The sequence below is a fragment of the Globicephala melas genome, chromosome 11 (assembly GCF_963455315.2).
Source record: "Globicephala melas chromosome 11, mGloMel1.2, whole genome shotgun sequence".
In the NCBI taxonomy this organism is placed as follows: domain Eukaryota; kingdom Metazoa; phylum Chordata; class Mammalia; order Artiodactyla; family Delphinidae; genus Globicephala; species Globicephala melas.
In genome coordinates this window covers 40011180-40276317 of record NC_083324.2, presented here as the reverse complement: position 1 = coordinate 40276317, position 265138 = coordinate 40011180, and the positions used below count along the sequence as shown (strand labels likewise).

Sequence of the window (265138 nt, the reverse complement as noted above, 5' to 3'; positions counted from 1 at the left end):
ATGATTATCCTCTCTACCCAAAATGTTACTCCCTTTCTGGTCCAGTACATGTTTTCCTCAAGACTGAGGAGTAGCAGAGAACAGGGGGCATTGAAACCGAGCAGGACCCTGTGGGGCCCTCCTATAAGCAGATAAGTTAGGGGGTCCCCGGAGAAAGAGAACCAGGAATGGCTTTCATGATATTTTGTGATGTAAGCCTGGCCACAATGCTTGCCCTTGAACAGGTCTCAGTAATTAATGATCTAAGGGATGAAAGGGATGCAGGAACAGAGAAAAGGCAGTCAAACAATAGTGCAGTGTTACAGCAGAGTTCTAGTTCCTCCTCAAGGGATACACACACAGTGTATCTTTGAGTTCTGCAAGAACCAAGGCCCCCATCCAGGTGGAGGACAGAATGATGCTGTTGACCCTCCTGACTTCAATCAACTAAAGCTTGGACTCTGTCGACCTTTGCCCCAATTCTATGTTGAATTCTCTTCTGCTTAAAGCCCCTTCTTGAATATGCATATACCCTTAGCTTAAAACTTCCCCAATTTTGCTGTTCAGGGAGACGCTGCTTTGGGAAAGATCCCTGGTGTTCTCCTTACTGGCTCCGAGTAATAATCATTCCTTCTCCCAATCTCTGGCTTGGTTGTATCTATTGGCTTGATACCCACCAAGAGGTGAGCCCAGTTTTCACGTAACACTCCCAGGTAGCAAAGCCTTTCCGTGTCCCCGTTTCTTGTTTGTAGGAAAAAGGCTTCAGCTTCCTTGACCTTCCCTGAGTTCCAAAGGGCAGATTCAAACAGTTACTAATCAAGGAAGTGAGGGAATGCAGAAACAAGTGAAAACAATCCCAGTTCCTCCTCGAGGAATTTACATAACAATATATCACTTTGAGTTCTTCTTCTGGAACTAAGGCCCCCACCCAGGTGGAGGATAATAACTTCAGGTTGAGCACAAGATTCCTGGAACACCACCCTGCAGCCCTCACCCCAAATTTTGCCTATACAAACTCTTCCCTGAAAACCATCAGGGAGTTCAGGTCTTTCGAGCACGAGCTGCCCATTCTCGCGTGGCCCTTGGAATAAACCTTTCTCTGCTCCAAACGCCTACGTTTCCATTTGTTTGGCCTCACTGTGTGCCCAGCACATGAACTTGGGTTGGACAACATGCTGAGCTGAGCACTTTGCACATGTCCTCATCTGACCTTCCTGAAAACCCCAAGATAGGTCTCGTTACCTGGTCTCACAAGAGAAGGGGAGGCTTTGCCCAAGATGAGGGTGCAGGTCCCAGCGGGCCCAGCTCTGGCCCATCCTGGGACGCTGCCCGTGGTGATTGCCTGTGGGCCAGCCCATGGGTACCTTGATCACACCACCCCACGTACTCGTGAACACAGGTCTCAAGTGTCAGGGGGCAGCCTCACCCCACCCTGCTGCCCTGGGCATGCTCCCCTCAGCTTACCCGCACCCACCCTGGTGCTATCTGGATGTGGCAGATAGATCCTGTTCCTGCCCTTGAGAGTGGCAGCGCTAGGGTTGTAAAAAGGGCAGATATAACCACAATGCAAGGCTAAAATCAGAGGTGGCCCTTCAGGCAGCTCCAGCCACCTCACCCCTCACAGGCCTTCTTCACAGCCCCTTCCCATCAACCCTGTTCCAAATTCTCCAAAGTCTTGCCTTCCTCCTTGCCCACCACAGTACTATCATGGTAAAATTAAACAATAATGGTGTTGGGCTGTACCCCACAGGCCTACAAGCCCTGTGCTTGCCCAGCTTCAAAACGGAAGAAAGCCCAGAGTCAGCAACAGAGACGTAAGTGGTGTAATGGATGGGGGAGCTTACACGTCTGAAGCAAGGTCCTGGAGCGACACCCGACTGTGTGCGGTGGACGGCGGAGAGGACATGGCGGCAGTCTTCACTCCCAAGTGGAAGGAGAGGTTACCAGTTATAGAGGAATTGATGTCAGGTGGGCTCATTAGGTACCAGGGAAACCAGCAGAAGGGCACGCCCCTCACTGCCCCTTTGATAAGAATAATCACCAGCTGGGGTGGGGGCAGGAGCGTAGGAAGGTCAGTCAGGTGCATAAGATATAGGTGAAGCAGGCACTGGTTGGGCAGGGGAATGTACAGAGAGCAAGAGAGCAGCCATCTTGAGTAGCCTGACCATACAAGTGGGGACAATTGACCTTGGCCCAGAGTGACCTTTAAAATTTTGCCCTGTATTCAGAGTTGGCTTTTGGCTTTAGATGAGAATGTTTATAAAGGAAGAACTCTTTTTGTTATTTTTAAATTAGAGAGGCAACAACAGAGAGCAGTGTGGGGAGCCTTACCTACACCCGTTATCTCACATCACTCCACGTCTGATCCCTTGCAGTGCCATCATCCGGCCCCTCAGAAAACTTGGGCAAAAAGAACCTCAGATCTCTGTCACCAGTTTTTCCTTCTCTCTCCACTGCCTCGTTCCTTTTGGCAAATATAAATTCTACCCAATTTTTTTAGTTTTCTGAGTGAATGTCACCGTGCAGACAAAGTCCCAGTTTCTTCCCTTTACTGTCAAGTTCCTACAAAGAATGCAGTTCCAAGCTTGCCTCACAGCAGAGTCACTTGGGGGAATGTTTAAAGTGAAGTCGGAGTCACCCTGAGCACCACCCCAGGCCCACTGGACCAAAGTCTTCTCTCCAGAGATTGCTGGAGACCTGTCTTTTCACAACCCCTACCACAGGGACTTAGCTAGTCTGTCTTTTGGGTAGTCCTGTCACCCTCCCTACTCCCCGTCCCCTCCCCACCCAACCGTTTCACCCGTGTTTACGGGGGAATGACGCTCAACAAACTCTGGATACCTTCCCCCAAAAACAAGAGCCTCCAAACCTGACAAGCACTTAGTTAAGTGTCTCTGGGCCTTGCAGCACTGTCAAGAGTCCCCCGCTACACAAGAACCACTGGGGACCCTCTGAGGAACCTAAGGCTCATGGGCCCAAGGTGAATCCACTACTGAATGTCCCCCGCGAGCTGAAATGAAGAGGCCATGATTTTAGGGCTTTTCCAACAATTTATTATGAAAACATAGGAAAAGCTGAAAGAACCATACAGTTAACAACTATATATTCTAGATTCTACAACTATTAATGTTTTGCTTAGTATCACGTTTTTCTTAAAAAGAAAAAAAACCAAAAAACCTTTATCCACCTATCAATCCATCTTATTTGTTATGCATATCCAGGTAAGTTGCAGATACCTGATTTTAGTTTTTATAACTCAACACACAACCTAAAAGTTGACTGAAAAACAACACAAAACCTAAAAGTTGAAAATGGTGTATTACTTGAGGACATTATTGAGGACTATAGCCTGGAAACAGCCTCTCAGATAGCTCTGAGGAACTGTTTCAAAGAGGTAAGGGAGGAGCCAGGATATATAGCAGTTTTTGCTGGCGGCGGTGGGGGGTGGTGGTGGAAAGCAGTCAAATATCCAAAAAACTACTGCTAATCACAAAAACAGATATCTCAAGTATGGGAAGACGCAAGAGTCTGGGCTCATTGAAATCATTCCTTTGATACGCATCTTAACTATGAGGGGCATCCCTCCTGAATGCCCCTCGGGGTGCACAGTTGTTGGGAGGCAGGCAGCTGCAGTGGCTGATGCCTTGATGGTGGGCAACGTGTGTTGTTTACTGAAGAGGTCGGCAATATTTTTTTGTCTACAAGCTCCATTTTGCTCTAAGTAGCCAAAGCTCAACCTTACTTCAGATTGCTCCCCACGGTAAATTCAAAATTTAAAAAAAACTCAGTGGAGCTTAGAGATCATCCAGAAGTGATAACAATTCCCAGTTCTTGGGATTCCATGCTGGGCCAAACCTCAGGACAACCTTGAAAAATAGGGGCTGGGTCTATTTCACAGATGAAGAAAACTTCCTTGAGAGGTGAAGAGATTTGCCCAAGGTCACTCTGATAACTGAACAAGCAGGCCACCACAGGACTCTGGGTTCCAGCCCACTGCCCAGCCACCTCAGCCTGTCATGGACACAGAGAAGGGTGTTTCACAATGATAGGGCTCTGTCCTTGCAATCACTTGCACTAACACTCATGCTCACCCTGAATTAAGCATTAGTGATAGCAGCTGGCAATGTGATAAAGTGGAAAGGGCTGCTTCAGGACTGGATTCCTTGGGTTTGAATTAAGGTTCTGACACAGCAGCAGCTGCTCTGCAGCCAGGAAAATTAACTCAACCTCAGGGAACCTGCACTTAGGAGTCAGGTTCCAAGATGCAACCAAGAAAACTGACCTCTGTGGCTTTCAAAAAACATCGCTATGAACACATGTAAAACACTGAGATTCCGATAACCAGTAGCCATTTTAATAACCATGATACAGTCATTAAAAATATTCAAAATCTCCAAGTTGTATTAGTCGTCATTCAATGCCTTTATTACCTGTCAAGTTCCTACTATGTGTCAGAGGCCAGGGATATAAGTTCTCTGCACTAGAGAAGCTGTCCTAGTGCATACCTTTAAACAAAACCTTACAGGCAATAGGATAAAGAATATTACTAAGGTTATAATAGCTGCCGAGAATAACGACAAACTATTGATTGTTGGCTCCTTGCCAGAGGTGGGCTTCACAATATATTACCTTGTAAAATCCTCATGATGGACTTTAGAGGCAGGTAAGATACACCTCATTTTAAGGATGCAAAAAGTAAAGGGCCTAGAGCTTTAACAACTTGTTGGAGGTCATGGAGAGGCAGCATCAAATGTCAATCTGCACAACCCCAAAGCCCCTGAAATTCTGTCCCTGAATTTCCAAGTGCTGTGGATGGAAGGGAGTTGGTTAGCAAGAAACCAAAGAGCAGGGATCACCAAGGGGATACTCTATGAGCAGGGCCTTGTAAGGTAAGGCTTTGCAGCAATAGCTAATGCTTAAACTACATGCCAGGGCTACCTTAAACGTCATCACTTATTTCACCCCGACAACCCTTTAAACCCATGAAACAGGCTTATTATCTCCCCACTTTGTAGATGATGAAACTGAGGCCTGGAGAGGTTAAGTCACTTGAGCAAGGTGATTATAGTCGATTACTTCATTGTTCCCTTCTCTGTAAGCAGATCATACACACAGCCCTGCCCACTGTCAAGTGACTGTGGTGCCTCCCTGCAGGGTGAGTGACTTCACTGTCAGCCTTGGCCATGTGTCTTGCTTTGACCAATGGAGTGTAAATGAACGTGATCTGCACAGGTCTAGAAGAAGCTTTAAGAGCCATTGTTCGTGTGGATGAGCTTCCTGTTCTTTCCCTTGGCCAGGAAAACAGCAGTCCCAAATTGGGACTGCTCCTTCCACCTGGGTCCCAGACCAAGAGGCCATGGAGCTGAACTGTAGCAATGACCCACAGTCCCTGGACATGTAATGTGAGTGAAGAATATGTTTGTCAATGTAAGTCACTAGGATTTGGGGACTGTTTGTTACTAAAGCAGAGCTCTAAGTGAGGGAGTCAGGATCCTAACCTCAGCAGCTATAGTTTCAATGCCATAAAATTTACCTCTTTTAACTGTACAATGATTTTTAGTATAGCAAAGTGCAACTATCACCATAATCTACCTTTAGAACATTCTCATAATCCCCAAAAGAAACCTAGTGCATTGTTTCCCTTTCTCACCCCCAGTCCCACAGAATTGTGCAATACATAATCTGTGTGTCTGGCATGGAGTTTTTGAAGTTCACCTATGTTATAGCATGTATCAGTACTTCACTTCTAATTATGCCAAACAGCGTTTCATTGTATGGATATATCACATTTTGTTTATCCATTCATTAGATGACCAGTGGGTTGTTTCCACTTTTTGGCAATTATGAATAATACTGCTATGAACATCAACATGAGTGTTTAGGATAGCCTCATCCACCAGAGGGCAGACAGCAGAAGCAAGAAGAACTACAATTCTGCAGCCTGTGGAAGGAAAACCACATTCACAGAGAGACAGACAAAATGAAAAGGCAGAGGACTTTGTACCAGATGAAGGAACAAGATAAAACCCCAGAAACACAACTAAATGAAGTGGAGATAGGCAACCATCCAGAAAAAGAATTCAGAATAATGATAGTGAAGATGATCCAGGACCTCGGAAAAAGAATAGAGGCAAACATCGAGAAGATGCAAGAAATGTTTAACGAAGACCTAGAAGAATTAAAGACCAAACAAACAGAGATGAACAATACAATAACTGAACAGAGGAATCAACAGCAGAATAACTGAGGCAGAGGAACAGATAAGTGACCTAGAAGACAGAATGGTGGAATTCACTGCTGTGGAACAGAATAAAGAAAAAAGAATGAAAAGAAATGAAGACAGCCTAAGAGACCTCTGGGACAACATTAAATGCAACAACATTCGCATTATAGGGGTCCCAGAAGGAGAAGAGAGAAAGGACCTGATAAAATATTTGAAGAGATTACAGTCGAAAACTTCCCTAACATGGGAAAGAAATAGGCATCCAAGTCCAGGAAGCGCAGAGAGACCTAGGCAGCATAAAAACCCAAGGAGAAACACGCCGAGACACATAGTAATCAAACTGACAAAAATTAAAGACAAAGAAAAATTGTTGAAAGCAACAAGGGAATAACAACAAATAACATACAAGGGAACTCCCATAAGGTTAACAGCTGATTTCTCAGCAGAAACTCTACAAGCCAGGAGGGAGTGGCACGATATATTTAAAATAATGAAAGGGAAGAACCTACAACCAAGATTACTCTACCCGGCAAGGATCCCATTCAGATTCAACGAAGAAATCAAAAGCTTTACAGAGAAGCAAAAGCTAAGAGAATTCAGCACCACCAAACCAGCTCTACAACAAATGCTAAAGGAACTTCTCTAAGTGGGAAACAAAAGAGAAGAAAAGGACCTACAAAAACAAACCCATAACAATTAAGAAAACGGTAATAGGAACATACATATCAATCATTACCTTAAACGTGAATGGATTAAATGCTCCAACCAAAAGACACAGGCTCGCTGAATGGATACAAAAACAAGATCCATATATATGCAGTCTACAAGACACCCACTTCAGACCTAGGGACACATACAGACTGAAAGTGAGGGGATGGAAAAAGATATCCATGCAAAAGGAAATCAAAAGGAAGCTGGAGTAGCAATACTCATATCAGATAAAATAGATTTTAAAATAAAGAATGTTACAAGAGACAAGGAGCACACTACATAATGATCAAGGGATCAGTCCAAGAAGAAGATATAACAATTATAAATATATATGCACCAAACATAGGAACACCTCAATACATAAGGCAACTGCTAACAGCTATAAAAGAGGAAATCAACAGTAACACAGTAATAGTGGGGGACTTTTAACACCTCACCTACACCAATGGACAGACCATCCAGACAGAAAATTAATAAGGAAACACAAGCTTTAAATTACACAATAGACCAGATAGATTTAATTGATATTTATAGGACATTCCATCCAAAAACAACAGATTACACTTTCTTCTCCAGTGCACACGGAACATTCTCCAGGATAGATCACATCTTGGGTCACAAATCAAGCCTTGGTAAATTTAAGAAAATTGAAATTATATCAAGCATCTTTTCCAACCACAACACTATGAGATTAGAAATCAATTACAGGGAAAAAAACATAAAAAGCACAAACACATGGAGGCTAAACAATACGTTACTAAATAACCAAGAGATCACTGAAGAAATCAAAAAATACCTAGAGACAAATGACAACGAAAACATGACGATCCAAAACTTATGGGATGCAGCAAAAGCAGTTCTAAGAGGGAAGTTTATAGCAATACAAGCCTACATCAAGAAACAAGAGAGGGCTTCCCTGGTGGCACAGTGGTTGAGAGTCTGCCTGCCAACGCAGGGGACACGGGTTTGTGCCCCGGTCCGGGAAGATCCCACATGCCGCGGAGTGGCTAGGCCCGTGAGCCATGGCCGCTGAGCCTGCGCGTCTGGAGCCTGTGCTCCGCGACAGGAGAGGCCACAACAGTGAGAGGCCCGCATACTGCAAAAAAAAAAAAAAAAAAAAAGAAATGAGAAATCTCAAATAAACAGCCGAAACTTATACCTAAAAGAATTAGAGAAAGAAGAGAAAACAAAACCCAAAGTTAGTAGAAGGAAAGAAATCATAAAGATCAGAGCAGAAATAAATGAAATAGAAACAAAGAAAACAATAGCAAAGATCAATAAAACTAAAAGCTGGTTGTTTGAGAAGATAAACAAAATTGATAAACCTTTAGCCAGACTCACCAAGAAAAAGAGGGAGAGGACTCAAATCAGTAAAATTAGAAATGAAAAAGGAGAAGTTACAACGGACACCGCAGAAATACAAAGCATCCTAAGAGACTACTACAAGCAACTCTATGCCAATAAAATGGACAACCTGGAAGAAATGAACAAATTCTTAGAAAGGCATAACCTTCCAAGACCGAACCAGGAAGAAATAGAAAATATGAACAGAACAATCACAAATAATGAAATGGAAACTGTGATTAAAAATCTTCCAACAAACAAAAGTCCAGGACCAGATGGCTTCACAGGTGAATTCTATCAAACGTTTAGAGAAGAGCTAACACTCATCCTTCTCAAATTCTTCCAAAAAATTGCAGAGGAAGGAACACTCCCAAACTCATTCTATGAGGCCACCATCACCCTGATACCAAAACCAGAGAAAAATACTACAAAAAAAGAAAATTACAGACCAATATCACTGATGAATATAGATGCAAAAATCCTCAACAAAATACTAGCAAACAGAATCCAACAACACATTAAAAGGATCATACACCATGATCAAGTGGGATTTATCCCAGGGATGCAAGGATTCTTCAATATACGCAAATCAATCAATATGATACACCACATTAACAAACTGAAGAATAAAAACCATATGATCATCTTAATAGATGCAGAGAAAGCTTTTGACAAAATTCAACACCCATTTATGATAAAAACTCTCCAGAAAATGGGCATAGAGGGAACCTTCTTCAACATAATAAAGGCCATATACGACAAAGCCACAGCAAACATCATTCTCAATGGTGAAAAACTGAAAGCATTTCCTCTAAGATCAGGAACAAGACAAGGATGTCACTCTCGCCACTAATATTCAACATAATTTTGGAAGTCCTAGCCATGGCAATCAGAGAAGAAAAAGAAATAGAAGGAATACAAATTTGAAAAGAAGAACTAAAACTGTCACTGCTTGCAGATGACATGATACTGTACATACAGAATCCTAAAGATGTCACCAGAAAACTACTAGAGCTGATCAATGAATTCGGTAAAGTTGCAGGATACAAAATTAATGCACAGAAATCTCTTGCGTCCCTATACACTAACAACAAAAGATCAGAAAGAGAAATTAAGGAAACAATCCTATTCACCATTGCACAAAAAGAATAAAATACCTAGGAATAAACCTACCTAAGGAGTTAAAAGACCTGTACTCAGAAAACTATAAGACACTGATAAAAGAAATCAAAGATGATACAAACTGGGCTTCCCTGGTGGCGCAGTGGTTGACAGTCCACCTGCCAGTGCAGGGGATGCAGGTTCGTGCCCCAGTCCGGGAAGATCCCACACGCCGTGGAGCGGCTGGGCCCGTGAGCCATGGCCGCTAAGCCTGTGCGTCCGGAGCCTGTGCTCCGCAATGGGAGAGGCCACAACAGTGAGAGGCCCATGTACCCGGCACCAAAAAAAAAAAAAAAAGATGATACCAACTGATGGAGAGATATACCATGTTCTTGGATTGGAAGAATCAATATTGTGAAAATGACTTTACTACCCAAAGCAATTGCAGATTCAATGCAATCCCTATCAAATTACCAGTGGCATTTTGTACAGAACTAGAACAAAAATCTTAAAATTTGTATGGAGACACAAAAGACCCCAGATAGCCAAAGCAATCTGGATGGAAAAAAACGGACCTGGAGGAATCAGACTCCCTGACTTCACACTATACTAGAAAGCTACAGTAATCAAGACAGTATGGTACTGACACAAAACAGAAATATAGGTCAATGGAACACGATAGAAAGCCCAGAGATAAACCCACGCACCTATGGTCAACTAATCTATGACAAAGGAGGTAAGGATATACAATGGAGAAAAAAACAGCCTCTTCAATAACTGGTGCTAGGAAAACTGGACAGCTACATGTAAAAGAATGCAATTAGAACACTCCCTAACACCATAACAAATTCAAAATGGATTAGAGACCTAAATATAAGACCAGACACTATAAAACTCTTAGAGGAAAACATAGGAAGAACACTCTTTGACATAAATCACAGCAAGATTTTTTTTGATCCACGTCCTAGAGTAATGGAAATAAAGATAAAAGTAAACAAATGGGACCTAATGAAGCTTAAAAGCTTTTGCACAGCAAAGGAAACCACAAACCAGTTGAAAAGACAACATTGAGAATGGGAGAAAATATTGCAAACGAATCAATGGACAAAGGATTAATCTCCAAAATATATAAACAGCTTATGCAGCTCAATATTAAAAAAAAAAAATCCAATCCAAAAATGGGCAGAATACCTAAATAGACATTTCTCCAAAGAAGACATACAGGTGGCCAAGAAGCACATGGAAAGCTGCTCAACATCACTAATTATTAGAGAAATGCAAATAAAAACTATAATGAGGTATCACTTCACACCAGTTAGAATGGGCATCATCAGAAAATCTACAAACAACAAATGCTGGAGAGAGTATGGAGAAAAGGGAACCCTCTTGCACTGTTGGTGGAAATGTAAGTTGATATAGCCACTATGGAGAACAGTATGGAGGTTCCTTAAAAGACTAAAAATAGAATTACCATATGACCCAGCAATCCCACTACTGGGCATATACCCAGAGAATACCATAATTCAAAAAGACACATGTAGGGACTTCCCTGGTGGTGCAGTGGTTGAGAATCCGCCTGCCAATGGAGGGGACATGGGTTCAAGCCCTGGTCCGAGAAGATCCCACATGCTGCGGAGCAACTAAGCCCGTGCGCCATAACTACTGAGCCTGCGCTCTAGAGCCCGAGAGCCACAACTACTGAGCCTGTGTGCCGCAACTACTGAAGCCCACGTGCCTAGAGACCATGCTCCGTAACAAAGAGAAGCCACCACAATGAGAAGCCCACGTACCGCAGCGAAGAGTAGCCCCCGCTCGTCGCAACTAGGGAAAGCCTCCGTGCAGCAACGAAGACCCAACACAGCCAAAAAGTAATTAAAAAAAAAAGAAAAAAAATAAAATAAAACAGAATATTTCAAAGAATAAAAAATAAGGTTGACACCAGATTTTAACTGATAAATAATTAAGGGTGAGGAATGGACTCTATACATATGGGAAAACAGAGAAAATCATATCCTAGTCATTAACTCAATGTTGGTGGAAGAAACTTATAGAGCACTGATAACTGGCGCCATCATCCTGAAGAACAACTTGATGATATGGGAGGGTCAGTCCATGCTTTCATTCAGAAATTCCACTTCAGGGAGTAGGCTCTAAAAATGTTATCATTCCTCACCGTTGTAGGCCTCCTCCCTGCTTTATTTAGAGCACTTATCATGGTCTAACTCTATGTCTCTTAATTCTCAATTCTGTTGACTGTCTCTGTCTCCTCTACTAGAACATCAGCTCTTCAAGGGCAGGGACCTATTTTGTCACTGTCATACCCTCAGAAGGTGCTCAGTATTTGTTGAATGAATGAATGTTCTAAAGAAACAAATACTTACCCCCATCCCCAAACAGGTATAGATGTAAAATTCATAACAGCACAATTTATAATTATAAAAATCAGAACCCGACATGCCCAGAGAATACCTCAGCAAATTAGAATATAATGACACCAAAAAATGCCAAGTAGCCATTAAACATTAAAAATTTAATGAAAACATTTATAAATCAAGTGAAGAAATATAATAGCATATCATGCAAAAAATGTTTTGTGGTGCCTTACCCATTCAGAACTGCAGCTCATGGGAAGCTGTATAAATACCAACGTATTAATAAAAGAATCACTGGATTCTTTCATGACTACTTTCTTTTAAGTTACACTCAATTTTAAAATATTCTAGCAAGTCTGCAGTATTTTGAGAAGAAAAGCAGCTACTGTTTCAATGGGAAAACTAACACAATAGTTAGTATGACTTGAGGAGCGGGGTGATAAATTGTTCCCTTTTGCAAAGACTAAAAAATGTTTAAAAAAAGTTAAAATTCAACAATGGATATGAAACTTCCTTAGTCCCTGCAAAGCAGTGTTATTTTCCCATTTTATTTATTTTTAAAATCAGATTCTTTGTGGTATAATGTACATACAATAAAATGTACCCATTCTAAGAGAATACTCAGAGGTGACCTTGACTGAAGGGCTGAGTGTGGCAAGTGGCATCTACAGGATGCTGGGGAAGAGCTCACCTCCTTCAGTCTTCACAGGTGAGGGAGGCACTGGCTCTTCCCCAAGGTCCTAGCCTACCTGGCAGCAAGAACATTCCTTCCCCCCCTCACCAAGGCCATGCACACCTGTGCCCTACATGGGGCCTTGTGTGGCCAAGGCCAGGGTGCCGGGCCCGCGATGGCTTGGTCTCCTTAGCATATGGGCCAGGTGCTCAGCTACAACAGAAACAAGGAGAGCCAACTTGTGAGCTGGGCAGGAGCCTGCCTCTGGTTTCCATGAGGGTCAGTCAGCAAGCGTGGACTTCAGTCAGGCCTCCGTTACTAGCGGCAGGCTCTACAGCTTTGAGCATGCTTCCAAACCTCTCGAAGCCTATTTCCTGACTGGACTGAAGAAGAAAATACTTTTTCAGGATGAAGGTGAAAATTAAATGAGACAATCCACAGGAAGCCATGAGGTGGGAACTCACTTTGTGCCGGCCACGAATATCCTGGTTGTCACTTTGGACACCTGCCATCCAGGACTGCCTCCACACCCATCCTGGCTCTGAAAGGCACCACAACCAAAAATGGGCAGTAGGGGCTAAAGCGTGTTTACGAGGAAGGCTCCAGAGGACCCATTTCACCCAGTTCAACATGCAGCATCTCAGCTGAGGCAGGGCTGCAGCTTCTTCATGTGTTTTCTAAACAGGGCCCAGGGGAACAAAGGCAAACCATCACAGCACCATTCCACCATCCCTGGGTCACAGTGGAACTGCCAGTCCACAACAAAGGTGTAAAGATCCATTTCTGCTCAGTTGCTTTATCTTTCACAACTAAAAATAGTCCAAGGTAGCTTCAGCTGCCCCTAAATCAGGTCACAGAACAGCAGGAGACATTCCTTTGGCAAAAAAGGACACATTCTTGTCCTGTATCTTGTACTGGTAAGTGAGGCTCCGATCTCGCTGGGCTGTGGGCTCTGATGGTCTCCTCCACAGGATCCTCAGCTAAGTGACAAAGAGAAGAGTGAAAGAGGAAAGGCATCCCCAAATACCTGCTCCATTGTGAACCCTTCCTGCCTCATCGGTGACCTTCAATTGAGGTCATGCACCATGCAGTAATGGGACCGACTTCCAAAACAAAGCTTATTACCAGACACCTAAAAATAAATGTTTCCCCTCCATTACAATAGTAATATTTGCTCATTACAGAAAACATGAGAGACAAAGAAAAGTAAAAGTAGAAAAAAAAAACATCCAGAGAGGAACCATTAAAATATTTTTCTGCATTTCCCTTTGGTCTTTTCTGTGTGCACGGTTTTGTACTTTTTGGCTAGATGAATTTTGAAAATCAACACAACAGAATGTGTACACTCAATTCCGAGGCTCAGGAAGACTGGACATTTGTCTCTAGTGACTAGAAAGCTCTGGGGGGCTGACTGGCTTCAGAGCCATAAGCTGCCGGCAGAAGCTTCTCCTCAGGCTATGCCTGGGGCGCACCACCAGCACAGCATCTCTGGGCCTGTGCTTTGTTTTCGACACCGACTCTGAACGACTCTGGGCCAAAACGCCCACCCACCCTTAAAGGGTCAAAAGTGGTCAACATGAAGTTAACCTGGAAGAGGTGGTAAAGGCTTTGGGGTGATCCCAAAAGAGAAGTTTCAGAAGGCAGAGAACCACGGCAGCCCCTGGGCATGGGGAGAACCTGACCTCCCTCCCAGGGCAGGACTCAGCTTCCACCTAAGTACTCCAAACATCCCAGGCAGAGGCAGCAGTGGGGGCAGCAACGCCAGCCAGGGGAATGGCCTCCCCAAGTTTCTATTTTATTATATTTTTATTAAAAAAATTTTTTTTTGGCTGCGTTGGGTCTTCATTGTTGCACGCAGGCTTTCTCTAGTTGCAGCGAGCAGGGCTACTCTAGTTGCGGTGCGTGGGCTTCTCATTGCGGTGGCTTCTCTTATTGCGGAGCACAGGCTCTAGGTGCGCAGGCTTCAGTAGTTCTGGCACATGGGCTCAGTAGTTGTGGCTCGCGGGCTCTATAGAGCGCAGGCTCAGTAGTTGTGGCACACGGGCTTAGTTGCTCCGCGGCCTGTGGGATCTTCCCGGACCAGGGCTCAAACCCATGTCCCCTGCATTGGCAGGGAGATTCTTAACCACTGCGCCACCAGGGAAGTCCCAAGTCTCTATTTTAAAAGGAACGGTGTTGGCCTGAATATACAAAGCCTGCTGTGGTCCTGCAGAGGAATTCCGCTGTTTACGGCCTTCCCCTGTAGACAGCCATCTTCTCTTCAGGAGCTCCCCTTTGGCTGCAAATGGACTACCATGGAAAACCTGCCTTGGTGCACGGGGCCTTGGTGCACGGGGCCAAACTGGGGCGGACTCTGACACACTTCTGAGGCTTCCCTTCCACCTGAGGGCAAGACCCAACCAGACCACCCCACAGCCGGACACTATCCCACAGGCAGCCTAGACTCGGGAAGTGAGCAGCTCCCAGTGAGCCCCAGTCCCTGCGCACCTGCCCATGCACGTCCTTGCAGAAGCCGGTGGCCAGGCCTTCAGCCCGCAGTATCAGGTGGCTCTGGTGACCAAGGCCATTCAGCAGGATGTCATTCTCCTCGTCCTCGGCATCTCCACTGTCGTGCACAAGGGCCACTACATTTCCCTGCAACAGAGACCATGATGGAGACCGATGGGAAGGGACACCAGGACCAGGGTGTGCTGGGCTCTCAGAGCCTCCACTGCCCTGCATCCCTCTCACAGATCAGCCTCCCAGCTGTAGCATCCGCTTTGTGGGAAGCACCCGTGCCTGGACTCCAGGACCATAACTGCAATCATCTGCTGGATAGTCTCACCAGCACATCCAACCTGTACTTCCAGCTCAATGCATCCACAAGCGAGGAATAGTGTCCAATTGTTAAAAAGAATAAAGCAGATCTGTGTGTTCTGTTTTGAGGCAATGGAGAGCAAAACGTACTGTGTGTTAGTAAAGGAAAAGAAGTACCAAACCGTGCGAATGGTAGGTTACCAATAATGTGAAGAAAAATGCAGGGAAACAAGTGTACATACAAACGTGTTCATGACTGCATAGACCCTCTGGAAGGATATACAACGGAGGAAAAGAGACAGTTACTTTTGGCTAAAATAGCCTTTATACTGTTTATATCTTCTATTTTTCTTTACTGAACTATTTCCAAGTTTTACGTTTTCAACTAAAAGAAGTATTTTTACAAAAAGAGGTTGGTAGTGGGCCACAGAGCAGGCTGAGCTGCAGCAGCTGACTCTGACTGCTTCACTCTCTCCACAAGCCCCAGTGAACTGCGTCCTCCAAGCCCCATACATTTCCTCCTCCTTCCCTTCTCTCCCCATCACCCTGGCACCTGGCCCTGTGACTGTAGCCAGGACGGCCTCAGAAGGTCCCCTGACCCCAGCTTGCAGGCAGGACCTTACAGGCAGGAGGTGAGCAACGTGCACTGCTGGATCCACACACCCCTGGCCAACCCATTTACCCCCTCCCCACTGCTCTGCACCCAGCCTGGCCCTGTGGGCCACACGCTGAGCTGCCGTGCTACAAGCTTCCCCTCACTTAACTCCTGAAGTCTGGTTCCTGGGAGATGGGCACCACAGCTGTTCCTATTTTGTTAAAATCTCTAGTATGGCAGAATTTCTATTTTTGCCTCACCACTTGACAATGAAGGTTACACCCTATCCCTGTATTGCACCTCACAATTTTCATATTCCTTTTTTGGGGTTTTTTATGGCTGCACCTCGCAGCATGCAGGATCTTAGTTCCCCGACCAGGGATCGAACCCGTGCCCCTGCAGTGGAAGCACAGAGTTTTAACCGCTGGACCGCCAGGGAGGTCCCTTCACCTCACAATTTTTTTTTTTTCACCTCACAATTTTTAAAGCAGTTTTACACCCATTATCTCAGCCAACCTTCAAAACACACTCAGAGCGATATGACAGCGCGTGGCAGAGCGGGGACAGCCTCAGTACCGCAAATGACCAGCCCCGTTAAAGACAGTGCCGGGCACCCTTTTAGTTTTCAGGGCCTTATTTTTCATCAATGGCAGGTAGTGGAGAGCAAGGTGCGTTGACTGAAAGGTTCCTGGGCCTGCCAGGGTAAAGCCAAAGCCCCAGGTAATTAAACAGAAAAGATCACTGCACGCAAGTGAGGCCTGGGCCTGTTGGCCCGTACGGGTCACAGGCAGGAGCACAGGGAGCAGGCCCGTGATTACCTTCCATTCCCGGCACACGGTGGCTCTGCAGTAGTGGATGAAGTCCAGCACCGCCACTGCCCCCACGCCCAGGCTTAGCAGCACACTGAGGTCGTCCACCAGCAGCACCGGGCACCTCCAGGCAGCCTCCCCACTGTCCACGGGCTTCAGGGCCTCCTGTACAAACTCATACAGCGGCTGCAGATTCCCAGAGTTGGCCTCCCTGGGACACAGGGCAAAAGTTACCAGAGAGCTCACGTGCTCTACAAGTGTTTATGAGACTGCGCAGCACCGCAGGAAAGGGTTAGGGGGAGGGAAGGAACTGGATTCCAGTGCTTGGCACCAAGGGGCTCACGATCTGGCTGGAAAGAAAAGGCACGCATGCACACGTGAGTACATTTACTTCAGTTCAAATATTCCCTGAGGCCTACTAGGTACAAAGCACTGTGCTAAAAACTGGCGGACACAGAAATAAACAGCCCCCGAGGCTCATACAGTCTCTCAATCCAAGAGCATAAGGCATCTGAAAGACTCATTGAGACTGGGCAGGAGAGGCCTTCCCGGGAGGTCACAATTGGGTATGAAAGTTAAGCAACGGTGCAGGTGTCCTGGGGGTTTAGGGCAGCAGTCTAAGGGCTACCGGTGTGCTCGTGTGCGTACCAGGTCCAACCTGTTTCTGACACACATGGCCCTGCTACCTCCATCTCCCCAGTGACTACAGCAGTTGTCTCCCAGCAATAGCTCGGGGCCCGGGGCCCAGGCACTAGCCCCACTGCCCCACACTCCAGGGCTGAGCCCCACTGACAGCAGGGACAACAGTGCCCTACAACCTGGGCTCAGGTGTAAACCAGGCCCACGCATTCAGACAAAGACACCCGGGTTCAGAGATGCGAAGGGCTGTGCCCCAGGCCACACACACAGAGTCAGGACACGTGGCCTTCTGACTCCACACTGAGCCCGGCCACTATGGAAGGCTGAGTCTGAGGGAGAGCAGAGCGGGGAGAGGTCCCGTACAGACTCCCTGGGGTGGAGGAAGCGCAGCAGCCAGGTGAGGCATCTGCTACATCTGGGACTGATGCTCATGAAAGACAAGAAGCAGGAACACCAACCTGCAGGCAACAAACTTTTTCTTAAAGGGCCAACAGTAAATATTTTAGGCTTGTGGGTCATACGGTCCCTGTCTCAACTCTCACCTCTGATGCTGTAGTGCCAGACAGCCAGGGACAATACGTGAACAAACAAGTGTGGCTATTCCAACAAAACTTTATTTACCAAACCAGGTAGCTGGCCCACGTCCCGTAGTTTGCTGACCCCGTATCAAGCCAAGAACAGAACAGAGGTGTGTGCTAGGGCTCTGAGCCAGGGTTGGAAAAACCAGCAAAGCACACTGTTCTGCCACATGTCCAGCAAATAAGGCTTTCTATCGCTTCAGGGACAGCCACACACCCTCTGGCCCACGGTCAGAGCCAAGGACCTTCTGATAATGCTGTGACACCAGGGAGGTATCTGACTCCTGAAGCCAGCTCTGCCCTCCCATACACTGAGGAGAAGGAATCACACAGCAACCCTGGGCTGGGCCTACCTGCCAGGTGTGCTCTGGGCTGGGTCGTGGGCTGACTGACCTGAGGAACTGCAGGGGGTGTGGCTCCTCCTGAGGCCGAAAGAAGACGTCCACTGCAGACTTGAGACCCTCGAGGAACACGAGCTGCCCGCATTCCTGCGCTGTGGTCAGGCTGACACCCTACACCCGACGGAGAGGCGAGTGAGTTCCTGCACCTTGCGCGGGACCCATCAGAGAGGCTAGACTCCAGCTCACGAGAGGGCTCCAGACACGTTCTGAACCCTGCAGACGTGTGCCTGTCCACCCTCCGGAGGAGCCCATGTCTTGCATCCCCTGGGTGTTCCCAACACACAATCCCCGTTCTGCTTTCAGATGTGCATTTACATTTACCTGTCACATTTTTTTTAAAATTTACTTTCTTTTGTTTATATATTTATTTTTATGATTAGCCAGTACTGGTTTTTAATTTATAATAGTAATATAAAGTTTCTTTTTTAAGGGCACGTAGTTACAAAATTTTAAAAACAGTAAGTGGGGGGGGTGGTGGTGGGATGAATTGGAAGATTGGGATTGACATGTATACACTAATATGTATAAAATAGATAACTTGGGCTTCCCTGGTGGCGCAGTGGTTGGGAGTCCACCTGCCGATGCAGGGGACACGGGTTCGTGCCCCGGTCCGGGAGGATCCCACATGCCACAGAGCGGCCGGGCCCGTGAGCCATGGCCGCTGAGCCTGCGCGTCCGGAGCCTGTGCTCCTCAATGGGAGAGGCCACAACAGTGAGAGGCCCGTGTACCGCTTAAAAAAAAAAAAAAAAAAGATAACTAATAAGAACCTGCTGTATAAAAAAAATAATAAAATTCAAATATTAAAAAAAAAAATACAGTAAGTAAATAATAACAGTAAAGACGGTGGGAGGATGACATTCTCTGCCCCAACTACTCAACTCTGCTACCGTAGAGCAAGAGCAGCCATAGACCATTTACGAACAAATGGGGCTGGCTGTGTTCTAATAAAACTTTATCTACAAAAAACAGGGGGGCTTCCCTGGTGGCGCAGTGGTTGAGAGTCCGCCTGCCGATGCAGGGGACACGGGTTCGTGCCCCGGTCTGGGAGGATCCCACATGCCGCGGAGCGGCTGGGCCTGTGAGCCATGGCCGCTGAGCCTGCGTGTCCGGGGCCTGTGCTCCGCAGTGTGAGAGGCCAAAACAGTGAGAGGCCCACGTACCACAAAAAAAAAAAAAAAAAAAAAAACAAAAAAACAGGGGGTGCAGGCTGTGGTTGGTCAACCCCTGCTCTAGACCAGCACTTCTTAAATATAGGTCTTCATGAAACACGCAATTAAGAATCTCTTGAGATACCTGATTAAAATGCAGACCCCTGAGCCCCACTCCAGATCTCCAGAACCAGAAGCCTTGGGGGCAGGGCCCAAGAATGTGCATTTCAACAAACACCCAGAGATGGTGACACCATCTAAATGTGCAACCCACCGTTCTGTCTGTGCAGAAACAGGTAACATGGAACTCCTCAGACTCCTCATGCCCCTAGACCAGGCCTCAATCACTCATTCATACACCAGAGTTCACTATATGTAACACCATTAGCAACAGTAGCCACCCTGGCAGAGAGAAGGATTCCTGATCATCACCTTTGCTCTCACTCATTACCATTCGCCTGATGTAAGAACAATAATACACCAAGAGGATTGAAGCTCACGCTCTAGTACTTTGCACACCCAGTGCTGTGCATGTCATTCCTACCGTGTTGATGATTCCAAGGTAACAGAAAAAGCAGCCAAAGTGGATATGAGAATACACAACTTTCTCATCTATAAAAACTGATGTTAGGGCCACAGACATGCCTCACAGACCTGGAATGCAATACATGTTCGTGACATGACAGTGCTCCCTGAGCTCATGATCTGACCTCTGACACAGGAACTTCTCCCTTCCCTGCAAAGGATGAGAAAGAGCTTACCCTTCTCTCACTCTCTCATTGTTTTCTCCCCATCAGAGAAGAGGCAGTGATGTGGCCCAATAGTATGACGGGCACTTCAAAGATCACTGCTGATGGGTGGCCTGGTTCTCTCCCTCTCTGAGGCTGACCTAATCAAAACAAACAGCAAAAACACACTACAAGGGACTTCCCTGGTGGTGCAGTGGTTAAGAATCTGCCTGCCAATGCAGGGGACACAGGTTCGAGCCCTGGTCCGGGAAGATCCCACGTGCCGCAGAGCAACTAAGCCCGTGCACCACAACTACTGAGCCTGCGTGCCACAACTACTGAAACCCGCACACCTAGAGCCCATGCTCTGCAACAAAAAGAAGCCACCGCAATGAGAAGCCCGCGCACTGCAACGAAGAGTAGCACTTGCTCGCCGCAACTAGAGAAAGCCCGCGCACAGCAACAAAAACCCAACGCAGCCAAAAAATAAATTAAATTAAAAAAAAAATCCTAGCAGGACTTTAAAAAAACAAAAAAACAAAATAACACACTACAATAACAACCCAGTAAATTCACCAGGTCACAGGTCACAAGTAATGGGCCAAGCCAGGCCAGGAGGTTCATCAGCCTCTGGGCCATCTTATTCTTGCTTGGCTGCATTTAATGAGATGAGGGGCAAACCAAGATGAGGTAAGGGGCACATGATAAAAGCGCCTGCCTCTCCCCACATTTGGGTCCTAAGCCCTAGACTTAGGGAGACACAGTGGGAGGCACTCAACTTGGCAGCAGACCACGCTGTGATCTCTCTCACTCACTAGGAACAAGATTAAAGCTAACACCGAGAAGGAGAAAACCTTAACTGGTCCAGACTCAACAAAGAAGGGTTTGATTAATTAACAACAGATCTGGGACTTGCCTCGTGGGGCAGTGGATAAAACTCCGTGCTCCCAATGCAGGGGGCCCGGGTTCGATCCCTGGTCAGGGAACTAGATCCCACATGCTTGCCGCAACTAAGAGTTCACATGCCGCAACTAAAGAGCCCGCCTGCCGAAACTAAGACCCAGTGCAACCAAATAAATAAATAAATATTTTAAAAAAACACACCCAGATCTGGTTCTACAAACTTTATAAATTAACAAAACACGTAGAGATGCTGCCTTAGCCCTTCAGAGAAGGGGTTCAGGATTCCATGATTTCCTTAGTCCCTCCCTTGCTAAATTCTCCACAACCCAAACAGGGAAGCCCAGCCTCCACAACCCAAACAGGGAAGCCCAGCACACTCACACATGCCTGGCACACACACTGGCTCAGGGATCCCATCATGGAGTTCTAAAATATTTACCAGCTTCTGTCCCACGATATTGTAGTGACTGAAGGACTGGATGAGTGCCACAAAGCAGACTTTACAATTAGCTGGAAAATAAAATAAAATAAACTGATTTTTAATAAAGTCTCTACTTACAATCAGTCTCGTATACGTCATACCTCTGGAAACAAAAGCAGTGAGGCAGATCTAGAGAACCGAGGCCTTGCAACCTGACATACCCAATTTGATTCTAAGATGTACTTTTTTTCGTATTTAATAATTATACCTTATTTCATTGATTCTGAGATGTACTTCCTCTGTGAGAGGTATTACTAGGAATCTTAATTTGTTCCACTGAAAATAAATAGTGGTTTTTAAAAAATTATATTTTTCTAATTGCTTGTTGGTGTACAGAAATACAATGGATTTTTTAAACTAGTCTTATACCCAAGAGGAGACAAGGGGAGCACAAAGAAGCTCTAGCTACCTTATGAACATAATTAATTCTAATAATTTATCTGTAGATCCTCTTGGTCTTTATAAGCTGACAATAACATCATCTGGAAAGGAAGATAACTTTCAAAGCTGTAAATTATTACAATTAAGAGTGCCAAAGGTCTACCGTGTTTCCTGGCCTGGCTCAGCGGGGACTCAAGGAGAATCAATAAGTCTTTTTTTCATTTGGCTGTTTTCTTCTTCTAATCAATTTCTGTGTGTGAATTGCAGTGGCCATGCTGTTTTCTTCCCTGTGTTCTTTAGGAAGCATCTACTGCCAGGGCAAAGTGTTAATGGGTCAAGTGCCTAGAGACTTCAAAATAGACAAGGACCAAGGAGCAACTAAATGAGAAGACCACACAAGGACCTCAGGGAGGCAGTGCCTATGCAGGATGTGGAGAAGTGGAAGGCGGGACTGCATACAAGGAGCACATGCTACTCTCTGGCAGAGTAGGAGATGGAACCAGATGGTCCAGTAATCAGTTACCTGATAAACAGACATCTGGCTGCCTGAACACCAAAGCCCTGGCTAGTTAATACGATTCCTATTGCTTCCTGAATCAGCCTTTTTTTTTTTTTTGCCTTGGGTTTTCTTTTTCTACAGTCCATACCTTTGAGATAGAAGGAGAGAAAGTGGTGCACAAGGAAACTGCCATCTGTCTTGGCATCACAGAGTAGAGTCAGTTTCCCCTAAAAGTTAAGAAGAACACAAAAAGATGAATTAGACTCCCAGGAAAGAGGTCAGCTGAGTGTCAAAATCTAGTCGGTTGTATCCACCCCTAAATTTCTACACCTGGAGACTCTGCGCGCACGCGCGCGCGTGCGTGCGTGCGTGCGTGTGTATTTAACCACAAAAAGAAGAAAATAAGTCAAAATTATGGAAAAACCAATAATGAAAATGATTGGTATTAAGTCACTCATTATGGGCAAGCATATCTCAACCTCATAATTCCCAAGGCAATAAAGAACAGAATCCCTTCTCTTCCTCAACAGTCTTGGAGAGAATTAAATCCTGAACAAAGGAAGCTTTTATCATGGAATCCAACAAAAATCACTGACTGCCAAGATTTTAAGGGGTCTTCTAAATAGTCATCTGATCCAGCTTCCTCCCTATTTCTAATCCTGCTTCCAATTCTGTCCCCTAAGTAGGGGAGAGTGAAGAAGTAGTTGTTGACAGAGACTTCCAGTATCAAAGTCCTCCTCCCAAAGGCCCTGGAAACTGCTTCAGGCAGAGCTCTGATCATGGAAAGCCCTGGAAAGACCTCTAACAATGGTCTCTGCAGGGCCTGGCTGCCCTGCTCCAGCCACCCCTAGTTCCTTCTCAGTGACAGGGAAGGTCGTCTCTGCGCTGTTGTGATTTTTTTCACTTATAAACTATGAAAGATCACACTAGCAGAACTTGAGGGTTAACCCTAGCGCCGTCTGTCATTTCCTGGCGCCCACTTCTATCCTCCATTCCCTGCGGCCCTGGGCTTGGACTTTGGAGGTGCTAGTAGTAACTGGCAAGGTAACCAGCGCCATCCGGAGGCTTGGGCAGAGAAGAACTGCTGGGCAATTAAGATGCACAAGTATCCATTGAATACTATTTGCCAGGCATTAGGGAGTCATAAAAAGGCTTTACACACTTGGTGCCTTGTCCTTCTGGAAGAGCTTACCATTTCATCAGAAAGACAACAGCTATGAAATAAGTCAGGTATATTCCTAGGGGAGGTAACCCTTGGGCGAAAGCGTGGAAATTTTCGAAATGCCCTAGAGTGTGAGAAGGAGGGAGAAGAAAACAAAGAGTAGCGAGCCTGTGGTGCCAAAGGTGGACTCCTACAATCCAACGTTGGCTGAGGGCAGCTTCAAAAAGCGCTATTCGAGAACACGAGGAGGAAGAGGAGCAGCAGCATTCACTGCGACCTGCCGAGCGCTCCCGAGCCAGAGGGAGGTTCAGGGTGGTTAAGAAGCTGGTCCCACGTGATGGGTGGAGAGTCGAACTCTCCTCTCCTCTCCTCTCAGGCAGCCTCTTTTGGGGCGCCGTAACTCCCACCACACTGAACACGCAAAGGGCTCGCCCAGTACACGTCTGTGAACTTAAGCCAATCCAAACGTTGGCCATGCTTCCTATGGACTTTCAAGGGCACGCACGACCTTTGAGAAGGCGCCAGATGCCCACGTCCCACAAGCCCGAATGTCCAGGCCAGCCCCGGGCGGGCCCTCTTTGGACTACAACTCCCAGGCGCCCCGGGGTCCCCGGACGTCGCGTTATTTCTCACGGGTCCGCGTGCGCTTCCCGTACGGTCTTCCGCCACGCTCCCAGGACGCGCCCCCTTCCCGACCGTGCAATCTCTTACCTGCTCCGCCTGGTCAGGCGTGGTGTTGAGAAGGTTATTGAGTTCCGGGAACATTCCGAGCAACGGGAACGAGCACCCTAGACGGGAAGATGGGGCTGCCGCGGAGACAGCGGAAGCTGAAGATCAAAACCCATGCCACAAAACCGCGCGGAAGGAGCGCGCATGCGCAACGCCGCTTCTAGGCGCCGGCCGCAGCCAATCGGGCGGGCGCCTTGACCCGGGCCGCACCCGGCGCACGCGCGGGGATGCGCTTCCGGCCGGGGGACCGGGGCGCTGGGAGGTGTGGCTCCTTACCTGCGGGTCCCCAGCAGGGGCTTCCCCCCACCGAGGCCCCAGGAGACCGGTTTCTTCCTCCTTACCTTGACCGCTCTCTCTCCCCGGCCCGGGGCCTCCGGACAGTACGGCCTGTCGAGCTCCTGCGGCGTGCCCAACACTGCTAGAAGCTCGAGCTGCATCGGCGACCCAGACTGGCGAAGATGCCCTCCCTCGCGCAGAGCAGAAAACAAACATAATGAACACGGAATGATCTATTGAAACGTTCTGTGGAAAAATGAAAAAGCAGGATAAGGGAGTAACGATGGAGTGGGGGTAGGTTTCGGAATTAAAGAGGTTGTCAACGTAGGGTCACTGACTAAGTGTGGTTGAAACACGCTGTGCAAGCTCCTCCTCGGGGCTTTTGCACTGTTTCCCCTTCCTCTACTGCTCTTTTCCTAGATACTCAACCGTTCAAAAAATCCCCCACTTCTTTCAGATCTTTGCTCAGATGTCACTTTATCACCGAGGAGTTTCGTAAGCATCCTATTTAAATCGCAACAGCCCCTTCCCCAGCACCTCTTATCCTTTCCCCCGCTTTTATTTTTTTTCCATACCATTTATATCTAGTACACCATGTATAGTTTTCTTCTAGCCCAATCAACCTCACATCCCCAAGGATAAACGTGTAATTCGAAGAAGTCAAGTTTATTTGATCATTACAGTGAGGGAGATAGCAAACAAGTGGAGCCCACGGGCCTATCAACAAGCACAGGAGAAAGTTGTGTGAGGATCTGGGTTCAGGGGAAATTTAAATGAAGCAGTGTTTTGATGGGTTCGCATCAGAGCACAGCTGTCTAAAGAAAAAGTCAAAATGTGGCCTGTACTGCAAAGTAGTCCAGGGTTTCCATGGAAATGAGAAGATTAAGGTAGATGTGGGGCTTCCCTGGTGGCGCAGTGGTTGAGAATCCGCCTTCCAATGCAGGGGACACGGGTTCGAGCCCTGGTCCAGGAAGGTCCCACATGCCTCGGAGCAACTAAGCCCGTGCACCACAACTACTGAGCCTGCGCTTTAGGGCCTGCGAGCCACAACTACTGAAGCCCGTGCGCCTAGAGCCCGTGCTCCGCAAGAAGAGAAACCACTGCAATGAGAAGCCCGTGCATGGCAACGAAGACCCAACGCAGCCAAAAATAAAATATAAATAAATAAATTTATTTTTTAAAAAAAGATGTGGAATGTAGTCACTTATCTGAAGCTCTGCATCTAGGTTGGAAATGGAGGCTCCTGTCTCTATGTGTCAAAATCACTTAGATCCTCCAGCCAAGAGTGGATGTTTCATGATTACTGCTATGTGAGAAAGAGGAAAGCAGGCAGGGGCATCCAGGGGCTGCCCTGACACTCAAAGCTAGGTCTCCATGTTTTCCTGTCGAGTGTGAACAGTTTCACAAAACAACAACATCAGCCTCATTGTGATGGATAAAGACAAAACTACACAACTCCATCATAATGTTGACCACAGAACATGAACATTGTCTAAGACAAAACCGAAATATCCCCTTTCCCAGAAAATGAGTGCCGCTTCATACCAATAATATAGCCACACGTGAGTTAGACCACCCTATATATACTAAGACATATTAACATGGCGAACCATAGAATTTAATCCTATTGCTCAGCCATAAAAAGAATGAAATAATGCCATTGGTAGGAACATAGACAAACATAGAGATGACCATACAAAGTAAAATCAGAAAAAGAAAAATATCATATGATATCACTTATAGGTAGAAGGGAAAAATTGATGCAAATGAACTAATTTATAAAACAGAAGCAGAATCACACAAGGAGAAAAACTTAGGGTTACCAAACGGAAAAAGCGCAGTGAGAGGATTAAATAAGGAGGTTAGGATTAACATACACACTAATACATACAAAACAGATAAGCAAAAATGACCTACTGTACACCAGAGGGAGCTCTACTCAACACTCAGTAATAACCTACGTAAAAAGAGAATCCGAAAAATAACAGATACATGAATAAATACAACTGAATCACATTGCCATAGACCTACAACAACATGACAATTGTAAATAAACTATATGTCAACAGAAAATAAAAATTATTTAAAAAAAAAGAAAGAAATGCCTATTCTATTCCAATCAGAGCTCGGTGACTGGGGCTGGTGTCACATCCCTAAAGCTTGAACAGACTTGGGTCAAAAGGCTGGACTGTCCTGGGGCTGAGGGAGCTGGGAAGGATGTGGTAGCAAAGCAGCCCCCGTTGGACTTGTAGTGACAGGTCCCCTCTGGATGGACCACAGTCTCTGGATTCTGGTGGGCCCTCCTACACCTCAACCAAGCCTAGTGCACCCAAAGAATGATGGACCTCTGGGCTGGAAGAACTTTGAAATGTCACCCGGTCTGCACGTCTCCTGGTGGTGGGGTTCCCACGTGCAGCCTCTTTCTTTAGAGGCGCCCCACCTATATACGACAGCACCCTCAGCATAGAGGTTTGACAGAGGTTGGGATTTGTCTGGGGAGGGGGTGGGAGGGTAAGGGGGAATGAGAAAAGGAACACAAGTTCTTGGGTGTTTCTTCTGGCACATTCCACTCTAATTCACAACCCAGGAACAGGACTAGCCCTAAGGCCCCCGTAGCTTAGTAACCAGAGTTGGGCAGGAGGAAATGCTGCTGCCTTGTGGCGGTTTCCCATAACAACAACTTTAACCCCGCTGCTTATGGGCACTTAATATTCACAAAGCCTGCAGGGCTGTAAATGACACCTGCCCCCAAGAAAGATCCTCGGGGAGGTAATCAAAAGAATTCAAGACAGGGCGGACCTTCAAGCAGTCAATTTCAACAGGGAAACTGTACTCACACCGTTTAAAACAAAACCGCATGCGGGCTTCCCTGGTGGTGCAGTGGTTGAGAGTCCGCCTGCCGGTGCAGGGGGCACGGGTTCGTGCCCCCCTCCGGGAGGATCCCACATGCCGCGGAGCGGCTGGGCCCGTGAGCCATGGCCGCTGAGCCTGCGTGTCCGCAGCCTGTGCTCCGCAACGGGAGAGGCCACAACAGTGAGAGGCCTGCGTATCTCACACACACACACACACACACACACAAACATTACGCCAAGTGGGAGGTAGCCGACATACTCAATATGTCCCAGTCAAGCGCTGAAAATCATGTGCACCAGCTTGGTTATGTTCATCACTTTGATGTTTTGGTTCCACATAAGTCAAGTGAAAAAAACCTTCTTGACCGTATTTCCACATGTGATTCTCTGCTTAAAGGTAATAAAAACGTTCCATTTTTAAAACAAATTGTGATGGGTGATGAAAAGTGGATACTGTACAATCGTGTGGAATGGAAGAGATCGTGGGGCAAGCAAAATGAACCACCACCAAGTACACCAAAGGTCGGTCTTTATCCAAAGAAGGTGATGCTGTGTATGTGGTGGGATGGAAGGGAGTCCTCTATTATGAGCTCCTTCCAGAAAACCAAACGATTAATTCCAACAAGCACTGCTCCCAGTTAGACCAACTGAAAGCCGCACTCGATGAAAAGCATCCGGAATTAGTCAACAGAAAACGCATAATCTTCCATCAGGATAACACAAGACCGCATGTTTCTCTGATGACCAGGCAGAAACTGTCACAGCTTGGCTGGGAAGTTCTGATTCATCTGCCGTATTCACCAGACATTGCACCTTTGGGTTTCCATTTATTTCTGTCTTTACAAAATTCTCTTAATAGAAAAAATTTTAATTCCCTGGAAGACTGTAAAAGGCACCTGGAACAGTCCTTTGCTTAAAAAGATAAAAAGTTTTGGGAAGATGAATTATGAAGTTGCCTGAAAAATGGCAGAAGGTAGTGGAACAAAACGTTGTTCAATAAAGTTCTTGGTGAAAATGAAAAATGTCTTTTATTTTTACTTAAAAACGGAAGTAACTTTTTGGCCAACCCAATAGTTTTGACGAGGTCCAATTTATTTACTGTTTTGTTTGTTTGCTTGTGCTTTTGGTGTCATTTCTAAGAATCCATTGCCAAATCCAAGGTCATAAAGATTTGCCCTTATGTTGTCTTCTAAGAATTCTGTAGTTTTAGCTCTTACAGTTAAGTCATTGATCCATTTTGAGTTAATTTTTGTATATGATGTGAGGTAAGAATCCCTGTCACCTGGGATTCTGATAGAGATTATACTGAATCTGTAGATGAATGTGAAGAGTACTTCCATCTTAACAATGTTAAGTTTTTCAATTCATGAACATTGGATATTTTTACATTTATTTAGATCTTCTTTCATTTCCTTCAACAATGTGTTGCAGATTTCAGAGTATAAGGTTTGCACTTTTGTTTAATTTATTCCTACGTATTTTATTCTTTTTTATGCAATTGCAAATAGAAACTTTTTCTTAATTTTATTTTTCAGGTTGTTCCTTGCAAGTGTATAAAAATACAGTTTATTGTGTATATTCATCTTGTATTCTGAAACCTTGCTGAACTTATATGTTCTGGTAGTTTTTTAGTAGATTCCTTAGGATTGTCTACATATAAGATCTTGTCATCTGCAAATAGAGATAATTTTACTTCTTTCTGTCCAATCTGCATGCCTCATATTTATTTTATTGCCAAATTGCCCTAAGTAGAGCTTCCAATTCAATGTGGAATAGGAGTGGCGAGGGCAGACATCCTTGTTTTGTTCCTGCTCTTAGTGGAAAAGCATCCAATCTTTCACCACTGAGTTTGATGCCAATTGTGGGTTTATCATTGATGCCCTTGTTTGGATTGAGGAAGTTCCCTTCTATTCCTAGTTTGTGCAGTCCTCTTATTCTTTTTGATGCTTCTTTCCCCAGCCCTGGTAGTTTCCTCACATGCTGAATACTGAAGGATGACCCTCTGCAGATCTCTAGGTTCTCTCTCTGTGAAACTCTCTCCTCTCTGGTACTCTTCTGATGTCTATGAACTCTGGCAGCCTTGGTCTCTCCAGACCCTCCGCTCCATCTTTTCAGCTCCGGGATAATTACACCTCAGTTCCTCCTCCCTGTGTGGAAACTCAAGGCAGTGGGCTTGGACAATCAGAGGGCTCATCTTGTTATTTTCCCTTTTCCCATGGATCACTGTCCTTTGTTACCTGATGTCCAATGTCTTTAAAGTTGTTGTTTCATATATTTGTATATTTCATCTTTTTGGTGGGGGGGTCGTTGTTTTAAGCAAGAAGGTAAATCTAGTCTTTTTTACTCTAACTTGGATGGAAATGGAAGTCTGTGGATTATCTTTTGATGACCCAAAATTTAGCAAAATTGTCTTTTATTGTATGAGCTCTTTAAGAAAGTGTTCCTTACCCCAAAGGTCATAAGGATATAGAAGATTTTCTCTAAAAGTTGTGAAGTTTTTCTTTTCACATTTAAGCCTTTAATCCATCTTTAATTGATTTTTGTGTTTGTGGTGAAGTAAGGGACACAGATCACCTATTTTTCTTCATTTCATTTCATTTAGTTTTGGCTGTGCAGCTTGCAGGGATCTTAGTTCCCCAATCAGGGATCGAACCAGGAACGCTGGCAGTGGAAGCTCAGAGTCCTAACCACTGGACCGCCAGGAAATTCCCCAGATCACTTTTAGAAGTAGCATGTTTCGTTTAACCTTGCTGTAATTTGATCCATATTGTATTGAATCTTTAGATCGAGTTTGAGGAGAATCGGTATCATTTTAATGTAAAATATTAGCTCTTCATGTATTTATCCATTTTCCTATCAATAGTGACGGGTTAGTTACAGCTTTTTCTATTACAATGAAGACCCTTGTGAACATACTCAACCATGTCTCTTGGTACACATGTGCAAGTTTACCTAGGGTATGTTGGGGATGTACAGTGAATTTACCATAAAGCTAATAAGCTCATTTTTCATTCATAATGTTGTATTCTTTTTCTTTCTTTTTTTTTTTAGGGGTTTGCAAATTGGTGATATTCTTTTTTTTTTTTTAATATTTATTTATTTATTTTTGGCTGTGTCAGGTCCTAGTTGCGGCACGTGGGATCTTTCGTTGCGGCACACGGGCTTCTCTCTAGTTGTGGCGCGTGGGCTCGCAGGCTCAGTAGCTGTGATGCACGGGCTTAGCTGCCCCGTGGCATGTGGGATCTTAGTTCCCTGACCAGGGCTCGAACCCACGTCACCTGCATTGGAAGGTGGATTCTTAACAACTGGACCACCAGGGAAGTCCCTGTATTCCTTTTCTTAAAGAGAATTACTTTCCTCCATTGAATAAGCCTCAGGTCCTCAAATACCTGGATTTGCCCTTAGTCATAGTGTATGCACGTGTTGGACAGAGCAATGCAAATATAGAAAATTCTGAGACAGAAGGATCTGTTGCAGGAAATTGGGTCAAAGGGTGTTGGAAGGAACTGGAGGAACAAAAGGAAGAAGGGGGTTTTACATAGCAGTTAAGAAGCTGGTACTGCCCCTGGGCTGCAGCGCCCTCCTCTATATGGAAGGGGCTGGAAGCCTGAAAACTACATCCTCCAGACTGTTTTGCCAACTGGAAGAAGCCATTTTTTCCTGCTGCTGGTGACTCTTATGACAGCAGCAGCAGCAGGTGACTGTGGGCTGCGGCGGTGGTAAAGAGTTGCAGCAGCAGCTGGAGTGCAGGCCCCTGGGTTCCAACATCAGTGCTTCCAGTGGCTCCATGGCTCACGCCACTCCCTCTTTGTCCAGTCTTCTCACACCCTCACTCCACCAGATCTCCAGATCCGTTTTGACCTACGGGTCTTCAACGTGTCCATTTTCTTTCCATTAGCTGGGCCTTCCCAGCGGCATTCCCTTCCCTCCCCATCAGGGACTGTGCCCTGGACTTCAGAGCTCTCTGTCAATCACCCTCAGTGTCTTCACCTTGCTCTTCTCTCTACAGCACCTGCTGTACAGCTCCTCGACCCGGGTGCATCCTCCAGCCCCACCTCCCTGCTTCTGGTTGCCGCTGACCATTGCTGCTAGAGAACACCACATGGCCCTGCCCCAGCCCTGCTCCAGCCACTGCTGCATCTACATCACAGCTTCCCCTTGCCGTCCTGTCTCTAAGCTGATGAACTGTTTCCTCCAAGTGCCTGACACCTCCACCGTCTGTGACAAAACAGTTTTTATATCCCCAAGCTGTAGGTGAACCTGCAAAACCCACAGACTGCAGGCGAAAGTAGAGAAGCAAAGCTGAAAGCAGGCTTGGGTAATCCCAAGCATGTCCACTAGAGGGCAGCAGACACCGGCTAAAGCTGCCGGGCTAACAAACCCCGAGCGTTCCTTGCACAGTTGATTCGCAGGCCTTTTGACCTGGGCCCCGGATCACTGGCGTCCTTACCTCCCCAATCCGGAAGCCCAGCAGTGGACTTTTCATGGGCTCTCCTGTTCCTCAGTAGTGTCCCCACCGCCCTGACCCCTCACCCCCCCATGGCTCACTCCCGCTCAAAGGCCGGAGTCCTCACCTGGCCTCCCAGGGCTGGCCCGCTCCTGCTCTGGACTCCTTGCCCGCTGCTCACGCGCTCCAGGCCCACCGGCCTCCGTGCTGCTTCTCGAGACCTCAGACGCAACCACACTCAAGAGCCTCGCGCTTCTGTTCCCTCTGCCTGTAAGACTCTTCCTCCACGGGTCTGCGGGGCTCCTTCCCCGAACTCCTTCAAGGCTTTGCTCCCTGAGGCCTTCCCTGAGCACGTTCCATGTAGTAGATATGGAGTCACACCACGCAGACCCCCTTTCCAGAAGGATCTGCAGGCAGGAGCCATGGCCATACAACCTACAGCTGCCAGTTCTGCCAGAGTCCACCTCGGCTTCACAGAGCGCCCTTGTCTGCTGACCGAGGGAAGCGCGGGGCCTGAGGCCTGAGGCCTGGTGGTTTCCGCCCCAGTGTTGGGGAGCCGCGCTCCCGCAGAGGATACTTGCTCCAGAACGCCCTAGCGGGGTCTTGTTGGACTTGTGTCACTGTTCAGGTTCTCCCTCTTCCCAGTCCTGTTTCCTCCCCCTTCCTTTCACAGGCATTGACCCCGAAATCCACCTGAGCATGTGCTTCAGCTAGTGTGACCCCTAGCACTCCCCACCTCCCACCCTGCATTATTTTTCTCTGTAGAACTTATCGTCTAACTCACAATTCAGTTTGCTACCCAGTGCCTCTCCTCACTAGAATGTAAGCTGGGTGAGGGCAGGGATTCTGTCTCTTTATTAACGAAGCACCTAAAAGAGGGCCTGTGACACAGTAGGTGCTAAATAAGTGTGATGAATGAATGAATGAAGGGGACATGGACCTGTGGTTGTTCTGGTGAAGTGGGAGGATGTGTGCTTTTGAGAAGGTTGCAGAAGATGAGAGAGGAGAGTTCTTAGCCTGGCTTCCCCAAAAGGCTGAGCTGAGATGACGTCACTTACTGGGAAGGGAACCCCAGAGCAGAGAGGGAGACAGAAGTTGGAGAGGCCTGGGTGGAGGTGTGTTGTCAAGCTGGGGTCTGGGAAGAGCATGCAGAGAGCCCCCCAGAACGGTGCCCCTGCAGGACAGGTGACTGGAACACTTACTTTTCTTTCAGCTTCCTCCCTGCTGATCGAGGGTCTGCCCAGGAGTTTGGGTTGCCAGTGCCCTAAGTGGTCTGCTGAGCCTGCCCTTCTTGTGGGAGGAGCTTCAGGGCACATGAGACTGTGCATGGGGTGAGAGGGAGAGCACACAGGGGGAGTCAGAGCTGATGTCAGCAGAGAGTCTGTGAGGGGCTGCAACCACGGAGGGAGGAAGGCGGGGCGTTGGTGCCATGCTGACGAGGAGGTGGGAGCTTAGACAGGGCACGGAAGCCACAGCACCGGCTGCATTAGGAGGGGTGGGGCAGGAGGCCAGGAGGGGCTGAACCGGGCCTAGCTGTGTGGTGGGGAGGGGAGAAATCTTAAAAACCGGTGCAGGGGACTTCCCTGGTGGCGCAGTGGTTGGGATTCTGCCTGCCAATGCAGGGGACATGGGTTCGAGCCCTGGGCCGGGAAGATCCCATATGCCGCCGAGCAACTAAGCCCGTGCTCCACAACTACTGAGCCTGCACTCTACAGCCATGAGCCGCAGCTACTGAGCCCATGCATCTAGAGCCCGTGCTCTGCAATAAGAGAAGCCACTGCAAGGAGAAGCCCGCGTCCCACAATGAAGAGTAGCCCCCGCTCACCACAACTGGAGAAAGCTTGCGTGCAGCAACAAAGACCCAATGCAGCCAAAAATAAATAAATTAATTAAAACAAAACAAAACAAAACCTGTTCAGGCTGGAGAAGTGAGAAGACCCTGGGGCAGGGGGTGAAGGGCTAAGAGGGGGAGGGAGGCACCACTGGCAACACAAGAGGAGGAGGAGGGGGTCAGGATGAGTTTAAACCAGAGGTGTTCGGGGCCCCAGTTCCTGTGCTCTTTCAGCCAGACCATCTTCATATGCCCATCAACATTTTTTCCTTCTCAAAGTCTAGTTGCTCTCAGATGAGATGCTTGAGGGGGACACCTGGCCACATGCGCTCACCAGTCTTGGGCCCTGCATTCTACCTGCTGCTGCTCCATTGTCTTACACAGTGCACTGTGTGCCAAGATGGACGAGAAGACCAAAAAAATGGGTGAAGGGCTTCCCTGGTGGCGCAGTGGTTGAGAGTCCACCTGCCGATGCAGGGGACACGGGTTCGTGCCCCGGTCCGGGAAGATCCCACATGCCACGGAGCGGCTGGGCCTGTGAGCCATGGCCACTGAGCCTGCGCGTGCGGAGCTTGTGCTCCGCAACGGGAGAGGCCACAACAGTGAGAGGCCCACGTACCGCAAAAAAAAAAAAAAAAAAAAGGGTGAAAACGGGGGCGGGGGATTGTCTTACGCGTTCTGTTCTGCATACCCTCAAAGTCTTTTTACAGGAAAGAACTACAGAGATGCAGAAAATATAAATGTTACTTCATTGCCTATGACAGTCACCTGGTGATTTGACATCTTGCAATATCCAAACCAAAATCCTGGTACTCTTAATTGTCCATCGGTTTTCCACCTCTGGCATAACGGTGTGAGAAGCCCTGCATTCCCACTCCCCAGTCAAACTGGTGACAATTATAAAAAGAAACCCAGCCATTTAAAGTCCCTGGAAATTGTTCTAAGGGCATTCAGCAAATGAAGAAACATTTATTCAAAATATCTACTGGGTAAGAAAAATGAAAGCTATGGCATTTGAACCAGTCCCATTCCCACCCCCTCCCGTCCTAGTTCAGCAAGACGGAAACTCCACTCCAGACTGTGTAGCCAAGAACACTAGGGCTTCCTCTCCCCCCAGCTCCCAGTTGGAGAACCATCTTCACCCAAGGGACAGGATGCCAGCATTTTTCATCCTGTTACCTGTTGCTGAGGCTAAGTTCTGGGTGAGTGCGACTCAGGTGGTGGTTCCCTTAGCCCACCCAGGTTCCACTGGTGAGACGCAGGCTCTAGCTTGGGTGCAGTGCCACTGAGAATACCAGGGTCCTGATTGTCCTCAACCTGGCTCATAAGGTGAAGATAAGCCAAGAAGAATTGAAGTTACTTCCCCACCTCCACAGAGTGACCAGCTCCTGGAGATGTGCCTTGTCCCAGCCATTGTCCAGAGCCACAGCTCAGAGATTTTGCCCCGGGTGAGGAGAAGGCAGGGAGTCCCAAAATTCTTCCCAAAAGGATTGACTTCATTTGCAACAGAAGTTCAAGCCTAGAGGTGCTTTCAAAAACAATGGAGGTTGTAAGTGAAAAGCAATTAAGGGATTGGTATATTCACTAGAGATATAAGCAAAACTGTAGGTAGGTTGGTTGGTTTACCAGAAAGAACCAGGGAAAGATATAGCTAAGAAGAGCTACCTTGGGGTCGGAACAAATCTCAAACACTGACCTTAAGAGATATCCCTTCAAAGGAGCCCGAATTTAGTTGGATTAGACTGTGGAACAATTTATACCCCAGGGGAGTATTGAAAATAGTGGAGCAATCAGCTTGCAATTAGTGGAGCTTAACAGCCAGGTGTGGTCAGGGAAAGAGATAGTGAAAGAGAATCCTGCCAAAACTACTGATATCCCAGAATGACTGTGGGTGTACCTCAGGCAGACCTGGCTGAGGGGGTGCGCCACAACTACCGAAGCCCGCGCACGTAGAGCCCATGCTCCGCAACAAGGGAAGCCACCGCAATGAGAAGCCCGCGCACCACAATGAAGAGTAGCCCCCGTTCACCACAACTAGAGAAAGCCCTGCGCACAGCAACAAAGACTCAACGCAGCCAAAAGTAAATTAAAAGAAAAAAAAAGTCTGGCTGCCTTGGAGTTGCTCTGCTGGAGAGTACAAGTGGAAAGACCACAGAGAGACAGAGGGAGATGCCCAGGGAGCCCCAGCTGGGCTAGCCTCCAGGTTTTTGGTCTTCACCCAGGCCAGACACCAGACATGTGAGTGAAGGAGGCTTTGAGGTGGTGATCCCAGCCCATCCCCCCCGACTGCAACCTCATGAGACACCCCGAGTCAGAACCACCCAGCTGAGATGCTCCCAAATTCCTGACCCACAGAAACCATGGGAGGTAATGAATGATTCTTGTGTTGAAGCCACTTGTTTTGAATTATTTCTTACGCAGCCATAGAAACTGGAACACTTTCTCAGTGAGGCCTTCTCTGACTACCCTATTTAAAATTTCAAGCCACTCCCCCACCTTATCATTCCTTGTCTCCCTTTTCTGCTTTATTTTTCTCCTCAGCATATACCACTGCATGACACAGTATAGATTTAATTATTTAATATCACCATATTAGTATGTCATCCCTCCAAGAACAGGGATTTTTTCCTATCAGGTTCATTGCTGTACCCCCAGTGCCTAGACCAGTGCTTTGCACATAGGAGATGCTCAGTATTTGTTGAATGGAATGAGTGACTCTACCCAGTAAAACTGCCAACTGCATACATGAGAATAATAAACACTGGAGTCTGAATGGGGTTATCTCTGGGGAGGGAGGAAGAGGAAGCATATATCAGAGGCTTTAACTATATGTGTTTTCTTCTTAAAAGAAAAAAACGAATATGGCAAGATGTTTATACTTGATTAAAGAGTGTGTTTGCTACATTATTCTCTATACTCCGCATAAAAAATTTTATGATACTCCCCATCATAAAATTTTTTTGATAAAAATACGATTTGTGCATGAATGTTCATAACAGCTTCCTTTGTAATAGACAAAAAAGTGGGAATAAATCAAATGTCCGTCAGTTGGTGAATAGATAAGCTGTGGAATATATTCAGCAATAAAAAGGAACAAAGTACTGATCCATTTGACATCCAAAACCATTATACTGAGAGAAAGAAGTCTTATCCAAAGGAGTACGTACTTTATGATTATGTTTTTAAGAAATTCTAAAGCAGGCAAACCCAACCAATGGTGGAAAGAAATCAGCCTCAGTGCGGTCCTGGAGGACCAGGCCTGGCTCCCAGGCCGGCCCAACAGCCCCTGTCCTTCACATTCCTCCCTCCAGGCCCAGCCCAGGCCCTCCCTCGATGAGTGACCCTGGGCAAGTCATGGCCTCTCTGTGGGGCTCAGTTTCCCCCACGGGAATTTCAACGGCGGAGGTTGGAACATGTGGCTGTACGCTTCCTTCCATCCTGACACTCCAGGATCCTGGGATTCCTGTGCAGCCCGCAGGTGGCTCAGGCCTCTGCAGCAGGGGAGGATGTGTCCACAGGCCCTGGAGATCCGACCTCAGGCAGACCTGGACTGGGCTGGGTGTCAACCATCCCACTTGTGGGGCTGGGGCTCCCAGTGCTCCCCTAAAGCACAGGGCTTGGAGGGTGAGAGATCTGGCAGTCCCTCTTCAACTTTTTTTCCTGTTTCTAAGGCTTTGCAAGCCAATGAAAATGTAGTGCTGAGAATAAGAGCCCCTTGTCCTGAGTTCTGAGCCCTAATCCTCTTATGCATCGTATCGCCAGCGGAAAGCCGGAGCTGGTGGCAGAGGGCTGCTCTGATTTCCCTGCCAGCCGTCCCTCTCCCCACACGGTTGTGCCAGCCCAGTCCCATCACAAAGGGCCGGCGCCCCGGCCAACTCACTGCACAGCTGAATGTAACCGCCACTTGGGCCTCTGATGATGAAGGGATCAGACTTGATGAAGGGATCTATCGGGGCTGGACGGCCCAGGAAAGTCTGAACACCTGCCTGCCCAAGATCTACAGGCCAGTTCAGAGACCCAGGTCTGCCCAGTGTGAACTGGCGCAGGGGTCTGCCTCCCTCCCCTGGGAGCCCAGACTTTTCCTCAAGCAATAAGGGGGGCCTCGACTGGGTAGTCACGGGGTCTCTCTGGGCTCACCCATTCCTTCAGGAAGCATAGACGGAGCCCAGCTCTCAGCTGAGGCTGACAGGGCCCTGAAGAGGTGGGCGATGGGACACCCACCCGGGGTCTCCGAGGAGTGAAGGGACAGACACTTCCCATGAAGCCAGAAGCACCACAGCACCAGTGTGGCCATGGGAGGGTGCACCCAACCTGCCCGACCCCCAGGGAGGCTGGGCAAGGCTGTGCGGACTTTGATGAGCAAACAGGAGCTGGGCAGGTGGCTGGAATCGGGCTGGGAGAAGAGGAGAAGACAGCCCCTCTCAGGAGGAAGGAGCCGCAGCCCTGAGAATGGCTTTCCAAGGGTTTGGAGAGAACAGCTGGCCATGGTCGCACAAGACACTGCAAAATGTCTGTGCTGGAGACCCATGGGGCCCAAAACATGGGGCCTCACAGCCTCCATACAAAGAGCCCCAGGCAATGGGCTCCCGGCACACTGTGGGCTGCCTCTCCTCCCACTCCCTCCTGAGCCTGCTCTAATCACGCTTCCAACCTCACCAACCCCGTGGACCTGCTCGTTCAAGGTCACCAGCGACCTCCACGTTGCTGACACACCATCAGGTCCCACTGCCATCATCTCAGTTCAGCAGCAGCAACACATCACACAGACCATCACTCCTCGACACGGTTCTTTGGCTCACTCGCCTGGTGATCCTCCTACCTCCCTGACTGCTCCTTTTCCACTCCCTGTGCGGGTTCCTCCTCTTTCCCCAGACCTCCTCACCATGGTGGACCCCAGGGCACAGGCTTGGAGCCCGCAGTGGCTTCTGCTTTTAAAATAATTACAGCCAGTGTGGAGCGCTCTCTGTTTGGCATCAGAGAAAGAACAGCGTCCCCTCCTTCCTCCTACCCTCACAGCCCTGATGCGCTGCTGGGACCCTGCTCAACACACATCCTGTGCTCCAAACACAGCTGCCACGTGGTGTACCTGGGTCTTACACAGTAACCACGGTGTGGCTTACAGCAGAAAGGTTAAAATAGCTCTCCAAAGATTTCTCACTGTACTTGAAACTCATCTCACACCATCACAGCACTTCACACCCCTGTTGATCCAACCATTCATTCATTCATCGTCACTCATTCGACCCACATGGATTTACTTCTCCCGAGCCCCATGGGAAATGCACCGAGGAAGACTTCACTGAGAAACCAGAAAATAAGCACTGTGCCCAAAGGATAGATTTTTTTAAAAAGAAATTTCAAAATATTTTTCCCTAAAGGATTAATAAAAGCATAAAGATTCTGCCTGGGTAAAGATATTTGAACAAACAGATAGGAAGGTTAAGAGATAAGAAATACCAGTCTGGGGCTTCCCTGGTGGCGCAGTGGTTGAGAGTCCGCCTGCCAATGCAGGGGACACGGGTTCGTGCCCCGGTCCGGGAAGACCCCACATGACGTGGAGCGGCTGGGCCTGTGAGCCATGGCCGCTGAGCCTGTGCATCCGGAGCCTGTGCTCCGCAACGGGAGAGGCCACAACAGTGAGAGGCCCGCGTACCGCAAAAAAAAAAAAAAAAAAAAGAAATACCAGTCTGGGGGGAGAAAAAACCCTATAGAAATACCCTACTAAATATCATAGGTCCCTCTCTCTGTACACTTTGTTAAAAAAAGTAAAATAAATAAGAAAATCATATAGGGATATGTGACATTATTGTAACTGTGTACTTGGGAATAACGTGACTAAGTTCATGGTTTTTTCTTAAGAAAAAATGTACAGTTTGTGTAAACCTAATAAACATCCAAAGCAGTGGAAAATATGAAATGCTGGTCTGACGTGTGACATCTTGAGTGAAATAGTCACTTCCCAGCAGTGCACCCTCGATTAATTTCACTGACCTTCAGGTTCCTACTCAGCATAAAAAAGAAGGAAATCCTGGGACTTCCCTGGCAGTCCAGTGATTAAGATTTCGAGCTTCCACTCTAGGGGGCACGGGTTCAATCCCTGGTCAGGGAACTGGGATCCTGCATGCCGTGCGGAGCGGCCAAAAAAAAAAATAAATTAAATTAAATTAAAAAAAGAAGGAAATCCTGCCATTTGTTACAACGTGGATGGACCTAGAGGGTATTATGCTAAAGTGAAATAAGTCAGATAGAGAAAGACAAATACCATATATCTTACTTATATATAGAATCTAAAAAACAAAACAGATTCATAGATACAGAGAAGAAACTGGTGGTTTTAAGAGGAGAGGGGGATGGGGAAATAGGTGAGGGAATAAATAAGTCACAGGGATGTAATGTACAGTGTAAAGAATGTAGTCAATAATACTGTAATAACTTTGTATGGTGACAGATGGTTACTAGACTTTATCGTGGTGAGGATTTTGTAATGTATCTGAACATCAAATCATTACGTGGCACACCTGAAACTAACATAATATTGTATATCAACTAAAATTTAAAAAAACCAAACTAACAGAAAAAGCAATGCCTACATACATCTGAGGGTTGTGATGAGAATGAAATGAAATTATGCTGTGGAGTATGCTGCATGATACCTGGTAGCTATTATGAAGTTTACCAATCACAGTTCAATAAAGCTTGAATAACTGAGGGTTTCTGTGAAGGAATATGCTGGTCATCCAAGGGCTAGGCAGAAACCTTTCAAGTTTTGTCATCAAGCTGCTGTCACTGACACACTCCTGTCTGCAAATATGCGAGAGAAGTCAAGATATGATGCAGGCCAGCGGCGGCCTCGGCCGACCACACAGGGAGGTCTGGAGCCAAAATGGGCCATCAGGGTTGTCTGGCATTGGGTCAAGATGGCCAGCTTTTTACCCCCACTTGGATCGGTCATTGGATGTGGGCCATCCTGGGAAGGGGGTGACCTCAGGAAAGGTGGCTCTGTGCAGCTGGGACAGTGCCCAAGGGACTGGCTTGCTGACCACACTCTTGGGGGGATCTGGGTGGGCACATAGCAGAGATGGGCTGGAGGGACAGAACCAGGCCATGTGGAGGGGAGGGCAGAGATGACAGGAACTGGGTCGTGGGGGATGACTGACAGGGAAACTTGGCCTGGGGCTGGACCCTGGGGGTCTGGAGCAGTGCATGGGAGGTGGGGCCTGTGAGCCATCACAGCCTGAAGTGCCGCGTTGGGCAGTCTGCCACCTAGAGCCCAGCTGATGGGCCCAGAAAGTCAACTAGCCACCCAGGAAGCAGCCGCACAGCAGGAGCTTTACAGTTTACACAGAGCTGCTCACCCTCCCCTGCATCATGAGCTGGCTTTCAGCATCACTAAGCCTGCATCCTGGGACCAGCGTAGCCAGAGGCGAAGGGACACCAGGTGAAAGAGCCAGGTTTGGGGCTGGGTGATGACTTATGATGGGCTTGGCTGGGGTGTGAATGGCACATCCCGCAAATGTACAGATGGCAGAGACACGAGTAGTTAGCTCCTCTGTGGTTCCTGGAGGACAGAACTGGGGCTTGAAACAGTCCTAACAGGTTAGAAATAGGAAATTCAGTTTTCATAAGGCCCCATCCAGCACATGGGCCCCCAAACCCAGTTGAACAAATAGAGTCATCCCCTCCCTCAGGAAAATGACATCAGCGATGGTATGGGTATCAGCTCAGAATGACTCAACAGAGGGATGTGTGATGCTCGTTGTGGGAACAGGGCCAGTCAGTGAGGCCCTCAAACCCAGGTAAGGAGGGCCCTGACTGTCCTCATGGGGCAAGGGGTCAACAGGGCCAAGGGACATGCCTGCTCAGGGCACATACTCTCCCCTCCAGACCACACTTGTTACCTGGGACCCCAGAATCTCTTGCCCAAATGGCTCCAAGCCTACTTTCCTGGCCCTCTTCCCTAGGATGGTGTCTGAGAGGCCAAGTGGTGTGAACAAAGATGGGACATGTTAACTGAGGTGTCCCCATGTGTGTTCCTGAAATATCTCACGTGGAATGTGGAGCCAGGGGTAAGAGGGAAGGGGACCAGGCTGGGGACAGCAGGGCTGCTCTCACCGCCCCACCACATTCTGGGGCAGAACTCCTGAGTCCGAGAACCCTAAGTTCAAGCTTAGCCTTCCAAGTCATTGGGAAGTATGAAGGTCAAAGCTGAGGTTTGCTCATTGAAGGGTTAGCTTGAATCATAACTTGGGAATTTTCAGACACGGATCTGCCCTAGCCCTGTGAATGTCTGGGTGGACCTGGGGCAAGTGGCGCCTCTGGGTTCACACCTGGGGTACAGAGACCCCTTTTGGACCCACCGGGATGCTCTGAGAAGAGCACCCGGGCGTCAGCCAATAGAGCTGTCGCATGAAGATGGCTGAAGGGACTGAAGACCTTCAGCCAGGAGGAGAGAGGGTTCAGGCACAGCATTCTGGTTGTCTTGGTCCTGAAAAGATTATCAAAGGAAAAAAGAGACTGATGCATTCTAAGTGCACCCAGAGTAGAACTAGGAGCTGGCGGTGACTCAGAGGAGAAAAATGGCCCGTTTAACAAGAAGGCAGGGAAGGTGGCAGAAGGAAAAAAAAGAAAAAGAAGAATGGACAATGGTGGGAGGAAGTGAGCACCTTCTTGCTGGAGGAAGGCTAGCTGTGCTGGCTCAGGATCTTTGGGGATTTCCTAGAGTTGATTTAAGCCACAGCTAGAGGACCAGGACCAGCTGATAATTAAGCTCTTCCCTACCTGAGAGGCTCTGTGAGTGTGACTAGTGTAAGTCATGTTGCAAGGCTCTCACAGACAAGGTCCCCCCGGTCCTGCCATCACGCATCTGAAAACTCTTTCCGGTTTCCAGGAAGGGTAAACGGAGGCACAGAGCAGAGAAGTCACAGGAGTGCCTGCCTGCCCAGCTTCCCCCGTGATGCTTCAGAGGGGATCTGCCCTCTATTTTTTTTTTTTTTTTTTTTTTTCGGTACGTGGGCCTCTCACTGTTGTGGCCTCTCCCGTTGCGGAGCACAGGTTCCGGATGCGCAGGCTCAGCGGCCATGGCTCACGGGCCCAGCCGCTCCGCGGCATGTAGGATCTTCCCGGACCGGGGCACAAACCCGTGTCCCCTGCATCGGCAGGCAGACTCTCAACCACTGCGCCGCCAGGGAAGCCCTGCCCTCTACTTTTATTGGCCATGTTCTCGTCTGCCTTTTTGTGGGTTTGGCAGGGTCTCTGGGGGTGTGTGACAATTCTCACATGGACACATCTTCATGAATGCCAGAAGCCAGAGTCCTGTGCCTGGTACTTGGCAGTACCCAGGTGGCCATAGGAGCCAAAAGGAGGTCTTTTTTCCTGTGGGAACTCATTCCAGTTGCCAGCAGAGTGAGGAACAGAGCCATGTCACTTGGCTTTCTAGTGGTTACTCCTGGCAACCTTGCCTGGCCTTGCTGTGGCCTGGGGCAGGGACCCAGTCTACCCCAGGGTTTCTGTTTCTCCATCTGTAAAACAAGGGTGAACTCCTGCCCTGGCTGGCCACAGAGCCGGCCGGATCAGGAAGCATGCTGTCCTCCTTGAGAGGGCAAAGCAGCAGCCAGAGGAAAGACAAGTGAGAAGTAGGGCCTGCCGCCTCCCAAGAGAGGCCCAATTAGGCCAATGAGCAGTTCCCACCAGAGGCTCTGGCCAGCCCTCAAAGCCGGCCGCGTGGGCAGGCAGTAGCAGGCAGTGGGATTAACGGTGGCAGCCCCGGCCCACTGAAGTGCCCTCAGGAACTTCAAATGAGCACATTAGCGCCAAGGGGGAAGCAGGCCAGCTCCCTTTCTTCTGCAGGGAAGGGGTGAAAGGGAGCCAGTGTGAGAGCACCCAGCTACAAGAGGGCAAAGCCAAGCAAAGGGCCACTCTTTTGAGGCCTCCTGGGACCTCTGCACAGGCCTCCCCTGGGGGCCCCAAAGATGGGTATCATGTGGATCCAGAGATGGGTTCACTCCACAGGCCCCAGTCAGTACCCCCTGAGGAAAGCTCAGCCCTATTCTAGCCCTGGGGACCATGGATGCAAGCAAGAAACTGCCCTGTTCTCAAGGAACCAGAGTCTACCGTTCATTCATTCATTCATTCATCCATTCAACAAAACTGCTGCCTACCTACCGAACCCTGGGGCCATGGTGGTGAACAAGACAGTCAGGATCTCTGCTCTCAATAAGCGATATGGAAGTCAGACAGAAAACAATAACCCAGTAATGAAAAACCAGAGAGGCAACAGAGTGGTTGTGAACACTGACTCTGGAGTCAGAAGGCCTGGGTTCAAATCCCAGCTCCAACTCTAGCTTCTGACCAGGAGGAAGCTACTTCACCTCTGTGCCTCAGCTTCCTTCTCTGGAAAGTGGGGATAATAAAAGTATCCATTGCACAGGGTAGTTATAAAGATGAAATGAGTTAATAATTGTAAAGTACTTCAAACTGTGTCTGGCATATAGTAAATACCAGTAAATATTTGTCAAATAAAAAATAAAAAGTGTCAGGTAACAATAAATATTATGAGGACCCTACTGGGGAAGATGTGTGTGTTGGGTGTGGGGGAGCACATTAGAGAAGGGGAAAGTTGAAATGCTTTTGGTTTCAAGTAACAAGAAACCTGGAGGCTGGGCAGCTCCAGAACTAGCCAGTTCTGGTGCTAAATGTCTTTGAAGAACCAGTCACTTTTTATCTCTCTGTTTTGCTCTCCTTAGCCTTGCCCTCAGGCTAGCGCCCCTCAGAGTCTCAAGACGGCTGCTGAAGTGCCAGGCATTGCATTCATGCATGACATATTCACTGAAGAGATTGGCTCTTTCTGGTGATAGGAAAATTTCCCCAGAATTCCTCTAGCAAACTTTCCTTCCCACCTCATGTACCAGAGCAGCATCACATGCTCAAGATTAAAACCAATCACTGGCAAGGTAGCAGGGATCACCTTGACTGGGTTACCAATCAGGATCTAATTTGAACATGGGGTCTTTCAGAGGAGGCATAATAATGAAACAAGAACAAGGTTCTTAGGACTGGGACACCATATGGTAGTGGTGTAGGCAATTAACAAATTCTGCAGCAGAGTGTAAGGCAAGGTCTCATTAAGGATATCCATTTGACCAGGGATGAGAAGGAGCCATCCATACAACTATGAGCTTGCTTTTCAAGGAACAGAAGGAAGTCCAAAGTGGCTGTAAAATGGACTGAACAAGGGGGAGGTGGTGTAAAATGATAACATAAATGATAAATGGTGTAAAATCAATCATCTAAGTTTCTACCTTAGGAAACTAGAAAAAGAAATGCAAATTAAATCCAAAATAAGCAGAAGAAAAGAAATAGGAATTAGAGCAGAAATAATTGAAATTGGAAACAGGAAAACAATAGAGAAAATCAATGAAACCAAAAGCTGTTTTTTTAAAAAAGATCAATAAAACCAATAAGCCTCTAGTCAGGCTAACTATGACAAAAAGAAGATAAATTACTAATATCAGAAATTAAAGTGAGGACATCACTACAGATCCCATGGAAATTAAATAGATAATAAAGAAATACTATAAACAAAAGAACAGATAAATAAATCAATGGAACAGAACAGAAAACCAGAAATAGACCCATATAAATATAGTCAACTGATCTTTGACAAAGGTGCAAAGACAATACAAGAGAGCAAAGATAATCTCTCTAACAAATGGTGCTGGAACAACTGGACATCCACATGCAAAAAAATGAATCTAGATATGGATCTTACATGCTTCACAAAATTTAACTCAAAATGAATCATAGATGTAAATGTAAAACGCAAAACTATAAAACTCCTAGAGGAGAACATAAGTGAAAACTTAGATGGCCTTGGCTATGGTGATGCCCTTTTAGACACAATACTAAAAACATTATCTATGAAAGAAATAATTGATAAGCTGGGCTTCACTACAATGAAAACTTTTGCTCTACAGTAGACAATAGCAAGAGAATTAGGAGACAAGCCACAGACCTGGAGAAATTATTTGCAAAAGACACATCTGATAAAGGACTATTATCCAAAATATACAAGGAACTCTTAAAAACTCAACAATTAAAAAAACCAACCTGATTAAAAAATAAGCCAAAAACCTTAACAGAGACCTCACCAAAGACAAATAAGCATATGAAAAGACGGTCCATAACACGTCATCAGGGAAATGCAAATTAAAACAGCAATGAGATACCACTACACATCTGTTAGAATGGCCAAAATCCAGAGCACTGACAACCTCACATGCTGACAAGGATGTGGAGCAACAAGAACTCTGACACATTGCTGGTGGGATGGTGGGAATGTAAAATAGCACAGTCACTTTGAAGATAGTTTGACGGTTTCTTACCAGACTAAACATACTCTTACCATATGACCCAGCAATCATGCTCCTTGATATTTACCCAAAGGAGTCGAAGACTATACGCACACAAAAATCTGCACAAGGATGTTCATAGCAGCTTTATTCATAATTGCCAAAACTTGGAAGCGACCAAGATGTTTTTCAACAGGTGAATCAATAAATAAGCTGTCCATCCAGACAATGGAAAATTGTTCAACACTAAAAAGAAATGAGCTACCAAGCCATAGAAAAGACATGGAGGGACTTCCCTGGTGGTGCAGTGGTTAAGAATCTGCCTGCCGATGCAGGAGACACGGGTTTGAGCCCTGGTCCGGGAAGCGTGCAACGAAAAGACCCAGCGCAGCCATAAATAAATAAACAAATAGATAAATAAATAAATAAATAAATAAGAAAAGACATGGAGGAAACTTAACTGCATGTTACTCACTGAGAAGAAACCAACTTGAAAAGGCTACATACTGAAAAGGCTGCAACTATGTGACATTCTGGAAAAAGCAAAATCTTGGAGACAATAAAAAGATCAGTGGTTTTTTTGGAGGGGAGAGATAAATAGGCAGAACACAGGATTTTTAGGGCAGTGAAACTACTCTGTATGATATTATAATGGTCATTATATATTTGTCCAAACCCATAGACTGTACAATACCAAGAGTGAGCCCTAATGTAAATTATAGACTTTGGGTGATTCTGATGTGTCAGTGTAGGTTACCAACGTGTCCTGGTAAAGAAATGTACCATTCTGGTGAGCGATGCTGATGATTAGGGAGGCTGTGTATGTGTCGGGGCAGTGGGTATATGTGAAATCTCCGTACCTTCCTCTAAATTTTGTTGTAAACCTAAAACTTCTCTTTAAAAAATAGTCTTAAAAAAAAAGACTACTGAGTAAAGCAAAACTTAGGGTAAAATTCATAGTCTTAATATGGGTATACTAGAAGAGGGACTGAAAAATAATGAGCCAAGCATCCATAAAGAGGTTAGAAAAAGAACAGCAAAATAAACTCAAAGAAAGTTAAAGAATGGCAATAATGAAAATAAAATCAGGAAATACAGAAATAGAAAACAAATGTACAACAGAGATGAACAACAAAAACCCAAGAAGTTGGTTTTTTGAAAGGACACAACTGATAAGCCTCCTGTGTCTAATCAAGAAAGAGAGAAGGCACAAATAACCAATATCTGGAATATAGATGGGACACAACTACAGATCCTGCAGACATTAAAATTACAAGAGGAGGGGGCTTCCCTGGTGGCACAGTGGTTGAGAGTCCGCCTGCCGATGCAGGGGACATGGGTTCGTGCCCCGGTCCGGGAAAATCCCACATGCCGCGGAGCGGCTGGGCCTGTGAGCCATGGTCGCTGAGCCTGTGCGTCCGGAGCCTGTGCTCCGCAACGGAAGAGGCCACAACAGTGAGAGGCCCGCGTACAGAGAAAAAAAAAAAAAAATTACAAGAGGATATTATGCTAAAAAATTTTGACATTCTAGATGAAATGGACAAATTTCTAGAAAAATATGTCATCAAATGTGCACAAGGGACTTCCCTCGTTCTCCAGCGGTTAAGACTCCGCACTACCAACGCAGGGGGTCCGGGTTCGATCCCTCCCTGGTCAGGGAACTAGATCCCACATGCATGCCGCAACTAAGAGCCCGCATGTCGCAACTAAAAAAAAGATCCCACATCCCGCAACGAAGATCTCGCACATGGCAGCCAAGATCCTGCACGCCTCAACTAAGACCCGGCGCAGCCAAATAAATAAGTAAATAAACAAATATATTTTTTTAAAGCGACACAAAAGTAGAAAATTTTAACAATCTTGTAACTGTTTAGGAAGTCAAATCCACTGCTAAGAAAACATTCCACAAAGAAAACTCCAGGCCCAGATGGCTTCACCGGAAGAAATGGTGCCAATATTAGGCTCTCTTCCAGAGAGTATAAAAAAAAAAGTATACTACCCAATACATTTTATAAGGTTATCATAACCTTGATACCAAACACCTAACAAGAAAGGAAAGTTACAGGCCAACCTCACTCAGGAATGTCTATGCAAAGTTTCTAAAAATACATGCTATCTAATTTAGCATAGCAATAAAGTGAAAGGTTAATGCATCCAACCAAGTTACATTTATTCCAAAATTGCAAGATTGGTTTAACATTTGAAAAATCAATGTAATTTTATGTATTAAGAGGATAAAAGAGGAAAATTACGTGATTATCTCAATAGATGCAAAAAAGCTTTTGATAGAATTTAACATCTATTCAAAGTAAAAACATTTAGCAAACTATGAATAGAAGGAAACTAATTTGATGAATGGTATCTGCAAAAAAACCTACAGCAAACATTATTTTTAATGATAAAAGTTTGAAGGCATTCCTTTTGAGACTGGCAATGACACAAGGATGCCTGCTCTCACCCTATCTATTCGTAATGTACTGACATGTCCTAGCTAGTGCAATAAACCAAAAAAGAGAATTAAAATGTGTAAGAATTGTAAAGGAAGAATCAGAACTATTTTTCTTTGCAGATTATATGATTATACACATACATAGAAAATCTAAAAGAATCTACATAGAAATTCTTATAAGAGTGTTTATCAAGGTTGCTGAATATCAAATCAATGTTAAAAATAATTGTTTCTGTATAAAATATAATAGAAACCAGAAAATGAAAAACTCTGAAAAGACATCACTTACAATACCACAAAAAAAAAAAAAAGTACCTAGAAAGAAATCCAGCAGACATGTTTCATGCAGAAAACCATAGAACAATCTTTAGAGAAATTCTAGAAGACCCAAATAAATGGAGAGATATACCATGTTCATTGATTGGACAACAATATTGTAAAGATCCATTCTCTCCAGATTGGCCTATAGATTCTATCCAGTTCCAATTAAAATGTCAAAGATTTTTATCTATGTTTTTGTTTGTTTTGGTGGAAACTGACAAGCTGGTACTAAAATGTATATAGAAATGCAAAGGACTCAACATTGCCAAGACATGTTGAAAAAGAAAGTGGGAGGACTTGGACTACTGGATATCAAGGCTTACTATGAACCTAGAAACACAGTGTGATTGTGGTGCAGAGGTAGATAAGTAGACCAAAGGAATAAAGTAAAGAACTCAGAGACAGACCTATTCATATGCACACATTTGAATAACGCAAAAGTGGCACTTCAGAGAAGTGGGAAAATGAGAAATGGTAGGCTTTTCAATAAATGATGCTGGGCCAACAGGATATCTACTTGCAAAAGAAAAAAAAGAAAGACAGAAATGGGATCCCTACCTAATATCATTTATAAAAATCAGTTGCAGGTGGATTACAGACAGCAGTGTGCTGATGAATGTTTAACCACTAATTCCCCAAAGGAAACAATCCCTGACTTTCAGTGTTTACTGAGTTCCACATTATAAATACTCCTACCATGGCTTATTCCAAGTAACCAGCGTAAGGTCATAGAAAACAGAGTAGGGGAAAAAATCCACAGAAGCACTACATAGATGGCATTTTCAACATACACATTCAACTGGCATGAAGAGAAGGAAGTGATGAATTTTGACTATTTATTACCTTTGGGTTTGTTTGTTTGTTTGTTTGTTTTTGTTTGTGCCCCGCTGCTTGTGGGATCCTAGTTCCCTGACCAGGGATACAACCCATGCCCCCTGCAGTGGAAGCGCAGAGTCCTAACCCCTGGACCACTAGGGAATTCCCTTACCTTTGTTTTTTTGTTGTTGTTGTTTTGTTTTTTAATATTTATTTATTGGCTGCGCCTGGTCTTAGCTGCAGCACGCGGGATCTAGTTCCCTGACCAGGGATCAAAGCCGAGCTCCCTGCTTTGGGAGTGTGGAGTCTTACCCACTGGACCACCACGTAAGTCTCCCCTTACCTTTGTTTTTAATATTTTTGTTTATTGTAAGTTTATACAGGTTAATTTTTAATAATTGCTATGTTTAACAACTGGCTCACAAAACGCATGAAAAGTTAACAACTTTCTCATGAGCCAGTATGAGTCACCTCTAATGCACCACTGATTTTAGACCTGAATGTGAAAGGCAAACAAATTTTTTTTTTTAATATGGAATCATTCTTCAATTTTTGAAAGTTTATTATGAAAAAAAGATTATTTAGGAAAATACTTTCATGATTTCAAGATAGGGAACCATTTCCTTCCTTTTATGCGTAGGTTTCTTGAGGTATATGGAGAAAAGACTTAACATAGCAGGCCTGAGCATTCTGTCCTTAGAAAGACCTGCTTACAAGATTGGCCCTTGGCTAGCATCTGGGAACTTAAGATTTTGGAAGGGTTCTCACTGTTCCCTAAGTGGTAAGAGTTTAGACACTGTGCCTAAACTGTTCTGCAAACAATGCAGTTTATGCTGAACACTCGCCTTCTTTCTGGGAGACTGGAATTTTGGTACATGCTAAGCAGTGGGTGCCTACATAACCACTCGCCAGTAAAAACTCTGAGTCTCCTACGAGCTTCCCTGATAGAGACCATTTCAAATGTGTTGTCACAATTCATTGCTGGAGGAATTAAGCGTATGCTGTGTTGAGTCTGCCGGAAGCTCCTGGTTTTCTCTGGACTTTTCCCTGTGTGCCTTTTAGATTTGCTGATTTTGCTTTGTATCCTTTCACTATAATAAATCTTAGCTGTGAGTCTGGCCACATGCCCAGTTGTATAAATCCTACTAGTGAATCATTAAAGCTGGGAATGATCTTGGGGAGTCCTGACACAAGGTATAAAATTCATCTTTTTGGGCTTCCCTGGTGGCGCAGTGGTTGAGAATCTGCCTGCCAATGCAGGAGATACGGGTTCGAGCCCTGGTCTGGGAGGATCCCACATGCCGCGGAGCAACTAGAACCTGTGCGCCACAACTACTGAGCCTGAGCGTCTGGAGCCTGTGCTCCGTAACAAGAGAGGCCGCGATAGTGAGAGGCCCGCGCACCGCGATGAAGAGTGGCCCCCGCTCGCCACAACTAGAGAAAGGCCACGCACAGAAACGAAGACCCAACACAGCCAAAAATAAATAAATTAATTCATTAATTAAAAAAAAAAGAATGGGCAACCTCTATTTAAAAAAATAAAATAAAATAAAATTCATCTTTTTAAAGTGTACAGTTTCATGAATTTTGACAAATATGTATATTTGTGTAGCCATCATCGCAAGCAAGTTATAGAACATTTCCATCACTACAAGTTTCCTTATGCATCTTTGCAATCAATTCTCTCCATCCACCTTCAGACCCTGGCAACCACTGATCTATTCTCTGTCACTATAGTGTTGCCTTTCCCAGGATGCAAAATAAATGGATTCATACAGGATGAAGCTTTGTGATTCTGGCTTCTTTCACTCAGCCTCATGGTTTTTTTTTGTTTTTTTTTTTTGCGGTACGTGGGCCTCTCACTGTTGTGGCCTCTCCCGTTGCGGAGCACAGGCTCCGGACGCGCAGGCTCAGCGGCCATGGCTCACGGGCCTAGCCGCTCCGCAGCATGTGGGATCTTCCTGGACCGGGGCACGAACCCGTGTCCCCTGCATCGGCAGGCGGACTCTCAACCACTGCGCCACCAGGGAAGCCCCAGCCTCATGTTTTTGACATTCATCCATGTTGCTTTGTGTATGAGTAATTCATTCCGTTTTGTTGCTGAATAGTATTCCATCATACAGCTGTACCATGGTTTATTTATCCATTCACAGTTTATGTACATTTGGGTTGTTTTCTTTTTTTGGTGATTATGAATAAAGCTGCTATATACATACATATACAGATCTTTGTATAAACACATAGTTTACTTCTGAGTAAATATCTAGGAGTGTGATTACTGTGTTGGTGTATGTTTATCCTTATAAGAAAATACCAAAGTATTTTCCAGAGTGGCTATACCAATTTGCTTTCCCAGAAAAAATGTTTGAGAGTTCCAGTGGCTCCACATCCTCACCAGCACTTGGTATTGTCAGTCTTTTTAATTTTAGCAATTCTACTAGGTATGTAATGGTATCTTATTATAGTTCTAATTTGCTTTTCCCTAAAGACTAAACAATGTTGTATATCTTTCCATGATATACATGTATCTTTGGTAGCTTATTTGCTACCCACATCTTTTATGTTGACATGTCTGTGCAAATCCTTGCTCACTTAAAATATTGAGTTGTCTTCTTATAAGTGAACTGTAAGAATTCTTTATATATTTTGAGTACAAGTCCTTTATCAGATATGTGTTTTGCAAATATTTTCTCCCCTCTCTGGCTCATCTTCTTTTTCTTTTCATTTCATTTTCTTAACAATGTTTTAAGGACAGAAATTCTCAATTTTTATCAAAATTAAAAATGCTATAAAAATTTTATCAAGTTCAATTTAACTACAAATTACTTTAATAAATATAGGGTTATTATCGCTATGTATTTTTTTTTGATTGAGCTTTAGTACTATTTGTCTTTGAAGGAATTTGTCTCTCTCTTTTTTTTTTTTACATCTTTATTGGAGTATAATTGCTTTACAATGGTGTGCTAGTTTCTGCTTTATAACAAAGTGAATCAGCCATATATACACACATGTTCCCATATCTCTTGGAATTTGTCTCTTTAATTGAGATTAACAAAGGTATTGGCAATTAAATTGTTCACAGAGTTCCTTCGTTATTATTTTAATGTTTGTAGGACTTGTAGTGCTGCATGACCCTTTCTTCATTCTTTTTTTTTTTTTCCATTCTTCATTCTTGATTATTATGTACTTGGTGTCTTCTCTCTTTGTTTTTCTTGATCAGTCTTGGCTAGAGATCATAAATTTTATTGTTTCAAAGATTTAGTTTTTGTTTCATTTATGTTCTCTGTTGTTTTCTGGTTTTCTGTATCATTGATGTCAGCACTGATCTTTATTATTTCCTTCATTCTGCTTGCTTTGGGTTCATTCTTTTCTACTTTATTAAGGTGGAATCTTAAATCATTAATTTGAAATCTTCTTTTCTAATAAGAGCATTTAATGCTATAAATCGCTATCCAAGCACTGCTCTAGCTGTATTCCCCAAATTTTGATGTGCTTTCATTTTCAGTCAGATCAAAATATTTTCTTATTTCTCTTGTGATTTAGTCTTTGAACCATGGGTCAAAAATGTGTTGTTTAATTGCCAAATGCTTGGAGGTGGGGGTTTCTAGATATCTTTGTTATTGATTTCTAATTTAATTATATTGTAATTGGAGAACATGCTTTGTATGATTTCAATACATTTAAAATTTTGAGATTTATTTTATGGTCCAGAATATCATCTATCTTGACAAAAGTTCTATGTGCACTTGAAAATAGTTTGTATTTTGCTGTTGTAGGGAGGAATGTTCTAGAAAGGTCAATTAGATTATGTTGGATGATGGTGTTATTCATGTCTTTCATATCTTTAATGGTTTTTGGTTTCCATATACGGAGGAAGGAGTGTTGAAAACACCAACTATAAGTGTAGTTTAGGTATTTATCCTTTTATTTCAATAAAAGGATATAATTTTCAATATATATATTTTGAAGCTGTCATTAGGTATATACCTTTTTAGAATTATCATGTATTCTTGATGAACTTGTTTATCATTATGTAATAATCCTCTTTATCCCTGTAATATTCCTTGTTTTGAAGTCTTTTGTATGTTATTACTGTAGTTGAAAGATTTTTTAATTTCCCATTTTGTGTTGATCTTTTTGGTGTTATTTCTAGCATTTTCATTACTTTTCTTGTAATTTCTATGTTTCTACTCAAATTCCCCATCTGTTTATGCATGCTGTTATTTTTTCTACTAGATCCTTTAACATACTGATCAGTCTCTGTCTGATAGGTTCATTATCTGGGTCATCTCTGGGTCTGGTTGTTTTGACCATTTTATCATTTGACAGTGGTTTGTTTTTCTTTTCTTTTTTGTTTGTCTCTGAGTTTTTCATGAATGCTAAATGTTGTGTGTAAAAGAACAGTAGAGACAGGTAAACAGTATTTATGTCCAGAGTTGGGCATGCCTCTTTTTCTGTTAGGTTCTCAGTATAGAGATTGAGTCAGTCAAGTTGATAGTAGGGTTGAGTGTGAGTTTTTTGTTGCTGAAGTTCCTCCAATGGTGGGTTACTGCTGCCTTTGGATTAATGGGAGGCCTGGGACGCTGAAGTGTTTTTCTGTTTCTGCATTCCAGTTTCAGCAGGCCCAGTATTCTTGAACCTCAGAGAAGGAAATTTCTTCATGCTTTTTCCACTCCCCAGCAGTAAACTGTTGTTGCTTGTTAATCAGGGTGAGGTCTGTGGTGAGGGCAGCTTTTATCAGCTTTCCTGGTCTAGCTTCAGTCTGAGGTAGGCCTTGTGCACCTGAGCCTCAAGGTGGCGTTTTTTAACTTTCTTGCCCTTCCCTTCCTTGTCAGCCAAACAGATTTGTATCTGAGAGCAGTCTTAGGTGGGAGCAAGATTTCAGATCCTCCTGCAGTGGTAGCAGACCTTTGCATCAGTGCAGGGTCTGGCCCCACCTCTCCCCCAGGGTTGTATGGGTTTACTTTTACCCTCCCCCATACTTTTGCTTGGAACTGATGGCAGAAGGATTCTTGCTCTCCCCCACACCCAAGAGTTTAAAATTTCTTAAAAATTTTATTTATTTATTGGCTGCGTTAGGTCTTAGTTGCAGCACATGGGATCATCGTTGAGGCATGCGGGATCTTTTGTTGCAGTGCGCAGGCTCCAGGGCGCATGGGCTCTGTAGTTTGCAGCACGCAGGCTCTTTAGTTGAGGCGCGTGAGCTCAGTAGTTGTGGCACACGGGTTTAGTTGCCCTGCAGCATGTGGGATCTTAGTTCCCTGACCGGGGATCAAACCCGCATCCCCTGCATTGGAAGGTGATTCTTTACCACCAGGCCACCAGGGAAGTCCTGCGGAGAGTTTTTGAAGCAAGGCTTATAGTGGGGAGAGAGGCTTCCTGTCCCTTCTCAGAGGCAGACAGCTTTGTTTTTACCCCTTTCATTTTTCCTGGTCATGGGAACATGAAGATTTCTAGCAGCTTAAGGCTTTTGCTTTGATTGATAGACGTCTAGGAATCGGGTGGTGTTTTGTTCCTGTGCACCAGTAACTAGGGTGCTCTCAGGTCTTCTGCCACTTCCCTCCTGTTTTTCTTGTGAGCACCCAATTGAGGTTTGTGGAAAAGAGCTTGTGAATGGCTGTAGACAACCCTTATGTCTGGAGCTCTGGAGCTGGGATTCTGAACTGTCAGGCTAGCTCACACTCTGCCTTTATGAATTCATTGACATTTTAGCTGTCTTCTTTCCTACTTTTGTGGTACTACCTCTTCCTCCTGGGCTCTGCCATGGATGAAGTACATGTGCTCTGTGTCTCTTTGAAGGGGTTTATCACCCTTTGTAATTCAAACTATCTAGCTGCTTTGTGACCTTAGCTCTCTGATTAGGCTCACGAAGTTGTGACTGTAGGTTATCTGACTTTTTCTTGCTGTTAGGGTGTGAGTGATGTTCTCATGTGACTTTCAGTATCCTAGGTGGAAGCAACTCTTTATGAATGATTTTGTAACCAGAAAGGATGATTGGTAAATTTGACTTCATAAAAATTAACTTTAAGGGAATTGCCTGGTGGTCCGATGGTTAGGACTCTGCACTTCCACTGCAGGGGGCATGGGTTCAATCCCTGGTTGGGGAACTAAGATCCTGCCAGCCATGCAGCGTGGCCAAAAAAAAAAAAAAAAAAAAATTAACTTTAATATTAACTTAGTTAACATGAAGAGTATGAAACTGCAAGACACAGAGTGGGAAAAGATATTTGCAACACATAGGACAAATAAAAAGCTCATAAATGGGATATATAAAGAATGCCTGTCAAACTGTTATATATAGAATGGATATAAGGTCCTACTGTATAGAACAGGGAACTGTATTCAATATCATGTGACAAACCATAATGGAAAAGAATATGAAGAAGAATATATATGTATAACTGAGTCATGTTGCTGTACAGAAGAAATTAACACAACATTGTAAATCATCTATACTTCAATAAAATTAAGAAAAAAGAATACCCGGGAATCAGTAAGGAAAAGATAATCTAATAGATAAACTGGCTAAAGAGTTAAACAGGTGCTTCACAAAAGCAGAAATATAGATGATGAATAAACATATGAAAAGGGGTGCCATTTCATTAATAATTAGGGAATGCAAATTAAAATCACAATTACACACCATGAGGGAGCCTATAAAAGTGGCTAAAGTTGAAAATGTGTGACAATATCAAGTTTTGGCAAGGATATGGAGCAAAGCAACTCTCCTCCACTGCTGGTGGGAGTTATTAGTTGATAACAAGCACTTTCGACATTATCTTGTAAAGGTAAAGACAGGCTAAATTCCATTCTAGCAATTCTGCTCCTAGGTATACACCTCAGAATTGCAGGACACATGTACCAGGAGGCTAAGCCCTTTGATGGACACATTCTTCCTTGGCTTTGATAAACCTTCGGCCAGAGTACTGCAGAGTCTGGCTGGCCATCTGATCTTTTCGTGTACCTATGCATATCTTTGCTCCCATGTACTTTGCAGAATCTCATTGTAACACACTCAGGAGACAAAATTACTTCCAAGTTTGCTTTAGCGGAGCCCCACATTCTTCCCCCAAGCCTCTCCGGTACCTGTGCTGAGGGAAGAGCCTCTGCTGCAGTTCTCAGCAGTGGCGGTACTTACACATCTCAGTAAAGCCGCGTTCATCCCCCTGCAGGAACTCACCCTTTCCCTTGGGCCTGAAGGTGGTTTTGTATAGCCCCTTCTGTGTCTCAGAATCCCTCCACGTACTTTACCTCGTATGACCCCGTGACATGGGAAGTAATCTCCACCAGGCGGGGCTTTTTGTCCGTTTTGGTCATTGCTCTATCCCTGATGCGCAGGTAGTCCTGTTAAAAGATAGGAATTTTACAGGTGAAGAACCTGAGGCTCAGAGAGGTCACTTGACTCCTAAATGGAGAGACCTTCTAGCCCTGAGTTTGGTGTGTAGTGTTGCTTTTTGGAGTACAGGATAACTTTTTTATTTCTATAAATGATATGAGAAAGGACAAGGAACTGTAAATATAGTGTCTACAGTGTGATGTCATACAGAGGAAAGGACACTGAAAAAGTTCAAGGTCTGGTGTCTAATACTGTCACTGCTGCTTTCCGGTCCTAAGGCCTGGTCTCCAGGCTCTGGTGAGGATGTGATGAGAACATGAATCTGAAAGTGTTCTGTACATAGTAAGGTGTATTTGTGGGTTGAACTGTGTCCCCCGCAAAAAGGTATGTTGAAGGTCTAACTCCCAGTACCTGTGAGTGTAACCTTATTTGGAAATAGGGAATCTGCAGTTGTAATCAAGTTAAGACAAGGTCATACTGGATTAGGGTGGGCCTTAAATCTAATGACTTGTGTCCTTATAAGAAGGCCTTGTGAAGACACAGAGACAAGGACACACACAGAGGGAAGACAACCATGTGAAGGCAGAGGCAGAAACTGGAGTAACTACAGGCCAAAGAATGCCAAGGATTACTGGCAACCACCAGAAGCTAGGAAGAGGCAACGAAGGATTCTTCCCTGGAGCTGAGGGAGCACAGTCCTGCTGACACCTTGATTTCAGACTTCTAGCCTTCAGAACAGTGAGAGAATAATACGTTTCTGCTGTTTGAAGCCATGCAGTTTGTGGTAATTTGTTATGGCAGCCCCAGGAAACTAACACAGGTGTGCCATGTGTGTAAAGGATACGCCTTGTATCAACGGATGGTTCAGCATCGCACGTACACTTCTCCCAAGTGAAACGACCCATCGGTGCTGAAATGCTCCCCAGACTAATGATTTTCCTTCCTTGCTGCCTAAGTTACCCACATTTTCAGTTTGTCCTTTCTTTAGCGAGAAGGACACAGGACAAGCTGTGCAGTGGGGTGGAAAAAGCACAAAGAAGGTCTCCAGGGACTATCCTCTTAAAAAAAAAGCACCAAGGGGGATGCTGAAGGGGGATGTCTCAGTGCTAGGCAATTACTGTGGGCGCAGATGAAGGAGGGAACAGCAGAGATGGAGGTCCCCAGAGAGGATGCTGGCCAGCCCCATGGAGCGTAAGCACCGAGAAGCACAAGCACAAGGCAGGAAAGAGGGTCGGCGCAGATACACATCAATATATCCTATTCCAACATGTCAGCCCCTCCTTTGGGTCAAAGACTCTTGGCAACACGAGGTAAGTCTATTCATTAGGCCTGCACTATCTCCTGTTGCCTTCTGATCTGGGTTTTCCTATCCCTCTTGCATGTGCTATGAAGGTAGGATAGGGCCGGGGCTTTCGTCTGCATTTCATAATATTCTTGTGGGAAAAACAAAACAAACACAATACCAATAAACCTTTGTGTCTGGATGGGATTTAGAATTTACAAAGTGCTTTCACATACAATCCCTCTTGATTGGGCCTCCTTGTGAACGATCCAGAGGTGCTTATCCATGAAACACAGGTCTGTCCCCTAAATCAGAGATTACAGGAAGTCCTAAGCAGAACCATGCCAACCTCCCAAAGTGGATACGGGTCAGGTTAGGAAACCATAATACACACAGGCCAACAATCCCAATATGCGGCCTTATCCAATAGCAAGGAGCAGACTGAGCTCATGGCACCAGTGGAATGCCATCTGGGCAAGAGTCCCAAGATGAAAACAGAGGACTTCTGTTGTCAATAAATGGGAGACTAGGTGAATTGGACCAACCCTTCCACTAAGGACAATCAAAAGGCTGTACAAACATCTTAAAAGCATCAACAAGCAAACAAGATTCTAAAGAATTGTTAGGCTGACATCCCAGAGAGGACAGGAATCCAGACAGGTAGGCCCAGCATTCAGGGCCACTTTTCCCTGGAGGCACTTGCCCATTTGGAAGAGGTGACTAAGAGAATGAGCTGTGTGTTTCTGGAAGTCTTGCAAGGTTGGGGGTCAGGGGGTGTTGGAGTTCAGGGTCCACCAAAGGTGGGACACTGATAAACCACTGCCTGTTTTGGGCTGAGACCCCAGATGGTTGTGCCCTAAGGGGTAAGGATGAACCGAAAGCAAACCAGCCCTTGCACAATCTGATAGGTCCGCAGTCTGCCTTCAGTGGCCAGGAAATCTCCAACTTTGAATCTGGAATAATGTGATCTCAGAATTCTAGTGCCCCGGCCATGTGACAGAAGCAAACAAAAACCCCCTCTAAAGGAAGAGTCATCCTAGATCTGAAAATCTCAATAAACAATTTTTCAAATACAATGTCCAGCACAAAATAAAAAATAATGAGGCACAAGAGGAGACAAATCAGGGGGAATCAGCAGAAATTAGGCAAAAGAAACATACTCATGGGGATTCCAGTTATTGGAATTATCACAGATTGAACACAGGCAAAGTTCTAGAAAACTCTCACCACCAGTAGTAATTCTGGATATTTGAACTCTTAACACTCTCTCTAATCCATCCTCATTTGTTGCCTGGATTGCTACAATCCCCATTCTCTCTGCCTTTACCATTGTCTACCTTGGCAATCTGTCCTAAATTGCCCTTTCCAACCTCATCACATAGGACCTCTCTGTCTCACAATCTAAAGTCACATAGCACAACTTTCCTGTGAGTATTCTCCCTCTGCCTTGAATGTCTTCTCCTGCATCTTCCTGAAAAATGCCCCCTCAACCTTCAAAGTCCAATTTAAACCTCTCTCCTTGAAGCCTTTCTGAATTCATAACTCCAGCTCTCACAGCTCTGTATATACATCTATTAAGTATTGACACATTGTATTATAATTATTTGTTTATAAGACTGTTTCTCAAGTACACCGTTAACTTCTTGAGGTTAGGATCTATCTTATTCATCTAGAGTTCCTGGCATCTAGCATAACGCCTGGCTGAGTATGTGCTGAATAAATATTTATGAAAGAAGGAAAGATAGGGCTTCCCTGGTGGCGCAGTGGTTAAGAATCCACCTGCCAATGCAGGGTTCACGGGTTCGAGCCCTGGTCCAGGAAGATTCCACATGCCGCGGGGCAGCTAAGCCCATGCACCACAACTACTGAGCCTGCGCTCTAGAGCCCACAAGCCACAACTACTGAGCCTGCGTGCCACAATTACTGAAGCCCGCGTGCCTAGAACTCGTGCTCCGCAACAAAAGAAGCCACCAGTGAGAAGCCTGCGCACCACAACGAAGAGTAGCCCGCACTCACTGCAACTAGAGAAAGCCTGTGCACAGCAATGAAGACCAACGCAGCCAAAAATAAAATAAATAAATAATTTTTTAAAAAATTAAAAATAAAAAAAAGAGTATTCTTAACAGGTGCTACAGACTGTTATGGATCGAATTGTGTCCCCCCAAATATCACATGTTGAAGTCCTAACCCCTAATGTGACTGTATTTGGAGATAAGGTAATTAAGGTTAAATGAGGTCATCAGAGTAGGGCCCTAATCCAATAGGACTGGTGTCCTTATAAAAAGAGGAACAGACACCAGAGAGCTCTCTCTCTCTCCATATGCACACAGAGAAAAGGCCATGTGTGGACACAGCAAGAAGGTGGCTGTCTGCAAGCCAGAAAGAGAGGCCTCACCAGAAACCAACTCTGTTGGCACTTTGATCTTGGACTTCCAGTCTCCAGAACTCTCAGAAAATAAATGTCTGTTGTTTAAGACTCCCAGTCTGTAGTATTTTGTTATGGCGGCTCAAGCAGACTAATACATAGACCATTTCTGGGATTTCAAACATGTATAAATACACATGAATACACAATGAAGGGAAGAATTCAACTCAAACTGACAAGAAAGCGTAGGGAGTAGAAAAAATTACATCAGGAAAATGGCTTTTTAAAAAGTTTTATTTCAAGAACTTTGTTTTTTACTGGTATTTCAAAAAAAGGTGGGTCAAAGTACAAAAAAAAAGTCAGTTGAATAACAGCATAGGTTTAGAAATCACAGCAGCAGAAGCAATGTACAGACAGCACAGACAAAACAATCCAATGTATGCAATTCTCTTTAGGTTCTTTGCATATTTTGTGTTTTTTCCCTCCTGTACAAAATACACCAAAGCATGCCATGAGATCAGAAAAAAGAAAGGAGTTTAACAAATGGTTACAAGAAATACTCTGTACAAGAGGAGATGATTCTTCTCCCCTCCCCACCCCCCCACCCCCATTTCCTCTCTTTTTGCTCTGCTTTAGGTTAAGTTGTTCTGAAGACAATTCACCTCCAAGTCGGCCTGGTCACCTTTGCCACCCTCGAGTTTGGGCGACATGGAGTTCTGAATGTTAAATGGCTCCTCCTCTTTCAGGCAGGACTTGAGAGCTTCCTGGATTTTATGGGGAGCACTAGAATCATCCTGAAAGAGGAAAAAAAAGGTGAGGGAGGGGTGGGAAGGAGACAGTGGGTAGAGGGATCAAATAACATCTCAGACTTTTCAATTTGGCTGAAAGAATCATAACTGAAAAAAGGAAGAAAGCTCTGAGACGTGACTGAACCAAAGAGACTCATTAGCAGCTACTTTTTAGGAACATCATCCTCAAAAACACTGGCCAGATATAGATGAAAACTTGCCAGGTAATTGCATTACAAATACCTTTAACTTAGGCCAGTGTGAGGTTTTCTCTTTGGCAGAGACTGGGGAGAAACAGTCCCTTTTAATACTTGGCCTGACCCCTCTAAAGCCTCACCTGTTGGTGAGCTCTGCCTGGCCCCTCTTCACACGGCCCTCCATCTTGTTGAGTTCTGCTCTCACAAAAAGGTCTTGCTCAGGAACATGACTTGTCGGTGTATTCAGTGGGGCACAAACTGGACTGTGGTCAGGTGCAGAGCTGTTCCTGGCAAAATTAGGGCCTCTCTCCCCACAGCAAATATATGTTCTCTGACTAGAGGCTGGAGATGTGTGAGCCTCTGCCTATCAGAATTTATCTACCAAAAGATGCTAACTTACAAGGTGTTTCCTCAATCCAAGCCCTGTGCTGCTGGTTCATGACCCATCTCTGACTGGTACTCGTGCCCTCCTGCCTATCCACGTGTGCTGCCTGCAGCCCTGTGACAAGCTCCTGAACCTGAACTGAATTTGTTAAAGGTTTTCAGGAAACCCACACTGCACTCAGAGAACTCTTACAGCAATGCCTGCCTTCCCACTACTCTTTTCCTTTAGGACCGCCTGAGGGGATTTTACCCTGTGCAACTCAATGGGCCTCAGTTCTTTCTCAAGTGCTTGGAACTGTGCTGATCAAAGAGGTCGTGTAGCTACCCAGGCAGGTTCATGGATGGCAAGAAGGGTAACGTCCCTATCTGATCAGCTAGCTCAGACCTTTCTTGCTTTAACCAAAATTCAAGGTACTCATCATGCTTAAGGACCAAGGCATTCTCCACAAAACTGTGAGCTTGGGTCTCCCTGGTGGCGCAGTGGTTAAGAATCCGCCTGCCAATGCAGGGTACACGGGTTCGAGCCCTGGTCTGGGAAGATCCCACATGCCGCGGAGCAACTAAGCCCGTGCGCCACAACTACTGAGCCTGCGCTCTAGAGCCCATGAGTTACAACTACTGAGCCTGTGCACCCAGAGCCCGGGCTCTGCAACAAGAGAAGCCACCACAATGAGAAGCCCGTGCACCGCAACAAAGACAAGCCCCTGCTCACCGCAACCAGAGAAAGCCCGCGCACAGCAAAGAAGACCCAACGCAGCCAAAAATAAACAAATAAATAAATTAAAAAAAACACAAAAAACTGAGCTCTTGTCCATGCTCCCTGCTACTGAATTTGACCCATAATGGCACTAGGTCAGGCAAGTGACTAGTTGGAAAGTAGGGAAAGGCTCCAGGCCTACATCGGTTGCTACGGGTGTTTAAACGTACTGTGCATGTAGAAATCACTGTTACCTGCCCCTTGCTCCAGCCTCACTTAGCACTTTCCCAGAAGACCAGCTTGAACAGAACAATTTGATAGAGTTTCAAAGACCTCAGGAGTAATTTACAGACCACAGCGGAACACATGTTCCCCATTTCCAGTGAGACAAGCACAAGAGGAAATGAACTTCATTCTGTGCTGAGGCAGGTTTCAGGCAAGGCAGCTGCGCACAGCACGCATAGGCACTTGATATTTTCTACCACTGCTTGCAGAGGTTTAGAAAAAACTGTTCAATGGCATAAATGTATATGTGCTGAGATGGAAAGATTGCCCTGATATATTAAGTGTATTTTGTGCACGCACACACACACACACACACACACACACACACACACACACAGGTTTTTTATAGAGAGGGAAGCAGAATGAGGCAGAACTTCTGTATTGTGTGGGGGAAGACGTTGGGCATGATCGCTTGAGACCCTGAGTAGAATGGACTTTGGATCACAGCAAAACTAAAAGCAAAACAAGATGGCCTGTACTCGCCTCTCCTCTTACAAGTGTGGAAATCACTTTCATGTTTTTCAAGATAACTGCCCCCACTCCCACCCCATCACACACACCTTGGGGGGATGCAGGGGCACAGGGATATTCTCATAATGTGAAAAAAGTGGATTTGGTGAGTCTTATAGACCTGGGCATCAAAACTGTGATGCCATGAGGGTGGGGACCCAAATTAAAACTGGCACCGTGAGGGCTTATGGGATTTGGACAGATGAGAAAGCTGCCTTCTGGGTCAATAGGAGGAAATAGTAGATCCTAAAAATAAGGAACACACGTATCCAGACAATGCTATGAGATGAGCTAAGTACCTTCAACATGTAGAACGGGTGAGGGTGTGTCTGGACCAAGATGGAGCTATCCCAGTCCAAGTGTTTCCCTCAGAGCTCCATCCTCTTAAGCCTAGGGTTGCTGAATCCCTCAGCAGAAGGATTATGCGCCTTTGATTTGGTGGAAGTCCCTCATCAAGAGGGAACTGGACTTCCCTCTGGTCTAAGTCCTGGGAACTGTTTCTGGCATTCTGCCCCAGCGGCATGGGCATCCTTCAGCCAGGGGTTCAGGCCTGGACGCCTGCTTGTCCAGACACAAGCCTCTATCAGAATGGGGTGGGCAGTCAGTGTTTTACCAAATACATGGAAGAAACAGAGACTGGGAAGTAAGAAAGGTTTAAATTGGGGGGTGGGATGGCGGTGGGAAACACTAAGGGACATCTTGGAAGGTCTGTCAAATCGCAGGAGGACCAAGTTACAGCCATGCATTGCTCTAACAGCACAGCTGTGAGAACCAACAGGGTGGCTCTCAGCGCTTGGGCAGTTCGCCCATGGAGTTCAGGTGACTTCACTCATGCTGTGCAGCCGGAGAGCGCCCGGCTTCCTACACACTCGCCATTCCTCCTGGAAAACGGCAAACCTCCACAGCAGGGGCTGAGGAGCTTTGGGCTTTTCCTTTTCCTCCGAAGTTCCTTTCCTAGGCTGGCTGCTCAGCTCCAGAAGACTCACACGCACTCGGCCGCTGGCTCACCAGCCACAGGGCCCCAGGTCAGTCCAGAGGGCCCAGGCGAGGAGCAGCACAGAGCGATGCGTGTAGCAAAGGAAAGGGACGTGCCCTCTACACAGACACCAGCCACGGACCCTTCCCCCACCAGACCCAAAGCAGCATGGTTTTTTTTGTTTGTTTGAAATCTTTTCAGAGTGTGGCTTACAGAGATCACTGAAACTGGGTAGGAAAATGACCCATTCAATCTCCTTGACTTATGTAAAAGAAAGAACCCCTCTACTAAGATAAATAAAACTCTCCAAAATTTTAGGAGATGCCAAAACCAACAAGGAAATTTGAGGGGTGAAGGGAGAGGGATGGGGAGACTAAATGAGCAGGCTTGACTCAGGTGCCCTCGTTTCAGCTCCTAGCTCACCTGGAGGTTTTCTCACTTTCATCCTGCTGCTAGCATCGCTTGTAAGCAATCACTGTGGTGGCTGAAGCAAGGGCTAGGGCTCCACTTCATCATAAAGCGGCAACTGTCTTAACTGTCAATGCCCACAAGATCTTGACTATGACCGAGTCTGACTTCTGGGCTGGGTGGAGGGAATTAGAGATGAAGTTTGTAGAAAATCCACCTGCTGGACAGGAGAGTCACCCCCTCACATGCTCAGAGTTTTGGCAGAAAGGACAGGATGTGTCCTGGGGCACAAGCTGAGGGAAGGATGCCAGGTGGAAATGGCCCTCAAGATCCAAGAGGAGCTAGAGAGCACGACTTCGCTGAGGGATGCCCCGAGTGCTGCCCAGACAACCCCATGGCCCTTCTCAGGCAGAGTCTACCATGGCTGACCACCCTGCTCCATTCCATTTTTGTTTTGACATATTCTTTTTTTTAAAAATTTATTCATTTATCTATTTATTTTTGGCTGCATTGGGTCTTCGTACGTGCTTTTTTCTCTAGTTGCGGTGTGTGGGGGCTACTCTTTGTTGCGGTGCGTGGGCTTCTCATTGTGGTGGATTCTTTTGTTGGGAGCACGGGCTCTAGGCGGGCTGGCTTCAGTAGCTGTGGCACACGGGCTAGTAGCTGTGGCTCGCGGGCTCTAGAGCGCAGGCTCAGTAGTTGTGGCGCATGGGCTTAGTTGCTTCGTGGCATGGGGGATCTTCCCGGATCAGGGCTCAAACCCGTGTCTCCTGCGTTGTTGGCAGGCTGGTTCTTAACCACTGCGCCACCAGGAAAGCCCCTCTGTTTTGCCATATTCTGAACTCAAGGTCAGTGGCAGCTTTCATGGACAAATGCCTTGCTTTCACAAAGTTGGCTCAGGCCAAGAAGAACTGGAAACCTTTGTATTGGCTCATGCAACCAAGGCCTCCAAGAGGAGCTATTTCTTTCCCCTCCATCTTGGTGAAGAGGAAAGGTGGACATAACAAGGGTGCCCGAAATGCATGAGTCGGAAACTTTGCTAAGGACCCTCGCACTCCATGGACAATAAACACCCTGACTGCAGGCACCACTGTATGGGTCAGGCCTGCTGTCCCACATGTACGAGATGGCAGATCAGACAGTGGACCTGAGAGACCCCATGGCAGGCCATCATTCACTAGTAGTCCATAAATGACAACTAAATGCACATCACTGCAAGAGGCCTGGTAAGGTAGGGATAGGGTGTCCCAAGATAAGGCTCATCCTATATCCTTGTGGGTTGATTAAAGTGGTTACCAATCTCAGCGATGACAGGACATGTTGTTCTCTTGGTTATTATGTCCATCTTGAACTTATTAATATCTTGGTGCATAACAAGTATGTTCTTTCTCTACCCTTTATATCAAAGACTTTAAAAAAATTATCCTAAATTGGCCTCTTTCGTTTCTTATTTTAAATAGACCCCTTTGCTCCTCCTCCACCAGGCCAAGCTTTTCTTTTCTGGGATCTGGTGATCAAGGTCTCATGTACTATTATTCTCTCTTTCTCCTTCTGGGGCTACACTTTCCCCACCTATAAAAAGAAGACAATGGTCTAGATCTGTGCTGTCCAATATGGTGGTACTAGCCACATTCCGAGAGTTCTGAAGCCACAGGTAGCTGATGGCTGCTGTAGTGGACAGTACAGACACACAACTTTTCTATCTCACAGAAGTCCCTCTGGACAGCACTGGCCTAGACTGTGAAGGCCCCTGTGAGCTCTTATACTCTATGGCCCATTATTTCAAAGAACTTCTTCAAAATTTCCTCTTAAACTCCACTGTTTCCATCTGAAAAGTCTTAGTTTCACTCCGTTATCTGCGTAATGATGCATTTACCTGGAGGTATGGAGCCTGTGTCATGTGCAGAATTCTTGCGTTTGGATCTGATATGATTTGGGGTTTGGGTGGTTTCTGTTTTATTTCTGAAATTCTGACAGTACCCAGTATTTGACTGGTTAGTCTGGTCCAGATAACACACTGGGCCAGTGTCTTTAGAAAATGGTCTATTGGGACCTTTTATTGGGTTTCAACTTGTATTTATGAGCCTATACTCCTAAGGACAGATTCACCCCTAGACTTAAGCTTCCACCCTACCATAAGTGTTTTGTGCTTACCTCAGCCGTAACCAATGTATATAAGCCTGCTCATTTTTAGGGTCCTCAAAACAGTGTCAAAGACACTGTTTTTCCAGCCATCCCAGAGGTTTTCCCACTCATCCTAAAGAGCAACCACCATTTGCTTCAATGACCAGCAGGAAATTCCCTAGCAATGAAAGCGGAGCCTTTCTCCTTGATATAGAAAATAGAAAGACAAAAATCAGACTTCTAAAGCCTAGGTGAAGCTAAAAATCATGTGTCATCCTAGAAACAGATCTTCTGTACTTTGTATAACTTTGTTTGTCCGGGAAGTGGTACACCATCACGCCCTTATTCTCACTTTCACGGCCCCAACTGCCTGCCCTATCCTGATCCTCAGAGCTCTGAAGAGTGGCTCCACACTCTGAAGTGGACCAGAGATGTGGCCAGGGGCTGGAGCCTACACAAGGACAGATGTGAAGAAGACAAGTTACCTGACAGATAACATTATCATAGAGAGCCAAGGCACAGGCATGGGGGGGAGCAGGTATGGGGAGCGTTGCAAAGTTTCCTTACGTTTGGGTGAGAGCCCTCAGCAATGGTGGAGAGGGAGAAGTTATCATTGTGGAGCTCAGATGGGGTCCGGAATTTGCTGGTTAGGACAGAAGAGAGAAGGGAAAAATGTAAGTGAAACGATCACAGCAAAATCTGATAGAAGCTTCATGGGTCAGGGACTGTATTTCATCAAATGCCACAGATGCACCACTATTTGATGTACCACTAAGAAAAATCTTCTACCATTTAAACCATGATCCAATGCTTTCTTATCACCTAGAGTTTTTATTACACACTTTAAGGAGCTCATTTAGACTTTAGATAAAGAACTGACAATGATATGAACAGCTATGACCACGTTTGTGCATGCCAGACAATTACAACTACATCATGACTGCCATCAGTCCAACAGTGGTTATAAGACGCCAGCGACTGTAAGACACAAGCCAGTTTCAGAGATGTTAATATGTGAAAAAAAACGTGTATCTTAGAATCAATAAGCTGCAGCAGTATCTGTAGTGCACTGGGTACATGCAGCATTTTCAGAGCAGTAACCAGGCTTGGGAAAGAAAGAAGGTATGCAGAAGGAAAAAAGGGAGGCGGCATCTGAGCTGAAGGGCTGCGGAAGCCATGTTTTGCACAAAACACATAACCAACTACAGGAGGACGACCTAGGAGGCCCTTCCCTGGGCCTCAGCTCTTGCTTCTCCACTCGCCTGGCAGCTGCTTCTTCTCTCCTATCTGCAGCAGCCCTGATCGGTGGTCCCGTCCCCACCCTGACCCTCCCCGCCACTCCAACCCTCTGGTGTCAGCGTGAGGAGCCAAGGGTCTTGGCTTGTGATCACAGGCACAGATGCAGCCCGCCTCAATGCACAGGCACAATGCAGAGGCCCTTGCAGGCCCACAACGGTTAGCTGAAAGGCTGCAGAGAGCTGCTGGCATCTGCACATCTCACGAGTTCACCCAGCAAAGGAGCAACAGATGGCGTTTTGTCCTTTTCCCAGGACCCGGGGCAAGTCCTTTGGTCACGTTCTCTGGAGGGAGTCTCGGGTCAGGGGGAGGGGATTACTTGGACAACAGGTTGAAATGGGGGGTGGGCGGCAGGTCTGCATAAATTGTCTCTTGGGTCCCGAGGAAGCTGAACTCCAGTCTCCTCCTTCTGTGACTCCTGTGACATTTCAGAAGGTTCTTTACTTTGCTTAGTGACCACAGTGATTCTCTCATAGTGTGTAAGGTCACATTCGAGTGTTCAAGCATGGACTTAAAGGGTAAATGCATGCTGATTCTCACATGTGCACAGTAGTCACTCCTCTTCTAAGAGCTGAAATGAGACTCCATATCCCCACACGGCCCTTAGAATCCACAGTGGAGAAAGTGAGGGCCGGGGTCTCACCACCCCCCACATTCTACTTAGGAGGGCTTCCTTGAGTCCTCTGCCCTTCTGCCTGGACCAAGGATTGACAAGTTTGGAAAGCAACGCACTGCAGTGCTAGACCCTCTCACTGAGGAGGAGCTGGTATTGAGTGACAGCAGATCTGAGGGAGCTGGAGTCACTTCATGCTGATTTGTGAGCAAAATCCTCACGCTGGCCACTGGCTGTCAGAGACCCAGGAAGCAGGTGCAGTCAGGTGGGGGTGGGGGACCGAGCACAGTAACGTACTTGACCAGAGTTGGGAGCTGCTATACTCAGGTTACCTTTTCTAAGCACCTTCTATACGGCGGGGTGTGTGTGTGTGTGTGTGTGTGTGTGTGTGTGTGTGTGTGTGTGTGTGTGTGTGTGTGTGAGGAATGGTGCTGGGCAGCTGCAGTGTGCCACAGGGGCTTAACCTCGGCTGCAATTCCAGCACATTCTGTGTAGGAATGGTTACGCTTGGGTGAATTTTTGGTATGAAAAACACAACCAGGGATGGAGAGCAGGTGCCAGAAACCCTCAGGACTACATCCCTGGGTCAGATGGGGTGGGGTTGGCTGTCACAGACTCACTTGGTCCTGCGCAGCTTGGTGTTCTCTGTCTTGAGCAGATAGAGCTTCTTGGCGAAGAACACCGTCATCATGAAGAGCAGGAGCAGCACAAGGGCGGCCGAGCCTACGGCCACACACATCACCTGGAAGTCAGTGATGATGGACTCGCAGCGCATCCCCTTGTGCCAGATGTAGTCCTGTGTGTTGCACCTGCAGCGGTGACAGGGTGAGACTGAGGCGATGGGCTGGCAGCCGTGGCCGCATTGAGGGCCTGGCCCCTGACCCCAGGACTTCCCTCAACCGCCTGCTCCTAGTGGGACTTTGGGGCCCCCATCTGTGCAGACCTTATGGTTGCTATTGTTGCCTTGTCCTTACAACCATTCCATGAAGAGGTTCATGACACAAATGAGGTAACCGGGGAGCTGAGAAACTGAGCAAACTCAGTTTCCAGGAGGGAAGGGAACCCTCGTTTTCCACCTCCGTGAGAATAATCACAGGATTCTCCCAGATCCCCCCAGACCGCCCCAACCCCCCTGGGCTCTGGTGAAAAAAAAAAAAGATGGAAAACAAGACTAACAGGAGCTACAGCTACAAAGTAGTAGGATCCACCCTACACAACGTGAAAAACCTATCTTGTGGCATTGCAGTCCCATCTAGTTCACGTGGCTAACCAGACACTGAAAAATAAGGAAGCGACAGACAAGAACAAACACAAAGACAGATGTATACTCTCCCTTATCTCTGCAGCCCCCAAAGTGCTGCCCCTAAAGCTTCCAGTCCTATTACCATGAGAACTGTCATGAAAGCAGAGTGAGAATCAACCCTCTGGGTGGGTTTCAGTCCTTTCGTTGAGTGACTTTCTCTTGCCCTTGGGACATTCCCAGGCTCCAACTCTTCCAGTGACATTGCTGTTTCCATGGGAACCAGGCTGCTTCAAAGAGGAAAAATGTGGAAGGATACAGAGGCAGGCAAAGGAGGGAGGACATGAACCTCAGGGTGAATGACAGACAAGAGAAAGGGGTCCAGAAACGGGGAAATTTTGCATGGAAGAATTAGGTACTCCACACCTAGAATAGGGCAGGGATACGAGGCTAGAAGGGAATTTTCTCTTTTCCAACTGCCGCTTTGCAGTCGTGGGGGGCTGTTGGAGGATGGCAGGGAAAGAAGATCCCTCTAACCGACCATTCTAGAGAAGTTCAGCCACAGCTCTGCTCATTTCTCTGCAGTGGTCGGTGTGACAGAGACAAAGGCATGCTGCAGTATGCAACCAAGGGCTCAGCAGCCTCCTGTGAGTGGAATGCAAAACAGTTTCCAAGCCAGGGCTGGGCCTGGGTGTACCCACCAGAGGAGGAATCTCTGCTCTGGTAGGGAGGCCCAGTGTGATCCTGGGATGGAAGCTGTGCAAGGGGAGCTGGAGTGGACTTGTGTGAAGCCCTTCTGAGGCAGGAGCCACTGGAGGATCCATGGTCAGTACAGGCATGCTGCTCAGTGAGGACATGCTTACTCTTCCATTTGGGAGTCCTCTGATAGCTCCAGGAGGTTCTGGGAACTGTCTAGCTCTCCAGAGGCAGCAAGGGCTCCAAATTTCATACTCTGATGGGGAGCTTACTTTGAAGGTGAAAACTCAGGCCCCCAATAGGTTGAAAGATTACAATTTTGCAGATTCCATAGTTCCCAGGCTATAATCATTACTGTAGTCCCCCCAACTAGAGGCTGAGGAGCAAAATCACAGGGTTTCCTCATTTCTGGTAGCCCTTAACCAACCAGCAAGGTCTCGTTGCCATAATTTCTTGATCACAGTCCCTCTTTTTGGCAATGGCTGGACAACTCCAATCAGAACTGTGTGGACACATCCGATATGAGTGACGCTAACGTCATGATCATTTACAGGGAAGAAGAACTTCATGGGAAGGAACTGGAACTTAAGCTTTAATGACAAAGGCGCCAAAGGCGCAGCATTCATGCATTCTGTATGTTATTCTTCTACCAGAACATTAAGACCTACAGAAATTTGAATTCTTCACATACCTCCAAAGAGACCAAGAAAAAGAAACATCAGGAATGACACTTTAAAAAGAGACACCCAGATTTGCTCCTCCTAGGACCAGTGGAAACAAGTCCCAGGAAGAATCTGAGGCCTCCATGCCACTTCTAGAGCCTGTAAAGGATGGAGACAAGCAAACCACCCAGGTCACCCCGGACTTGTGCTTCTTCCAGAATAAGCCAGTGAGCTCTCCAGCAGGTTAACTACCTTGCTGTGACGGCAGGTGTATGGGGTAATTACTGATGAGGCATGGGATGGTGGTTGCAGACAATATCCTTACTCTGACGCTAAACTCTCTGGGTCTTTAAAATATGCTGGATTGGGTATCCCCAGGAAGACAACAATCAAGGTAGGAGGGACAAAGCCACGACCCAAAGTCAAGAAACCCCACCACAACTGCTATGCCAGGAAAGACACTCTGCTTGACTTGACCTGTTCGAATGGCTGCTCTCTGGGTCTGCTCCCAACGAGAAGGTCTTCACTGTGACTTTATGTGCCACCCCAGGCATGTGCCCCACAGGGTCACAGGGCCTTCCTCCTGCCACACACATGGCTCAGAGGAAGTGGTCAGCAGTTCTCTCTCCTCTAAGTACATTTATGGGCCTACTCCTTCTACTAGTTTAGTCAGAACTCGCCAACAAGAACTTGCCCTCAAGCCAGCAAAGGCCTTTTCCAAAATCTTTAGCCGAGTCCCTTCGTTTTGCCTCTATAGTTTACTGGTTTGGTAAAGGACACAACACTTAGAGGAAATACACAATCTTATTTCTGAGGAAACTCTCCTAGTGATGAGATCACAGGAAGTGCACATAAGATGTAATTCTATAGAATATTTGCTGTGACTATCCCTTGACCTGGGACTTCTGTGAATGCACAACCTCTGGGAAGCTGTGCCTGTCACATTCCCCTCTCTGCTGAGACAGCCTCCCATGCCCTCTCCAGGAGTTCTCTGACAAGCCCCCGGGAACCTGCCTGCCACACCCTTACCTGCAGAAGGCCCCTATGTTCTCCACCAGGTAGCACTGGCCGCCATTGTGACAGTAACTTGGGAAGAGGTCGCACACTGACCGGCAGGAGCCGTTATGTCGCACAAAGCCACTGCGGCACTCAGTGACATTCTCGCTTGGGGCCAGGTCCCTGCCTGGCTCTCTTGGGCGGGGCCTGAGGGCGATGCTGCTGCCGGGGACCATCCCCAGAGTATGCTGTGGAGGGACAGCATGCCACCGACCGGTGGGCTGGCCTGTCCCGGGCCCCAGACCAGGTTTCTCAGTGGGCACTAGAAGGTCATTTTCATTTTCATCTTCCAGGTCTCTGCCTCCTGCTGCGTCCTTGTCATCCTCCTCTTCCTCCTCTTCTTCATCCAAGTCATCATAGAAGGATGTGGTAGGGTAGAAATCAGATTCATCAAAGGGGGTGAAGTCATCGTATAAATCAAGCAGGCTCCAGGAAGGGGTCTCTTCCCCAGGATCAGGGTGGTGCTCTGAGGTACCTGGAGACCCAGGGAAGCTCCCCAGGTCGGCGCCACGGCCCTCACCATCCAATCCTTCGAAGTAGTCGATGTCAATTATATCTGACGCCGTGTGGGGCTCTAGTGTGCCCTGAAAGGGGTACGTGGGCTCTGGCCCATGAGGGTCAGGTGTGCTGCCTCCCAGGTTCAGCCAAACCTCCAAGGGGCTCTCCTTGGGGAGTTCAGGGTCTGGGCTCAGCTTGTCGCCAGGAGTGGGGGAGAGTGGCCCGTTGGCCTCTGTAGCCTCGGGGGTGGCGGGGGGCGTCGATGACTGCCCGAGGGCCTCGTCGGGAGCCGGGAGCGTGGCTGGAAGGGCCTGGGTGTCGCCGCTGCCCGCCTCTGCCGTCACTCCGCCCAGGCCTGGGTTGTCCGCCTCCAGCCAGGTTGTGTCTGTCACTGCCGCCGATGCCTCCAGAGCCTCCTCTGGCCCGACCCCAGGGCCCACCACCGCATGCTCGCCGCCGGGCGCAGTCCGAGAGGTCTCATCTTCCCCAGCTGCTGGTGGGCCGGCCTTCTCCCGCGTGTCGTTAGCACGCGGCTCCCATGCCAGGACTCTCTTCACCTGCCTGTCTGCCTCGACGGCTCTGCCCGCCTCACGCACTGTGGGAGGGAGGGAGAGGGGCCTGGCGTCAGGGCAGCGGCCGTGGTAGGGCCTTGGGCTGCGCCCCGCCCCGCCGCGGCTGCTCTCCCAGACCCCCGCCAGCCCTAAGCCTCAGCTTCAAGATTTCCCAAGGCCACGCCCCATCGTTAAGTCCCGCCCCGAGCCCGCCCCATAAGCCAGGGAACACACCCAGCCAAACGTTTCCTCGCTCAGGCCCCGCCCCCAAGTGTAAGGCCCCGCCCCCTACACCACCCGCAGTCTAACCAGGGAGGCCCCCGACTCCAGCTCCTGGCATAAATCTTACCCTCGGGGCTCCATTCCACCTCTAGGCCCCGCCCAGGAGTCGCACCCTTAGGGCCCCGCCCCGAACTCTCATCCTCTCGCCCCCCCATCACCTCCAGGTCCCGCCCCGAAGTCTCACCCTCAGGCTCCGCCCACCAGACCCCTTCCCCAGCCAACACCTGGGTCCGCACACCAGAGTAGGGGCCGCCACCCACCACTCGGCCTCCCCCAAGTCTCCCATCTCGTCGTGCGCCCCTTCCCCCGCCCGGGCTGCAGGCAAGGCGCTGCCCCGCCCCCTTGCCACAGCTCGCGGACTCCGCCTGTACCCGAAGCCAGTGGGACCCTGACTCAGGGTGGGGCGCGAGAGCTGCTGGGGTCCCGGTCGCCGTCGGTACCTACCCGGTGCGGCCCCAGTGGCGAGGACCAGCGTGGCCCCCAGAAGCAGCAGCAGCGGCGGCGGCCCCCGACCCGGGACCCCGCCCTCGGCTCGACCCATGGCGCGGCGTCCCGACCGCTGTCCGCGGTCTGCCCGGCTGGCTGCGCCCTCGGCTCGCCGGCCGCCGCGCCTCCCGCCGGTGCTGCGGGCGTATCAGCCCACGATGGGCAACGGGAGAAGCCGCATGCCGCCGCCGCCGTCCGCCGCTGTCCCCGGCGCGCCGCGCCTCCCCGCCTCCCTCGCCGCGGCCGCCGCGCTCTGCGCCGCCCCCACCCCGCCCGCCCCGCCGCACGTAGCTCTGACGCTTGCCCTGCTCAGTCCGCCTGCCAGGGGGACAGACAGACCCCCGGCTCCGGATGCGGAGACAAACGGACGTTGGGTAGCGCGGGTGCAGGCGCACAGCGCCGCGGGTGGCGTTAGCTGCCAGGTGCACTGGCGGGAGACCTGCGGGGCGGGGCCACCAGTGGAGGGCTGGCACGGGGCCCCCACCCGCGAGGAACCCACCCGCCAAGCGACAGGCAAGGAGGCGGGGACGCAGACACCCGCAGGCTCCGGGCGGGGCTCGGAAGGGCTGCAGGGGGCGGAAGCCCGAGCCCGCAGTGTGGCAGTGAGCCAAACCCGGGGGGCACGGAGCCTCTCGGATTTCTGCGCCAACCCTGTGTTCGGGGCGGAGAAGGGTCTCCGGGAGGTCTCCGAGTCCCCACGAGGGAGGGACGGTCGCTGACAGCGCCAGGCAAGGGGGCGAAGTGGACCTCCCAGGTCCTAATCGGATCAGACCTAATCCGTCTGCAGCCAAAGCCCCCGACCTTGCACAGCCAGGCTGGCCGGAACGCATCCCGGGGGCAGGGGGCAAGACCTTCCTGGAACTGTGGCTACAATGCCTTCCCTCTCGCCTCCGCAGGGCAGCCTGGGGAGCGGCCTTTAATGCCGGTTCCTTCCTCCCTCTCCAGGATACATCCCCCCCCACCCCGCCCATGTGTCCCGGGCCACCAAAGCTCAGGTTGGTGGGTAGTCGCTAGCGGCTTAGATCACAGCCTGGGGACACGCGGACGCCAGGCCACCGTCTGTGTGCCCTGTCCAAAGCTCACTCTGCCGTCCAAAACCACTCATCTCTGGATCCCTGCTTGCTGGGGAGTCACGGCCTAGTCACCTAATTTGTCCACCAAACCGACTGTCTGCCTCTTGATCTAGTAACCCAAATGATATCTGGGGTTACTGCTCGAGATGTGGCAACCCTGGTATTTGAGAAACTCTCATTTCTCTCACTAGGGAATCACTTAAGTGACCAAGATAGAGATTCTCCTAATCTCTTTCTAGTACATGTCTCTGGATGGGGTTGCCTTGATTCAAAGTTCGTTTCTCTCACTGGAACTAGATCTGCTGCAGTCTACTTGCTTGTCCTGGTTGTTCCCTCCTCTCCAGGTCTGCTGGGCAAACTCAACCCAGAAAGCTCAGTTCCTATCACCTTTCCATCATCCCTGACGCCTTCTTAGCCTGACCCAAGTAGTTAGACACGTTGGCCCTGATGTCATTGTCTACAGCAATTCTCTATTGGACCACAAGACACTTGAGTGTACAGCTCCTCGTGCAGAGGGAGGCTCCCTAAGGTGGGGAGGAGGCATAAATGAATGAATGGCAACCATCGTACTCCCACCCCAGAACCGTGGGTCTGGAGCTTCCTGCAAAGTGGCTGACTTGCTGAGGCTCTTTCCATGGCTTCATGTTGCCACTGGGAGAGTAAATACCAGTTTGAAATACAACCTTTTCTAAGCAGAGGGCCAGGCAGGACTTTGCACTTGCCTGTTGCCAGAGGCACTAATGCACCCTCCAACACCATCTCTGCTTTCCTGTAGCTTTTTTTCTTTTGGCCTTATGTACAATTCTCTGTGTTGCTCTTCTCTGTGTCTCCTTGACTCTTGGGTGATGGCTGTGAGAGTGGAGGATCTTGGTGTACATGCCTACCTCCTCCTTCCTGAGGCCAGTCTTTGTGGGAAGGAAGCCTCACAGATGGGTCCTTTGGTGCCTAGAGCATGACAACCACTCCTGTGTTTTTCACAAGAAAGGTCTGGATGGGGGCCCTTTTCCCATCCCTCTGTTAAAGCTCTACTTACCCCAGTTTATTAGCTCATTTTAATATACTTTGTGAAATATTTAAGTATATCCTTTTAAATTCAATTTTTGAATTAAGTAAAACAAGCACATGGTATAAAATAAAGTTAAAATATGAACTATCTCCTTCCTCAATGACCATCTTCCCTTCCCTGGAGACAGATTCTGTTACTACTTTCTTCATTTGGGGATTTTAAACTCAACTGTTGCCATTCAGTTTCATTCTGATCCTCCCTAGCAGATCTCACCAGCAGTTTCAGAACCGAGCACAGCACACCTGGTTAGGTGACACCTCCACAAGACAGACAGCAGAAGCTCATCAAGGAAGTGGAGTGTGACTGCAACAGCAGGATTTGGCATCAGATCTGTGTGACGTTGGGAGAGTCAGTATCCTGTCTCATGTGTGAAAGTGGTAATAACCATACAGTGTCAAATGAATGTGATATATATATTTTTTTCTGAGCACAAGGGCTACTAGGGTAGACATAGAAACTGGAGTGAAAGGGAAATTGACCTCTCTCTAGAGCTTACACCCATGTCCCCACATTCAAGTCTCATGCATTTGGGCATCAGGGATGCTTTGAGGCAATGGCTTCTGCATGCCTCTGAAGTTCCCACTGGGTTTGGCAGTACCAAGGCAGGCACAAGGCCCATTGCCATGGCTACAGCCTGCCGCCCTGTGCATAGAAAGCCACCAACTTTGCCAGGGGGCTGCTGTCCAGGGCATAGCTGCTCCTGTTGCCATCGCTGGGGGCATACTTCAGTCTGAACAGGAAGTAGCACAGTTCCTGGCTTTAAGTCCTCAGTAGTAACCACTACCATTTTCCTGTTTTCTTTTTTTTGGGGGGTATGCGAGCCTCACTGTTGTGGCCTCTCCCATTGCGGACGCACTGGCTCAGCAGCCATGGCTCACGGGCCCAGCCGCTCCACGGCACGTGGGATCTTCCCGGACCGGGGCATGAACCCATGTCCCCTGCATCGGCAAGCAGACTCTCAACCACTGCGCCACCAGGGAAGCCCCATTTGCCTGAGTTTTTAGTTTTCTTAGTGCTCTAATTTGTCTTATTCTGCACAACCATACTATTAATGTTTTACTGGTCATTTTACACACTTGCAAATGGACGCTGAGATCATGCTAATGAAGTGGTAAGGCTAGAATTTGAACTAAGATCTTAATTTCAAATCTTTTCATTTTAATATGGAGGCTTTTCATTCTTGCTTCTTGATTTCAGAAGAGGAATCAGGATGCAGAGGTAGGGCCTCACTTGGCTGAATGGAAGCCCAGCCTCTCGCCCTGCCCACCACTTCCACCTGGGTGTTTAAAAGTTAATGCTGTGTTCTCTTAACAGAGTACAACACAGCAGTCCAGACTTACATTCTGTATCAGTCAGAAAGGGACATCTAGCATGGCTTCTCTCCTGCCAGTGTGCTGCATAGACACCTGGTTCTGGGCTGCAGGGCAGTCAGCTCTGCGACATTTTTGGTGATGGGCTGCTGGGAATGGTCCTTCTTGCACCTTTACCAGAAGAAGGGAAGAGCCAAGGGGTGGGGGCCTGAGTTCTTTGTGCTGACCACCACCTCCTCTCTCTGCAAGTTCTGGATTCTCAACTTGCACAAGTGCTCTCATCTTAGAAAAAGACATTACAACCTGGAGGCGGTCATCTTGTTTGGGGAGTGGGTCTGCTACAAAATTGGCAAGTCCCCTGAACTTCATTACCCCAAAGCCAAGTCAGCTGGGAGAAAGCCACACAGCCTCAGACATGGAGCAACCAGGCTTGTCTTCTTGCAGAAAAGTCCTGCTGCCTCAGCAGGCAACCTAAGTGCTTCTCGGGAACCCCACAGTTAACACAGAATAGGCAGACTGGAACAAGGAATGCCACAGTCAATTTGGATGGCCGTGGGAAATCCATTAGTGTCAGGGCCAAACCAGCCAAAGAAATCAAGAGCCCCGCCCACTTCCTAAACCCTTCAGGACCACTTGATAGTGAGGGAAGACAGCCGCAGAACCAGAGTGGGAGGTGTTTTCCTTCGTGTCACAGCTGTTTGACAGTAGTGGTGACTGTACTGTATTCAGGCATGGTGATTTTGCTGAGGCCTGCAAAGGCTGTACCCTAGGGGTAGGTGGTGGTGTAAGGTGGCTGCCAGAAATCAGTCACCTGGTTGCTCCCTATGCATTTGGAGGGGCCTGGAAAGGCCTCTGGGGGCAGTAAGGAGTAAAGATGGCTCCAGTTCTACAGGGCACGCCAGGAGCAAGACAGGGGACAAGACAAGGCTCTCTTCTGCTGGGGTCCCATGAGAGCTGGAATAGGGATGGGTGGTCCAAGAGAGAAGTAGCTATAATTAATTTTGGAAACTTTGTCTAGGTTGATTTATAGAACTCTCTCCTTCTACCCTTTTAGTCACCCTTTGGGTATGGCAGTCCTGTCTCAGCTCTGTATTAAGGAGTTCAGGATCAAAGATGCTTCCTAATGACAAGAGTAGTGGCAGGGCTAAAGCGAGCCACAGGGAAATGAAGTTCAGGGGAGCTGTTCACAAGGAGGTCCAACGTCAAGCGTCCTGGGCTTGAAGGCAGGCAGCATTTCCTTCAAGAATGTATCTTTCCATCTCCTTCTGAAAGATGACTTCAGTGGAGATAATCCATTAACAGGGGATCAAGGTGCTTTCACGTTATTCCCAGGAAGAAGTCCCCCTTCAACAATAGTGGCGCAACTGAATAACAGCTATGCTCTTGGAACTGTAGAAAGCAGGAGCTTTATAATAAAAATCACAGGCAGAGGTTTGCAGAAAGAACAGGGGTTAGTTGGCATTGGATACATTGGGTATCCAGATGAAAGAGTTCTCTGATTATTCAGATGGAGGTTTTCAGGAATGAAAGTCAACCCTCAGGTTACCAAACCTTGCAGGACAGAAATCATGGAAGAACATCCAATTCACAGACTAATATACACTGTCCCCCAGAAAACAACTGATTAGGCTGTTCCTTTTACTTCATGAACACTTGGCACTATCTAAACTATTTATGGTCTGGTATCCTCCAGACCATACACCTTATCCCCCATTTTTCTACAAAAATGTAAGCGGTCTGGAGTACAGGGGCCTTGCCTTACCTTATTCATAATAATGACTGCATCCAAGTTTTAGTGCCTGCCACACAGTAGGCTCTCAAATGTTTACTAGACTAACGGGCTCACAGAATGACTGTCAGGAACTGCAGAGAGCTTGCTCTACCATACAATCTTCTTAACCAGTAGTTCTCAAAGAGTGGTCCCATGACTAGCTGCATCAGGATCTCCTGGGCATCTGTTAAAAAGGCAGAATTTCAGAACATACCCCAAACCTGCTGAATCAGAAGCTTTGAGGATAGGGCCCAGAAGCTGTATGTTAAACGCGCAGGTGATCCTGACCTGCACTGAAGTTGGAAAACTGCTGTTCTTAATCGCATTTGGGGGAATCATTCCACAGGAAGGATCTGAGGAACCTGTGGAAACCTGGTTAATTGTACACGTCTTGGTTTGCTCTAAAAAGAATTCACACTCAGGTTTATAAACCAGTCTTCAGACTGAATCAAGGATTAACTTTCCTCAACCCTGAGGGAAATGTAGGAGTCCTGTGAGACCCAGCTGGCTCTAGCACTCTCTTCTAGAGGGAAGAGTCGAACAGGTCAGAAAGCACAGCACAATCGGGTGACACACTTCCGTGCAGAGCCAAGTGTTCACCTCCTGGTAGACACAGAATCCGCTTCTTTTGCTCCACTGGGTTCACAAGCATCTTGAAAGCACTGGTTTCCGTTTTCTGCACAGGGCGTGCACCTGTGGGTGCTCAAAGGCTGTCCATGAGAGCGTATCAAAGTTCACAGAATCATCTGCCCTCAATGCCGGCCTCCAACTTGAGGCTGTCTAAACTGCAACCTGACAAACATTCTCTACTGCACCAAGCAGAACTACTCCTCTCTTGGAGGTGCCAGGATGTTGGCCACCCTTCCTGGATAACTTCTACTCATCTTTCTCCACTTAGACCATGGAAATAAAAAGTGGGCAAGGCACATCAACCATATGTTCCTTAAGCCTCATGAAGGTGAGAAGGTGGTCAGTCGGTCAGGAAACCCGCACCACTGAACATTAATTGATGACCAAGACCAGGTGAGGCTGAGTATTTAGACTCTTCTTGGGACACATGAAGAAACTGGTACATGAACGCAGAGAATGGGACTAGAATCCAGAAATGATGTTCCATTTATTCACTGAAAAAGAGGGAGATTAAGCCTTCTTGATGAACTTCTTCCAATCTCCCAAAACTCCCTCTCTTCACTTTTCCAAAATAACACATTGAGAAACATGTTTGTACAAAAACCACATATTATTCCCCCCTCACAAAATCGGGTGGCTGTATTACAGGAATGAAACCAGATCAGACATAAAAAGTCACCACTTATACTGAAACATAACAGTGTAAGAATTCAGGTATTCTGTAGATTACCAGCATAGTAAAAATACTTCCACCTGGATCTTTTAAATTTGAAAGTGATCACATTAAAGACCTGAGGTTACAAGAGACCACAGTATGAACCAGAATTCCATTTTCTTTCTAAGACCTCAGTGGAAAAGGTAAGTATTTGGAATGAATTTCCTTTGGGAAAGACTGGTGTGAAAATAAAACCCTGGCCATTGTCAAAAGGCACGGGGGTCTTTCTGAAGTCAAAAGCAATGGAATTAAACTCCAGTAGGAACAAGCTCATTTCCACTCCAAGAGTCCAGAATAAACTCAAAAAAGGAACAAGGTCTCCTTGGTTCCAGTACTCTGATGGTGACCAGGGCCACCTGGTTAGAGGTAACACCTGAGGGTTTGAAAGGCAAATCTTAACTGTGGTTTAATTTTTTCCTTTTTTTTTTTTGCTTTCTGACATTAAGGAAGAAAGTTCTAGGGTGTTTTATAAACACCTTCCCACACCCTCACATATGTAAAGCTTTATAGAATATATAGAAAAGGTATCCAAAAGATGTTCCACTTTGCATTCTAAATGAAACTGCCACTTGAAACTGTGAAGAAGCCAGGTGCTTTGGAAATCAACCTCTACTCAAAACACCCTTTCCCCACCCATGGAAAGACAGAGGGGAGGGAAGAAGGACAAGAAGAGAACACCAAGAACTCTTTAAGTCACTCATCAGCAGGGGTAGAAATGGGCTCATATTAAGGCATTTTTGTGGCTCTTCCTCTGGAATGGTATTCCACTCTCCTAGCCCGAGAACCTCACCCTCAAAGCATGATGCTCTGATTGCCAAGTGAGCTCCTTGGTACCCACAGCATCTCCTTGACAACCCTGTGATAGATGGAATGTGAGATCTCAGACAGGGAAGGGAGAAGGGATGAGAGGCTGTTGATCCTGCCCCACTTCTCCAATCCCACCCCAAACCTAAAGTACCGCTTCACTAAATCCTTCACCCTGGCTACTGCAAGAGGTAGTTTGGGGACTTGTACCCCCAGCCAACCTAATCAAGTTCCATGAGCTAAAATGTTTATCAGCACTATCTACTTACTCTTTTTTTTTTTAAGGTTTTTTTTTTATAAAGAGGGAGACAAAAAGAATGCATACAAAGCAGTGAATAGTGGGCTACATTCATTGGGTGGCCGTTGCCCTAGACGCCCAAAACTTTCCTGGCTAGTCTAGGAAACTAAGGAATGCCTCCCAAATGCAGCCCTCAAAGCTCACACTGCCCTCAGAAGAACAAGCCCCCCACCCCGCCCCCGGAATCTAACAAACTATCTGCATAGAAAACCAGAACCAGTGGGCCTGGGGAAGAAGTGGATCTGTTCTAATGCTTGTGCTCTCCCCTACCAGGGACTAAAGGGGGATGTTCTGCCAGGCAGGCTGGAGGTTCTCACAGTCCTCACTAGGGATGAAAGTCAGTGGGATCCCTTTGCCCATCTCTTTTAATTCTGGTGCGTCCATGTGTGGCAAAAGTCTCATGAACCTTCACCATCAGCACCATTCTTAGCTCAGATAAGCAGAAATAAGGTCACTTATAATGCCTTAAGGTTTATCCCTTCTGGCTATCCCCTCTGCCCATCATTATTTTTTGGTTCCTATTAACTTAGGATGCTCTCCTTTAAAGCAATAATGACCCATCCCCCCCAAAGAAAGAAAAAGATAATGATTATAAAGCATTATCCATAAAAGCATAAGACAAAGCAAAAAAACTGCAGGAGAGCAAAAATGACAGACATAGAAACACTACTGTTGATAGGACCTGCAGATAAACTGTCAGCATACCCCATACCAGGACAGGGAGACACTGGGTATTTTTAGGATGACCAGGGCACACTGTCACCACAGGCTTCCCCCTGAGTGTTGGAGGAGGACCTAACACAAGACGTGTCAGAGCACGGACAGGGGTGGCAAGAGAAATGGGGAAATAAGGGATGTGTGCTTGGGGCTGCAAGAATAAAAATCCTGAAAGAAACCCAAGGAAGCTGAGTAACACAAGTCCTGTCATCCCCACTCCAGCTGGTGGCGCTGGGCGTGGACGTCCCCTGCATCTTCTAGGCTAGGGCGCAGCCGAGGCTGGTGGGCCTGGAGCGGGAGGCGGAGGGACTCCATCTGTAGGTGGTGGAGGAGGTGGCTGCTGCTGCGGCGGAGGGGGATCTGCAAACACATCCAGAAGTTAACTCATCATTGCTGGAAACACAGGGGCTCAGGGAAGAGCCCATTTAGAGAAAAATGACTTAAGAAGGTTTCTTTATCACCTGTGAGGCACTGCTGCCGCTGCGATCTACGTGGCGCAGGTCCATCTGGACCTCCAGGTCACTGCTCATGTTGCCTCCCCTGACCCATGAGGTTGGGGGAGTGGGGAGGTGTCTGAACCTGCCCCAATCTCCTTCAAGGCCCACCCCTTCCAAGAATCACTCCAGACCTTTTCAAAACTTAATTATATTTTGATTTTATTGTATTTTAATGGTTCTCACTGCTAATTTTATTTCTTCAGTTAAATGATAAGCTCCTTCCTGGGCAAGTTCTGTGTCTTCTTTTCTTTCTCATAGTGCCTAGGCTAGCTGGGCACAAAATAGATTATCAGAAACTTCTTGCTGATATTAACTATCTCCAGCAGGGCCAGACAGCTTCACTTGAGACAGCTGCTGACAAGTTGGACAGTCCTGGGAGGCCCCACAGCTCCTGAACTGCAGTCCTTGGATTTTTGGCCAAAACTAGGTCAGGTCCTGAAGGGAACAATTAGTATGAGTGTCTGGGGCTCTTTCCTGTTTCAATTTTAGCTGCTTTTCAAAGGAACCCCGGATATAATTTAATCCAGGGATTTTTTAAACTAGATTTTGCCGGAAATGAAAACATATGAAACAAATAATTAAACTGCAGCCTTCCTTACCAGTCAATTCACCCAACTTTCCCCCTAGGAGATTTCCACCAAACTGCTAAGGCTCTTCAAAGCATTTTGAAGCCCACTGATCTAATCCCTTGTGTCATCTTGCAGTGGAGGAAACCAGGGCCTGGAGACGGGAAGCGACTCGCCTGATGAGGCCTGCCCAGTGCCCTGGAGCCAAGTCAGCGGTTCAGAATCCCTGAAATTCACTTGTGGCAGGAAGTGATCGGGAGCAAACCTTCCACATTCTCAAGGTGCTCCACTGAGGGCCCTTTAGGATGGAATCCTGTACACAAATCGCGGGTTACCAGCAGGACATGACCGTGGTAAAGACCAATGACATTATCTCTGCAAAGGGGATGGGCAAACTGGTCAAACCTCCTTATCAGCCAGCACATTTGTATACTGCCTGTAAGGCGGCAAGGCAAGGATTTTCTTGCCAAGGAAAAGAGGTACCCACTAGACTACAGCCTCTGATCACTGACTCAGAGATACCTTTTTCTATTGTTGTGATCCTATACTGACCCAGCTCAATTGCTGTCTTTCTTCTGTGCAGCTACTTTGTCCTTGGACCCTGTGGGTCCAATGAGAAAGGAGATGTACCTCTGTCGATAGTCCCTGCCTCCTGGCCCTAGGAAGTCTCCCAGAGAACTACAGTGAACTCAAGTCACTTCACAGCCTCGCGTAACTTATGGTAAACCCTATACTACTATCCACTTGTTCATTTCGTATTTTCCCAACTAAAGCTCCTGGAGGCCAGGAATTCCTATACATCCTAGCTCTGTATTGTGAACAGAAGCTAACTCCTCCTCACATACGTGACTTCTAAATGGACCTGGGATCACAGATGTGGCTGGGAACATGGCCACTATCGGCTGCATTTTGGGATCATTACTCCTGCTCTACAGGAGTAAAGAGCAGGCCAAGCTCTGATGCAGTCCTCTGGAGGCCAGGGTTGGAGTAGAACAAGGGCCCCATGGCAGAAATGAGCTAGCTGGCTTTGCACATACCACCAGGCAGACATCGTTCAGCAGCATCTGTGCCTTCTCCATGGAGCCTGCTAAGACCTCAAATTCCTTCTCAACACAGCCCTGAATACTCCTTCCTTAGTCTAAGCAGCCACTACAAATATATCAAAATGGCTACAAGAAACTTACTTGTTATTCCTGCCCTAAACCAGATCCTATTCTTTTTTTTTTTTTTTTTTTTGCGGTACGTGGGCCTCTCACTGTTGTGGCCTCTCCCGTTGTGGAGCACAGGCTCAGCGGCCATGGCTCACGGGCCCAGCCGCTCCGCGGCATGTGGGATCTTCCCAGACCGGGGCACGAACCCATGTCCCCTGCACCGGCAGGCGGACTCTCAACCACTGTGCCACCAGGGAAGCCCCTATTCTTTTCTTTACACCTGCCACTTTTAAACCCTGAATCCATAAAAGGCTCCTATAGGGAAAACAACTACCAGTAGCTCTGTATGTCTTCCAAGATTCAAATTACATAGGCTTAATCAGGAGTGGGCAAGGCATGCCCCTGGCCTCCTAACAGACCCTGGAGTCACGAGTGCATGTCACGAAGGCTATGTATGGCATAAGAGCCCGACTAACTGGGAGCACTTTGCACTCATCACCTGGGTACCTGTCCACCAGGGGTACTGAAGAGGAATGACTAAAAAAACAGTCTTTTGGAAACCACTCTCACAGGTCATACTGTCCATGGACCTGTCAAACCCCAGAGAGAACAAAAAGCCTGCCTCCCTGTGTATAGCCTTCCCTAAAAGACCCGGGGGTAATACATCTCCCACCTTGCTACTTACACATGCCGTTAGGTGCCGTGAGGGGTACCCGGGGTCCTAAGATGTTTCCTGGGATTGGAGGCATACCAGGAGGGGTAGGGCCACTCCCAGGGGGGTGGATGTTGGCTGCAACGGTGGACATCATGCGGCCTGGCATGGGCTGTCCAGACATCATGGAACCTGGACCTGGTATCTGACCTGTGGAGGGAGATTTAAAGTACTGAGGTAAATGTACTAGGAAAAAAAGGAATCAACTCACTGCCCAAGACTGCTAAATACAGACAAATACCTAACCCTCCAAAACAATTAGAAAGATCAACAGAGCAATAATCTGTAATAATCTCTCTGTCCAGCTTTTAATTTGGGGTGGGGTGGGGGGACAGAGGGATAATGGGGCAGATCTGTGAAGTGAATGATTACCCCAAACCCTGCTATAGGTAGACAGTAGCTGTAAGAAACAGTTACCAAACATCCTTAAAAGAAAGCATTAATTCTGGTTAGTTTGGGTGAACAATGGATTGTCCAATATCTTCCTGAGGACACAAAATGCCAAGCAAAGACCACAGGGAGTGGAAAGAAGGACTTTAACAGCAAGTCAGCGCACAGTCCAAGGACTGAAGCTCAGTCCAGATTGAGCTTCATGCACAGGCTATGTGGGAATGTGTATGCCTGAAAGGGTATTGATCAATACTGTGAAATCACAATTAAAAAGGGATTCTAATTGGAATCCTCAAGTCCTGTTCACAAAAAAATCTCTCCCTCTCTCCCCAACCAGGAAGCACTGGCTCTGGAGAACCATGGTGGGGGAGACATACGGGAAACAGGCAACTCCTTCACCTCTTCCTCTTGCTTTGATGTGCACAATGGGAGACGCTAGACATAAGGACCATGAAACACCTCCTGCATTCAGTTTCACACTGAGTCTTTAGAACTTTCAGCAAACTTTTTCTGTAGAGCCAGACAGTAAGTATTTGGACTTGGCAGGCCATATGGCCTCTGTCACAACTATTTAACTTTGCTACTGTAGTATGAAGGCAGTCAGACAATGTGTAACAAATAGGTTACCGAAACATCTTTGTTTATGGACTCTGAAATGTGAATTTCACATAATTTTCATGTGACATAAACATTCTTTCAAGTTTTCCCCAACCACTTAAACTGTAAAAACCATTCTTAGCCTATGGCCCCTACAAAAACAGGAGATAGGCCAGATTTGGTTGCAGTTAGCCAAACCTCCCTTAGATATGGTGGTGGATATGTATTAATTCTTCAACTCAGCGGTCTGGCTCCTGGGCTTGGCTTTAAAGAGCCACAAACAAAGGAGAATTGTTTAATGGGCACAAACCAAGGCTGAAGCTATATATAAGGACAAATCATAATCTCTACAGAATAAGGAAAGAGAATCTATTGTAGTTTTTTCTTTCTTTCGTTTTTTAATCTAGGGACATTAGCACACCTATGTAAGGTCAACTATATGAAACTGAACACAGGCTTCTAGGCATAGTCCTGAGACAGCTGGAAATAAGAACGCTTGAGGTTCAAGCTTGGAAGATGGGACTACCAGACAGCTAACTGGCAACTAAAATATATAGAGCAGTACTGGAGATAACTCAAGTGAAGAATTCTCTGTCAGTGCTTAGAAAAAGGCCTGTCTTAAGACAGACACACAAAGCTTCAAGCCTCACACCATCCATTTCCAGTGTCTGTTCCATGAGCCAGGACTCAAAGAGCAGAGCTTTTCACTACAGGGTGTCAATGAAGAGAACCCCAGTGAGATACAAGATTCAGGAAGAGAAGTGGTCCACTGTCTTTGGGGGACTATTTTTTAAAAGCATAGGGAGGCATCAACCTTATGCCTCAGAATGAAAAGAACAGCAAATTTTGGGTCCTCTGGCCCACCTTCCTGTGCTCTATAATGCAATCATGCAAAAGTACAGCAGAGGAGCCCCAGAGGCCCATCTGCTGGAGGACAACTTGATCAAATCACCTCAGAGAAAGCAAGAGCAGGTGCTGGGCTGAGACTACCACTACTACTACACCACTGAACTTCAGTAATTAAAGCTGGGTGCCTGTGCCACAGTGCTAGGACAGATTTAGGCTGTGCTGAAGAGTCTATCCACGTAGGGAATGACACAAGAGATAAAAAAACAAATGCCAAGTATATTACAAGCCATACAAAGGATGAGTACACATGAAGGTGTGGCAGGCAAATCAAGGGAAAACTATGGAAGAAGCAAGTAAAAGAAAATAATACCTTCTGGTTAACCAAGAGCAACTTGTGAATGACTTGAGACTTTGGATAATGTGTATATAAAGTGAAGGAGGGGAATTAGGAACAGGATAACAGCAGACTATCCTAAGCACAAGGCCTAGCCTGAGTTACACAATCAGAACATAATATGAATATTGTTCCATTTATACGTAGCATCTTCATACTCGCCATCCCCTCTGAGGTAACTGCATCACCTTATTATCTATCACTTGCATTTCACCGAGGAGTAACAAGCTCAAAAGGTTATTAAAAAAAGTGCCCAGGCTACAGAGCCAAGTTGTCCACGGTTGGTTTGTCTGACATGAATCAAAGCAAAGGGGACCGGATGAGTCACACACACAGAATGGGGTGAGGGACTTCGCCCGGTAAGGCTACAGGGGACTGGGTGAAAGGTTCTGGAGAAATGAGGAACATGGGCCTGATTTTCTGTGTGATGGAAAGCTTTAAGAAGGGATGCAGAGGAGTCTGAGCCTAGAGCAGAGGAAGAGAGCTTTTGCAGAGAAGTAGGGGCTGCATGAGGGCAGGATAAGTAGATAAGAGTTGAGAACAGCACCCTACAGGCTTCCTGGGGATGGGTAAGAGAATGAGGAGGAGGGGTGAGTATGAAGCTGAGGAGAAAGAATTCGGGTTTGGCACCTAACTGGCATGTGGAGTGTAGAGAATGGGGAAGGAATTTTGCTTTGGGAACAGGAGGTGTGGAATTGGCTGTCATTCCAGTGGAACACAGAGATGGGGTGAAGGGAAGATACAGAACTCTCAAAAGTTTCCAATGGGCAATAAGTAGCACACACAGAGCCTTATTATTCTAAGAATCAGGGTCTGTCCTCTGTAACTCTCCCAGTTTCCTTCCTACCAAACACCTGTGAGGCCATTACTAAACACAATGCTTTTTTTCCCCCACTCTCTGAGTCTCTACTAATGATTTTTTGATGGTATTCCAGGTGGTGAGACAGGGCAAGAGGAGATACTTTTGCTGTTGTTGGGGACAGGAGGCCTAGTATGAAGTCCAGACCTACAGAATCCCAACCTGGAGATGAAAGAACACTTTCAATGGACTTGCTGTGATGAATGGAAGCCATTCACTAGAACAGATAATACGGCCCGTGTTTATCAATGGGTGCAGATTCCCTCCTTCTACCCAGTTCAACCTGGACAAGAGGCCTTGAGCAAGTCAGGAAGAACATTTTGCCAGCCCGTCTCAGGTCTCTCTCTCCAGAAAACCAACAGCAGAACACTGAAGAATGCCTTTACAAAAAGGCCAGAAAGAGTACTGAGTAAGGGAGAAAGAAAGAAAGAAGGAAGAGCATAGACCAGGTGTGTGCTAAGTAATAAGACACGCAACTGTTCAGTCCTAACCAATGTCGTCCACAACAGTCTGACAGTTTTTATACTTTGATGTCTAGAGCAAGGTGTGGGTTGTCCAAACTCCTGGCTGACCAGTGAGCATCCCAGTCAGAAAGCCACCCAATACCATTCTCGACAGGGAAAGTGAAGATGAACGTGCCTGGAAGCTGAACAGTGCGATCTCACTTCTACTTCACGCCAACCCAGATGAGTGGTCTTGGACAAGTCATTTAGGATGCCCGGAGCCTCAGTTTCCTGAGATTATTATAAAGAGTGATGCTAAATATCTGCTGTACTCTCTCTGTATGATCAGGGAAACTGTTTATTTCTTATGGTGCCTTATTATGTCACTGGCTCTGCCTTATGAGAGGCAGGGCAAATATTCTCATTTTATAGACAGTAAACAGAAGCTCAGAAAAGTTAAGAGACTTCTTTACGGTCACAGAACTTGTAAGAGGAATGAGATCCAAGTCTTCCGATTCTAAATCCAATTCTCTTTCTACCACACTATTCTGTGCTCAAATGAAACAGTTCCTGTGAAAGGACTTAATATAACAGTCAGCATTTAAAAAAAAAATCTGAGATGTAAACTTTAATTCCAAACACCATGTTTTCTTCTTCACTATATCAACAATAAGGAAACTGCTCTGCTTCCTGCAATACATAATTTTATCAAATATACTTTCCAGCACCTTGCAGTGGGTTGGATGGTGGCCCCCAAACAGATAATGCACACGTTCTAATACCTGGAACCTGCAAATGTAACCATATTTGGAAAAAGCATCTTTGCAGATTTAAGTTAAGGACCTTAAGATCATCCTAGATTATTCTGGTGGGCCCTAAATCCAATGACAAGTGTTCTTATATGGGACACATGGAGGAAAAGACACAGAGGAGAAAGAAGGTAAAGATGGAGTAAAGAGAGATGTGGCCACAAGCCAAGGAATGCTACCAGACACCAGAAGCTGGAAGATGCAATGAACAGACTCTCCCCTAGAGCCCCTGGAGGGAACATGACCTTGCTCTAGCAGCTCCCAGAATTGTGAGACCTACATTTCTGTTGTTGTAAGTTACCACGTTTATGAAAGGGGAAAACAAAGACTGAGTAGCTCACCCAATGTCATAAAGTGTATAAATAAGGGAGCCCAGCTCTGACCTGGGTACTCTGGCTTCAGATCTGGTGTTTGCAATACAGTGCACTCTGAGGATGAAGGTCTGGAGGAAGGGGGCCCATCTGTCTTCCAGCAGACTATGTGATACAAACCCTGCTGCCAATAAAGTGATGGGTCAGGTATTCAACCCACACCTAGCTCCAGAAACAATCCGGCCAAGAGGAATCACTGGCACATGGACACAAGGTGATAACTACCAAAACACACTGGGATAAGCCTTGCAGGCTCGGCTGTCAGGCCCATCAGTGCTGTTTCCAAAGCTACCTGCTCAGCGGCAGTGGCCCATTTACCTATTTCCCTATATCTTGATGGCAACAAGCTGGGATAGAATAGCTTTAGGGTTTTCCAAGGCTATTTGCCCAACAGCTGGAAAAAACCTTTCCTTTCTCTTGCTGTAAATCCTGAAGCTTTCTGTAAAACAAAGTTCTTCTATCCTCCTGTCACAAACAGAGCCATAAAGCCACTGGGGTATGGGTATTTAAGGTATGAGAGGACAATGGCTCCTTGGGAAAGGTGGCAGCAAAAAGGAAGAACTAGAAGAAAAACCATTTACTTCCACTGTGGGACTTTGCACAGACAAACATTTCTCAGGAAAGCAAGAAGCACCAAGAGTGAGGCAATGCCCCTGTGCCATCCAAAGGTGCTGGTGTGCCTATAGCAGTGGATTTAGAGGACAAGGAGGGGACAGAATGTTGCTCTGAGTTGGGGCCTGTCACTTCCCAGGCAAAGACAGTTGTCTCATGGAATCCTTCAGGTTGTTAGGAAGGCTGAAGTAAGGGCCCAGTTTCAAGATAAGGAAACAAAATCTTAGAGAGGCTATGGAATTTGTTTGAAAGTCACAAGGAACAAGAGACTGAGCTGTCTGATCCTGAGGCTCATTCTCCTTTCCTTTACACCACCCTGCCTTAAAAGGGTATTTCTTTCCGTGGGAAAGCCGATTTCTCTTTTTTTAAAAAATAAATTTATTTATTTTGTTTTTGACTGTGTTGGGTCTTCGTTGCTGTGCATGGGCTTCCTCTAGTTGTGGCGAGCGGGGGCTACTCTTTGTTTGGTGCTTGGGCTTCTCATTGTGGTGGTTTCTCTTGTTGCTGTGCACGGGCTCAGTAGTTGTGGCTCGCGGGCTCTAGAGCGCAGGCTCAGCAGTTGTGGTGCATGGGCTCAGTTGCTCCACGGCATGTGGGATCTTCCTGGACCAGGGCTCGAACCCGTGTCCCCTGCACTGGCAGGTGGATTCTTAACCACTGCGCCACCAGGGAAACCCAACCCCTGTCCTTTTGAAATCTAAATGTCCTTGGGTTTTCTGGTTTCTGATATAGGTCTCACCACTTTTTTTTTTATTTTTGGCTGTGTTGGGTCTTTGTTGCTGCACGCAGGCTTCCTCTAGTTGTGGCAAGCGGGGGCTACTCTTCATTGCGGTGCGCGGGCTTCTCATTGGGGTGGCTTCTCTTGTTGAGGAGCACGGGCTCTAGGTGCGCGGGCTTCAACAGTTGTGGCACGTGGGCTCAGTAGTTGTGGCGCACGTGCTTAGTTGCTCCGTGGCATGTGGGATCTTCCTGGACCAGGGCTTGAACCCATGTCCCTTGCATTGGCAGGCAGATTCTTAACCACTGTACCACCAGGGAAGCCCCTCACCACTTTTAAATGGATGACAATGTCTGAAGGCATTTCCATTAACTCTTAATAAACATGAAGAAGTCTGACCTACAGATACCTAAAATGAAGCGGAGCAGGCCTTACCAAACAAAATAAAGGGTGTGTATATGTAGTTTCCATTAAAAAAAAATTCAGGTGTTTCCTTTTCCAGTAGAGAGGAAGGTGAGAGATAAGAGAGATGTGGCTTCAGAACAGCAGTATCAAAGCATATACTGGTGGGAGTCTGACCTACATACAAGCTTTTTTTTTTTTTTTTAAAACAGCAGGCATCTGAAGCCTGAAAAATGGAAAGGTTTGCTAAAATTAGGCTTTGCCTAGTGGAAAAATCCCTCACACTCTCAGGTTTATTAGATCTTATACTAAAGCGTTAACGGCCACCATGCCTAAAAGAATATTAAGGATTTTATTTTTATTCTTTGGGATGGGAGAGGCAGGTGGGTAAGGAACACAAAACTAGGAGAGGGAACCTATGAATTTCCAAGCTTAAGCATACTTCATTGCTGTTTCTAACCATCCATGACACACTCTCTGGCTGAGTATCCCAGAGAACAGAAATAACAATCGGGGCCAAGCGAGGGGGAAGCCCAGGCTCCTCGGAGATTGCTCCTCCCGCAGCAGCTTCCGGGGGGCACAGACACTCTTTGTTGAAGACTGTGCCCTCACTGTTCTCTCTGTAAGGATAACCTGCTACTCCGGAAAGTGGCACAGCAGCCTTGTTATCACATCATGCAAGCAGGACCAAAGGCACCGCAGATAATAAAGACTTGGCTGATGTGACGAGCTAGTCCTTTTCCCTCTTCAGTGTGGGGCTCCGAGTTGGGTGGAGAGGGGAGGCTGGGAAGTGATGAGTAGTTGTAATCCTTTCCTAAGTAGTATTTCCCACGGGGAGGGTTCTGTAAGTGGGTCTAACTTGGGGGCTTAAAAGTCAAGTGCCTAATGCCTTGCTTGAAATTTCCTTGAACAACCAATATTTTACTAACTGATGCAAAATATTCTAGTTTTATTATTAAAACGTCTAACATCCCTGAGTTCTCATCAAACCAGATCAATTCCTACTCTGATTTTTCTTAGGCACTTCTAAAAATTCTTATGTTATTAATGAGGAAACCATAAAGATATTTAAACCAACATGTTCTTTTCTCTCTGCTTTTCACACACAGAGACACATAACAAAGGCTTCCCCAATGCAGGTGGCTCACTCCAGATCCATGAAGCACTAATACTCAAGAGTGCCTCATTTACTATTTATTTTTAATGGAACTTTATTGGAGTATAATTGCTTCACAATACTGTGTTAGTTTCTGTTGTACAACAAAGCGAATCAGCCATATGCATACACGTGTCCCCATACCCCCTCCCTCTTGAGCCTCCCTCAACCACCGCTCTAGGTCATCGCAAAGCACCAAGCTGATCTCACTGTGCTACACTGTTGCTTCCCACCAGACAACTATTGTACATTCGGTAGTGTATATATGTCGATGCTACTCTCACTTCGCCCCAGCTTCGCCCTTCCACCCCACGTCATCAAGTCCATTCTCTTTATCTACCTCTTTATTCCTGCCCTGCAACTAGGTTCAAAAGCCCAAGGGGAGGGCAGAGCTTACACTGCACTTACATACTAGATTTTTAGGTAATCTTCCTGTAAATACACCTGGCCCTCTGTTCCTCCGTATCCATGGGATCTGCATCCATGGATATAGAGGGATGACTGAATTCACTGTACAGTGCCATTTTATATAAGAGACTTGAGAATCCATGGATACTCATGCATCCCCCATTGGGGCTGCTGGAACCAATCCCTGGTGGATACTGAGAGATGACTGTAGGTGCCAAGGCCCCTGGAGGGTACCCCCTGCAGTCAGAAGTGTCCTCCTTGCTCACAATCAAGAACATCTCAGGACACAGCAGCCACTACCCAGGCCACTCTCCTTGGTTCCCCATGTGCTGTCATGAATACAATGGTCCAGGGTGTGGGCAAGGGATACCATGCATGTGCTCAAGAACTGATGGCTGTATGACTATTCACCTTGTGCCATTTAGAATGGCGGTCTTACAGGAAGAACCAGTAAGCCTTTAATTTAGGAACCACTTCATGAAATCACTGTTTTTCAATTTAAATGAAAAGACGACATGTAGTGCTGTGTATTTTATGAAGAGCAACAAAACCTAAGGGTGGTATAAGGATGGCTATGGCCACCTCCAGTTTCCATTTGCCAACTTTATACTATAGATTCTTCCTTTGACTATCTGTTTGGTGGAAACAAATCAACTTGGGACACTTTATCACAGATAAGAACAAAACCTACAAAAAGCTGGAGCTCCCAGGTGAGTTAGGAGTAGGACCAAATAATAAAAGCCAAGGAGGAGAGACAGCAGCATACAGATGGTACTCTCTATACAAAAATTCTAAGCATTTGAATGAATTAAAGGGGTGGAGGGGAGGACTGCAGAGGTACAAACTAAATGGAATATGTACAGGTGTCAGTTTATACTAGCCCTGCTGGTGCCTGGGACCATACGTGTTTGACAGTCTGGCAGATTCACAACAATGAGCCATATTTTAATGGGCTCTACCACTAACTGATGGCCAGTTAAGTGGAGAAAGATTACATGTGATTTATCTACAAAATTATTTAAATTCTAAGAAGTCAGAGAGCTGGACAAATTCACCACTCAGTAATATATTTGTCTTGACTTTCTTCTCACCACTTCCCCAACCTTGCTGGCTTTCAGAGGCTGATTTTTCTCCTTCCTTCACACACCATAAATTCCGACCAAACACCAAAACCTAGCAAACTGACCTGGATAATTACCCTCAGCTCCTAACATAAACGTTGTGGCCCGCTAACTTTTCTAGAACCTAGGAAATATTAGTTGGAAGGACCATGCTCCCATTTATTAACTTACACCTGTGGCAAATAAGAGACTAAAGCTCTTCTCCACCTAAAACACTACAGACTCCCTCACTTGCTTTGATATATAAGGCCTCTTTAGCCAATTTCTAGAATATGGTGTACGAGACTCAGCTGTTACAATACAATCAGCCTTTTCTGAACTGTCAATATTAAGAAAGCTTTTAATTATTGGGTTCAATTTATTTTTCTTCATTTTACTTTCCAACACACCTGATTTTTACATTCAAACTCCAAAACAATCTCACAAAAGGGGCAACTATGAAAAATGATTACCTTGAGCTGCTGGAATTCTCATACACTGCTAGAGAGAACGTAAACTGGCATTATCATTTTGGCAAAATTTTGGCAGCATCAACTAATGTGAATACGTGGATATCCTAAGACCCACTCTAGGGACATAACAAATTCCACCACTTAGGGGCGCACATAACAGAAATGTATACCTATGTCTCCAAAAGACATGTGCACATGCATGTTCACAGCAGGAGTTACTATTCGTAATAACTAAAATGGAAATGAATCAAATGTCCATCAACAGGAGAATGGATTAATAAATCATGGTAGAGCCCCACAGTAGACACGTACAACAAGAAGAAAGAACAGCAAGAGCGAAAGACACGTACAGCAAGAGTGAAAGAAGGCAAACAAACAAAAATCAGTACGTGATTCCATCCAGATAACATTCAAAACCAGCCCAGGGACTTCCCTGGTGGTGCAGTGGTTAAGAATCTGCCTGCCAATGCAGGGGACACGGGTTCGATCCCTGGTCCAGGAAGATCCCACATGCTGAGGAGCAACTAAGCCCGTGCACCACAACTACTGAGCCTGCACTCTAGACCCTGCGTGCCACAACTACTGAAGCCCTCACGCCCTACAGCCCGCGCGCCACAACTACTGAGCCCACAAGCCACGACTACTGAAGCCCACGCACCTAGAGCGTGTGCTCTGCAACAAGGGAAGCCACTGCAATGAGAAGCCCGCGCACTGCAATGAAGAGTAGTTCCCACTTGCCGCAACTAGAGAAAGCCCACACGCAGCAACGAAGACCCAATGCAGCCCCCCGCCAGAAACCCCCCAAAAAACCCAGCCCAACTAGTCTATGATGTTAGACCTCGGGACAGTTGTTACCCAAGGGCAGGGAGGAGACTGAGATGGGTATGAGGGGGCTTCTGGGTACCGGTTACACAGGTATATTCTCTTTGTTAAAAATCATCAAGCAAAATATTTATGGCTTGTGTATTTTTCCATATGTACACTACATTTCAATAAAAAATGTTTAAGAAAAGAGGGACTTCTCTGGAGGTCCAGTGATTAAGACTCCACGCTTCCACTGCAGGGGCGCGGGTTCGATCCCTGGTTGGGGGGACTAAAATCCCACACACAGCATGGCGTGGCCAAAAAAAAAGGGAGGGAGGGAAGGAGGAAGGGAGGGAGGGAGGGAGGAAGGAAGAATAGTTTTTTAAAATAGATTTTAAAAAACACTCTCATCATACACACAATGATCATTTTCTTTAAAATTCACTTAAGAAAAGCCTATTTCTGTGAGAAAGTAAAAAGAGAAACATAACCTATTTTTATTCTAAAGGCTATTTTATGAACCCTAGTTTTTTACCACTGTCTCCCTAAAAGAAGAGATGTATCTGAGTCTGCTCTAAACCCTCTTGGTTCTCCATCATGGAAGGTGGCATTGTGACATCATTTTGGAATAGAAGGAGCCCAGTATGAATCCTGGCTCCACCATGCAGCAAGGTGACATGGCCTTGGCATGCACCAGCTCTTCAACTGTAAAGGCAGGACAATGAGAAGTAAGCAAAAATACTGGGGGTGAAGGGCCTGCCATACAAACATCTGTTCTCACCAGGATGTAATTTAGAAAAAAAAGGGAGAAGGGTATCTTTTCTAAATGCAGATGGTGGAGCTCCTGAGAAGTTCTCTGTGAACAGTTACTGTGGATGATGATGCTTTAGCACCATTAAGAACCAAATACCAAGGAGCCACAGCGAACCCCCTCCTAAACATTTATCCCAAGAGTTTTAGGAATTAAAAATTTAAAATAACTGTTTCTGAAAAATCACTTTGTGATCATCACTCTGTTATGCATTCATAGCTTTTAACTTGGAAGAAAATTAGATCTCACAAGGAGGTTTTAAAATCCACTCAAGCAGACAGACAGGAAAACTGAGAAATAAAGTATCCTGTGTCATGAGCCTGGCAGACTTCTAAAACCATCTCCACAAATGTCATTTAGATCAAGTGGCAAGTGGGACGATGGTAGCAAATTCCACAACTGCAATTTAATAGTGTGTGTGAGTGTGTGTGTGTGTGCATGCATGCGTATGAAAATGAATGATTCCCAAAGTGAACCTAGCGCCATTTTTGGGTCAAGGCAATAAGAACTAATATCTAAACATGTTTGGGGTTGTAAATTAAAAATTCATGTTGGTAACACAAGTTGTCAGATCATAGTTTTTTCCGTCATGGCTTCCTCAGGCAAACATGCCTGGTTATTTCCATGAGATTTAGAAATTCTGTCATTTGAGGAAGTCAGGGCAACTGACATTAGTCATGTCGGGAATCTTCTCAGGGCTCCAAGGGTCTATTTTTTATTTTTTTTAATTTTTATTTATTTATTTATTTTTTGCGTGGGCCTCTCACTGCTGTGGCCTCTCCCGCTGTGGAGCACAGGCTCCGGACGCGCAGGCTCAGCAGCCATGGCTCACGGGCCCAGCCACTCCGTGACATGTGGGATCCTCCCGGACCGGGGCACGAACCCACGTCCCCTGCATCGGCAGGCGGACTCTCAACCACTGCGCCACCAGGGAAGCCCGGGTCTTTCTATTTTTATTTCAGCTCACCTCTACACGCCTGGCCAGAGAACATGCATACCTCCCCAGAAAGCACAAATTTTGGCTCTGGCAAGCACTTGACACATGGTTATAAAGTACCTATAAAAATCTTACAGGGGGCTTCCCTGGTGGCGCAGTGGTTGAGAGTCCGCCTGCCGATGCAGGGGGACACACGTTCGTGCCTCGGTCCGGGAAGATCCCACACACCGCGGAGCAGCTGGGCCTGTGAGCCATGGCCGCTGAGCCTGTGCGTCTGGAGCCTGTGCTCCGCAATGGGAGAGGCCACAACAGTGAGAGGCCCGCGTACCGGAAAAAAAAAAAAAAAAAAAAAAAAATCTTACACGAAGACTGTTACTAAAGCAATACAATACACAGCACACAGCCATACATATTACCCTCTAGGAAGGGAAGGAATATTGCGGGGGGTGGGAGGAATGCTGAAATTAAAGGTATATTTTAGGTTTAATGATGTCAGTAGTTAAGTTTGAAAGAATCGTGAGCTTGACTTTCAAGGTTGTTAAAATGTGGTGAATAGTTGCCAACCTGAAGGGGAACCCGAGAGCTAAAAGATGGGACAATTTGAGCATGAAAATGGGTAAGATCCATAATAGACTGAAACACATAAAAATATAAATTCAGGGCTTCCCTGGTGGCGCAGTGGTTGAGAGTCCGCCTGCTGATGCAGGGGACACGGGTTTGTGCCCCGGTCTGGGTAGATCCCACATGCCGCGGAGCAGCTGGGCCCGTGAGCCTTGGCCGCTGAGCCTGCGCGTCCGGAGCCTGTGCTCCGCAACGGGAGAGGCCACAACAGTGAGAGGCCCGCGTACCGCAAAAAAAAAAAATAAATAAATAAATAAAAAAATAAATTCACAATACTAAACACATACACACACAACAGAAAAAAAACCCTTATTGGTAACCTTTGGAGACTGTGTGTGTGTGTGGGTGACTTGGCAGAGGGGTTGAACTCATTATTAAATAATAAATAAATAAAGGGAAATAAATAAAGGGAATTTATTTATCCCTGATACATAAAGGGAAAGGATGAAGCATTTATCCAGCCTTTCCTGTAAGGATTGATTTTCAGGGTAACTAAATGATTGGTGAAGAAAAGCTTTTTAAATAAAAGAATCACTGCTAATAAATGTAAATATATTTATAAATATATAATAAATACATTTATTTACATAAATAAATAATAAATGCACATTTACATAAATAAATGCATAAATAAATAAATGCAGACAGAATAATAAATTTAGAAATCTTACCATTTTGTAACACTTGGTAAAATAAATGATCTAGGAAGCAACTCTCAATGGCAGGTAAAATCTTAAGTGAGTCTAATGGGGAACTCTGGAACACCAGAACCACTGACCAATCTGAACGCCACCAAGAAAGAACCAACATTACAGGAAAAATGCCTGCACCGCCAAAGTGAACTTGAACCTACTAAAATATCCAGCACCATCCTGTGGTTTATTTATGGGAGACGTGTGGGAGGGAGGAAAGGAGGGGGAAGGATATGTGAAATGACACCATGCACTTTGAGTGCATGATCGGGTACAGCCAAACACATGAATGGCATTTTAAAAAAGAAGAAAAAAAGGGAGGGTGAATTGTTAAAACGTTAAAATAGATTTAAGAGAACTATTAGCGAATTCAAACAAATGAAGCATTCAAAGACATTTAATTAATGTTATTAAGAATTATGGTTACTTTTGTTGGGTGTAATATAGTAGGTTATGTTAAAGAATAAGATTTCCATTGGTTAGAGATACGTTTTGAAGTCTCCCACACCAAAGCGAGGAGGAAGAGATAAAATGTTGATAATTCTGAAGCTGTGCAATAGGTATTTGGGGGATTATTATGCTATTCTCTCTACTACTGTCTATAGTAGAAGATTTCTATAACAAAAAGTTAAGAATGCCAGAAAGGTGATGATCGTTATCATAAGAGTTCATTGTGCTATTCTTTTTGTGTGTGTCTATCTTCGAGAATGTCTATAAATTAAAAAAAAAAATGTAGACAATCCAAGGATGAATTTTTAAGGATCTCTGGGATATATTGTCGACCCACCCAAGAAAAAGGCATAATGCCAAGAGGACCCTGGAAAGAGAACATGGCAGGCATTATGTGGTGATGGCTATAAAAGCAGATTCACTTGTGTGTAATATCCTAGATGACAATGGACATTCTGAACAGTTTTAGTCAGAAATCACCAACAGTGTGGTTTGCCCCCTCTGATGCTCTGTGCCACAGGGATGACCCCAGACTGAGTGGTGAGCAGAGCATTCCTCTCACCTGGCTGAGGTGGATGAGGTGGCGGCATCTGGTGGTGCATCAGAGGGTAGGGAGGGGGCTGCTGATGAGGCATCATGCCAGGGTGCCCTGCTGCTCCCAGTGGTGCCAGGCCAGGTCCCCCTGAGTGCTGGTGTGCCTGTTGAGGGTTCTGCCCATGCTGCTGCTGTTCCATTTGCTGTCGGGCTCGCAACTCAGCGTATTTCAGCTGTTCCATGTGGAAGTTCTGGCGTTCAGTAAGCAACTGCTGCCTCTGTTGTTCTAACTATTAAGAAAAGGAAGGGGAAGAGAAATGAAATCCGGAGAGTCTTTCACGATTGGATGCCAACACAGGATATCTACATGATGCCTAAGTTCCACATAGCTCATCACAGTTACATAGTCACCTCCTCTCCTGAAACAACCACAGTGAGAGAAAAGGCATTATTTCCTGAGTAGAATGAAGTCAAGTTCTTCTCTATGTTAAGTATAAGGCCTGCCTTTCCTTGGAACCTTCACCCAGTGGGGGGCTATTATACTCAGGACACTTGTAATTCCCTCTGTTTGGCGGGCCTTCAGATATTTAAAAAACTGTTTCCATGACTGCCTTACTCTTCCCCAGGTGAAACAAGCCTCTCCTGTCCTCTTAATAGTTCCTTAGATACTAGTATTTCAAGTCAAACCAACATTTCCAGGTGCCCTCTTCTGCATGTGATCCTTTTGGTTACTATTTTAGAATGTGACACCAGAGTTAAATCCTCTGGATGAGTGGACGTGGCCTTAGCTGCAAAGATACACATTTTCTATATGGAACTTTGGCAGTACCATTGTAAATCTTAGCTTCCAAGTACCCAAAATTATACTGGGTGACACTTTCACAGCATATTTTAGAAGCTTAAATAAAAATTTACATGAATCGTGGTTTGAAGAATATAAGCATTTCAATACTCAAGATAATCTTTCTGGGGGCTTCCCTGGTGGCGCAGTGGTTAAGAAAACGCCTGCCGATGAAGGAGACACGGGTTCTATCCCTGGCCTGGGAAGATCCCACATGCCACGGAGCAGCTAAGCCTGTGTGCCACAACTACTGAGCCTGTGCTCTAGAGCCTGCGAGCCACAACTACTGAGCCCGTGTGCCACATCTACTGAGCCTGCACTCTAGAGCCCGCGAGCCACAACTACTGAGCCCAAGTGCCACAACTACTGAAGTCCGCGTGCCTAGAGCCCGTGCTCCACAACAAGAGAAGCCACTGCAATGAGAAGCCCGTGCGCTGCAACTAGAGAAAGCCTGTGTGCAGCAACGAAGACCCAACAGAGCCAAAAAATAAATAAATAAAAACAAATAAATTTATTTTAAAAAAAAGATAATCTTTCTGGGACCCAAATTAAAATACAGAGAAGTTAGGAAATTCAGAAGCCATATGCCTGACACTAGTGCAGAAAACGGAGCCCACCTTAAAAGCTATGAAAACTAACTTAACCCAGGGTTGACAGAGAAAATCACCTTTAACAGGAATGGAAATAAAAATCCAGATTTCTAGTAGTATAAAGATCATACGGAGGGTTAATAGCACTACTGCTTTTCTATAATGTTCTATCTCACCATTTTTGACAGCAAGATTTTATTCACTGGGAGGCATTTCTACAGCAGCCACAACAGCTCTTGGGCACTTGAGATGTGGCTAATCTGAAATGAGATGTACTATAAATGTAAAATAGTCACTGAATTTTGAAGACTCAGAATGAAAAAAATAAAATTTTCATATTGATTACATGTTAAAATACCATTATATACATATACTGGATTAAATAAAACATCATTATAGGGACTTCCTTGGTGGTGCAGTGGTTGAGAAACCACCTGCCAATGCAGGAGTTACAGGTTCGAGCCCTGGTCTGGGAAGATCCCATATGCCGCAGAGCAACTAGGCCCGTGCACCACAACTACTGAGCCTGCGCTCTGGAGCTCGCGAACCACCGCTACTGAGCCCGAGTGACACAACTACTGAAGCCCCCACACCTAGAGCCCGTGCTCTGCAACAAGAAAAGCCACTTCAATGAGAAGCCTGTGCAGCGCAGCGAAGAGTAGCCCCCGCTCGATACAACTAGAGAAAGCCCGCGCACAGCAACGAAGACCCAATGCAGCCAAAAACAAAACAAAACAAAACAAAAATTATAATTTTTTTTTTAACGTGGCTACTAGAAAATTTTTAATTACATATATGGCTCATGTATTTCTGTTGGAGAGCACTACTCCAAGGCATTTGATAAGTTAAGGAAATGTAACATTTTAGCTTTCAGGAATAGTCAGTTTTATAGATAAATACTACATACTATCATTAGCAAAATCTAAGTGGAATACCCATGAGAATTAGCTTATGAATCTGGGCTCTTAGCAGAGAGCAGCTTGGGGAGAAGTCCCCGTGGAACCTAGTGAGAAGCCTCACTGGCTATCAGGAGTAGCAAGCAGGGAATGTCCATAGACAGATGGGGTGCTGGAAGACAGGCCGTGGACACAGCATGAAGACAAGCGGCATGGCCAGATGAGGAGAAGAAAAGGAAAGAACAGATGGTAACGCTTATATCCCCGGTGTTGGTTCGCTGGCTTGCAGAGTCTCCCTTGGGAGAAGATCTGAAACGAACGATTTTGTGAGTGGTTGAGGGTTATCACAGGAGGGAGGAAACATGGTGTTACCATGGTCTAACAGGCTGGTGCGGGCTCTTCATTTTCTAAGGGTGACCCGAAGAGGCTAAACCCTGGCTCAGTTTGACATATCCTTCTTTTCGTAATCAGAAGGGAGTTGCAAGGTGTAAACAGCAAGAGAATCCTCTGGAAGTCCAGCTCTGCAAGATGACTAATCAGTGAGATAATGTAAGTAAAAGGCAGACTGAAAAAACAGAATTTAAAGATTCTGACCATAAGTGCTATGGTCAGAAAGGTTTTGCTTTCTTCTAACCATTCTTTCCAGGAAATTTAGCACTTTGCTGAGGTTAGACTTAAGAGGTTGTCAGAAAAGGACCTCAACCTATGTTTTTGTTCAGCCACTATTGGTCTGGACAGGTCAGCTGAAGTCCAGCAGTTACATAAGAACTCCAGAATATAGGTCAAGATCTGCTTTATAAAAACCTGAACTGTTACTGGAGGAAGACTTTGTGTCTCTGAAGGGAAATTTTAGTCTCTGCCTTACCTATCTCAGTGTTTGTTTTTTTTTTTAACTGAACCAGCCTTTCTTTGGGAACTGACCTTAGTGTCGAAGTATTAATCTTGGAAAGAAAAATTTGCCCAATCTTCCTAGTTTACAAATGAATTAACGTCAATTATACGATTTTTTCCTGAGCTTCATCTGTCATTTCAAAACATAGAAGGTAATTAGAAGAATTAAAAAGGACGTGATTAAACACACACATCCCTGAAAAGAACCCAGTTTAAGCTTTAGATCCAATGTGGAATGAATAGGCCCTCTGAAGTGAGAGCAACGTCCAGACAGCAGGCTACCAGTTGGCTCCAGAGGGCCACCTCTGTTCTAGGGCACATGCAACAGAGCTTATGGACACATACTGGCCCCACCATCCAGAAGAAATACCTCTCTTGTTATAGATATCTTACTGTTACTGAATCCAACTGAAGACTGCATTCACTTCTGTGGCAATGAAATGTGGGAATCTTTGAGGAGAGTTTGACAGTACTGAGCAAATTTTAAATTCACATAACCAATGACCCAGTGATTCCACATCTGGAAATCTGTCCTAGAAAACTGTATGTATATTTGTATAAGGCTAGTCATTAAAGTACTATTTTTGATGTACATTTATGTCTGAGATGCACTGAGTAAAAAAAAAGCAAGTTGCAACAATATTTATGTCTATTATATTTAAAAAAAAAAAAACCTTTGTGCCCATGTATAAACATTACATATACATTGAAAATGTTCTGAAGACACTAAACTATTAACAGTGATTATTCCTAGGAATGAAACTGAGGGTAGAAGACACTTTTTAATTTATCCATTTCTTTATTATTTGAAAAATTTTCATCACACCTATTTTTGTAATTACAAAACAAAATACTAAAATTACCCAAGTTATATGCTTCAGATAACTCGATTTTCTTCTCTCCCTTTTCTATTTCCAAGGACTATAGATAAAGCCCCAACAGATAAACCAGATAGTGTAAATTACTCACGTAAATAGGGCGCTAATGAATCTGTCCACTTTCTTTCAAGACTCTGATCTGGCTCTAGGGAACCCAGTTTCATACAAAGATGCCTGTGGCCCTGATCTGAAGACATCCCCACCCCCACTGCATTCAAACCCTGCCTTCCTCTCCCCCTTCATTCCTACACTGTGTATGTATAAAGCAGCCGAATCCAAGTGGAACCGGAACATAACAGAGCACTTTTCTACACCAAGACCCCAAACACACACACAGCTGCAAGTGCAGCTGAAGTTCACACAGAGCTCTTCTCCCAACTTCATTTGCATAGAACAGGGAGGCGGGGTGGGAAAGAGTAAAAGAAGGTGGGGGCCTCAAAAATCCATCTACACTGCTAAGGGTCGAAATACCAGCCAAGACTTGAAGCCTCTGACTACTCGGCCTCAGAACTGAAGTAAACACACCTTCCTTTGAAAGGTTTGGTATCAGTAACCGGACATCCACTTAAGAGAAAAACCAGACATACTCATTCCTTCTTACACCTCTGGCAAAACAAAACAACACAACTGCATCTTTCTGCTCCACTGGAGGCAGAAATCCAAAGGGGGACACAGCACCACTGTTGTGACTGTTATTCTGTCCTTGTAAAGTGCTTGCTGCCTGAGGCCCTACGTCTTTTTTTGAATCAGAAGTAAACCTGCTCAGTCCTAAGTACAGCTTTCTTAATCTCAAATAAAACTATCCATAATGTCACGGTGTATGTCTAATAACAGTTTCAATTATATGACAGGCAGTACAGAGATGAATTACTACAAATATGCAGAAAACAAAGTTAAATACAATTCTCCTGGGGCAGTATAAAATTAACTTTTTGTTCTTTTTTCCTTAATTTGTCACAGAGTACCACAAACTTTTCTAACCCTACACCCTGTGTGTGAGGACGTCCCATTAGTAATAACTTTAAATCCATCCAGAACTTGACCGTTTCTCCTCACTTCCACGGCCCATCACCACCTCACGTGGACTTCCCAACAGCCTCCTCACCAGTCTCCCCTTTTCTAAACTTGTCACTTTATATTCTCTAGACAGTGGAGAGACTGATCGCCACTTAACTGTAAGGAAGATGATGCCAGTTTTCTGCATGTATTCCACATTTTTATGGAATAAATAAAATAGGCCCTGCAATTATTCCACATTTTAATCACAGTAAAATGAAAGGCCTCTGGATGGTTTACAGGGACTTCTGTGATTAGGGCACCATCATCTCTGCCTTCACCATCTTACCTCTCCCTACTCACTCATGTCCCAGCCCACCCCACCTACTCCTTAGTTCCCAAACATGTCAGTCACGCTCTTGCCTCAGAGTCTCTCTCTAATGCTGGCTGTTTCTAGGGCTTAGAGACATTCGCCCAACTGTCAGTTTCTCAACAGGGCTTACACCGATGACACCACTTAGAACTGAAATCTTTCCCTTGCCCCGCCCAATCTCACTTACACAGCCTGAAACATACAGGTATGTATACATACACAGTATATATGCATGCATATACATACAAAGCACATAACATCTAACATCCTTCATTAATTATTTAAGTTCTACCAAGGCAAAGAGTTTTGTTGGGTTCTATTCACCAGTGTTATCTCCAGTACTTAATACACCTAGAACAAAGTAGGTGCTCAATAAACATTTGCCAAATGAAAAAATGAACTTAATCCATCATCTATGATGTGAAAGCCATCAGCTCTGGGCAAGCTGACTCTTCAGTCTCCTCAGCAATCATACCCTTCTCTTCACAGTTTTGGATTTGGACCTTTTCTACAACTCACATCAGTCCTTCCTCTACCAGGAAGCTTTCCTTGATAATCTGAGCCAATCACGGCCTCCTCTCCTCTGACTTTCCATAGCCTCACTACCTCATGGTATCTTTGTGTCAGTTTCTCATCTACCCTCTCACCTCCTTAAGGACAGGGTCCAGGTTTCTCACAGCTTTGAGTTTCCTACAATGTCTCTCTTTTCAAAGGTATACAATTTCTATACCTAGTCAAACGAGAGCATTAAGTACAGAAGCTATAAATGAGATCAACACAGAGATTCTCACTGGTCTCAAAGTATTTTTTTTTCCCCCTTTAATCCAAATAAAAATGCTTTAGGTAGGACCCAGGCCCTCCAGTTCTCTTCAGTCCCCAACACAGCCCATGTCTGACACCTGTTCTCTTGAGTGATGTCTGCTATCTGCTTGGCATGGAAGGCTGCACACTTGGGCAGACCCTCTCAGTTTCGAACCCAGGGCCAGCTCAGCATCCTCACCTCAACTGGGGTCAGTAGTCTTCGTTGGGCTTCCCTGGTGGCACAGTGCTTAAGAATCTGCCTGCCAACGCAGGGAACATGGGTTTGAGCCCTGGTCCGGGAAGATCCCACATGCCGCGGAGCAACTAAGTCTGTGTGCCACAATTACTGAGCCTGCACTCTAGAGCCCGCAAGCCACAACTACTGAACCCACGTGCTACAACTACTGAAGCCCGCACGCCTAGAGCCCGTGCTCCACAACAAGAGAAGCCACCCCAATGAGAAGCCCGCGCACCACAACAAAGAGCAGCCCCCGCTCACCGCAACTAGAGAAAGCCTGAGCACAGCAACAAAGACCCAAGGCAGCCAAAAATAAATAAATAAATTAAAAAAAAAAGTCTTTATCATGTCAATTCCTGGACAGACTCTGTATACTCCATAACTGACGTCCTCCAATATTAGTACTTTATGAGAGGACTGTAACAAAAGCTACTGAGCTCTAATTATAGCTGTATACATAATATCTATAAAAGATATTAAATTGTTATATCCTTATTCTTAATTTCTAAATAATTAAGACTCAAGAGAACATCTGATTTTACGTCATTAGAGAGAGAAAGAAACTTCATATCTGATTCTGAAAGTATATGAAAAGATTCTTGAAATCTGTTGCTATATAAACAAAACCAAATGTTTAATTCAAAAAAGCATGTCCTGAAGCTACTGGTTCCTAGGTGAAGATGAGCAGGACCTCACCTACAGTGAACTGAGGAGTGTGGTAGGCAGAGCACTAGGCAGTGGGTTAGAACGCGCCGCTCCTGGCTGACCTGACCCCTTTCCACAATTTCAACTTTCATGAGTCATATAACAAAGGGTATCAAAACCCTGCATATCTCAGAGTCTCTAGGTTAAAATGCGGTAAGAATGGCTCATTTCTTTATAAATTTTGAAGTACTAGATAAAAACGCAGAGGTGAACAAACACAGGTTTGAGACCCAGCTCTGTTATTTATGAACTGTGTGATCTGAAATACATGAAGTATACCTTGTTTAAGCTCTAGACTCTTCATCTACGAGAATGGTTAACAAAGAAATGGCCTCATGTTCCCACCCAGCATCACTGCTGGATTCTAAATGTTCATAAAGCCAACAAAGACTTATAAATATTAAGAATTTAATGTATAATTGTTGATTATTGGTTTGCATAAAGGGAGGCATAGAAATATTTACTGAACACTTACTCTGTGTTCTAGGCAGTGTGCCAGGCACATGCCATAGTTCTCTCATTTAATCCCCACAACAGTCCTGTGAGGAGAGGAAATCATCAGTAGGAAAATAGCCACGGCTTTGCTCGCTCACAGGGAAGGACAGGATAACTAGTGCTGGGAAGGAGAAAAATAGATTATGTCTTACTGTGCATGAAATGAATGGAAGCCATTTTAAAGTTTGTAAGATTTTTTGGTTCTTGTGATAGTGAGCCTCCAAGGTTGCCCCCAGTGATCCCGCCTCCTAACATTTAGGCCTTCTCCACTGAGCCCTGCCAGCCCACAGCCCCACCCAAACCCAGAATCAAGGTTGGGCTGTGGGACTGAGAGAATATAGCAGGAGTGCAGGAATGTGCCTGCCAAATTTAGGTTATAAAAGATACTGTGGCTTCCACTTTGGGTGCTCTTTCACGTTCTTGCTCTTTTCAGTCACTTGCTCTGGGGGAAGCCACTTCATGAGGAGTACTATGGAAAGGCCCACGTGGCAAGGAACTGAAGACTCCTGCCAACAGCCACATGAATAAGCTTCGAGGGGTATCCTCCAGCCCCAGCTGAACCTTATGAAGACTGCATCCTAACCAGAGACCCTGAGCCTGATCCACTCAGGAAAGCTGCTCTCAGATTCCTAATCCTCAGGAAATGTGTGAGATACTGTTTTCAGTCACTACTTTGGGTTAATTTTTTACATAGCAATAACTAATACAGGTATGGTACTGACATTCAGTGGCTAGGGCTAGGGACTGTCTTATATAATGAATTTTACTGCCCCAAATGCTGATTAAGAAAAAACAGGCCGACCACCAAAGGACTTGAGAATATCAACCTTGTGTGGTGAAAAAGATTCAGTAGAATGTTTTCCCACATTTTTGGTTGTGCTGTTTTATTCAGAGACCATTCTGTAAAATGTTTTATGTGCTCAATTAGAATTTAAGATAAAAAAAATAGATTCAAGTAAGAAAAACCCAGTGGACTCAGATTAATTTGAGATAAATAACTATGAGAAATCCAGAGCACAAGGATGTCTGAGAATCAGTGGAGAGAACTGGGAAGGGCCTGAGTACTCTGCTATTCCAGGGGACAGTTCCACTAGGGGGGTTTGAAAGAGTGAGGAATCCACAAGTTCACCCTCCGAAGATAAAGCAATTTAGAGCTGAGGAAAGAGCCCCTTGACAATCTAGACATAGTTGCATTAAGTGCCCAATCTTCCAGGCTAACAACATCAGTTCTGCTTCATGAATGACAGCAAGGCGTCTGGTTGCCAGTGGGAACTACGCAATGATCACTTGAATTCTGCATGTGCCAATAATCCATTATGTAGCCCCTGTTATCCCGAGTAGCCCAAAAAATGCTATCAAATGACAAAAGGGCAGCTTATTAGGGTAAGATAAACACAAACACTCACTCTTCAAAGCTCCAGCTCACCTCTAGGAAGTTTTCTCTAATACCCTCTCCTTCTCCGCATCTTCCATGTATGTTCCCTTAAGAACTGAACACACGATACTGTCATTTGTCTTCTTGACTGTCTTCCCTGTTAAACTAAAGTAAGGTCCCCTAGCGTAAACTTTCCTTTCCACTTTCCCAGCTTCTGACACTGATGCTGGCATACATCCATTCAACAGACACGTAAACAAGGGCCTATGATGTGCCAGCTGTGTGTGAACAAAGACACTTAACAAACTTTGCCCTCAAAGAGAATACACTCTGGTATGGGAGGTGGACGCATGAACTAGCATTTACAATATAGTAAGTGCTCTGTTAGGCTGCTACAAAAGCAAATGGGGAGGGCATGTCACTCACAGGTTCAGGGCTGAGGGATGCAGGAGGTTGGCAAAGAGTAGGAAAAAAGGCCTTGCTGGTGGAAGAGCAGGATGCACTCAGGTGGCAGAGAACACACACGGCCATGAGGGAAGCCTGCATGTGGCGTGCTATGACATGACTGGTGCACAGAGAGCAATGGAGATGAGACTGGGGTGGCCTGTTGCTCCTGGGACAGGAGAGGGCTGGTGATGTGAGAGATACTTACAGGATTAGGGAAGTGGGGATGAGGTAGCATAGGGTGTGGGTAGGATAGTTACTGAAGCAGCCTCTTCCTCATGGGGCCAGAATGTAAGTGGAAGAACAGGTCTTAGGACAAAATGAAAACGGGCTATTGTGATAGTTACTAAGCTACTCATCATGAAGAATCTGCCAGAGGACTTGCTTGGATTAACCACTAAGAAAGAGTTTAACAAATGCAAATGGATCCTTAAAATTAAAACTCTTCTGGAATGGTTAAACTTAAGGTTCTCCCATTTAGAGATACCAGTATCTGGTATGCTGATAAAAAAGTCAAAACAATCAGAAAATCAGAAAAAGTCCTAACTAAATCCTCAAATTTAGCCCACTGTTTAGAAAGGCATTAATTCCTTTCCTGGTCAACTCATTAAAAAACAAACTTCTCAAAACAAACAAACAAACCCAAAAAATTTCTCCAGAGAACTTCATCTCTGTCTCTCCAAAAAATCCCCTGAAATAACCAAATGTTCCCCTGATTGTATATTTCTTACTTTTTGTGGCTTCCTTTCTCATTCTTGGCCTTTTTCATAATTCTTTTTGTCCTGTTTGGGCCACGTCCTTATATCAAGTGTATGCCAGAGAAAATGCTGCTTACCAGTACTCTGCTAGGTCTGGTTCCACCTGCCCTTCCCTATACAGGAGAGGGAAGGTAACAAATCAGTAATAAAGTAAGTCTAAGATCCGACTATTATAGAAGGGAGAATTTGATACCATCATGTATCTGGAAAGCCAAGAGGTATAAGAAGCTGAGGTTTAGATAATTATTTTCAGAGTTCCTTTTATTTATCATCACTGGCTGATAATCCTTTTGAAAGGGCAAAAGGTTAGAAAAAAGGTTAGACGATAGCCACGGAGACCAACAAATTACGTTACTGTATTTTCTCTATTTCTATTTCTCATATTTCATGAAAGGTGGTCAGAGTTTAATTGTGAAAAAGCCACTATAAAATTCCCCTTACTTACAGCTTCTTTCTCTCTGTCCATGATGGTTTCCAGTTCCTCAAAATGTCTAAGTTTGATCTCCAGTTTCTTCATTTGTGTCTCAACCAGGAGAGCTACCAGAGACTTGATCTTTCTCTCTTCCACGGCAGCCAAGTGCTAAGGGCAAAAAAATCATTCAAAGTATTTAGGTAAATGTTTGCTTAATAAACAGTAAGAAAATGCTGAAATTACTATTATAAGTGGGAATTATGGAATTAAGAATGGCGCCCTGGATGCCCCCTTTGCATGTTTCTACTATTTATTTCAACTTAAAATAACAGGGACTTCCCTGGTGGCACAGCGTTTAAGAATCCACCTGCCAATGCAGGGACAAGGGTTCGATCCCTAGTCCGGGAAGATCCCACGTGCTATGGAGCAACTAAGCCCATGTGCCATAACTACTGAGCCTGCATGCCACAACTACAGAAGCCCTTGCACCCAGAGCCCGTGCTCTGCAACAAAGACGAGCCCCGCAATGAGAAGCCCGCATACTGCAACAAAGAGTAGCCCCCGCTCACCGCAACTAGAGAAAGCCCATGCACAGCAACGAAGACCCGACGCAGCCAAAAATAAACAAATAAATTAATTAATTAAAAAAAAATAAAACAAAAAATAAAACAACTATCCATGCCTGAATTTCTGGTACTTACAAATATAAATCTATATATAGATATGAATCTATAAATACCAGAAATTAAGGATTAAAAGGAAACTTCTTCCATGCTAATCTACTCTCTTCAAAGAGCCCACTAAGGAGAAAAGGTTGAATCAGGGCATTGAAAGGCAAAGGAGGACCCCATGGCCTGGAAGGCACTTCCCCATCTACCACCCACTTACCTCCCACCCTCACTCTGTAACTCTGTTTTTCCCTCCTTATGAACTGTCCAGGAGCAGGCAAGCAGTGCTCTCCCTCAGCAATCAACCCTCAGATGCAAAGCCCCTATTGAGTGTCTACTATGAATAGAGAGGAGGGGGTGAACAATATTCCACCCCTAGTTTGGGGATAGGGTATAAGACAGGAGGTTATTCTGGAAGAATGTACCACTCACTCCCCTGTACAGGACTGATGAGTCCCACTCATGCTTCCTGTCAAATCAGCAGCACACAGAGGAAGATGCCACATTACTCAGAGAGGATGAGGATCCCACATTTGGCCAACGTCCTGACTACGTGCAAAGGATGAATACCACCTTCTCCAGACACCATCCAAGAGCTTATACCAACAAACTCCCAACACTATTTTGCACTATTACATCTACTGAATTTATGTGCTTATCTTGCTTCTACACAAGGTTTTGAGAAGTAACACGGAGTGGCTGACTTATTGATCTGTGTTTCTTATAGAATCTAGAAGGAGTGAACATACAGAAGGAGTTTAATATAGGCTTTTGGGAACTAAACTGGTAGAGAACACTTAAATAAGAGCTTTATTTTTCACTCTTTTACAGTTGATAAAGAAAAATATAGTTTTATACCTATAGAGACCCATCTGCAGGAAGATTCAGAAGTGTAAGCAAAAGATTTTATGAAAGAATCTACAGCTATTAATGGTCATGTTTGCCTCCCTAACTACATTAAGCTGCATCAATAACACCAAAAGTTTAAATAAAGATTACATGATTCTAAGCCTGTTATCACTGATCGTGTTATGCAATTTTATATTTCTAATGAGATATAAAAAAACAGGTTACAAAAAAAAATTCAGACTGTCACAGACTTCTCAAAAGCAAAAACTAGGTTTTTGAAAACAAAGGTAAAAATGCCTTCCAAATTGTGAGGGCTAATAAATTTCAGTCTAGAACTTCAAGTACAACAACTTAAACCAATTAGGTGCAGAATAAAGACAAATTTCCAAAATCAAGGACTCAAAATCCTACACATGCTTTTGAAGGACGTGCTCCAGTTAACTTCGTGTAAACTGAGAAAAAGATAAAAGACATGAGATCCGGACATCACAGACTCAACCTAAGAAAGAAGTCCTAAGTTAACAGGGTGGCACAAACAGGCCAAAAGCAAATAGGGACAAATGAAAGAAGACTGGCAATATAATGATAACCAAAGCTGGGTGAGGGGTACAGAGTCATTACACTATTTTGTCTACTTCTGTATATATTCCAATAGTTGCATAATAAATTTTTAAAAAGGGCAGAAGGTGGGTCAACAGACGGTGCTGGGACAACTGGATATCCAGAAACAAAATGATAAATTTGGACCCCTACCTCACATAATACACAAAAATTAACTCAGTAGATCATAGATCTATATGTAAGAGCTAACACTAAAACATTCTTAGAAGAGGTGGTGCAGTGGTTAAGAATCCAGCTGCCAATGCAGGGGACATGGGTTCGAGCTCTGGTCCAGGAAGATCCCACATGCCATGGAGCAACTAAGCCAGTGTGCCACAGCTACTGAGCCTGCGCTCTAGAGCCCGCGCTCCACTAAAAGAGAAGCCACCACAATGAGAAGCCTGCACACCACAATGACGAGTAGCCCCTGCTCGCCACAACTAGAGAAAGCCCGCACGCAGCAACAAAGACCCAACGCAGCCAAAAACAAATAAATAAATTTATATTAAAAAAAAAAAGAAATTCTAGAGAGTTCTTTGAACAGAAGGAAAAAACCTCTTCCATTAAAAGAAAAAATTGAAATGGAGATAGGAACTGAGAAGCACCGGACAGGGAAAACTGAACTTAGGTTCTAGCATTACTGAAGAAGTTATAAAAATAATTTGGATTAAATTGCAATAACTCAAGAATGAATTGTGTAATCATTAGAAAAAACACTAAAAGAACAAAAGTGTATGTAATGAACAAGGTCACTGGAAAAAAAATACTAGAATAAAAATTATTGAATTAAAAATAAGATGTTACAATCAGAGGAAACTGATGAACAGCACACAAAATTGCTCTAAAATATTTTTGCAACTTCTATGAATCTAAAAAGTGAAAAGGAAAAAAAAAAAAAAGGCCTGTCTAAGGCTACATAACTATCATGTGGGGGGAAAGGGGTTAAAATCCTGGTTTGAAGACTATAAAACATGATATATAAGGTGTGATGTAGAAGAGATATTGAATAAGTAGCTGTCTAGGCAAATGATAATTTTACTGCCTCATGCATTAAGGGTGGTTTGATTATGCTGAGAATTTAAACTGGACCAGCTTTAGCCTGCCTGCCTTCCTCCCTCCCTCCCTCCCTTCATTTGGCTGTGTGGGGCTTTGTTGTCGCCGCGTGTGAGATCTTTAGTTGCGGCATGTGGGATCTAGTTCCCTGACCAGGGATCAAACCTGGGCCCCATGCATTGGGAGCGTGAAGTGCCAACCACTGTACTGCCAGGGAAGTCCCCAGATGTTTTTAAATGTTCTTTGCTTTATATGTACTCACCTTGTCTCCTTTTATGCTAAGAGTTTCTTGCCATTCTGGTCCATGAATTATAATACATTTAATTCATGGATGGATGTACTTAGAACAGTGCCTGGAACATGGTAGGCGCCTGATACCTGCGAGCTGTACCCTAAAAGCCCATTTTGTTGGAAGACCCTCCTCTGCCTGCACTGGACCGCTTCTAACATGTCTTTTAAGACTTGGCCTTAGGCATCACTTCCTCTGGGTAGCTCCCTTACATCACAGCTCCCACAGCCTCCATGACGATTCTTACTACACTGTATTTTATCTATTCACTTGACTTTTACTCCCCAGGGTCAAGGCCCGAGGAAGCCCCATATTGATGACTGCTTCGCAATTTTAAAGATGCAAGAAATAAGGAGATGAGGTGGGGAGTAGAGAGGACACGGAGAAGAGGCAGCCTTTATCCAAAGCCTAGAATTCACCTGTGACTAAGGTTAAAAAACCACTAGAAATCTCTAGAAGTAAACCTGGGCACTTTGAATGCAGGATGAGAATATAACCAGCAAAGCATGGCCTTCAATCTAAAGAAACAAATTTGAGTAAAAAACTCAAGAAAAGAAAAAAACAAATCAAAACTTGAACCTGTAAACTCTATGGCAGTTGCATTACTAAAGACTTATAGGATTATTCAGTCTGATTTCTAGTTTAAAAAAATTTTTTAGGGCTTCCCTGGTGGCGTGGTGGTTGGGAGTCTGCCTGCCGATGCAGGGGACACGGGTTTGTGCCCCGGTCCGGGAAGATCCCACATGCCGTGGAGTGGCTGGGCCCGTGAGCCATGGCTGCGGAGCCTGCGCGTCCAGAGTCTGTGCTCCGCAACGGGAGAGGCCACAACAGTGAGAGGCCCGCGTACCGCAAAAAATAAATAAATAAATAAAAATTTTTAATATGTATCAAAATTAACCCACCTCAAATTTAAGAACTATTCATCGGCGTGGTTAATCACATCTGGGTTTTGAGTGAAAACAGAAGAACTAATGTTGCACACTAAATTTGGCGTTTTCATATTTCAAGCCTTAATAACATTTATTTAAATATTAATATAGGGCTTCCCTGGTGGCACAGTGGATAAGAATCTGCCTGCCAATGCAGAGGACACGGGTTCGATCCCTGGTCTGGGAAGATCCCACATGCCACAGAGCAACTAAGCCCACGTGCCACAACTACTTGAGCCTGTGCTCTAGAGCCCGTAAGCCACAACTACTTAAGTCCACGCGCCTAGAGCCCATGCTCCACAACAAGTGAAGCCACTGCAATGAGAAGCTCACTGGCCGCAACTAGAGAAAGCCCGTGTGCAGCAACAAAGACCCAACGCAGCCAAAAAATAAAAATTAATATAAACCCTGATTTTCTGTATAGAATTATTTAAAACAGATCACTGCATCTTCTCAACTTCTTCCATCTTGCAACCCCTATTTGTAAGAGGAGAGATACAACAGATTTCTCTGAAAGAACTGGCCTGTTCCTATGTAATCTCACTATCTGAATTTTACTGACTGAACCCTAATGAACTTACTAACGTGCCATTTCTCTATCTCCTACATTTCTAGATCGCCTACATTACTAGATTCTTTTTGTTGATTTAACCTCCATGACTATTCATATTTTTACTGGTAAGAGATTCTGATCTGGAAGAAGACAAGAAATTTCCTTCATGAAACAGCATGCTTCCTGCTATTAAAGATTCTAAGAAATTCTGCTAATTTATGGATTTGGTGATATATATGTACCATCCAAGAAGTCAGCAGAAGTCAGAAAGGCTTAAGAAGTAGATTCTGAAGGGAATTAAAAAGACTTCACAGGGGCTTGAAGTGATTAGACAAATGTTACTAAGCACTGGACCAAAGCTGCTAACGGATCGGATCCAAATACCACTTCTGTCTGCTTTAAGAAGAAAAAAAGATGGTAAAAGTGAGAGTTAACTGTTGGAATGCATTATGGGAATAGGGTGAAATATATCATACTACACACCCTGGTAGGTATTTTCACACTACTTCTAATAATAACCTACCAAGAAACATGTTATCTCCATTTTATATAGAATGAAACTGAAGCTTAGAGAAGTTAAATATCTTGCCAAAGGTTGCAGTTAAATCCACTGGGAATTGAATTCAGTTCTGATGAGAGCCTAGAAGCAAAGCGGGGCAGTAAGAAAGGTGACACAGAGAGACAGGGAGGAACTAACAGTACTGTATAAATGTTTCCATCTTTCCCTGTTTTTTTGGGGGTGGAGTCCCTAAAAATTAGAACTCAAATCATAATTAGTATAGCAGAGGTGCTAAACAAAGAAAAAAAAGATGGACACTTTTTTAAGCTAGCTGTTGGGTTTTTAATTGTAAAATGTTTGAAAACATTTTCCTTGGAATGAAGAATTTTTATCAGATTACGTTTCTGGGTTGGTTGGGATCACAAGACTCTAAGTCTGGAGATCTGGGTTTTGGTACTAGTTCGGTCCATAACTAGTTACACTAGTTACATAATTTTAGGCCCATCATTCACTTAAAAAAAATTATTTATTTTATTTATTTATTTTTGGCTGCATTGGGTCTTCGTTGCTGCACGCAGGCTTTCTCTAGCTGTGGCAAGCAGGGGCTACTCTTCATTGCGGTGCGCAGGCTTCTCATTGCGGTGGCTTGTCTTGTTGTGGAGCACGGGCTCTATGAGCACGGGCTTCAGTAGTTGTGGTGCACAGGCTTAGCTGCTCCACGGCATGTGGGATCTTCCCGGACCAGGGCTTGAACCTGTGTCCCCAGCGTTGGCAAGCGGATTCCTAACCACTGTGCCACCAGGGAAGCCCCTATCATTCATTTCTATGGATCTGTTTCTACATCAATGAGATGAAAAAGTTCAATAAATTCTAAAATCATTGTGTGATAACACACATGAAACATTCGTTGTTAGGGCTTATAAGTATCTATCAGACAGTAATCCATTTATAAACAAGACCTGTGTGAAAATCACTGTGCAAAAGTAGAATAAATTTATGTGTTGTGTCTATGTGTGAGAGAGGAAAAGAGTTTCATTCCAAGAAATTTTGAATAGTATATAATCCCTAATTAGATTTCACCTAATAGAGTCACTCCTCAAGGTTACATTTCCAACATTTTATTCTTCAGTTTTTTTCTTATCCTTCACACTAAAATGTCTAGTCTAATGTCTCCACTCAAATGACTGTGAAGTTCAAGGTTAATGACTGATTTTAAGTTCCTAAGAGGCAGGGACTATTCGTATCTATTTTAGGCATCAAAATAAACCTAGTATTGTAGTACAGTGTTTGGCACATAATGGGCACTCAAATACTGAATAATCAAAGTATGGCACTTTCCATCTTACAGAATGCTTTTTTTGGGGAGCCACGCCAGTGCCATATGGCTCGTAGCAGGATCTTAGTTCCCTGAACAGGGATCGAACCCGGGCCCCCTGCAGTGGAAGTGCAGAGTCCTAACCATTGGACCGCCAGGGAATTCCCCAGAATGCTTTTTTATACATAAATTTGACTGATTCTCATCGATAATCTGGTCAGAAAGGCAGATCAGAAGGGACTTCTGATTTAAAAAAAAAGATGTAGGTTCAGAAAAGTTATGTTAGCTGCCCAAGAGATTAGTAAACTGCAAAGCTCGAACTAAAATTTAAAATTCTAAATCCGAAGGATTTTAGTTATCACCCAATGTCTATTATTAACAATTAACAATTGATATTTTAGTGGCTACTTTCCTGCAGAATTCTTAGAAGGGACTTGTGGTAGGTTAAAGACGGCCATAAACTCATCGGCCTTTCTTCCACTGGAGAGAGAGGGACTACGACCCCTCCTCTCTAACTGCCTTGCCCTACAGAAAACAGTGGTGATATTTTCTGGGTCCCAGCTTGGGAACTCCCATGTCTTGTCTCTTGCAATGTTCTTTCTGGGAGTCCCAAGCTTCCATGTGAGAAGTATATGATCATTCTGTTGAAGCGACTATAGGGAGAGACCTAGAGACTACACAGAGAGGAAATTGGACCCAGCTACCCCTGCCAAGGACTAGGACTTAAGGAAGCTACCTTGGACCTTTCCAGATGAACATACCTGTAAGGTGAATACCACTAAATGACTCAACAGATAAAGCATGGAACAGAATCACCCAGCTGTTCAGTGCTCAAATTTCACAAAATCATGAGATATAATAAAATGGCCTGCCTTTTAAACCACTAAGTTTTGCTATTGGAAAAAAAATGTGGTACCTGGAAATAGGGCGCTATTTGAACAAAAACCTAAAGTGTGACTTTGGCTGTGGGATCATGTGGTGAGTGCATTCTCAAGAAAACCACTGGTGAGAGCTTAAAAGAGAGGGAAATATTACTGTAGATTGGACAGAAGTAGATCTTTGCTATACAGAAGCACAAAGTTTGGAAACATTGTCACACTAGTGATGTGGAAAATAGGGTAATTAATAAATTTGTGGATCTGGCTGGAGTGATTTCCAGGCAAAATGTAAACATTCTTTTTGTATTTTATATAAGAAAAGAGAGGAACCAAAGAAGGAAGAATTCAGTTTTCAGGTACAATTTAGACGAAACAGAGCAGGGTTTGAAAATAAAACTGCTTCTCATCACTGGTTACTCCCAGCAAGAATTTGAAACTTAGAAATGGCTTTAGGACAAAGATCAAATCCAGAGCACTACAGTAAAATTTGAACTCAGAGTAAATACCTCCAGGTGTGCCTGGCTGTTAGACCTTTTGAAGGGAGTGCATAGCAGGGTTTCTAAGAATCCTAAGGGTATGCCTCTGCTAGAGAGGAGGGCCTCTAAGTATCTTTAACAGCAGGTCTCCTATATTTTTTCATTGAGCTTCTTGGATCTATAAGTTAATGACTTCCATCAAATTTGACAAGTTTTCAATCAGCCACAATTTCTTTTCTTTCTTTTTTTTTAAATTTCCCTGCATCTTTTTCATTTCCTTCTGGGACTCTCGTTACATGTATGTTGGAACACCTAACTTTTTCTGCAATTTCTGAGCTGAAGCTCTACCACTTCTCAAGAACAACTGATTCTCCTTTTGTTGTCTGCCTGGTTGATACCAGTGTCCTGAAATGTTTGTTGTAAACTTGTTTTCTATGTTGGCCTCTATATCCCCTCATCACCCTGAATGTGGACAGAATGTCTGACCGGTAGACCTAGGTAGAAGTTACACAGTGTCAGGTATGGGCCCAAGCCACAAGACATTGGCAGGTTTCCCTTCTTATCATCTGGGACACTTTTCTCTTAAAGTTTCAAGCTGCCACATAAAAAAGTCCAACACATTGATACCACCCTAGTATGAAGAAGCCCAGGATAAGTTCTTAGGGAGGCTGTGTGTAGACAGTGATGCCAGCCAGCCTCCAGGTGGTACAGTCACCCCAGCCTAGGCATCAGGCGTGTGAGTGAAGCCATCTCAGGCTCTCCATAATAGCCCAGGCATGAGATGAATACCCAGTAAACTAGCCAACGCCACACAGAGCAGAATTTTTCTAGCTGAGTCTACCAGAATTTCTCACTCATAAAAATCATGTGAAATCATAAAATGATTATGATTTTAAGCCACTAAGCTTCATGGTAGTTACACAGCAATGGATAACTGGAGCAGGAATACTGCTAATGCTCATGCTATGGATTCTTAACAGATCTGGCAACAGTGATGACCAAGGCCTTCCAAAAACAGGGCTACAGAGAGAGCCCCAACTTTTCTCATAATGGCTTTATAGAACCTAAGAAGAATAAGATGGTCTGGGAGTGTGACACAGATGACGTATGGAATGTGGGAGAAACAACCTAAAAAACGATTAATGGTAAAAAGTAACTCGATCGGGACAGCTATGTGAACTTTACATAAAAAATCACGGCTTCTAGCCGGTAGAACAGAAGTAGTTTCTATTTAGTCATGTAAGGATGGAAGTGAACAGGGCTAACTGTAGGCAAAATGATTAAATAGGTCAATTTTTCCTTCTGTCTCCTCTCCACAGTATCATCAAATAAAGAGAGATGGCATCAATGATCAATGCGTATAATGCAAATCAATTCAATCAATGTTTATCTGGTAAACCATTGTGACTAAAATGTACAATGAAAATTCTCCTATCTCAAGAAAGAAGTTTAGGCATAAGGGAGCAAGTTATGGGGTATTTCTGAGAGTTAAGAAAAAAATCTTCCTGTTGCTCCAGAACTAACACCCAGTTACCATAAAGACAAACCTCGTTTTTAAAGTATGTGGGCATGGGGTGGTAGTAGAAAAAATCTGAAGGAGATGTCTGTGTGTTCTTAAAAAAATGTGATTTCTGCTATTTTAAAAGAATTGAATCCTACTGCTGCTGATAAAAGAGGATCTACTCTACTTTCTGGAGTTTCTAAGTTTATTCCAGCAGTAGTTCTGTATTCTTACTTCCAGCTAAACCTAGATGGAAGGGATGGAGAGCACCCAGCCAACAGTGCTCCTTTTCACACCCACATACCACTCTTCAGGTGGGTTAGTCCATAGCTTGTCAGTAGCTGGAATGAAAAAGTGGATGTGATACCCAAGAGCTCCTCATATGGCAAGGGTGGGGAAAGCCAGAAAGCATGCCCACCCTATCTGTTTTGGAGCTAGATCTAGAACCTCTAATTACTACTCCATGTCAGAGTGTGACAAACAATTAAAATGTATCAAGGAAAACTCTTAATAACAAAGCTGTTTATAGACTGAGAAGAACAAAAAGAGAATAAGAGATAACTTGGATAGGCTAGATAAGTTGTACTAATTACAGTAATTTTAGTGAATTCCTTACCCCTTAATTACCATGTAGTACAAAAATGATTATGTGTGCTGTGAAATGTATCAGATACAGCTCTAAGTGGCACTGAACAATTCATGTGTGCCAAGTCATGTAGCATGAGCATGTGAACACTTTCACAAATCAGTGGAAGACATAGGTGTTCTGAGAACGAAGACCCAAGTTCCCAGTTATTAGAAGTAAGAGTGAGTGATGATGAGGGAGTATAAATTCAGTGACCTGAAGAGAAAATGTTCTTTGGACACTCTTCTAAACCTTGTATGGACTATCCAAGGGCCAGGGCAATTGAGCCATAAAAGCAGTTTCTCTGCAGTGAAGGAGTCAAACAGCTGTGGCAAAGTGGTCAGTGGTACACAGTATACAAACTTTTGTGCCCAAAGCTGCACATATTAACAGCTATGAAAACATCATGAAGCATTCGTAAAACTTTTTACGGTAATCTACCATTTTAGTTCCTTCTTTGGCAACTTACAGTGAAGCACACATAGTGATATAGAGAGGAGAAATAATGGGAAGCAACAGTGAGAGAGGCGTGCTCTGTGAGAGGGGAGGGTATCCAAAAAAGCCCAGCTGGAGATGGGAGAAGGGGGCAGTTTGTCTGGTAGAACTGCAAGAAACAGTTCAGGACAGACAGGCAAGAAATGACACTTGAGAAGTGAGAAGGGTCCCGATCATGAAAAACTCCCAAATTCCCTAAGGAGTTCGAGCCTGAGAGAGACAGGGAGGTTATTTAAGAAGGTATCATGCTCATATTTGTTTGTTTAAAGATTCTTCTGCATATGATTCCTTTCATATGAAGTCATGGTGTTAGGAGACAGGCTAGCATCTACTCCTGAAGGGAATCACAGTAACTGGAAGGGACGTGAGGAAGCTTCTGGTGAGCTGGTAAGGTTATGTTGCTTGATATGGGCAGTAGCTGTTTGTGAGTCTATAGGTGGGTTCAGCCTGTGAAAACATTCACTAGTTTTAGACATATATATCTACTTATTTGTATATAAGTTATACTTCAATGAACAACTGAATAACAAAAAAAGATTACTCTGGCTGATGGACAGAGAATGGGATGAAGGAAACAGGCAATATATGATGGGGGGTGGGGTGGGAGGGCCTGGGCATTATCGGATGAACTAGAGCACCAGGAAGCATCTGGTAGCTGAACAGCTATGGAAAATGAAAGAATAAGAGGAGTCAAAAGTGACTTGAGTGAAGACTGGGTGGATGGCTGTGCTATGCCCTGATAAAAGGCATACAGGAAGGAGGCCCTCCTGGCTTCCAGCTCCTCATTTATAAAATGAGAAAACATACCCAAGACAATCCTTAAGGTCTCTGAGATCCTTGATGACAGTATGAACAGTAAGAACCTGGAGAGCTTAGAGACAATGAGATAGCCAGGAGTCCAACCTGGCAGAAGACAGAGACTAAAAAAAATGCTTCCAACAAAGGAAGAACAAAACCAAACAAATGTGAAACAACAGTCAAACTGGTGTCTACATCAGTATTCATTTAAACAAGAGTACATCTCATAAATTCCTAGAGGTTGGGGGTGGTAGAAGATACAGAATACCTAAAATTGTACTTAAGAACCATGAAGATCAGGAGGCATCTTTGGAAAAGACTGGCTAGCATGAATATGCAGAACCTCGATCTACTGTGAAGTAACATTCAGCTGGGGTATCTGTCTGAACTGACTCAGCAAGACTGTGACCTGTAAACATCCTCCCCCACACCGTCTGCACCTACGTCAGACGGGTAGGCTCTCAAAACAGTAGTCTTATGGTTTGAACTGGGTCATCTATGGATCTGTTATAAATCATGCTACACAGATTAAACTCCTGGAGAAGTAGTTCACAGCGGCTAAACAGTCTAGGGGAATTAAAGACCATGAGAAACATCTTTACCAATGGATCAAGAACAGCTCAAGATAAAACGATTAGCTATATTCTAGTAACCACTGCTTGAAATGTGGTGACCTATAATGACAGGAAACTACTTTTGAGGGTAAAATAGAAAAGGGGTAAATAGATTTTTTAAAACTTGACATATTCATGCCTGGAATGCTTTGAAGTGCTAAATTAAAACAAAGCAGGGAAAATGACATTCTCTTTTCTTCTTAAATATGTTGGGAAGCCAATACTATGTTATAAATAGAGAAAACCACCCCCAGGAAAGCTGGCAAATTCAAGAAGAAAAAGAGCTATTTAGGTTCCCTCTCTTTCTGTCTGTAAGAGGAGGGTAAAGTATTTATACAGGGAAACAGATTTTTGTCTTAAAAATTACAAATACTTCAATCTGGTAGAAATTATTGGAACTATAGTCCAAGACACATTCTGCAGGCACATTGGAGGGGCTTTAAATTCTGCCTTCAATCACTGCGGTCTTCACAAGACTGAAGGACACAATGAATAAATTGAAGGCAGCCACCTTTTAGGATCAAGTCTGCTATTTCCATCATTCTCCTGCCTGTGGAATTCCTAACCGAGAAATGTCACTCAAGCAAATAGTCATCTCCTATGGGGTGCAAGGCTCTTTATACTAAATGTTCCCAAGAACCTCAAAACAATACAGCCATTCACGGCTTAAGAGAGCACTAGGAAAAGAGCTGTCAGGGGCAAACCTTGGCTTTGGTTGCAGCTGAGGCAAGAGCAGCTGCTGCGGCTGTGGCTACATTTCCTTCAGAAATTTCATGTTCTACTTTCTTCTTCCCAATATCACTTTCTCTTTCTTTACAAGTATCAGTGAGTTCCTTGTTCTCTTCAGTCTCCTTTTCTTCTGGGGGAAAAAAAAACAAACCAGAAAGCTTTATTACCAGTGTGCCCAGTCTCAATAGGCCATCTTACTTCTCACCTCTGCCACATGATGAACTAAGACTGATGCTACAAAGAGATCTCAGTGCCTTTTGCTTCTTAAGATTTCTACTAAACCATTCCATGCATGTAAGTCTGCTTCTATTTGAGATGGATGTTCTAAATAGTATACTTTGTCTTCTCTTTATTTCTCTAAGCTCTCTGTGTAGTTCCCTTGAATATAAAGGAAAATTCAGGGGAACTAAGTCCTAAGACCATATGTTTGCTCATCAGTCAATGAAATGCTCTGGGAAACCCGAGCGTCTGGAGAAAATCAGAAGCTGAGACCAGAGTACTTCTGCAAGTCTTTCAAGTCAGGCAGGATGGGACACACCAGCAACGGACTGGAAATAAAATGGCAGGTGTGTGTGGTGATTTCAGTCACAGCTGAACAACTTGTTTGTCTATATATCACTGAAAACAATGTAGCCACTAGCATCAGCACTGGTACCTAAGTGCAAAATAAAACTCAAATGCATATTTACTGTTATGTTAAGAAACACATAATAAATGAGGGAATATTTCTACACAATTTAACTGCCTACATTTCTCCAGTGCTTTTACTGGTTTACATAATAAAGTCCAAAGAGTTTCCTCAAATTACCTGATTTGGTATCTTCACTAACTTCACTATCCTGTTCTTTCTCACTATTTTTTTCATTTTCTCCATCTTGAGCTTTATCACCTTCATCCATTTCATTCTCCCCTTTGTTTTCTGCCTGAAAGGGTTACAAAAGAAGAGGACAGAGAATGAGAAAAAAAATTATCCTTTTACAAGTGATATTATCTTAGAATAACAAAAGGTGCCACTATTTTTGGTAAGAAATGGACTAGGTTCAGAAAGGTCTTGGAGAGAAAAACTGGAAAAGAAATAAATAAATTCAGAGAAATACCTTTCACTACTCTCAACTCCTGAGTGCTCACGAGACTTTAAGTCTCCAAAGCACAAATTCCCCACCCTCTCTGCTATAAGGCTAGGGATACAGTGTCCAAAGGAATGTCAGTGGGACTCATTTTCATTATTTACTGGTTAAATACTAGATAACTAAACAAACAAATAAATAAATGGTTAGCTGGCTAGAAGGACTAAGAGCATTTAAAATGCACAGTACTGTTTAAACAAGGTCCTACTGTATAGCACAGAGAACTATATTCAGCAAAGAACTACAGAAACTATAGAAAACTATATAGAACTATACAAAACTATATAGAAACTATAGAACTATAGAAACTATATTCAGCAAAGAACAAAGAACTATATTCAGCAAAAACTTAAACCAGCAAAGCCCAAATGGCTGATAGAATCACTTATAGTCCTCTGAGAAGGACCCAAAAGATCAAAATAAACCCAAACTGTTATGCTGAGAAAGGTAGTGCTCTCTGGCTTGCCTGTTGTGAGAGAATTCAGACAGACTGATTTTTTACCTTTTCAGGCTGCTGACCATCAGTATCTGTTTCCATTTTTTCCTCTTCAGCTCCTTCTACAAGCAAAGCAATAAAAACAAGTAGTAGTACAATGTGGGGGAAAAGTAAAAGCTATTATAAAGCTGTGAAAGTGTCTGAAATACCACTACACACAGTAATACGGACAAATCTCACAACCATAAGGTTGACATAAAATAACACATACTTTATGATTGTACTAATTTAAAGTTCAAAAATAGATGAATGTAATCCGCAGTGTTAGAAATCAGGACAGCGGTTAACCAGGAAAGGGGTGGGTTCAAGAGTGGCTTTGGGTGCTGGTAATGATCTGTTTCTTGATCTTGGGGCTGCCTACATGACTGTGTTTAATTTGTGAAAATGCACTGAACTGCCCACTGAGGTTTTCATTTTTCTGTATGCATAAAAATTAAAGTTCAAAAACACCTTTTAAGTAAAAAAAGGCAAAAATAAAAATAATTTATTTTTAAAGATACTTAACAAGTTATATATTTTGAGTCAGTCAGATACTAGAGAAACAGTGCAGAGCTAGAGATTCACTGAACCTCAAGAGCATCACACTCTGGCTGGGGAGGACATAAGCCAACAAGCCCACTGTGTTTGCGTACAGATGAGACGCTGTGGGAAGCACAGAGGGTATGGCTATCTCAGTCAGGGAAGGATAATTGCGTGAGAATTTTTGAGGCAGACATGGCTGGGGGGTGGGGGGCGGGGGCAGTGGTAGTACTTGTATAGAGAAGGACATTTCAAGGAAAGGAGGCAAAAAACTCAAGGGAGTAGGGGAAATTTAAGTTGTGGTGAGACTAGAAAAGAGACAGAGATCAAAAAGAGGGAGATAATGCCGACAGGGGCTGTATAATGAAGAGAACTGAATGTTGTGCTAAGGAGGCCTTAAATACATCCTGTAGATAAAAAGTTAACAAAGACTTAAAAACAAAAACATGATACAATCAGATAAATACTTCTGGTTTTAGAACTTTATACATAAACAAATGTTTCAAACATAATGAGGGTTTGCTGTGGTTTTAAATAAAAACATTCAAATATCCTATAGCTTAAATTTTTATATTGTCCTCATAAATTATAAGGCTAATAGCATTTATACTCAATGAGAATATTTAAACATATTAAACAATGATGTTTAAAACTAACAGTGTTAAAGTTACTAAATAGAAAAATCTCTATTTTTCCAATTCTTAAGAATATAATAGGATCTTCTTGCTTCCAGAATTACGGCTGAATAGGAGCTCCAAAGGACATGATATTTTAAGACATCATGAATCTCATATCAGGTAGAAGAGCTTTTAAAGATCACCACCTTCCCCAAAATGCCCAAGGCCTACAGAACCAGAAGTGGGACCAGAGTGTGGAAGTAGTGGGACCAGGTTCTGATTATTTGGGAATTTGAAAGGGAATGGTTGCCTAGACATATTTGCTTCTAATACCTCACCATCAGGAAGTTGAGCCCATGGACTAGCCAGCTGCAGGGCAGGAAAGGAAGACTAGGATTCCTGCACAGAGAGCCAGCCACAAGGATGGCCAATGTGATCTCAAGCCAGTGGCAACCCCTGGCTACCTGAAAAAGCAGCAGAAGCATCCTCTGCAGACAGTTTTTCCAATTCCAATTTTAGCCAAAAAGACATCAGAGTAATAATCTCAACAAAGAGCAAACATCAAGAAAGAAAGCCACTAAGACTGAACAGAAACATTAATCAACAGATTCAGAACCTGAGGACCGCCAATATGAGATCTGTCAGACTCTCAATCTAGTGTAGCCATGGATGTAATATGTAGAGAATCATAAAGATCTCCCATCAACATGAGAGTATTACAGATGATCAGAAATTTAAAAAAACAAAACCCCAAAAGATAAAAATATTTCCTAGAAATGAAGTCAGGGTAAACAGATTAAACCAGGTGAAGAGAGAATTACAAAACTGTAAAACATATCTAAAGAAATGATCCATATATAGAACGGGACAATGGGGAATATGGAAACATGGAAAAAGATATGCCAGGCAAAACCGAATCCAAGGAATGGCGGTAGCCTTTTTGTGGTACTGTAAGTCAATAAAGGCATTAAGAATAGAGTATTATTAGAAGTAGACGGTAAAACATAATGATGAAAAAGGTTTAATTCACCAAAAAATTGTTAATTTTTTATACTTTTAGGAACCTAATAAGAGTGTCAAACTATATAAAGCAAAAACTGACCGAATGGCAAAATGAAAATGTACATCATAGTAGGGAATGTGAACAGACTTGTCTCAATTTAAGACATACAGTGGATGGTTCTAACATATACATGTAGAATTCTACACCTAACAATTAGAGAATATATACACATTAATTTCAAGCTTACATGGAACATTAAAAAATACTGATCACATCTTCCAGCGCGCGCGCACACACACACACACACACACAAATCAATAAAAAGTTTAATCCATTCTAAAACAAAGAAAACTGATCACATATTAAGCCATAAAGCTAGTTTTCACAAATTTCAAAAAGTCAATGGTATACAAACTAAGTTCTCTCACCACAATGCAATGAAATTAGAAGTTTAAAATATAAATTTCTCGGGCTTCCCTGGTGGCGCAGTGGTTGAGAGTCCGCCTGCCGATGCAGGGGACGCGGGTTCGCGCCCCGGTCTGGGAAGATCCCACATGCCGCGGAGCGGCTGGGCCCATGAGCCACGGCCGCTGGGCCTGCGCGTCCGGAGCCTGTGCTCCGCAACGGGAGAGGCCACAGCAGTGAGAGGCCCGCGTACCGAAAAAAAAAAAAAAAAAAAAAAAATTTCTCTGTGCTTGGAAATGTAATTTTGAGAATCAGTAAAAATAGCACTTAGGAGGAAATGTAAATGTGAAATAAGCCTTCTTATTTTTACATTAGAAAAGAAATAAAGGTTCAAAGTCTACAAGCTGTACATCTTTTTTAAGAAAATAGAAAAGAAAAACAGAATATAGGAGGTAGGGAGAAAAAAATTACAAGAGTAAAAAAAAAAATTAAAGAAATTTTAAAAATAGAGTTTAAATATATAACAGAATCCTATATCTCTTCCGTGACAGATCAAGAAAAGAGATGAGAGGCACAAATTAATAATATTAGGAATGGAAGAAAGGCCATAACTATTGATAAAAAAGCAAACGTCTGGGCTTCCCTGGTGGCGCAGTGGTTGAGAGTCCGCCTGCTGATGTAGGGGACACGGGTTCGTGCCCCAGTCCGGGAGGATCCCGCGTGCCGCGGAGCGGCTGGGCCCGTGAGCCATGGTCGCTGAGCCTGCGCGTCCGGAGCGAGAGGCCGCAGCGGTGAGAGGCCCGCGTACCGCAAAAAAAAAAAAAAAAAAAAAAAAAAAGCAAAGGTCAAAAAGGAAGTTGACAACAACCTACTGAAGAGGCAAAAATATTTGCAAATTATATAAACAGCTCATACTACTCAATATAAAAAAAAATCCAATTAGAAAATGGGCAGAAAACCTGAATAAACATTTCCCAAAGAAGACACACAGATGTCCAATAGGCACACGAAAAGATGCTCAAAGTTGCTAATCATCAGAGAAATGCAAATCAAAACCCTAATGAGGTATCACCTCACACCTTTCAAAATGGCTCTCGACAAAAAGACCACAAACAACACATGCTGGCAAGGATGTGGAGAAAAGAGAACCGTAGTACACAGTTGGCGGGAATGTAAATCAGTGCAGCCATTATGGAAAAACAGTATGGAGGTTCCTCAAAAAACTAAAAATAAAACTTCCATATGATCTAGCAGTTCCACTCCTGGGTATATATTCAAAGAAATGAAGACACTAATTCAAAAAGATATAAACAACCCAATGTTTGTAGCAGCAGTTACTTAACAGTGGCCAAGATATGGACACAACCTAAGTATACACCAAAGGATGAATGGATAAAGAAGATGTGGAATACACACACACACACACACACACACACACACACACACACACACACACAGAGGAATATTACTCAGCCATAAAAAACAATGAAATTTTGCCACGTGCAACAACATGGATGGACTTGGAGGGTACTATGCTTAGTGAAATAAATCAGACAAAGAAAGACAACTACTCTATGTTATCACTTATATGAGGAATATAAAAAATAAAACAAACTAACAAAACAGAAAGACTCACAGATATAGAGAATAAATTAGTGGTTACCAGTGAGGAGAGGGAAGGGGAGAGCGGCAAGACAAGGGTAGGGGATTAAGAGGTACAAACTATTAGGTATAAAATAAATAAGCAACAAGGACATATTTTATAGTACAGGGAATACAGCCAATATTTTATAATAAATGTAGTGTAAGCTATAAAAATATTGAATCACTATGTTGTACATCTGAAACTAATATAATATTGTAAATCAACTATATTTAATAAAAAAGTGTAAGTGACAAACTTCTGAAAAACTTTAGGCCAAATAAAATAGAAAAATTAGATTAAATGAACAAATTATTAGAAAATTTATTTACTAAACAGATTTGGGAAGAAAAAGAAGTATACTAACAGAAAAACTGAAATAGTTTTAAAAAAACAAAAACACCACAGGTTCAGATGTTTTTACTGGGGAATTCTATTTTTTTAAAAAATAAATTTAGTTATTTATTTTTGGCTGCATTGGGTCTTCGTTGCTGCGCGCAGCTTTCTCTAGTTACAGTGAGCAGGGGCTACTCTTCGTTGCTGTGCACGGGCTCTAGGCGTGCGGGCTTCAGCAGTTGTGGCTCACAGGCTCTAGAGCACAGGCTCAGTAGTTGTGGCTCACGGGCTTAGTTACTCCGCGGCATGTGGGATCTTCCTGGACCAGGGCTCAAACCCATGTTCCCTGCGTTGGCAGGCAGGTTCTTAACCACTGTGCCACCAGGGAAGCCCTCTACCAAACTTTTAGGGAAAAGATGATTATAATCTTCATAAACTTTTCCAGAGAACAGAGAAAAGGGAATACCTTCTAACTCATTCTATGAGGTCAGTATAACCTTGATTCACAAATCAGATACGGACAACAGATAAGGAATATTAGAGGACACTAGACTAAATCTCATTCATAATCACAAATGAAAAACTCCTAAACAAAATATCTAAAGACAGAAAACAGTAGTATATAAAAAAGGCAATACATTATGACAAAATAATATGACAGTAACAGAAGAGTGATATAACATTAATATGTCTATCAACTTATTTGCTCACACACATAAAAAGTAATAAAACTCAGTATCTTTCATGACAAGCTAGCTTTCATTACAAGGGCTAAAAGGAAAGTTCCTGTGCCCTCCAAAGATTGTTACTGATAATCCTACAATAAATGTCATTCTTCATGGAGAGATGCCTGTAGTATCCCCTTTAAAATCAAGAGCAAGACATGGATACCAGTATTACTACTTTCCTTTGATACTGCCACAGAAGTCTTGGTCTAGGTAGTCAATAAAGAAAAAGAAATTAAAAGAGGACTGGAAAGGAAAGAAGAAAATACTTATGATTTGCAGAGAATAAAACTATATACCTAGAAGAATCTGCAGAAAAGTTATTAGAAATAATGACAGCGTTACAAGGCAGTTACCTATAAAATTAACATGCAAAATCAACTGCGTTTCGATATGCTAACAAAAATCAATTCTAGATAAAGACACATTAAAAAAAAACTTGAATCATCTCCTAATCACAACACAAAAAGTGCCAACCATAAAACAGAAGACAAAACTCTATTAAAATCAAGGACGACTTTTCATTGAGATGACAAAAAGAACAAGTAATAAGAGAAAACACATGCAGCACAGCAACTAGAAGACTAGTACATCAGATTTATAAAGAAAAAAAATAAATACTATAGAAAAGTAAGTAAAAGACAAGAACAGTTATTTTACAGAATGACATATGACCAGTAAATTTAAGATACTCAAATTAGTTGTAAGAGAAATGTAATTTAAAACTATAAAAGAACATCATTTTACACCTGCTACATCAGCAGAGTCTAACACTAGGAAGGTGTTGGATCAAGTGTTACTGGTCAACTTTGGGAAAAAACTTGGAGTTTCCTAAAACAGTGCTGCTCATGTTCAAGGTTCAACGTTCCAAAGTGTTCAATGCTCTTTTCTCCTTTCCTTTATTAATAAATTTACTTCATGAAAAATTGACAACCGAATTAAAGAGAGCTTAGTGATGCATATTTCTTAACTCAGTGTGGCAACTGGTCCACACTTCAAGTAGCACTGCATCTAAGCAAAACCCTATATGTGTACACTGTGAGGCATGTACAAGATTGTATGTACATGCATGTTTGAAACAGAAAAACAGGAAACAACCCAAACTGTCTGTTCAACAATAAGAGAAGGGATAATTAAAATGAGTTATAATCACATACCAGAATATCTTACAGCAGTGGAAATAAATTAACTATGGTTACATGGATAATGCAACTTCACGAAAAAATACTGAAAATATAATACTGAGTTAAAAATAAAAGTTTTAGAAGTATAAATCTATCATACTTTCTAAAGCTTAAAAACAAACAAAATTATAACCAACATATATTAAGTACATCTTTGTGATTAAAAATTGCTTATGGGCTTCCCTGGTGGCACAGTGGTTAAGAATCCACCTGCCAATGCAGGGGACACGGGTTCGAGCCCTGGTCCAGGAAGATCCCACATGCCGCAGAGCAACTAAGCCCGCGCACCACAGCTACTTAGCCTGCGTTCTAAAGCCTGCGAGCCACAACTACTGAGCCCACGAACCACAACTACTGAGCCCGTGAGCCACAACTACTGAGCCCACATGCCACAACTACTGAGTCCACGTGCCACAACTACTGAGCTCATGTGCCTAGAGCCCATGCTCCGCAACAAGAGAAGCCACCGCAATGAGAAGCCCGCGCACTGCAACGAAGAGTAGCCCCTGCTCGCAGCAACTAGAGAAAGCCCGCACGCAGCAACAAAGACCCAACACAGCCAAAAAATAAATAAATAAAATAAATATTTTTTAAAAATTGCTTAAAACATAGTTGAACAATATTAAAAAATTCAGGATTCTTAGGGCTGGGAGTGGGAAGGTACAAAGATGAGGTAAGAGGGAAACAGAGAGAAATTACTGGTAATATTCTAATTAGTTCAGATGAAATATGTAACATGCCTTAAGACACATTAAAATATAACAATAAAATGACTTGAACAAAAAACCCAAATGCAGATGGAGTTTTTTTAAGCCCCCAAACCTCACAAGTTATTCTTTTTTTTTGAGAATCATACAGCAATCATAAATCATTGCTTTACAATGGTGTGTTAGTTTCTGCTTTATAACAAAGTGAATCAGCTATACATATACATATATCCCCATATCTCCTCCCTCCCACCCTCCCTATCCCACCCCTCTAAGTGGTCACAAAGCACTGAGCTGATCTCCCCTCACAAGTTACTCTTAATTGAATGTGCATTAGGCCACCTTTGCTGAGTCAACAATTACACACTGAGTAAGTATTATGTGGGAGAAATGCAGTATTTTTTTTAATAAAAATAATCTACATTTGAAATAACTAACCACAATCTACAGCTCTGCATTCTAAAAAGATAACACTCTCTATTGTAAGGCAAGCCAAATTTGATATCAACTCTTTAATTAGCTATGATTCCAAGATGAAGAGTTACATAATATTAATATCTATTCATATAATGATGGTGCAGTTAGAGACAGACCCTCTGTAAGGGGGAAAATCTCAGACTTTTAAGGAGATGTCTATTAACAGTTTAATTATGAGTTGTGTATTTCTCAAGATGCTACATGGAAGAGTATGTAAAGTGTCTTCTATCAACATTTTTTTAAAGCTGCTATCAGACATATTCTTGGGGAGAGACAGAGAGAGAAAGAGAGGGAGGGAAGGAGAGAGGGCGTGCGCACGCGTGATTGTCTTTGGTGTGAATTCTGATTAGAACTGTAAACCCTGAAGAGGTTGCAGCCGCTCACATATCCCTTAATGTCATATTTTTTTAATATTTATTTATTATTTATATGGTTGCACCGGGTCTTAGTTGCGGCAGGTGGGCTCCTTAACTGTGGCATACGGCATCTAGTTCCCTGACCATGGATCGAACCCGGGACCCCTGCAATGGGAGCGTGGAGTCTTAACCACTGTGCCACCAGGGAAGTCCCCTCCCTTAATGTCACCTTGTTGGTGCCAATAAATGAAATTCACAACTTAAATAAGAAACACATAACATAAACTAGTGAGCCACATGCCAAAGACAAAAAGAAAGAGAAAGCAAAACAAAAAGAAATCCTCTTACCAGGTAATTAATGCCTTGTCAGCCAGGGGAAAATACCAACATCACAGTTTACAATTAGCTCTTTAGGCTGTAGAACGGGTTGGTAAACATTTTCTGTAAAGGGTGAGATAGTAACTCTTTTCAGCTTTGCAGGCCCCACAGTCCTAGTTGCATCTACTCAACTCTGCCATAGTAGCACAAAATCAGCCACAAAAGCCGCTTGGAAATGAATGGGTGTGGCTGTGTTCCAATAAAACTTCATGAAAAAAAAAAAAAACTTCATGGACACTGAAATCTAAATGTTATATATTTTTGCATTTCACAAAATACTATTCTTTTGGTTTTATCCAAACATTTAAAAATGTAAAATCCATTCTCATATATTGTGGGCTAAATAAAAATAGTCGGCAACTTGGATTTGGCCCAAGAACCAAAATTTGCTAACCCCTGCTCTAGAAAAATAGGATGAGTTCGGGATACAGACTAAGTACGAATCCTGTCCCCACAATTTACCAGCTCAAGTGACCCTGGGCAAGCTCCTTAGTTGACAGCGGCTTCAGTTTGCTTATGTACAAAAGGAGAATAATTATTATTTCCTTCACAAGGGTAGTGCTAAGGATTAAATTAATTATTTCATGTAAAATGCAATAACTGTCTGGCTCATAGTGAGTGCTCAATGACAATTATTAATATTATCAGAAAGTTCAGTTGGCTGGACCCAGGCCCTATCTCTCTATTAACATGAGCGCTTTTCGTGGCCTTTGGCACTGCTTCAGGGAAAACAAAGGGCTCTCATTCTTCCCTGGACTGTCAAAGATCCTTCCCAATCCGGTTTGTTATCTGATTTACCCTCCCTATGTGATCTTTTCTGTAAAGGACCAGTTAGTTTTATAAAATGACCTGCCCATGTCCCATTCTCTTAAAATGTTACTAATGGGTCAGCGATACCTGATCGACAAGGGGTCAGCAAACGATGGCTGCTTTTGTAAATAAAATTTTATCACAACACAGCCGAGCTCATTTATTTAAGTATTGTCTATGGATGCTTTTGCACCACAAAGGCAGAACTGAGTAGCTGTGACAGAGGCCGTGTGGTCTGCAAAAGCCTAAAGTTTTTACCATTTGGCCCTTTATAGAAATAGTTTGCTAACCTCTGTGATAGAAAATTCATGCTAATATGATAGTCCTGCTTATGAACAAAGATACTCTGGAGATACTGTCGGACTCTCAAGGTCTCAACTTTAATGTTGGAAATTGAGGGACACTGGTGGTGAGACACGAAGGTGGCCTCATACGATCCCTGCCTCAAGGTTTTCATGTCCTTGTATGAACCCCTTCTCTTGAGTGTGAGTAGCATCTGTGATTTGTTTCTAGCCACAACAGAATACAGCAAAGGTGACAGGATGTTAGTTTATATAAGACCCTGTGCTGTTACTTGCTCTGGAGACTCTCCTTGCTGGCTTGATGAAGTAAGCTGCCATGCTGGGGGAGCCTAAATGGCAAAGAACCCTGGGTGGCCCTAGGAGCTGAGGGAAACTTCCAGCTGACAGCCAGCAAGAAATTGAGGCTTTCCGTTCTACAACTGGAAGTAAATGAATTCTGAGAACAGGAGTGACCTTGGAGGTGGATTCTTCAACAGATGAGAATGTAGTCCAGCCACCTTGATTGTAGCCTTTTGAGATCCTAAGCAGAGGACAAGTTAGCCTGTGCATAGACTGCTGACTCACAGAAACTATGAGATAATAAATATATCTTGTTTTAAGCCACTAATTTTGTGGTAATTTGTTATGCAGCAATAGATAACTACTATACCTCCTAAACTTTTGAATGAACCTCAACCAAGGGTGAGAAGCAAATTATCTAGCATCCATGATAACAATGTCTTCAGAGACTACAAATAGAAAATGGTCTCATCCACCAGACTGGTTGGTTTCTAGTCACCACCCCTTTCTCCTAGCTTCTGCAATGCAGTGTGCTTTTCAGTCTAGTAATAATATGGTTACCAAAACCAAAATGAGGAGCGAGAGAGAGAAACCATTCCCTAAAGAGTTGAGGGAACTGGAAAAGTTAGCTTTGAGGAGAGAATTAAATGCTTGCAAAATACCTGCCTTTAATAAAGTATGTTATGAATAAGTAATGACGCTTTTTAGAAAGAATTATGATTATTTGGTGAGAATACTCTCCATTTCCTACACATCATCTGTAAACTGCCAGCAGTTACTTCCTAAAACAGACAGAACCACGTTACTTCTACTCTCTGGAATCTTCTCAAAGTCTACAAGGTAAAAGCCCTTCAAAATCAGCTGCAAACCTACAAAGCTGCCCTTGGCCACAGTACCTGCTCCCCACAGACTTCTTTGTACTATTTTCAGAATATGCCACCTATGTTCATTCCTTCTTCCTTTTTCATTATTGTTTAAAAGGTCATGTCCTTGGTGCAGCCTTCCCTAACTGACCCAAGCATAAATAATCGTGTTTCCTCCACATATGCCTCTACCTATAGCTGTATTTCTTTTTTATAATGATATCCCCTCCCCCACCATAAATATTCTTCAAGGACAGGGTGATTATTTAATTCAGTGATTCACAAAGTGTGGTCTAGGTACCCTGAGGGTTCCCAAGGTCAAAACTATTTTCATAGCAACACAAAGATACTTGCCTTTTCACTCTCATCTCGCACAAGTGTGGCGTATGGCTTTCCAGAGGCTGCATGATGAAGTCAGCTATAGAAACGTGCACCTATGTATTATTTTTTAAAAGTTTCCCAGTACCAATTTTTTAACTTTTTAAAAAATTATTTGTTTGGTTTTTTTATATTTGGCTGTGTTAGGTCTTCATTGCTGTGCACACAGGCTTTCCCTAGTTGCAGTGAGCGGGGGCTACTCTTCGTTGCAGTGCGCATGCTTCTCACTGCGGTGGCTTCTCCTGTTGCGGAGCACGGGTTCTAGGCGCGTGGGCTTCAGTAGCTGTGGCTCACAGGCTCTAGAGCGCAGCCTCAGTAGTTGTGGCACACAGGCTTGGCTCCTTCGCGGCATGTGGGATCTTCCCGGGCCAGGGATGGAACCCATGTGCCCTGCACTGGCAGGCAGATTCTTAACCAGTGTGCCACCTGGGAAGCCCGCCCACTATCAATTTTTAATATAGTAAATGTCAACAGATATAATCCAAATAAACTGAAGAAGCATTTTGGGTTCCTTAATATTTTTAAAAAGTCAAAGAAGTCCTGAGACCAAAACATTTTAGAAATGTGAGTCCAATAATTTTTGTCTTCCTAGGGAAGGAGGGAATGATAGGAACTCATTCAACACTTCTGGGAGACTAATCATGTCATTCACTGTATTAAAGTTCAAACGTTCCATAAAGCTGGCAATATACAGTCTAACCAGGCTCGTGAGCCTTGTATCAAACTCTCTATAACCTAGCTCCAACCTACCTCTGTAAGCTGCTCTCTTTCTACATCCTTATTTGAACTATGTATTGTGGCCAACCTGGTTAACTTCCTGCCATTTAAACAACCTTCCATTTCCATCTCTGTGCCTTTGTTCACATCGTTCTACAGAATTGGATACTGTACTTGTTCCAATCAGTGACATTCTAAACCTCTTTTTTTAACATTCAGCTCAAATCCTACTTTCTTTGTGAAGTCTTCTTTAGCCTAAAATTACAAGTCCCATTGTGTTCATTCTTACAGCACTTCCTATCTACAGTCCTCCTTGAACAATTAATACTATATACTTCATTCTATCTCCAATCCTCCAACACTGAATTATTTTTCCATGTATATGTAACTCATCACAAAAAATAGCCCCAATTATTAGAGGGTATTTCGTGTGTCTTACATAACTGCCCCACAGCAAGAGAGCTACATCAAATAACTGATATAGTTATACCTGATTTGACCAAAAAAAAAAAAAAAAAAAAAAAGTCACCAAAGGTAGACAATTGTATTACATAAGGGAAGTCAATTTCTTCCTAAAAATTCTTATCCTACCATCTAATAAATATGATTCATTAGGCAAGTCACTTCAATCCTAGCTAGTCCTTAGAGGTTAAATGTCCTATTGTGAGCTGCTCAGAAGTCTGAATTTCTATTTCAATGCTTCTTGAAATAGATCTGAAAGAGCCCTTCAAATAAAACAGTGACAAAGAGAAGAGAGAAGCCCACTCCACATGACGTAGTCAAAGATCAAATACTGATCCACTTTTTCCTGAGGTTCACTAGCCTAGCATGTTTTCACACACTGGTGTTTTAGAACTGCCAGATTTTAAAGATGTCACGGGAATCCTCAGGGTGAGAAGAATGAGGCTATTTATATGCTGTGAATAGTATCTGAGGCAAGAATTGTAACAGTCACTTCTGGGCTTTATGTTCCTAGAAAGTGACCTTTTCAACATTATTATTATCAGGATGCTCTTCTTAATCTCCTGATGGACTCCAGACTAGTTCTTAACCTTCTTGAAAACTAGGAGTAATGAGTTGGGTTCTTCTACACAGAGCTGTGACAAATTATTCAAGATACACTCCTTGGAGTCCTGTATTCGATAAGGTGTTAATCCACTCACTGATATAGAAGAATCTTCTCTGAACGTTCTATTTGTGATTCAATTTCCCTAAAAGCATAGTCAATTATAAGGAAAAAGCATCAATGAACTTAATCTTTCAAATTCCTCTAAACCAGAATTAAGATACAGACAGTAAATCTACTCAGTAGCAAAAATAAATAAATAAAATAAAACCAATAATTGAGGCTAGGAAATACAAATGGAGGGTACAATAATAAGTATCTGACAGACTCTTGACAGGTTCTTAAATATACATATACATTCCAACTCTCTGGGGGAAGGGCTGATGACCTAAAAGGGGCTGAGAGTCATTCTGTTATGATTTTTATTTAGGAAAATGTTCTTATTCTTAGGAGACACATGCTGAATTATTTAGGGGGTACAAAGAATCATGATGTCTACAACTTACTTTGAAATAATTCACCAAAATCATAATAAAATAAAAATTATTTATTAGATTCCTAGATAGGTAAAAATGGCAAAATTGAACCTAACTGGTAGGCATACAAGATTTCACTGTGCTATCCTATCAACATTTCAGTATGTTTGGCTACAAGTAAACAGGTTATCAGAAAGGCTATTTTGTTTCGTCTCCAGGTCAAATTAAAAAAAAAAATTAATGAAGCTCTTTAATAAAAGGCTTAGTGATAAAATTTTTAAAAATCTTTAATATTCAAATATATTACGTACGTTATTTGAAAAATAAATCAAATTTAACAATTCCTAGATGGGGTCTATTCTCAACCTAGTAGAATGAAACTTAAAAACATAGGTCAGACCCTGACACTCTTCTGCTCAAACCCCTCATTTGGCTCCACCTCAGAGTAAACATTAAAATGTTACAATGGCCCACAAGGCCCCTCATAATCTCCCTTGACCTCCTCTACCCTGCAATTCAGCTACCTGCCCATGATTCTCCTTGCTATTCCTCAACTATGCCAGGCAGCTCCTGTCCAGCGGCCTGTATACTGGCTGCTCCCAATGCTTGGAACCCTCTGACCTTAGATGTCTACACAGTTCCCCCTTCCTTGCCTTCCACTTACATCTTTGCTCAAATGCCACTTTCTTGGTGAGACATGCATTCCCTGACCATTTAAAACTGCAATTCCCCACACTTCACTCTTATTGACAGGTCCCTGCTCTATTTTCACCATGCCACTTACCAGCCAACACACTCTTTCTACATATTTACATTTAATTTATACATTCTAAGTTTTACATATTAGACGCCTGTCCATCTTCCACCTATAAAATATAAAGTCCACAAGGGCAGGAATTTTGGTTGGCTTTGTTTACCAGTACCCTAGCACCTAGAACACAATGAGACGCCATGATAACACAATATATTTACAGTCTTATTTATCTCTCAGTTAAAAGGGGAAAAAAAGTTTAGCTTAAAACTGATATCCCATGGGTTCGTGCCCCGGTCCGGGAAGATCCCACATGCCGACATGCCGTGGAGAGGCTGGGCCCATGAGCCATGGCCGCTGAGCCTGTGCGTCCGGAGCCTGTGCTCCGCAATGGGAGAGGCCACAACAGTGAGAGGCCCGCGTACCGCAAAAAAAACACAAAAAACAAAAAACAACTGATATCCTGTCTAAGAATGGTTATGTGGTATGGGCTCATACACTGAATTTTGCTGTGAGTTTCTCAGCACTTAATCTTGTATAGATGAAACAGCCACAGTCACTCTTGCCTGTCTCTTTACGCAGAGCCTAGGTTTTCAGGGGGGCCGGGTCTTTTCCTATTGCATTTGTCATAGTATATAACGTAATACATACAATGGAGCTATTAGACCTTTAATGATCCTTGTTCAATGAATGAAAAATACACAAACATTCCTACATATTTTACTTCTGTCAGCATGCTACAGGGAAGAGAGGTTGAGCTTTGGGGTCAGAGACATTTAGGTTCAAATTTTACCCCATTCTTAACAAGCATGCCAATGTAACCTGCCAACACCTTAGTTTCCTTGCTTCTACTGAATAACAATGCCACTTTCTCCAAAGGGTTGTCCTGAAAAGAACCTTAAATGACGAAACAGAAAACCCCTATATAATGTGTGACAAACATGGGGATTGAGAAAGAAATGTTGGTTTCCGATGACTTCTAAGCAATGTTTAAAACTTCTCTTCATTTCTTTGGTCTTAACTTCTCTCACCTTCCCCTATAACTGAAAGCAAATAAAATCTCATAATATTTTTAGGTTAAACAAAAAAGGTCTCAAATAGCAGTATTATTTTTTCGATTCCTAGAATGGTCTCTGGTCAAACAAAAAACAATACAAACTTAGAGAAATCAGTAGATACTAATCAATGATTACAGTGTTAAAAGACGCTTAAACTAAAGAAACTCCTGGGACTTCCCTGGTGGTGCAGTGGTTAAGAATCTGCCTGCCAATGCAGGGGACATGGGTTCGAGCCCTTGTCCGGGAAGATCCCACATGCCGTGGAGCAACTAAGCTGAGCACCATTAACTATGGAGCCTGCACTCTAGAGCCTGTGAGCCACAACTACTGAGCCCACATGTTGCAACTACTGAAGCCCGCGCACCTAGAGCCCATGCTCCACAACAAGAGAAGCCACTGCAATGAGAAGCCCGCACACCGCAACAAAGAGTAGCCCCTGCTTGCCGCAACTAGAGAAAGCCCATGCACAGCAATGAAGACCCAATGCGGCCAAAGATTTAAAAAAAAAAAAAAGCAGCACCAGCATTAGAAAACAATTCATTAAAAAAAAAAGAAACTCCTTTTGATAACACTTACTTCCCTAAATAATTCCCATGAGAAGTCTCCTAATAAATGAAAAATAAGGTGTTTCAGACCTAGTGTTCACCTATCTTAACTAACTTTTATTTCACCAAATACTTCCCCCCAAATCCACAATAAAAAGTTAGATAGGCTAACGAGAGAAATCCAGTCTTGTATTTCGTAAGGAAACTTATTTATTTTTTCCCATATTATCATTTTACCATCATTAATACATAAAAGTTACTAGTGTAACCGTAAATTAAGTATCACAATAAAAAGTATGATTAATCTACCACCCAGGCAGAATATTACCTTGATAAGGAAACCTACATCATTCTATCTCAAATCTGTGTGCTATGTAATAAGGCACTATTTTGTTATATAAAGTGTAAGTTTAAATGTAAATTTGATACTTCCTTTCTTTGAACTCTGAACTTGTAATGTGGTTCAGAAAGATAGGAGATATACTATTGACTCCCCACTACAACTTTGCTGAGCCAGTTCTACAGGGAGCACCATTTGTTGTTTCCTAATTTATTCTATTAGTCACAGCCCAATATAAATCACTTTAACTGTAATAGGCCAGCATTAGTTATAGAATTCTGTCTACAACTCATTTAGAAATATTCATATTAGCCTGGTATTTTCCTTAACCCTTATTAAATGGTAAAAGGACCCAAATTCTATTGCTGTAACTAGTGAGTATACACTGCACTTCAGAAAGGTTTACCTGATAGGCCACCTCCAGGTCCTACGAATGAAGTTTACTGTTCATGCCATTCAAAGAATCACCCTTTGTAGTCTCCAGTGCTTCCTGCAGCAGTCTGATCCAAGCTTTACAAATCATACATTCACTAATGAATCAGGAAAATCTAGCCCCACAGGACTAAGGTTGTTAGATTTTTTTTTTTTTTTGGTCCTCTTTTAAATCCCACTCAACTAGAAATGGCCAACTTCTCAACCTGTTTCTTAACCACTAATACTTTATGGTATCATCTACCAAAATTTTTAAAACAGATTTACATGTAAAACCATGTCCCGGATTTTGCAGAGTACAGAAACTTCTTTGAATGAAATAAGAAGGCTTTGCCAACCCTTTTCAATTCCATGACCACAGGGAACCAAAAGACCCTACAAATGAACCAAAAACACACAAAAAAAGTTGAGGAAAGTAAGACCTTTCCCAGGCATTCAATAGACCCAGGTTTTCCTGGCGTGAGCTGGGCACTGCCTCATGGTGCAGAATCAACAAAGAGCAACAGAAATGTGGCTTGGTTTGCTAATTTCAGTCTCCATCTAAAGAAAGGAAAATAAGTGAGTTTTCAAACTAAGAAATACTGTGGATACTGTAAATTACTTTTTAACTCAAAGCCTTGGTACTCTGGATTAGTAACCAATATCAAGAACAGTTAGGTCAATAATTTGTTCTGAAGACTAGAGTGAGAACTTTGATTAATCTGAAAATGTTTCCATTATCTGCAAAATGAAACTGCTAGATTGACACTTTCAAGAAAGTAGAGAAAACAACAGGGGTAGGCCCTATGCAAACTCATGGAAACTCTAACATTTTAGGCTAGAACAGACCTTACTGGTACCTACTCAAACCACCTAGAATAGAGCACCAGGAGTTCAGATGGTATCATCTGTGGCATACTGGCTGACAATTTAAATTTTTACTTCATATTATCTTTATCCTATAAGAATAAATGAAAAAGACAAAATCACTGCAGCTGAAGCATAGGTTGTATAAATTTCATACAACTGATACAAAGTCATAACTATTAGGCAAGATGACAGCAATAAATCTTTAGCTTGAATTATTTTTCAGAAATTGTTTCATGATGAATGAAAAAAATTAATGAACAACGTAAGAAACGTTGGAAATACACTACTGATAATTATATATAAAACAGTATTTTTACTGTATTTTAGTGTGAAAATTACCCTCTTATATACGAACACTTCCTGTTTGAGAAGTCAAGTACTGTTTATGAAGCTACTTTATTAAAATTCTACTCCTCTTCAAGATCAATCAAACAAAAACAGATAGAAGTCCTTATTAGCAAAAATATCATTTGTCCAATATCACAGACTGGCATAGCTAAATGACACATTATAGAGAGTATCTAACCATCTCTTATTACAGATGAGAAAACTCAGAGGTAATGAACTCAGAGCTTTTCCATGAAAACACAGCAACCAAAAGACAGCTGGAGTGGTATGTTGACATCAGATAAAACAAACTTTTAAACAAAAAATGTTACAAGAGAAAAAGGTATTATATAATGATGAAAGGGTCAACCCATTAAAAAGATATAACAATTATAAACATACATGCAACGAACAACACAGTCTCAAAATATATGAAGCAAAACCAGACAGAATTGAAGAAAGGAACACAGTCCACCCACAATAGTTGGAGATTCCAAGACATTTCAAAAAGGATGGAACAACTAGGAAAAAAGATAAAGAAGCAGACAACTTGAACAACACTATAGACCAGCCACACCAAACATACACAGAAGACACCATTCAATGATAGCAAAATACAACATGAATATTTTCACCAGGACAGACAATATGTTAAGCAACAAAACAAGTCTTAATAAAATTTAAAAAATAGAAATCACACAAATTATCTTCTGTGAATAAAGTGGAATAAAACTAGAAATTAATAACAGAAGGAAATCTTAAAAATTCACAAATTGGTACAAGTAAACAACATGCTGTTTTATTTTTTTAAGAAACTATTTTCTATCAACCTCTCCATTTTAAGAGTTTGTGTTAGAATAGCTTAAGACCACTGAGTGGTTTAAAAAACATACTCTTAAACAACCAATGGGTCAAAGAAGAAATCACCAGGGAAACTGCAAAATATTTTGAGAAGAACGAAAACAAAAACAAAACATATGAAGACTTACGGAATGCAGCAAAAAGAGGGATATTTATATAGCTATGAAAGTCTACGTTATCTACATTAATAAGGACGAAAGATCTCAAATCAATATCCCAATTTCCAACTTAAGGCACTATTAAAAGAAGAGCAAACTTAACCAAAAGCAAGAGAAGGAAGGAAATAATAAAGATCAGAGTGATGATAAATTAAGAGAATAGAAAAACAATACAGAGAACCACTGAAATCAAAAGTGGGTTCTCTGAAAAGATTAAATTGACAAGCCTTTTTCTAGACTGATGAAGGAAAAAAAAAACTGGACCAAATTACTATTATCAGGAATGAAAATGGAAACACTACCAACCTCACAGAAATAAAAAGGAATATAGGGCCTTCCCTGGTAGCGCAGTGATTAAGAATCCACCCGCCAATGCAGGGGACACTGGTTCGAGCCCTGGTTCAGGAAGATCCCACATGCCGCAGAGCAACTAAGCCTGTGCGCCACAACTACTGACCCTGTGCTCTAGAGCCTGCGAGCCACAACTACTGAGCCCGCACACCACAACTACTGAAGCCTGCATGCCTAGAGCTCGTGCTCTGTAGCAAGAGAAGCCACCGCAATGAGAAGCCCGTGCACTGCAACGAAAAGTAGTCCCCGCTCACCACAACTAGAGAAAGCCCACGTGCTGCAACGAAAACCCAACACAACCAAAAATAAATAATTTTTTTAAAGGAATATAAAAGAACATTATGAACTTTTAAAAAAACAGCTTTACCAAGATATAATTCACCATATGATCAACCCATCAAAATGAGTACAATTCAATGAATTTTAGTATCTTTCCAGATATGTACAACAATCACCACAGTAAATTTCAGAACATTTTCATCACCTCAAAGGGAAACCTATACCCTTTAGCTATCATCCCCCTTTACCCCTGTTCCTCCCAACCCTAAGCAATCATTAATATACTTTCTGTCTCTATAGATTTACCTATTCAGGACATTTGATATAATTGGAATTACATACTATATTGTCCTTTTTACTGGCTTCTTTCACCTATCATAATGTTTACAAGGTTGCTCCATGATGTGGCATATGTTAACACTTCATTCCATTTTATGGTCAAATAATATTCCATTGTATACCACATTTTGCTTATCCATACAGTTGATGGATACCTGAGTTGTTTCTACTTAGGGTTTTATGATTTATTCTTGTGTGTGCGGTGAACAAATTTGATAATCTACAAATTCCTAGAAAAACACAAACTACCAAAACTGTTTCAAGAAGAAAAAGAATAGGGCTTCCCTGGTGGCGCAGTGGTTGAGAGTCCGCCTGCCGATGCAGGGGACACGGGTTCGTGCCCCGGTCTGGGAGGATCCCACATGCCACGGAGTGGCTAGGCCCGTGAGCCATGGCCGCTGAGCCTGTGGTCCGCAACGGGAGAGGCCACAGCAGTGATAGGCCCACGTACCGCAAAAAAAAAAAAAAAAAAAAGAAAAATAGACTTTCTATAGCAAGTAAACAGATTTTCTATCAGTAGTCAAAAAACATTTTAAATACAGCCACTAAACAGTATGGCGGTTCCTCAGAAAACTAAAAACAGAATTACCATATGATCCAGCAATCTCACTCCTGGGCATATATCCAGAGAAAACCGTAATTCGAAAAGACACGTGCACCCCAACGTTCATTGCATCACTATTTACAATAGCCAAGACATGAAAACAACTTAAATGTCCACTGACAGCTGAGTGGATAAAGAAGATGTGATACATATATACAATGAAATACTGCTCAGCTGTAAAAAAAAAAAAGAAGTAATGCCGTTTGCAACAACATGGATGGACCTAGAGATTATCACACTAAGTGAAGTAAGTCAGAAAAAGACAAATACCATATGATATCACTTATAATGTGGAATCTAAAATATGAACAAATGAACTTTATCTATGAAACCAACAGATTCATGGACACAGGGAACACACCTGTGGTTGCCAAGGGGGAGGGAATTGGGGGAGGGATGGAGTGGGAGGTTGGGGTTAGCAGGTGTAAGTTATTATATACAGAATGGATAAACAACAGGGTCCTACTGTATGGCACAGAGAACTACGTTCCATATCCTGTGATACACCATAATGGAAAATAATATTAAAAAAATAATACATGTATAATGGAATCACTTTGCTGTACAGCAGAAAATAACACAACATTGTAAATCAACTATACTTCAATTAAAAAAAACATTAAAAAAGAGCACAGGACTTGAAGGATTCACATACAAGTTCTATCAAACATTTAAAGAACAAACACCAATACTTCTTTAACTCTTCCAAAAGTTAGAACAATTTCTAAAGCATTCTTAGAAGTTAGTATTACCCTGATACCAAAACCAGACAAAGATATCACAAGAAATAAAAAGTACTAACCAATATCCCTTATGACTATAGATGCAAAAATCTTTAATATAATACTAGCAAACCTAATCTAATAGAATATTAAATGGATTAGTCACATTGATCAAGTGGGATTTATCGCAGAAATGCAAAGGTGGTTTAACAGGTGAGACTCAATTAATATGAAACACATAAATATTTACTTATGGAATAAAGTAAAAATACCACACAATCATCTCAACTGATACATTAAAAGCTGCTGATGAGAACTTCCCTGGTGGTTCACTGGTTAAGACTCTGCGCTTCCACTGCAAGGGGCACGGGTTCCATCCCTGGTCAGGGAACTAAGATTCCGCATACCGTGTGTGCAGCAAAAACAAAACAAAACAAAACAAACAAAAAAAACCCAGCAGCTGATGAAATCCAACATCCTTTCATGATAAAAACACTCAACAAGGGGCTTCCCTGGTAGCGCAGTGGTTGAGAGTCCACCTGCCGATGCAGGGGACACGGGTTCGTGCCCTGGTCCGGGAAGAGCCCACATGCCACGGAGCGGCTAGGCCCGTGAGCCATGGCCGCTGAGCCTGCACGTCCGGAGCCTGTGCTCCGCAACGGGAGAGGCCACAACAGTGAGAGGCCCGCGTACCGCAAAAAAAAAAACCAAAAAAACACACTCAACAAAATAGAAACAGAAGGGAACTTTCGAAAGTTGATAAAAGGCGTCTATGAAAATCGAACATATAACATCATACTAACGATAAAATGCTAAAAGCTTTCTCCCTAAGATCAGAAAAACAATTTCATTTACAACATTCAAAAGAATAAAATACAAAGGAAAAGATTTAACAAAGGAAATACAAGACTAAAAACTTCAAAACATTGCTTAAAGAAATTAAAGGCCTAAAATAAATGGAATGACATCTGATGTTCATTGCTTGAAAGACTTAACACTGTTGAGATAGCAATACTCCCCAAACTGAATGCAAATAAAAAATCACAATAAGATACCACTTCACACACACACAGGCTGGGTATTTTTTTTAAAAAGGGAAGGGGAAAACAAGTGTTGGCAAGGATGTGGAGAAATCGGAACCTTCATACATTCCTAGTGGAAACAAAATGGTAAAACCACTGTGAAAACAGCTGGATAGTTCCTCAAAAAGTTAAATAAAGAATTACCACATGATCCAGTAGTTCCACTGCTACATACCCAAGAAGCAGAAAATCACCAAGTAACCTGTACATGAATGTTCATAACAGCATTATTCAAAAGTATGAAAAAGTGGAAACAATACAAATATCCATAAACTGATTAATAGATTAGTAAAATGTGGTATATCCACCCAAGTATATTATTCAGCATAGTACTGAATTACACTATACCATGGATGAACTTTGAAAACACTATGCTACCTGAAAGAAGTCAGACACAAAAGGCCACACATAGTATGATTTTCATTTATAGGAAATATCCAGAATAGGCAAATCCATAGAGACAGAAAGCGGAGTAATGGTCAACAGAGCTAAGGAGAGAAAAAATGGGAAGTGACTGCTTAATTGGTATGGGGTTTTTCTTTTGGGGTGACAAAAATGTTCTGGAATTAGATAGTGGTAATGAATGAACAATACTGTGAATTTACTAGAAGCCACTGGATTATATACATTTAAGTGATTAAAATGAAGCATTTTATATGAATTTTATTTCAATTTAAAAATCACCCAAAACAACAATAAACTTAAATCTACTCAGCAACATATAAATTAAAATAACCACAAAAGTCCTCTTTCTGAATTCGTATGTCTATACGCTCAAAACCTAGATCTAAAAACAGGCATCAGATACCTCACAACTGTGATATTATTAACAGTTATGAGGGGACTTCCCTGGTGGCACAGTGGTTAAGAATCCGTCTGCCAATGCAGGGGACGTGGGTTCGATCCCTGGTTCGGGAAAAGGTCACATGTCGTGGAGCAACTAAGCCCGTGCACCACAACTACTGAGCCTGCATTCTAGAGCCCGCAAGGCACAACTACTGAGCCCACACACAACTACTGAAGCCCGCATGCTCTAGGGCCCGCGTGCTGCAACTACTGAAGCCTGCGCACCTAGAGCCCACGCTCCGCAACAAGAGAAGCCACCGCAATGAGAAGCCCGCATGCCACAATGAAGAGTAGCCTCCACTCGCCACAACGAGAGAAAGCCTGCACGCAGCAACGAAGACCCAACACAGCCAAACATAAAACGAAAACAAAAACGGTTATCAGACAATTTTAAAAATTCTATCATAAAAGGAAGAGATAAAAAAAAATACATTAATTTTTTACGATGCAAGTTTCTTTTGATCATTGTACTCACTCTTAAGTGCAAGCAGACCCAATTATTCTAGCAAGCTGATAGGAAAATACAACACCTATTATCCCTGTTCTTGGGGGCAGCAGTGACTCACCAAGCTTCTCTGGCTCATCTGGCCCTGTGCCTGCAATGCAGCTGCTCTCCAAACCATAGGAGGGATCCACTTTCCCAGAGGCTCGTGCTGCTTCTTGTACTTTTTTGACGTGAGCTTCCACCAATTCCAGTGGTACCTCCTCCCGGACTCGAGAAAACTCTTCTGTTTAAGAAGAAAAATGGAACAGTGATCTGGCTTTGCATAAATATTTGCTTCAATGTAAACTAGATAATATGACACATTAGTGTATCGTGTGTAACCTAGTGACCTTTCTGGAGACTCGATCTGATCTACCCCAGCAAATCAAGAGGGCCAAAGGAGATAAACATGTACAGTAACGAAATTCTGTGACTCTATGTTTTACCTTACATGTCACAGCATCTTACTATATAAACAGGAGATCTTTAAATTTCTATTAGTAACAATCAAAACTGCTATCCAGGGACTTCCCTGGTGGTCCAGTGGTTAAGACTCCACGCTTCCACTGCAGGGGGCCTTGGTTCGATCCCTGGTCGAGGAACTAAGATCCCGCATGCCACAAGGTGCGGCCAAAACTAAATATATTTAAAAAAAAATAAAAAATTGCTGCCCAAATTTCATCTAACTCTGCTGGCTAGATTTTAATCAAGATAACAATAAGGATAAAACAACCAGAAAATCAAGAAAGAGTTCTATGGTATGAGAAAATTCTAATAAGAATTATTGTAATCCAAGAATGTTAAATGACTCCTTTTTGCCAATTATATAAAATTCTGAATGAATCACAAAACATACCATTAAAAACCTGTTTTGTCCCTCTAAATTCTTTTTTTTTTTTTTAGAAGATGTTGGGGGTAGGAGTTTATTAATTAATTAATTTATTTTTGCTGTGTTGGGTCTTTGTTTCTGTGTGAGGGCTTTCTCTAGTTGCGGCAAGCGGGGGCCACTCTTCATCACAGTGCGTGGGCCTCTCACTATCGCGGCCTCTCTTGTTGCGGAGCACAGGCTCCAGACGCGCAGGCTCAGTAGTTGTGGCTCACGGGCCTAGTTGCTCCGTGGCATGTGGGATCCTCCCAGACCAGGGCTCGAATCCGTGTCCCCTGCATTAGCAGGCAGATTCTCAATCACTGCGCCACCAGGGAACCCCTGAATTCTTAATAAATGCTCTTAGTTTGAAAATTATTATATTTTAAGTGTTTTAGTTTAAAATGTTATAATACTTCAAATACAACATGGTATCTTCAAGGGGTAATATCCGATTTTTTTTTTGTTATTTACATAACTGAAATGAATATAACAGCCGATAACACTTAAATCTGAGATAAAATTAGCATGAAAGGAAGTATTAAACCATTATCTGAAATTGTTACTCTGGTGAGATGGCTTAAGAAAGTTCATACCCAAAGCTGCTCTGGCTGCAGCAGATGCCACACGAGGATCCACCACAGATGCCAAAAAAGCAACAGTGCTCATGACTGGGTTTCCTGACTGACTGAAGGGGACAGGCTGGTAGGCCAGGGGCCCCAGGGAAGCATCAGAATTCTCAAGGTATGGGTCCTCAATGGGAAGCCTCAAAAAGTGGAGGATGCATTCATCCTGTGTGCGACTTCCAACGTGTTCCGACACTTTGTTCCAGTCATCCTTATACATCTCCAGAGCCTATAATGGAAAAAAACAGGAGCTTTAATATCCGGTAACAAGGAAGTATTTAATGACATCAGAAGCCTGTGACTGTTCTTTAGACAGACTTTAAAAACAGTAATGAAAATGGTTATACTGTTCATAAGAAAATAGGTAGCTATGATTGCTTTCATTATTATATTAAATTCTCAATCAGTCAAGAAAAATAAATAAAAGGCATGCATATTACAAAGGAAGAACAACTGGTTTTTATTAATACACACATGATTGCTTATATAGGAAATCCTACAGAATCTACAAAAAAAGGTATTAAACTAAAAAGTTTAGCAAGGTCATCAGTTAAAAGGATAACAGAAAAACTCAATTATATTTCCATATATACTAGCAATGAAAATTTTTTAATTGGAAAAAAGTATTTAAAATAGCACAAAAATGAAATACTTAGGAAAAAATATAATGAAGAATGTGTAAGACCAATATGCTGGAAAAAATAAAACATGCTGAGAAATCAAAGACCTAAATAAATGAAGAGATATGCTGTGTTCATTCATTAGAAGTCTCAATATTGTTAAGATGTCAATTCTCTCCAAATTGAACTACAGATTCAATGCAATCCCATTCAAACTTTTTTGTTAAAAATTACGAAACTGATGCTAAAATTCATAGAGCACACACATTTCTAGTTTAAAAATTTTTAACTTTTCAGAGAAAATGCTGAAAAACTCCAACAAAAACAAGAAAAGCAGTCTCCAAGGGGGAGGGAGATAGAACAGTATGAAGGAAGCCACAAATAGGTGGTGCTGAGAAATTCAAGGAATGAATTGGGTAAAAGAATCTCTTGGGGAGCTACTGTAGCTACCAAAGTTACTACTCTCACATGGTTCTATCTACAGCCATGACTCTCCACCAGGGGCAACTGTGTCTCCTTAGGGACAATTGGCAGTGGCTGGAGACATTCTGGGTTGACACAATTGGAGAGGTGCTACTGGCACCTAGTGGGTAGAGGCCGTGGATGCTGTTAAAAATTCTACAATGCACATAAGAGACCCCACAACAAAAAAGCTATCTGGTCCAAAATGTTAATAGTAGCGTGGCTAAAAACCCTACTGTAGAGCCTGATTTGCTAATACTGTGTTAAGATGAGTTCACCATGATGATGGTTCTCTCCGTGTTTATTGCCTCAGTGAATTCTTTTTTAATTTTTTACTTTAATTTTATTTTTTGGCCATGCCATGAGGCATGCGGGATCTTGGTTCCTTGAACAGGGATCGAATCCACACCCCCTGCACTGGAAGTATGGAGTCTTAACAACTGGACTGCCAGGGAAGTCCCACCTCAGTGAATTCTTAAATCTGGACTCCAACTGCTGCTCCAGGCTTTCTTTCTCACTGGAGTGGTACAGGACTCCTCAAAAACCCAAGCCAACAAATCACCTTACTCATTAAATCCCTTGAAAAACAAGGCTAATTCTGGGTATCCTCTGGACAGTCTGTGGCTTTGGGTAGTTCTAAAAGGAATTACTTTAGAAAAAAGAGGCAGATTGTAACAAAAAACAAATATCAATCTAGCTCATGAGGGTCCCTGGGGCCCGAAACATACAACTGAGACTGGTAAGTTTCTGATTCTGGGTAGAGATTTTCTTGACATGTTCTAGCATAACCTTTTCAAACAAACTTATTTTTAAAAGTTTCTTTCTTTATTCATTTTCCTTCAGCCAGAGAAAAAAAGAAAGTTCAGGAAGGTTTTTTCCCAGAATAAAGCTAAGGAACTGTCATGCAAAATTCAAGCCAGAGCACAAGGCTGAGCAACAGTCAAGTTCTGAGCCTGGGCACTGGCATTACATAAGAGGGGCAGACTGAAGAGATGTTTTCAAAACGACATGGTGACCAACTGGCCAGGAAGGAGAAGGGTGACATATAGAGAAAAGTTATTAGGAGACATTTTACACTACAAAACACTTTCATTCCTCCTGTCATCACTGGGGTCTTCACCACTGCTTACCTGGATTCTTAGAATTGCCTGTCTCTCTACCCTTAAATTCATCCTTCTTCCTGTTGCTAGAGCGAAGTATGTTTGACACAGGACACCATCTCTCTCCTGCCTGAAACTATTTCAGTGTTCATCATTATCTTACGGAATTAAGGCCAAACATGACCAGGTATCAGCTACTTCTTCCCCCTCACCTCCGTACTCTTTAATGCTCCAAAAATACCCAGATCTCACAACACTGTTCTTAAGTACTGTGCCTATGTACAGTTTGTTCTGCACTGGAAATATCATGTACTAGAACCAACACCAGCACCCCACTCCAGGAAGCTGTCCATTATACCTCATCCACCCAGCCCAGATGCGCAGCCACTCCTCTGTACCTCTCATGCTCCAGTCATCTCTCTAATTGTGTTTTAATCGGTTTCTGTCACAGACTAGACTACGAATTCCTTAACTCTAGAGACTATGGCCTAGCCATCTCAATTTACAGCATCTGCCACAGTGCCTGAAACATAGTACCCAATAAAATGTGCTCAATTTAACCACAAGTAACTGGACTAAAGAAGGAAAGGAATCTGACTTTTGCATGGCTCCAAGCATCAAAAAAAACAACCTGGGGAATTCCCTGGCGGTCCAGTGGTTAGGACTCTTCACTTCCACTGCCAGGGACCCAGGTTCAATCCCTGATCAGGGAACTAAGATCCTGCAAGCCAAGCGGCGAGGCCAAAAAACCAACCAACCAAACAATCAACCAACCAAACAAAACCCCCCTGTATTTTAAAAAAAAGGCTTTCTTCAAGACAATTTTTTTTTTTTTTACTGGAAGACATACTCAACTAAAGTGTAATTCAAAATTACACAGGAAGATAAGCAACAAAGATTTACTGTATAGAATAGGGAACTACATTTAATGTCTTGTAATAAAAATAATCTGAAAAATTATATATGTAACTGAATCACTTTGCTGTATACCTGAAACTAACACAATATTGTAAATAAGCTGTATTTCAATAAAAAATAAATAAAATTACACAGGAAAAAATATTTCCTGGGTTGCATATCAAGGCAAAGTAGGTCAAGTGCATGCACACTGTGAGAAAAATCTTTGAGGCTGCTTACTGAATACCTTCTAATGCTATTGTTTCTATAATCTGGCCAGTATAAAATGAGAAACCCATCTACGGATAAACAAATATTAATACATATCATGGATTTTCTTTGTAGGTGCAAGATTTTATGGCCATTAATTATTTAATACAAAGCATGAGAAAGCAAAGCAGGCATGAGAAAGACAAGTTAACCAGGTAGAACCAACAAGCTCACAGATTCAAGTTTTCTCAATTTCAAAGCCAGGGACAATGATAAATGACCAGGAAGAATACTGTAATCAGTTGTGGACTTAAAAGAAATCGTGAAAGTCTCTTTTTAAAAATCCCCTTAGTCACTATGGAATAGAATGGTGCTATTTCTTCTTTCTGGCACCCTGATTCTATCAATGCCATTTCAAACTGCTGTAAGGACTTCTTATACTGATGATGCATTTTGTGGCTTCTTATACTGATGATGCATTTTCAGGTGAAATACCTGAAATTCCTCACACATTTTACAAATGAAATCTTACTCAAACATGACTCCATCTTCTTGATCTTATGCATGTCTACCAATTAAAGATCTTTTTCAAACTGCATTCATTTGTCCAATGAATAGATTGCACTTTAGTTATTTGCAAAATTGAAATTATGCCCCCAATATTTGTAGGAACACAATAAACTGAACACAACCAAAAACAATAACCTGCAGCATTCCATACAATAACTGTGCTTTGATAAGAAACCATATCAAATAAAGTATTTTTAAATAAAAGTGAACTGTTGTACTGTTGGTGGGAATGTAAATTGATACAGCCACTATGGAGAACAGTATGGAAGTTCCTTAAAAAACTAAAAATAGAACTACCATACGACCCAACAATCCCACTACTGGGCATATACCCTGAGAAAACCATAATTCAAAGAGTCATGTACTATAATGTTCACTGCAGCTCTATTTACAATAGCCAGGACATGGAAGCAACCTAAGTGTCCATCAACAGATGAAAGGATAAAGAAGATGTGGCACATATATACAATGGAATATTACTCAGCCATAAAAAGAAAGGTGTGGCACAAATACACAATGGAATATTCCATACAATGGAATATTACTCAGCCATAAAAAGAAACGAAATTGAGTTATTTGTAGTGAGATGGATGGACCTAGAGTCTGTCATACAGAGTGAAGTAAGTCAGAAAGAGAAAAACAAATATCGTATGCTAACACATATATATGGAATCTAAAAAAAAAAAAAAAAGGTCATGAAGAACCTAGGGGCAAGATGGGAATAAAGACACAGACCTACTAGAGAATGGACTTGAGGATATGGGGAGGGGAAGGGTAAGCTGGGACAAAGTGAGAGAGTGGCATGGACATATATACACTACCAAACGTAAAATAGATAGCTAGTGGGAAGTAGCCGCATAGCACAGGGAGATCAGCTCGGTGCTTTGTGTCCACCTAGAGGGGTGGGATAGGGAGGGTGGGAGGGAGGGAGACACAAGAGGGAAGAGATATGGGGACATACGTATATGTATAACTGATTCACTTTGTTATAAAGCAGAAACTAACACACCATTGTAAAGCAATTATACTCCAAAAAAGAAGTTAAAAAAAAAAAAAAGCGAAGCATGGGATAGGTTAAAAATAAAAAAAAGTGGTGGTCTCAAGAATAATCCTAAATATTTGGGAAGCTGCCTGTGTGATATACTTGTCCGATAAAATGGTATGATTTTGGCAAGGGTAGGGGTAGGCAGACAACAATAAACCCTAATGAATCTTCCAGATTTATCAGGGAGAAATTGACCATGTTTTTGGTTATAAATCGATTAAAAATTTTTCTTCTGACTTCATAGTCTTAAGCTATTAATTACCAATAAACTATAAAAACAGAAGGTGTTAATGGTAAACAATGCTGTTGGGAAGCCTTTTATTTCTCTTTGTGTAAGCACAGACAACACCTGTTGATTCAACAGCATGTTTAAAAGAAAAATCAACCACTGCACAGGTTCCACCTGCAGGAGAGAAAATGCACTATTGTGTGGGGATACTGTGGTTTTCTTGAATATGCTCAGGTTAAACAGTAGCTTCACCATTCTGACCTCACTCTGTATTTACTATCCATGAATCTTAATGTAGCGGAGGAGAAAATTTTGACTATCAATATGCAGCAAGGAAAAGAGCTGACTGACAGGAGCCTGTTGTTTCAGGTAGTGTTGCACAATTTAATTTCTCCCTAGAGCCCACAGATTCTAAACAAGCAATACAAATGCATATCCCATACATTCCCCCACAAATACTGAGAACTTTAAAATTAACATCCATAGCACATATGGCTAGAGAAGACAGCGTTGAAATAAATAAAAAGGAGCTCAGAAAATAAGCTCTTTGCATATCACTGATACTCAATGGACAGACAAGAATAAATTAAAATAGTGGTAAAAACTCAGAAAGAGGGCTTCCCTGGTGGTGCAGTGGTTGAGTCCGCCTGCCGATGCAGGGGATGTGGGTTCGTGCCCCGGTCTGGGAAGATCCCACATGCCGCAGAGCGTCTGGGCCCGTGAGCCATGGCCACTGGGCCTGCGCATCCAGAGCCTGTGCTCCACAATGGGAGAGGCCACAACAGTGAGAGGCCTGCGTACCACAAAAAAAAAAAAAAAAAACAAACCTCAAAAAGAACAAATATTTTTGAATTGATCCAGAGAGACACAGAGAGAGAGAGACTAAGAGAATAAGGAAAAGTAGAAGAGGGGTGTAAAAAAGAAAAGGAAAGAGTTAATACACCACTAAAACTTCTTAATGAACCACAACTGTTGGAACAACTCAAAATCAAATTAAAGCAATGCAGAAACGTGAGCCATCACCAGGCCCAAAGTATCCTAATGTGTAGTCTGGATACTCATGGAGCACCAGACCCTTTCACAGGAACTGAAAGATCAAAATCATTTTCAGAATAATACTAGGACCTTACTGTCTGTTCATTAGGTTGACATTTGCTCAATGGTGCAAAAGCAATTAGTATGACCCCTTAGTATGAATCAAGGCAGTGGCACCATACTGTCCTGTCATTTTATTCTTCAGTGCTGCACACTTGCAGAAGCAAAATAAGCCAACTTTACTTAAACTTTTCCTTCATGAAACAGTAAAAATTAATTTTATTGAATCTAAATATCTTAGCCCATGTGTTTTTAATCTTCAGTATTATGAAATGGGAGGTACACAAGAAGACTAAATATCAACTTTCAAAGCATGACGGCTGTCTAAAAGAAAAGCACTTGTGATTGAGTTTCAAGTTCAAGTAGCCACTCTTTTCACTGAACATCATCACTAGAATGAATTGCTACCACACCACGGTTTTACAGACACAGATATCTGGCAGACATTTTCTCAAAAATAAACAATGATTCTCAAAAATGTCACTCCAGGGACTTCCCTTCCCTGGCAGTCCAGTTGTTAAGACTTTGCCTTCCAATGCAGGGGGCATGGGTTTGATCCCTGGTCGGGGAGCTAAGATCCCACATGCCTCGCAGCCAAAAAACCAAAACATAAAACAAAGGCAGTGTTGTAACGAATTCAATAAAGACTTAAAAAAAAAAAAAAAGTCACTCCAAGGAAAACTGATGGTGTTTGTTGCCAATGATTAAGTGAAAATTACAATTGTGAAAAATACTTATCTGCCATGAAAGCGTGTTCTTTTTTTTTTTATTTTTTTATTTATGACTGCGTTGGGTCTTCATTGCTGCACGCGGGCTTTTCTCTGGTTGTGGCGAGCGGGGGCTACTCTTCGTTGTGGTGCGCAGCTTCTCATTGCGGTGGCTTCTCTTGTTGTGGAGCACAGGCTCTAGGCATGCAGGCTTCAGCAGTTGTGCCTCATGGGCTCTAGAGCACAGGCTCAGTAGTTGTGGCGCACGGACTTAGTTGCTCCGTGGCATTGTGGGATCTTCCCAGACCAGGGCTCGAACCCATATCTCCTGCATTGGCAGGCAGATTCTTAACCACTGCGCCACTAGGGAAGTCCCGCTTGTTCTACTTTTTAAAAGACTTTTCTAATGAGATTGGTCACAGTATTATCAAATTAGATTTTTTTCATATTGTATCATGAACTGCATCAACATTTGGAAGATCTGCATAATTCAGTAAACCAATATTTTCCAATTTATCAATGAAAGACATTATGCAATCATACATGGATAAAAGATCCATTACTAGGGCAAGAGAGACCAATGGATTCCATGCTGCAACTAAGCTTTAAGAAACTATCAGTGGTCAAGTTTTAATGTAACACAAGCATACCTCAGAGATACTGCGGGTTCAGTTCTGGACCACTGAGATAAAGCGAATACTGCAATAAAGCAAGTCACATGGATATTTTGGTTTTCCAGCACATATAAAAGTTATGTTTACACTATACTGTTGTCTACTAAGTGTGCAATAGTATTATATATCTTAAAAAGAACACTGGGGGCTTCCCTGGTGGCACAGTGGTTGAGAGTACGCCTGCCGATGCAGGGGACACGGGTTCGTGCCCCGGTCCGGGAGGATGCCACATGCCGCAGAGCGGCTGGGCCCGTGAGCCATGGCTGCTGAGCCTGCGCGTCCGGAGCCTGTGCTCCGCAACGGGAGAGGCCACAACAGTGAGAGGCCCGCGTACCGCAAACGAGAAAAAAAAAAAGAACACTGTACCTTAATTTTAAAATACTTTGTTGCTAAAAAATGCTAACCATCACCTGAGCCTTCAGTGTGTAATCTTTTTGCAAGAGTAACATTCAAGACCACTGATCACAGATCACTGTAACAAATATAATAACAATAAGAAAGTTTGAAATATTGTGAGGATTACCAAAATGTGACACAGAGACACAAGGTGAGCAAATACTGTTGGAAAAATGGCACCAACCAACTTGCTTAATGCAGGGTTTCCACAAACCTTCAATTTGTTTTTTTTTAAAAAAAAAGGAGGGACATGTCTGTATCACAGAAGAATATTCATAATTACCTGAAAAGGCCATTAAGATACTTCTCCTGCTTCCAACTACATATCCAGGTGATACCAGACTTTCCTAATATACTTAAACTAAAACAACATACCTGGTAGAAAAGCAAATATGAAAATCCAGCTGTATTCTAGTAAGCCAAACATTACAGATTTGCTAAAATATATAAATGCTACACTTCTCACTAATATCTTTTTTCAAAAGATATTTTTCATAAAAATGTTAATTATGTTAACTCAAAAGGGGTTCACTGTTATTTTAAGTGAATTAAATATTCTTCTCAGTTTTAATTTTTAGTTTAAAAAATACTGATTAAAAATATATATATACTGATAAAGTCACATAAATTAAAACTCTCTGGAGTCCTCAATAAAAATTTTGAGAGTACAAGTGCTTCTTGAGCCCAGAAAGTTTGAGAACTGCTGCCCTAGCCTAATCTTTTATTTGATACTTGATTTCTGAATTGCATATTTTATACGATATACAAGTTTCGATCAGATGCAGTACTCCAGTGAAAGGGAGTGCTCTTCCTCCATAAATTCACTGTTCTAATGTTACAGTTATAATTGGTGTAGATGCTGCCAGTAATTACCAGGAGCAATCATCAACTTCTTCCAGGTTGAACCCACTATTGAAACTAGAAAGCCATGTATTTGTTTTCCCAGGATCACACGCAGTACTAGGTGTTTATGAGACCCATTTGATCAGTGAGATAGAAAGGAAACACTGATGAGGGGCTTCTGGGAAAGCTTTTCCTCACAAGAGCCCAAGAAGAGAAGTCCCCAGGTACCTTTTCCAATTCTCTTTCTGTTTTAAATAGGGATGAGAAGTCTGGAACTACCAGTCTTCCTGTGACCAGAACACAAAGAGACAGAATGTGGACAGCTACGGAAGGCAGAACAAAACAACAGAAAAACTAGGGACCTGATGATATAATTGAACAGTGGAAAGAATCTTGGAATTACCAATCTGAAGAAATCTAGTTGAACAAAAAACCAAAGTTCTTTTGGTTTAATGTATTGCTCGTCAGATTTTCTGTTCCATGTAGGCAAAAGCATTCCTAACATATTTAACAATAAACTTCCTCATTTGGTCCTAATTCAGCTCCCACACATACTATCCACAAATACTAAGTAGTGTCATGAAGTCTCCATTTTACCCCAACAATTGTTGTTCTACAACTAAAGACAAATAGTCCTTCTTCGGAACTGGTTGATAAATATGAAACCAAATACTCTCTTTTTCCTACCCTTCAGAGTAGAAATAATTCTGAGATCTAGTTCTGTAAGAATTTGCAAGAATCTCTAAAGACAACGAAATTAAAAAAGCATTCAACATGCTGACTGACAGAGACACGATGCATAATCATGGGCTTATCACAGTCTTCTGCTTTCATAATCAAGACAATTTTTTCAATGGCAGGTATCTTCATCCACTTTTCAGAAATCCTTTTGGAAAATACGGAGGTTGTACACTCAATTGCATACAAGCACTAGGGAACTAATCTACAATGACTGAGGAGGGCTAAGTTAAGAAAATTTGGACTATGAAGAAATGCCCCATTTCAAAGGAACATCTGCTACCCAAGGCCAGCCAGCTAATTATTGCTATCTGAGAATAAGGGCCCGGAGTTGCCAGATCTTCTAATTTTGGAGGAAGAGTTAGATGTCTAGATTGCTTTGGAAAATCTGCAATATTTAACTGTTGGCAACAGATTTAAAACAAAAAGAACCCAACCTGAGCCAAAATAATACATATCCAGGCTTGATCTCCCCTACTGACAGCTAGCACATCAACTCCAGTGTGATATTTAAACTGCAACAGCCCAAGAAAATGCTATTAAAACTCATTACATGGATTGAAAATTTTCAGGATAAATTCCAAAGGTATATTTAAAATGCTAGTCACAGAAAGTTAGCACCCATCTCATATGAATAAAGGGGCTTCATCACTAATCTGCTTACCTCCAGCAGTAGAAGTGTCTCCTGTTCAGTCCATTCTCTTCCAGCACTAGCACCTTTACTCTAAAGATAAAAATTCAGAAATTATTTACTCATTCCTAAAGGTTGAATGGAGCTCATCAGGATTCCCTTCTAAGTTCTGCAGACCGTTTTCTGCAATCCACCAAAGTAAGTCCCTGAGTAACAAGAATAAAACACATAAGGAACCAAAACTCCCAACAGAAAGGCTGGCTTATTTCAAAGATTTCTTGCTATCTACCAAGGAGTCATGGACTACTTAGACATTAGACATGGATTACTTAGACCACTTATTTCTATTATTTATAAGAAAACCAAGTCTGTGTTGTGTAAAACCAAATCAACTGACTCATACTTCTTGATTTGCAGATTCTACTCCATTCATGAAGAGGACTGGCTGTGTAGTATACTTGATATTATTCTTTAGCCGCATATGTTACTAATTCAAAATACACATTCTAACATATTATCCCTTCTCTGAAAATTCTACTTTGGGAGATTACAATTTAAGAAATGAAAACTTCTATAGTCCATGATTCCTTTGTGTCAATAAAGTTTCTCAGTTCATTTGACTCAACCTTTCTGCACGACTGTGCTATACACTGCAGGTAAAAATTATGATTTATTAGGTCTCCATAATATTCAATCCATATCATTATGAAATATTTGTTCATTTGCAAAAAATGTACTAAAAATAACTAGTCTTGGGCTTCCCTGGTGGCGCAGTGGTTGAGAGTCCGCCTGCCGATGCAGGGGACACAGGTTCGTGCCCTGGTCCGGGAAGATCCCACATGCCGCAGAGCGACTGGGCCCATAAGCCATGGCCGCTGAGCCTGTGCGTCCAAAGCCTGTGCTCCGCAACAGGAGAGGCCACAACAGTGAGAGGCCCGCGTACCGCAAAATAAATAAATAAATAAATAAATAAAAATAACTAGTCTTTAAATACAGAATAAGAAGAGGAATCTAAGAATTGCAGGATTAAAAGTCTAAAGTATGCCTTTGTGAGGAAGAAAAGATGTATGTAGCTTTAACTCCCAATACACTGCTCAGACTCCTTGAGGATTACTTTAAGAGAACCAAAGGCTACTCTTTTTTATTTTGTTTTTGGCAGCATGTGGGATCTTAGTTCCCTGACCAGGAACCCAGGCCCTTGGCAGTGAGAGCTAACCACTGGACCGCCAGGGAATTCCCCCAAAGGCTACTCTTAATGAACAAACATCAGAAGTGACCATCAATCAGATATGGAGCCCTGAGTGGAACAACATTCATCAATATTTCATCTAATTTCTGAAAAAGAAGACCCAAATATAGGGCAGATCTGTATAACCTAGACATGAATGGCATTTACTGGGTAGGTCCACAGCAACCATTTCCCCACTTCTCATCCACAAAGCATAGAAAGGATTTTCCCCATTCCTACTGGCTTAAGTCAGTTAATGTTTCTCCTCTTGATTACAACTTGAGTAACTTCATCAGGGCCAGGGTTTCTACATGATTTTAGAATTTCTTTCTTTTGTATTTATTGAGGTAAAATATATGTGTAACAAAATACACAAATCTTATGTGTACAGTGTGACTACAATTCTACTTATAATACCCATGTAACAACACTCAAATCAATACTGAAAAGCACCCCTCCTTAACCTCCAGTTGTTAACAAACCACAAAAGTATTGATACACACTATTCTGAATTCTACAATCGTAGGCTAGTTTCTGTGGATCTGAATTTTATAATAACAAAACCATTCAGTATGTAGTTTATGGGTCTGGTTTCTTGTCCAATATTATGGTAAGCAGATTCAACCTCACTGTTATATGAAGAAGTGAAACATTTCATCTCTGTATACCATTACATTGTTTGAATAAACCACAATTTATCCATTATATTATTTACAGTTTTTGACTATCCTGGATAAGGCTGCTATGGATGTTCTCGCACATTCTTTTATAAACCCATTTATCTGGTCTATATAGTCAGAAGTTGGATAATTGGGTACATACATGTTTAGCTATAATCGTGTTCTCTACACTTTTACTTTCTGGAAGAACTTATGTAGATTGGTATTATTTCTTCCTTATGTGCCTGGTACAAATTCATCAGCAGAATCATCTGGGCATAGAGTTTTGTTTTTAGGAAGACGTTTAACTACATATAGATATTGTATAACAGTGTATAAATTATACATTTGAATAAGGTGGTTCAAGTATATAATTTCTAGTGGCTGCTCTAAAAAATTATCACAAACTTGGTGGCTTAAAATAACAAAAATTTATCCTCTCACAGCTCAGGAGGATAGAAGTTCAAAATCATTATGACTGAACCAAAATCAAGGTGTTAGCAAGGCAATGCTCCCTCTGGAAGCTCTAGGGGAGAATAAATTCTTTGTCTTTCCTTCTTCTGGTGGCTGCCCCAGAATTCTTTGGTTTGTAGCCACCTCATTCCAGTATCTGCATCCAAGATCACATAGATTTTACAGCCTCCTCCTGTATGTAAAATCTCTATACTTTTCTCTTATAAGGACAAACGTGATGGTACTCAGAGCCCACCAGAATAATACGGGATTATCTCATCTTAAAAATCTTTAACTTAATCACATCTGCAAAGGATCTTTTTCCATATAAGGTAATATTTACAAGTTACAGATATGAGGACCTGATTTCTTTGGAGGACATTATTTTTAACCTAATATGTCAAGTTATCTCTATCCTGGGAAGACTTTTATATCTTTGTTTTTCAAAAAAATATATTTATTTATTTGGTTACACTGGGTCTTAGTTGTGGCAGGTGGGCTCCTTAGTAGTGGCTTGCAGGCTCCTAAGTTGCAGCACGCAGCCTCCTTAGTTGTGGCATGCGAACTCTTGGCTGCAGCATGCATGTGTGATCTAGTTCCCTGACCAGGGATTGAAGGTGGGCCCCCTGCATTGGGAACACAGAGTCTTAACCACCAGGGAAGTCCCAACTTTTATATTTTGTTGCTTTCAAGGGATTTGCCCATTTCATCAAAGTGTCAAATATATTACCACGAAGTTGTTAAGCATATTTTTTATTGCCTTTATATATAAGTAGAATCAACAGTGATGTACTCTTTCATTCCTGATCAGGGATTTGTGTTTTCTCTTTTCTTCTTGATCACTCTTGGCTAGAGGTTTATCAAATTTATCGATCTCTTCAAATAACCATCTTCTTATTTTATTAATCTTCTCTATTGTTTTCCTATTTTTGGTTTCTAGTTTAATTTTGCTGTGGTGAATCAACCACATTCATTCCATATGTATAAAATCATACAACCACACTGTATAATTCCAATCATTTAAAACTTATGATACTAATTTTATTGCTCAGAATTGTGTACATTTTGTTGAGTATTCCCCGTGAATTTTATTATTATTATTATTATTTTTTTTTTTACTTTTTGCCTGCACTGCGTGGCATGTGGGATCTTAGTTCCCTGACCAGGGATCGAACCCACGCCCCCTCCAGTGGAAGCGTGGAGTCTTAACCACTGAACCACCAGGGAAGTCCCCCCAAGAACTTTAAAACAATGTGTTTCTGCTATTTTGCAGAATCTTCTATGAATACCAATAGACCTTATTGGTTGATAGTGGTGATGTAGGTCTTTTATACTCTTGCTGACTTTCTATTTGTTCTATCAATTACCGAGAAAGGATCGTTGAAATCTCCAACTATACTTGAGTGTCTGCCTATTACTCCTTTCTGTTCTGTCAGTTTTTGCTTTGTATGTACTTTGAATGTCTTTAATTAGGTACATATGTATTTAGGATGATTGCATCCTCTTGATTAATCAATCCCCTTATCATTATGAAACACCTCTACTTCTGGTAAAATAAGTTGTTCTGATGTCTACTACTTTTATAAATATTAATATGGTGATTCTGGCTTCCTTTTGTTTAGAAGGTATGTCTTTTCCCACTCATTTTCTTTTAGTCTGTGTCTTTGTATTTAAAGTGGGTTTCTTGTAGACAATACATGTTTGTCCTTGATTTTTTTAAACCAATTTGACAATCTCTGCTGCTAAATTGGAATATTAAAACCATTAATGTTCAATTCTATACTACTATCCCTATGGTCAGATGTAAATCTTCCATCTTGCTATTTTCTATTCTTCCCATCTGTTCCTTGTTTCCTTCCCTCTTGTGGAGTAACATTTTTGTGAAGTATTATTGTTTTTATTCCATTATTGGCTTATTAGTTATGCATCTTTAAATAGTTAATCTAAGATTTACAATATCCATCTCTAAACTGTCACAGTGTACTCTCAAATAATATTTTAGCACTGTCACATATAGTGTAAGAACTTTAATACAGTATACTTCCAATTCCTTTTCCTGTCCTTTTAGTGATGTTTGGTCTTCAATATCAATATGCTGTGAACCTAAATACATATTGTTATTTTTGGTTTAAACAGTATTATCCTTTTAAACAATTAAAAATAAAAGGGAAATGTCTTTAATACTGACCCATATGTTGACCTCTTCTGGCACCCTTTATTCTTCCATGCAGATCCAGTCCCCTCCCAAAATGCTTTATCAAATTATTAGTTTACCCTATAATCAATCCTTCTCAACAATTTCAGAACTTTACAACAGTTTAACTCAATTTATTCTTCTTCTGCCTTTCTGCTATTTTTGTCATTTCTACATGTTACAAACCTCCTAAAATGTTCGTTGTTTAAAAAGTCTACATTCCTTTATATTTAACTACTTATTTACACTTCTCCATGCTCTTTATTCCTTCTCTAGCATCACGTGCTTCCATTTGGAATCATTACCCTTCATCCTGAAGAACTTCCTTTAGTGTCCTTACATTGTGAACTAGTGATAACTGCTCTACCTTTTGAATGTCTGTGAACGCCTTTATTGCACTTTCTATTTTGAAAGGTGTTTCTACTAGATACAGAATTTCAGTGACAATTTTCCTTTCAGCATTTAAAAATATTATTAAACTGTCCACTGGTTTCTATCATTTCTGTTGAAAAGTCAGACATCAGTTTTATCACTGTGCCTCTGAATCTAATGTGTCCTTCCCCAACCCCCCTGCTCCTTGGCTGATTTAAGATGTTAGCTTTAAGAGTTTAAGCTCTAGGACTTCCCTGGTGGTGCAGTGGTTAAGAATCCGCCTGCCAATGCAGGGGACACGGGTTTGAGCCCTGGTCCGGGAAGATCCCACATGCCGCAGAGCAACTAAGTCCGTGTGCCACAACTACTGAGCCTCTGCTCTAGAGCCGCGAGCCACAACTACTGAGCCCATGTGCCACAACTACTGAAGCCCATGTGCCTACAGCCCGTGCTCCGCAACAAGAGAAGCTACCACAATGAGAAGCCCATGCACCGCAGCAAAAAGTAGCCCCCGCTCACGTCAACTAGAGAAAGCCTGCCCGCAGCAATGAAGACCCAACGCACCCAAAAATAAATTAAAAAAAAAAAAAGAGGTTAAGCACCATTTGCCTGAGTATGGTTTTCTCTATATCCAAACTTGGATATGTTCAGTCTCTCTTATTCTGTGAGTTGATAACTTTTCATTAGTTATGGAAAATTTTTAGGCCTTACATCTTCAAGTATTGCTTCTGTACCATTCTTTCTCTTCTCATAGGTCTCTAATGATAAATATTAATTCTTTTGACTGTATCTCATGTGTCTCTGTACTCTTTTCTCTTTGTCCTGTCCCCCCAACTTCAACCAATTTCTTTTCCTCTTGCTGTTTCAGTTTCAATGTATCTATTAACCTGAGTTCACTAATCCTGTCTTCTGCTGTGTCCAGCCTGCTGTTAAACCTAGCCAATGGGTTAATTTCAGTATATTTTCAATTGTTCAACAGGTATTTGATTCTTTTTATATATTCCCATTCTCTGTTGAAATTCTCCATTTTCCCCCTCATTTTAACACATTAATCATAGTTATTTTTAAATACCTATCTTCTAACCATACTAAGAAAAGGTAAGATACGTGACTTTTATAAAATGTCATCAGATTTAAGTAGAAAGCACCTCCTTACCTTACAGAAAGTAAAACAAGTTTCTTATGGAAAATGATGCTTCTTAGAAGGAAGAAGGACAAAGAGCACATGCTAGCTTGTAGTCCATATGTCCCTATAGAAAAATCCTTACCTTTGCTAAGGTTTTCTTGGAGTAAACGTCAGTACGAAGACCAAAGTTCTGCAAATCAATTGGTTTTTCCTTGTTCTTCTCAGGAAAATTTAACATCTGCTGAGCAGCAGGAACCTATGAGTCAAATAAATGATAAATGGCTGTATTAACCTCTACAAAGTAAACGGGACAGAGGCTTTTAACGATGTTTAATATCGGCACTTAAACCACTAGAGATTCTACAAAAAAATAAATACCTACACCTTACACTACACTTCTAACAAAAATTCAACATGTAAGAAACATTTTTTTTTTTTTTGCCTAAGTCACAGAGAATATAGACAAGTCTTCTTTAATATTTCATAGTGGAGGGCAATTTATAGGTTAGATTCGTGTTATTCCAACTGAATGGTATACATAATCCGATTGACATAATAATCTTTTCAAGGGACTTCCCTGGTGGCGCACTGGTTAAGAATCCACCTGCCAATGCAGAGGACACGGGTTAGAGCCCTGGTCTGGGAAGATCTCACATGCCGCGGAGCAACTAAGCCCGTGCATCACAACTACTGAGCCTGTGCTCTAGAGCCCGTTAGCCACAACTACTGAAGCCTGCGTGCCTAGAGCCTGTGCTGCGCAACAAGGGAAGCCAACGCACCGCAACAGAGTAGCCCCTGCTCACTGCAACTAGAGAAAGCCAGAGCACAGCAAAAAAGATCCAACGTGGCCAAAAATAAATAAATTTAAAAAAATTATATAGAAGAGATTAAAAGAGAAAAAAAGAACGTGTGCATAGATGTCCACTTTCCAAATGTTAGGAAGGGGAAGTTCTAAACAATTTAACACATTTATACAGTCTGCTTCTTTATTAGTGTCTTCGATGGCAGAAGTGATAAAGGAGCCATGAGTTATGAAAGCAAATCTCTAAGAGGATAAAGCATAGACTCTTGGCATTAATGGGAGAGCATTATCTTAAACAACTAAATATTCTTATGGACTCAAACATTTACAACATACAAAAACAAACAAACATAACCTATCAGCTAAGAAACAGCACTATTATATGACTATAATAGTAATTCCTGAATATAAATGCAAGAAGTGGTTGTCTATTACCACCCAGACCTGAAAAAAAGGCTGCACTAATTTACCTGAGGTGATCGAAGATGTAGAGGTACAAGCCCAGAGGGGGTATCAGCTAATACATTGAAATGAGGAGTCGGAGGAGGTCCCATTGCCATGGGTCGACTTTCTGGATCCACTTGGTAATTAACAAGCCCCCACTGCTCTAAAAAGGCATGAACCCTGAAGAATAAAGCTCTTAAAGTTAAAATCTAGAGAATGTACCTCATCATCTTCATAAGCATCATTACATTTCATTAAAAAACAAACGAAAAAAAACCCTAAGTAAACGTGTTCTCTTGTAGGCTATGAACCATCACAAAGTAACTGACAATTTTGGTTTGAGGGACAATTTCTACAAACTCAAAATAATGTTGAACATAGCACCCCCAAACCTAGTATAAAGCCTAATCATTTCAATCACAGAAACGAGGGAACAAATGCTCATGTAGGTCCATGGTGAAAGAGCTCACACATAAACCAAACTCACAGGAGGAGACCTACATTTTGTTTTTTTCTTTACACAGATTTAGGGCACAGAGCTTATCCATTCCCCATCCTAACCCACTCTCCATCTACGGTCAGTTTATGATTAGACCATACAATAAAAGATGTAAAATGTAAAAATTAAAAAAACAAAAAGATGCTTTAGGTATTTTATTAACCAAGAAAACATCCAGTTTAGTCAACCTAACATTAGCAATGTATCAGTAACCACCTGCAGTGAAATATCTGAGAAAAAGTCAAGACATCCTTACCTCATCACAGCACATACATCTCCAGTCAAGTTCCTCCGACAAGCAGTGCTGGTTAAATATTCCTGGGGATTTAGGCGGTATGTGTCGATCATAAAATTTCGATATGCCAAGTATCTAAAAAGTAATGGCAAAATTCATAAGGTGAACACACATCCTTTCAAAAACAGTAACTCATAGAGCCAAACAGTTCCATATTCCTCAACCAAATACAACAAAAAGTTAAGACAACAGTCCAATAAACAATAGTGATAATGTACTGAGTATTTACAGTCATAAGTGTAACTCAGAGTAAGAATCCCTAAAATGCAAAACAACTGTCTACTAACATATAATAAGCACAATAGAGTAATCTGATGAAGACAGTGTGAAGTAAAATAAGTACAACCTTGGTCACAGAGGTCAATCAATAATCCTTAGTTGCCTGCAAAATTTGCAAGTAACACTTGGTTACACAGGCTGTCTCCCTAACTACACTACTATATACCTAGCATTTACTGTGTGTCAGCCATAGGTCTAAGCACTTTCTGTGTAGTAATGCATTTAATCCTCACAATCTCTGTATAAGGTAGGATCTATTATTATTCTATTTATAGATGAGGGTTAAAGAATTTGTTCTATGGGACTTCCCGGTCGGTCAAGTGGTTAAGACTCTGTACTTCCAACACAAGCGGCGCAGGTTTGATCCCTGGTCAGGGAGCTAAGATCCCACATGCCATGAGGCACAGTGGCCAAGAAAATTACAAACAAAATGCACACACACACACTCACACACAACTAGAACAGGGAGCTAAGATCCCACATCTCGTGAGGCACAGTGGCCAAGAAAATTACAAACAGAACACACACACACACACACACACACAAAAAACTAGAATTTGTCCCAGACCACAAGGCTGGTTAAGTGGTGGAGCTAGAATTCGGCTAAGTGTGGTGGCTCTGGCTCTGACAATGGTTATATACTTCCTGACTTTTTTTTTTATCAGTTTTTTAGAGATCCCAGCTATGCGACAAGTAGAACCTATGAAGCCAAACTCAGAGGTAAGACAAGCCATATAAAAAAGGAGAGAAAAACTGAGATTCTGAGTCATAGCAGATTCCACATCCACAGTGTACCCAAGCATTTCTGCCATAAAATACTTAAAACAAGTGTGTAAAGAAGGTAGAGACCTAGCAAAACTTCTTACCACAAAAGTAAAGCAAAAGAATAGCAGCTTGACAAAACAACAACCAAAAAAAAAAAAAAAAAAAGAAAAAGAATAGCAGCTTGAAGTTAGCTACATCAGAGTAAAAAAGGTATACTATTCAAAGAGTCTGGTATAAGCACAGCTGGATAAACAAAGATTGAAAGGCGAATTTACGTTTAAATGGGCTAAGTTGTGCTTTTAAATAGCAGACTGCCAAGAACTGTAAGTATTTATAAATACTGGCAATTTGCAATTCGGTGGCAATAGGCAAATTAGCCAGAAGAATATACCATGTCTAAATAGGTGAAAAAACCTGACTGGGCTTCTTATGCCAAATCTTTGATTTTGGTTTTAAATGACTCCTTACAGCTTTGTTATGAAAAGCTGAAATTTGCTGTGACACCTAAACGTAGAATCTCAAACTATCATGGATAATTTACCACGAGAAAATATTTATTATTTGATTTTCTGTATTACACCCATGTGCTTTGTGTGTAAAAGCATCCTTCCCTAAACAATTTAAACAAGAGACATCTATTTGCACAGTCACATGTGTATAACAGACAACAGATTAACACTATGAAGATAAGACACGGAAAGGTAATTATAGTGTGATAGATACGGATTTATTTTAGGGGGCAAGGATTTCTGGAAGTCTATAATTAAGGGTCACCAGGCAAAGATAAAAATACTTCCTAATGAACTTCTTCCTTCTAATAGAAGTTTTTCTGCTTCCAATGCAAAGCACAACAATGCTTTATGTAATTAAGATCAATTTATATGTAGCTATTATCATCATACTTGGCATTCTCTTATTTATTTATTTTAAATTTTTTTGGCCGCAGCCCATGGCATGTGGGATCTTAGTTCCCCGAGTAGGGATCAAACCCGTGCCCTCTGCATAGAAGCACAGAGTCTTAACCACTGGACTGCCATGGAAGCCCTTGGCATTCTTTTAACTAGAAGTCATTCATAAGGAAAATAAGATAAAGGTTCACTTTCTCCTAGATTACATATAATACATATAATCAATAACAAACAGGTACTCACAAGGTGAGTTAGGGAGAAAACTGGACTCGGTTTAGTGAGTATCTGTTACTGAATTCAATCTTTAGCTGCAAAAGCTGATGTGTATGTATCAACAGTTCAAGATTGAGGAAGAAAAAATTTGAAACAATTTCCTTTGAAGCAAGGAGTACTGTGTAGCTGAGATATGAACACTGTTCTGAACAGAGTAAGATATTTGTAAACTTTCAGACAATAGCAAAGATTAACTCAGAAGGGGTGCTTTAAGAACCCCCTGCCAAACACATCCAAATATTAATTTTTCTTAATACTGGTCCCACTAAAATATGTAACAGCATCAGGATTACATCTTTACATTTCACTCACATCTCCGGAGTCTTGGATTTGTTTTTTCCATTGAAAAACTCAGGAAGAGCACGCCGTTCAATCACATGAATACTGAAGGGGAAAAAGACAATTAGGAATCCTCTTAGAAAAATAAAATCCTGAAATTTGAGCTAAGCTTGTTTAACTTTCAAAGTGAAACTGATAAAACCAAAAACTGAGCCCTACTTGCAAAATTTAACTGGCTTACACAAGTTCCTATGTATTAACAGTATGTAATAATAAAATTAAAGTATATAATATATATTTATAAACTTATATATAATATATACAGCTAAAGAAAGCTTTCCCTTTCTCACCCCCAATACTTACTGTAGTTTTTCTATTCCCATAACCAAACTCTATAAACATAAACACTGAAGAAAAACAACAACAAAAAACACACTGAAGGCTTCAGATTTTATGTTCTTGTCATAATACACTGTAACTAGATGATGAGCCACAAATTAGGAAAAGTTCTTTGGAAATTGGATGACAAAAATCACAGTACTTGGCATGGCAACAAATTGGTGAAATGAATGATCGACCAAAAGACAACGAAATTGACTGTAATCGGTTTCTCAGGCTCAACATTAATGCACTTTTTCATCCAGCCCTCAGAAACTTTGTGGTGAACTGAATTTTTTAAAATAGTTCAGTGATTTACTGCTTTTAAAAAAGATCACAGAACTAATTTTTAACATTCAGATAAAAAGCACTGATAATTTTATAAAATGTTACAGGTGATAAGCACTATAGAGACCATGTGAAATGATCAGGCCTAAAACACTCTACAAATGAAACCAACTGTACATTTAGCACAAAGGTTTTGACATTAATGCTAATCAGTATTTTTCCTGATGACACATTTTAGTTTCTCAGTGCCTTTTCAGATATGCAACATGTACAGAGATTACATGGGAAAGAGCAAATCAATAGTCTGTGAATACAAATAAAAGCATTCACTCTTTCATTATTCGGTAACATTTAAATTGTTTGAATTGGATACTACCAAATACTATAAATAAAATGAATCACCTGGAAACTTACAGGAAGATGATTTCTAAGATGAATTTATGTTCCATAGATACATGTATAATGAATTTCCAAGTTTTATTATAAGGAGAATAACTGTAAGCAATTAATAAACTGGTCCTAATATACCTCTCATTGTTATGTTACAGGTTAGGAAGAGGCCACAAAGACAATTTCACCAAGAACAAAACACACAAGAATGTTTAATCACAACCACTTTCTTTTTCAAAAATCTATGTTTGAAGTACTGGCAGCTGATTCCTTAGGTTCTGAGAATGAGTCAAGTAGTAGAAGGAGTGGGATATTCGGAATCAGAAAACCTGAGTTCTTCCAATTAGCAACTCTGCAACTTTGCACCACTTCAACTGAGGCTGTAGTTATCTATAAAATAGGGATATAACTAATACCTCTACTGTCCATCTAACAGCACACTTTGTGACATGCAAAGATCACTATGCAAATGGAAGTGTTTCTGTAAACTATAAAAACCTAAAACACTATGTACTGTTATGACATTCCCCTTTTTTGAGGGGAAAATGCTAGTTTCTCAAGCCATTCTGAATCTTACTCTGTAACTACAAATAACAATAATGAAACTTCCAAATTTCAAAGTAATTTAACATAATAATCAATGTAATGAAGACTGACCTTCAAAGAAAAGCAATATACTTATTCTGTTTCAGCTTCTACTTATTCAAAACAATGAGGAACAGCATTCAGAGTTAGTTTTAAAAAGTATGCTGGGGGCTTCCCTGCTGGCGCAGTGGTTGAGAGTCCGCCTGCCAATGCAGGGGACATGAGTTCGTGCCTTGGTCTGGGAAGATCCCACATGCCGCGGAGCGGCTGGGCCCATGAGCCACGGCAGCTGAGCCTGCGCGTCCGGAGTGCTCCGCAACGGGAGAGGCCACAACAGTGAGAGGCCCGCGTACCGCAAAAAAAAAAAAAGTATGCTGAAAAGTCTCAATAGTAGAGGCCATACCTTGTGGTTTTAGACAAAAGTAAGCTATGACTCAAATGGACCATCCACCCTATTCTTTTAAGTTGGTTTTAAAAGATATATGTGTGTGTGTGTGTGTGTATATATATATATATATATATATGCACAGGACCACGAGATTGTAAGGGCAGCATCACTAGACTAAATATATAGCCTTCCAATCAAAGTACCTTAAAGAAACTAACATCTATTTGGAGTTCTGGTTCATACATTTAAAAATAAAAAACTGTCCAACAAAAATCAGCCTGACGTGAAAGAGTTACATTTCATAAGTAATCAATTAGTAAGATAGGTACATCTCCATTTATTTCCAGCCATGTTCCAAGGGTGCCACGGTGGCTGTGATAAATGACAGGGAGGGTGCTGAAGAGGTTGTTTTCCTGAACTCTTTTACATGCCAGGGTTTATACAAGAAAGGGCTCCTGTTTCCGATTAACATGAAGCCATTATTGGGTACTAAGATGAATTTTTCTTTAAAAATTTCCATAATGTTTAAAAATCATATAATGAACATCAATATTTTATAATTATTAAATACTCAAGCATTTGCCTGTCTGAACTAAAACTGACTCCAAATGAGTCAGGTTCAAGTTTACAAAATTTTATAATCCTAAATTACAACATAATAGTTTCTATCCCCAAGTAAAACAACCAAAAGAACACAGTCCAAAGTTAAAATAAAATAACTTTCCATTCCCCTTCATCCAATGTGACAGTGATTACTGATGAGGGGACCTGGGCAGAAGAGCACAATTTTTAAAATAAATTTATTTATTTATTTTTGGCTGTGTTGGGTCTTCGTTGCAGCACTTTCTCTAGTTGTGGCGAGGCTTTCTCTAGTTGTGGCGAGCGGGGGCTACTCTTCATTGCGGTGCGCGGGCTTCTCAATGAGGTGGCTTCTCTTGTTGCGGAGCACAGGCTCTAAGCACGCGGGCTTCAGTAGTTGCAACGCGTGGGCTCAGTAGTTGTGGCTCGTGGGCTCTAGAGCACAGGCTCAGTAGTTGTGGCGCACGGGCTTAGCTGCTCCACGGCATGTGGGATCTTCCCAGACCAGGGCTCGAACCCGTGTCCCCAGCATTGGCAGGCGGATTCTTAACCACTGCGCCACTAGGGAAGTCCTGAGCACAATATAATTTCAAGGAAAGTTTTCCCACTCCTAATTACCATGTTCACAGATGTAAGCAACCTACTCACCAGTTATAATCAAACCACGATGCATAGCTAGGAATAATAATGTGATTGGTCTGCTCTGTCACATTATCTTCACCAGGGTCAACTGACCGACTCTGATCACCTTTGCCAGGATCTTCATCTTCCTGTAGAAAAGAAGCCAAAGTTCAGAGAAAGAGAACTACAGAGAGATATGGAATAGCTTTCAAATTTCTAATAGCAGGTTACAGAAAATGCAGCTAGCTGATCCAATTTCAAGGACCAGGAAAACAAATTTCAAGTAAAAATAGCCTTTCACAGTTTTTAAGGTACCTTCACAAGATGTCCAGATGAGATAGCATATTTTTTTCCTCCTTTTTACAGATGAGGGAATCAACTCATAGAAAGCCCAAAACTTTTTCCACAATAGCCTGCTCCTTATTTGTCTAGTTTTACCTAATCCTCGAATCACAAATCTAAATTACTAGTTCTCAATTTATAAGGAGGTAACACAAGGACACTGAGACATAATGATAAGGTTTCCCCAATCCCAAAGATTGAGTACTAAGTATCTGCCAACAGCGATATGTGCAATATCTCACTTATTCCTCACAGTAACAGCAGGTACTGTTTATTATCTCTTTTGTGGATGAGAAAATGATGCACAGAGCTAACAAGACATAAACAGGATAAAACTCCAGAAAGTGCAGCTAGAGGGCCTACACTCTTAACCACTCTTACTGCTGAAAATTAGTTCTGACTTTTATCACATTTATGTAGGTTTTGCAAATGATTCCACCTAAAAACCTGGTTTTGCTAATACAATAATTTCAAAAAGCACTGCTTTAGGTCAAAACACAAGAACATTTTTTATGCTACCAGTAAACAGTAATAATTACTTTTTTTTTTTTTGGCTGCATGTGGGATATTAGTTCCCCGACCGAGGCCCACAGCAGTGAAAGCACGGAGTCCGAACCACTGGACCACCAGGGAATTCCCCCAGTAATAACTACTTTCAAATAATATTATCTAACATACGCTTTATATTCAAGGGGATCCAAGTGTCCCATAAATGTCCTTTACAGATTTTTCTCCTCAATACAGAACCTGATCAAGGAGTCCATATTATATATGATATTCATGCCTCCTTAGTCTCCTTTAACCCCTGCCTCCTTTTTGGGGGAGATTTTATGACATTAAAATTCTTGAAGAATCCAGACCAGACAGCTTGTAGAGCATCTACCAATCTCTATCACAATGATTCTTCATAATTAACTTCAGATTAAACATTTTCACAAAGAATACTACAGGAAATAAGCTTATTAACATTTAGATATTTTCAAATTGTGTAGAGTTCTATCTATCAATCTTTTATCTGTGGTGTTTTTACTGTTTTTAATCATATAAAATTCTTTTCTGTTAAGAAACCAGTCAAATTTTGCATCATATTCTTTTACAAAGGTTCCATAGTTTAATTTCTACCTTTAACTTAAATCAACCTAAATTTCCTGTGTTATATTACTTTAGGTGAGGATCTAGCTACTGCTAGAAACTTAAGACAGTAGTTTCCTTAAGATCAATGAATATCAAAAAAAAAATTTTAATGTATGAAATCATCAAGGAAACGCTGGTTGTTACTTAAATGATGTTGAAACAAATATGTTAATATTGATGACAAAGGTAAGGAATTTTATTTCCCAAACCAGGGAAGCTAGCAAAATCTATGCTCATCGTTAATTTGTTTTTGTGGCATAGGTTCTACAAATTCAATGTGATTCAATTCAGAAAATTTTCTTTATTCAGGAAAACTAGGGAGAGGCTGGTATTGAAATGAATAAAGGCTGACAGTCTACAGTTTAATCATCTCAGTGAGGAAAGAAGCAGGATGATATCATGGGACTGGTGTTAGAGTAACCACCTCTAACCATCTTAGGCTTAAGTTACATAACAGACTTGTCTATAGTTTCAAAAGTACTCCCACCCTTGGCATAAAAAAAAGTGGGGGGGGGTAATTCTTTGCTTTTCTATTTTGGTCTCCTTTATTGCCACCCAATACTTTCTACTCTAAAAGATGATGTCTTTTTACAAATGTAATATTCATAAATGTTTATGAGTAGCTCTTTGAATAAAGAAGTTTGATTTTAAAGAAAAAGATCATAAGAACAGTTCAGCTAAAGAGCCATCTGTAGTAGAGTTTCTTGAAATACTTTTCCTTGAAATCCTGTCATGAATATTTTCATTTCATGACTGTGTACAAAACAACAAGTGTCACTATGGGGGAAGTTCTCTGACTCACTGAAAAAGAAAAAAAAAGAACTAACCATTTTCGGCATTAAGGAAGTTATTTCAAGGAGATTAAGGATTAGTTACACATCTTAACACAGTTAGAGATGACAACCTGTATAAACAAGGTGCCATTTATTTAAAAAGAGAAATAAAACCTTGCCTAAAATCCAACACCATCCTACAGCCTAATTATTGACATGTCTCCACAGCAAAATTGATGAAACAGGAAGTAGCTGACTTTAAGGCTCAAAAAAGGTGAAGAGTATGATCAAAGGCTACATCAGTTGTGGACTGGGGCTGCACTAATAGAAATAGGAGTGGGAAAATCAAAGCAAGGCACGGTCCCTGCTCACCTGGAATATTGTGCAGCTCTGATTATTAATTTGCAACCAGGAGAGAAATGGAACCAGAAACTATAGCATATGAGGAGTACTACCTGGGAAAATGGCAAATTCCTCTTGATAAAATTTGGGGGGTGGGTCAAGAAAGACAGACTATTTTGGGCGTGTGTTAAAAAGAAATTAAATATCAAAAGGACCTCAAAACAGAATATTTCTAAGGAAACTTCCAAATCAGTGTTTCTACTGCTCGATACACAGGACCCCTACAGTTACTGTTGCACCAGGCCTAACTAAATCATTACCTTTCCTCCTGTTGTGACTGTTTCTTCATCCTGCTCATCTGCAAAATCAAAACACGTAATTCATTTAACAGGTAAATGTTCTCTCGATTACCTGGAAACCTTAAGATTTAAGGAACTGATACTTGCCAGAGAAAAGGAAAGAAACAGAGCATTATTAAAGCTAATTTACCTTGAATAATTCAGTAAATTAGAATTGTACACAGAAGCATAGAGGTGAGTAAAAATTCAAAGCACAAATCATTAAAATTCTCTAACAACAGGGAACTTAAAATTAAATACTACTTGGGCTACAATCTTAGTCATGATCTTACTTAATAATAGGTAAGGAACTTGGTTTGGGCTCTTGCCTCCAGAGGTTTAGTGAAACAAAGTAATGACATTTCGGATCCCAGAGGAAATGAGTAAAGAATGAGGAGTAGAGAAGGAGGTGATAATCAATCCCTACAGACAAAGTCCTGGCAAGAGTGTTAATACCTTCTGAGGATAGGGGACTACAGGACCTAAATGCTAGTGTTGCAAAAGAACAAAGGCAAATCCATGTATAATCTAAACTAAGCAGCTGATTTCCACAGTGAAAAGTAAAAGTGCCATGGTGGAAAAGGTAAGAGGTTACCGCACAAATAATTACATGATTAAGTTTCTATAACATTTTATTTTTTATATAATTATTATGACCCTTGGCAGTGACTAAAGCACTGTAAAGTTTAAAGAGAACACAAGGAAGCCATTTTTTTTCATTATTCCTTCAAACAAGTATTTCCAAGAATCTGCTATTTGAAAAGCATTAAATAAACAAACGGCTTAGACAGGGGTCAGGATCTATAGCCTACAAGCTAAATCAGGCCCACTGCCTGTTTTTGTATGGAATCTGGGAAATTGACTCTCAGTGTGTTCCTAGTCAATAGTTAACTGAAAAGAAGGGTGGTTCGCTGTGCCTAGACTGTGCACAACGCAGCTTATGATAAACTTCTGCAGCCTGAAATTCTGGTATGTGTTAGGCAGAGGGTACCCTACATTGCCAGTAAAAACACTGATCTTAGACTCTCAAACAAGCTTCCCTAGATGGAAACACTGCATGTGTGTTGCTGTGGGAACAGTGCACTCTGTGTGATCCCTCACGTAAGGGAGAGAGAATAAGGAAGCCTGCACCCAGACTCTGCCTGTGTTATTTCCCCTTATGATCTGTTTATGCTTCCTATGTTGCTGTGATATATGTCAGCCGTGAGTACAACTATATGCTGAGTTCTATCAGTCCTTCTAGAGAATCTCCAAACCTGGGGATGGTCTTGGGGATTCCTATCATACCTGCAAGTGAAGAATGATTTTTTTTATTTTTACATGGTTAAAGAGAAAATCAATAGAAGAATAAATATATCATGACATATCAAAAATTAACTGAAATTCAAATTTTGGTGTCTATAAATAAAAGTTTTATTGGAATAAGCCATGATCATTTGTTTATATATTATGAATGGCTGTATCTGCATTACAATGGCAAAGCTGACTAGTTGTAACTTAGACCTTATAGCCCAAAATGCCAAAAATATTTACTATCTGGTCCTTTTTAGAAAAGTTTGCCAACCCCTACTTTAGAGGATATAAGAAGATGAGTAGTATTTTAACAGGTTATAAAGAACCAGCCTTCAAACACTTAACTAAATTTTATGCACCAGCCACCGTCCAAGTGCTAAGGACACGGGCTTCCCTGGTGGCCCAGTGGTTAAGCATCTGCCTGCCAATGCAGGAGACATGGGTTTGAGCCCTGGTCCGGGAAGATCCCACATGTCGCGGAGCAACTAAGCCCGTGCGTCACAACTACTGAGCCTGCGCTCTACAGCCTGTGAGCCACAACTTTTGAGCCCGTGTACCACGACTACTGAAGCCCATGCACCTATATAGCCCATGCTCCGCAACAAGAGAAGCCACAGCAATAAGCCCACACACCACAACAAAGTGTAGCCCCTGCTCGCTGCAACTAGAGAAAAGCCCACATGCAGCAACAAAGACCCAGTGCAGCCAAAAATAAATAAAATAAAATAAACAAATAAATAAATTTATTTTTTAAAAAAATGCTAAAGACACAATGATGAACAAGAAAAAGTCCCTGTCTTTATGGAGTTTATATTCCAGTTAAGAGTGGCAGGAGATGGAAGACAAAATAAACAAACAGTAAGATATGAAATGTTGAAAACTGCTATACACAGAGGGAGGAACACTCCCGAGCTCATTCTATGAGGCCACCATCACCCTGATACCAAAACCAGACAAGGATGTCACAAAGAAAGAAAACTACAGGCCAATATCTCTGATGAACATAGATGCAAGAATCCTCAACAAAATACTGGCAAACAGAATCCAACAGCACATTAGAAGGATCATACACCATGATTAGGTGGGGTTTATCCCAGGAATGCAAGGATTCTTCAATATACACAAATCAATCAACGTGATACACCATATTAACAAATTGAAGGAGAAAAACCACATGATCATCTCAATAGATGCAGAGAAAGCTTTCAACAAAATTCAACACCCGTTTATGATAAAAACCCTCCAGAAAGTAGGCATAGAGGGAACTTATCTCAACATAATAAAGGCCATGTGTGACAAACCCACAGCCAACAACGTCCTCAATGGTGAAAAACTGAAACCACTTCCACTAAGATCAGGAACAAGACAAGGTTGCTCACTCTCACCACTATTATTCAACATAGTTTTGGAGGTTTTAGCCACAGCAATCAGAGAAGAAAAAGAAGTAAAAGGAATCCAAATTGGAAAAGAAGAAGTGAAGCTGTCACTGTTTACAGATGACATGATACTATACATAGAGAATCCTGGAGATGCTACCAGAAGACTACTGGAGCTGATTGGTGAATTTGGTAAAGTAGCAGGATGCAGAATTGATGCACAAAAGTCTCTTGCATTCCTATACACTAATAATGGGGAATCTGAAGGTGATATTGAGAAAACACTCCCATTTACTATTGCAACAAAAAGAATGAAATATCTGGGAGTAAGCCTACCTTGGGAGACGAAGGACCTGTATGCAGAAAATTATGGAACATTGATGAGAGAAACTGGAGATGATGCAGGTAGATGGAGAGGTATGCCATGTTCTTGGATTGGAAGAATCAACATTGTGAGGGTGAATACACTGCCCAGGGCAATCTATAGATTCGGTGCAGTCCCTATCAAACTACCACTGGCACTTTTCACAGATCTCACGGTTTGTATGGAGGCACGGGAGACCCCAAATAGCCAAAGCAATCTTGAGAAAGAAAGGCAGAGCTGGGGGAGTTGGGTTCCCTGACTTCAGACTGTGCTGCAGAGCTACGGTGGTCAAGGCAGTGTGGTGGTGGCACAAAAACAGAGGTGTAGATCGGTGGAGCAGGATGGAGGGCCCAGAGGTAAAGCCACGCACATATGGCCACCTTATCTTTGATAAAGGAGGTGGGAGTGTACAGTGGAGAAAAGACAGCCTCTTCAGTGAGTGGTGCTGGGAAAACTGGACAGCTTCACATGGAGGAATGAAATTGGAACACTCCCTAACACCATACACAAAAATAAACTCAGAATGGATTGAAGACCTAAATGTAAGGCCAGACACTGTTAAACACTTAAAGGAAGGCATAGGCGGAACACTCCGTGACATGGATCACAGCAGGATCCTTTTTGACCCACCTCCTAGAGAGACGGAAATAAAAACAAAAATAAACAAATGGGACCTAATGAAGCTTAGAAGCTTTTGCACAGCAAAGGAAACCATAGACAGGACAAAAAGACAACCCTCAGAACGGGAGAAAATATTTGCAAATGAAGCAACTGACAAAGGATTAATCTCTGAAATTTAAAAGCAGCTCATGCAGCTCAATATCAAAAAGGCAAACAACCCAATCCAAAAATGGGCAGAAGACCTGGGTAGACATTTCTCCAAAGAAGATACGCAGATTGCCAACAAACACATGAAAGAATGCTCAACATCATTAATCATTAGAGAAATGCAAACCAAAACTACAATGAGATACCATCTCACACCTGTCAGAGTGGCTATCATCAAAAATTCTACAAACAATGAATGCTAGAGAGGGTGTGGAGAAAAGGGAACCCTCTTGCACTGTTGGTGGGAATGTAAACTGATGCAGCCACTACGCAGAACAGTATGGAGGTTCCTTAAAAAACTAAAAATAAAGCTACCATACGACCCAGCGGTCCCACTACTGGGCATATACCCTGAGAAAACCACGGTTTGAAGGGAGTCGTGTACCACAGTGTTCACTGCAGCTCTATTTACGGTAGCCAGGACATGGAGGCAACCTAGGTGTCCATCGATAGATGAATGGATGGAGGGGATGTAGCACATATATACAGTAGAGTACTGCTCGGCCATAAAAAGAAACAAAATCGAGTTGTTTGTGGTGAGATGGATGGGCCTGGAGTCTGTCATACAGAGTGAAGTAAGTCAGAGAGAGAAAAACAAATGGCGTGTGCTAACACATATGTATGAAATCTAAGAAAGGGAAAAACGGTGGTCATGAAGAGCCTGGGGGACGGGAATGGAGATGTAGATGTACTAGAGAGTGGACTTGGGGATATGGGGAGGGGGAGGGGTCAGCTTGGACGAGGTGGGAGAGTGGCGTGGACATATATACACTACCAAATGTAAAACAGATAGCTGGTGGGGGGCGGCCACATGGCACAGGAAGATCAGCTCGGTGCTTTGTGACCGCCTAGAGTGGTGGGATGGGGAGGGTGGGAGAGGCAAGAGGGAAGAGATATGGGGATGTGTGTGTATGTATAGCTGATTCACTTTGTCACAAGGCAGAAGCTAACACACCACTGTAAAGCAATTATAGTCCAATAATGATGTTAAAAAAAGAAAACTGCTATACAGAGACTAAAAACAAAATAATACATTTTAGAGAGGAATTGGGTGGGTGGATCCTTCAGAGCAAATATAGAGGAAAATCCTCTCTGAGAAGGTGACATTTAAGCTGCAACCTGAGAGAAGGATAAAGCAAGCATTCCACAGAGAGGAAGAAGCCAAATCAAAGAACCTCAGGCACGGATGTACCCCATGACTTCACAAAACTGTGAGCATGAATAGAAGCTGAGAAAAATGAGCGGGACACAAGAGCAGAGTGCAATGATACAAAGCACTAGCACCACAGATAGACAGTCCTGGATCTGAATCTGTGCTCTCTCACTTAACAGCTGTACACTTAGGAACGTTACTGAACCCCTCCAGTCTCTATTTCCTAATCAATGAATCGGGGCTAACATGGTTTTATGGAGAAACGCAAACATATGTAGCATGACACCTGACAGGTACTCACGTTAACATAAAGATGGACCCTGTTCCTTGATTTGTAAATTAGAGACAAACATCCGCTAAAAGCAGACGTGAGGTTAAGTTACAGCACTACCAACATTGAGTCATCCAACTCTGCAGAGGGACTATTTTTTCCTTAGGAAGTGACTAACAAAGAATTCTGGGTAAGGTCGTCAAAAATGAACTTTTTGTCCTTTGGGTCTTAGTAAACCAAAGGATAATCAACTTCTCACTAAATGGGGGTAGTACAATATAATGATTGCACTCTCTCTGGTCAACTTATACTATTTCATTTTAGTTTAACAGATTTTCATCCCTGAAGGAGTTTGGTACCCAATGGAAATAGACTTCTGATAATACAAAAGTAGGAGGAGCACCCTTCACTCTGACTCCTAGATGGTAATACTCAATAAATGTTCTCTTCCTCCTTCTAGATGTGGGCAAATACACTCTCACCTCAGCCCCTGAATCTTGACCTTCCAGCGATTTCACAAAAGAAAGAAATGACTGGGTATACTTGGCTCAGTGGCATATAAGGCAAAATATAGATCAGTTAAAAAACAAACAACTCTGAAAAATAATTCTCAGTTGATGGATCAGGTCACCCTTGGCATGGTTCAGGTTATAGCCAATGCAGAAAGTCAGATGCTTAAATGATACATGGGAAGCCTGTTGGTCCCTGGATGAAAGGCCAGGACAAAGAGCCAAACTCTCCAGCTATGGTCAGCAGCATCCACAGCCACAGCACTCCTGATTGAGACCTCAATTTGTTCACAAATACAATGGGAAGATCTCCTATATCCAGCACTAAAACTTTTAATCCAGTTGGAACCCCATCCTTTTCCTATAATTGGCTTCAATTTGACTCCTCTGATAAAATCTATGACAAAAATATTCTAATAGTCACATCACTTTTAAAAAGACAATTGTCCACTCCCTTAAAACTACAGAATTATTCTTTTTCGGGATATAACTTTAAAAATATAAACTATCATTCTATTTAACAAATTGTCCCAGTGAAGAGTATTCAAGTCTTAACAATATTTTACCCTTTCACATTATTAAGAATATAAAACAAAAGACTGTTTATAGTTAGTTTTTGCTTTCTTGGCCTTTGATTCAGTGGATAAGTGATGGCTGTAGAATAGGTGACATAAACTTATGGAAAATGAAAATTACTACTAGTTACTAAAGATCCATATTCTATTAATAATGTTAAAAACAATTACGATAGAAGGATTTTGACAGTATCTCATTTTTTTGTTTATTTTGTTGACCTAACACCACCTTTATATAAACTGTCATCAAGACAATTTTCTGCTTTACTTTTAACTTAACCAAAAATAGAATCATCCACTGATGTACAATGACAGGCTTTATGCCAGAAAAAGCAAGATGTATTTAGTGAAATGAAGTAGAAAAACTCTCCCAAACACCCACTCATGTCTGCCATCAAGAATCACAGCAGTTTATTTGAAATACAGAATTCACTTGACTAGGACACAGTGAAATACAAGTCTCATTTTCCACATAAGGAGATCTTGAAAATCCCTATTAGGTCTAAAATCCCATCAATTCATAAATTTAATATATACTGAAAACACGAGGATCCCCTTTGATTTTTACAAATGAAGAAAGTAAATGAGATCATTATATATATAACTTTCAGGAACAAAGATGTTTAAAACTATCCTTACTTTTAAAAACTGGAACAAGTGACTACCCTCAAAGCACATCCAAGAATTAGACCTTACTTGTGAAAGTGTACTGCATAACTGGAAAATACAGTAAAAGGATGATGTGACTCTCATTTTATCCTGTTAAGGAAATTTTCTCTTTTTTAAAATATTTACTTATTTGGCTGCACCAGGTCTTAGTTGCGGCATGCGGGCTCTTAGCTGCAGCATGCGAACTCTTAGTTGTGGCATGCATGTGGGAACTAGTTCCCTGACCAGGAATCAAACCCAGGCCTCCTGCATTGGGAGCACAGAGGAGTCTTAACCACTGGACCATCAGGGAAGTCCCAAGGAAAGTTTCTGTTGGCTTACAAAGTATTAACAGTCAACAGATTCTTGTTCTGAAGACACAAAATCAATTTGCACATGTTGTGAAACAAATACTTCAGGCAGATTATTAAAAGTGCTCTAATTATAACTGTTTCTTTAAAACTCAGATATTCTGATTTAGATATAATATTACCACCTTTGCTAGTTTGCAGGAAAACTACGCTCTGAGAGAGGCAGATCAGTAAGAACGGAGAGAGTGGATCATAAGAAATTAAATTTCCTGGGCTTCCCTGGGGGCACAGTGGTTGAGAATCTGCCTGCCAATGCAGGGGACATGGGTTCGAGCTCTGGTCTGGGAAGATCCCACGTGCCGCGGAGCAACTGGGCCCGTGAGCCACAACTACTGAGCCTGCGCGTCTGGAGCCTGTGCTCCGCAACAAGAGAGGCCGCGACAGTGAGAGGCCCGCGCACCGCGATGAAGAGTGGCCCCCACCTTCCACAACTAGAGAAAGCCCTCGCACAGAAACGAAGACCCAACACAGCCAAAAATAAATAAATTTATTTTAAAAAAAAAAAGAAATTAAATTTCCTAATATGGTAGCAAACTAAATAACAATGGTACTAACATAGCCATAGATAATATCTGTGCTAGAAAGCATAGCAACTGAAATCTCTCAGTAAAGAAAGGATTATCAAGGGAGCTGACATATTCAAGAGACAAAACTGTATAGATTTTCTGATTTTTACCTAGATCTGCTACAGTTCCTCCTTTAACAGGTGTATTTTCACTATCTTTCTTTGGGTTTACTAGAAAGAAAAAAAAAAGAATTATGTTTTAGGGGGGAAGTTCAACTTGTTTTTAAGAAAACAGAATAGAAGATTAAAAAATACACGACTCTCACTGCATCTCCACCATCATTCAGTACTTACCCTTGTGTAAAACCTACTCACCTTCATGTAAAAACCGCAAGCCCAGCTGAGAAACATTAACACTTAATGTAACAGACAATATTCTGTAATTAATTAAACAAGCAGCCATCTTTTTCATCATAAAAGCAAACAATACAGAAATAACAATACAGAGAGAAAACTCTGAAAAGAACCTTTCAACCACTTTACCAAAAGTATTTTTTGTGTTTTTTTGTGCACTTGTGGATTCCCATTTCTGTGCCATTCATTAAGACAGACAAATTGAGGGAGAACCAATACCTTTTATACATATATGTAGAATTCAAAACTGTGCTTATTTCCTTAGTACTCTACTTTTGTACTTAGGTTTCTACTTTTGTAACAGTGCGCCTGTGTGACCTTTCCATGTATTTTTAGTTACGTCTCTTTCGTTTTTAATAGACATTCTGTGTCCATGAGTGGATCATGAGGTAACTAGCTCTATATCAATGGAAACTTTATTTTCAATTTTTCATTACTGTGTAATCAACATTCTTTTATATTTATGCATGCATGTAATTACTTAATATGGATTATGAAATTAAAACTGTTATTGTACAGTTTTTTAAATTTAATAGATATAGCCAAATTGTGTTAAGTGCCTTCATCAATTTATACTTCCATCAATAGCATCTGAGAGTACTCACTTCCTCAGAACAGTTGTACTTTGGGGATCATCTACTTTCTAAGTTTTGGAAATCACACGGATGAAAAGTTACTTTAATGATTTACATATCCTTGGTTATGTGAGATTAAGCATCTTTTCATACATTTATTGATCCCAGGTTTTTTAATAAAATTACTAGTACATAATACTTTGTCCTTTATTCCATAAAGTTTAAGAATCTTTATACATATTTAGGGCTTTAATTCTTTGTTTTTTAAATGGGTAATGAATATTTTCTCTAAGACTAACACTTGTTTAAAGTACATTAGTATTTGGAAATTTACTTTTATAGTTTTGTTTTTATTTTATTTTTTTAAACTAATTATTTATTTTTTGGCTGTGTCGGGGGCCACACTGGGTCTTCGTTGCTGCGTGTGGGCTTTCTCTAGTTGCGGTGAGTGGGGGCTACTCTTCGTTGCAGTGTGCAGGCTTCTCATTGCGGTGGCTTCTCTTGTTGCGGAGCACAGCCTCTAGGCACGCAGGCTTCAGCCATTGTGGCATGCAGGCTCAGTAGTTGTGGCTCGCAGGCTCTAGAGTGCAGGCTCAGTAGTTGTGGCACGTGGGCTTAGCTGCTCCACGGCATGTGGGATCTTCCTGGACCAGGGCTTGAACCCGTGTCGCCTGCATTGGCAGGCGGATTCTTAACCACTGCATAACCAGGGAAGTCCCTACAGTTTTGTTCTTAAATTGAGCACTTTAATCCACCTGAAGTTTAAATTCTTATATACGATACAAAGAAAAATACTAAAATTTACAGGACTTGTGGAACAGTCTGATCTTTTCCCATTTATTTGTGTTGCTAAATTCATAATAATTTAAATTTATTCACAAATATAGATCTACATTTGAATTTCCCATTCTATTTTTTCTTTTTTTGGCTGCGTTGGGTCTTTGTTGCAGCATGCAGGATCTTTCATTGAGGGTGCAAAGGCTCTTCGTTGCAGCACGAGGGCTTCTCTCTTAGTTGTGGCGTGCCGGCTCCAGGGTGCGTGGGCTCTGTAGTTGTGCTTGAGCTCCAGGACGCATGGGCTCTGTAGTTTGCAGCACTGGGGCTCTCTAGTTGAGGTGCACGGGCTCAGTTGCCCCACAGCACATGGGACCTTAGTTCCCCAACCAGGGATAGAACCCGTGTCCCCGCATTGGAAGGCGGATTCTTTACCACTGGACGACCAGAGAAGTCCCTGAACTGGCCATTCTATTCCACTGATGAATGCAGCCATTCTTGCGTCTAAACCATACTACATTAATTATTATAGCTTCCCAGTTTTAGATGGTTATCTCTTAGGACTATCACCACCTTCATAGTTTTTATTTAAAATTATTCTTTTGATTGCCTTTGTGAATGTTCTCTTCTATATGACCTTTAAAATATATTTGTGTGGTTTTTACTGCCCAATTTTGTATAACACAGTGATTTTTAGAAACTCATATAACATTATAGATGACTATATTTTTCATTTCTTAAAAATACAAATGACTACTTAAAAAAGAACAAAAAAGAAAAATGTAGGGATTACAACACACATCAAAGTAAAATACATGAAAACATTACAAGACAGGAGAGGGCATAGGTTAGATTATATTATGGTAAATTTCATACATTTTTATCTCAACTAGACAACAGTGATTCTAAATCGATTTGATAAATTAAGGATATATTATATACTGTAATCCCTAGAGCAACCACTAAGAAAAATATAGCTAAAAAGCAAATAGAGAACAAGAAAATCCATAGACAGGAAGTAGTATAGTGGTTGCCAACACATGGGGAAAGGGAATAATTTGGACTGACTCCTAATAAGTACAGGGTTTCTTTTCATAGGGATGAAAACATCTGGAATTAAGACAGTGGTGATGACTGCACAACATAGTGAGTTTACTAAAAACCACTGGAGTGATTAAAATACACTTTAAAACGGTGACTTTTATGCTCTGTGAAGTTTAAAACTATGCTATATATAGGGATTTCCCTGGCGGTCCAGTGGTTAAGACTGCTCTTCCAATGCAGGGGGCATGGGTTCGATCCCTGGTTGGGAAACTGGGATCCCACATGCTGCGCTGCATGGCCAAAAAAACCACAACAAAACAAAACCAGGCTATATAGAAAAGAAACCATGTAAGTTCGAAAAGAAAAGAAAATAGCGAGGGGCTAGAATAGAACACTAAAAGCTAAAGAGGAAATGAGAGGGACAAATGGGAAAAAAACAGCATGATTGTAGACTTAAACCCAACCATATAGATAATTATGTTACATTTAAGTAGACTACATACTCCAATTAAAAACAGAAAATGTGTATATTGGGGGAAAGAACTAAGTCTCCACAAATTGATGTTTAAAAGCAATGCTTTACATAATTAGAGTGAAAGTAAAAGAATGCCAGAGAGGTACAAATTGAAAACATAAAATGTAAGAAAAAATTTATAGGACTGCTGAAGTCTTAAGTTCAGTGGGGACTAATAAAACATAGAAATTTAATGAAAAGGATGTGGTGAGATGAGGTTTTATTATTATCAGAGAACTTAGATTTCAAGAAAAGCACTAACATGGCACTTAGAGACATGATACAAGCCTCAATTCATCAGAAGAACAACGATGATCTAGATGTATATGCCCTTAAACAGCAGAGCTTCAAAGTACAAGAAAATACAGGAAGAAAAAAATTTAACAGGAATAAAGGGACAGACAAATCCACAATCACAGTTAAAAAGGTCTAACATCTGCCTCCCAATAACTGATTTAAATAGGTTGAATTGTGCATAGATACATACTCCATTTTTCCATACGTATATTGATTCTGTTGGGATTTTAAAACCATTAACTTTAAAGCATTACTAAATTTTGAGAACTTTTTGATCACAGTGTGTTTTCCCGATAAATAGCAAAAGTATACCAAAAGACAGGAAAAGAGGGAATTTCACATACGTTAACCTTCAAGGGGTAATCTATTAATATTTGAAAGTTAAGAACTGGAGACACAGAGCAAGAAGTGAATCATCCCATGGCACCGCTGAGAATAATTAAATCACGTCTAACACTCTCACAGTCTAGGCAAAAGGATACAAACCATTTTTTGGAAGAACCACCTCCTCTATGTTGGGTACAGGTGTTGGGTCTTCCATGTCCTTGGTAAGATCTTCTTGCTCATCTTCCTCTTTCTGACTTCTCCGCTTCCCATAAAGACTAGCTTGGCTACAACATAAAAGATACAAAATCACAAACAAGACTGACGATAGCTAGTTACAGCAAACAATTTCAGAGGCTTTAACTACACTGTTAGAGAATCTATGTTCAGAATCACTTTAAAAGACAAACAGAAATCAAAAAAGTTAGATACATTCCCTAAATTACATCTAACCAGTCAAAAGGAAAAGAAAACTTTTAGGGCACAAGAAATGACCACAGAAATTCTGCAATACAAATTTGCAGACAGTACCCTAAAAGGTGCTTAGTGTAATAAAAAAACATCTGCTACAGAAATACAGCACATATTTTATCTCAGATCATAAAGAATCACTTACATAAGAAATTTTCTCAAAGATATATACAAATAACTGCTTTTTGGATTTCTTTGGTTTTCTGTATTTTCCTGGCTCTTTGTAACATCCAAACATCAGGAACTGCAAAGTAAAATCACTTAGGACAGTACTAACTTTTGTATTTTGTAAAAATTGTCATTGTTCTTTAACCACCTGAATTCAATCAAATCAACATTTATTTTTAAAACTAACATATGCCAGGGCTTCCCTGGTGGCGCAGTGGTTGAGAGTCCGCCTGCCAATGCAGGGGACACGGGTTTGTGCCCTGGTCCGGGAAGATCCCACATGCCGCAGAGCGGCTAGGCCCATGAGCCATGGCCACTGAGCCTGCGCATCCGGAGCCTGTGCTCCACAACGGGAGAGGCCACAACGGTGAGAGGCCCGCGTACCGCAAAAAACAAAAACAAAAACAAAAACAAAACTAACACATGCCAGAAAGCATATTAAAGTTCAAACAAGAATGGAATGATTCCTTACCTTGAGGAATTACAGGGAATTCAGGACAGAAATCATTAACTACCTCATATAATGTGATGTGTACCAATACAAAGAAATGAATACAAGGACCACAAAAATACAACTCAGACAAAGAGAACTGTAACAATTTACTAAAAGGTTGGCAATGTTTCAGGATGATGAGTAAAAGCATAAAAGCTTAAGAAAAAAATTCCCCGTTTTGGGGTAGTAATCTAGAATACACCGACAAGGGAGGCAGAATGGAGAAAGAGCTTGCTGAGTCCTCACACTGCTGAGAGAACGCTCCAAGTTCTCTTTTTAGAGGGATAACATGTTGGCATAGGTTAGAATAAGGTATACAGAGTAAAAAAATTTGTTTAATAAAAATTACATGACAATTTTTTTTTAAGCCTATGAAACTAAAGGTGGCAAGGAGGTAAAATACTTCAAAATGAAGAAAAGATGCAGGGAAGATGAATAAAACAAATGTTAGGAAAACAGGTTTCAAGATGTTTTAGTTAAATAGACTATTCTAAGGGGAAACTTAAATGAGCAAAGTCCTGCTCATTAGAAGGCAGATGCATTCAATTAAAGGACGCGCATACATTTATTTTGGGAAACTAAATTTGGTGGGTATTATACTCAGAGTAGAGGCTAAATGCCACCACTGTGAGCATCCCAGACAACACATTTTGATTCTGTGACCACTCATGTCCTGGCAGCCCATCTTAGCCCATAAAGGGGAGAGTAGCACATCGATTTCAGGCCGGGAAACATTTGGAAAAGTTGTTATGATATTCTTTACAAGGATCTCAGGTAGCTCTGAAATCTCTGAACATCAACAATAAGTTTCAGAATGCAAGTTTAAGAGATAAGGTTACCCTCAATAATCCCCAAGAAAAACCTATTTTGTTCTTTTAATTTTTATGTCACAGTACATGTGACTCGATAAAATAACAAAAATCTTTTTATAACTGTAACTGACTCATTAATATTATTTATAAAACTAAATAAGAGTTTCTTAACTTCCCTAAAAGCTTCTACGCATGGTTAAGAACGCTTAAGTAACCTTACCCTTCAAGAAATAACGTGATTCAAGGCATGTTCTGGGCAACAAAAGGCAAATTTGGCTAGAGAAGAATGTCACAAAAGGAAGCTGATGGAGAGAAGATGACTGCACTGTAAAGATCTACTTGACAACAGCCAGAAAGTCGACAAATTTACTACCACATGAAAAGAATAAATTTTGCAAACTGTCATTTTCTAAAACTAAACTATAATCTCTGAAAAAATGCTCAAAATATATTTTGAGGGACTTCCCTGGTGGCCCAGTGGTTAAGATTTCGCCTTCCAATGCAGGGGGTGTGGGGTCGATCCTTAGTAGGGGAGCTAGGATCCCACGTGCCTCCCCACCAAAAAAAACAAAGACATAAAACAGAAGCAATATTGTAACAAATCCAATAAAGACTTTAAAAATGGTCCACATCAAAAAAAAAGTCTAAAATATGTTTTGAGCTAGACAACCCTGAAATTATTAACTATCTACTTAGTACATAATCATAAAATTATTATTTACTGTCTACCATTTATAGGCATCTACTTCAGGCCAGGCACTGTGCAAGGTCTTTAAAGTCTCACTTAATCCTCACAACAACCTATTCAATAGAAACCAAAATCTCTACTCAAGCAAGATTCACTAAGTACAAACGTGACTTACTGAATAAGGCACTACACTGCTGCAATTTGCAGAATATGGAGCAGACAGAGGTTCAACTCCTCTATAAGTCATTTGGATCATGTAGGGGACAGGTGGTAAAACTGGAGAAAGACAGTAACTCGTGAATATAATTTCTTAAATTCCTTACCAACCACACTTCTCAATACAAACATTGATACAGAAAAAACGTTCTATTCAGAGATAGAAATGTATAAAATTGACATAAGATGCCCATAAGATAACATCCCATAACAAGATGAGCTATCAAAGCAAAGACTTCCAACCAAGTCAAAGTAAGACAAACGTCCAATGTAAATGTAAAAATCTGCAAAGTTCTTTAGTCTGTTTCAGTGCCTTCTGAATCATGCTGCAGTTCTTACCCTTTCTTCCCGCTCTTCTTCCGGGATTCTGTGGGTGTGGGAGGTGGAGGGGAAGGTGAATGTTTCCTCTTTCGAGCATTAGCTGATGCTTTTCTATCTCTTCTCTCTGGACTTCTGACTGGCTAGGAAGAAGTAAATGGAAGTAAATATCGGCTAGCTTTGCTGACTCCTCAGTTTCTACAAACCCTTGTCCAAAGGTGAGTTTTCACAAAGATAATACCAAACACAAGTGCGCAGAGGAAATGAAAGGCACAACATTAAGCATCCTCGACCATAAGCAGTCAGGAGACTTTCCCTGACCTTCCCAGGTGATGCACCATCAATGGATATATTAGAACCATCCCACAGGTATTCAAACTATGCTACAAAACAGACATGCCCAAACCCCTCACAACTAAAAACTGTTCCTGCTCAAATTCTGTGTTCCCAGGTGGGAAAAGCATTTTCAATAACCACTGGAAAAATATGAAACACATGCTATTAAATTAATGAAATACAAAGACTGGCTGAATAATCTTGTGAAAATGTACCAGAAACTACTCCTAGTTCATCATTAAAAGGAATATAAGAGAAAATGACTCAAAAGAGGTAAAATTTTACAAGACTGCATCTTATGATTTAAAAGTCAACCCACAGGGGCTTCCCTGGTGGCGCAGTGGTTGGGAGTCTGCCTGCCGATGCAGGGGACACGGGTTCGTGCCCCGGTCCGGGAAGATCCCACATGCCGTGGAGCGGCTGGGCCCGTGAGCCATGGCCGCTGAGCCTGTGCGTCCGGAGCCTGTGTTCTGCAATGGGAGAGGCCACAACAGTGAGGCCCGCGTACCGCAAAAACAAAACAAAACCAAAAAAAGTCAACCCACAGGTGTAAAACTATCCCTATCTGCAGATGACATGATCTTATATATGGATAACCCCAAGGAATCCACAAAAAAACTATTAGAGCTAATAAACAAGTTCAGCATAGTTGCAGGCCATACATCAATATACAAAAGTCAGCCTGTAGATGATAAATTTAATACCAATTTAATAAAACAGACCATAATAAAGAAAATACACCTAAAATGATCCACAGTATTGCATCTGAGGTTGAAAAACGAATCAGAGATTAAAACATCAATTAGACATTAATGATTGGGACTTCTCTGGTGGCGCCGTGGTTAAGAATCCGCCTGCCAATGCAGGGAACACGGGTTTGAGCTCTGGTCCAGGAAGATCCCACATGCCGCGGAACAATTAAGCCCGTGTGCCACAACTACTGAGCCCGTGTGCTCCAACTACTGAAGCCAGCGCACCTAGAGCCTGTGCTCCACAACAAGAGAAGCCACCACAATGAGAAGCCTGTGCGCCACAACGAAGCATAGCCCCCACTCGCCGCAATGAGAGAAAGCCCACACGCAGCAACGAAGACCCAACGCAGGCAAAAAAAAAAAAATATCCAAAGCAAATAGGGATGAACTAAAAATAAAAAGATATGAAAAAGACTCAGTTTTTAAATATTTTTCTTAAAGATAAAGAATATATGGTGTGTGACAGACTTTTAGTAAGAAAGTCTTGGGGCTGAAAATAGGTATGAAAGAACTACACTTTCTAAATTATTGGTTAAAAGTATATGCCTCAAAGATTTTTTTCAAAAAACTAAAAAACAAAACCAAAAGCAAAAATCTTAAGTGTCCCCAATGAAAAAAGACTTCCGGAATCACAGGCATCTACCTGAAGCTGTCATAACCCAACACTAACACATCTAAGCCTTCTCAGTCTCAAGTCTTCCTCTAGTGACACACCTACCTCCCAACTTGTGACTTATAACAAAACATGGATAAATATTTAAATGATTGGGCTTCTTAAAGGATTAAAGAGTATTAAATGTCAAGTCCCCCTACCTGAAAAAAGGACTGAACTGTAACTATGAGACCTTTAAGGCCTATACTTTATACTAACTACTATATGTTCCTTAACAAAGCTATTAAAAAATATTAAAACTAAATCAGTTTTCCCTTGGAAAATGAAGAGCTAAGTTAAATTACCCCATGATGACATTTGGCTCACAAAATTAATACTCAGATCTAGAGAACAAAATCAGTTGTACTACCTTGCACACTGCATGGGCCACTTTAAATCTTAATGACCCTCTGAGATTCTCATGCCCCTTTTTGGGGGATGCCAGCTCCTGAGATGGTTGTTATGGCCATTTAGTAACTTTTACATATACTTGATGGCTGACAGTTTATTAATGAAGATTTGATAACATTCAGGCCAAGAAAGAAGAAAACACCAAGTGAGAAAAATGGTGCCAAACCAAATACCTCTTCATTCTTTGTTGAAATTCGCTGACGAAAACTCACGGGCTTCCTGTTCTCATCCACCTCATAATCCTCCTCATTCATCCATTCATTGAAAACATCAGTGTCCAAAATCCATTTTGCATGAACCTAAAGTCACATCAAAGCATGAATATCTACATAAATAATAAATCACTACAGTTTTTAAAGTATTCAAAATGAAAGTAGCTGATTTATTACACTCAAAGCCTCAACTGCATAGAACAGTTTAAAAATACGACTATTAGTGACGTATGAGTGGCAATTTTACCACTTCAATTTTCATTCCATGTCTTTTACTGAGTAAACAGTAAAAAAGCATGACTGGTTTTGTGTAGGCTTTGATAACCAAGACCCTGAAATTAGATAATCATGTCATCTTTTTTATTTCAGTTTTATTTAGGTGTAAATGAAAAATAAAACTGATTTTAAGATTTTTATTTAAGGTGTACGTTGTGATTTGATATACATACACATTGTGAAAGGATTCACCCCCCCCAGCAAATTAATACATCCATCCCCTCACATATTTATCTTGTGTGCGTGTGCACGCGTGTGCACACGAGAACACTTAGGTCTACTCTCTTAGCAAATTTCAACTTTACAGTACAGTGTTATCAACTTTTGTCACATTTGACATTAGCTCCTCAGACCTAATTTATCTTATAGCTGAAAACTGGTACCCTTTTACCAACCGTTTCCTATTTCTCCTACCCCCCAATCCCTGGCAACCACTTTTCTACAGTTTCTAGGAGTTTGACTTTTTTTTTTTCTTTAAAGATTCCACATATAAGTGACACCATGCAGTACTTGTATTTCTCTACCTGGCTTATTTCACTAATCCGTGGCATCTTCATCTTCACAAAAATCAGTGACAGAAACATTCAAAGGCAAAAGGCCAAAGTAAATCATTGCTTTAGGCATAAAGAATGTCTCTAGGTTTATACATTCGATAACATTCTAAGAAATGATGAAAGAGGACATTTACTGACATGTTGCCCAGCCCTGTCAAGTACACATGGTGCTCTAAAGAGGCCTTTCAGGGACAGCCAAGGTTGGGACAGGGTGGAGAAGTGAGAGTCAGATTTGGGGTTCTTCCCAGTCCTTTACATGGCCACTTCTTTTTTTTTTTTTTTTTTTGTTAACGTTTCTAAGAATAAAAGGAAGGGTTCTCTGGATGTCATATAGATACACATGTAGATACGGATATATATAGATATTTAAACCACAGCCCTAGCCTCTATAATACTTCTATTTATTCAACAGTATTTCTCAAAGTGAGCACAATTGGAATTGGGGACTAGACTTCTTTCCTGTGTGGGACTGCTGTTCAGTCGTGTGTGTGTGTGTGTGTGTGTGTGTGTGTGTGTGTGTGTGTGTGTGTGTGTGTGTGTGTGTGTGTGTGTGTGTGCAATTAAGGGACTGCTGTTCAGTCATGGGTGGTGTGTGGGTGTGTGGGTGTGTTGCAATTAACATGCCCAGTCAAGAATCATTAAAATACTAACATGAGAGCAAAGAGAGAAAAAGAGAGCAGCAACTACAGCTATGAAGCCTTCAGGAACTAAAAACCTACAACATAGCAATCACTGAGACTATATGGACTTGCCAATAAAAATATTTTGTCAATCTAAGCTCCCCACTGCTCCCCCCTTGCATTTTTTTAAAAAAAGGAAACATTACTACATTGGTTGTTAAGGATATTGCCTGAATGATATACTGCTTTAAGAATGACATCGACCTGACTACATGCCTCTTTTCCTCCCAAAACTAGAGCTACACAGTAACAAACACAAAATTAATACCCGTCAAGGAGAATATAAGACCTTAAATAATGTAACTCGAAAAGACTCCTATATGTATAAATTATGAGAATGGGATATATAAATAGAGCATGAGAAACCTTAAGCTAATTAGAGAAAAAAATCTATTTAAAGGCATGACTATGTTCAAGAAAAGGGTAAATTAATTCAGTGATGTAATTAATTGCAGAAAAATTTAATTCAGTAATTAATTCAGAAAAATTTATGTCACAACATTTGAAAACATAATAGTCTTTTCCAAATTGTTCATAAGTATGTATATATTTTAAAAGTAGAGCTGAATATTCACATTGTACATTCTTTACTATCCAGAAGACCTTGAGAGAATTCTCTTGAGAAAGTATGTTAGGACAGTATGGACAACTAATAATCATTTGTGCCAGGCACTCTGCTGAACACCTTACATATAATATGATCTTGTTTAATCCCGCTAAGCAAGGCAGGTTAGTCTCTCCAGTTTTCCAAATCAGCAAACTGGGGCACAGAGTGTCAGCAAGCTGCCCAGTTACTTACCTACCAAGAGGCAAAGCTTTGCACGGAGTTCTGCCTAAGCTCTTATGCCACTATGCTCTATTACCTGTCTCACAAAAACACCTTAGGGTCAGAATAATATAATAGGTTGTGCAACCTTCAGCAAAATTATCTAACTTCTATAACCCAGTTTCCTTACCTATGAAATGATACGATGGTAAACTCTGCTATCAAGCCCAGTCCTAAACTTCTGACAACTATAATCTTCAACATAGTATGTTTCTAAAAATCCTTTCGTAATACTTGACAATGTTATATGGCTCACAAGTCATACAGTTTATCCCTTTAATCAACATTTTTTTCCAAGTAACAACTTAACTGTTTGACTAGACAGATGTCTAGATTTGACTACACACAAAGATATATGTTTGAAACTGCTAGACAATGTTGGAGGCTCAGTAGTTCTAACATCAGAGAGCACAGTTCACATTTTTTTCAAGTTTTCAATGAGAATAGATTGAACAAGTAACCTCTCAGATTACATTTAAAGGTAGTTTTTGTTGTTTAAAATCATCTCCCCTGATATGGGAACATATGTATAACTGATTCACTTTGTTATAAAGCAGAAACTAACACACCATTGTAAAGCAATTATATCCCAATAAAGATGTTAAAAAAAAAAATCATCTTCCCTGAAGATAATGGGACAATACAAATATAGCAAGAATTGGTATGCTTTTTTGGGGGGGGGCGGGGGGGAAGGGTCAGATACTAAATATTTTAGGCTTGCAAGCCATACGTTCTCTGTCTCTACTCAACTCTGCTGCTATAGTGTGCAATCAGCCACAGAAAATACATAAATGAATGGGTTTGGTGGTGATCTAATACAATTTTATATACAAAAACAGGTGGCTATAATTTGCCAACCCTTGTAAAAGGAAAAGTAGTTTTATCCACTGACACTCCATATATGAGGTTTAACAGAGAAAAAATTTTCCAAAAATATACATTAATTACTATATGATCATTCTGAGACGATCAATGAAATGTGAAGAAAATTATACAACTTAACTGAAAGAGATATAAAAGACCTAAATAAATTGGGAGATAGGGCTTCCCTGGTGGCGCAGTGGTTGGGAGTCCGCCTGCCGATGCAGGGGACAAGAGTTCGTGCCCCGGTCCGGGAGGATCCCACATGCCGCGGAGCGGCTGGGCCCGTGAGCCATGGCCGCTGAGCCTGTGCGTCCGGAGCCTGTGCTCCACAACGGGAGAGGCCACAACAGTGAGAGGCCCGCGTACCACAAAAAAAAAAAAATAAATAAAAAATAAATAAATAAATTGGGAGATAAATTGCCTCCACAAATTGAGAGGCTCAGTATTGTAAAGATGTCAGTTTTCTCCAAGTTGTTCTACAGATTAAATTTAATTCGAATCAAAATCCCAATGAGTTTGTTTAATATGGACCTTAACAAGCTGATTCTAAACTTTACACAAAACAGCAAAGACCCAAAAGACTCCTGAAGAAAAAAGTGGGAGTACTCAAGTCAAAACAAATAACTAATAAAACTTTATAATAGAGTCAAGAAACAAATCACGACATACATAAAAATTTACTTTTAACAGAAATGGCTTGGATCAGTGGGGAGAGAAATCCAGCTTTAATATTTTTCCACCTTGAAACTATAGCTGATCTAACACCATATGGGGAAATTTTTTTTTCCCCTACATTATAACATGTTTAAAAATTAATTCCAGGTAGATTAAAGATCTTTATATATTAAAGGCAAAACTAAAGAATTTTTAAAGATGATTTAAGAAAATGTCGTGATGACCTTGGGATAGAAAACAAAAAGATAAGCTACTAGGAAAACTATGTTTTTAATTTTTATTTTGTAATAAATTTATTTATTTGATTTTATTTTTTATTTTTGGCTGCGTTGGGTCTTCGTTGCTGCACATGGGGGCTTTCTCTAGTAGCGACAAGCGGGGGCTACTCTTAGTTGCGGTGCGCTGGTTTCTCATTACAGTGGCTTCTCTTGTTGCGGAGCACGGGCTCTAGGCACGTGAGCTTCAGTAGTTGTGGCACGTGGGCTCAGTAGTTGTCGCTGGCAGGCTCTAGAGAGCAGGCTCAGTAGTTGTGGCACACGGGGTTAGCTGCTCCGCAGTATGTGGGATCTTCCCAGACCAGGGCTCGAACCTGTGTCCCCTCCACTGGCAGGCGGATTCTTAACCACTGCACCACCAGGGAAGCCCAGAAAACCTATTTTTAACACAGGTAACTGATGATGTAACCACGCCTGTTAGTATGCAGAATATCTAAAGAACACCCACAAAGAAAAAGACAACGCAATGGAAAAAAAAAAGCAAAAGGTGGAAACGAGCACTTCATAGAGGAAGAAACACCAAAGGTCAAAGAATTCATGAAAAGATGGCAAAGCTATTTGGTAATAAGAGAAATACAAGTTAAAACCCTAAAGAAACACCACTTCACATCCAGTAGATAGGTAAATATCACTAAGTCAGAATACACCAAGCAGGCCTTCCCTGGTGGCACAGTGGTTGAGAATCCACCCGCCAGTGCAGGGGACACAGGTTCGATCCCTGGTCTGGGAAGATCCCACATGTTGTGGAGCAACTAAGCCCGTGCACCACAACTACTGAGCCTGTGCTCTAGAGCTCATGAGCCACAACTACTGAGCCTGTGTGCCGCAACTACTGAAGCCCGCACGCCTAGAGCCCATGCTCCACAACGAGAGAAGCCACAACAATGAGAAGCCTGTGCACTGCAATGAAGAGTAGCCCCCGCTCGCTGCAACTAGAGAAAGCCCGCACACAGCAACGAAGACCGAACACAGCCAAAAATAAATAAATAAAATAAATTGGAAAAAAAAAAAAGAATATACCAAGCACTGTCCATGATACAGAGCATCCAGAAAACTTATACACCCTTAGCAAAATAAATTTTTACAACCATCTGGAAACAATATGGCATTGTTTAGAAAAAGTGAATGTCTGCATTCCCTAAGATCCAGTAATTCCATTATGAACAAACACAAAAGATGTATGTTCAGGAAAATTCATAGTAGCATTTTTCATAGTACATTAAAGTAGAAACTACCACACCCACCCACATTACAATAGATATATTGTGACATATGCATACACGAGATTACTTGTACTGCTATATACTATAGATGAATGATGCTGAACAAAAAGGCAAGTCACGAAAAAATACAATATGATTACACTGATATTAAAGCTTTTTAAATGTAAAAACTAAAACAGGATTTGTGTAGTTTTGTGTGTGTGTGTGCGTGTGTGGTAAAACTGCATAAAAAAGACAAGCCAAACATTCAGAATAACGGTTAGCTCTGAGTGGGCAGGCCAACGGATGAACATGGAATGCTTCAATGGTAATGGTAATGTTCTTTTTTGAGAGTGGCAAGTACACAGGTGTTTTTTAAAACTGTGATCTGTTTTTATTATTCATATTTAATAAATGTTAATATCCACAATTTAACATTTTAAATTAAGTGCTAACTTTCTCATAGCAATCACATTTCCTCTAGAACAACAAAACAATACATAAGCATTGTTTTATACAATAATAGAGAAACTAAAATCCCAGTTCAAATTTTCTGACTAAAGACATGCTTAGTTAGCTCCTTTTCTCTAGGTTTCAGGGATAAGATCTTCAAGCATTAAAAAGTATTATACTAGGATTATATTCTCTTGAAGGTAAAATAAAAATGCAAGTTCAAGAAGAAAAATAAAGTATATAACACACTTGACTTTTAACGAAAAGCATATCCATTTATTCTTAAAATGGATAACAGTGAGCACAAATTGCAATTTAGATTTCATAGGATACATTAAGAAAAAGTATTTAAATATAATAAATTAATTTTAAAAAGATAACCAACAAGGACCTACTGTATAGCACAGGGAACTCTGCTCAATATTATGTGGCAGCCTGGATGGGAGGGGAGTCTGGGGGAGAATGGATACATGTATATATGTATGGTTAAGTCTCTTTGCTGTGCACCTGAAACTATCACAACATTGTTAATCGGCTATATTCCAATATAAACTAAAAAGTTAAAAAAAAATTTTTTAAATTTAGTTTGTAAATACAAACATAAAAGCAAAAAAATAAACAAACATGAAAGATTCCACATACTCAGTAACTATTTAAATATCTAGTGAATAATTTTATATGTTAACTAAACATAAAAGGAAGTAGGGGACTTCCCTGGTGGTCCAGTGGTTAAAAATCCACCTTCCAATGCAGGGAACGTGGGTTCAATCCCTGGTCAGGGAACTAAGATCCTACATGCTGCGGGGCAACTAACCCCATGCACTGCAACTACTGAGCACGTGAGCCACAACTAGATAGCCAGCAGGCTGCAACTACAGAACCCATGCTCTCTGGAGCTTGCGAGCCACAACTAGAGAGAAGCCCACATGTCGCAACAAAAGATCCCACATGTTGCAATACAGATGTCACATGCCACAACTAAGACCCGACACAGCCAAAAATAAGATAAATATATTGTTTTTAAAAGTAAATAGTTCCTAATTTTGCTTTCTTGGACATACATGATCAACAAAGTTTGAAAACCACTGATTTAAAGTATTTGTAATTGCTTTTATTGCAGGGTGGGCATTCTTTAGCTAATGTATTTTCCTTTAAAAGTCATTCTAGGGACTTCCCTGGTGACACATGGTTAAGAATCCGCTTGCCAATGCAGGGGACATGGGTTCTAGCCCTGGCCTGGGAAGATCCCACATGCCGCGGAGCAGCTAAGCCCGTGCACCACAACTACTGAGCCTGTGCCCTAGAGCCCACGAGCCACAACTACTGAGCCCATGTGCCACAACTACTGAAGCCTGCTCGCCTGGAGCCCGTGCTCCGCAACAAGAGAAGCCACTGCAATGAGAAGCATGCACCTGCAACGAAGAGTGGCCTCCGCTTGCCTCAACTAGAGAAAGCCCGCACGCAGCAACAAAGACCCAAGGCAGCCAAATAAATAAACAAATAATTTTTTTAAAAAAGTCATTCTATTTTCCTAAAAACAAGACAAAGAAATGCTACCAGTTTCCTCATTCCTTATAAGAATTTGTCATTCCAATAAACTATACCCAGGAATCAGGGGGAGAGTGTGTGTGAAAATCACAGAAACATCACACAAGGGAACAATTGTTGCACTGGCACTCTAAATGAGGATTCAGCACTTATTTGTAACCCATACATGGAGACACAAAAAGAATGGTTAAAAATTTTTCTGTAGTCTACACGTCAAGTAAAAAGTTTACTTCTAACAAAGAAAGGCCGGATTTTAGAAGTTAACATTTTCCGGACTTCCCCGGTGGCATGGCGGTTAAGAACCCACCTGCCAATGCAGGGGACACGGGTTCGAGGCCTGGTCTGGGAAGATCCCACATGCCGCGGAGCAACTAAGCCCGTGCGCCACAACTACTGAGCCCGCGTGCCACAACTACTGAGCCCGCAAGCCACAAATACTGAGGCTGTGTGCCTAGAGCCCATGCTCTGCAACAAGAGAAGCCATCTCAATAAGAAGCCCGCGCACCGCAACGAAGAGTAGCCCCTGCTCGCTTCAACTAGAGAAAGCCCGCATGCAGCAATGGAAACCCAACATAGCCAAAAAAATTAATTAATTTTAAAAAAAAAGAAAACAATGTCTCTATGTGTATAACTGGGTCCCTTTGCTGTACAGTAGAGATTGGCACAACACTGTAAATCAACTATACTTCAATTCAAAACTACAAAAAAAAACCCACCATAACTAAAGTAAAAAATACAACTAAATATTTGCAATATACTCTAAACATTTAAATAACTTTTATTACTCTAGGAGACAACAGAAAAAACTAACTGAAAAATGAGAAAAAAATTTTTTAAAAAAACCATTAAAGGGCTTCCCTGGTGGCGCAGTGGTTGAGAGTCCGCCTGCCGATGCAGGGGACACGGGTTCGTGCCCCGGTCCGGGAAGATCCCACATGCCGCAGAGCGGCTGGGCCTGTGAGCCATGGCCGCTGAGCCTGCGCGTCCGGAGCCTGTGCTCCGCAACGGGAGAGGCCACAACAGTGAGAGGCCCGCGTACCGCAAAAAAAAAAAAAAAAAAAAAAAAAAAACCATTAAAAAAGACCCTTGAAAATATAAAAAGATGTTCAACTTCACTTCACTCACAAAAAGAGATACCAAATTAAAATTAACATGGATACCATTTCTCACATATCAGGATTTGCAAAAATTCAAACGCTTGACGCCACTCTCTTGGTGAGGCCATGAGGGAAGAGGCACTCTGGCTTCACTGTTTACAAGAATTCAAAACCGTGCAGACTCCCATGGTAGAGGCACGAATCTAACAAAACTAAGTATTGTAATTTACTCCTCAACACAGCAACTCTAATTTTAGAAATTTACCTTGAGCATCCACCTTAAAGAAATAAGACAATGCATACGGCACAAGGTTATTTATCGCAGCTTTGTCTGTAATTCTAAAATAATGGCAACTATTCACATTTCCAAGTATAATGGAGCACTGTGAAGGTATGACCACCAAGAGTTTCCAGGAAAGATTAAGCAGAAAAGGCAAAGTATAAAAGAGGGAAATAAAAAAATATGCAAACACCTACATGTTTTGGCAAAAAGAAACACAGGAAGGATAAGCCAGAAAACAGTAAGTTTATTCTACAAGGAATGGGGAGATGGGAATAGAATGAACTCATGAGGAAGTATACATTTTTTGGAAGCATACATTTTTTGAAAGCACATTAGAATTCTACACATTCAAAATATAAAACTGGGGAGATCCCTGGTGGTCCAGTGGTAAAGAATCTGACTTACAGTGCAGGTGACGCGGGTTTGATCACTGGTCAGGAAACTAAGATCCCACATGTCGCGGGGCAACTAAGCCCGTATGCCACAACTACTGAGCTCATGCACCTCAACTAGAGCCCGCGTGCCACAAATTACAGAGTCCATGCGCTCTGGAACCCACACGCCACAACTACAGGGCCCACGTGCCTGTGTGCCACAACTAGAGAAGAGAAAACCCGCATGCCACTAGAGAGAAGCCCGCACACAACGAAGCGCCTGCGCTCCGCAATGGTGACCCTGCGTGTGGCAACTAAGACCTGACTCAGGCAAATAAATAATAAATAAATCTTAAAAAATAAATATATATAAAATTAAATCAGCTTGGATGGGAAGAGGGAGAGGAAACACCAAAACTGAAAACAAACTGAAAGAAATAAACCTTTAACAATACTTCAAATAAGTAAAAACCACACTGAAGGGAGGGGAAAAAACGTTCATCCAGGTAACTCACGAACACACTATTTGCCAATATATAATACAGCCTCAGTCTTGGTCAGGGCTAGGGGAGCAGGAGAACCACAAACATATCTTGAACTCTTTTAGTACTTTTGTTTATGATAGTGGCAGGGGCAAAGCAATTCTGAAACTAATTTGAACGTATTCATAAACGTGTTGATGCTGGGAGCCAAGATTCTTACTCTCAGAAGAAGAGACATATAAATATGGAGTAGAGGAGGGCAAAAAGGAACACTGTGGGGACAGATTAGAACTGGAGGTATCATTATGGCCTCATTATTTCTAAAATATATATATTATGTGTATATGCACATATATGTGTACTCAACTACTGTCTGCATTTGAATTTACAGATACATAATAGCTCTGAATAGAAAGGACCTAGAAGCAAAGATACTTCAGTAGCACTGAGCATACCTGTACCCAGATCTTGGTCTCTAATACCTTCTCCTACTGAAAGAAATGAGAGCGCCTCAGAGAAACACCTGATTCTAGGCATGAGGAATGGAAGGTACTAAATGAACCTGGAACATCCTACTACGCCCTAAAGGAGGTGCTCAAAAATGACAAGTGCTTGTCACAAGGATCACAAGCCAAGGACTTCCCTGGTGGTCAAGCGGTTAAAACTTCGCCTTACAATGCAGGGGGTGCGGGTTCAATCCCTGGTCGGGGAGCTAAGATCCCACATGCCTCATGGCCAAAAAAACCAAAACATAAAACAGAAGCAATACTGTAACAAATTCAATAAAGATTTTAAAAATGGTCCACATCAAAAAAATCTTAAAAAAAAAAACCAACAAGGATGACAAGCCAGCCTGAAGGGGCTCCCAGTGGCCAAATATGAAACAACTTCAGCACAAAATACTGAAGTAATGAATTATTGAGCACTGAAAAATTACAATTCCATGAATTCACACTGACAACAGACAAATAAATAAGTAAAAGAGGGAAAAGGAAGGGCTCTTGCTTACAGAACTCTGAAAGCCAACTGGTAAATGTGGAGGGAAGGGCTGGAGTGGAAAAGTATTGCTGTGTAATCATCAAAGAAAAGACTGGTTCAGGCAAGAATTCTAAGTGGATGCTAAACCTGGGTGACAGAGAGAGGATTTTGATGAGAAGGAGGATATCTCCATGGTCTAAAGAATCTTTCACAAATTGTTTATAAGTTGCAAATGGAGGGGAAAAGTAACCATACAGTGGAGCCATCACAGAACACCTTAACTGGGTGATTAAGATCACCAGTGAGGAGGGACTTCCCTGGTGGTCCAGTGGTTAAGACTCCATGCTCCCAATGTACAGGGCCTGGGTTCGATCCCTGGCCTGGGAACTAAATACCACATGCCGCAACTAAGAGTTCACATGCCACAACTAAAGGTCCCACATGACACAACGAAGATCCCACGTGCTGCAACTAAGGCCTGGCACAGCCAAATAAATAAATATATTTAAAAAAAAAAAAAAAAAAGATCACGGGCTTCCCTGGTGGCGCAGTGGTTGAGAGTCCGCCTGCCGATACAGGGGACACAGGTTTGTGCCCCGGTCAGGGAAGATCCCACATGCCGCAGAGCGGCTGGGCCCGTGAGCCTTGGCCGCTGGGCCTGGGCGTCCGGAGCCTGTGCTCCACAACGGGAGAGGCCACAGCAGTGGGAGGCCCACATACTGCAAAAAAAAAAAAAAAAAAAAAAAAAACTACAAACAATAAATGCTGGAGAGGATGTGGAGAAAAGGGAACCCTCCTACACGGTGGGTAGGAATGTAAATTGGTACAGCCACAGTACAGAACAGTATGGAGGTTCCTTAAAAAACCAGAAATAGAACTACCATATGATCTAGCAATCCCACTCCTGGGCATATATCCAGAGAAAACCATAATTTGAAAAGATGTATGTACCCCAATATTCATTGCAGCACTATTCACAACAGCCAGGACATGGAAGCAATGAAATGTTCATTGACGGAGAAATGGATAAAGAAGATGTGGTACATACATACAATGGAATACTACTCAGCCATAAAAAAGAATGAAATAATGCCATTCGCAGCAACATGGATGGATCTAGAGATTTTCATACTGAGTGAAGTAAGTCAGTGAGAAAGACAAACATATCATATGATATCACTTATATGTGGAATCTAAAAAAATGGTACAAATGAACCTATTCAGAAATAGTGTCACAGATACAGAAAACAAACTTATGGTTACCAAGGGGAAAGTGGGGGGATAAATTGGGAGATTGCTATTGACATATACACACTACTATATATAAAACAGAAAACTAATAAGAACCTACTGTATAGCACAGGGAACTTTACTCAATACTCCGTAATGGCCTATATGGGAACAGAGTCTAAAAAGAGTAGATATATGTCTATGTATAACTGATTCACTTTGCTGTACAGCAGAAACTAACACAACATTGTAAATCAACAATACTCCAATAAAAATTAAAAATTACTGGGTCAAGTGGCAACACTGGAATATGGATAGTAGACTAAAATATTGTGTCAATGTTAAATTTAATGAACTTGATTACTGTGCTTATGTATGAGAATTTCTTATCCTAGTAAACACACACTTATTGGAGTAAAGGCCCATTATATATGCATCTTTATCTCAAATGATTCAGAAAAAACATATTTATAAACAGATATAGACTATAAATGATAAATCAAAATGGGAGTGAAATGGTAACAGGCAAATCTAAATAAAGGGTATATAGGTATGCCATGTACTATTCTTTTTCTTGCAACTTTTCTGTAAGTTTGAAGTTATTTACAAATAAAGTGTTTAAAAAAAAAAGACTAATTTTGGTTAATCCCATTTTCCTCATATGGAATCTAAAGCTCAAAGGCTGTCTTTCTGAAAGTCACACAAATTAGAAATAGGTTGAACCAGGTCTAAAATCTAACATTTTGATCCAATTTAAGTGCTCCTTACATGATACAGAAGTCAACAAAGATCATGTAAAATCACCCATGGAAAGGAGCAGAGCTCCCTGTAAAAATACTGATTCCGGGACTGGGATGGGAAAATTACAAAGGAGTTTGGGGGGCTTCCCTGGTGGCGCAGTGGTTAAGAATCTGCCTACTAATGCAGGGGACACGGGTTCAAGCCGTGGTCTGGGAAGATCCCACATGCCGTGGAGCAACTAAGCCTGTGCAACACAACTACTGAGCCTGCGCTCTAGAGCCCGCGAGCCACAACTGCTGAAGCCCGTGCACCTGGAGCCCGAGGAGAAGCCCACACACTGCAACAAAAAGTAGCCCCCGCTCACCGCAACTAGACAAAGCCCGCGCGCAGCAACGAAGACCCAACGCAGCCAAATATAAACAAAAATTAAATAAATTAATTTAAAAAAAAAAAAGGAGTTTGGAACATCTTTTTGTGTCAGAAAGTAGGAGATATGCAAAAATGCATCAAATAATGCCAAAAGGTCACAGGAGGCGGCTTAAAGTCGTTCCCACTGGCCAAATTTAGATAATTCATCAAAATGAAGAATGGTAGTAATGTCACTGCTGTGTGAATGCATAGACCACAGACACACATAAAGGGAGAAGGGAAAGCTTGTCCCTGCTGCAAAATGCCAACTGCAAGCACAGATGGAATGGATAGAATTAGAAAAGCACCAGTAATAACTTAATTCAGTCACAGAAATTATTAATGGATGAGCAAACCTTCAGACACAAATTCAATGAAGAAAAGTATATTTGTGTAGTCTCAAAGTATTTCCCTATAAAATATTTTAAATGTCAATGAGAAAAATGGTAATGTTACAGTGGGAAAACCAGGCAGACAGTACCTTCACAAATGATCAAAGTATGAGCCATAATGGGAAAAATGGATAATATGAGGCTGCCAATATGATGCACTGAGAAGGACACAATATTAGTTATGGAGTACTGCAGCCAAAAATACATAGCCTGAATATAAGGAAATACATGAACTAAAATTCAGGGACATTCTAAAACAACAACTGACCTATATACTTCTAAAATGCCAGTGTCATAGAAGAAAAAAGAAGGGCTGAAAGTTCCAGATTAAAGTAGACTAAAGAAATGTGACAACTAAATGCAGTGTGTGATCCTGAACTGGATCCTGGATCAGGGGAAAAACTAAGTATAAAGCTTATTATATCAGTGGGACAACTGGTGAAGATGTAATATGGGCCCTGTATCAGGTAATAAATTATTTAAATAATTAACAACAGGGGGGACTTCTCTGGTGGTACAGTGGTTAAGACTCTGCACTCCCAATGCAGGGGGCCCAGTTTCAATGCCTGGTCAGGGAACTAGATCCCACACGCATGCTGCTAACTAAGAGTTTGCATTCCACAACTAAGAAGCTCACATGCCTCAACTAAGGAGCCCACAGGCCACAACTGAGGAGCCCACCTGCTGCAACTAAGGACCCCGAGTGCTGCAACTAAGGAGCCCACGAGCCACAACTAAGACCTGGTGCAACCAAATAAACATGAATATATAAATATTTTTTAAAGATAGTAACAACGGGAATCTGGAATAAGAGTATAAAACAGTACTTTGTTTTGTATTATTCCTGCACTTTCAAAATTATTTCCACGTTAAAAGTTGAAACCATTATAATAGAAATGATTCGTAAGAGAAGTCTGTATCATAATAAAAGCCACGAAGGCACTGCTTCCAGCCTTCCTAAATGACATCATCAACGATGTTCAACTCCACTCCTAACACTTTCAACTTTCTCAAACCACAATCTAACTTTCCTTTGGGGTCTCCTCAAACATCACTGCAGATATCTGATCTAAGACCTGGATAATGAGGTCTTCGACCATAGGTATCTCTTAATAGTATGACAAGAAAGGAAGAATCATCGTTCTGTATCTCTTTAAAACACTGCTGTTGAGAACAGCTAAGAAGGGCTATTAAGTTATGTAAGAATAAATTTTGTTTTAAAAAGGATCTTTCACCTTCCATGGCTTTTCTGGAATTGGTGGATCTTCAATTTCCACATCAACATCATTACTATGGACCCAAGTATCATAGCTGTAAAGAAAATGAAAAAAGGAAAAACAAATTAGAACCCAAATTCATTCACGGAAAAGACTTTGATCAAGAGGTAAAAATACATTTTAAAAATGCTATTAGGATCCAGTAATAACAAATTATCACATACTTTTGTCTCTAACACTCTGACAAGAAATCTCTTCTGCAGAGGTCTACAGTAACCTTCACGTCGTAAAACCCAAAGTTTAAAAGCCTCAGTCCACAGAATTTCAACATGTTGATCACTCCTCAAAGCATTTCCCTTATTTGTCCTCTAAGACAGTACTATCATCTGGCATTCCTTCTAGTCACAAGCCTCTCTCTTCAGTCTCCACTGCCAGTTTCTCCTCTCCTACCAAACCTCTTCAACACTGGAAGGCCCCAAGTTTCAGTTTTTGGAACAATCCTCTGACCTATTCATCCTCTTGATCATCATCTCATGCAGTTCTATGCCTTCAAACATATACTGATGACTTGAAATCTCATACCTGCCCTATTCTCTGAATTCTGCACTCATAAATTCAACTGCCAATTCCACATCTCTCATTACATGTCTAATAAAGCTTTCAAACCCAATATTGATACACTCAAAATTCAACATATAATGCCATCCCAACTCAAACAATATGATCTAGCCAATCATCCTCCTCTCAGGAAATGCCAATTCCACTTTTCCAGTTGTTCTGGCCAAAATACTTGCAAGATATCCTTGACTTCACTCTGAATTACATCCTATAATCAAACTATCAACAACTTCTACCACTTCCACCTTCAAAATATGTTTAGGATCTATATAACTTCCATGTTGACCCAAAGGCCCTGGGAGTCCATTTTTCACATAGCAACCAGAGCAATCCTTTAAAAAACTAAGTCCAACTGTTCAAAACCTTCCAGCTCCCACCGAACTCAGAGTTAAAAGTCAAAATCCGTACAGTGGTTTGCCAAGGCTTCATGATCTGGTCCTATGACCTCATCTCCTAGTACTCTCCCCTCACTCATGTTTTATTCGACCCACCTGGGCTTTAGTGGTACGCTTTGACTATCAGATGGTGGCCACATCATGCCCTTTACATATGCTCCTCATTACCCAGATATCCATCTAGCTCACTCCCTCCTATCTTCACATGTCTTTGCTCAATGGTTCTCTTATCAGTGAAATCCAGCTCACTGATATAAATCACTCCCCCTACTCCACAATTTTGAAATAAGCATAAAATTACCTACCAAATTAAAATTTTATCAATGCTCCTATACTGGCCAATAAATTATTATAAAGCTAAGTGATATCTAAATGAAATATAAGTATAGTAACAAGCATTGGCTTCCTTTAGCCACTTCTCAGAAGTCAGCTGAAAAGCATTTGGAACAAGTACAGCTCAACAGACCTATTAACAGCACTCTGGTAAGTTTTCTAGGAACATTTAAACATGAGTTGGAGAAAAAAAGTTCCTTTGCCAATTAATTAACTATTCCAGGTAAAGACTGCAATGGTGAGTAAAAAAAATTAAAAACCTTATATTCTTTAAGTCTTGACAAGAAAATGTTACAATAAGAAGTGAGGGCACAAACTATAGTTAAGAAAGTGAACTAACAAGGCCCCTTGAGAAGGCAGCACATGAGCCAGCCATTATAGTTTATTTGATACATAAACAAAAGGCTAGCAAACAAGCTAACATGTCTTATAACGTGTTACTATAAAATTCATCTCAATCCTATACTTTATGTAGTTTGTCATAAATTCGAGTTTCCACCGAAGTGTTTCAAAGGCAAGCTGAGTTCCTGTAATAGTTCCTATGATACTGAAAAGTTTGTTTTAATAGTGCCATGAATACCTAAAGCCTCGAAATAAGAAATGTTCTCTAGAAAGTATTTACTTAAATATTACTAATTAAAAAAAAATGTTAGTTCATGTAAAGTGGTCAATTATGGTTCAAAAAAGGTTGATAAGCAAGCTGACTTGATTTGGTTCTAATTAACTCAACTTGTATGAAAACTGTGAATATGTTCTTAAAAATTTGAAGATATCTAAAGACATATTTCTTCCTCAAAAAATATATTTATAAGTAAAATAAAGTCACTCAAATAGATTAACTTCAAAACAACACATAACCAGACATTATATGTCTCCTGATGAAGAACACACACCTATGCAAGTCTTGTTCCTTCCCTAAACTGAAATAGATTCTGATCAACTCCAGAGAATGGAGAAACATGTTCAAATACACCACAGTGATGCCATAAAAAATTCCACACTGTGGTAAACTCTGCAGGACAAACAACCTGGTTTCTTAAGTAATACACTGTAAGGCGGGGTGGGCTTCCCCACAGGGAGAACCTATAAACTGAAAAATACTTAAGAAACATATCAACTAATCACAAGATGTGTTTAAATTCTAATTCCAACAAATACCAATCTTATCAATCAATCAAATATATCATATGACAACAATGACTTGATATTTGACATTAAGGAATTCTGTTAATTTTTTTAGGTTTGACAGTGGTATTGTGCTTATTTTTTTTAATGAGTCCTTATCTTTCAGAAATACATACTGAAATATTTATTATTGAAATATTGAAATGATATGTTTGGGATTTGCTTCCAAAAATATGGTAGGGCTAGAAGTGGATGTGGATACAGATGAAAGAAGACTGGTCTGACATGAAAAACCCACAACGGAGAGTCTCTCCACTTGAAAATAGTGAAATGAACACTTAAACAGCTCTACCATAGGTTTAAGAAGATGAAGTACATGAAAGGTTATCCTTATTCCTAAATGCCCCCTATGCAGGCATAATTTTCATTAAACAATAACCACCATTCTCACTGATGTTTGTTCTTGTTTATAATATTCTTTATGCATATTTAGATACTGAAACACTGTATGAGTTATGATATATACTTCATTTTAGACATAACGTAACTTCATCCATAATAGAATGGCATAGGTATTTTAAAATAAATAAATAAAATAAAACTAACCAGTCATAAAATACCCAGAAGAAAAATTCATTTCTTAAAGGAAACAAATCTAAATTAGCAGTCTAATACCATACTGAAGGACTGTTTTGGCAAACACAGCAAACATATCAGTTTAAGATAAATAAAGCCTGTGACTTCACTGAACTCCATAACTTAATAAATAAGGAAGTCAGTAAGAGAATACTCAAAAGAAGTGAGTTCAATGACTGAAACAAATCAACAAAATTGTCGCTATTCAGAAAGCGAAACTATATATAAATAACTCTGGTTTGCACTGACAAAACTCTTTATACCAGATGTAAGGACATATCAACATTACCTGTCTGGGTAAAACCCCCAATGCACTAACACCTGCTTGTCTTTTCTCATCACAGGTCTCAACCACTCTTCTGAAAGGGAAAAAGAAAAAACTTTAGTCAATCTGACAAAACAAATGCATAAACCATTACTTAGACTTAACTTTTACCTAGAGTTTTTGGTTTGCTAGTAAGCTCCTCCCCAAAATCCTTCCTCCTAATTGAATGTTATCTGCCATACTAAGGGGAAGTTTTTCAGCTGTGTATTCAGACTTACTAGATTCTAGGCCTATTATCCACCGCTCTTGACAAAGCCAACTGTCTACTTCAGTATTTAAAATATTCTCCCCTCCCATCCACCTGCCTATTTGTCTCCAGATCCATCCAAATCAGTATCACTATATTCTTTACTGCCTCATTTCCCATACAGAACCTCTCCTCCCTTTTTCTGTGAAGCTCTGCAATTACTACACATCGTTCAAGGTGTAAGTCATGCTTCATCTCCTTGATGAAAGTTTTACCAACTATTCTTTTTCCTCCAGATCCACTTTCTCTGGTGTCCTATAGCACTTTATAGTGCTACATCAAAGGTTTTAACAGTAATACTATTTTTATTATTCTTTAATGACTTCCTATCTGTTAATATAGTCCTCCCAACAAGAGTGTAAACAATATGATCACATAATGTAGATATTTTGATTTCAAGTTTCCTTACCAAAGATAGGTGCAAATTTATATAATCACATGATTCTTGTTGATTTAATCACAGTTGAATCACATCTCCATTTCAGTACTTGGGATGATTCCTTTGGTAGTCTAAATTTAGCTTAGAAAACTTGTTTCTAGTACTAAAAGGGAAATGATGAGGTAAGCCCCTTGAACCTCACATAATAGCAAGATAGAAAAACTAAGTGAAATCAACCAAGTAAAATTGGCTTCTCATTGCCAATTTCAACATGAAATAGCCCCACCTTCACTGGCTAAAGCCATGAAGGCCACATGCCTATGCCCTTTTTTAAGTATCCAACTGCTCACCTTACTATCTTGAAAGAAATCAGGCCCTGTTCCTTAACCTGATATCCCAAGATGGCCAAGGAAAAAGTGAAAAGGCCAGTGGGCCTTTCAGAACTCGCTCTGTATAAATAAAATATACTGAGACTCTCTAGTAAGAGCTGTCTTTTACATAGAATACAAAATCTATCTCAAAGGTTGTGCAGCTTTAGGAGGTAAAGAAAAAAGAATATCTATCCTTTCTACAGCTGACTTTTATAAAGATTGTGACATTGACTGTCTTTGAAAATTTTCCCAGTAGCAGAAATAACTAAAAGTTAGAGATGTGAATTCACACTATTCCCGGAAATGACAATAAGTTACACAGAATCAGTATAAAAAAACTTAATTTTACAAGTACAATTTAGTCCAAACTCAGAATATATAAACAGCTCTTGCAACTAACAATAAAAAGACAAATAATCCAACAAAAAATAGGCAAAGGACCTGAATAGACATTTCTCCAAAGAAGATATACAAATGTCCAAAAAGCACATGCAAAGATACTTGGAATTCATTAACAATTAGAGAAACGCAAATCAAAATCACAAAGAGATACTGACACTCACTAGAAAGGCTAATATTAAAAACCAGGAAATAAAAAGTGTTGATGAGGATGTAGCAAAATTGGTATCTTCATACAATGCTGATGGGACTGTAAAATGGTACAACCACTTTGGGAAACAGGTTGGCAGTATCTCAAAATGTTTAACATAAGAGTTGCCAGTATGACTCAGCAATTCATTGTCTAGGTATAAACATAAGAGAATTGGAAACATAAGTCCACACAATAACTTGTACATAAACATAATGTCATTATTATTATAAATAAATGTCCATCAACTTTCCATTGGCTAAACAAAAGGTAGTATATTCATACAATGGAATGTTATTTGACCATAAAAGGAAATAACACACAGGAAGTGATGTCACCAAAGTGGCAAACAGGAAGGCTCAGACTTTGTTCCACCAGAGACGACTTAACAATATACTATCCAGAAAGCCCGGAAACCAATTAAGAAGTCGCACTACCCCAGGGAAGCTCAAAGTCGAGAACAGCTGCATTGAAACAGTAAGAAAAGTCATTTCATATCAACCACAATTACAATTCCCCCAAGCCAGCAGAGCTCAGCAGGATCACGAGGAAAAGCTCAGCTCTCAGCTTCTCCCTTGGGCTGAAAAGAAGAACGGATGTGTGTTCAACGTTCCTACTTTTCAGGGGGCTGCCAAGGGACTAATTTGTCTCACCTGACTTGGAACACTAATGGAATTGGCATATTTTGGATGTGCGGTGGTCACAGAGAAGAAAAAAGAGCTCAGAGGTTTACTGTAGCACCAGAGAAACACAGTGCCACAGATGGCTGGCTCAGCTTGCTGTGATGAGGAGAAAGCACACGGAACCCAACTTCTTCCTTGGCAGGGAAAAATTAGAGGGAATAAACATCCAGTGTTCTGGCTTTTAGGTGGGCTGCCCAAGGGACAGGTTTCTGTCTTAACTAACTCAGAGTGCTGATGGGGAACCAGCATACTCTGGAAGCCTGGGCACCCCAGAGATCAAAGAGGGTTCACTCAGTGGCTTGCTGCAGCAACAGCAAACTTGTGGTACAGCAGACAGACACTAGAGAGAGCAAGAGATTATAAGTTCCTGAAAGAGGAGCCAGCAAACCTCTCTAACTGAGAAATTACATACTCAAGCCCAGAAACTGTTTGAGGGATGCCAGGATCTCAAGTTGAGCTGACTGGTGAAGGTCTTCCCCTGTACAAAGCCAGACCATAAAAACTGGGAGATGTGGCTGTTTTTTCAAACGCACAAAACAAACAAAGCAGAAGGGACTTCCATGGTGGTGCAGTGGTTAAGAATCCACCTGCCAATGCAGGGAACATGGGTTCGAGCCCTGGTCCGGGAAGATCCCACATGCCATGGAGTAGCTAAGCCCGTGTGCTACAACTATTGAGGCTGCGCTCTAGAGCCCTCGAGCCACAACTACTGAGCCCGCGTGCCACAAACACTGAAGCTCGTGCACCTACAGCCGTGCTCCGCAACAAGAGAAGCCACCACAACGAGAAGCCCATGCACTGCAACGAAGACCCAATGCAGCCAACAAACAAATATATAAATAAACACAGCAGAAAATAACAAGACACAGAAAGAGAAAGGGAAAATGGCCCAATCCAAGGAATAAAATGAATCTCAAAAGCCAACCCTAAAAAAACAAAGATCTATGGATTACCTGACAAATTCAAAATAACCGTTTTAAAGAGGCTCAAGGTACTACAAGAGAACACAGTTAAACAACTAAACAAAATTAGGAAAACAATATATGAACAATATTAAGAACATCAACAAAGAGACTGAAACTATAAAAAAGAACCAAACAGAAATTCTGGAGTTGAAGAATATAATAACAAAACTGAAAAATTCTCTAGAGGCGTTCAACATCAGACCTGGCCAATCAGAAGAAATAAACAGCAAACTCAAACACTGGCCATTTGAAGATACAAGTATATGTATAACTTAATCACTTTTCTGTATACCTGAAACTAACACAACATTGCTAATCACCTATACTCCAATATAAAGGAAAAATTTTTAAAACCTGGCCATTTAAAACTATCAAGTCAGATGAACAAGAAAAAAGAATTGCAAACAGATAAGAAAACCGAAGGGACTTATCTGTCCATCTAAATAATTTATTTTGAACAAAATTTAGTCTGTTTTCCTCTTCTAAACAGTATGTCAATTTTTAAGAATTCTCTTCATTTATTTTCTTCTCTGAGGAACTACATATTCCTTCTGCTAAAACCAGTAATTCAACCTATGTTCTTAAACCAAGCCCTTTATCCCTACCAGGTCTCAACTCAACTATGTGCTTCAATTTACTTTTGCTCTGCCCAGAAATACACTGTAAAGCCACCACTGAAAGACAAAACCCAAACCGTCTGATGGGTGCCATCCTCCACTTTCTTTTCTCTGCCATAAATCCTGGGAAACCAGTGATATTCCACCAACTCTACAACTTGCTCTCATTTCCAAGTTACTGAAATTTCATTCCCAAATTATTTCCTGACTGACCAAATGCCCTGTCTTAGGCTTCACTTTGATTTCTTTGTAGAAAAATTCCACTGCCCACCTCATTTGTTCGGAAATGCTTTCCTTTCCTTATTTTCCCTTGACTGTTAAGATATGGACCATCCTGGTTTGCCACCTATCTCCTTTACTCTCCTGATATATGAATTTATCCCATCCAATGATTAACGTACCCCCTCACTCAGCAATTTAATTCAGAGCTTCCCAATGGGTCCTGTTCTCTAACCAGTCTCCAAGTATCTGATATCCCAGAAATCAGCTCCCAGGAAAATTTTCCTACTACAGCCATAGTTGCAAGCTTCTCTTCACCAAAATCATCAAAATTTGTCTACCCTCTCCCTCATTCACCAAATAAAAACAAGCCTCTTTAAACCAGACACAGGTCCTCTCACCTACCCACTTATTTCCCACTATCTAAGACACACAGCCAAACTTTGCCATTTGCTTTTCCTCAAATTTCATAATTTATTGCCTCTATGCTTTTGCTTAATTTATACCCCCTTCTAGCATGCCATACTCAAAATATTACTAATATTTGAAATGTCACCTTTTATTTTAAACTTAACTAATCTTCATAAAAGGTATACCGCATTTGCAAGCGTTTTACAACATGGTTTGTAATGTGTTGTGGCTGGTATTGTTATCATCTGCACACTTATCTAAAACAGTACCTGTACGGAGCCCAACAGAGAGCTTCATCGAGAGTCAACATTTACCTGACAGCCAGTTATTCTAAGGTAAATCCTATAGTGTGAAGAATCACATTTTACATTAAAAAATAACTTCCAATGTATTAAAATTAAAATTTAAATTCTATCTCCTAATAACTCTACTACTGATAGCAATACCAAGCAAGCATTAGTATATAGTAATCGAGGCTGTACTAAACAAAGGAGAAAAACAAAACCAGCATGAATAAGGAATCATTAAGTATCTAGATGTAACAATTACAGTTCACATCTTTTGTTAAAAGGCAATATTTTTTCCAAAAAGTTCACAACCTACATGTTTTATACCAGCCTTATTAGTGAAAAAGAGTCAGCCAGCAACAGAAGGCTATCATAAACAGCTATTCACCATCTCCATCTAGTGGAAACCGATTGCTATTACCTAACAGGATAAAATCTGAGAAACCATCAATTAAACACTGAAGGCAGAGTGAAGTTTCACACTTTGTAAAAGCATCATAATCATAGAGCTAAAATTATGACTGTTACAAATAAAATCAAGCTTTCAGCATCAAAACTGATGATGAAATGACTTAAATGTCACAGATAAAACTATACAACTCTTAGAAGAAAAGACAGTTATAAAACTTTATGACACTGGATTAGCCAATAGTTTCTTAGGTTTGACACCAAACACACAAGCAAGCAAGCAAGCAACCAACCAACCTAACCTCTTACAACTGTTTGTAATATCTGTTGGATCTGTAGTGATGTCCCCCTTCCATTCCTGACATTATTCTTTCTCTTTTTCTCGTTTATTTGCAGCACGACTTTAACAGCCTTATTAGTTTTTTCTAAGAACCATTTCTGAGATTGCTGATCACCTTGCTATTGTATATTTTCTACTCCATAAACTTTTGCCCTTATCTTTACTATTTATTTCCTTCTTCCTTTAGGTTTAACTTGCTGTTGTTTTCTAATTTATTGAGATAAATTTCTTATGGACCATTGATTTTTCAGTCTTTCTTTTTTCCTAATATATGCATTTAAAGATATAAATTTCCCTCTGGGCACAGCTTCAGCTGCATCCTACAAAATTAATGTTCTCGCACTTTATTATTCACTTCATAATTATTCAGCTCCAAAGATATTCTATTTCTATTGTAATTTCTTCTTTGACCTAAGGATTATATGGCAATATATTTCTTAATTTTCAAGCATCAGGGATTATCTCGTAATCTTTTTGTTACTGACTTCTAGCAAAACTGCACTGGTCAGGAAAAAACACTCAGCATCAGGTAATTAGCCATTCAAATCTGATGTTATTTGGCTTCTTATATAGATGTCCTACACGGATATGCTGTGTTTACAAGAAGACTTGATCCCTATAAGAGATCTATTTCTCCATCTAAATTAATTAACCTTGTTAGTTAATTCATAGTTTGTTTCCCAACTTTCAAACCCTTGAAAGAACCGTTAGCACAAATCAGTTTCCATAGATCTAATGAACTCTGGCCAATGACAAAATCAACTTTTATGATAGCACAGTTGGAGATTCTGATCTGAACCATTATAAATTCACCAAACTAAAATATTGCTGAGGGCTTCCCTAGTGGCGCAGTGGTTAAGAATCCGCCTGCCCGGCTTTCCCTGGTGGCGCAGTGGTTGAGAGTCTGCCTGCCGATGCAGGGGACGCGGGTTCGTGTCCTGGTCCAGGAAGATCCCACATGCCGCGGAGCAGCTGGGCCTGTGAGCCATGGCCGCTAGGCCTGCGCGTCCGGAGCCTGTGCTCCGCAACGGGAGAGGCCACAAAAGTGAGAGGCCCGCATACAGAAAAAATAAATAAATAAATAAGGAATCTGCCTGCCAATGCAGTGGACATGGGCTCAAACCCTGGTCCGGGAAGATCCCACATGCCACGGAGCAACTAAGCCCATGCACCACAACTGCTAAGCCTGTGCTCTAGAGCCCACGAGCCACAACTACTGAAGCCCACGCATCTAGAGCCTGTGCTCCGCAACAAGAGTAGCCACCGCAATGAGAAGCCCACACACCTCAACGAAGAGTAGCTCTCCCTCCCCGCAACTAGAGAAAGCCCACGTACAGCAACGAAGACCCAACACAGCCAAAAATAAATTAATTAAAAAAAAAACGAACAACAATTCAATCCAAAGTAGGCAGCAGAAAGGAAATAAAAGATCAGAGTGGCAATCAATCCAATAGAAAAGAGCAAAGCATTAGAGAAATTCAATGAAACCAAGAGCTGGTTGCCTGAGACCAATAAAAAATAAATATTAATTAATTAATTAATTAAAAAAATATTGCTGAGGGGCCCTGTTTAGACAGTCAGTAAGCCAATCTTCCCAAGAGATGTTCTTCTGTCTTGCAATTTCTCTTAATTTTCAGAACACAAGAGATATGGCAAACATAAACATAGTTAACATATAATGTATAAGGCTTGCCTAGACTTAACACCCAGATAATGATTACCAACAAAGAAATAAGTCTAATGATCAGAAAACTGGACATCACAGAATTAGTTTGCTAAGCCTAACTCAGCAAAAAAATAAAAAAACTACAAATTTAAATCATCTATGATATTTATTTAATATTTGAAAGTCTCTTATTTTTTTAAAGCTGGTTATATTATTTAAACCTCTGCTAATATAATTTAAAATCTAGTAAAGTATCAGTTTATCAGTTCATAACCAAAAACTAACTTACCATCCTCTTGTGAGGAAGGATATGGATAAATGTGGTGGGAAGCTTTTGACTTCTCATCAGTAAATGTCCCCTGGAAAGCAAATGAAGAAGTAATGTAAAAATAAAACATATGGCAAACAAACTATGAGACGTCTTGCCAGATGCAAACTGCCTAAGAATTATAAAGGCATTATTCTACTTTTTATATTTTTTTGAGAGCAGTATTTTAAAACTATAATATTTTCATTATTTTAGTCAAGGAAAGAGATGGTGATTAACAAGAAAAAACAAAAATAAATTATCCATAGACACAGTTTACATCGTTGAATAGGAAAATAATATAAATACCTCTTTGCTAATTTTCTTTGTTGCTTTTTTTTTAAAGACTTTTTTTGATGTGGACCTTTTTTTTAAATCTTTATTGAATTTTTTACAATATTGCTTCTGTTTTTTATGTTTTGGTTTTTTGGCCACGAGGCATGTGGGATCTTAGCTCCTGGAACCAGTCATCGAACCCATACCCCCTGCACAGAAGGCAAGGTCTCAACCACTGGACCGCCAGGGAAGTCCCCAGCTAATTCTCTTTGTATCTCTCTCTCTTTCTCTGGCTAACCTTATCAGTAATTTGAATACCTCCAACTAATTCTGAAAGTTCCTCCAAAGTCATCACAAATTATCAATATTACTTGAAGTAAATCAATGCAAGTTTATAGCCATGAGACATAACCTAGGGCTACATACATACAGGATGGACATTTGACTTCACTCTAGCATGTATGTGTCCATTGTTTTAAGTCAATGTTAGAATGCTAAAGTCAAGTTCTAGCTAGGCCACAGCTATAATACTACATACAGTCTAGAACATGACTTGGAAGTCATTCAGACACAAAAGTGCTCATTCTAGAGACCAGAAGAATGATGAGAAGTCTTAAAATCAGGTGTAAGTAGCACATTAACATATTACCTAATTTTGGTTTTTGACAATGAATATTTACTAAATACGACAATTAGAAAAACATAATAATGTTATTTTCAGCTGCAGGAAAACTCTAAGCTTCTTATATTTAGGGCTATCTAAAGATTAAGAAAATAAATAAATAAATAAAGATGAAGTAGCTACCGAATAAGGAAAGGAATTTTTAATCACTAGAAGTGTTTGAGCACACTTTTAACAGTCAGAGGAGAGGCTGAAAAGGGAATGTCAACATCTAATGTGCGAGGCAACAGTCAGAAGAGCACACTGTTGAGGACTTTGGCCTCTGGAGTCCATCAGAGAGGCCTGGGTTTGCACCTTAGCTCCACCATATACTACTTAACATGACATGGGCAAGTATCTAGTTTTTTTGTGCTTCAGTGTCTTCTGTAAAATAGACTGGTAACAATAAAACCTATTTCACAAGAATTTTGTTAGGACTAAGTTAATAGACACAATGAGCTAACAACAGTGACAGGCACACTGTAAGTGCTCAATCAATGGAGTTATTAATGCATTTTAAATGCTTGAGCAAACACCTGATCATCAGTATTCAATAATGGTATTATTATTAGCTTTTAGGATCTCTTCCCTAACATTCTATGAAACTGGGAAGATCTTTATATCTCACTGGAGGTTATCCCTAGAAAGTAATCACTAAGTCAGATTTCTTAAGAAATATGACAGCAATAAATGTTCAGTATAAATTGTAGGAAAATACATAAACTTTTCCCAGGATGATTTGGTAGCAATAACAGTATATAATTTCAGCTTGAAATCAACAATCAGCTGGTTAACCTGTTCCACGTATGCCCTCTAACATTCCACCTGTAATTAAGCTATACTTGACAGTCACTCCAATAAAGAGATAGTCTAAAAGAGAAAAGGTTAAGTGATTTGTTCAAAGTCATATGCTAGTAAAAAAAAAAAAAAGAAGTAGACTTCAGACTGCTTGAACTGAAGGCACAATCCTATTACCCTTCTCTTTGGTACAGATGTTATACGTAGGAAAAAGACTGTACTCAAGCTCCAATTTTAAGAAGTACTGGGTTGGCCAAAAAGTTCGTTCGGGTTTTTCCATACCATCTTACCAAAAACCCGAATGAACTTATTGGCCAACCCAATATTAGAAATATTTGCTTTGAGAACTTGGAAGATATTTTACTAAATGCTAAAACATAATTCAACCAGCAATTTCTCTTGCAGCAGAAAAAGGACAGATATTTCATGAGGCTTCTCAACTAATTCTAAGAATTGGTAAAACTGTCATTCAAATGATATTTCAAAGAATTATCTTCTGAGTATCCTCAGCTACTTTACCATGACAAAAGTTTGCTTACAGTTTAACCACATACGTAGTCACAGACCTACACATGCATAAATATGCAAGGTCTTCGCCTAAAATGAAGTTAGAGAAAGGAGGTGAAGATGACAGGCTATAGCACTGGTACATGTAAACCAAGACAAGGTAAGCTTATGGGGAAAACAGAATTTTCCAGTCAGTTTTTCAAAGCTACAAATATAAATACAATACATATAATGGGGGGAGGCAGGTTTACTTGAGGTAATATTTGATCTCCTCCTACCAACAACTGTGTCACCAGCTCTCACTCTGTTTGACTTTATGGTGATGCACAGTATGCTGGTCTCTTTAACTCTACATAAACATATTTCATAGTAAGACTATGATGAATCCATACCAATGACTTTATTAAATGCTACTCTAGGATACATACATGTATCAAATCATCACACTCTACACCTTAAATTTACACAGTGTTATATGTCAATTATATCTCAATAATGGTAGCGGGAAAATGCTATTCTAGGCTAAGAACTGGAGGTGAGTGGAGAGAGAAGAAAACTTGGTACTATAAGAACCAAAAGAGAGAAAACTTTCACTTAATGCATATATGTACAGATATCAAAAGGTATTATAGCTGAGATTCACAAGAATTTTATACTACACAATGCTTCTGAAGTGATCGTGTATATTACCTGATGTCGTTTGATTATATCTTTCAATTTATTAGCCAACTTCAGATCAATGTCTGGAATGAGGTAGATGTTGGGTCTGGTCAGACAATTGCTCTGAGGATAAAAGAACAGATTTTGAAATTCTTTTGGTTTTGAAATAATGTCACATTATTTATGCATTTACCCTAATGGCAAAAGTTGGCACTCAAAGCCATACTGCTTAAAATAGGAAGACGTACTTTGGTAGAGAATGTACAAGTCTTATTTCAATATAAAACCTAGGTGTTCAGCAGGCCACTTAATGCCATTCCCAGATCCCTTCTCTGCAGCTAGGTACACGTGCACAAAACACTGCTGAGACTCGTGACCTAGAGAAATTCATTATCTTTTTCATTAAGGTACCATCCTGATAAATTAATCCTCGTAGTCTTACTTACCTTAACAGTCTAAGGTAAGTAAGAACTTACCTTAACAGTCTAAGTCTAATGTAGCATTTTCACCTACCTAGGAGGTGGAGGTTGGGGGAGAATACGTGGGGAGGGATGCCCATTTTGGCTCATCATCTAAGTTACTTAAAATATCAAAACTGTGGATTATAGCTCTTTTCCCCCATTTCTAATCTTATAAATAGCAATGATTAAAACATGCATATTAACTCCCCAAACTATCACCAAAAATCAACCAAAAAACAAAAACCACTCAGTTATTTCTCCAAGTTAATAGTCTGTGAGACAAGTTTCAGGCATTAAGTTAATGATAATACCTAGCAGAATTGCCAGCTGCCTCTCCCCAGGAAGGTTATTCAGTGATCACTAAAAATTACCTATCAATAAAAACACTAAGAAAGAAAAGAAGAAAAGTGTTCTCTTCTCCACGTTATAATCTAGTTGGGGAAATAAGATTTATATTTATGGTACAACCATGAAACAAATCCAAAACAAAACAAAGAAAATGACTGTATACACAAGGGACTAGTAGAATGAGAGAATACTTATATTAAATATGAAAGATTCAAATAATGGATTAGATGAAATTAATAAAGAAAAATATCATAGATTATTTTACCAAAAGTTTAAGAAAAAATATTCTATAAATGACAAGCTTTAGTCATTCTTTGTAGCTCTAATCCCCAAAAACCCGTAAAAATAATAGATTTCAGAAAACTTTTCTTCCTTTGATCTTTTGGCAATCTAATAAAGCCAATCTTAGAAATGAAAGTATACTAAAGGAAAAAAATTTTAATAATCTAACTTTGAGTTACCTGCACCAATGTTTTTTCAATGTTCATAAACATTTCAACATTACGATCCATTCGGGATGGATTCTGTAGATCAAACCTCCGCCTGTAAGAGAAGAAAATCATCAGGTAATTTGTCTCCCACCTTAAACAAAAGTGAAAACTTGGTTTTAGTATCCAATGCAAATGAGTTGGAAAGATCTGGAAATTAAAATAGCACTCTACAAAATGTATGATAGGGATTCTCTGGTGGCGCAGTGGTTGAGAGTCCGCCTGCCAATGCAGGGGACACGGGTTCGTGCCCCGTTCCGGGAGGATCCTGCGTGCCGCGGAGCGGCTGGGCCCGTGAGCCATGGCCACTGAGCCTGCGCGTCCGGAGTCTGTGCCCCGCGGCGGGAGATGCCGCAGCGGTGAGAGATGCCGCAGCGGTGAGAGGCCCGCATACCGTTAAAAAAAAAAAAAAAAAAAAGTATGATATTCTCAGCAGTATAAGAAATCACAGTGTCAACACCTTCATAAAACATTAAATTTTATGACATTAAGATCTACTCCAGTCAAAATGATCTACCAATTCCAAGAAGTATCCCCTGTTTTCCTTAAACCTAAGATATTTTACATCATACAGTAATCCACAGATCCAAAGACAGTGAACTACTATACCACTCTTCAAGTATATGGAAAGTCTATCTACTTTACATATGCTTAAAAGTCATCTGTTCAAATTCAACAATGCCTGTAATTCTCTTAGAGCCTACTATTGTCCCAAATGTGGTAAAATTCGTCTATTTACCTTTATTTGAAACCCTTCCCCAATGTCTCTTTATCTAAGTACCCAAGCATAACATGGGGGTGTTGTCTTTGCCTATTCTTAGTCATTTCCATAGGGTTAAATCTTTACAAATCTGAATGCTTCTTTCCTCATTATTTTTTATTCAACATTTACTTTGCTTTTGTTCCATTTTAATTCCAGGGAGAGGAGTATAGCTTAGTGAATGAGTGTTGGCTGTGAAGTCAAACTGCTATGGGTTCTAATCCTGATCCCATCTTTATGTAGTCTTGAGTGATTTACTGATACAAGGATCAATTTCTTCATGAATACAATGGGCCCTAAGGGTTTTTGTGAAGGTTACATGAAGTATACATGTTAAGAACTTAGCAGAGTGCTTATGCTTAATCTATTAGCAAGTGATCAATAATGTTCATCATGGTTATAATTTTTTTTTAAATCATTACTAGCATGCACTAACTAGGATTAAGCAGTTTGAGTCCAGAGCTCATGCTCTTAATCCTCAGGTCATCCTGTTTTATCCTGCAGATGCTCCCCACACCTCCAACATTTCTAACTCTGCAGCCTTTCTAGAATGTCACCACCCACTCAAGGGCTTGATACTATCACTTCCAGAATCAATCCTCCAGTCTCTTCCTCTATGAAGCTATTGCTGTCTTCCTTCATGTTACTAATACATCATGTGCGCCTGCTGTTACAGCCCCAGTCATTTTGCTGGTAAGACATTGCATTAGATGCCTTGAGGACAAGGACCAGGTTTTCTGACCTATACAGCCCTGTGGATAATGGAATGTGTGGCTTTATTCTGACCAAGGTCTAATATTTATTTATTATGACTTTTTCATTACTGTGCTAAGATTGAAACATTTCCTAAAGCAATGCCAATTAAGAAATTAAGCAGAGTGTCCACTAAAGCACAGATATAGGTAATTCAGAATAGAACTAGTTAGATTTTAAAGTAACATTTATAGATAAGAGCGACCTCCATCCCAGATAACTATCTTCTTTTTTTTTTTTTGTGATACGCGGGCCTCTCACTGTTGTGGCCTCTCCAGTTGCGGAGCACAGGCTCCGGATGCACAGGCTCAGCAGCCATGGCTCACGGGCCCAGCCGCTCCACGGCATGTGGGATCTTCCCGGACCGGGGCACGAACCCGTGTCCCCTGCATCAGCAGGCGGACTCTCAACCACTGTGCCACCAGGGAAGCCCAATAACTGTATCTTGATTTATCCTTGATACACAGAACTTTTCCTTAAATCTCACCTCCCCCCCCCCCTTTTTTTTTTATGTTTTTGAGTATCCTCCTTCCCTAACCTCTTTTGAGGAAGGGGTAGGTCAGAAATTCCAAGCAATCTGCATTAACTGGCAAGACAAAAGATTAGCAATCAACTGACCAGGACAACGCTATTACAGCTGACAGCCTTCCATTGGTTCTTTCAGCACAATAAAAGTAGAGACATTTAAGTGTCTCCCCTTTCTAAAGAAGGGGTCGCTCTTTCATGGGCTTCTGATAATACAGGACTAGATCCAAGAATGCATCACTTACAGAACTGCTTACTTAAAGAGTTTACTTATTATTCACAGAGAAACTGCTTCCTTAACAAATGATTCAGATACTGGAGCTGAAGAGAATGATCTCTATTAGAAATCTGAGAAATTGTTTGAAAGCAACCATTAAACAAATTAAAATAGGGCTGCGTGGATTTGTCTGCAAAAGGAGATTAAAAACTAAATGAATCTGTTAACAGAGAAAGAATCAAGAATTCATTCTGCCTTTCCAATTACTGAAGAGTAAAGTTTCTCTTTAGAAAAGTATTCCAGCTAATAAATAAAGAAGGAATGAGAGAAAAACAGTCTCTAACAAGGAATAATCTGAATAACAGTAAGGATCTATACCTTCACATTAGAATATCTACATTCTAATCTTTTTCAAAATTAGAATACTGCCACCTGGTAAGTTTTACAACTTTAAAGATAAGATGACTCTAGGCATTGAACATCAACTGTCCATTACAAAAAGAGAAACAACCAGACATTATATGCCTCCAGATGGAGAAACACAACACTGCCTATGAAGTATTGTTGCTAAAAAAAAATGAAACTGAATCAGACCACACCTCCAGATCTAATTATCATTTTACTAGAAATTAAGAAGACTATGGTAAATGATCTTCTTGGGGATGTATCAGCAAAATCTAGGACATAATACAATTCTACAAGACAACCTGTTTTTGTAAAAAATAATAATAATTATTTTTGAGGAAAACAAAGAGTGAGAAGGAAAATCAGAAATTTTTAAACAGAGATTTAAGAGTCATATGAACCAACTGCAACGTATGAATCTTGTTTGGATACTGATTCAAACAAAATATAAAAAATGTTCATGAGATAATCAGGGAAACGAACACAGTAGATATTTAATAACATTGAAAACTTATTGATAATTTTCTTGGTTATGATAATGGTACTGTTATTATGCTTTTATAAAATCTAATTTTAGAAATAAATACACAGAGAAGGATGAAATTCTATAAAGCTGAAGATGCATGATTAGACATGGCAGCTCATTATATTATTCTCTCTTCTTTTATGTATAGTTTATATTTTCCATAATAATAAACTGAAATGGTTTCCCAAACAATGATTTGATAACATGACACATTGAAGTTTTCCTCAATCTGCAGTATGCTAGGTAAGCAAAAGTACATATATGAATATTAAGAAAACTTGAAATAAAGAAATCAGGTAAATACAGTATAACCTTTAGTTGAAAGATTTTATTTGACTTATTCTGAAATTACCAAGGGTATTCAAATAAACTTTACTTTTTATAATACAGAAAGATGCTCAAACCTGCCCAAAAGGGAAATGCAAATTAAACTAAAACTGTAAAACCTTTTTTTTGACTCTATCACAGACTGCCAAGATCAAAAGGTGAGGTAATACAAATAAATACAACTATTGGCCAGGGAAGAAGTACACTCTCAATACATTTTGGTAGGACAATAAATTAGTACAATTCTGTTTGAAGATGATTTGGCAATCGTATTATGTTTCTTGTTATTTCAACTTGAGTTGAAATAACAAGAAATAATACAATTATGATTCCACCTGACAATTTCACAGTGAAGCTAGCACTGGGCAGGCCTCATAGGAGGGCTCTAGAAAAGGGGGGAAAAAAATTGAAAGAGATATTATTACTCTAAGACCTATATAGAGAGACTACATATGAACACATTTTCTTTCTTTCTGACTTAAAACTTTGGGCCATCTAGGCTGTAAATATAAGCTCTCCATTGAGGGTTTATTAATTAATTAATAAGTCTTTTGCTTTATTTTCCTCTGGTAATCTGCTGGGCAATGTCTTGCAGCAGCCCTTCAATCTAAGACAATACCTACTGTCTGTCAAAAAGGCCTTATTAGCTGTATTGCTCTAAATTCGATACCTCTTGCTAATAGAGTTAGAGATGTTCTCTCCTCATCCTCAGACATGCATAAAAAAGTCTGAATAAAACTAATCAATAGTCCGCCTGCCGATGCAGGGGACACGGGTTCGTGCCCCGGTATGGGAGGATCCCACATGCCGCGGAGCAGCTGGGCCCGTGACCCATGGCCGCTGAGCCTGCACGTCCGGAGCGTGTGCTCCACAGCGGGAGAGGCCACAGCAGTGAGAGGCCCACGTACCGCAAAAAAAAAAAAAAAAAAAAAAAAAAACACAACAAAAAAAAAACTAATCAATAATGAATCCTAGCGAATGAGTTTAACACCTGGGAAAGCGGTGTAAAGGGCCTCAGAAGCAAACTTTTAAAAGGCAAAACAAAAATGCACTGAGCTGGGGGCAAGGCAAATAGCAACAGTACAGCAAACAGTTGTATGGGAGGTGACCAAAGTTAGCCTCGAATGTAAGGGGCTTTGTTTAATGAGGTTAAGCTATAAAAGTCTGAAGACCATCACCAGCAAGAGGTCCAGTATGCAGCATCCCAAAAGAATGGCACACAGCCTAGATATAAGACACTGGAAATAAGTAGTCCCATATGGGAAGAAGAGGGAGGTCTACTATACAAAAGTAGACTAAAAAATTATATCCCACTAGTTATGTGACTTTGAGGATAAGGAAATTGGTTTGAACCCTTGCGCGGAGCGCACACACGCGTTCTCTCTCCCTCTCTCTCTCTCTCTCTCTATATATATGTGTGTGTGTGTAAATATATATATATTTTTTTAATTAAAAAGCTAGATGACTAACAGAAAACAGTGTTTTAAACTATGCTATCAAAATGGATAATTCTTCACAAGTTAAAAGATCTAAACCACATTTTCATTTAAATGACAACCTAACTAACCAGCATTTCTCAATGTGTGGTCTTAGGATCATCTACAGTGCTTGTTGAAAATGCAGATTCTGTTTTCATGCCAAGCTTAGTAGATGACACTCTATGTTCATAAAGCCCAGTAATTTATATTTTTAACAAGGACTCCAAGTGATGCCTAAAAGTTGAAAGCCACTGCCACAGACTTTCTGTGGTAAAAACTGAAACAAAGGGCTTCCCTGGTGGCGCAGTGGTTGAGAGTCTGCCTGTCAATGCAGGGGACACGGGTTCGTGCCCCGGTCCGGGAAGATCCCACATGCCGCGGAGTGGCTAGGCCCGTGAGCCATGGCCGCTGGGCCTGCGCGTCCGGAGCCTGTGCTCCGCAACGGGAGAGGCCACAACAGTGAGAGGCCCGCGTGCGGCAAAAAAAAAAAAAAAAAAAAAATTTTAATCTGAAGGAGACTTTGAAGAAGGAAATAAAAGTTGAACAATCAAGTCTTAAGGTAGAAAGTAAAGTATTATCATTCTAACTTAAACAAAAAGGTCTGACCTTGTCTGTAAGGAATAAATGTCAGTAGCAAATAATGTCGCAGGGAAAAATAAAAGGTTACTTCTCATATTAAGACAAATCCTAGGGACTTCCCTGGTGGTCCAGTGGGTAAGACTTCATGCTCCCAATGCAGGGGGCTTGGGCTCGATCCCTGGTCAGGTAACTAGATCCCACACGCATGCCGCAACTATGAAGGCCACGTGCTGCAACTAAGAAGTCCGCAGGTCACAACTAAAGATCCCACATACCACAACGAAGATCCCACATGCCACAACTAAGACCCAGCGCAGCCAAAATAAATAAATAAGTATTTTTTTAAAAAAGACTAATCCTAAACTTTATGTTCATTGAACCTAGTTTACCACTGCCAAGCAAAACTAATAAAATACAAAATATTTTCATTCAATAATCTCTTTGAAAGGCATTAACTATGATTACAGCATATAGCAACCTGTTTAGAACTGTAAGAAAATAAACAAGGTCCTAATCACTCTACAAGAGGGCACTGACATTTACTTTTCTGTTACTGGGTTGAACCTGGTTGCATTTAATCTCTCCTTTAGGAAATGTTTTTGGATTTCCACAGTATGTCAAAACCATCCTTCTTGGTGTCCCTCAGTTATATATAACTACACTTGAAAAACTACAAATAAGAGCTTCCCTGGTGGCGCAGTGGTTAAGAATCCACCTGCCAATGCAGTGGACACGGGCTCGAGCCCTGATTTGGGAAGATCCCACATGCCACAGAGCAACTAAGCCGGTGCGCCACGACTACTGAGCCTGCACTCTAGAGCCTGTGAGCCACAACTACTGAAGCCTGCGCGCCTGAAGCCCGTGCTCTGCAACAAGAGAAGCCACCCAAATGAGAAGCCTGCACACCGCAACAGAGAGTAGCCCCCACTCACCTCAACTAGAGAAAAGCGTGCGGGCAACAACGAAGACCTGACACAGCCAAAAATAAATAAATAAATAAAATAAATTTATTAAAAAAGAAAAGAAAAAACACTACAAATAAGTCGTTCCTTTTTTTGTTTGTTTGTTTGTTTTTGTTTTTTTGCGGTACACGGGCCTCTCACTGTTGTGGCCTCTCCCGTTGCAGAGCACAGGCTCCGGACGCGCAGGCTCAGCGGCCACGGCTCACGGGCCCCGGACCGGGGCACGAACCCATGTCCCCTGCATTAGCAGGCGGACTCTCAACCACTGTGCCACCAGGGAAGCGTTTTTTTTTTTTTTTTTTTTTAACACTATTTAGAAACATCCAGAAAGATCAAACTCAAACACACTAATTCTGGAATCTTTTTTTTTAATAAATTTATTTATTTTATTTATTTACTTTTGGCTGCATTGGGTCTTTGTTCCTGCACCAGGGCTTTCTCTCATCACGGCGAGAGGGGGCTAACTCTTCGTTGCAGTACATGGACTTCTCACTACAGTGGCTTCTCTTGTTGCAGCGTACGGGCTCTAGGCGTGCAGGCTTCAGTAGCTGTGGCATGTGGGCTCAGTACTTGTGGCTCGCGGGCTCTAGAGCGCAGGCTCAGTAGTTGCAGCACATGGGTTTGGTTGCTCCACGGCATGTGGGACCTTCTCAGGCCAGGGCTTGAACCTGTGTCCCCTGCACTGGCACTGTGCCACCAGGGGAGTCCCTCTAATTCTGGACTCTTAATCTGTACAGTCTATTCACAAATATACCAATAATTACCAGGTGTTCCCACTCAACCTCATATACATGACACTCCATCCTGACATCACTGGAACCTAAAAGGAAGCAGGAAGTAAGAAAGAAAGCAGAAACAAAAAGAAACAACAGGAAAAGAGAATGGCCATAATGAGGAAACCAACAAACTTTGGAGCTACACTGTGAGGTTCGACTGGAGAACAAAGGTTCAGAACAGTATGTTGGGCGTGGGGCAAGTCAGAAGCAGTATCAAGATGATAGCCCACTGTTCAGATGTCCAAATGGGTGGACAGTTACTAAAACATGCACTGTTGGAACATAAGTGATCCACTCACTGCAAGTGTGTAAGTCATAGGAGATGGGGGAAGGTGTGTACTGCAATTGGTTTATAATTATACTGGAAAGAGGATAATTCTGGTACAATCTGAGAAGAAAACTTTTACTCCTCATTCCTCTTAAAGTCTTTAACTCTATCCTTTACTTCTTTTTTGACCCCATTTTTAATTTAAAGACGATTTATTTTACATATTCTTCTAAACCATCTTAAATCTTTTCAGATAAAAATATTTCACTGTACTGGCACACAAAGCGAGTTACACAATGACTTAGGAAAAGACATTTCACTTTGACACTCTGTCCTCAAGAGTCCAGGTCGGACTTGGAAGAGATACAAGCTGAACAAGAAAACCAGTAAAGAGTTCCAACTGGGAAACAAGAGCGAGGGTACAAACCATATATGAGTACCCAGACATGCTGTCAATCCTAGATCAGAGAATACTCTGGCAAGAGCTGCAACAGCAGAGTTGAAAACAGAACTGAAAAACAGAAGGCTACCCTCTGATAACAACAAACTCTCATGCTTGTTTAATCAATAAAACAATATATAATGTGTCTTTCAGCACATTATAATACACATTTATGTATTTCACAGTGAGCCTACCTTCCAATTTGCTAATAATGCACATCCATCTATTATCTACATACAACCATATATGAAAAATAACTTGCATAATAACTGCAACATTTGTTTGATATTTTTCTTGGATGTAGGCAAAAAGTAAATTAGGGCTCTAGATAAAAGACAACATACTTTGGATAAGAGACAACATACTTTGGATAAAAGACAACATACTTTGGATATTAATCATAACGTGCTTATAGAATTCTCTAACACCATACAAAGGAGGAACAGGTTTAACATTGAAAAACTTCAATATCACAGCAAAACATGCAAATAAATACAAAAACTTACCATCCCTGTTCATTTTTATATTTGTAAGCAGCCCCAAGAATGTGACACAAGGTGCCTCCAGCTTTGAAATCCATGAAACATTTTGCCTAAAAAATGATACAAGTTACACATGAGAAAAATCAAAGTTCTGACAAAATTACTCATGTCTGAATTCTAAGCTTAATAAACTCAAAGTTATAAACAACTTCTATTTTTTTTTTTTTTTTTTTGGCAGTATGCGGACCTCTCACTGTTGTGGCCTCTCCCATTGTGGAGCACAGGCTCCGGACGCGCAGGCTCAGCGGCCATGGCTCACAGGACCAGCCGCTCCGCGGCATGTGGGATCTTCCCGGACCGGGGCACGAACCCGTGTCCCCTGCATCGGCAGGCGGACTCTCAACCACTGTGCCACCAGGGAAGCCCACAACTTCTAATTTGATAACCTCCTTAAATACTTCTGAAACAAACTGAGGTACAAAGAAATTTTTCTAATTTTCTTTAGAAAATTTTCTTTAAGTAAACAGATTTACATGAATGAAATGAAAAACAAGATTTACAAAATATACACCAAACTGTTTCAGCAGAAAACATTAAATGGACAAAATAGTGATATACCACCAACTCCACTGGTAAATTTAAGATCTGACTTTTAAAATGTACAATAAGAAATATTAGTCCGGGCTTCCCTGGTGGCGCAGTGGTTAAGAATCTGCCTGCCAATGAAGGGGACATGGGTTTGAGCCCTTGTCTGGGAAGATCCCACATGCCACGGAGCAACTAAGCCCGCAAGCCACAACCACCAAGCCCACGAGCCTAGAGCCCATGCTCTGCAACAAGAGAAGCCACTGCAATGAGAAGCCTGCACACTGCAATGAAGAGTAGCTCCCCGTTTGCCGCAACTAGAGAAAGCCTGCGCACAGTAACGGGGACCCAACACAGCCAAAAATAAAATAAATAAATTAAAAAACAAATTAGGCCAACGTAACTGATGAACATAGATGTAAAAATCCTCAACAAAATACTAGCAAACCAAATCCAACAGTACATTAAAAGGATCATATGCCATGATCAAGTGGGATTTATCTCAGAAACATAAGGATTTTTCAATATCTGCAAATCAATCAACGTGATACACAATAACAAACTGAAGGATAAAGACCATATGATCACAACAGATGAAGAAAAAGCTTTTGATTAAATTCAACATCCATTTCTGATAAAAACCCTCCAGAAAGTGGGCACAGAGGTAATATATCTCAACATAACAAAGGCCATATATGACAGACCCATAGCTAACATCATACTCAATGGTGAAAAGCTGAAAGCATTCCCTCTAAGATCAGGAACGAGACAAGGATGCCCACTCTCACCACTTTTCTGCAACATAGTTTTGGAAGTCCTAGACACAGCAATCAGAGAAGTAAAAGAAATAAAAGGAATCCAAACTGGAAAGGAAGAAGTAAAACTGTCACTGTTTGCCGATGACATAATACTATACATAAGAAATCCTAAAGACACTACCAGAAAACTATTAGAGCTAATCAATGACTTCGGTAAAGTTGCAGAACACAAAATTAATATACAGAAATCTGTTGCATTTCTATACATTAACAACAAAAGATCAGAAAGAGAAATTAAGGGAACAACCCTATTTAGTATCGCATCAAAAAGAGTAAAATACCTAAGAATAAACCTACCTAAAGAGGCAAAAGATCCGTACTCTGAAAATTGTAAGATGGTAATGAAAGAAACTGAAGATGACACAAGTAGATGGAAAGATATACAATGTCCCTAGATTGGAAAAATCAATATTGTCAAAATGACCATACAAGGCAATCTACAGTTTCAATGCAATCCCTATCAAATTACCAATGACATTTTTCACAGAACTGAAAAAAAAACTTTTTTATTTGCATGGAAACACAAAAGACCCTAAATAGCCAAAACAATCTTGAGAAAGAAGAATGGAGCTGGAAGAATCACGCTTCCTGACTTCAGATTATACTACAATGCTACAATAATCAAAACAGTATGGTACTGACACAAAAACAGACACACAGATCAATGGAACAGGACAGAAAGCCCAGAAATAAACTCATGCACTTATGGTCAATTAATCTATGACAAAGGAGGCAGGAATATACAATAGAGAAAAGACAGTCTCTTCAATAAGTGGTGCTGGGAAAACTGGATAGTTACATGTAAAAGAATGAAATTAGAACATTCTATAACACCACATGCAAAAATAAACTCAAAATGGATTAAAGACCTAAATGTAACACCGGATGCTATACAATGCCTAAAGGAAAACATAGGCAGAACACTCTTTGACTTAATCACAACAATATTTTTTTGGATCCATCTCCTACAGTAATGGAAACAAAAGCAAAAATAAACAAATGGGACCTAATTAAACTTAAAAGCTTCTGCACAGCAAAGGAAACCATAAACAAAATGAAAAGACAACCTATGGAATGGGAGAAAATATTTGCAAACAATGTGACTCAACCAAGGGATTAATTTCCAGAATATAAAACAGCTTATGCAGCTCAAACAACCCAATCAAAAAATGGGTAGAGAATCTCAATAGATATTTCTTTGAAGACATATACATGGCCAACAGGCATATGAAAAGATGCTCAACATCACAAATTATTCGAGAAATGCAAATCAAAACTAAAATGGGCTATCACCTCACACCAGTCTGAATGGCCATCATCAAAAAGTCTACAAAGAGGGAATTCCCTGGTGGCGCGGTGGTTAAGAATCAGCCTGCCAATGCAGGGGACACGGGTTCAATCCCTGGTCCGGGAAGATCCTACATGCCGCGGAGCAACTAAGCCCATGCGCCACAATTACTGAGCCTGTCTGTGCTCTAGAGCCCGCGAGCCGCAAGTACTGAGCCCGCCTGCTGTAAATACTGAAGCCCGTGTACCTAGAGCCTGTGAAGAGAAGCCACTGCAATGAGAAGCACACACACCACAACGAAGAGTTGCTCCTGGTTCGCCACAACTAGAGAAAGCCCATGCGCAGCAACAAACACCCAATGCAGCCAAAAATAAATAATAAATAAATAAATTTATTTTAACAAGAAAAAAAACAAGTCTACAAACAATAAATGCTGGAGAGGGTGTGGAGAAAAGGGAACCTTCCTATGCTGTTCGTGGGAATATAAATCGGGGCAGCCACTATTGAGAATAGTAAGGAGGTTTCTTAAAAAATTAAAAATAGAACTACCATATGATCTAACAATCCCACTACTGGGCATATAGCCAGAGAAAACTCTAATTTGAAAAGATACATGCATCCCAATGTTCACAGCGGCACTATTTACAATAGCCAAGACATGGAAGCAACCTAAATGTCCATCAACAGTTGAATGGATAAAGATGTGGTGTATACACACACAAACACACACAAAACTGGATAATACTCAGCCAGAAGGAAGAACCAAATAATGCCTTTTGGAGCTACATGGATGGACTTAGAGATTATCATACTAAGTGAAGTAAGTCACACTGAGAAAGACAAATGTCGTATGATATCACATAGGTGGAATCTTAAAAATGATACAAATGGGGAATTCCCTAGTGGTCCAGTGGTTAGGACTCTGCGCTTCCACTGCAGGGGGCATGGGTTCAATCCCTGGTCGGGGAATTAAAATCCTGCGTGCCACGTGGTGCAGCCAAAAAATTAAAGAAAAATATTTTAAAAATAAAAATAAAAAGCATTTTTAAAAACGATACAAATGAACTTATTCACAAAACAGAAACAGACTCACAGACATAGAAAATAAACATATGGTTACCAAAGGGGGAGGGGGGAAGGATGAATTGAAAATTTAGGATTAACAGCTACACAGTATGATGTGTAAAATAGGTAAACAACAAGGACCTACTGTATAGCACAGGGAATCATATTCAATACCTTGTAATAACCTATAATGGAAAAGAATCTGAAAAAAATATATATATGTATGTATGTATAACTGAATCACTTCGCTGTACACCTGAAACACTGTAATCAACTATACTTGAATAAAAGAAAAAAAGAAAAAACTCTAATGGACAAAATATTGATATACTACAAAACTCTACTGGTAAATTTAAAATTTGATTTTTAACATGTGGAAAATTCCAGTAACACACAATTTACAATATGGTTCTCCTGCTGAATAAGAAATATTAGTATACATTAGTTTTTTTTTCCAATTTAGGTTCTTGACATTAAATTTTAGAAAAATTATAACTGAACTCTTATATTTTAATGACCACTGAAACATGGTATAACTATATTTAACTATGCATTTAAGTTATAGCTAAAATCTGTGCAACAATTTGAAAAAGATTTGCACTTTATGGATTATAAAAGCAGAGCTCAAATAAATCAAATGCTGAATGACTTCCATATTTTGGAACTAAAAATTTAATATAAATGTGATCATCAAATAGGCTAATAAGATAAAGTGTTAGGGACTTCCCTGGTGGTCCAGTGGTTAAGAATCCACTTTCCAATGCAGGGGACGTGGGTTCAGTCCCTCGTCGGGGAACTAAGATCCCACGTGCCATGGGGCAACTAAGCCCACATGGCACAACTACTGAGCGCATGTGCCTCAATTGAGAGAGCCCACGTGCCACAAACTACAGAGCCCACGCACTCTAAAAACCACGCACCACAACTAGAGAGAAGCCCACACGCCACAAAGAGCCCACACCGCAATGAAAGATCCTGCATGCTGCAACGAAGACCCCGCATGCCGCAACTAAGACCCGACAGCCAAAAAGATAAAGAAAATAAATAAAATAAATATAAAACAGTAAAAAAAAAAAAAAAGGTGAAGTGTTAAAAATATACCATTCAGGGCTTCCCTGGTGGCGCAGTGGTTGAGAGTCCGCCTGCCGATGCAGGGGACACGGGTTCGTGCCCCGGTCCAGAAGATCCCACATGCCGCGGAGTGGCTAGGCCCGTGAGCCATGGCCGCTGAGCCTGTGCGTCCGGAGCCTGTGCTCCGCAACGGGAGAGGCCACAACAGTGAGAGGCCCGCGTACGGCAAAAAAAAAAAAAATATATATATATAATATATACACACCATTCATTTTTTCCTTTGAAAACTATTATTACAAAATAATATAATGTAAAAAAAAATATGATATCAAATATTAAGAGAGACAAAAAACAGAAATGGTGGTTGGTAGGGTCTGGAGAGACAGGAATGGAAGTTATTGTTTCACGGGTACAGAGTTTTCAATTTACAAAAATGACAAAGTTCTGGTGATGGATAGTAGTAACAGTTACACAACAACGTAAATGTACTTAATGCCACTGAACTATACACTTAAAAATGACTAAAATGGTAAATTTTGTTATGTTTATTTTACTACAGTTAAAAATAAATAAATAGCATGTTTTAAAATAAGAAATATTAAGAATCACTAAGATGAGCTCTTCCAAATTAAACAGACAAGTAAGCCTCACAGATCAGTCTGGTTATCTCGTTGCTTTTTAAACATTACATGGGTTTCTGAGTTCCTAATTTTTTGCCCTACACTGGTACATCTCAAAAGCTGCATTACATATTCTAAACAGAAGCATCTGGGTGCAAGTCTTATCACTGACAACTTATTTATCTGAGAAAATGTATAAGACATTACAATTTTGTAATGTTGGCACTTGAACTAGAATAATGTGCTAAGGTACCTACTAAAGTAGAATGAGACTTAGTTCTCCTACTAATCCTTCTCTGAACTGCCCAGAGATTGAGATAAAATGTTCTCGCCAACCACATGGGCATATCACTATTGCACACATGCACAACACTCGCAGCGTAATACAGAAATAACTGGTTTATAGATTTATCTGTTATTCAAACTCCTTGAGGACAGGAATAGTGTCTTATTCAAATTTTAACATCAATATTCAGCGGAGTACCTGACAATGTAGGTAATCCATAAAAATTTTCTCAACAGTTCTACTGTACTAAAATCATTTAAAAATTCAGATCCAAGCTACTGAAAAATATATGTTGAGCAGATCACAATAAAACATCTCTACATGTAATTTAAGGTTATAGTCAATTTCTAGACAGATTAATTTGAGAAATTAAAATATTATCAGATATATGCTCAAGACAGACAAAATAACTTCTATCAAAAACTATAGGGACAAGTGATGAATGAAGAGGTAGAAAACAGACCTTCAATTTTCTAATGGTAAGATCTGAATAAACAGGAAGAGGGAGGAGACTCACAAACCTGTCAAGAGTACTAGTTCCAGTAATAAAGTGCAATAAGAAAAACATTCTTAAAAATGTGGCAAAAGAAACAAAAGAACAAATAGGGACTTCGTCATACATCAAGGATTCTTAGAGCTTTCATGGAAATGGATTTGGGATTCCGGTCCTCCTGACAAGCTCAGTATCAGTATCACCCACATAAAAGTGTAGTAGACCAGAGTCAGGTGATGGAAAGCTGGAGGCAGAGACGAGAGACCTCTCAGGGACACCCACTGGCCCCTGAGTGTACTTCCTCATTCAATCCTCATCCCAACTACACTCACCCTGAAGAGGGCCTGCTCAAGCTGCCGCTGGATGTGGTTCAAATATTAGAGCTCAAGTTCTTAAACATTCTCTAAAGAAGCCAGATTGTTAAGAGTAAATTCCTCTTCATTAGTACTGAAAAACCTAAAGAATAATAGGGTACCGAAACTTGAGCCTTCCAGAGCCAGCAAAGGCAGCCTGCCTTTGGTGAGTTATCTAAGCAGCTGCTTACCCCAATTAGAGACTGTGGGGGTCAGGGACAGCTCTAACAGGCTGCTTCTATTCCCAGTTGTGTGACCACACTGCTTTTGATAAGCTGTTACATCTCTGACTAAATTGGAAATTTAATCTAATCTTATTCTGGATGTATATAAAGTGGTCTCATCCTACCTATTTATACAGCCCACTTAAAATTCTGCTGAGCTGAGTAAACCTTAAAAAAGATAAACCTAACTGCAATACTTAAAAGTGCTTTAAACTTGTGCCGTAGTGTCCTTATTTCTTTATTTTTTGACTTTTTCATTAAAGACAAGGTAGTGCCAACGTGCAGTAAAAAGGACAACAATGGTATACATTTGTGTGAGGAGAATATACACATTTATGTGCCATGTTTGGGTCTATTAATCAATGAATGACTGTGCCAGAAAGCGGATGTGAGGAAGTGAATAAAGGAGCAGAAACTGAACATGAGCCAGAAACCAAGAATGTTCACAGAAAATCATAGTCATCTTCATAAATTGAAAACAGTTACGGGGGAAAAAACCTATCACTTAGAGTCCAGAATCATTTTACCTCACAAAGTACAATGACACTAAACATTCCATAAGTTTCTTTATGTATTTTAACTGCTTTGAGTTAAAACAATGCTTTCTAGAAACATTTCCCAAGCTTATTAATAAAAGAAATGATAATAGTGTTATAATTATCACCTCTAATCATAGGTAATCACTGGTGTAGTATTCTTATTCTTGAGGAGAAAAGTATTATAATTACTGCCAGTTACTGAGAATTTACCAAGAGGCACTTTATATATATTACCTCATTTACTCCTCACAAGTTCACTGTCTTCACCCCATTTTACAGATGAAAAGGTGTTAATGGCTCTAGCAATATGGCAGACTAAATAACCAGAAAACCCTACCACTAAAAATATATGCTGGATAAAAAATACAGACATTATTTTAAATGTGTAGCTGAATTAGAAGGAGAACAAATCCCCAGGGACAAAAATAAGAAAAAAAAAAAATTCAAAGTCAAAGTGGGGCTTCCCTGGTGGCGCAGTGGTTGAGAGTCCGCCTGCCGATGCAGCGGACACGGGTTCGTGCCCCGGTCCGGGAAGATACTACATGCCGCGGAGCAGCTGGGCCCATGAGCCGTGGCCGCTGAGCCTGCGCGTCCGGAGCCTGTGCTCCGCAACGGGAGAGGCCACAACAGTGAGAGGCCCGCATACCGCAAAAAAAAAAAAAAAAAAGTCAAAGTGGCAATTTTGTTGAGTTAAAAACTAAAATTCTAGGGTGACAGGAGGCTGGGGATAATGGGATTAAATAGGTAAGTAATATCAACCTTGATAACCTAAATGCTAGGGTTTGAGTTTCTCTACAGAGTCAGGAAGTAAGACTACAGACCTATGCAAGTGAGGACATTAGAACTAAGACAATCACCTACCACACACATACACACATAACACCAGGGGTATAAACAGGTTACACCATTAGGGAAAGGATAAGCTAGAAAAAATATCTGCTAGCTAAAAACTAAGGAGGAAAACAAGCTTCCGCCTCAAGATAATTTGAGTTGGAGACGTACACTATCAATACTTAGTCTAGGAACCTCATGCCAAATTAACATAAGAATTGGTCCTAGGGACTTCTCTGGTCGTCCAGTGGTTAAGACTGCACACTTCCAATGCAGGGGGCACAGGATGCATCCCTGATCAGGTAACTAAGATCCCGCATACTGAACGGTGCAGCTAAAAAAAAAAAAAAAAAAAAAAGAATTGGTCCTAAAATTGGCGGGTCTTCTGAAGTGCCTTACTGAGCAAATTCTCAACCCAGGTCAACAGGATTCCCAAATAAACTTCCACTGAAAGAGAACTGAAAGGCCACAATTCAAACATAATTTAAGTGTTTTTAAGTCAACAGACAAAGCTAACAGCAAGATTAGAATCCTAACATTTTCAGATAATAGAAACAACATGACAGGGCTTGTAAAATTAGAATACATAAAGTGATTAAGGACACTAAAAAGAGAGAAAGACTTGAGAAATATATATATGTAACCCGTAGAACAAATAACATCCAATGAAAGTAAAAGCACAGCTGACAGAAAATTAGACAACTAGACACAGGAGAATAAAAGCTAAAGTTTCTTAGAAATTTTAAAGGATATAAATCTTCAGCTTCGAGAAACACATCAGGGGCTTCCCTGGTGGTGCAGTAGTTAAGAATCTGCTTGTCATTGCAGGGGACACAGGTTCAAGCCCTGATCCGAGAAGATCCCACATGCCGCGAAGCAACTAAGCCTGTGCACCACAACTACTGAGCCTGCACTCTAGAGCCCACGAGCCACAACTACCGAGACTGCGTGCCACAACTACTGGAGCCCATGCACCTAGAGCCCGTGCTCCGCAACAAGAGAAGCCGCTGCAATGAGAAGCCCGCGCACTACAACGAAGAGTAGGCCCTGCTCGCCGCAACTAGAGAAAGCCCGCGCACAGCAATGAACACCCAACGCAGCCAAAAATAATTAATTTTTTAAAAAAACTGGTAAAAAACAGAAAAGAACAGCCCAATGGTGCAAAATATAAAAGGGTGCTCAACTTCATTAGTTATCAGCAACTACAAAACAATGTGTATCACCACAAATCCACCAAAAAACTAAAATTAAAAAGACAGACAACTTACAAACATTGGTGAGAAAGTAGAGTATTAGAACCCTTGTACACTGTACACTGCATGTGGGAGTATAAATTGGCACAAGGGTTCAGGAAAACTGGCCATATCTGCTAAAGCTGAACATGCACCCCCTGTGACCCAGCAATTCCACATGTGGGAGTGTAACTGACATAAATACCTATGTTTACCAGAAGATATATGCAAAAATATTCACAGCAGCACTATTTGCAATAGCCCTAAACTGGAAATAACCCCAAAAACCCATCAATGGTAGAATGGATAAATAAATTGTGCAGTATGCCCATAGTGAAATACTATGCAGCAAGGGATACTAAATTATGACCAAGCTGCCCAGTTTTTAAATTTTCATTTGAACACAGTCACACCTACTCATGTAGGTAATTGTCTTCGGCTGCTTTTTATGCTACAACAGAGTTGGGTAGCTGTGACAGAGTCCATATACCTGCAAGCCTAAAATATTTACCATCTGTCCCTTTAAGAAAAAATTTGCCAAACCCTTAAACAGTAACCAGAATGAACAAACTGCAACTACAAGTAATAACATGGAAGAATTTTCCAAATCTAACATATTCTATATGCTTCAAAAATTTAAGTTATGAAGAACAGGCGGTCCAGTGGTTAAAAATTTAAGTCATGAATGACAAAGACAGGCTGAACTATTTCAAATTAATCAAGACTAAAGAGATATAACTAAAATGTGGGATCTTGGTTTAGATCTTATAAGATACATTTCTGAGATAATTACTGAAATGTGAAGACAGATTATATAGTAGATAATGGTATTGTGTCAATGTTAAACTTCCTAAATTTGATAACTGTATTTGTAAGACAATATCCTTGTTCTAAGGAGATCCAGGCTGCAGTCTGAAGTCTCTACAGTTTTGCGCTCCCTGCTAGATTGGACCCCATGGACATCAGGAACTTCTCCAGTCACTCCAAGAGTGTAGTATCACTCCTGTGGTGACTAAGATGAGTGATTTGTCTCCAGAAGTACTTTTGTTCTTGCTTCTCAGACTTACATGCTAATCTTGGTCTTTTCCTCCCCCTTTCCAGAAAGTCCTAGAATTTAGCATGATCTTGGCAAAACAATACCATTCTCAGATACAGATAATAAAATACTTAAACCTGTAGGGACCATAATGTTCACTGATTCCTAGTTTTCTAATGCTTCTTTGCCACAGAACACTTTCAGGAGTAGAAAGCTCAAAAAGAAGTCTATCAGGAAAAACTGTTTAAAGTGAAAAATTTGAAGACAACAGATTCCTCTTAGACCTGCCCATTTATTCCTGCCACTCAGGTACTCTGAAGGGAACAATTATAAAACCAAGGATCAGATCCAACTCCTTTTTCTAACAACTCTAAGCCCTTTCTTATTAACTTTCTTTTCCCTAAAATTTATTTAGCACAAAGCATGGTTTATTGACTCAAATAAAGGAAACAGATCATTGAAGTGACAGTCCTCAAACTCCCATCCTTTCCTCTACACCAGACTGACCAAGTTCATGAGAATTCCTGCCATGAAGTCAGTCACGCTTAATGGGTAGCAATTCCAAAGTATCAGTGAGAGATAGCCTACAGACTGTGACTTGTTTAAAATGTCCCAAAATTGTACTACCCAGTTCAATCACATGACCTTATTATTAGAACTGGCTTTGACAACAAATTTTACCCTGAAGTATTCATTACATTCCACCAAAGATAGATATAAAAACCCTATATACGTTCCTATGACAATTTGAAAATCAATTCCAAAAATTTTAATGATAGTCCCTTGAAACTATGTGTATCAATCTCCACAACATATTTCCTTTTGAAGAGTAATAATCATTTCACTGAGTTCTGATAGTTGCTTTAAAATCAGTCAGTACTGCGCTTTACATTTTTGTAGATATTTTAAGAAAAGCTTAATTTCAGAAAGTAAATACGGTTCGGTTCTCTAGCTTATTTTTTTTAAAGAGCCTTCCACTCTCCCTGTCTTTGAGACAGTTACTAACATCACAGCAAAGGTACATCAACCAATAAATATATACTAAACACTTGCAGTGAGTAAGAAGGTAAAGCAAGTCTTATCAATGTTCAACTGAAAACTCTGGCTTTAATTCAAAGGGCACTACAGCATTCTGTTAGTTCTCAGGTTCACAGCTCATTTACACAAAATACACTATGTCTGGAACATAAGTTGAAGAGAAACAAGAAGACATCGCTCTTTGGGACCTTCCTTAAGAACTGGATTTGAGTGCTTCCCTGGTGGCGCAGTGGTTGAGAGTCCGCCTGCCGATGCAGGGGACACGGGCTCGTGCCCCGGTCCAGGAGAATCCCACATGCGGCGGAGCGGGTGGGTCCGTGAGCCACGGCCGCTGAGCCTGTGCGTCTGGAGCCTGTGCTCCGCAACGGGAGAGGCCACAGCAGCGACAGGCCCGCGCACCACAAAGAAGTATAATAAATGTTTAAATAATATGTATGCCTCACATGTACATTTTTACTTTTACCAAAACCACTTTTGCTACACAAGTCAGCAAACTACTTTTTATGTCTTAAAGTACTATATACTACTTCTAATTTCTCAAAGAGCTTTCATTATCACATATCATGTGATTCTAACAACTATGCCATGAGATCAGCAGGGCAAGGAACACGTTCCCAGAAATGGTACTACAGGTCGAAGTGCCTTCACACAAGGTTGCAGAGTGGTAGGATATGGCTATTTAATTCCTAAGCTCAGGGCTCTTCCCATAACACCTGGCTCAAGAAACTATTTGGTGGAGATTCGGTATCTTACATTATTTCAATTTAAGAAATGAATGAGGGCTTCCCTGGTGGTGCAGTGGTTAAGAATCTGCCTGCCAATGCAGGGGACACAGGTTCAATCCATGGTCTGGGAAGATCCCACATGTCATGGAGCAACTAAGCCCACGTGCCACAACTACTGAGCCTGCAAGCCACAACTACTGAGTCCATGTGCCACAAATACTTAAGTCCACAATCCTAGAGCCTGTGCTCCGCAACAAGAGAAGCCACCGCAATGAGAAGCTTGAGCGCCTCAACGAAGAGTAGCCCCTGCTTGCCACAACTAGAGAAAGCCCATGCGCAGCAATGAAGACCCAACATAGCTAAAGACAAATAAAATAAATACATTTATTAAAAAAAAAAAAGAAAAGAAATGAATAAGAGGGCTTCCGTGGTGGCACAGTGGTTAAGAATCCACCTGCCTATGCAGGGGACGCAGGTTCGAGTCCTGGTCCGGGAAGATCCCACATGCCGCGGAGTAACTCAGCCCATGCGCCACAACTATTAAGTGTGCACTCTAGAGCCCACAAGCCACAACTACTGAGCCCACACACCACAACTACTGAAGCCCACGCACCTAGAGCCCATGCTCTGCAACAAAGAGAAGCCACCGCAATGAGAAGCCCGCGCACCGCAATGAAGAGTAGCCCCCACTCGCCACAACTAGAGAAAGCCCACATGCAGCAACAAAGACCCAATGCAACCAAAAATAAATAAATTAAATTAAATTTAAAAAAAAATGAATGAGGGACCTCCCTGGTGGTCCAGTAGTTAAAAATCCACCTTCCAATGCAGAGGACGCAGGTTCAATCCCTGTTGGGGGAACTAAGATCCCACATGCCACAGGGCAACTAAGCCCGTGCGCCACAACTATTGAGCCCACGCCTCAAGGAGACATCCCACGTGCCGCAACTAAAACCCGGCACAGCCCAAAAAATAAAGTTAATTTTTAAAAAAAAGAAATGAATGAGCTTTATTTTAGGCAAAATCAACTGGTTTTAAAGTCTATCAAGACTTCTGACTGAAGTCGTATTAAAGACAACCATATTTTAGTGCTGATCTCCAAAACCCATAATAATGCTTAAAAATAAAGTTACAGGAGTGCTTGCTGCGGCAGCACATACTAAAATCGGAACAATACAGAGAAGATTAGCATGGCCCCTGCACAAGGATGACTCGCAATTTGTGAAGTGTTCCATATTTTGGGGGGGTTAGCAGATGTAAGCTTTTATATATAGAATGGATAAACAACAAGGTCAGAGAACTATATTCAGCAGCACAGAGAACTATATTCAATATCCCAGGATAAGTCGTAACAGAAAATATAAAAAAAGAATATATGTGTGCATAACTGAATCACTTTGTTGTACAACAGTAATTAACAAATTGTAAATCAACTATACCTCAATAAAAAAAATAAAGTAAAATGAAATTTTATTCTTTTTTTTAAAGTATTTATTTTGGCTGTGCTGGGTCTTTGTTGCTGCGCACAGGCTTTCTCTAGTTGCGGTGAGCGGGGGCTACTCTTTGTTGCGATGCGCAGGCTTCTCATTGCAGTGGCTTCTCTTGTTGTGGAGCACAGGCTCTAGGCACGCAGGCTTCAGTAGTTGTAGCACGCGGGCTCAGTACTTGTGGCGCACGGGCTTAGTTGCTCCACGGCATTTGGGATCCTCCTGGACCAGGGCTCAAACCCGTGTCCCCTGCATTGGCAGGCGGACACTTAACCACTGCGCCACCAGTGAAGTCCCCTTATGATCTATTTTAAAAGGCAGAATACAACCCATGCACCTATGGTCAATTAAGACATGACGAAAGAGGCAAGGATACACACTAATTATCAGAGATATGCAGATCAAAACTGCAATGACGTATTACCTAACCCCAGTCAGAACGGCCATCATCAAAAAGTCTACAAACAGGGCTTCCCTGGTGGCGCAGTGGTTGAGAGTCCGCCTGCCGATGCAGGGGACATGGGTTCGTGCCCTGGTCCGGGAGGATCCCACATGCCGTGGAGTGGCTAGGCCCGTGAGCCACGGCCGCTGGGCCTGTGCGTCCGGAGCCTGTGCTCCGCAACGGGAGAGGCCACAACAGTGAGAGGCCTGCATAGGCAAAAGAAAAAAAAAAGTCTACAAACAATAAATACCGGAGAGGATGTGGAGAAAACAGAGCCCTCCTACACTGTTGGTGGGAATGTAAATTGGTACAGCCACTACAGAGAACAGCATGGAGGTTCCTTAAAAAACTAAAATTAGAACTACCACATGATACAGCAATCCCACTCCTGTGTATATATCCAAAGAAAACCATAATTCAAAAAGATATATGGGGCTTCCCTGGTGGCACAGTGGTTGGGAATCTGCCTGCCAATGCAGAGGACACAGGTTCGAGCCCTGGTCTGGGAAGATCCCACATGCCGCGGAGCAACTAAGCCCGTGAACCACAACTACTGAGCCTGCACATCTGGAGCCTGTGCTCCGCAACGGGAGAGGCCGCAAAAGTGAGAGGCCCGCGCACCGCGATGAAGAGTGGCCCCCGCTCGTCGCAACTGGAGAAAGCCCTCGCACAGAAACGAAGACCCAACACAGCCAAAAATAAATAAATAAATTTATTAAAAAAAAAAAAAGATATATGAACTCCAATGTTCACTGCAGCACTATTTACAATAACCAAGACATGGAAGCAACTTAATATCCATTGACAGGTGGATGGATAAATAAAATATAGTATATATATACAACGGAATATTACTTACCTATAAAAAAAGAACGAAATCATGCCATTTGCAGCAATGTGGATGGACCTAGAGATTTTCATACTGAGTGAAGTCAGACAGAGAAAGACAAATATCATATGATATCACTCATATGTGCAATCTAATTTAAAAAAATGATATAGGGGGCTTCCCTGGTGGTGCAGTGGTTGAGAGTCCACCTGCCGATGCAGGGGACACGGGTTCGTGCCCCGGTCCGAGAAGATCCCACATGCCGCGGAGCGGCTGGGCCCGTGAGCCATGGCTGCTGAGCCTGTGCTCCGCAACGGGAGAGGCCACAACAGTGAGAGGCCCGCGAACCGCAAAAAAAAAAATGATATAGGGACTTCCCTGGTGGTCCAGTGACTAAGACCCTGCGCTCCCAGTACATGGGGCCCAGGTTCGATACCTGGCTGGGGAAAAAGATCCCACATGCATGCCACAACTAAGAGTTCTCATGCTGCAACTAAGAAGTCCGCATGCCACAACTAAAGACCCCACATGCCGCAATGAAGATCCTGCGTGCCGCAGCTAAGACCTGGGGCAACCAAAATGAATAAATAAATAAATAAAATAAAATAAAATTTAAAAATGATATAAATGAACTTAAAATAGATAACCAGCAAGGACCTACTGTATAGCAGTGGGAACTCCACTCAATTTTCTATAATAACCTACATGGGAAAAGAATCTGAAAAAGAATGAATATATATATATGTGTGTATATATATATATATACACACACACACACACATATATATAACTGAATCACTATGCTGTACAACTGAAACTAACACAACATTGTAAATCAACTATACCGTAATAAAGTTTTTTTAATAAATAAATAAAATATAAATTAAAAAGTAGAATACAAAATTGTCTATAGTCTATATGCCTGTAGTTACAATTATGTTTGTGTTATGCATGCAAATGTACTAAGTCTTCAAGGGATTATGGAATAACAACAATTTTTACTTGTGGAGGTAAAAAATATTTCAATTCATATTATGTTTGCCTATGCAATATATTTTTAGCCTTACAAAGTACTTTTTTCCCCTAAATCTTTCTAACTTCTCAATTAGCACTAGATAGAACCTACTCTATGTTGAGCCAGCTGTTTAATATCCAATATGACTTAGTAAGTTAGTACATAAAGTTCCATTTTGATTTTTAAAAAATCAAAAAACAAACAGCCCAAACAGTGAACTCCTACACCAGTCCAGTTTATTCAGGAAAAAAAGCTTTTTAAGGTAAATAGCTTACATGTTTCACTAAAACATTCTCTGCTTTATTGTCTCTCTCCTCCATTTTTGTTTTACACCATTACACATTATATCAATCCCTTTCATTTTGAAAAAAGCTAAACACTATTCTGAGAAAAAGAAGTACATCTGGTACCACTGGCACTAAGTCATGAATTATTTTTAATTCTGGTTTATTCCTAAAAATATTCTTCTCTAATCTTTAAAATCTGGAAAAACAATAATGGTTTACTTCCCTGGAGTTAAATATTCCACAAATAAAGTCCCTTGTAAATACTATTTTTTAAGACACTCATACAATCCTAATTAGAAATACCAAAAACACAATGTGAATCACCTTACATATAATACTTCATATAAAGCTACATGTAAATTTTATTCTAAATGATTTTATACTTGATAAAATATAATCTGTATTATATTACAGTGTTTTAAATGATGAAAACTTCAACCAGTTCCTGATTTGATAACTCTAATCCAGTTGATAATATAAGAGAACAGGAAATAAACACTCAAGTATTTGGAGGTAAAGGAACATGGCGCTTTCAAATGATTCAGAATAATATGCCCAAACATGTAGAGAAAAAGACAATGATAAAGCAAATGTGGTTAAATGCTAAAAATTGGGGATTCTAAATGAAAGTGAAAGTTCTTTATACTATTCTTGCAAATTTTTACTTTCAATTAATTTTAAGTTACCCAAAAACCTCAATTGGTCACATAGTTCAGAAAATGAAATATGCCGATTATCCAGTAGAGTAGTTCCCATTTATTAAAAAATGAGCAAGTACCTCCAATATCTAACAATGTATTTATAAATTATATGCATGTACTTACTATAATACCAATATACTACAAATATATATAACTTAAATCACATATTAAGAAATAGGTATTTTGAAAGCATTAGCTAAAAAATAATTAAAATAAAAGGAATGATCTTGCTCTGCAAATGTGAATTCAACCAGTACCCAGTAATTCCCAAATCTCTTCCTCTAATTCAATCTGTTCTCTTGAACTCCAGATCTCATTTCCAACTACCTATAGGGATTTCTAAACCTGAGGTACCTACAGGAGAGCCAACCTCAACACAGACTAAACTGAGTACCTTTCTCCAGAAACCTGCTTTTATACTCTAGCTTCCACCTTAGTGAGAAAGCAATCTGCTCAGTGGAGTCATCCCAGTCAATTCTTTCTTATTTCAGCCCCACAACCCACCCTTCCCACACACACACAAAAAAAATCACAGAGTTCTACCTCCTTGCTGTGCTTCCTAATCACTTTCAAGATAAAAGCCACACTTCTAACACAGTAAACCTGTCATTTTATGACTGATTCTGGCCCATATTTCTGCCTACTGTCCCTCAGTTCTAGCCCTGTTGAACTATTTGCAACTACATTAAAAGCCTTTAGGCTTTTATATGTTGCTATCACTGCCTGAAAATTCAATCTTCCAGCATGTCCCTAAAGAACCCATACTCTACTTTCAGGACTCAGTTCAAATGTCCTTTCCCTTGGAAAACATTTCCTGAGATGAGGAAAGTCAAAGGCTCTATTCATATAGGTCACTAGAGGGTAAGTAAGCTCCCTGAAGACAAACAATACACTGCATTACTCCTTGAATTCTCAGAACTTGGCACATAATCAAATGCTAAATATTTGCTGAACTCAAATCAGTGAGGAAGGGACTTCCCTGGCAGTCCAGTGGTTAAGAATCCACCTTCCAATGCAGGGGACGTGGGTTCGACCCCTGGTTGGGGAACTAAGATCCCACATGCCACAGGGCAACCAAGCCCGTGTGCTGCAACTACTGAGCCCACATGCCACAACTAGAGAGAAGCCCCCGCACCACAAGGAAGAGCCCGCGTGCTGCAACTAAGACGCAACTAAGTCAAAAATAAATAAATAAATAAATATTTTTAAAAATAAAATAAAATAAAAGCAGTATAAAAACAAACATTATTAAAACAAAAAAACCTTCACGTTCCAATGCAGAGGGTGTGAGTTCAATCCCTGGTCAGGGAGCTAAGATCCCACATGACTCATGGCCAAAAAAAACAAAATATAAAACAGAAGTAATATTGTAACAAATTCAACAAAGACTTTAAAAATGGTCCACATCAGGGCTTCCCTGGTGGCAAAGTGGTTAAGAATCTGCCTGCCAATGCAGGGGACACAGGTTCGAGCCCTGGTCTGGGAAGTTCCCACATGCCGCGGAGCAACTAAGCCTACACACCACAAATACTGAGCCCGTGCCACAACTACTGAAGCCCACACGCCCAGAGCCCATGCTCTGCAACGAAGAGTAGCCCCTGCTCACCCCAACTAGAGAAAAGCTCACACACAGCAACGAAGACCCAACACAGCCAAAAATAAAATAAATTTAACAAAAAAAGATCCACATCAAAAAAAAATCTTAAAAAAAAAAATCGTGCAGAAAAGCAGCACCCTTTAATAAATGTTGTTGGGTTAACCAGATGATCATATGGAAAAACTGCTTTTTTTTTTTTTGTGAGCACTGGATCCACTGCTCACAATGAATACCAAGATAAATTCTAAATGGATAACAGAGTTACATGTAAAAAATGACACCTACAAATAGTGTAGAAATTTGTTCTTCTACAAATACTAGAAGAACACAGGGCTGAAATCCTTTATCACCTACAAGTGGAGAAAGCTTCCCAACGTGATTAAAAAAAAAAATCCATATATTTGACTTAATGAAAATAAATGTCTGGATAGCAAAAATACCGTAAGTGAAACGAACAGATTTACTGCAATATCAGTAAAACAATATTTTTTATTCTCAATTATATCTGAGAAATCAGTGAGTTATTAAAACTAAAAGTTTAGTGATGAAATAAGAACACACAAATCGGAAGCTTTTGAGATTTATAAAAAGGTCTACCAATAACAAATTCAGTAGAGGCAACAACCAGCAGACTGGAAACTACAAAAACTCGAATCAGAGAAATGGAAGACAAAAATTATGGGAAAATATAGGACAGATAGTTCCCGGAAATCTAGTATTTGTACAATCAGAGTTCAAAAATATAAAGAAATACAGGATGGCAGAGAAGACTAACAGACTGAATGTTCCCTGAGCTAAAGAAACATAATTGAGTCTTCAGATCGTTATTTACGATAACTAGACTTATTTATGAATTTTAAAGATCAGTATTAAAAAGGGGGAAATCAGGGACTTCCCTGGTGGCGCAGTGGTTAAGAATCCGCCTGCCAGTGCAGGGGACATGGGTTCGAGCCCCAGCCCGGGAAGATTCCACATGCCGCGGAGCACCTAAGCCCGTGCGCCACAACTACTGAGCCTGCGCTCTAGAGCTGGCGAGCCATAACTACTGAGCCTGCATGCCACGACTACTGAGGTCCACACACCTAGAGCCCATGCTCCGCAACGAGAAGCCACTGCAACGAGAAGCCTGCGCATCACGATGAAGAGTGGCCCCCACTCGCCGCAACTAGAGAAAGCCCACGCATAGCAACGAAGACCCAACACAGCCATAAATAAATAACTAAATAAATTTCAAAAATTAAAAAAAAGGGGGATATCAACAAGTAACATCAGATTTTTCTGTACAAAATCAAATGTGGAAATAAGGCATAACCCAATATTTCTATACCAAGCCAAACTTTCAGTCAAAATACCAACTGCAAGGAGAACAGAATCATATTCTCACATAAGCTCAGAAGAATCCCACCTACAAAATATAATAAGATTCCAAGAAACAACATTCTAGCCACAAGAACTGAAACAGGAGAAAAAAACGGAAAAGACTTAGTACAGTAAAGACAATAAGGAAACTACAACAGTAAAATGTTAACAGTTAAGTCTAGGTAATAATTGTTGTGATGTTTAATGCAAATTTTAAATGACTCCTGAAAGAGATGCTTCCTACAGTTCAAAAGCAAGTGTTCTATAGCTAAAATTCTGTAGCGATTCCTCCTTTTTCCTATTCTATAGGATAGCAGCAGCAAAATAAAGAGCTGTAGGCTGCACCCAAGAGTACAGAAACTGAAGATGTCCCAGTGTGATAAGCTGATGTACTTACAGGGAGTTTGGTGAAGGCCGGGTTGGTGACATGTTTCCCAAAGGCATCTTCCTGGAACTGGAGAAGCTGTACCACCAGCCCAGCCAGTGTTTTATTGGTAGGAGCATCCGCATGAACATACTGCAAGATAAAGACAGAGACTCAAAAACTGGGGCAACTGTTCAGAAGACAATGGAAGACAATGTTAGCTTACTTCCCAGTACCTAAGTACTGGCCTGGTGGCAGATTTTTAAGTGTCTGAGACACTTACATAAACAAATACTGGGAGCCGTGGGGAGGGATAGATAACATGTCCTTTCAGTTAACAGATCTTAAGAATGAGAAATACTATGCCCAAGAAACCAAACCCAAGTGTCATTCTCATCTGCACCCGGACCTAAATTAGATGGTGAGATCCTGGACCTCAAACTTGAGCCTGATGCTACTGAATTGGCCTAAAAGTTTGTTCGGGTTTTTCCATAAGATGTAACCGAAAAACCCGAACGAACTTTCTGGCCAACCTAATATAATGGAATGAGACATACTGGCCACTATATTTCACATGTGGCCAGAGAGCCAACTGTGTACAGTTTTTCAAACAAGTCCACAAATTCTTTGATACTCCTCTCAACAAGAGGTGGGGATCTATGGCCCTCCTATGTTGAATCAGGACCATCCTCAGTGACTCGCTTAAAACCATTAGAATGCAACAGAAGTGATGCTGTGTGACTTCTGAAGATAAATCAAAAAAGATCATGCAGCTTCCATATAGCTCTTTTGGGACACCCACCTCTGGAGCCCTGAACAATGAAGTCCAACCACCCTGACATCACCATACTGAGGAAGCCCAGGCTACGCTGAGAGGCCACATGGAGAGTCCCCAGCTGCTGTTCAGAAGACTGACAGCACAACCACCAGACACATGAGTAAAGATGATTCCAGGTGATTGTGGCCCCCAGCTGTCAGGTCACCGCCAATCATCAAACATCCCCAGTCAAGGCCCCAGACACCACTGAGCAGAGATAATTGGCCCTACTGTGCCCATCCAAATTCCAGACACACAGGAACTCTAAGCATAATAACATGACTGTTTTTATGCATTAAAAAAAATACATGTGTGAGCACTTAAAAATGGTTAGGATGGTAAATTTTATAAGATTTTTACCACAATAAAATTTTTTTTAAAACAAATGTACACGAAAAGTTATCCATGCTAATGTGAATAATGTCAAGAAGGCCAAATTCGTGGTAGACAGACAGCAAGCGAGCATTACAGCAAGGAAAGATAAAGGGTACATGACAGGGAAAGCATAAATTACTGAGTTCAATTAAATGTAAAAACTTAACTTAGTATTAAGCATTCACTATCACTTTGAAAAGCCATCATTAATTTTTTTTTTTTAACCTCCAATTTTGATCAGGAAAAAACATCTATACTTCCTTCCATAAAAAAACTAAAGTTTTCTTCCTGGAAAGAACCTCTTTCCCAGTACCACCCAACATTTCAAGATAATGTTTCTCTTGCAATAAATAATGTCTCAGTGATACATATACAGCAAAATATCAGCTACAGAGTCCACCATTAATTACTATGCCTTAAGTTGACTGGCTCTCAAGATGTGCTACTGTCAATCAAAGACAGAGCATAATATAAAAGGGCAATTCTTAAAGCTTAGTATCCTCGCAAATTTGTATTTGTTCAGGTATGTTAGCTTTCCACTCTAAATAGAGCAGCCAGCATGCAGTTACTTTGCTGAAGAATAGTATTTTGTTGGAATGCTTTATTTTTATTTTTTTTAATTTTATTTATTTTTGGCTGCACTGGGTCTTCGTTGCTGTGTCCAGGCTTTCTCTAGTTGGGGTGAGTGGGGTTTCTCATTGTCGAGGCTTCTCTTGTTGCGGAGCATAGGCTCTAGGCACACGGGCTTCAGTAGTTGCTGCATGTGGGCTCAGCAGTTGCAGCACGCGGGCTCAGCAGTTGTGGCTGGAGGGCTCTAGAGCACAGGCTCAGTAGTTGTGGCACACAGACTTAGTTGCTCTGCGGCATGTGGAATCTTCCCGGACCAGGGCACAAACCCGTGTCCCCTGCACTGGCAGGCGGATTCTTAACCACTGCACCACCAGGGAGTCCGGAATGCTTTATTTTACATGAAATCCCCGAGACCAAAGGTTGGTAAAATCCAGTCTACTGCCTGTTTCTGTGTGGCCCACAAACTAAGAATGGTTTTTACATTTTTTAAATGGCTGGGAAAAAATTAAAAGAAAAATAATATTTCATGACACATGAATATAACATAAAATTCAAATGTCAGTGTCCATAAATAAAGTTTTATCAACACAGCACACTCATTCATTTGCACATTGTCTATGGCTGCTTTCCTGCAAGAGCAGAGTTGAGCAGTGCAGCTGAGACTGCATGGCCCGCAAAGCCTCAATATTTACTCTTCATCTTTATAGAAAAAGTCTGTCTATCCCTGTTGTACACTACTCCTTTTTATCCTTACAAATAGCTTCCTTTTATTTAATTTAAAGGTGTCCTGTAAAAACACATTTCCTTAAGGCCACAAAGTGAAACAAATATGTCAGACATGAGCCAAAAACTGGAAACAAGTTTCATACAATTAAGCACATAAGATGTCAATTCTGTTAGTCTAAAATAATGGTTCTCTTAATTCAATAAGTCAGGCCCAAGAATCTGCATTTCTAACAAGTTCCCACGTGACACTATGTGACTGGGAACTACACTTTAAGAACCACTGGACTTTAAAAAAAAAAATCCACTTCAAATATTATCATATATCTCAGTTAAAGAACACATTTTATTATAATTTAGAAGTTAAAAACCAGGTAAGCAATTTTTTCTTTTCTTTTTTTTTTTTGCGGTATGCGGGCCTCTCATTGTTGTAGCCTCTCCCGTTGCGGAGCACAGGCTCCAGACGTGCAGGCTCAGTGGCCATGGCTCCCGGGCCCAGCCGCTCCGCGGCATGTGGGATCTTCCCGGACCGGGGCACAAACCCACATCCCCTGCATTGGCAGGCGGACTCTCAACCACTGCGCCACCAGGGAAGCCCCCAGGTAAGCAATTTTTAAATGTTAAAAACTTCTCACAATTCCCCTTTCCTACAATGCCAATTCCCATAAAAACCAAGTTTACTTCTCTGAGGACTATGAACTTTCAAGTGAAAATTTAACATCAGATTTTTTTTCCAATTTACTCAACATAGTAAATCTTTAATAAGTAATACTCAATTTTGAAAGTAATCAGTAATACTCAACATAGTATAACCTTTAATAAAGAATAAACTCTTCAAGTCTAACCCACAGAACTGGCACAGTACGTTGTACATACCCACAAGATAACTTTATAATCTTTAATAAGTACAAGCTTCTCAAAGGAATCACATAAAGTACTGTAAGTTTTTCCACACATGGTAAAGCAACGTGAAAAATTAATAACCGTAACTTTTTATTTTTCATATACCTGCAGACAACTGAACAGCGCCAAATCCTAAACCTGAAAGACACCATTTGGAGGAAGGTTGTTCAGCAAAAAACAAACCAACCTTCCAAGCAAAAAGTAATTTTTAATGACTTATATACATAGCTTTGTATATATTCTAAACTTCACTACTATCTACACGCTTCATTTATTGTCATTAAGAATGAGAAAGATTTCATGTGGACAGCCCTACAGTTTCAGAATAAAGATGGCCAGGTTCAAAGCCCAATCAAAATGATTATCTTAGGTATTTTAAGATCCAATTTTTAAACTACAGAACATTTTTAACTCCATTTACTTTCTCCAAATCACCCACAAAAATGATCAAACATTAAAATGTATGCAAGAGATGACATTTTTAACTAATAAATTGAATCTGACATTAATTAATGTCAGATTCATACCGTCTCAAAAGGCAGTCAATGTACGACTATAAGATTTTAAATCGACTTTTAAAAATTTCTAAGAGTAACATTCTGTTTAACCAGTAAGAATGAAGCAGGGGGACCAAATGATACATGGCAGAAGTATCACTACCACCTCAAATTTATATAATCCTACCTTCAAGGACTATCTCATTTGATTCGAACAACTGTCTGTGGGAGTCACAGTCTTACTCCCAACTTACAAATGAAAAATTAAAACATGGAAATCAAGTCATCTGCTCAATGACACCAATTAGCAGCCAAGAGTACTGAACTAACGTCTTCCAAACTAACGTAATGCTCATTCCACTATCCCATACAGACATAAATTCATTTCAACTGCTTCCAAAAATCTCACCTAAACATAAAAAGTTCTTAATAGCTTTCAAAATAATGAATCCTGATTAAAGGGAAAAAAATTTAATAATTATATAGACTACTTCAGTCATAAAAATTTTATCTTTTGATCAAAAAAAAGTTCAACAGAATGTTTTACTTAAGACAACAAAAAATTTTTTAGTCTCAAAGTATTTTGATTAAGAAAGTTAGGAGGATATGTTTGGAAAGTTGTTATCAATAAATCTGCTTTATATTCCCTGTGACATTAATATAGTATCAAAAGTTTAACTTATCCGTAAACAATTCTATTGTAGCAGATGTCCCATCTGGAAAAAAGAAAAGTCTTAAACTGTTAAATACCTTATATAAAGGGCACTGAAATGCCTTCCTTGGGCAATCTACTCTATTTTAGTAATCTTCGTTAAATCCAAAGCATCTTTATTTAAATCATCCTAAAATCTTAAATCTTATTTCAGGGGTAAGCCAAACTTCGGGAAGAAACTTACCTGGGAACTCAATGGCTTATAGATATACTTCACCTTCACAAGGTTTTATCATCTGAAAATCACTCTGAACTATGGATAGCAATATATCTTTCAAAGTTAGGATGAAAGATATGCACCCAGTAATACAAAGCAGGCAGCTTAGGTAGATAAACAAGCTTCCACACTGCTAGTGGACTGAAAACGCAACCTCAGGCAAACAGTTAATCTCTCTGTGCTTCAGCTTCCACGAACCTAAAGTGGTCACCTCCTCTGGACTCCTTTGGCTAGTTGAAGCTCATCCCAGTCAAAAAGTATTCACTCTCCTTTCTGTACTGCTAAGCCAAATGGATGAACAAAGCCTAAAAAAACAGGTTTCTATACTAGTTAATCTATTCATTCATGGAACAAATATTTACTGAGCACCTCCTATAGGCATTCAGAAGACAAAAACAATACAAAGAAGTTCATTTTTAATTTGAAATCACCTGGGTTTTATAAGTAGGTGCCTATGTCTATCTTTTCCACAACACTGTGAGTTCCTTCAAGAGAGGGATTATGTGCAGCCAAAAAAAAAAAAGGCGGGGGGGGGGGGTTGGAGACAGGCAGACCTTTGAATTCCAAATTTGCCACTCCTAACTGTAATTCTTAGAGAAGTTACTTAAATCTCCACCCTCAGGTGTCTCTCATGTGGAAAATGAAGTAAATAATATCTATCATTCAGGACTGCTGTGAGGATTTAAGTGACTTATGTTTTAAATGCCTGGGTAAGGTGGATGTTCAGTTGTTCACTGAGTGCATACATAAACCCATCAATAAAAATGCTACTATCAATGTCATGTTTATTTCATTTATTTGCTGAGATTTATGAATTTGAAAACACACTATTAAATGCAACAGAAAAGTTTAGTTAAATCTTATCAATGTGTATACCAGGTAGAGATATATCCTGTACAGAGGAAGCAAAGAACCTTCTGGTAAATATTTTCACCACACCAACACCACTCTCAGAGGCTGATAGGATTCTGACTGTCAGGCCCAAGGGATATACAATTCTTAATCTGAGTAGGCCCAAGAAACACACTCTAGCTTTATGAAACTCTGAGAGGTCAAACCTAACTTTAATTTTGTCTTTAAGGCCTCAGGCACACTGAGCCAACATTAGCCTACTGTCTTCAACACTTTGGGACAAATCCTGCAATCAGCCTCACAGCCAGTTCCTCACCCACCCAAACAAACCTCTTAAAGATTATCCAAGCCTAAAGCTGCCCTCTTAAAATTGGGCACAAATAGATGCACAGAGTTTGGAGAGGTAGAAATTACTATTACTGTATTTCCCTTTTTCTTTTCCCTTCCTTGCTATCCAAAGGAATATTCCTCCTATTTCTCTTTGTTAAAGCTACACTGATAACGTCATACAATATTATATGTCAATTATATCTCAATAAAACTAGGGTATAAAATCCAGACTGGGGGGAAAAATACATTAAGGTATATTAATTTAAGACCCAAAGTACTGGCTGAAGGGCACATGATAAACAATACTTTAATAATATAAATATATTCAACTCCCTTAGCTACTACCAGAAGCTCTACTGCCAACACCAAAAAAGTGACCAATTTCCCATTGTACAAGGGAAAACAATATTCTTGTTTACCTACATGTAAATGAGAAAAAGCTACAATCCCAAATGTGACTGCAAAATTTCAGGGGGGGAAAAGTCAAAGAATCAAAAAATATATTGTAAATAAAAATATATATCGCTTCTCACTTCCTAAAACCTCAGATAAGGAATGGTCATTTCTGAGAGTACCACAATGGAACGCAAAAGCACCCAAGATCCCTGTCCATGCCTAACAACTTCCAAAAGCTGATAGGCTCCACTGCGTTGTACACCCCAAATGAGTAGGTTCCTAGACTATCTTTTCATTCATTCCAACAAATATTTACTAAGCAACTACTAAGAGCAAGGCAATGAGGATCAAACACGTTCCGGGACACGTTGTAGTGAACAGGCCTAACAAGGTCCTTGCCCCAGGGTTATGGTCCACAACGGGGGAAGTAGAGAACTGAAAAGGGTGTTCCGGAAATTTGGGGGCAGAGTATTTTTGGCAGTCTGCGTCCTTACACCTTCTAAGGGAGTCATTCCTAAATAGTTACATAAAGGGGACGCTAAAAAAACATTTGTTATAAACAAGAGGCTAACTTACAACTTTTAATACCACTGACTCAGCGGAACTTACATTCCAAAGGTAGAGCAAACAGGTAAATAAAAATAATCTCAAAAAGTGGTATGGGGCTTCCCTGGTGGCGCAGTGGTTGAGAGTCCGCCTGCCGATGCAGGGGACACGAGTTCGTGTCCCGGTCCGGGAAGATACCATATGCCGCGGAGCGGCTAGGCCCGTGAGCCATGGCCGCTGAGCCTGCGCGTCCGGAGCCTGTGCTCCGCAACGGGAGAGGCCACAGCAGTGAGAGGCCCGCGTACCGCAAAAAAAAAAAAAAAAAAAAAGTGGTATGAAAACAAAGGTGATATGAAGCGGGGTGATCTAACATGAATGGGGTTCTCAGGGAAGGCCTCACATTAGCCACAAGTGAACATTAACTCTTGCACTCCCACTATACATAACCAGAAGTAGTGAAGTAAAAGTCGTCATTTTTTTTTTTTTTTTTTTTGCGGTACGCGGGCCTCTCACTGCTGTGGCCTCTCCCGTTGCGGAGCACAGGCTCTGGACGCGCAGGCTCAGCGGCCATGGCTCACGGGCCTAGCCGCTCCGCGGCACGTGGGATCTTCCCGGACCGGGTCACGAACCCGTGTCCCCTGCATCGGCAGGCGGACTCTCAACCACTGCGCCACCAGGGAAGCCCAAAGCCGTCATTTTTTAATATTAGTTCTCATGAATACTGTAATTCATTATATTTAACCTGCTGTAACCAACGTCCGAGTACAATCGTCCATAGTCCGTCTTTAGCATATCAACAGCAGATAGTAAAACCTTCGTCACCTCACTTGACTTTGAAGACTAGTCTCTAAACAAAACTTGCCGCTTTTACCCCTCTGGCTCCGACAGTTTTAACTATCATAGCTCACACACCTCAAGCAGCCAACAAAAGAGGAAGATTCACACCCTCCGGGTCGCTGAGCTCGACCTGCTCCTGCAGGAGCAAGCGGGGGCTTTTGCCCGGGGTGCGTGGGCTCCCAAGAGCGGAGCTCGGAGGACCAGTGGAGTACCGTGCGCGCGGACGCCGAGAGCGCACCGCGGGGGCGTGGCGGGCCCTGCGCCTGCCTTTGTTGTCCCTCGTGGCGCGCGGGGGGAGGGGTGGCCAGAAGCCCGCGAGGCCAGTCGCCGCCCCCGGCCCCCGTCTCGTGGCCTTCCGGCCCCTACGAGCGCGCGAACCCACCTTCTTGTAGTGCTTGCCCAGCCAGACCCGCACGGAATCCAGCTGGGACACCGTCTCCGGGCTCTCCCAAAACTTGCTGGTCGGGCCCCCGTCCTTCCGTCGATAAACTGCCAGGCCCGCGGCCGCCGCCGCGCCTCCCAGACCCGCAGCGCCCGCCGTCGCCCCCAGCCCGCCGCTGCCCGCCGCCGCGGCCATCGTCGCCGTACGTCGTCCCCACAGCCCTGCCCGCCCGCCCCGCCCCGGCCCTCGCGGCGTTCCTCGTTCGCACGCGCGCGCGCAGCCGCCACCTCCGCCTCCCGGCACCGCCCAGTCAGCCCCCTTCCGGCGCGGAGAGCCGGCCCCGCCCCTTCTCGGGACCGGCGCCTAAGTGACGAGAGCACGCCCATACGCATGCGCAACACTCTCTCTGGGCGGGCCTAGGACGAGCTCATCCCCCCGCCTCTTCCGCCAGGCTGTAGGACAGTTCACAGTCTCCGCCCCCCAGCTTCGGCTTGTTAGTGTGTGGCTGTTTCCCAGATACCTGCGTCGAATCGTTATGCAATCTTCTACTGCACGGAGGTTCTGTGTTATCGTCGGCCACCGCCGGGGAGAAAAGGGCTGGCGTGAGATGTTCCGAGAGGAGAACCCGTTTAGGGTGTCGCCTGCTGGCGGAGGAACCCACACGCCGGGTGGGAATCTGCGCCTGCCTCGCTTGCCCTCAGACCTAGTGACCCTGTCGTACTTTGTAAACAACCATTTGGGACCACCACCCCTTGCAACAGCTGATCCCCTCTGTCACTCAGGCGCTTTCAAATCATAACTTAAATGTACTTCAGAAAAGTGATCCCTGACCATGCAATCTTGAACAATCATACTCACTCGACATTGTTGGCGTAACACTCACCATGACCTGGTATTTTTCTTATTTTCTTATTGAATACTTTCCACATAAATTGCATGAGAGCCTAGTCTTGACTTGTTCGCAGGTGTACCCTCAGTGCTGAGAACAGTACCTGTTGTCTAACAGATGTTCAATAAATATTTGATGAATGAGTGAATTACCTACAGGGAGGCAGAAGGCAAATAATTTTAAATTATTAACGAAATATGATTGGCCATTATGGGGTTTTGAACTTAATGCTATCTAACCCCTGAACAGCAAGTGACTAATTGCTTGTGAGTTTTTAAGAATGAAGACACTGTGATCAGGGAGGATAGGAGATTTCAAACACGTGAAAAAACTGGAAAAGTCTTTAAAGTGTGAAAGCATACTTGGTGAAATTCCTTAAGCCCATGGAGTTGAAGCAGAGATGTTATTTGGGGTGGCAGTGAATTTGGAATATCCTGTAAGCATTAGAAAACCAGCTTGAACAGAGAGAATGACATGACCAGAATTATCGATTAGGAAGTAGCTACTGCAGCAGTGTGGATGATGGAGTAGAGGAAGAAAGGCTGGAGAAAAATGCATGGACAACGAAAGAAAAAATAAATTGGACTTCATCAAAATTAAAATCTTTTGTGCTTCAAAGTATACCGACAAGAAAATGAAAAAACCCACTGAATGAGAGAAAATATTTGCAAATTATATACCTGATAAGAGACATATCCAGAATATAGAAAGAACTCCTACAACTCAACAATGAAAAGAGCAAGAACCCATTTGACAAATTAACTAATAACCAAATGGAATAAACTCGATACAGCAAAATTATGGATGAATCTCACAGATATTATACTGAGTGAAATAAATCTTACCCAAAGGGATATACATAGTACGATTCAATATATATGAAGTTATAGAACAGGCTAAATTCCGAAGTATGGTTCCCTCTGGGGAGTGGAGGGGAAGGAGGGACATGAGGGTGTTTCCTGGGGTGATAATAAGTTGTACTTTGAAATAGATTTGCATTACACAGATGTATACCAATTATGGAATAGTAAAGAAAATTTATGCATTTTACTATAAATTTCCCCTCAAAAGAAAAGAACAGTAAACAAATACTGAACACTTATTCAAAATATGCATGCTAAAGTGGTTAGCGGTGAACTGTACCTTTCACACAGTTCTCCAAACTGCAAGCTAAATTCACATAGCAATCTATCAAAAAGTATTTTTATTGCTCAACAGGTGAATAGTTGATTAGGTTTCTTCAATTTTGAGGCAAAGAAAAGAATTGGAAACTGTATGATTGATGCCAGTTGTTACAGTCATTAGCTTTCTTGGTTTCTGGGAAGGATACCAAAAGGCTTCTCTAAAATGTATCAAAGACTAGGGTTTAGCAAATATTTTCTATAAAGTGTCAGATAGCAAATGTTTTAGGCTTTCAGGCCATATGTTCTATGTCACAACTACTCAGCCCTACCATTGTAGCGCAAAAGCAGCTCTAGACAATACATAAATGAGTGAGCATGGCTGTGTTCCCAGTAAAATTTTATTTACAAAAACAGGTAGCAGGGGCTTCCCGGTAGCACAGTGCTTAAGAATCCGCCTGCCAATGCAGGGGACACGGGTTCGAGCCCTGGTCGGGGAAGATCCCACATGCCGCGGAGCAACTAAGCCCGTGTGCCACAACTACTGAGCCTGCAGTCTAGAGCCCACGAGCCACAACTGAGCCCATGCGCCACAACTACTGAAGCGCACACACCTAGAGCCCGTGCTCCGCAACAAGAGAAGTCAGTGCAATGAGAATCCTGCGCACTGCAACGAAGAGTAGCTCCCGCTCAGCAATGAAGATCCAACACAGCCAAAAAAAAAAAAAAAAAAAAAAACAGGAGGCACTTTCTGTTTGGGATGATGAAAATGTTTAAGGGATGGATAGTAGTAATGATTGCACAAGATTGTGACTGTACTTAATGTCACTGAATTGTGCACTTAAAAGTGGTTAAAATGGTAAATATTATTATATATTTTTTACCACACACAAAAAAAGCATATGTGGCAGGCCAGATTGGGCCTGTGCCATAGTTTGTTGACTCCTGACAAAGACTATTATACCTATTACCTTTAACTTAGAAGCATCTTGTTTAAATCAATTTACTCAGATCTGCTTGAGAAAATCACAATATTGCTTATTTCATTGAACTTTTACAATATTTTTGGTAAAATACTTTTATCACAAGGATTAGGTTTATTTTCAGCTAGACCTTAGAGCCAAACATTTAGCTTATTCAATTTATGGAAAATGTCTGTCATATAACCTAATTGACAAAGCCAGTCATTATTGTCAAATCAGCAAAAAAATTGTTTTTGTCAGAAAAAGTCTTACTTCATTTTTCAATTCATATAAAAGTGTTAATATTTAAGTCAAGGAATAATATCAAAGCTGCTGAGGAATAGATTCCATAACATTTTATTAGATGATTATTAAGAGCAGTCTGGTCAAGATTGAAATGATTTAGATCTAAAACAATGTATCCATTTTTATAAATTATAAAAAACAAGGTAATACACTTATTAAATCAGTTATCAAAAACCTCCCAACAGAGATTGGGATTGATATATATACACTAATATGTATAAAATAGATAACTAATAAGAACCCACTGTATAAAAAAATAAATAAAATAAAATTCAAAAAAAACCAAACTTCCCAACAAAGAAAAGCCTAGACTTGATGGCTTCAATGGTGAATTCTACCAAATATTTAAAGAAGAACTAACATCAACCCTTCTCAAACTTTTCCCAAAAAACTGAAGGGAGGGAACACCTCTAGACTCTTTCCATGAATCCAGCATTACCCTGATCCCGAAACCAGACAAAGTCACTACAAGAAATATCACTTATGAATACTGATAAAAAATCCTCAACAAAATACTAGCAAACCAAATTCAGCAGTATATTACAAGGATTTTACACCAAAAGAGATTTATTCCTGGAATGCAAGGTGGTTCAGCATACAGAAATCAGTGTAGTACACTACATTAAGAAAATAAAGGGAAAAAACACATGATATCTCAATTGATGCAGAAGAATAATTTGACATAATTGAACACATTTCCATGATCTAAAAAAAACCTCAAAACTAGGAATAGAAGGAAACTATCTCACTATAATAACAGAAAAACCCACAACGAACATCATACTCAATGGTGAATGACAAAGTTTTCCTCTAAGATCAAGAGCAAGGCAGAGATGCGTGCTTTCACCACTTCTGTTCAACATAGTACTGGAAGTTCTAGCCAGAACAATTAGGCAAGGACAAAAAATAAAAAGCATC

The 265138-nt window shown here is 41.8% G+C and overlaps 3 protein-coding genes and 1 pseudogene across 5 annotated transcripts; 1 reads left to right on the top strand and 3 right to left on the bottom strand.

Annotated features, from left to right (window-relative positions):
* Window positions 1-11873: 11873 nt before the first annotated feature.
* Window positions 11874-56932, bottom strand: ELP6 (elongator acetyltransferase complex subunit 6). The gene is made up of 9 exons (XM_030845270.2): window positions 56844-56932; window positions 24595-24775; window positions 24236-24330; window positions 22511-22589; window positions 21441-21511; window positions 18214-18332; window positions 16613-16814; window positions 14891-15037; window positions 11874-13383 (listed from the first exon to the last, which is right to left on the bottom strand). The coding sequence occupies exons 1-9, from the start codon at window positions 56907-56909 to the stop codon at window positions 13255-13257; spliced, it is 1089 nt and encodes a 362-aa protein (XP_030701130.2). The 5' UTR covers window positions 56910-56932; the 3' UTR covers window positions 11874-13254.
* Window positions 56933-60851: 3919 nt separating this feature from the next.
* CSPG5 (chondroitin sulfate proteoglycan 5) lies at window positions 60852-74550 on the bottom strand. Its single transcript, XM_030845344.2, has 5 exons — window positions 74283-74550; window positions 72481-73600; window positions 69474-69662; window positions 67512-67587; window positions 60852-61369 (listed from the first exon to the last, which is right to left on the bottom strand). Exons 1-5 carry the CDS (start codon window positions 74377-74379, stop codon window positions 61208-61210), a joined length of 1644 nt encoding a protein of 547 aa, XP_030701204.2. The 5' UTR covers window positions 74380-74550; the 3' UTR covers window positions 60852-61207.
* Window positions 73465-261137, bottom strand: SMARCC1 (SWI/SNF related BAF chromatin remodeling complex subunit C1). Of its 3 annotated transcripts, XM_070046656.1 has the most exons (30): window positions 260943-261137; window positions 252819-252938; window positions 232525-232610; window positions 223974-224055; window positions 222734-222826; window positions 219784-219853; window positions 212277-212346; window positions 208899-208974; window positions 194287-194412; window positions 191984-192105; window positions 188959-189083; window positions 185026-185085; window positions 176944-176981; window positions 174060-174181; window positions 170837-170908; window positions 168261-168374; window positions 167532-167685; window positions 166402-166515; window positions 160261-160320; window positions 149981-150239; window positions 148602-148763; window positions 125258-125313; window positions 124437-124551; window positions 123604-123758; window positions 110791-110925; window positions 100093-100354; window positions 85608-85784; window positions 80145-83068; window positions 79536-79728; window positions 73465-73600 (listed from the first exon to the last, which is right to left on the bottom strand). In XM_070046656.1, exons 1-28 carry the CDS (start codon window positions 261135-261137, stop codon window positions 82971-82973), a joined length of 3318 nt encoding a protein of 1105 aa, XP_069902757.1. In that variant the 3' UTR covers window positions 73465-73600; window positions 79536-79728; window positions 80145-82970. The 3 variants fall into 3 exon arrangements, with proteins under 3 accessions (XP_069902757.1, XP_030701200.1, XP_030701203.1); XM_030845340.2 differs by having other exon boundaries at window positions 79536-83068; XM_030845343.2 differs by lacking the exons at window positions 73465-73600; window positions 79536-79728; window positions 80145-83068 and adding an exon at window positions 83081-83640.
* LOC115846582 (U6 spliceosomal RNA) lies at window positions 245848-245945 on the top strand (annotated as a pseudogene).
* Window positions 261138-265138: the final 4001 nt, after the last annotated feature.

Bases quoted from the DNA above. Each gene is read 5' to 3' on its own strand.
- ELP6 (XM_030845270.2), bottom strand. From the start codon at position 56,909: ATGACCAAAACGGACAAAAAGCCCCGCCTGGTGGAGATTACTTCCCAT. The intron at 24,331-24,594 runs GTAAGGAGGAAG...TCTCCGCGGCAG, and splicing joins GGGGAGAGAGAGCGGTCAAG to CCCCATCTTCCCGTCTAGGG. The intron at 16,815-18,213 runs GTCAGTCAGCCC...CCTGTGTCCCAG, and splicing joins CACCCCCTGCAGTTCCTCAG to GGAGGCCAACTCTGGGAATC.
- CSPG5 (XM_030845344.2), bottom strand. From the start codon at position 74,379: ATGGGTCGAGCCGAGGGCGGGGTCCCGGGTCGGGGGCCGCCGCCGCTG. The intron at 73,601-74,282 runs GTAGGTACCGAC...TCCCTCCCACAG, and splicing joins CGCCACTGGGGCCGCACCGG to TGCGTGAGGCGGGCAGAGCC. The intron at 61,370-67,511 runs GTAAGGAAACTT...TTCCTCTTTCAG, and splicing joins CTGAGGGCTCTCACCCAAAC to GATGATTCTAGTGCTCCCCA.
- SMARCC1 (XM_030845340.2), bottom strand. From the start codon at position 261,137: ATGGCCGCGGCGGCGGGCAGCGGCGGGCTGGGGGCGACGGCGGGCGCT. The intron at 212,347-219,783 runs GTAAGTTAGTTT...TTTCCCTTTCAG, and splicing joins TCCTTCCTCACAAGAGGATG to AAGAGTGGTTGAGACCTGTG. The intron at 110,926-123,603 runs GTTTGCCCCTGA...TTTTGCCCTTAG, and splicing joins CAGCTGCAACCAAAGCCAAG to CACTTGGCTGCCGTGGAAGA.